At 41.6% G+C, this 288358-nt stretch overlaps 2 protein-coding genes and 1 non-coding gene across 19 annotated transcripts in view; 2 read left to right on the top strand and 1 right to left on the bottom strand.

Moving 5' to 3' along the window:
* Nucleotides 1–100248, top strand: part of Lrba (LPS responsive beige-like anchor protein) — a 583194-nt gene extending 482946 nt beyond the window's left edge. For 4 of the 6 annotated variants that reach the window (XM_052180236.1, XM_052180237.1, XM_052180235.1 and 1 more), the window contains 10 exons: nt 29900–30067; nt 51162–51251; nt 55602–55794; nt 60329–60391; nt 65869–66024; nt 71541–71708; nt 86798–86899; nt 89692–89888; nt 93803–93954; nt 99126–100248. In XM_052180236.1, coding sequence (XP_052036196.1) covers nt 29900–30067; nt 51162–51251; nt 55602–55794; nt 60329–60391; nt 65869–66024; nt 71541–71708; nt 86798–86899; nt 89692–89888; nt 93803–93954; nt 99126–99216 — 1380 coding nt within the window. In that variant the 3' untranslated portion in view covers nt 99217–100248. The remainder of the gene's footprint in view (nt 1–29899; nt 30068–51161; nt 51252–55601; nt 55795–60328; nt 60392–65868; nt 66025–71540; nt 71709–86797; nt 86900–89691; nt 89889–93802; nt 93955–99125) is intronic. The other 2 variants (XM_052180238.1, XM_052180240.1) reach the window with 1 other exon arrangement.
* A 4133-nt stretch (nt 100249–104381) lies between these two features.
* Nucleotides 104382–244602, bottom strand: Dclk2 (doublecortin like kinase 2). Of its 12 annotated transcripts, none has more exons than XM_052180232.1 (18): nt 244182–244602; nt 230303–230634; nt 154845–154947; nt 150551–150652; nt 149657–149704; nt 145048–145142; nt 136282–136357; nt 135090–135198; nt 133763–133820; nt 126031–126150; nt 125670–125816; nt 119510–119643; nt 119079–119156; nt 114117–114213; nt 113528–113608; nt 112025–112141; nt 107353–107435; nt 104382–107221 (listed from the first exon to the last, which is right to left on the bottom strand). In XM_052180232.1, the coding sequence occupies exons 1-18, from the start codon at nt 244600–244602 to the stop codon at nt 107152–107154; spliced, it is 2271 nt and encodes a 756-aa protein (XP_052036192.1). In that variant the 3' UTR covers nt 104382–107151. The 12 variants fall into 12 exon arrangements, 6 of the variants coding, with proteins under 6 accessions (XP_052036192.1, XP_052036188.1, XP_052036189.1 ...); XR_007977492.1 differs by lacking the exon at nt 104382–107221 and adding an exon at nt 109373–109538 and having other exon boundaries at nt 107340–107435; XR_007977493.1 differs by lacking the exon at nt 104382–107221 and adding an exon at nt 109457–109538 and having other exon boundaries at nt 107347–107435.
* Nucleotides 244603–255078: 10476 nt separating this feature from the next.
* LOC127683900 (U1 spliceosomal RNA) lies at nt 255079–255237 on the top strand. The gene has a single exon (XR_007977682.1). It is a non-coding gene; the product is annotated as a U1 spliceosomal RNA (small nuclear RNA).
* Nucleotides 255238–288358: the final 33121 nt, after the last annotated feature.

The following is a 288358-nucleotide window of genomic DNA, read 5'->3' as shown; positions in this document are numbered from 1 at the left end:
TATTTCACCCTGGCAATAGAATAATATGTTTTCCTTAGTGCTAGTATTATAGAAACAATGGACAAAGACATCACTATATATAGATTCACTCTGTTTTTTATGCTGTGTACATCATCACCCCATTATCTTTCTGCTATCCCTGAGGAAGATGTGTGGTTAATGACTTTTTACAAGGTGGTGGTGCACGCCTTTAATCCCAGCACCTGGGAGGCAGAGATGGGCAGATTTCTGAGTTCAAGACCAGCCAGGACAGCCAAGGCTATACAGAGAAACCCTGTCTTGAAAAAAACCAAAAAAAAAAAAAAAAAAAGGATGAATTTTTACAAACTCCATATAGACATATTTTAATGTAAGGCCGTATTTGATATTTCTACCCTGATCCTGGAGGCTGGGGAGGTGATCAGCACCTTTTGCAGAAGTCCTGAAAGTTCCCCACGTCCACATGACATGGACTATCTATAACTTCAATATCCTTTTCTCATTTCTGTATGCACCAAGATACCCACATGTGATGCACATATATATATGCATACAGTCATACCATGTGCAGGCAAAACACTCATACATAAAACAAATATTCAAAACCAAGCAAAGCCCAGAAAACTGATTCTGGAGATTTATAGAGTTGGTCTTACAGTGATTGTTCATTAAATTCTAAATGAATTAAACCTATGATTTGGAGTAAATTTTTCATTTAGTTCAAGGGGAAAGTAAGATACGGGAGAAAGGGAGACCTTTAAGGGATAAAGACTAATTCATCGGTACTTTGCAAATGTTATCCAGAAAAGAGTTGATGTCAATTTGTTTAAGAATGGAGTTACGGTCTTTATTTATTTCTCTAAATATGGACATGGTAGCTTGTCTTCTGTTTTGACTACATGAACATAACTATGGCAGTATAATATACAATAATATGTGGATAGTCTTAGGATATAAAACTAAAAGGTCCAGCATATTTTATTCCAGTTAATAATAGTGCAACTAAGGCTGATTTTTCCAGAGAAAATGCATTTCATCTCTGGAACATATGCTATGAATGGTTGCCAAGAGTGATGAGATATTTGTTATTATTTTGAACCATATCTTATATAATTTTTTCAGTCTGTAGCATGTTAGTTTGGGTTTTTTGGAGGTTAGCTTCTTGAATTCTTTATATATTTTGGATATTAGCCCTCTATCAGATATGAGGTTGGTAGAGTTTTTTTCCCAATCTGTAGTTGCTGATTTGTCTTATTAACTATGTCCTTTGTTTTACAGAAGCTTTTTAGTTTCATGAGGTCCCATTTGCCAATTGTTGATCTTAGAGCCTATGCCATTGGAGTTCTATTTATTTCAATTTTGATGGCTGTATCAGTTTCCATTAAAAGCCAAGTTGAGTAGATCATCTGGCTAGAATCAATCACTCATGTCTAAAATCTGTAAAATCATGCTAATAGTATTACTTCTAATGACTAGCATAATTTTCTATACTATATAGAATAACAGAATATGACAAATTTAGAATGGCTTATACTTAACCATTTGTGTTATAGATATGGGTGTTTTGCCTGCATGTATGTCTGTATTCCACTCATGTGCCTGGTGCCCTCAGAGATCAGAAGAGCATATGGGGTCCCTGGGAACTTGAGTTACACATGGTTGTGAGCCACCATTTGATAACTGCAGTATCTGAGATGATAGGACAACTCCAAGTCATGTCCTTTGTGACAGTTCTAACAATACAACCCTATTCTATCACCTCCCCATACCCACCCCTGAAGTGCAGGTCCAAGTTGAAACTATCCACCATGGAGAACATCTTTCCAGTTATACATCAAGCTAAAGACCTGCCATGCCCTCCTTATGCCTAAAGAGATCTATGAAACTCTTGGCCTAGTTTATGACTAGAAATTTCCTTCCTGGTAAAAACATTCATTCTTTCTGTATGTGGAAGTCCAAGGACAACTTATGGAATTGACTCTTTCATTTAATCATGGTGGTTCTGGGGTATTGAACTCAGGTTCTTGAACAGCTACTTTTTACCCTTTTGCTGTCACTTCAAAATAAATAATGTACCAGGCAGTGGTGGCACATGCCTTTAATCCCAGCACTTGGGAGGCAGAGGCAGGTGGATTTCTGAGTTCGAGGCCAGCCTGGTCTACAGAGTGAGTTCCAGGACAGCCAGGGCTACACAGAGAAACCCTGTCTCAAAAAACCTAAATAAATAAATAAATAAATAAATAAATAAATAAATAAAGTAAGTAAGTAAGTAAGTAAGTAATAAATAAAGTAATAATGTGCGCGCGCGCGCGTGTGTGTGTGTGTGTGTGTGTGTGAGAGAGAGAGAGAGAGAGAGAGAGAGAGAGAGAGAGAGAGAGAGAGAGAGTAATGAGAATGGAACCCAGGTCCTTTTGACGAAGTGCTCTTGACCATCGAAACATCTCTCTGGCCCCACAGTACATTTTGTTGTTGTTGTTGTTGTTGTTTGGGGATTTTTTTGCCTGATGAGTGCAAAGTTCTAAAATAGAGATTGTATTGTGTGCACATAGGAATGAAAAAAGATAGATATTTTAAAATGGCTACAAAGCAATCATTTAAATGAATTTGATAGACTCCTTAAATGAAGCAATAGTTTACAGTTGTGATCAGTTGTGTTATTTTTAATGGCTTGTATCAAAACCCCTGACCTATGATCTTCTAAATGGGCATGTTTCTTAGAGCAACTTGTAATACAGTTTGTTTGAAGAATATGACTTTTCTCCTCTCCTATATCTAGAATTGAAACAATTCTGTGCTCCCAGAGATTTTTAATAAAGTCCTGTTTGTTTCAGTCACTACCTAGAACAAGCATCCTTGCATTATTTGGTTGATTTGTTTACTGAATTTATCACCGTTACCCTAAATAGTTAATCAGGGGTCCTTGTTTCTCTTGTTAAATGTTGTGGGAACTAATATAGTTGTATTGTTTGCACAATAGTAGACTGTACCAAGACAAATGTGGCACTCTATAGCACTGGTTCTCAGCCTTTCTAATGTTGTGACCCCATGAAATTATTTTGTTGCTACTTCATAACTGTAATTTTGTTACTGTTATGAATCATAATGAAAGTATCTGATATGCAGAATATCTGATATCCTACCACTATGAAAGGGTCATTTGACCTTCAATGGGTCACAAACCACAGGTTGAGAACTACTCCTTTAAAGCATTTTAACTAAATGTAGACATGTTTCTGCCTAGAAGTTATAGTGAAAATTGTCAATAACTTTAACCAATAAAAATAGCAGTATATAAACAGATTTTATTTCTATTAAATTAATATTAATGTTAATGTTAATATTGACTTAAAATAATAGTCAAAGATTCTATAACAATTATAAGTTAAATTTGTATAATACCATTGTTTTATATATAGCTTTAGTGTCTTTCTTAGTCCTTTGAGCTCCAAAATGCCTTCCCTTTTGTGTTGGGCTGGGAGTTGGTTATGACTTCATGCCTACTAGACATTCACACTACTGCTCTGACCCTTCCTAATGTCCTTTGGAGGACGGGTCCAAACTAGAAATTCAGAAAGAATGACAGGCAGGTCACAGAACTAGTAAGAATCAAAGGTGCATTCATATTTCTGGATCCTAGTCCATTACTTTCTATCCTATTTTTAGGAAAAAAATCATGCACAGGATACTTTGTAGATTCAAGGTAGTGTTTACATACCTAATTCAAGGCAGTGTTTACATACCTACATTATTAAAATTGTATATCCACATACAAAACAATGTAATTGAATTTGAACATCTATAAAAGTAAACTCAAATGAATCAAATATAAACATAAGACCTCAAACCATAAAACTCTTAGATGAAAACCCAAGGTGAGGTATCATCATTTTCCATGATGCCTCATCAGCTAAAGGTCCCTGATGAGCTGAGTTTGAACCCTGGAACCCATATGATGGAAAGAGAAAACTTGACTTCTACATATTGTTTCCTGATCTTAACATATGCTCTGTGGCACACATGCATGCACACACATGCACAAATACACAGATATATTTTAACTGATTTTTTATCGAAAGGAGATTTTTTTATATAGGCATTCTGATTACAGTTTTCTATATCCCAGATCCGGCCTACATTCTTACCAACTGAAATCTACACCCTTAGTCTCTCTCATTAGAATACTAACCAGCATTTAAAATAATAATGTGGTGGTTTGAATGAAAATGGCTCTCATTTTCTCTTAGGGAATGGCACTCTTAGGAGGTGTGGCCTTGTAGGAGGAGGCATGTTGTTGGGGTGGGCTTTGAGATCTTAAATGCTCAAGCAGGCCCAGTATCTGTCTTATCTGTGTCTGTCTGTCTGTCTGTCGCTCTCCTTTCTCTTCCTGCTGCCTGCCAACCTGGATGTACCTCAGCTACCTCTACAATACCATGTTTACCTACATGTCACCATGCTTTCTGCCATGACAATGACAGACTAAATCTCTGAATCTGTAAGCCAACCCTAATTAAATTGTTGTGGTCATAGTCTCTTCATGAATGTCAATAAGACATTCACTAAGACAGAAGTTGATACCAAGAGTGGGTTATTACTGGAGGTGATTTGAACTGTGGGGTCTGACTGAGGTTAAACTGAAGAGTTATGGGTTAGCAGCTTTCATGGAGGAGATTTCAAGACATCAAGATGACTATGTTTCTTGATCATTAGTGACCATACTTATGAAGATCTATAAGGAAAAGGAACAAACAAAGTAAAAATACAAAACAAACATTTGGAAGAGAAAAAAAATTCCTGGAAGTATAAACAGATAAATCCTGATGCTAAGCAGAATAAAGGGAGTAGTGACATCAGAGTAAGACTCTACCCAGCTAAGCTTACACATTGTAAAGACAAATTTTTTTTAATTGGTTATTTTATTTACATACATTCAAATGTTATCTCCTCTACAAACAACCTATCCATTCCTCCCAACCACCACTTTTATAAGGGAGCTCCCCCACTCACCTACCCACTCCTGCCTTACTGCCCTAACATTCCTGTATACTGGGGTCTCCAGACTCTACAGGACCAAGGGTCTCCCCTTCTATTGGTGCCAGAAAAGGCAATCCTCTGCTACATAATCAGCTGGAGCCATAGGTCCCCCCATGTGTACTCTTTGGTTGATGGTTTAGTCACACCAACCAAAGAGTACACATGGGGGACCTACCTATGTGTACTGGGAGTTCTGAGGGGTCTGGTTGGATGATATTGTTGTTCTTCTTATGGGGTTGCAAATCCCTTCAGCTTCTTCAGTCCTTCCCCTAACTCCTTCATTGGGGTTCCCATGCTCAATCCAATGGTTGGGTGTATACATCCATATCTGTATTGGTCAGACTCTGGCAGAGCCTCAAAGGAGACAGCTATACCAGGTTCCTGTCAGCAAGCACCTCTTGGTGTCCACAATAGTGTCTGGGTTTGGTGTTTGCAGATGGGATGGATCCCTAGGTGGGGCAGTCTCTGGATGGCTTTTCCTTCAGTCTCTGCTCTACTCTTGTCCCTTCATTTCCTTTAGACAGGATCAATTCGTGGTGGTGGCCCCATCCCTCAACCAGGGGCTGTGACTAACCTTTAGATACGGTCTCTACAGGTTTTCTCTCCCCTTTTTTTGGGTATTTCAGCTAATGCCATTCCCCCATTGGATCCTGGGAGCCTCTTGATTTTCTGGCATCTGGGACTTTCTAGTGGGTACCCCCAGTTCCCCATCCCCCATTACTATATACCTCTAATCAATTTTCTAACCCTCTGCACTTCTCCCCTTTTTCCCCTCCTCACCTTCTCTCTCCCAAGTTCTTTTTTCCCTCTACCTTCAGTGATTATTTTGTTCCCCCTTCTATGTAGGACTGAACCTTGGTTTCCTTGGTTTCCTTTGGTTTTCCTTCTTGAGCTTCATATAGTCTGTGAGTTGTATTGTGGGTATTCCAAGCTCTTTTTTTTTTTTTTTTTTTTTTTTTTTTTTTTTTTGGCTAATATCCACTTATCAGTGAGTACATACCATGTGTGTTCTTTTGTGACTATGTTAAGTGAAAAAAATTAAAGAAAAGCTTAGGGTCAGGCTCAGTTTTTACACATTTAATCCCAGCACTGGGGAGGCAGAGGCAGACCGATCTCCATGAGTTCCAGGCCATCTCTCAGTGATAATGCTAAATTGAGGTTTTGCTTTATTGCAAAAGACCTGTTCTCCATACAGTGTTAGGTGCCAGTGACATGTTTTCTAGTCATAGGAAAAAGTAACATAGCTCTAAAAAACAGATTGAAATCTTGTCCTTTAAGGAGTTGAAGCCACCAGCTGAGCGCCACATTCCTGGAGTTCAGGTTCTATCCAGATCAGTTTCTCAGTGAAGAAAAGATTCCAGAATTCACTTATTATTTTTAAAAGTTGCTTTTGTAAATCTCAATCAAGAACCAACAAGCAATGCCTCATGAAACAAATAAAGTCTCCTGGCTGTTTTTGTAAACAACCTTCTTTAGAATCCAGAGTAGTTGTTCCTGTATATGTCTGTCTGTCCTTGGGCTATAATGACAGAATAATTGTGATGATGGTCACTTGGTAAAAACCTAAGACATTTACTATTTGTGCTTTTATAGGACAATTTACTAACCTCTGAGTTAAAGTATAGTTAATATCATAACAAAGAAACCATAAAACTGATTTACAAAAGTTGATTTAGAAAAGCAAATCTCCTAAGATTATGGTAGTAAAATCTCTAATATATTACTAACCTTGATTGCCCACTTGACTGAACATAGAAAACCTTAGGAGATCAGTAAAGGCATGTTAGAGGAAATATTAAAAAAGAACTCCATGTTCCTGTGCTTGACCCTGCTACTCTCAGCCCTGGTGGTCTCACCCGCCAGTTCTTATCTCGTGGAGACTCTGACCCAGAGCTCGAAAATCGCTCCACCCAGCTTGCTACGTTCCCAATGGTGGTTGCTACCCACAGCCTTTGTGGTGCACATCTGGCAAACCCACGCTTGGCTGCCATACCTTTCTCTCTTGAACCCAGATGAGCCTCTGTGTAAAAGAAAACATTACACAAACTTAGTTCAGAAACAAGGGTAACTCAGTTGCTGAGCGAAACAACTAAAATCCTAATCTTGTAAGCCTTATTAAATCTAAATTCTCTGGAGGTGAATCATGATGGGCTCACTATTGAAACTGGGAGACACTCGTAGCTATATCTGCTATCCCTGTCCAAAGGGTCCTCTCCTGCTTCCTCTCTTGCTGTCTCCAACCTGGAAGTTCCTCCTCCTCATTACTCATTAGGGGATGGTTCACAAGAAGTCACCCAGTAGTGACACACTTTTTGTCCACAACCCCTCCCAGGAGAGTCGAATTAACATCAAAATACAAACAGCACCAGGCTCTTCCACAACCAAGATGCCCAGGATGTGTCAGAGAAGGCATTGCTGACCTAGAGCTCTTGCCAGCAGGTGCCAGTGCATCACATGACACTAGAATATCTATGAATGTGGCGCAACACAAAACTGTAAACTTAACTCTTGAAATAGTATGACTTTTTTCTTGTTGGTAATTAGAGTGCTTGATTCTCAGGTGTGAACTTTATAGAGTACAATGCCACTTTGAAGTGTTAAAACTTTTGGCATGTCTAATTAGATTCAGAATTTTAACAAACTGTTGGAAGGTGAGCAGTTTACCTGTGGAATATGGAGCCTGGATGAAGGAAGTGAATCACTGGGAATGTGTTCTTGGACATACTGACCTGCGCCCAGTCTGCTTCCTGTCCACAGAGATGTGACTTGCACTGTCATGATGACAGAAACTCCTAAAACCATGAGCAAACTAGATCTTTCCACTTTTGTTACTGTCAAAAATTCTATCACAATACATTATCTGCACAATACATTAGTGGCCTTTATCTGGCCAGATTGGGCAGTTGGTATTTCCATCTCCACTTCTAAATTCTGCTTTTTTTTTTTTTTTTTTTTTTTTGGTATGTGATTAGCCTTTTAGGTCGTAAACAAAATGAGTCATTTCATTGCATGCCAACATACCAGAAGAACTTGCCACTCATTTTATTGAATCAAGTGTATTCTTTACTTTAATATCAATCTCAAAGCTATTATACCCTTTCAAAGTGTTCTTCCCTGTGTGGTTTAAAATCAGCATGAGCATAGCATTTCTGAATTTCATTTTCAAATATGTTATTATGAAGCAGAATAAAGTGGAAAAGATCAATTATTAGATACTGATGTAATGTCTTATTCAGTGATTTACTTAGAGCACTGCATGTATTGCCAATCTGCCAAGCATGAGTTTCCTTGCTACCTGGAGTAATAAGACAGTGGGTCGTTCCCTTATGAACCTGCTGACTGCCATGTGTGCTCTGTAAAATCTTGCCTACTTGCCCTCTTTGCTTGTGGTTTGAGAATATAAAATGAGAGGGCAAACAGGACCCAACATTGAAGCTTTTCACAAGCATTCTTGGCTTTGGTACACTGGGGACATCTCTCTCCTGCTCTCATTGTTGTGGGAGTGCTTATTCCAGAAAAATTCCCACCACAATTATAGTTTATAAACATACAGAGGAAGTGGAATGTGGTATTTAGTGTTAAGTAAGTGAAAATGAAAATCATGTTTCTTTGGCAAAAATAATGCAGTGAAAATAAGGTTATCTTTCTTTAGCAGGGCTTTTTCATAGCTCAGAGTATTATGGTAATAATAAGATCACTAGTCAAAGAAGAAGCAGGCTCTTTGGCTCTGTTCTCCATGAAGTGCATGAAGCATGCTGTCTAAACACTTAGTAAAATGCAGTGTGCATTGAGTAGGAACAGTGGATGAAGAGGGTGCTGGGCTTACTTCATGATTCTGAAGATGGAGTGCAAATAGTAAATAATTTGTTTTTCATCCCTCTCCAGCTACCCCCTCCTCCATGTTTCTAGTGTGTAAGTGAAGTCACATCATTGGAGACCTGTGGTGGGAGTCTGTGAACATGTATCTCAGTTTGCTTCTAGCAAAGGAAAGCACATGAGCAGAAAAGAAACTCAGAATAGAGACAAGTTGCTTGGGTTACAGGAAATTAGAAAACATTTGCTAAGACTTCAGAAATGGTAAAGGCAGTTTGAGGTCAAAGATATAGAGAGCTGTGAACCTATGATAAAGAGTTGCATTTACCCTTAGTACAGACACTTGTAAGAGTTCTGTGGAAAGATGGAATGACTGAAGTTCCCATTTAGGAAATGAATTCTAGCTGTGTCTTACTGGATTGAACAGAGTAGAGATGGCTGGGATTGGATCCAAGTAGTGGCAGGGTCTTAGGGAAGAAGATGCTGAGGTGCCTGCTGCATCTAAATAGAAGTCAGATCCCACTGTAAAGGTTTGATTTCCTTGTGACTGCAGGATGGTGGTGAATTTGATATAAGCAGGAAATCAGGAAGAGGAAAGGAATTTGGAGAATGGATGTCATCATTGAACAGAATGAAGTTTAGCTCTGGGTGTCATACCCTAGTGATGGAAGCCTGGCAATTTAAGTTGAGGCTATAGAGCAGAATTATAGGCTGGTAGCTACATAGGGTCATCCTCTTTTTCTGGAATAATGTTTTTATTCTCTCTCACTCTTATTCTCGCTCAATTTCTCTCTCAGCATTTGGCATTAAGTAACTTCTAGCTTTTAAAACTGTTCAGTCTCTCTTTTTAAGTTGCTTTGAACAAAATTTTCAGCTGTCTTTTGTTGTTGTTGCTTTATATAATCTGTTTATGTAAGGCCAAATTTTGTTGAGGTTGTTATGAATTGATTTTGTATCCTGAATCTACAGATTTGCATTTTAGTAAGTTCTTGGAAGTTCTCAGTATTATGTATCTCCCATAAGTTATTGAGGATAGAATTTTTCTGGGGTATGTGTTAGACCTTCCCCTGTCTTTCATATCTAAAAAGTTCTAAAAGCAAAAACATTCTCTCTCTCTCTCTTTTTTTTTTTTTTTTTTTTTTTTTTTTTTTTTGTAGGAACGTAATACCTTTGACTCCAGTTCCTGTGCTTTTCATTCAGGCTAGAAGCTGTGTGCAAAAGCTAGGAAGACCAAATACATCTTTCTTACTTTACAGTTTTATGCTTAGATACTTTGTTTTACTCTGAGGCCTGTACTCAGTGTTCCCACTGGGCATCATGACTGGTACTTTGACCTTTTATTGCTCTATTTTATAATTTCTGACTGACCTATGTTTTCTCATATTTTCAGATCATTACTTTTCTTGTCAACTACTTGAAATCTGGAGATTACTCAGATTAGTTTAAATTTGATAGATATTTTCCAGTTCTAGAAATTCTGTCTAGTTCCTTACCAAATAAAAATTTTTACTAAATATTTTCTTTATTTACATTTAAAATGTTATCCCCTTTCCTGGTTTTGCCTCCAAAAACCCCCTATCCCATCCCCCTTCACTCTGCTCACCAACCCACCCACTCCCACTTCCCTGTCCTGGCATTCCCTTACACTGGAGCATCAAGCCTTCACAGGACCAAGGGCCTCTCCTCCCACTGATGACCAACAAGACCATCCTCTGCTACATATGTGGCTGGAGCCATGGGTCCTTCCATGTGTACTCTTTGGTTGGTGGTTTAGTCCCTGGGAGCTATGGGCTACTGGTTGGCTCATATTGTTGTTCCTCCTATGGGACTACAAACCCCTTCAGTTCCTTAGGTCCTTTCTCTAGCTTCTCCATTGGGGACCCTGTTCTAAGTCCAATGGTTGTCTAAGAGCATCCACCTCTGTATTTGTTAGGCATTGGGCAGAGTCTCTCAGGAGACAGGTATATCAGGCTCCTGTCAGTAAGCACTTGTTGACATCTTGTAGACGTCAACAACAGTGTCTGGGTTTGGTGACTGTATATGAGATGGATTCCCAGGTGGAGCAGTGGCCTTTTCTTCAGTCTCTGCTCCACATTTTGTCTCTGTATCTCCTCCCATGGGTATTTGTTCCCCCTTCTAAGAAGGACCGAAGTATACACACTTTGGTCTTCTTTCTTCTTGAGCTTCATGTAGTCTGTGAATTATATCTTGGGTATTTCAAGCTTCTGGGCTAATATAACTTATCAGTGAGTGCATACCATGTGTTCTTTTGTGATTGGGTTACCTCACTCAGGATGATCTTTTCTAGTTCCATCCATTTGCCTATGAATTTCATGAATTCGTTGTTTTTAATAGCTGAGTAGTACTCTATTGTGTAAATGTACATTTTCTGTATCTATTCCTCGGTTGAGAGACATCTGAGTTGTTCCCAGCTTCTGGCTATTATAAATAAGGTTTTTATGAACATAGTGGAATATGTGTCCTTATTACATGTTGGAGCATCTTTTGGGTATATGCTCGCAAGTGGTATAGCTGGGACCTCAGGTAGTACTATGTCCAGTTTTCTGAGAAACCACTGATTGCCAGAGTGGTTGTACCAGCTGGTAATCCCACCAGCAATGGAGGAGTGTTCCTCTTTCTCTACATCCTTGCCAGCATCTGCTATCAGCTGAGTTTTTCATCTTTGCCATTCTGACTGGTATGAGTTGGAATCTCAGGGTTGTTTTGATTTGGATTTCCCTGAAGACTAAGGATGTTGAACATTTCTTCAGCTGCTTCTCCCCCATTCGGTATTCCTCAGTTAATTCTTTGTTTAACTCTGTATTCCATTTTTTTAAAAACGGTTATTTGGTTCTCTGGAGTCTTCTTGAGTTCTTTGTATATGTTGGATATTAGCCCTCTATCGGATGTAGGTTTGGTAAAGATCTTTTCCCAATCTGTTGGTTGCCATTTTGTCCTATTGACATTGTCCTTTGCCTCACAGAAGCTTTGTAATTTTATAAGGTCCCATTTGTCAATTCTTGATCTTAGAGCATAAGCTACTGGTGTTCTGTTCAGGAAATTTTCCCCTGTACCCATGTGCTCGAGGCTCTTCCCCACTTTCTTTTCTGTTAGTTTCAGTGTGTCTGGTTTTTTGTGGAGGTCCTTGATCCACTTGGACTTGAGCTTTGTACAAGGAGATAATAATGGATCAATTTGCATTCTTCTATCTAGTAGAATTTGAATCAATTTCTTTACTCTTTTTATACTAATTTTCTTCATATATATGTGTGTGTGTGTGTGTGTGTGTGTATAAGTACTCAGATAATAAGAGAATACTTAATTTTTGTAAAAAATTGTTAACTGTACCCTACTAATCAATATTATTCCAGTTAGCATCATTTTTTAAATTTCATATTTAATTGATAAATAAAAGCATAAAATTACATGTAATAATGTGGCTTTATGTGTTGTTTAGATGTATAGTTAAGTAATGTTTACCCACATAATATTTATTTTCAGATTACAATGTCTATTTTCTCAACTACTTAAGGGGAATACTATTTAGATTTCTTTTTTACATAGTTTATGCCTAACTAAGAAATGAAATTTTTAATGTATTGTACTCATTTCATCAGTATGACCAAATTCTTGATTCATGGTCTCAGAAGTCATTTGACTCCATTGGCTCTGGTCTTGTTGTAAGGTCGAACTTCTTGATAGGGGTCATGTGTTGGAACAAAGTGACTTCCATCATGAGGGGCAGGAGACAGGGAGACAAAGAGGAAGTGTCCTAAGACAAGATAAACCCTTCTACAACATCCCTTAGTACCCCATTTCCTCCAGGCCCCACACTATGTAGCCTGATCTTTGCGATGTACTGACTTGCTGATAGAGTTAGGTATCTCAGAATTTAGTTAACTTACAGTAGCGTCCTATTCTGGGGATCAGGCTTTCAACATAGGAACTCACGGGAACACTTTATATCTGAACCATCACATATACATTGCTGAATTTAAGACTCCCTTGTCACAGTGGAGGAATTTGATAGTTAAGGCAGAAGTGGGTCAAAGCGGAGCATACATGAAACAAGCACTAGGATACATTTTTAATGGACAAGTGCAATCGCTATTAAAAACTCAAGAAACTGTGAGCATCAGCATCTTCATACCAGGCTTTAAAAAAGATTCTTGAGCTCCCTTTAAGTATGCAGCCTCACCAGTGCTCTTAAAGGTGGAGACAACATTGGAAGGAAAAATGTTTTTTCTGACATTTTCTAGATGATCAATTTGTATTTGTACATTTCACTTCACATTTGCAAAACATTTAGCTGTGTCTAAAAGGTTTAAACACTCTTTTAGTAAGGACAGACTTAAATTTCTACCCAAGAAGCTTTTATTACTTTACAGCTCTTTTCATTTCTTAGCAGTATAAAACAAAGGCCTGCAGTCTACAAAATTAGTATAGTTTACTAACCATATTATGTTTATGTGTACAGATAATCTCAGCCAAAATCACCAAACTCTTAAGAGTTGCCACAGTACTTTACCTAGGAGAAAGCATGTGGGCTATGTTCCTTTTCCTATGCTTTCAGCTAAAATGTATTGGGACAATTTTCAAAATATTTGTTGTTTTTTAATTATGAATATTTGTGTGGATCTATGTGTAGATATATGCATGTGAGTGCAGGTGCCAACTGAAGCCAGAGGCCTCTGCCCCCTGCAGCTGGACATCCCAGGTAGTTGGGAGCCACCCAACACATGTACTCAGATCCTTTGCCATTCAAATTCGATGGCACTGTCAAAAAACCTGCTGCCAGTTGAGAAGTGAAGAAATATACTTCATATGTGGTCTTCTCGTGACATCAATCTCTAATTTCAGTGTCTACCTTTGAGTCTGTTATTCAGTAAATCTTCAAACATATACCATCACCTAGCGATACTGAGTGTGAGAACTAGTGTTTAAAAGATCTGACTGAAATGTTTGATCATTTATAATAATAAATACGAGCTGGATTTCAGTTCTCAGCTTCTGAGTCTCTGGCTCTTCTTTCTATAGTCTGCACACCACCAGATATTTAAACATTTAAGAAAGTTTATTCTGTTTTCAGGCCATGTGCCAGAGAAACCCAATACAGTATACAAAAAAGCATCTACTCTGTTAGAGCAAGTGAGAGGAAGAAGCCACTTAGATAATGCAGTAATGTTTTTGCAAGTATACATAAGAAGCTCTTTTTAGAATATGTTTCTTCTAAATTGCTTGATTTCAGCCATGTAAGTTAAACAGGATTTAGTTCTCAGTATTTTCCTCCTGTAGAGCTGTCTTTCCAAGAAGGATGGTTAAGTGAAATATAAACATGGAGGAGAAAAGTAGACTGCTTTCCAAACATTTTAGTGTTTTGTTTCTTAAATAAACAACTGATCACTGTTACTGCTATTGAAGATAAAGTATCTCCCTAGATTGTTATATGATTAAAAGAGAATTTTGAGTATTATTTTATATTGATAGGGTTCAAATACTCTAGCAATGGCTCTAAGGGGTCTTATTGAGGTATAACTTTCTGCCCAGATCATAAGCTAGCCCTCTGTCCATACTCTCCACAACGATGCTGTGATACCATGTAATAAATATAAGACAGCCTCTAGTTTTAAACAAATAAGAAAAGTTAAATGTACAAATTGGATGTACTATATTGTTTTTATTACTTTTAAAGAGGTATCTGAACTTTGCAAACTGCATGTTTAAATAACATTGCTGATGAGGACATTGTCTGAAGCTCTGGTTATAAGCAATGGGCTTCTCTGAAGGGAAGCCATGAATTTAGGGTCCACAGCAGTAAGAACACTGAAACCCAGAGCTTGGCCTCTTAGGAGGATGAAGGTTAACTTCCCTAATCCTTTGTAGCTGAATTTGAAGGGCTCTTGGTTCCATGAGTTAATGAACTCTTACATAGTACATGTGGCCTTTTGAACTAATATACTACTTAACAGTCAGTGAATCTTTAATATTAATGTTTCTCAAATTACAGAAAATAGCCTATGAGTTTCTATTGATCATATTAAATATATTCATGTTGCCTTTGTTAAGTATTCAATTCACCATCAACATTTATAAAGGGAATATCCTTCACAGAGAGAACGAATTAGCACCAGGATAGACAGCTACTCTTGGCTGCTTTTTATTGGAATGCCTTGCTAAAAGTGACTTAGGTATAAGCAAATTACTTCATTTTGATTCTAGATGCTGAGCTCCTAATAGCTTTTAAATTTATACAGTTTTTGTTTAGCTGTCAAAACATTTAATTATATCATGCCCAAAGGTGTAAAGCTGTCAAATAAATCCGAGTGTAGGCATAAACATTTCCTAGGTTATTGTGCTACTACACTGTGGTTACTGGAAGGCTGGTGAACCTGTTTGGGGGAGGGGTGTGTGGAAGGACATTAACTCAGCAGGTACAGAACAACATTGGCCTGATGAATTGATGATTACTTGTAAAACAGCAGGCAGTAATGCCCCCAAGTCTTTGTAATCCCCCCCCCACACACACACACACAAACACTCCTCTCTCCCTCTCCTCCCAATAAAATAAAGCCAAGGAGAGTGTGGCTATCACTTTGCACTCATAGTATCCCTCTGTTCCCTCTGCCTTGCTCTTGTTTGTGTTGAATATGAACATTCCCTCCACTGTGCTTCACTTTCTCCGGACAGACCTTGCCGTGGGGAGAACGGCTCCAGCAGCACTTGGAAAGTATTCTAACCACTCAGCAACTAATTGCTTTCAGTTTCGAGTTTTCTAATTATAATATTTTTAAAGGAAAAAAGTTATTATTTTCTTTTTCCTCAGTAACTAACTGTCCCATACATTTTTATAAAGTTAGTTTTATGACGTCATTTGGAGGGAGAGCATTAGCACAAATGAGAATGTAGACTTCTCAAATGCAAAATTCACAGAGAGGTGAGGGAGTAAAGTAAATTAGTTCTACTTTGAAGCTTTTATTTTCCTCCCCTTTCAAAATGAATGGGAAGGCCCTTGAGAGGCCCTTGAATGGAAGCTGCTTTTCATTAGTGCTACCAAATACCTACTTGAAAGACTGGAGTTCTGACTGAACACCCACACAAGAGAAAGGGAAAGCTTCCTTTTCTCCTGCAGGACCATCAGCTAAATAGCTCTTGGCTTCTCTTTTCCAATCAGGTGGTTTCACATCAGAGTTAATTACTCCAGTCATTTATTCTAATCACCCTCCTCTTATGGCTAGCTGCATTCTGTCATGGGGTGGCATCTTTTGAAGCCAGTTAAGTTTGAAAACCACTGCAGGGTACTTGAGGCTCATTAGTGAGGCCTATCCATGCCTGGCTTTGGATTCGCTCCCTGATTAACTCTGCATCTCCCAGCCTAGCTCCCCCTCCCACCCTCTCCTACCCCCACTCTTCAGTCCTTCTCCAACAGGAATGTTTCAATTAACTCTTACCATGCTGTCTGTCTTTTCACCTACATGTTTAGGAGAAATGTAAATGCTGTCTTTGCTACTCAGATCCCTGCTGGATCCTGACATTTTAGCAGCATCCTTTGAGTGGGATCACACTGCTCTAGAGATCCTACTAAGAAGAGTCATATTTTTTAAAAACAAATGAGGAAAATGGTGGTTTATGGACTAAACACATTTGAGTTCCTGTACCAGCTCTCTTAACTCTATAGTGGTTCCAATTCTGATTATAAGCACTCTGGGTGTTTTCCCAAGTGACCTGTAGTTGTGGGATATTTGTAAGACTCAAAGTAGTTACTCATTTTTATCGGGTCTAGTAGTTTAATTTAAAAACAATTATCAGATTTCATTTAAGAGATACTAGAGTCAGAAAACAAAATGTTTATGTTATGTCATTTCTAAAAATGAAAGATAAACGTAACTATTGAATACTTTGCTTGGCATAGTTATATGAAAATACTTAAGAGTATTTTCCAAAAATTAACAAATAGATATATGTCTGAATGGGTAAATGAAAATGTTTACCTAATTTAGAAGAGACATGAGGTTTTTTTTATTCTTTCCATATAACAGTTTCATTTGAAGTGGTTTGCATCAAGATGAAATATAAAACTTTAACTATGAAATCTGAGCTGTTTAAGTTATTAGTGTCTGTATATACTAATTAAATCTACAGATGAGCAGACTGGACCCTTTTTGTTAGTTCTCTTCTCCCCAACAGTTGTTTTGTTTAATGAATTGCTAGTTTATTAGGAGACTTTTAAGCTTAGCAACCAACAGATATCCTTGGTATTGTCTGCCTTGATCTGAAAGGTGCTGATTAGTATGCAATAAAGATAATGAAAGAGGATAAAGTGTAAAATCTTACTCCATTCAGTAAGTATTTATCAAATGTCTATAATGATTCAGTTCCAAAGATGCAGACACATAGATCCACATTCTAGCAAGGAAGACAGAAATGTAAACTGTAATACAAGATGAAAGTATTAGTTTTTAAAAGTCACAAAAGTGACTTTTTTTAAAAGTGATACAAATGCCATGTATTGAAAGAATAGTGAAACCTGTAAATAATGCCTCCATAATGATTGACACACTTGGCTTCTATATATTCATCAGTATTCACTGCTAGTGTCTCTAAATCATATATGAAAAAATTACAAATACTGCTTAGTATGAAATTATTTTGTAATTTTTCAACTTTTCATAATGGGCTTTGGCATTTATCATTCTGCACCAAAATTAAAATTATTCAACAGAATGTGGAGTAGTTACAGTCAGACAGTGGGAGTGTAGGTTTTAGCTCTGACATTTACTAGCTGTGTGACATCAGGCATTTTACTGAAGAACTTTTAGTTTCTATGTAAAACAGCCTTTAAGAATGTAGTGCTTATCTCTTAGGAGTATTGCAATGATAAATAGAATAATGTATCTAAAGCATTTCACATGAGGCGGGGTGCATCCTAAGAATTCCTAGATGCTGCGCTTTTGTACTTTCCGGCTGTTCTTTGACTGGCCAGTGCATCCACCCCAGGCCACCACAAGCTCATGCTCCAGATGCTTTTCCTTCCATAATATATACATGTTTCTAGAACCCTTGTCAAGTGTTTTCATGATGTTATTTGCATCCATCTGTGGTATGGAGTCCACTCTCACTTTTCTCCATATAACCATCCTTCCTCAGTCTGATCATACAGTTAACAAGCGGCAGATAGCTTATTCGCAATGGCCAGTAAGGAGAGAAATTCATTTACTAAAACTACCAGGCTAGCAGTCTATCAACTGGATAAAGTTCGTCCTCATTTTCCTATTGCTTATACGCTTCTTTAAGACTATAGTCCTTCTACGTAGTTACATTGGATTGTACTAAGAATGATTAAATGCTATTCATTCATTCAATCGGCATTTATTTTATTAAGAACCTCCTGGATAATTGGATCTGCATCACAAAATTGCAAGAATATGACAACTTCCCTTTGGGGCTGCTATTTTAAGAAGTAGACAGACATAGCTGTAACTAATTAGGAAACTAGGTTAAATGATAGTTATTTACTCCCAGTATTTGTAAGCACCTACTACATGTAAGTAGTAGAGAACTAGGAATGCTATGAATAGTATCTGCTTTGAAGGGAATTTGTTGTTTAGTGATAGAGATAGACAATAAACTAAAATACATATATAACTTGAAATACTACACATGTAACAAGCAATAAGTATGATTTTATATTGTATACTACAAATGAGAAGCAGGACTACCTTAAAAGTCTAAAAGTTTGTGTGTCTATCTGTCTGTCTGCCCGTCTGTCCGTCCGTCTGTCTGTCTGTCTGTGGTTTGCAATAAGACCCAAAGACGGAATATCTTGTTCTGTTTCTTGGTAAGGTTGGGAAAGACTGCTAAGGATAAAGTTATCTTTGATCTTAATCTTTAAGGATGAGTATGGCCAGGCATGTTGGCACACCTTTAATCCCAGCACTCAGGAGGCAGAGACAGGTGGTATGGACGCTGTGTGTTGGAGGCCAGTCTATATAGTTAATTCTAGGACAGCCAGGCCTCCATAATAAGGCTGTCTCAAAAGAAGGATGAATATGAAGTGTTATGTGAAGCTCAATGATAGCATATATGCTTAGTATACCTAGTCCTTAGCATATTAGCTACACACACAGACAGACAGACAGACAGACAGACAATGTGTTCACAAGTCACAATTTGGATCTGAAACTCTAGAGGTGGGAATAATTCCCCTGGGAGGCATTGGGTCCGGTCCATTCTTACTGGTTAGGTAGCAGGAGAGGGTTGGGACAGAGTCAGGAAAGCATAGAAGAAAAAGACTCATGCTTAAAGGGCCAGGGGAGTTGAATAGGTTTAGACTCCAGAGAGAGGGTAATAAAAAGCGATTTAATAACAGAAAGGAGATGGAGGACAGTGAGACCCCTAGACCCATACAGTAATCTTAAAGTAGCAAAAACATCATCTTTGGTGTTCTGAGAACAGAAATGAAGAATTTAACTAAGTCAAAGAGAAGGAGACAAATATCTAAAATAGCATTTATTTAATTATTTCAAGACATTTATATTGCTGATCCCGTAATGCCTTTGCATTCATGGATGTATACTATAATTAGGAGTCATTATTAAGTAGCATTTTATTGATAATTCAGAGAATTGGATCCACAATTTATTGTAGTTTAGAGAATTCTGGTATACATTCTAAGAACTATCTAGGAGTAGGCAGTGGTTAACTCATCTCTAACAAACAGGACATGCCTTTTCCTAGGGTTAATGAAAAGAATAGAGGTTTCACATGGCTGACTTTGAGCAAAGATTGTGTCTCCAGTGCTGAGTTTATGGTCTGTGGGTGCCTAACTATTGAGCTGGGCAGCCACAATGTAAAACTTCTGACCAAGGACCTTTAAGGATGGTAAGTCGGCAGGAGACGCTGGGCTTGAGTAGATTTTGCTTTTTGTCTTTATTTAAAGAGGATGAAGAAAGTGCCATTTTTCACATGATGCCACATTTCTCCTGAGATCTGTAAGTGTGAAAGAACATACGCTGCAGAACATTATGTCTAGTTCACTCCTGAAGATGTTTGATATCTGCTGTCATATCTAAAGGTCTAGCTGTTCTTTACAGTGCCGAGAACAGCAGTGACCTCGAAACTGCATTGAAAATCATTTAATCTTTTAGGTTCTTGATGCTTTATAAGGTTTAGCTTATGGCTATGGATTACTTGAGATGTAGTTGTCTAAATTAATGTATATTATATACATACTGAGTATGAAACACATGACAGATTCTAAGATTTAATATAAAATGATGCTTTTATATTAGTTTTGATTAAAACATTATTAAAATCGCTTAACCTGTGACCACTAGAAAACTTAATATTATATATCTAGTTTTCATAAATTTCTATTGGGCAGCAGATATATAAAGTTTTGGTTATTTTGTCACCCAGAATTCTTACTGGCTTATAAACTGCTGTGGTGTGACAAGTCTATAATTGTATATTTTGTAGGCAAAGGGGAAAAAATGTGAGTCTGAAACCAGTCTGGATTGAACAGTAAGACCCTCATAGTATTGAAAAAACCTTGAGGTGGTGGGACATCCCTCTATTGAGAATGGACATATTTTGATTTTAATATTGAGATAGTATATAGATTTCTATTTTCAACCTTACATCCAAAAAAAAAAAAAAAAAAAACTCTTAGGATTTATTTCAATTCTGTAAACAATATAGGCCTGTAAATGTAGTTTGATAAAGTGCTAATATTTGCCATGTTCTGAACACTGAAAAAAGTCTAAAATACTAATATTAATTCAAAATTCAACTAATATAGCATATAGATTGTTTCTACTACAGTGTAGTTAGAATCCAAACCTGAAAACCAGGATGTTGTCTTCCTCGACATTAACACTCAGTTGTAAATAATAACTCTATCTTACATCTTTCAGAACCCTATCCTTCATTCTTCAGTCCCACCACCTGCCTGCTTCTCTGGTTGTCTACACTTCCTTCTTTCCATGTACTGGGGATTGAATCTAGAGCATACAGCTTCTTAGTCAATCACCCTGCCAGCAAGCTTTATCCTCGCCTCCTGTGTTACTGTCTTTTTAAAAAATGTGTATATGTGTGAGTCTCAGTGTTTGTATGTGACCTTGTGTGTGCAAGAGCCCATAGAAGTCAAAAGATGGCATCAGAATCCCTGGGATTAGAGTTACAGGTGATTGTGCTGTCCTCTGCAGGATAAATAAGCACTCTTATTCACTGAGCCATCTCTCCTGCCCTTGTGCTGCTGTCTTGAAGATGGCTCTCAGTACCTCTCACCTGGCCTGTCACTCACTGGGAGCTACCCACCTTCCCCTTTCCTTCCAGAGGACCTCATCTCAGAGCCCAGCGCAGAGTGGGATCCAGTAGCAGCACACAGTACACACTTGTTGAATGAATGGCTCAGAGAGATGCTAGCTTACTCAGGAGTTACAGAATGTCTTTCAGTTCTACAGATATACATAGCACACACAAAGGAAATGCTGATATGATTTGGCTCTGGCCAAACCAAACTTAGCAATGCATTTTAAAAGTTCTTCAACTTTCGTGTGTGTGTGTGTGTGTGTGTGTGTGTGTGTGTGTTTCTTTATTAGCTATTCTTAGAGTAATTGCAGTATAGGTTTATGACAGTCAGCCGAGGGGACTCGTTGGTGCCATACAGAAAGCTCCTTGTTTTTGTTTAGTATCCCTGTGGGATTAAACTACATCTGGTAAGAAGTAGAGATTCTGGTCAAGCCGTCTTCAAAGGCAAGAGACTGCTAATATTTATCAGATCTGTACAGATTTGTAAATGGAGAGAAATCAGTTTTTTATTTTGTTTTTCTTCCTTTTGTAACTGACTATAAAAGAAAACTTTCAGCAGTTCTTACACTAATACAGTCTTTGATTGTGGTTAAAGAGGAAAGATACTCATTTTTTATATATAACTAAATCAAGTGTTTTATATTAGTATTTCAATTGCTTAGCTGTGTATTTTTATAACTAGTATATTTTAGAGAGCATGTAAGCTATATATGTATTTACAGTTATTTTCTAAGAAAAATTTAGTGGTGTTTCTAGAGTTGGAACATTCAATGTGTATAGCTTTTGTTTTGATTTTTGTTACAATTTGGGGGGGTGCACGCACGCTCATGTGTGTGTGTGTGTGTCTGTGTGTGTGTGTGTATGCCTAAATGTAGCACACATGTGGAGGCCAGAAGAAAATTTGTGGGATTTGGTTTTCTTCTTCAACAATGTGGGTTTGGAACAGGGAACTCACATTGTCTGGTGTGGTGACAAACATTTTACCCACTGAGCACCTCACCAGCCCCCTGTGCATACTTCAGATATTTAGGTGTCTACAAGGAATAATGCATTGTACTAGGTATTTAGAAGCTTTTGTATATCTGTGTGGGAAAGTTTACCCTGTGTTACACTCGGAGGAAATCTTAAATGTATCATTCTAAATGTAGGCCATTGTCCCATCCCAGTGAAGGTGGGCCTGCCTTCCATACAGGTGTTGTATCTTTACTTTATGCCCTTAAATCTTTTGAAGATGGTAAAAAGTCCCATAACTCAGTTTACCTGTTTTTTAGATATGGTTCTGCATTTAACTGACAGAATGGCTACACATTCCAGGTACTTATCTTGAAATGTTATCTAAGAATCTACCATTCGAAACTTCCCTAAGAGAAATAAGGTCTATTTAGGATTGTCTGGGGTATGCAGCCTCTCTGTTTGTCTATACTTTAAATCTACTTGAGGATTAAGTAAGTTCCTCTATGAGTCATGTACCTGGGCTCCATCATAATTGCCAAGGGAGGAATTTCTTATCTCAGAAATAGAAATAACGTATTTCAGGCCATCTGGTTTGTTTTTAAATTATGCTCATTTTTGACTTTTGTAATCGTTCAAGTTTCTCTATGTTGCTTGCTAGAAAGCTTACCACCAACTACAGGGCTCGTCTCAAACAATTCTGAAATGTCACAACATGGTTTTAATGAATATCTATCTCCATCTTGTCCTTAATTTTGAAAGACCTTTTATCTCCTATTAAATTTCTGTGGCCACATATTCATTGTTGTAAATTCCTTATACAACAGCACACAATATAAATAATAGAAAATATAGGCTGCTACACTCATTTCGCACACATTGCTACTTAATTAGACAAAAATAATAAAAATCTTTATATGTCTATGTGTGTCATACTACAACTATTTTAACATATCTGTCTGTTACGAATTTCTATATATTAGAATAAGAATGACCTAAGGTTGAAATGTTAGTTAAATGTTTTAATGTTCTAGAGTTCTAAAGAAAATAGTTGCATAAAATGTCAGCATACAGGAGTATTTTAAATATTAAAAAAAAAAAAATCTTCCCGAAAAGGAGGTAATTGTACAAGTTTGCCTAATCCTTTTGATCTTGGCACACAGCAATACAGACTTCAGTCGAGATTAAAACTATGAATTTCAAAGGAAACATGGCCTTCAGTGTGTAAAATATAGAACAGCTGGTTGACTAGTCCATTTAAAACTACACAATAACAATTGTAGCAGAATGGCTCTCCTGGCAGAAGATGCATGGTGCTTGATGGTTTTATCAAGATATGATACTAACTCACAGGTCTCTTTAGTAATGATATAAATGTAGAAGTGAACTCAAATCTCTCCTCTGCCCAACAGTTCAAGGACAATGTGGTGTGTATTGCTCCACCAGTGATTTCTCTATCCGCTCTGCCCACTGAACTTAAATTTCATATTTTAAACTGCTGAGTATAATTTTTATTTTTAGTATCCCACAACTTTTTTCTTTTAATCTTTGGTCCTCCTCTCCCCTCCTTGATTTTCATGATGTTTTACTCTTAAATGTCACATTTCACACATTTTTTCAACCTCTCTTAGTTAGATTTCTCTAATGTAAGTAGTATTAAAGTTGCTTAACATTGTTTTACATTTGTCGTGAGGTGAACATCCAGACACTGCAGCAGTTGGTGCTCTTGTAATCAGTTTCAGAGAAATTAAACTAATGTTAGTTGATTATAGTTGACTAAATATTACAGCTTTCATTCTGTTTCATCTATAAAAATAGTTGTTAAAAGGATAAAATTAATGTATTTTTAAAAAGAATTGACAAGTATTTGTCATTTTTAGCAAATCACAAAAGTAAACAAATATTCTGAATTTATATTTGTCCAATATGAAAAGCAGTTCATTTTCTATGACTTTTATTGTTTGAAAACATTAATATACCATAGTTGCAAAGTTTTCTTTTTTTTCATTAGATTAATTTAAAAGTAGACTCCTAAAATTTACCTAAAATTAACCAGATTTTCCACAGATTCCAAGCCAGCACTTGAGGAGTTAACGTATCTATCTTATTAGAGCGACAGGAAATCTGGCAACTATTGCAGGAACTGGACCCGATGGTGCACACAAACAATTTGTCAGTCTTCTTAAAGTGAACAGCCTTCCGCAAAGTGGCTGCGCTTGCTTTGTTTGAACAGGCTAAACTTTTCCTTTTTGGACTTTAAATCTTAGACGTGAAATGTGATCCACATATTCAATCAAAATCATTTAATTCAAAGCATATTTTGATTGGAACAAAGTTGACATAGAAAGAAACTTTAGAATAAAAAAGTTGAAAGAACTTTATATCATATATTTAGCAAGAAAATTTGAAACAGTTCTAATTAGGCTGAAAAAAAACAGCTTTCTTCAATGTAAATTACAAAGGTCATATATCAATGTTAAGGAAACATTACCACTAGTGTTTGAAATCCACCACATGCAAATATAACAGGCCAGTTCCTCTGTGTGTGTGTGTGTGTGTGTGTGTGTGTGTGTGAGAGAGAGAGAGAGAGAGAGAGAGAGAGAGAGAGAGAGAGAGAGAGAGTAAAGAAGGCTTTTACATCTATTTCAAATGAAAATGACTTATAAATCCAAGTTTACAATTTGGTGTACTACCCTCTTTCAAACATATCACTACATACACTCACGAAACTTAGCTAAGAACTTTGATGTTTAATTAAAGTTTAGGAAATTATTTTTTTTTATTTTTTCACTAAAACGTGGTCATACGCATCTTATAATTAAATACATACCAAATTAGAATTCATTGGTGATTTTTTTGTTTTTATTTGAAGCTAACTGGTGTGACATTTTTGTATTATGGAATTGAATCAGGCCTCTGAGACATGGGGGAAGAAAAGTAGTGGTGTTGATGTGCAGAGATGTGGAACTAGGTGGCATGGGCCTCTGCTCTCAGTATGTCTGCTGTTGATGTCATCCTGGTTCTGAGAATCAAACAATAGATAGGTAGGTGATAGATAGATAGATAGATAGATAGATAGATAGATAGATAGATAGATTGATAGATTGATTTAAACTATATATGTATTCCATTTGTAGATGATACTTGATCATTTTATTTTATGTTCAAAAAAGTACTATTTTATGATTTCACTGAGTAGGAATATGTAGTAGCATGAATTTATAGGCATGAAAACCACAAGTAACTATCAGTCACAGCTCCTTTGTCATAAACAAATATTTATAATTTCTTTTGTTAAATAAAATTGATTTTATTTATTTTACCCAATTTTCATGTTAATAAAAACTCATTTTATAGGGAGTGGCTATAGTATTTTTAAAACATTTATAGATTAATAAAATTAGTGATAGATATCATTAAAATTATTATTTTCAAATAGATTAATATTTTGGAAAAGTAAGCTATTTTTATATATTAGCAAATCATTTGGCATCACTCCACAATAATAGAATCATTTTATTTAGCATTTTATATTAATAAATAATTCATTTTTATAATGTGTTGATTTCTTTCTCTAAGGTTATTGGAAACATTCATATTTTCTATAATTATTCTTATACATTCATTCATGAGTAATATATTATTATCTTTATGATATATTAAAATTTATTTATCAATATTTTGTATAAGAACCAAGCAAATGAAAGTTACCATTTAGTGTTTGTATTTGATATCTATGCACTTTTTAACATCTCACAAATGTTTTAGTCTCTGCCTAATAGATCCCCAGACAGTTTTTCAAGGCTAATATGAATTCCACTGGATCAGAGTGACACTTTGTGCAGAGCTTCTTGTGGTAGTCTTTTCATAGTCTCACATGATCTTAACAATTGGATATTAGTCACTGCTTTACTTTATAATAACTCACAATGAGTTGAGTATTTCTGTATCCTTTGGACATTTTTGTAGATTTTCTTTTTACAAACTTTACTCAGAGTACACATTGGATGTGAGTGATGTATTCCCCTGCTAGGGGAATGCATACAATAGACTGAGAGCAGTATGTGAACAATGTTCCTGTCCCCTAGCTGCAGAACTGATTAACTCCAGCCTTAATAAAGACTGTCCTAAAGGCTTTGAAAACACCCAAATGCCTAGCATTCCACTAACTTGGTATGCATAGTATGTGTGTGTGTGTGTGTGTGTGTGTGTGTGTGTGTGTGTGTGTTTACAGCTGTATACAAAAGAAATATTTTGAAGAATTTTTAGTAGACATTTCCTCCTTTATGTTTTTGAATCTCAAACTAAGTTATAATATATAAATCCAGAGTATTCCACTTTGAGTTATTCACTTTGTTCTTAATGGCCTCCCGCTTATGCTCTCCTCTTCCCTCCAGTGTGCGTTCTGTACAGCTGTTTGTCAGTGCACACTCTGGGTCAGGCAAGTGTCATTCAGTGCTGTCAAAGGAGGTTAAAATCCTGGGCTGACTTTGTACTGGCAGGATTCTAAAACTTCTTAGAAACTCTCTCAGATCTATCACATTTCTTTTGGGTCCTATCTTTTAAAAAGGTAATATTTACTGTTTTTAAAAATGCTTGTATGTTTATTAATGTTTTCATAGCTTCCTTGAATAAAGTTTGCCATTAATTCTGTGAATTCTTGGCCGACCCTTAAGAACTGACTTGTGGGAGCGTGAGGGGGGGGGGGTGCTGAACTTCAGCATCTGATGGCTCTGCAGTGTGTCTGCAGCAGCATAGCACACAGTGTGGTTTCTTTGGTGTTTTTTGTTTAAAATTCTGAAGCAGTATCAAGATATAAAGCTTAGACCATTAAAATCAAACCAACCTCACATTTCAAATGTGCATGAAGAAGTAATCAACCATTAGGACCCGCAGCCCTTTGTTTGATGGCACAGGAAATAAAATTGCCCTGGTTTGTAGATCTTTAATATTATATTGAGAAAACCCATTTGTACATCTTCATTTTCTGAGCCTTCTGAATTTTATAGTCTCAAATCACAATGCCATCGACACTCAAGAGACTCCTGGCTGTTTTATCTTATTAAACAATTTTGAAATCATTAATTTTTAATTAGCTTAGATGCAGGTTTTTTATTGTTTCAATAGTGGGTATATATGAACTAAACGTTTTTTATTTAAACTACTGGTGAGAGTATTATTCACATAAATAAGTATGCTCTTCCTCAGAATGCATGCTGTGAGCTTGCTTTGTGTAGTGATGCTCTCCTGTAGACTTGCAGATCTTACACATTAATCCTATGGCAGGACTTTTCATCAGCTTATTAGCTCACAATTTTGAACAACCAAAAAGGATGCACTCTTGAAGATACATGGAAGTCCGTCCCTGATTGAAAGTTCTAATTAAGTGAATTGGAGAAAATTAACTGAAATTAGCTGTCAGAAAGTCACATTTAAATGAGTGATGAGCTAGTCTGGCAGTAAACATTTAAATGATATAAATTGCCATTTAAGTGTATGGTTTAATGTTTGTCATGCATTAATGTGACATGAGACTGCAGTGACAATCAGGCCGCTCGCTCTAATTTGAACATATTTAGGGCTTTTGTGTGGAGTGCACTGCACACAAATTAAGACAATTGCTGTTTTTATGTGTCACTTTAAACATGCCCCTCCCATTCCTCCCAAGACCAAAGTTAACGAAACTTGTACTGGTAGTTTGAATTTTTAGACTTATTTTAAATTCATGAAATTAAAATAGGGATTTATTTGATTATTGAAACCCTCTTATTATATGAAATATAATATGAACTAGTTTTTTGCTTTCTTACCTTCTCTCTAGGAAAGTGGCAAATACAGTGAATTTTATAATAGGTGTCTAAAACAGTAACTTTCACAGGGAGAGCTAGACATATTTTTAGGTATTTTTCATTTCTGATATATGCTAGACTATGAGAATTGCCTAGTTAGTACATTGGGATTTATTTAGAGAGTAATATTTTATATTTGATACTATTGCAAGTTAAAGAAAACATTGTGTTGAGCTGTAAACATCTTTCTTTTCACGGGCACTTATTTTAATAAGACATTTTTATACATATGTACTTGTGAACTAATGTGTCTGTCATTTGTAGCAAGATGGGTTCTACCTCATTGGATATTTGCAATAGAAATTAGTCCTTTGGGGGCTAAGAATTAGAGATGTGGAGCGTGCACAGGGCCCTGGATTCAGTCTCCAGAACCAGTGAGAAGAAAAGTCTAGTCAACTGCACCTTGAAACTTACAGACCTCTTCTTAGGATGCTAGCCATACATTGCCAGGAAAGCGCACACAATCGTACAGCTTTGATGCTAAATCCAGAGTTATGTATCAGAGATAACTTAGACTGCTTTTGGTCTGAATAGCATTATCTCTTGGAAAACCTAAACCATTGATATTGGAATAATATTGTAGCATTACACGGTATAAAGAGGAATAGCTTGCTAACAAGTCTCTGGCCTTGGTGTTCCTAACTTACTCAGTTCAGCAAACATTTATTGGCACCAACTATATTTAGCAAAAAGTGCTAGTAAATGGGAAGAGAACGATGAATAGGAAATGAATCTTGTGCCCAGCATTTCAAGTGAACATTTGATTGTGCTCATTCATTATTTATTGAGCATTGTTAATAGCATAAAGTGTTTGATTTGGTACTGACACATAGAATAAAAATACAGCAGTAATAAGTCCCCACAAAATCTAATTTGATACTATAAATACAATCAAAATAACTAAATAATTTGGTTATAATTGCAGGACACAACATGCTTTAGTTTGAGAAAAAAGTTAATATCTTAAGTGAAGAGAAAATCTTTAACTTCTTTGCATTTGTTTTACCAAAATAGTCCTTCATTCTATGACCTCCCTTCTTTGAAGCATGAATTGAGTGCCTGTCAAGACTGATTTACAAGTATGACCAAGATAAGCCCAGCCCCAGTCCCTATACCTTACCATGTAGTAGGAAAATGCCAAGATTACTACAGCTCAGCATAATGAGGGCCAGGACTTTTCCCAAATAAACAGCTAGAAAACAGGATTGGGGGGGGGGGTTGATTTTTACAGTACTGGGAATTGAATTCTTGACCTCACAAGTACAAAGCATGTACTCTACGCTGAACTGCATTTGAGCCATGGTGTTTTTCTGCTCTGTCCTGTCATTTTCTTACTCTTCCTGTCATTTTCTTACCCTTCCTCTTCCCTTTCCACTTTCTTTCCCTCTTCCCCTTTACCCCTTCCTCCGTCTCTTGTGTGTGTGTGTGTGTGTGTGTGTGTGTGTTGGGGGGTTATAGGTGTGTTTGTGTGTGCGTGCTTGGCGTAGAGCAGCAATATTAGATGTCTTTGTTAATCACTCTCTACCTTAGCTTTGGAAACAGGAATCTGGGGCTTGCCGATTCAGCTAGCCTGGCTGGCCAGCAAGCTCTTGGGATGCTCCTGTCCATGCTGCTAGTTCTGATATTACAGATATGTGTCACTACATCTGGCCTTTAATATAGGTACTAGGGATTGTACTCAGGTAACCACTCAAATGACTGAGCCAAACTCTCTTGCATTGCTTTGGTTTTGTTCCTTTGGTTGTCTTTAGACCAGGTCTCATTATGTTACGCAGCCTAGCCTAGAACTTTGGGTTCTCCAGACTCAGCTTCCCAAGTAGGATTACAGATGCATGCCATAATACCTGGGTTTTCTGTTTTCGTTTGTTTTTTTAAGTAAGTTTAGTGTTAAGCCTTACTGTTGTTCTAAATATCTATGCTTTAAAATTAGGATTCAGCATAATGATATGGTCTCTACTGTTTTTCAGGCCCTGGAGAGTGAATTTGTTTCCTGCCAGCTTCACCAATGGATTGATCTTATTTTTGGCTATAAACAACAAGGACCAGAGGCAGTGCGAGCCCTCAATGTGTTCTATTACCTAACCTATGAAGGAGCTGTCAGCCTGAACTCAATAACTGACCCTGTGCTGAGAGAGGTAAGTCCCTCTACTCAGAAGAATCCCAGTATCAGGAGTCTGCCAGCTGCTTAGTATTGATCTCGTTTCCCTATCCTCCAAGTAACTGCTAGAGACCGTGAAGCAAAGTGGGGAGACTAAAGCAGGGCAAGCTGTCACTCAGTCACCTAGTGGGAACTTGCATCTGGACCTTTTCCAAATTAGTATGACATAATGCTAAATGAGAGTTTTTACAGTTTGACCTGTTAAGGGATTCACACTCAGATTTTTAATTGTTATGGATTTAGAAGCTACTCACCTATTTTCAAATATTAAGAAAATAGCTGTTTACTCATTATACAATTGTGAGCATAAGTCAAAATGCACTAAAACATGTTTCAATATAGCTCATTAGTGCATGCACATTTATGCAGAAGTTAATATTGGGGTTGAAGTTTGAAACTTTGCTGTCATTATTCAATATTAAATAGCGATGAGGCTTGCTTTATCCTTGTCAAGTATTTTCTGGTAAAACACTAAAAACAGGGTCTTGGCAAATCCAGTGTTCACTCAAACTTCTAGAGAAAATTTTGATTTTTTTTAAGTGTTTCTAATCTAGTTATATACCCACTAAATGTATGAAAAATAATATAGTCGCATAGATACAACCTCAAACAGCAATAAGGTTTTAGAACAGATGGACACTTACAGGAAGACACTGACTCCTAGGGCAGGTGTCTACTTTGAAGGATACATTACTTGTGATATGTAATATGTCCTGTTTTCACTAGGACTTGGTTCATTCCTGTTTAATTCTGTTATCTAGTTATGTTGAACATCCATAAGTACTTAGTGAAATAAATATAAGCATATGATCACTTGACTTATTTGGTAGATAAATAATTATTACATAAACAAAAGCACTGTGCATTGGGTTTGTTTTGCCCTAAATTGTACATAGTTAGTTTCTGGTTTTTGTATTTTAAAAACTGTGGAGATGGAGAGCTGGGTTAGTTAACTCCCAGAGCCTTCAATCTCCTAATTTAGTGAACTGGGCACTAGAGATTGAGCCCAGGATCATTGTCACAGTAAGCATATGCCCTGCCTCTGTGTGTGAACATTCCTCCAGAGCCACCCTGTCTAGATCTGCTGACTTTATGGTTCAGAGCATCATAGGACCTGCATGACACTGAGGTTAAAGCAGCGTGCAAGCATTGCTGCTCCACAATGCCTAACTCACTAACTCACAAAGTCAGGGTAGCCAGTATGTTCAGAGGGCAAGGGTGCTTGACTCCAAGCCTGGAACTCATATGGTAGAAGGAGAGAACCAATTCGCACAAGCTTTTCTCTGACCTCCACATGACATATATGTGCTTACACACATGTGTAAATAAACAGACTCTTTTCTTTGTTAAAGATTTATTTATTTATATAGATTATGTATATGCATATGGATGCATGATAGAAGACGGTATCATCAGATCTCATTACAGATGGTTGTGAACCACCATGTAGTTGCTTAGAATTGAACTCAGAACCTCTAGAAAAATAGCTAGAACTCCTATCCACTGAGCCATCTCTCTAGCCCTCCTTTCTTTTTCATTGTATTTACCATGTACTACTTGATCCTGTTATGTGCCAGTGATTTTAAAACTCTCAGCCTGCCGGGCGGTGGTGGCTCACTCCTGTAATCCCAGCACTCTGGGAGGCAGAGACAAGCGGATTTCTGAGTTCGAGGCCCGCCTGGTCTTCAGAGTGAGTTACAGGACAGCCAGGGCTATACAGAGAAACCCTGTCTCAAAAATAAATAAATAAATAAATAAATAAAACCAAAAAAAAACCCTTTCAGCCTGTTTTTCCTTTCTCATATTCCCTTGTAATAATTATCAATTTCCCTATATAATCAATTTATATCTGAACTTACATTCTAGAATTCTAGAAATGATTTTTATATCCTTTGGTTTTATTTACCATACCATATTATTTGCATTGCTGTGTATAGTTTGAATTTTGAAACTCATGCAGTTACCATAAATATGTAAAGTGCGGTGCTTATCTTTAAAATCATCTCTTGGTGTATCTGAGATGATGTCACCAGCTTTGCCTGTCTTGTCATTAATCTAATACTTTAATTTATGTCACAATGATGGCTCTTAACCTGTGTCTGCCACAGCTAGCCAACTGGCCATTTTGTCTTTATTGTAAACAGTGTGATTGACTTCCTGCTTTCATTTTGAATTAACACCCTTCCCCTCCCGCTACCCCCCACCATAATTTCCAAAGAAGCTTACTAATTTTATATTATATTTGTTATATTTATTTATTTTTATTTATAGTATATAGTGTATATATATATATATATATATATATATATATATATATGTATGTATACATGGTTCCAGCCAAAAATGTGGCAGAGGAATGCCTTGTTGGACATCAGTGGGAGGAGTGGTCTTTGGTCATGTAAAGGCTCAATAGAGGCCACAACAAGGGAAACGGATGTGTAGAGGTAGAGGGGCATATACATGGAGGCAGGGGTGGGAGGAGGGGTAGGGAATCGTTGGGGAGGGGGACTTTTGGGAGGGGAGAAATTGGGAAAGGTTTTACCATTGGCAATGTAAATGAAGAAGATACTCAATTAAAAAAAAAGAAAAAAAGGAGTATATCTTTTAATTACTGTGCACTATAAGTATACATATTTAATTAAAAAAAACTTTCTCTCCAGGTCTAAGGTAAAATTTTTACCGGCTTTATTGATATATAATTTGTATGTGATACAATTTATTTGTTGACATATACAGCTTATTATATTCTTAACACATAAGCATCACCACACTCTAAGAACAGATTTTATTACTATAAAAGAAATCTTTGTACCCATTAGCCTTCTCTCTAAAGAGACTTTTTATATGAGTAGCTGTTCAACCATGTTTTACTGGAAAGATCCAAAAGGAGGATAGCATATCTATGAGAAAGGAAAAAGGAACTCCAGAGCACAGGCAGAGATAAGCACCTAAGGGAGGGAGCGATATTGCCTTCACTGGAGTTGGATAGTGTCAGCAGTGTGCAGGGACCTGTGTAGTCAGCATGTATGTGCAAGGTAGGGTGGCTCCAAGATTCATTTATGTGTACTAATATGTGGAATGGGATGAACTTTATAGGACTATCTGGCATAGTGATGGATGTGTAGTTCCTTTCTGTGTGTTTTTCTGCATTTTAAATGGGAGAAAAATAAATTCAGAAAAAGGATGAGCAAAAAGTGTGTGTGGGGTGTGTGTGTGTGTGTGTGTAAAACTACATATGCACAGATATATAAAGATGGGAACTGAAATGTATTACTTATGGTGAAATATATGAAAAGGATGGTAGGTAGAGCTGCTAAGGGGTATTGATGAGATGATGAAATATAGGTCTAGACTAACTTGGGGAGAAAAAGGTAAGAAAGGGCTGGAGAACTGGGAAATTCTATCTTTCATTTCTTTGGCAAAGACTTATCCTGTTGATAATACTGAAGATAAGCAGTTGAGTAAAGGAAAATCCAATTGGACTCACAGAATCAAATTCAACAATGCATACTATAATTTTAGTTATGATGGGTGCTGTGAAGAGGATAGCGATGGCTGAGGAGAAATAGGGTAATAGGGAAGGGTTTTAAAGATGTTTATACACTGCCTCTTCATAAACCCTGTTTCCTGCAAAATAGATACCCAGGATACAGCTCGAATTCATAGCCAGACATACTTACAAGCCCAGGCTGGCCTTCAGGTCAAGTCTTGCTACGGACACTGCCAGTTGAACAGCTTTGGTAATTTATAGACTCACAGGCCACACGCATCTTCAAAAATGTGTTTTAATGAGGGACTTTCACATTCCTAATGTTCCCCTCAACGTGTTTCCCTAATGCAAACATGTGTTTACATATTCACTTGTCTTGCCTTGAGGGTTCCAGGTCTCTGTGAAGGTCACAGAATAGACTGTCTCTCTGAAAGCACAAAATCTGTGTCTATACCAGATCACTCCTCCCAGAGCTAGACTTGCACTTCCTTGTGTTTGCTGCTGCACACTGAGTTTAGTTTCAAGCCTTTTTCTGTGTACATGGTCACACAGGCATGTATCTGCCTGCTGCTTGGTGAAGCTCTACTTGGCTTCCAAGAGATCCAGAGTGAATGGTTAATGTATATAATGTCGTAAGCGATCATAAAAATGATCTCTCTATAAAAAGAGCTCTAAACAATAGAAGTGATAACCACGGAAGAAGAAGTGGGATCAGCGAAACAGCCTGTAGCACATTAAACTTTTATGTAGTTTTTAATTTGTAGAAAACAGCTGTGTTGTCAATATAGAAGCCTCCATTTACATACATCACACACCAGAAAGGAGTGCTCTGCAGTCAGATATATTCATCTGTTTTCAGATGTCTTCTGACCCAGCTAAGGTGTGAGTTCTTATTCCGAGCTGACTATTTGCACATCCCCTACTCGGCAACCGTCTCTTGTCGCTAGTTGTTCTGTGTTTCAGTTTTAACCTATTTTGTTTTCATAGCCTATATGTTCTTTCATAGACAAGAGGCAAGTAAAAAAAAGCAGGTCATTTTATGATCATTAATTGTGCTAACTTTGGGTTGATTCAGTCAGTTCTTTTCCTTCCAACATAATCTCTGCAAGTTTCCAAAGGAGAAAATCCACAACCTTTAAATGTGAACCAAAATGAATATCATTACTTAAAAAAATCTATTTGTTTTTAAAATATTTACTCTACAAAATAACTTTCCTGTGTTGAAAGGCTTAATATACATGTTTTCCCTGTTACTTGCCATATTTATAACTGCATTTGCAGACACTGGTTTCCTGCTGATTCTGTATTCCATACATTTAATTATCCAGAATTCACTTGTTAATTTACACCTAAGTGGTATTTACTTGATCCCAATGTGGAGAGCTCAGTATCTAGCACTAAATACCTCAGGAGACAGGTCACTGATGGAGTTTAATAGGTAAGAAATAACCTTTTTAAAACCAAGTAAGACCAGTGAGATGACTCAGTGGGTAAGAGTGCTTGTCACCAAACCAGATGACATGACTTCACCACTAGAACCTGCATAATCAAAGGGTTGTTGTTTGTTTTGTTTTGTTGTTCAGGGATGGGATGTATCTTGGTGGTGCAGTACTTGACTGGCATGGATGAGGCCTTGGCTTCTGTCACCAGCACCACACAATAAAACGCTGAGTATTCCTGTTACTTTTTCTATCTAGCCTTAAACTAAAGACTCAGTCAGCTGTTCTTTCTCAGTCTCCACACTCTCTTTTTATACTCCTCCTCTTCTCCTCTCAAGCTGTTGTTTTTAATTCGTGTTACTGTCACCAAATGCCTATGGTTTTTTGTTCCCCTCCTATTCTAACACAGGTTTTGATACAACTAAATTATAGATAAGTAAGTTTATCTAAAAAGAAAGCCTGAGCTACAGTGGTCAAAACAGTGTTTCTGGTAAAGGAATTAACGTTTAGTGGAACCAAATATATCTTCCAGAAATGGACGTAGTACACACAGGATATGTGATTCAAGTGTTGACTGAAGTCACAAGCCAAGGTAGCTTCGTCTGTGTAATGTCAGGTCCAACACCTGATTATTGAAGAATGTAAGTTAATATGATCCCATCCTCATATCGTAATGGAAGAATTTTCAAATGTTTTACACACACTTATTTGAAATAAAGAATATCTGGATATAAAATGTGAGACTGGAACATATGTGAATAGATTCATAATCTTAGAGCGAAGAGGGTTGGAAGTCTAATATCTAAATCACAGAAATTGACATGCTACTCACATGAGAACTGAAGTTTCTGTATATAATGAAAATGTGTAAGAATAAATGATAAAAGAGAAAGCATAAGTAAAATAGTCTGTACTAGTATCCAAACAACAGTGAATTTTTTTTGCCTAGTGGATTATTGAAAATTAAAAATTAATGAGAACCTTGGATATTGAGAGAATGTGAGAAAACAGGTAAATTCATATATTTTATAAAGAAAAAATTTAAATTTTGTAGCAATCTATGCCAGTTTTTATAATATTCATGCATTACTTGCCTAGAACATTAATCAGAATGTTGAATTATAGAATTACTCATAATTGCAAAGTAGCTCCTAAATGTGCAGCAGCGGCATACTGGCTGGCCATCAGTCAGTCCACACGGGAAGCTGTAACACCAAAAGTAGTGTTCTACAGATCTACATGTCTTGCTATGGAAATATATTTTCATATTTATATCAACATATTTATAGTCATTGTCTTTGGTCAAAGCCTTCCGCTTGCCTTTCTGTGTGTTGTAAAGAGTTGGGAATGGGGATGAGGACACAGGTCTCTCCTTTTTTGAAGGGAAAAAAATTAACCTGCTTAGAAATCTTCACTAGGGAATTGTGTGAGTCGGGACGTTTATAGAAACTGTGGTTGCTTTCGCGCTCTGGCTGTTTACTATCCGTTCTCTGTGGTCAAGGTATAGTGCTCACACAGCCATCTTCACATGAAAATCAAGGAGAAGGATTCTTTTCTTTTCTTTTTTTAAAAGAAAAGCTCGGGCAATTCGATAACATAAGGAGGTCAAAGGGATACAAATTGGAAAGGAAGAAGTCAAACTATCATTATTTGCAGACGACATGATAGTCTACCTAAGTGACCCAAAAAACTCCACTAGAGAGCTCCTACAGCTGATAACAACTTCAGCAAAGTGGCAGGTTATAAAATCAACACAAGCAAATCAGTGGCCTTCCTATACTCAAAGGATAAGCAGGCTGAGAAAGAAATTAGGGAAATGACCCCCTTCACAATAGCCACAAACAGTATAAAGTATCTTGGGGTGACTCTTACCAAACATGTGAAAGATCTGTATGACAAGAACTTCAAGACTCTGAAGAAGGAAATGGAAGAAGACCTCAAAAAATGGGAAAACCTCCCATGCTCATGGATCGGTAGAATCAATATAGTTAAAATGGCCATTTTGCCAAAAGCAATATACAGATTCAATGCAATACCCATCAAAATCCCAACTCAATTCTTCACAGAGTTAGAAAGAGCAATTATCAAATTCATCTGGAACAACAAAAAACCCAGGATAGCTAAAACTATTCTCAGCAACAAAAGAAAATCTGGGGGAATCAGTATCCCTGACCTCAAGCAATACTACAGAGCAATAGTGTTAAAAACTGCATGGTATTGGTACAGTGACAGACAGGAGGATCAATGGAACAGGATTGAAGATCCAGAAATGAACCCACACACCTATGGCCACTTGATCCTCGACAAAGAGGCTGAAAACATCCAATGGAAAAAAGATAGCCTTTTCAACAAATGGTGCTGGTTCAACTAGAGGTCAGCATGCAGAAGAATGCGAATTGATCCATCCTTGTCTCCTTGTACTAAGCTCAAATCCAAATGGATCAAGGACCTCCACATAAAGCCAGACACTCTGAAGCTAATAGAAAAGAAACTGGGGAAGACCCTTAAGGACATTGGTACAGGGAGAAAGTTTCTGAACAGAACACCAATAGTGTATGCTCTAAGAGCAAGAATTGACAAATGGGACCTCATAAAATTACAAAGTTTCTGTACGGCAAAGGACACCATCAAGAGGACAAATCAGCAACCAACAAATTGGGAAAAGATCTTCACCAATCCTACATCAGATAGAGGGCTAATATCCAATATATATAAAGAACTCAAGAAGTTAGACTCCAGAAAACCGAACAACCCTATTTAAAAATGGGGTACAGAGTTAAACAAAGAATTCTCACCTGAAGAACTTCGGATGGCAGAGAAACACCTTAAAAAATGCTCAACTTCATTAGTCATTAGGGAAATGCAAATCAAAACAACCCTGAGATTTCACCTTACACCAGTCAGAATGGCTAAGATTAAAAATTCAGGAGACAGCAGGTGTTGGAGAGGGTGTGGAGAAAGAGGAACTCTCCTCCACTGCTGGTGGGGTTGCAAATTGGTACAACCACTCTGGAAATCAATCTGGCGGTTCCTCCGAAAACTGGGCACCTCACTTCCAGAAGATCCTGCTATACCACTCCTGGACATATACCCAGAGGATTCCCCCACCATGTAATAAGGATACATGCTCTACTATGTTCATAGCAGCCCTATTTATAATTGCCAGATGCTGGAAAGAACCCAGGTATCCCTCAACAGAAGAGTGGATGCAAAAAATGTGGTTTATCTACACAATGGAGTACTATTCAGCCATTAGAAACAATGAATTCATGAAATTCTTAGGCAAATGGATGGAGCTAGAGAACATCATACTAAGTGAGGTAACCCAGACTCAAAAGGTGAATCATGGTATGCACTCACTAATAAGTGGATATTAACCTAGAAAACTGGAATACCCAAAACATAATCCACACATCAAATGAGGTACAAGAAGAAAGGAGGAGTGGCCCCTGGTTCTGGAAAGACTCAGTGAAGCAGTATTCGGCAAAACCAGAACGGGGAAGTGGGAAGGGGTGGGTGGGAGGACAGGGGAAGAGAAGGGGGCTTACGGGACTTTCGGGGAGTGGGGTCTAGAAAAGGGGAAATCATTTGAAATGTAAATAAATTATATCGAATTAAAAAAATAACATTAAAAAAAAAGATTTATTTATTATATGTAAGTACACTGTCACTCTCTTCAGATATTCCAGAAGAGGGAGTCAGATCTCATTATGGATGGTTGTGAGCCACCATGTGGTTGCTGGGATTTGAACTCATGACCTTCGGAAGAGTAGTCAGTGCTCTTAACTGCTGAGCCTTCTCTTCAGCCCCCAAAAGATTATTTTCTTTTGCCTGACTTAAATACAGTCAGCTCACTTTTAGTCTCAGTTTTTGTTTTGTTTCACTATTTAACCCACTGAACAGGAATTGTTTTTTTAATTTTTGTTAGGAATTTTTTTAAATGTAATTTTAAGCAATTTATTTTTTGTATCTCCTATAGTATTTGGCAGGGAAAAAGAGCAACTTTCTATTTTCAGGAAAATTATCTTGGACATATTACTAGTAATTATCATTCTTGTCATGACTATGCAAATGTGAGACTGCTTTTGGCCTAGGCTTTATGAATTCTAAATCCTGAGTTCAAACTCTGTAAGTCAAGGGGGTTTAGTGTGTATGTGTGTGTTTGTGTGTGTGTGTGTGTGTGTGTGTGTGTGTGTATGTGTGTGTGTGTGTGTGTGTATGTGTACAAATTTACAAGAAGAGATTTGGAAATGTTTATTTCAAAACACTACATTTTAATGACTAAAATGACACAGAATCTAGCGGTAAAGGAAGATGGACAGAAAGCTTCTGCCCTGACCCGGGGCTTTGTTAGCCAGCGCCATCCACTGCAGGGCTGCACTTTTAGAGATGATTTCTTTGATTACAAATCTTTTCTTCTTTTTCCTTCTCAAACAACCCTTTCCAGTCAGTCTGATGTCAGGACTAGACAGTAAGCTTCAATAAAGGGGAGTAAGGCACAGACATAGGCAGATTCTGGCCGTGTACGGAGGCCTGGGCCACTTGTCCAGGCAGAGGACCAGTTAGTGTGAGCAGAAGCGGCTGCTTTCTCACCTTGCAGTTTACTGTGGCACTCTCTCCATTTCCCGTGGAAGTTCTATTTTCTCCTTTACTTTTTAGGAAAGAGAGTGTCAATTGATAGTGCTCAGAAATCAAAATTGATTTCCTTCTGAAAATAAATCCCAACTCTCTCTGCTAAGATAGGTTCAGAAGAAGAGAAAGAGCCAAGATATTACTCACTTTAAAGAATTATCTACAGTGGGTCTCACAGCATGAAAGTCAAGCCTGAACACTCCCTGAAGTCATGTTTAATGTCAGTGGTTTTTTTTTTTTTGGTTTTTTTTTTTTTTTTTGGCCTCTTCCAGATTTATCCTTCCAAGGGCTGTTTTAGCAACTCATAATCACTCCGAGAAGGTCTGTTTTCCTAAAGAAGCAGCAGCCGTGTTTAAGTTTACATGACCCCGGTTTCATGACAGCAGTAGCAAATCAGATATCTTATCCGAGGAAAAGCATTTTTGGCTTAGAATTCCATCACCCTCATGGTGGGAGTCAGCCTCAGCTCAGCTCAGCACTGCTGCAGAACACTGGCAGTGAATCTTTCAGAAAGCATAAACACAATTGGTATTTATAGCTTTGTTAACATTTGTTGAATAAGTTGTGGGAGTGGTCTGTAAGCCCATCTTAAGCAGGTGGGGCAGGAATCTTTGTTGTGACTGTAGTGAGATTTAAGGCCAAGACAACAGGATTACAGTGGTTGCAGCAATATAGTAAATTAGGAGTATGGATGCCCTAAGTTAGTTTCATGCAGCTACAACTCACAATACTACAGAAACAGTCCTGAAGTGTCACTAGCCAGAAGTGTGTTGCCCAGATGGTGTATTTGACACAGTGCAGGGCAGGAACTGTACAAAGAAGTAGCCAAATGGATGGCCAGGATTAGTCAAGTTTTCATTAAAAACCTACATTAAAAACCACTGAAATTTTGCCAGACTTCCTTGTACATCAAAACCACAATAGGAGACAGAGTTTACTCAGTTGACTATGTGAGCACCAGAGTTTTCATTACTGCTCAGCTTCATGTTCTGCTCAGCCAAGGGCTGAATAAGTGATCGGATTATGCAGCAGAACATGCACGTTCTCATGCTTTGTTGTGTTTTCTAATCCTTATCAACATCTCAGGAACCGAGCTTTCTTCTGTCCTCCTCCTCATAAAGGAAACCATTTCCTTCAGACCATCTCCACTTTACACTGTTACTCAGTTTTATTCACTAAAGAAAGCTTTTAGAAAGATTAAAAAGAAAATGATTTCTCAGGATTTGAAAAAAATCTGCCTGAAATTATTTGACATTATGTCAGATTTTCTTAGAATGCAAAGAATCCAATTAAATTCCCAGTATTGGGGAAACACTTGACACATCTTTAAAATGTTTAGTAAAGCACATTATGCATGAGTTTGTTGTCCTTCTTCTCTGTCCCTGCTGGTGCTTTAAGTTAGGCAGCATGAAGTCAAATTCCTCACTAATCCTACCTTGGTGTTTCACACAGTGATGCTCACAGATATTTGGTGGAAATAGCCTGGGGTTTTCCTATCAAGTGGACAGCTAACTCATTCCCTGCAAAGCCTCTTAGCATGGTATATGCATAGTTTTTGGGTTCTGAGAAATAACTCACTGTCTAAATGCAATCTAGCTCCACTCAGACGCCCTGTTATTTAAGCACTTACTGTGTACTCACTGTGCTTCTTTGGCCTTGGCCACTTCTCTGAAGACATTCCACTTATTTTCTTAGGCAGGCACCTTTATCTCCTGGCTTCCAGTAGCCAGAGATGGAGGTGTTTTGAATGAGCACATCAGCATTCTAGTCCGAGATACTGTTTGAAATTATCCATGAGCGCAGGGCTGCTGAGCGTTACTGAGTGACAGTTGTTTCTCTTGGTTGTATCTGCCCTGACTAGCTGGTTTCTTTCAGATTGGCAGCTGGGATTATGCTGTAGTAGATGGACAACCACAAGAACTGGAGCCTAGCATGTCTGGGCTGGGCCTCAGCTGAGTGTGGCTGGAATGTATGGGCTCAGTTCTGAGGCATTTGTGGCATAATCTGTAGCTTTCCACAAATGACAGCTTCTTCATGCTCTTGTGTCTCCATTAGCACCATTTGAGCACAACTGTCGGTAGAAATACTTTCTCTCCTTAAATGTGCCTCTCTCCAATCTTCTCATCGGCCCTCATTTTTCAGAGTCTCACTTTCTTTAGCATGCTGCTGTTTTGAACTTTATAGCATTTTGACATGTATATATATATATATATATATATATATATATATATATATATATATATATATATATGCCTCTAGCTATCTGATACATTTTTAGTGTTGTTTGGAGGAAAACATTGTTTAAGTTTAAAAGTGTCATGCTTCCTAGCTGTTAATATTTAGTTGGTCTTAAACAATGCTAAACTATGAGAACAGCCTCCTTGTAATCAAACAGAAATAAGTTAGGAAGCAAGTTTTATATATCAGAATCAACCTTGTTTGCAAGATCTGTATGTTCAAGAGTTTTTGACTGCCCTAGCAACTGAAATTCTTAGACTGTAAAAATATATTTCTGAATGTTACATTAGTGGATAAACTTCATAAAATATCTCAAACTGTGGCAGACCTTTTTTTAGATTTCTTAGACTTATTTTACATGTCCTTGTTGTTTACTTTACAAATCATCTATCCTTGTATACAATATCAAATATAATAGTGAAGAAAGTATGTTTTCTCTTACAAATCTTTTTATCTTCCCATTCCCCTGAAGGAAGGGTTACTGCTAGTTTAGTATATATGGTTCCAAATTGAACATTAAGATGTTCTTTATATATTTGTGTCCTCACATGTACTACATGTAACAATGTATGTTATCTATTTATAAGTACATATGTTTTATTTACCTAAGATCATGCATACTTTAAGTATATTGTAAGTGGCTAGATTCCCATCCACCCCCCTTTGGTATTGTTGAGACAGGGTTTCTCTGTGTAAACAGTTCTGGCTGTCCTGGAACTCACTCTGCAGACCAGACTGCCCTTAAGCTCACAAAGATCTGCCTGCCTCTACCTCCCAAGTGTTGGGATTAAAGGTATGTGCCACCGCTGCCCAATGTGGCTAGAGTACACTATCAGTATATTATAAACTGGTTTTCCTATAGGACACATTCAGCTCAACTCACTTTGTTTTCCTTTGCTTGTTTTGAGACAGTGTCTCACTAGGCAGCTCTGCTGTCCTGGAGTTCACCATATAGACCAGGCTCAACTTGTAGAGATTCACCTGTTTCTGCCTCCAGAGTGCTGAGATTAAAAGAGCATACCACTGCTCCCAGAAACTCACTAATTTTAATTCGTTCCATTATCATCATTTAATTTAGGTTATTTTTTAACTTTTTACTTTCTAAGAGTTCTATTGCAAACACTTTTATATTTAAATGTTTTGCCTCCATGAGACCCTTTTTATGAATATTCATAAGAGTAGAATCAGTAGCCCTGTTTATTTTTATCTTTGGTTTTGAAAAAATTTTATTAGATATTTTCTTTATTTACATTTCAAATGTTATCCCCTTTCCTGATTTTCCCTCCGAAAGCTCCTTATCCCATTCCCCCTCCCCCTGCCTCTATAATGGTGTTCCCCCACCCTGCCCCTCCCACTTCCCTGACCTGGCATTCCCCTACACAAGGGCATCATGCCTTTACAGGACCATGGCTGTCTCCTCCCATTGATGTATAACAAGGCCATCCTCTGCTACATATGTGGCTGGAGCCATGGTTCCCTCCATGAGTACTCTTTGGTTGGTGGTTTAGTCCCTGGGAGTTCTGGGGGGGTGGGTCTGGTTGGTTGATATTGTTGTTCTTCCTATGGGGTTGCAAACCCCTTCAGCTCCTTCAGTCCTTTCTCTAACTCCTCCATTGGGGACCCCCTGCTCAGTCCAGTGGTTGGCTACGAGTATCTACCTCTGTATAGTAGCCCTCTTCATAAACATAAAAATCCAACTCCTAAATTTTTACATATTTTTCTCTATGTCTAATTTTGCAAAGTTAAAAAAGGCTGTCTTTTTAAAAATAAAATAGAATCACTTATGCTCAATTTTACTTTTTCCTATGGTCTCTTTTATGCATATTACTTGCATATTAAGTATTCTATGTTCTATTGTAGCCTCATGTAAAAAAATTCCTTTTCCCTCACCCCCTGAAAGGTTGGTTTGGTTTTTTACGATTTTGCTGTCTGGTATTTGAATTCTATTTTTTATTAGCAGTGTATTTCTGAGTCACTTTGCATTTGAGTTAGACTTTAACTGTTTGAAAATGGATTGTTCTGTTGCTCAGTCACACACTGGGCATTCCATTGAGCTACATTCCAGCCTTCCATTTTTTAATTCAGTGAACTTATTACACTGACTACTAAAAAGGAACTGTGTTTCTTTCCTTTGATTAAGGGAGGGAGTCTAGTTTATAAATGCTTTTAACTGACGCTCTGTTATTTGTTTGTTTATTTCTTAACCACTAGAAGAAATATTATCCAAATAAGGGTATGTGTATTATGAAGACATTTTCTTCCTTGGGGATTTTCATCTTGTTTTCATGGCATTTTATATGGACCCTTTTTCGGACTTTGTAGTTGATGCTATTGAGATTTTTGCCCTTTAAGAATGAAATGCAGGGCTGGAGAGATGGCTCAGTGAGTTCAATTCATGGCAATCACATGGTAGCTCACAACCATCTGTAATAGGATCGGATGCCCTCTTCTGGGGTGTCTGAAGACAGCTATAGAGTACTCACATACATTAAATAAATAAATAAACAAACAAACAAACAAACAAATAAATATTTTTTTAAAAAAGAATGAAATGTAAAGTTAAATATACATTGTCATTTGGTTGTATCTATGTGATACCAAGGCTAGTTCTTCAGCAGTGGCTCTGGAGGGTATAAGGCCCATCAGCTAGCTAGTCAAGATGCAGAGTGAGAACCACAACCTCTTCGCTGGTTTGAATTCAAATTTCGGGAGGGAAAGGAAAGCTTTGCCTAGGTAATGGGGTGCCATGGACCACATCCGGTGGTTCAAGTGTGACTTTGTAGTACTGAGAGAAAAATAAATCTAAACTACAGAGTCCTGTGAATCATTCCTTGAGAGTAGGTAGAGTAGAGCCCTAGCAACTTTTCAGGGCCTAGATTTGGTAAAGTTAAAAATTTTAAATATATTGATGAAAGCCTTTTTAGGTGAATTACTTAGTTTCTGTTACCCTTTCCTAATTTTATAGTGCTTTTGGGTGCAAAAATATACTGCATAAAACAGTGTGAGAGCTGTGTGCTTTACAAGGAGCATACTGCACCCAAATGTTCAACTTATTCTATCCTAACTCCCATCTCAAATAAAATTCTACATTTATTGTTGGTTACGGAGTGCTGTGCTGAGCTAACTTGTTTTCTTAGTTAAATTAAAAACCTAATTCAGAGACTAAGATAGTCTTAAGCAAAAGCCATATGCATTGTTGCTAGGCTAACACCCCCACCTTTCTTGTCTCTGAGGGTATAGATATGTATATATAGTTGCCTTATATATAGCTATAAAATCACTCAAGTATGCAGAGTTGGCACAAACACAATGTGAATGAGCAGCTTGTTAAACATGGCTTCATCACATATCCATTTGGAGATCCATTAATAAGGTCTGCAGGTAATATTTGAGATGCTGTTTATAAAATATAAATATGTGGCTTTACTGGGATATCTCAAGGTATTTTCATGATCTTTTTATTACATATTTCGTTTTTTGGAGTGATGCTTGGTGGGTTCGGTGTTATTACAGAAAGTAATAACAAACTATTTACAGAAATAATTGGGAATTGATGAACAAGAATATTATATAATAACATAAGCTTTAGGCTGCACTGCACTGGTTATAGTGTATCTTTTAGCTGCATCTCTCCTGAATTAAGGTGATATCTATGGCCATTCAGTCAGTAAATATTTACTGTACACCTTCTATATTCAAGCCTTACAGAATAAAGAAGGAAATTCACAGTCAGAAAATGGAAAGGAAAAAAAAATGGTAACAGAAAATATATAAGGATTTTACAGGTCATACTAGAGAATGTGAGAGGATGCTGGCAGGAGCCAGACCACTGTCTTACTGTTTTTCTTTTTTTTTTCTAAATTCTTTGTTTACATTCCAAATGCTTTCCCCTTTCCCAGTTCCCCCCTCCCCATATATCCCATAGGCCCTCTTCTCTCCACCCATTCTCCAGTCACCCCCCCCCCTCCCTTTTCTCTGTCCTGGTACTCCCCTACAGTGCTGGATCAAGCCTATCTAGGACCCAGGCCCTCTCCTTAGTTCTTCATGGGAGTCCTTTGATATGCTAACTGTGCCTTGGGTATTCAGGGCTTCTGGGCTAATTAATATCCACTTCAGTAAATGCAATCCATATGTATTCTTTTTTTTTCATTTTTTAATTTATTGATATATTTATTTACATTTCAAATGATTTCCCCTTTTCTGAACCCCCACTCCCCGAAAGTCCCATCAGTCCCCTTCCCTCCCCCTGTTGTCCCACCCAACCCTTCCCACTTCCCTGTTCTGATTTTGCTCTATATTGCTTCACTGAGTCTTTTCAGAACAAGGGGCCACTCCTCCTTTCTTCTTGTACCTCATTTGATGTGTGGATTATGTTTTGGGTATTCCAGTTTTCTAGGTTGATATCCACTTATTAGTGAGTGCATACCATGATTCACCTTTTGAGTCTGGGTTACCTCACTTAGTATGATGTTCTCTAGCTCCATCCATTTGTCTAAGAATTTCATGAATTCATTGTTTCTAATGGCTGAATACTCCATTGTGTAGATAAACCACATTTTTTGCATCCACTCTTCTGTTGAGGGATACTTGGGTTCTTTCCAGCATCTGGCAATTATAAATAGGGCTGCTATGAACATAGTAGAGCATGTATCCTTATTACATGGTGGGGAATCCTCTGGGTATATGCCCAGGAGTGGTATAGCAGGATCTTCTGGAAGTGAGGTGCCCAGTTTTCGGAGGAACCGCCAGACTGATTTCCAGAGTGGTTGTACCAATTTGCAGCCCCACCAGCAGTGGAGGAGTGTTCCTCTTTCTCCACATCCTTGCCAACACCTGCTGTCTCCTGAATTTTTAATCTTAGCCATTCTGACTGGTGTAAGGTGAAATCTCAGGGTTGTTTTGATTTGCATTTCCCTAATGACTAATGAAGTTGAGCATTTTTTAAGGTGTTTCTCTGCCATCCGAAGTTCTTCAGGTGAGAATTCTTTGTTTAACTCTGTACCCCATTTTTTAATAGGGTTATTTGGTTTTCTGGAGTCTATAACTTCTTGAGTTCTTTATATATATTGGATATTAGCCCTCTATCTGATGTAGGATTGGTGAAGATCTTTTCCCAATTTGTTGGTTGCCGATTTGTCCTTTTGATGGTGTCCTTTGCCGTACAGAAACTTTGTAATTTTATGAGGTCCCATTTGTCAATTCTTGATCTTAGAGCATATGCTATTGGTGCTCTGTTCAGGAACTTTCCCCCTGTACCAATGTCCTCAAGGGTCTTCCCCAGTTTCTTTTCTATTAGTTTCAGAGTGTCTGGCTTTATGTGGAGGTCCTTAATCCATTTGGAGTTGAGCTTAGTACAAGGAGACAAGGATGGATCTTACCCAAGGGGCCTTCTCAGGTCACTTATAGTATTCCTCCATGGCTTCTAACTGTACCTTAGTCTCAGCTGGAGTGAGACACTGGAGCATCATCCTGTCTCTCCCTCGGTGACATGTGAGAGCACTGCCAGGGAGACACCGTTGGTCTCCATGGTAGCACATGTGCTTCCTCACGTAATGCTCATCTTCCACCATGTTCCTGCATTGCCCTCATCAAGAATAATCCTCGGGGCTGGAGAGATGGCCCAATGTTTAAAAGCACTTGTTGGTCTTCTGGAAGACCAGAGTTCATTTCTCACAACAGCCTAGAACCCCATCTGACCTCTGAGAGAAAAAAATGTACACACACACACACACACACACACACACACCATGGCATATACTTACACAGACATAAACAATAAATAAATCTTCTTTAAATTTTTTTAAAAAATTATTTCTCAAGCCTCATTTTGGTCAAATGGAATCCTAGACAAGTCAGTCTAGTCCCTGGGCTAGTCTGCTGTAATTGTACTCAACAAATCCTTTTTTACATGAGTACTGTGCATGAGACAGTGTTCTCTCTGCCTTGTATCACAGAAATTCATGATATTCTGGCCTGCCCATTGTATGAAGAAGCAGAAGATCCAAGTGTTAATGTTTTGGGGAAGGCCAGATTAGGTAGATGCTGTGGTTAGCATTATGAGCAAGCAGTAAGAAAGCCTTCCCTTTAGGCCTTTATTTGTTAAGCACTGGGGATCCCTGATGGCATTAGTCACAGAAACATTACACAGAGAGGAGTTTGGGAAGACTCAGTTCTGCAGAGTAGACTGAAGGAAGGAAGAAACTGAATAGAAGGGACAAAGTAAAGAGACCCTCACCACACCCAGTGAGTCAGATGATAGGGACTTGGATTCAGAAAGGTGAGAGAATGTTACAGCTGATTATATGTCAAATCTTCTGAGATTCTGAACATAACAATCACCAGAGGCATCTAATCACTGACTGAGGAATTCTAGAATAAAATAAAATTAAAATTTCCAGATCTTAGCATTTTTGTTTTAGGTATGAAGTTTGTACATAGCATACATCAAACAAAGGCATGGATGAACGCTCTCTACATATGTACAACCCACTGGGTTTGGATTTGAGGATGTTTCAAACAGTAAAATTTGAAACCTAGTAGAAATCTTTTTTTTTTTTTTTGGTTTTTTGGAGTTGGTTTTTTTTGAGACAGGGTTTCTCTGTATAGCCCTGGCTGTCCTAGAACTCACTCTGTAGACCAGGCTGGCCTTGAACTCAGAAATCCGCCTGCCTTTGCCTCCCAGAGTGCTGAGATTACAGGCGTGCGCCACCATCACCTGGCGTAGAAATCATTTCTAAGACAGGTGGTCTCAGTTGAGATCACTGGAGTGCACAAAAAGAAACGTGAAGTAATACATTAATTTGTACATAGGAATGAAGCTAGTAAAAGATCCAAAATAAAAGGGAGAGGAGATCTAATGTAAAACCAGTGAAGCTGCAGAAGAGAACAAAGAAACAGTTGTGTCCAACACAAATAAATACTATGGGGGTTGAGATGAATGAAAATGTCAGGTGAATTTTAAAATGATGAGCAGAGTCTAGACTTGTTGGCTGACACAGCTTGAAGATCAGTCATAGCAAAGCATTTCTTGGATAGTGTTGCATTTGAGAAGACCCTTCCTACTTTTTTGTTTCCCAAGAGCTTAAGGATAAGCTTAAGGTCTTCTTGTGTGTTCTTGATGCCTAACTAGTAAGTGGTTTCAGTCTCTGCCCCAGAGCCCTGAGCCTCACACACACCCCAATACAGGTTTCTGTACATTGAGTTTCATATAAGATTTGGGGCGGGAGGGGGGGGGAGTGAGAGGAAAAGCATACACACAAAACAACAAAACCAAGACAGGTAACTTTTTGGATGAATGACACCCAAGTCAGTATCTCCTATCTCTCTTCTCAGAGCCAGGCTTGGGCTTTCTTTTGCATATTGAACTACAGATTCCACGAGTTTGACAAAAATTACTACCTACCTTTCTCCTGTCAGACTGGTTCTTTGTAACAGAAACCCCTACTTCTGTTTATTGCTTTGCTATTATCTGAAACTGTAAGCTATAACAAAGAGAGTGATATAGTTGTCTCTTACTTCATTGCTCAAGTCATCAGTCTCTGTAACTTACTGATTTTTAGGAGGTAATTATCCCACTCATCCCTTTGTTTCTGTCACATAGCTTTTACAGGATTAAGGTGCTCAGCTCAACTTTCTGACTGTTCTCTAAATCTCTGAAAAGATCACCCTGTCTGTGGACTCTTAGCCAAAAAATTCACTTCAAAATTCAAGCCATATTTAAGTTTTCTAGAATTCCAGCCACCATTATGGGGGCCTTCACAAAGACCAAAGTTTCTCCCATCCCTGTTTCAGCTGTATTGAGGGCCTGTGCTGAACTTAGTAACAACATTTATATATTCAGTGCTTTGTAGTACAGATGTGCTAAGTACGATGCTGATCTCTATACAGATCATCTCTTCATTTTCCAAACAGTTCTGTGAACAAGGTGTTGTGTCTGTTTTCCAGAAGGGGAACAGATTAATCTATTTACTCAAAGGCAGATAAAGGTGGTAAGTTCAGAGAGCTGAAACAATGTTTTCTCTCTCTCTCTCTCTCTCTCTCTCTCTCTCTCTCATTTATACAAAGCACTTTGCCATGGTTTTTATACATATATCACTTAACCTATTATTGTTAGTTTATAGGTGAGAATATTTAAACTTATGTTAGGAAACTTAAGGTTGGATCACATAGTTTGTGGATGTTATGAGTACAGAATTTGAACATTGTCTGTGTTGGCTCTGCCTTCTCACTTATTTTCATAGAGATGCTATCAAGTATTTCCATCCTCTGCAGGTTCAAAGTATTATTCAACTTTCAAATACATTCACTCTTCTTCCTATGCCAGGAATATACTCTTATAGGACAGAAACAGTAATGCCTAAGCAGAAGATCAGCTGTGTGTAGTGCATCCCATGATTCCAGCACCTGGAGATTAAAGCAGAAGGATCCTGAGTTCAAGGCCAACCTACACTGCTTAGTGAGAGTCTGTTGGAAGGAAAGCAGAATGGGAGGAAGAGAGAAATGAACCTAATGAAATTATAGATAGATAGATAGATAGATAGATAGATAGATAGATAGATAGATAGACAGAGATAGATAAATAGACAGAGATAGATATAGAGAGATAGTACACTTCCTGATCACTGAGTACATCAACAAATAACTGCAAAACATACATACACACACACACACACACACCTTCCCCAAAGGGCATACACACATGCTGTTCTGCTTAGTTGTTCTGGCTGCACTGTCTCAGGCTGGGACCCAGCATATGGCTTTGGCTTTGGTATTTAACTCCTGAGGTTCAAAGAGACTGTCAAACAACGTAATACAGTGTCAGGCCATTTTCATAGGTGCTGTACCGTGGTGTTGTTGTTTTTACCCTCCTTTCTACTTCTTAGGATGAAAATGGAGACTAGAATCAAAGCAGCCACAGTTTTCTAGCTACCTCTAAAAGAGCAGCTACTCTTCCATCCAGATGATACAAGCAAAAAATGAAAAGCAAGAAGACAATAATGAAGCAAAAAGGATGCCTTCTTATTGTAATGACTTCTTTCTGCTTCATATCACTGAGCAAGATAATAAAGATATTAGTTTTGTAGAAACTTCCCCAGTGCTGTAGGATGACCTCACCCAGGGTGCACTGGTCAGGTGCCTAGGAACCCTGTAAAAACATGGGTTGACTTTCAACTTGAAACTAGCTATAAGTATGAAGTGATATTTTTGATAACAGTCACTGTAATTAGCCTGTAATTAGTCTTAACCCTTAGACTTGTCTGTGCTCCTTGCAGGCTGTGGAAGCTCAGATCCGAAGTTTTGGACAGACACCTTCGCAACTCCTGATAGAGCCCCACCCTCCCCGAGGCTCGGCCATGCAAGCGGTGAGTGCCTTCCTCTTCTTCTGCTCACTCTCACTGTCCGTACCAGTCTCTCACCATGCATGAAGCTCTCCACCATGCCTGGGCCCACTCTCCTTAGACAGTGTCAGCCTGCTTACAGCCAGCAAATACTGAGAAAGTAAACTGAGCTCCAGGGCTCACATTTCATCAGCTCGTGGTTTCTGTTGCAAGGTTCAAAGGACTGCGGTTGTCATGTCTCTTCACTGTAGAGTAAAGGACTCCACACATAAAACCAAAGGTTTGTTTGTTTTTTTCTTTCTTTTTTTTTTTCTAATTTGATCCTGTGAGTTTCTTGGTTTATTTTTCTGTTGATTTATTCTTTTTTTTTATTTTATTATTATTTTTTTTATTTATTTTTTTTTTTTGGTTTTTTGCTTTTTTCGAGACAGGGTTTCTCTGTATAGCCCTGGCTGTCCTGGAACTCACTCTGTAGACCAGGATGGCCTTGAACTCAGAAATCCGCCTGCCTCTGCCTCCCAAGTGCTGGGATTACAGGCATGTGTCACCACTGCCCGGCTTATTGTATTTATTCTTAATATCCCACTGTGCTGTCTAGCTTCAGAATTGTAGAATTATTCTGATACATAGGTTCACTAAGGGTCAGACCTGGAGGAAAAGGAATGAATGGTCATTTGGCATACACAAGCCTGGGTTCTTAGGATTTTGGGGGTTGACCAGCACTCTTGCACTCTTTCCATATGGGTTCACCAGGTTAGCAGTGGGAGGGCGTGAAGTGGAGAGGCTCTTCCGTCTGTGTGGACTTTCACCCCTAAGATTCAGCAGGCTACCCCATGGGTGATCAGTGTCCAAAGACAGAGCTTGTGAGGCTTCTTGACCCCTACTTTCAACTCATACATCATCTATGACAAACTGCACTGGTCAACACAAGTCAAGGCCAGCCTATGGTCAGGACTAGTCTGCCTTTAGTTTCTGAGTAGTCTTCTTTGGCGGGGTGGGGAGCAGGGATTTTTGGCAAAACAACAGACTGATTCATATGATGATATAATTTTAAAACCTGATAGTATTTTTTCTTACATTGCCTCTCATAAAACAGCGTGCTCATTGCTGTTCTAGATTTATAATAGAGACTATAACATCTATACATATTACTCTTATGTACAAATTATGATAAATCCAAATTCCATGCTGTAACATGGACAGCATTGTGACAGATGGTAGGAAGAAAAGTCAAGCAGCCAAGAGGGCCAGGGACAGGGATGGTACCCACCCTTTGGCCTCTGATCCTTTTCTCTCTCCTCCCTTTTTTCTGTGTCTCTTTCTTTCCTGATAACACTCCTTTTTTTCCTCCAGGGTTTCCCCTTTTATTCTATAGTAATGTGAATTAGCCATAATAAACTACAACCTTTAAAAAAAAAAAGCTGTATCACCATTTCTGTAGTATTATTAAACCAATGAGATCAGATTTAAATGAATATCAAGGGTAACCAGTGGGCAAAAGGAAACATGAAGTGTGAACAATGAAAGATAACACTGTAAGCTTAGGAGAACGAGTTACATATGGACATATAAGTTAGTCATGGCAATACCGTGTGGATGGGACTCAGGCTGGGAGATGCTTGATAGAAGCCCTTCCACTGCTCCACTGACTCGATCCAGGGTCACCACATGGCCATGGCTCCTGAGCCCATGTACCATTTCTTCCTCCTGGGAAAGGATTATTGGCTCCTAGAGGCAGACCACAGGGTAGAAGGCCATTATTATCCTTAGTCTCTAAATTGATTATCTGAACTCCCTTTCAGACCTGTACAAGTCCTGTTTTAATCTGATACACAAGTGGGTAGCAAAGAAAGGCACATTAGAAAGAAACCACAGTTTTCAGCAAGCATACCATTAATCTGGGGAGGCTAAATGGGATTTGGCTAGCTGCTTCCTATGTTTTTCTCAGACTGGCTGGCAGAAGCTCCCAGGATTAATCAGAGTTTGTTTCTCTCATCCGAGTTTTACCAGTTCTCAGCTTCTATGCAGCTGCTGCCATTGGCACAGCCCAGTCCAGCATGGTAGAGCATGTTTCCCCTCCCAGAGTTCCTTCTGAGAAACTGAGTGCAGGGGCATTTGATTCTAAGGCAGCAGTAGTCAGTTGCAGAAGTTGTGTCTGTTGCTTGCTGTGGAAAGTGACTTGTCCTTACCATGTGGCCAAGAGTTGGTCTAAGCTTCTCCATGTAAAAACAATGTTCTTCCCACACATTGGGTTGGTTTTTGGTTTTTGACTTTTTTGGTGTTGGTGGTGGGTTGTTTTCTTTTTGTTTTTGTTTGCTTTTCATGCTTGTTAAGGCTTTTTAAAGCTACTCAATTTAAATCTAATAACATTTACAGTATGGGCAGCTAATATCAGAAAAATGTAGGAATTTCCTTTCAGGGAGACTTAATGATTATGTTATATTCTGATTTTCTGAGTTTATAAATTGACTTTAGTTAATATTATTTTTAAACTATATAGTTGAAGATAAGGCTTGGCATGCTGAGACGGTGTTCCTTTCCTTTCCTAGGGTTTTAAAGAGCGTGCTCACAGGAATTGTCAGTGCTCTTTGTTTCTCATCTTCTCATTCTAATTTCATAAAAGCCACAGAAAGATCTGGGTATGAAAAATTACTGATACCAGGAGTTTTTAGAATTAAGAACCCACTTTTTATTGATCGTTTTTACTAACATTCAGGAGTTCCCAACCAACTGTACCCCAACATACACATATATGAATATAGCAGAAATTAAAGCTGCCTTGTGCTGTGGTAAGTGCAGGAGCCATAATATACACCAGGTGTAGTAATTAGCAGACACACGAAGGCTGCCTATTTGTCTGGTGTTGCTGCTGTTGCTGTATCCCCCTGTGTTTTCACACCATCAGATAGTTGGATTTAATTGAGGCCACATCAGATGAGGCATTACTGACACCTTTAATTGAATGAGCATCCAGGGAGGATTAACTCATAATATTGATTGGCTTTTAGCCACTTGCTCAGAAGGGTGTCTGGGTAGCTTATTAGTTGCCTTTATTTACACCTTTATGCAAAGAGTGCAAATAGGAAATCTTAGTGCAATATGTTTTTCTAAGTACTCTTAATAACTTTTTTAAAAGGACTGATAATAAAAATGCAAATGTATTTAATTTTTTATTAGCAGTTCTGAATAAATGTGTTAAATATATGTGCCTCAACATTTACATATACCTGGTGTTTTGAAATATGATGGTAGGAAGGCAGCCAGCAGCATTTCATCAGTGTTTCAATTTTGAATGATACTAATCAGCTATTAGAAAATAGACATGGTAGGAAAGAATTGCTGAGAACGCACAGTGCAATTACTGTGTGATAGCTGAGGACCACAAAGGACAAATAAAGCCAATAAATTAGAGTAGTGTTTTATATGTCTTAGGTTATGACATATGGGTTGTAGGAATGATCCAAATCCCTAGTAATCTTCAAGATTTATTTTGTTGCTGGTTGTTAGAAGAGTATTTTGCATAATTTTTCTTAGTTTCTGACTTTCTAAGTACAGGTCAAAAATGTCTTGAGCTTTAAAGGCTATTTTGTTGTTTGTAACTAAAAGGGAAAAGGGACATTGAGGTAGTTCTCTTTATTCCTGTTTATGGCTTGATGGACTATATAAATAATATTGTTTTTACAAGCAACATTTTCATTGCTTTGAAATAACTTTATAATTAAGTTTATGTATTACATGCATAAATTCTCCACCATAATAATAAATGCATGCTTCCTTATTTTTCAAAATATATTTGTTTTAATCATATCTTAGTAGTCAAAATCTACATGCTACTCAAGACTTACTTTTGATTATGTTTGGAAATTACCTTAAGCTTGCCTTATGCCTTTTGCCTACCCTCATTCTTTCTATTTTTATTTTTGTGGTACAATGACAAGATTGCTGGGGGACACAACTGGAATGGATTAATGCATCCCCCCCAATACTTTAACTCTAAGTCACACCCTCTTGCAGAGTTGGAGGACAGTAGGCAAGGGAAGGAGCCAATGAAGCTTGTAGGCTTTTGGTTATTGCATTCTACTTCAGTCACCAAAACTCCCATGGGAGCAGGGAATGTAGGTCAGTGGCAGAGCACTTGCTTAAGATGTCAGAGACTCAAGGTTCATTCCAAGTGCTGTGGGGGAGGGGGGGAGGCTGCCGCTAATGTCGTGTGCCATGGGCTAAGCCAGCCAATGGTGAGCACAGCTGTGCAAAACTGAGCAGCACATGTTGACTTACAGCCTATTTTAACATGATCTTCCTCTTCTTCTCCCGTATCCTTTCTGTCTTCCTGTGTCTTCTTGTTTGCTTGGGTCTTGTCTGTCCACTCAACAGTATCTCCTCCTGCAGAGTCCATTGATGTTCACAGACCAGGCCCAGCAAGACGTCATCATGGTCCTAAAGTTCCCTTCGAACTCTCCAGTCACCCACGTTGCAGCCAACACCCAGCCAGGCCTGGCCATGCCTGCTGTCATCACTGTCACTGCTAACAGGCTCTTTGCCGTGAACAAGTGGCACAGCCTTCCTGGTGAGTAAGAAGCACCTGGACTTGTAATGGTGAATAGTTTAAATGCTTAAAGACATCCTACCTGAGGCATACAGTGTAAATGTTAACACATAAGCCACTTTTAGCATCTGACGGCTTATGTTTAGTCCTTGGCAACAGTTTTTAACATAATGTTTTAGTATAATGGTACTGTGTGTTATGTCTGTAAATGGCATATAATTATCAGGTACCCCTCCTTCTAAAATCATTCATTTCTATTACATCTGCAGAAAAACTTTGTTTCATCTAGTATCTACCAGAAACTCTACTTTTTTCTTGTTCTTTTGAAGTTCTAATGATTGAACTTAAGTTCTCTCATATAGTGAATGCTGTTCTATTAATCTCTACCCCCAACCTTACCCTTTTATGAATGGCATGGTTTATTGTGAAGCATATATAGGATACAGTACAAATACTGCACACCTATACTGTCTTCTGCCACTAAGTACTAAATAGTCATATTTAATTGAGATAACCATTAGAATCTAAAACCATCCAAGGTGGCTTTAGAGTTCATGAATCAAATAACCACTAGAATCTCCATCCAAGCTGGAAGAGGTATCAGCATTCATCTGCAGTATCCCTCTCATGAATTTACCAGAAGACACTGAGCCTAGGGAGTTTCTTTGTTCCCCATCACTGTGGCTGGTCAGTAATAGTTGTAATTCAAGTGTTCTGACTACACCTCAGTGAATTCATTATTGCTTCTTCTGGAGCAGGAATATTAGGATCTGAATTGTTTTTCTACAATAATTTTATAAAACACCTTTAAGATATACTTTTGTGTGTATGGTACGTGTTTTACCTGCATGAATGTCTATGCACTATATGTATGCAGTGTCTGTGGAGACCAAAATGGTGACAGATCCCCTAGGACTGGAAATTACAGATGATTGTGAGCTGCTGTGTTGTATTAGTAACAGAACCTGAGTTTGTTCTGTAAGAGCAGTCAAGTGCCCTTAACTACTGAGCTATCTCTCCAGCCCACCATAATTTTTTAAATGGTGTTAAGAAGTTGGGAAAATTTAAGTCCTAAAGATAATTTCCTTTTCCCAAAAAAAGCTAATGATATAGGTAGAAATGGTTTGGAGTTCTGCACATCATTAAATCTATAAAGCTTATATCAAGCACCTGAACCTGAAGTAGTTGCAAGGCACATTATTAAATAAGAGCCTCACCAAATCAAATGTAAGAGATTTTCAAAGTGAAGCAAAAGAAATTTAAACGAAAACCTGGTATATTGACTAAACTCAATAAGAAATCTTTCAAAAAGAACCTGTAATTGGCATCAAAATTGATTAAACATAGCCATTTTCATGGCCAATGGAAATGATACACTGTGTATAGAAATGCCAGTATTTGATTAGAGAACAGATTTCTAAAAAGTGAAAACAGGAAGATTGAAACAGTTCCTTAATGTGTCTATTATTAGATCTTTGTCCCTGTTTCTTCAAGAGATAAGCTTATATTTGGGAGTGAACATTTTAAGAAATGTAATTGTTCGTTTCTCCAGTTCTACTCATGAGAAGAGCTGCTGTGGACATGCTAGAGGATTTTCCTACTCTGTATGAGGCTGCCCAGGAGCTTTAAAAATGTCCCAATGTGCCTGACACCAAGACAGCCCCAAATGATGCTTCTACTAGGTGACTATATGAAACAGCTCTGAGAACTCAGTCTCAACTGAGTGATAGGAGCCTAGTGGAGAGACAGGCCCTTCAACTCTTGGAAAACCTACATACAAAAGGAAGTGAGAACACCCAGTTCCAAGACTATACCTTAAGCTTGGGGACTAAGCTCTTAACATTTCCCCTTTGAACCAGCCATACTTCTAACTGACGTACTTCCCTTAATACTTGGTAGGCAAAAGCTTTCTTTCCCTGGTCCACTTTTTCTCTAAATATACAAAGAATTTAATCTAATAATTAATCTAATGCCTGGCTGTACCACTAAGTCCCATTCATGTGTATCCTTCTGTTCCCAGCAAAAGCACAGCATTGTAAATTTGGAAGTAGGGCCAGCACGGTTCTGTACCATCTTGAGGGAGCTCGCATTGCCCCATGTCTATTTCTTTTTCTTTTCTTTTCTTTCCTTTATCTTTTTCTGTTCTTTTCTTTCTTTCTTCCTTTTTTTTTCCTTTTCTTTTTTTTATTTTTTTTATTTTTTTTGGTTTTTCGAGACAGGGTTTTTCTGTGCAGCCCTGGCTGTCCTGGAACTCACTCTGTAGACCAGGCTGGCCTTGAACTCAGAAATCTGCCTGCCTTCCAAGTGCTGAGATTAAAGGTGTGCCCCGGCTCCCATGTCTATTTCATTAGCAGTATTTGTCCCCATCCTTCACATATGCACTACCTTCACAGTGGGGCACAACTCACCACAGACAAATAAAGAGACTGATACCATGAGCATTCACCATACGAAGCTGTCCTTCTAGAATGTGATATCCAGATCTAAGCTACGCTTCCATCTAAACATTCTAAGCATAATTCCATCATGCCTGTGCCTCCTGTCAGCTATGTTTGTGGGGCCCTGATTTTTCATGCTATCACATAATCCTTTTACCTGTCTTGATTTAAAAAAGATATCTACAGCAGTTCTTCTTGGGGAATGTCAAATTCAGATTCCACCAGTTTTTCTTGAATTTCAGATTCTGTTTTCTTCTGAGGACCTAGGGTTTCCATAACCTGTTCATTAGGTTGCCATTGTTTTTAGTTCAAGTAATATTTGTGTCCTGACTTACAAAATAAATACTTTCTGTCATGGATTTGCTAACTAGTATAACATAATCAAAGTCTTGGATTCAATTCCAAGCACTCAAAACAAAACAAGACAAAAATTTCATTCTCTCTTCTCATTAAATGGTCGTTGAAGAGCCTCTTGATCATCTTATGGGGTATACTGACTCAGTCCCTCAACAACTGAAGTGTATAGGTTGAGTCATATTCAGTCGTTCCTTTCGTAGATCAAATGGCAGGTAATGACACATTTATATGGCCAATGTTTACCATCTAGCCTATAGGATAGAGCTGGAAGCTGGAGCTAAAGGACTTGCCCATGATAGTAGGGCTGGAAGCTGGCTAAACTCCTTAGGCTCTATTCTCCAACAACTGGCTTTAATATTTCTCTGCTCTCAGGTCTCTTCAGAGCAGAGAAGCATTCTGAAGGACACTGGCATAACGGGAAGTCATTGGCTCTGCAGGGTAGACCAGAGCCTGGGTCTGTTTTCCCAAACATTCTCTGTGAGACTCTTAATTTCTTTATCAGCAAAGATAGTAAATCAGCAGGATAAGACACAGAGTTTCAGCTTCTTTAGTTTCATACACTCACCTATAATTTTTACTGCCAGTATTGTTCTCACTAGAATTTTATTAATATTAAAGCTTGCCAAGCATCCTTGAAAAGTTGACATTTAATAACTAGAGAAAATATGTCCTAATAAGTTTTAAAGTAATCCAGTGAACTTATAAAATGCACAGTATTTTATTTTCAACCATCAACAACAGTCAGAAAACTTCCTGAGATCTAACAGTACTGAGCTGGGCCTGGGGAACCATACAAGCCATGCTGTCAATAGTGTGCACCCAGAGTGTAGGGCAGTCTTTGAAGAAAAGAATTCAGAAGAGGACCTAAAATTTAGTGATCAGACCTATGAATCTGGAATGGTCACCTGTCTGACACTCTATCTTAGGGTGTACAAAGCCATCAGTTGCAGAGCAAGCCAGTGGCATTTCCTCTACCTAAAATCTTTGTAGCTCTTGCAGAGAAATAGCTTACAAAACCTCTTTCAATTACAATGTAACTATGCTTGCATCTATAGAACCATTTTAAGAATGGAACAAACTATTCTTAGTATGAATTGATTTTCCTAAGTCATTCCCTTTTCAGGATATTTTTAAATCAAAACCATGGAAATATTAAATATTAATAAAACTTTGTAAAAACCCTCATTCCAGTCTTTGAGGAAATATTTCAGTCAAATGCATTTAACTAAAACATTTATCTGCAAATACCTTTCTTTATTTTTATTCAAACTTTCAGTTGACTGATTTTTAGTGATGGATGAAACCCTCAATGCCTTCTGACTTAGAGTTTTCTCCTTCTCCATCATCAATTGACAGTGCTGTGGATCCTCTGTGCTGCAGCATTCAGAACTGCCTTTTTAAGAAGTAACGAAAAAATAGTATTTGCTACAGTCAGCAGATGGTTGTCACATTTTGTTTTCAGCAAGCTTTACCACTTAATTTTGTTTTGTTGCAGCATCAGAGGCTGCCAGTCAAGCATCTGCTATAGCTTATGGCCTAGGACTGGAGCCACCGCAATGGCACATGTTCAGAATAGCACTAATCTAAAATAAATGTTTAATAAGCTAGCCATAAAAGCACCTGGAATTTTATTCTTTAAACTTCACTAAATTGCATGAGAGATTTGGAGGTTGGAAACAATTCTACATAAGGTTGGCTTGTGCATTTTTGTAGTTAAGTATATGAAAAATAATGCCTTTTTTTTCTTTTGTGAATTCCAGCTCACCAAGGTGCTGTACAAGACCAGCCATACCAGCTGCCAGTGGAAATCGATCCTCTCATAGGTCTGTCACTTCTTTCTCTCTTTGCGATTCATTAAGCTCTGTATGGTGGCCCTGAAGTGTAGATTACAGTTGTTTTTCACTTGCTGGTTGCTGGGAATGGAATTTTCCTGATAAACCATTTGCATGCAAATTGGAATGCAATGAGCTGTGGCTATGCTGGTATTTCATCAACTCCCCCTCGTTGGTTTGCCTAATTTGAACAGGCCTAGGACGCGTGTCACTGAAAATTAATATGGATGCTGTAATAATGTGTGATTGAGAATGCGCATGAAGTACTGTCAGGATAATATTGGATCTTTTCATCACTCAGACTTGTTGATGAGCAGGAGCGAGGTGCGTTATGATGAATTGGTGCAAATGTAATGTGATGGAGCTTCTTTGCTGGGGAAATTTTCATAATAACAGTGGGATTCTTAGCAGCACTGTGTTGTGAGAAATAAAACTGTAATGCCAGGGTCTCATCGTTAGAGGAGATCAATCCTTTCTTCCTGGGCGCTGTTCAGTCAGAAGGGGATTAATGTGCAATCGCAGAGCAGTTTCCAAGTTGAAATATAGTACCTAGCCAATGGTAGTGTTAAGATATTTGTATTCATTTTCCTAGAGTCCTGCAGCCAATAAATTGCCATTGGAGGTTAAATTTGTTGAGGGAGAAGAAAAAATAGGGAAGAGACTAGTAAGAGCAAACGAGGAAAGCATCTGCAGCAGAGGACTGGGAAATTTTAATTGCTGCTACAGTTTCGAGTCAGCTGAAGTCTCTAGTTAGCATTTGTCATTCTTACACATTGGGATTTCAAATGTGGTGTCACCTTGATAACTTTTAAAACTAAAAAGAAAGGAAAAAGAAAAACGTAATAGCCTCACCATGGGAGTAGGCAGCCGGCATGAATGTCTGGCCTGTAATTTTGTAAGTTATCCTGAACAAATAAATTCATTAGAATGTTACTGTTTTACATATCAATTTTTCATATAAAAGAGCAGATTTATTATTTTAAAATCTACAATGTTGCCTATTTTATGTTACCCACTTTTTCATTACAGCCTTTGCCACAGTAGAACACTAAATGTTATCATTCATTAAATGGTTTTCTACTGTAGGATCCATGAACAAAACCTTAAAATCAAACCCAATTCATTAATCTTTTCCCTAGTAGATACTATTCTGAATTTCATTTTGGTCTCTTAATACCATTTTGCTTTGAAAAGATACGATTTGATACTTGTTAAAAGCAGCAAAGCTAAATGCTCACTGTATAGTTTTAAAATCAGGAAAATAAAGCCCATTTGCTAAGACATGTAAAGCACTCTCTGAATTTTAGGTTCACTGTTTGCCTTAAAACATGGCAATGAATATTCTGTAATATAATTAAGCAAATTCAGCCAATGTGGGCAAAGTTTCTTGGTAAAAGGCCAAATACTAAATATTTCAAGCTTTGTGCATCCTAAAGTTTCAGACACAATTATTTAACTCTTTCTTCATAGTACAAAAGCTACCATGAACAGTGTATAAACAAGAGTGTGGCTGCTTTCCAGTAAAGCTTCATATTTAAAGATGTCAGAGGTCAGATTCAGCCTGTAGGAAATGGTTTACCATGGCAGCCTCCAGATCACAGGCCACCAACAGCCCCTCCTCCACTAAAGTAACTATCCTATGTAGTCCAGGCTGGCCTCAAGTTCAGTATATAACCCAGGATTTCCCTGAACTTCTGATCCTTTTGCTTCCAGTTTCTAAATGGAAAGATTTCCTAGCTGTGTGCCACCAGCCAAGATCAATCCCAGGGCTTCCTGCATACTAGACAAGGACTCTACCAACTGAACACAACCCCAGTTTCCTGCCCACTAATCATAAAACTAATACATAAAAGTTTTTATCATAAGTCTAGATACTTAATATTTCTAACATGTAAAAAACATTTGTAATAGTATAAAACATTTGAAATATATCCAGTGGATATATTTCAATATATATCCAATATAAAAATGAACTGATATTCAACATTTTTTACTTTTAAAAATACATATGAAAACCCTCAACAATTGGAAATTTCATCAAATTCTTTTTTTACTTTGGATTTATAACCTATTTTCTCTATATAAGTTTCATCTTAACTTTTAAAACTTGATTACTCTATTACATGTTTCAGCCATGAACATGTATGGAAAGTTAAGCATAATGTTTTTAAAGTTAATTTTTCTCTGTACTCAAGGCTCAGATTTTTTTATTTCATAAAAAATTGGAAATACATAAAAATATCACATACCAAAATTAAAATTAAAATCTTAAATTATACTGACTAAATTTTTCTTAATCTTGGTTTTTATATTAAAGTCTCACTCTGTAAACCATATTAACCTAGAATACATTATATAGCCCAAACTGGCCTTGAATTCAAGGTTGTCGTGTGTCAGCCTCCTAAGTGCCAGGATCCCAGGTGTGTGCTGCCACTCCCCATGCTCTTACAGGAGACTTATACTTGTAATTAATTATAATATTGACCTTTTAGTGTCTCATTGAGAACCAGCAAGGCTCCTCCTCTGACCAAAGTGCATCCCAGCCCTGTAATAATCTTTAGCAATATTTCTGAAATATAGGAAATATAAAAGAAGCCCTTACAGGAAATAACTCTTGAGTCAACTAGATGTGTGTTTTCCTTCTATTAGCTCATGTATGGATGGTCTAAGATTTGTCCTGCAGATCCATTCCTGTTCTTTTGGTTTTATAGCTGAGAAATGTTATGTAAGAAAGTAGATGGGAAAGGGAAATGTTTTGTTTTAATAATGTCATACAAGTCTTTGAACTCTTTCTGATATGTAGCAAAATTCATGTAGTAAACTATTAAGAAGTACCTTATGGTCTAAAATTAGGTTTCCTTTCATTTTAACAATGCTGTTGAAACTTATGTTTAAATGATTTGTTAATTGGCAGTGTGATAGGATCCCCATCTCAGTTTCTTAAGGCCATCTGACCTACAAAATGATGACACCTAGTCACTCACTTTCTAGTGTCATCAATATTTTCATTGTCCTGATGCTCCCAAGAGATCCCAATCCCCAGGGGTAAAGAACCATAGTAAGATTATGCATGGAAGGGTATATCATGTGGTTCCATGTAAAGCAAAAGAAGGAATAAGAAAGGAAAACTCACAGGAGAATTCTCAGGCAAATCAGGTTTTAGACAAGAGAATATATGGAAGTTGAGAAACAAGAAATTGATTCCCATAAAACCATCTGTGCCTGTATACCATGGGGAGTCTCAGACTCCCAAAGGTAGTTGTGCCCCAGTTTATATGCTACGTAGCTAATCAAATATACCAATTTTTATTGAATAAAAATAGTGTAGGGTTGAATGATTAAAAAAAGTTTACTAACAAAACAGTGGAATAATATAAAAACTCTTATAAAGTGGATAGCATAGACAGACAAAGGGACAAAAGGACTGACAAATGGATGGATGGACAGGTGGCTGGATGAGGAAGTTTTTAGTGTTAAACTTCAGGTAACAATTCACTTAGAAAGGAGTTTGTGTGCTAAGTGAGTTGTAGTTTCAGCCCTCAGGAGATAGAGGCAGACTGACCCCAGATCAAGGCACTCCTAAACAGAGTGAGACCTTTTCTCAAAACTCCAAACCCAAGACAAACAAAAAGTAAAAGCTAGTTCATTCAGATGCTGACAGGACATTGGCCTTTACTTACGGGTGCTGAGATCCCTCCACTCGGAATTATGTGCATGTCCAGCATCTCTCCAAATTAGTGAGAACTGATAGTCCAGGAGCCAAAGTCATACAAATGCTGGCAAGAAGAGACATTTGTAAAGGTTCTGCACATGTGAACTGTGGCAGTAACTGTGTAGGAAGTACACACATTGTTTTCCTAGGTGTCTTGGACTGTCTGTGACTCACAGTCTCAGTAGGGCATTTTCAGGGTGTGATTCACAGCCCCTCATCTGCCAGCGACGTCCTTTGTATGAGAAGAAACTGATTCCCACCTGAAGTCTTCCCATTTTACTGTTGCTGCTGCGCCCTACCCCATTAGCCTCCTAAAGCGCGTTCAGTTACCTGCTGATTTTAAATGGCTAAGTTGTACTAACAGACATTAGCAGGACTCTGTCCGTAAACACGCACATGGGGTGTGCTCGTTTTATGATCAGGATAGTTCAGGCATCTGTGGTTCTCAGCACAGCCCTGAGAGTATTTTAAATGCTTTGGCTTCTTGTTTCTTTATTTATATTGGGAGGCCTTATATTAAACTCCCACATTATTTAGATATCATATATAATAACTAAAAAATAGGTATCTCTGCATTTTTCTCAGTATAGTTTCTTCCCTTAAAAAACTAAAAATTGGCATGAAGAACTTAGTAACTAGCCACAAGAATTTGCTTTGACAATTCCATTCATTTTCTGGAACCATCAAGCTGCTTTCATGGTGTGAAAACTCTTACTTGTAATGGAAAGTCACTGAAGAACAAAGGTTCTGTTGGTTGGCCTCATAATATTTTTGAAAAAGAAAGGAAGGATGGAAGGGAGGGAGAGGGGAGGGAAGGGAGGGGAAGGAAGAGGAGGGGAGGGAAGGAAAGAGAAGGGAAGGGGGGGGGAGGAGGAGGGGAGGGGAAGAAAGGGAAGGGAAGGGGGGAGGGGGGAAGAGGGGAGGGGATGGGAGGAAAGGGCAGGGGAAGGAGGGGAGGGGGAAGCTCAGGAACTGTCCTGACAGTGGCAGGTCCATGCTCTCCCTGTCTGTGGTGTGACTGCATGCCTGAGCTGAGCTCTGAGACAGTCCCATCTCAGGAACCCTGCATTTGGAGCATGCTGCCAGGCTGTCTCAGCCTGCCGCCTAAGTCAAGCCTAGGACCGTGGCAGGGTACTGTGTTTTGACTTCTTAGCTTACAAGGATATTGAATAAATTCTCATTCTTGCCTTTGCTTACACGAGAGTGCAACTGTAAACAGGGGAGATAGGAGTTCCCTTCCAGTCAAATTAAAGACCCGTAAAAGCCAAAGTAATACAAGATGCTACAGTATTTCAAATATATGACATTTAAATCCTAATATCTCTTCCTGTGACAAAATGTTAAAGGTAATAGATTGTCACAACATGAATCCATCCTCGTGACAATAGACATAATGAGATTGTCAGAAACAACCCCAACTGTGATGGGATCTAGAGGCTGTAATCTGCTTGTCCTGCCCAAGAGCTAGAAAGCATGTTGTGTGGGTTGTATACAGCCTTTAAAATGGTAGTATCCTATTTTTTCTCTCAGTAAAACATTGTTGCTGAGATGTTAAATATAACAGCTTACATTCTTCCAGCATTACATATATTTTCCCATTTGTCTTTTCAAATACTATATGTAAAGGTCAAGTATTCTTCAGGATCCTGTCTCCTCCTTCCACCCCTGCAACCCACAGTGACAACACCGTAGGATTTCTTTGCCTATGTGTATTTAGTAGTTTTCTATTTCCCTTTTTCTCCCTATGTTCTCACAGCCTGCGGCACAGGGACGCACAGGAGGCAGGTAACGGACCTCCTGGACCAGAGCATCCAAGTGCATTCCCAGTGCTTCGTCATCACTTCTGACAACCGCTACATTCTCGTCTGTGGCTTCTGGGATAAGAGTTTCCGGGTCTACTCCACAGATACAGGTAACTTTCATTTCTTGACTTAGCATCAAGAATGCTTTCTCATCTTATTCCTAAAAATAGAGGAAATAGCAGGCTATTCTTTTCAGGAAATAGTGGGCTAGATCATCTATTACCAACTTAGCTTCAGTGTGTTTTCAAGAGGCAGTTTTTCAGTAGTTTTCTCTCCCAAGCACATGCTTACAGAATAAATAATTATTTTCTGCAGGAAAAGCCACGGATATAAATACCACCATGTGTGCACACAGATTTTAAGGCCAGTGTACAAACACAGAAGTATACTTTTAAATAATTTTCAATTATTTTTAATTATTTAAAAGGTTTTCTTTTCCATATTTGAAAGACATGTGAAGTCTGTCTTTTCAGAATAGACACCTTGTCTTTCCCTGTTCTGCACAGAATCTTGCTGAAAACTGCACCACTCTGCAGAGTAGCTGACTGCTGATTTAGTATACCGCAGGTATGCTTCTTAGAATTGAAAGCTTGCATCTGCATATGCACTTGTTTGGCCCAGAAGGACAAACAAGTCAATTCAGTATTATTACAGCACATATAGTCCAAGGAATTTTTGCGTGTCAGAAATTCAAACTACTCGTAAATTTAATATCATATCTTTAAGGCATTTTAGAAATTGTCAAAAGAAAAGATAAATTTAAAGATAATATATAGTTGAATATATATTACATTATAATTAATCAATAGGATCGTGCCATGGATTGTTGTTTAGGTTTTTTTGACTTTTTGGTGCTGCCGAGCACACTCTATTCCACTGTTAGACACCCAGTCCCTGGAAGAATATACTTCAAATGGAAGAAGAAAATGCACGTATCTTGATTAAATGCTATGGGAATGGGAAATTCTATTAAATTGAAATTTCTAATTAAGTGCTTTACAGTAAGCCCTCTTTCAGGCTTGCTAACAATGCTTATGAAACGCGCGTCCTTGCTCTCCTCTCACTCAGTAGGTGCACTGACTGCACAGGGGTGCGCCTCGTGGAGTCCAGTGTGTGCCTGACACTGTCGGAATGGCTGAGATCGGGGAGAGTACGCTCTTTGGCGGAAATAAGCCCTAAAAATTATTTGTAGAAATTGTTCTTTCTTTTTTAAGAAATAGTTGATTTCCCTATGTTCATGAACGTAGACATGAACATAGACATGAACACCGAGCCTTTCTGAGTAACTTGAGCTTTCTAGCTTTCTCCGGCTATGACTCGGATTATTCTAAATTAAAATTCCACCAGCGTGATGTAAATTGCTGAGTAAATTAGTGTTTTCTAAACTTGTACTTCTTTATTATACTGGATCTTCTATTTTGATAATCTAATTCATATTTATCTTTTTCATTATGAAAAAAGGAGCCTTAGCATTATTTGATACATTCTCTGTCTTCACTAACTCCCCAGGTTAAACTTGATACATCCTGTCATAAGTTTTCTTTAATAGTCTTTTAGACTGCTTATTGTTCTCCTTTTAAAAGTTAACCTTTGCACACTAAGTTCATTTATTTTTTTTGGCTTGTATTTTTTTTTTATGTTCAACCATACATGGAATTAGTTACCACCTCACAGACTATCTTGTTGCAGAACAGCTCCATGGCCCCCAATCCCCTGGTCATGTCACATCACCAGCTGTATGTCACCTTCCCACACCCTCAAGTCTTGCCCACCAGTGAATACTTCACATCTGCAGGGTTGGCCCTTGGTGGCATATACACGGAGTCATAAAATATATCAGTCTTCCATTTTGGCATTTAGAAGCATTTGGATTCACTGACATTCCTTGTTGTTTCATTATGAATGCATTACATGCCTGTGTAAGGTCAATCAAGCTGGATTTCCATGCAGTACCAATAACTCACATAATTGTTGGGTCCACTCTGTTTTTAGAACTTACAAAGTTCTTTAGATGTGTTAAAAAGTTCTTTAGTATGTTAGATTGTGAGGTGGACAGGGGTCCTTGTCACATATTGTGGATAACAGAACTAAGATCTAGAGAGGTAAATGACATATTGAAACTTAAGTAGCTAATGGTGCCAGGACTGGGGGTGGACTCCGCCCTTATGACCTTACATGTAGCATTCTCTTTTTTCCCACATTGGCTCGTGCAGGCATCACCATCCTTGGTCATTTTGAAAACCACTATAATCTGTAGCCCTACGTTCTTTGTGGAACTGCTGTGTCCCATTACACTTAACAAAGTTAATACCACCCTACTCCCTTCCAACAGAAACCTTGCAATACCCTGTTGAAAATACATGTCTTTGTATATGTAAAATATTTCATAAGAAATAACAGTATTTTAAACTTCATATCAATAGGACTGACTTATAAAGTAAAAATTTATATTTTCTATAAAAGTATAGAAAAAAGAAATCTCAAGTGATATTCCTTGTACTTTCTTATATACATAACTCAGCTACTAGTTTTATTTAAAAGTAATTTCAGTGAGGAAAATAGGAATTTGTGTTATTATGACAAAAGATAATATCAACAATTTTTCCTTAAGTTTAGTAGACAAGCAAGGAAAAATTTTATAATTGGTTAATATATAATAGCAAAGCCATCCCAAGTGTTGAATTCAATTATATTTTAGCACACAAGCCAAAATAATCCTTCTCTTATTAGACTAGGGAGGGGATTCTTGGGTTGTAGCAGGAAATTCTTGAAACATAAATCATGTTTTCAGGGTGCAGCCAGGGCAGCAGAGGCAACAATACAATTTTCCCCAGCAGTCGCGTTTTTTCAGGCTACATTCAGATACAGCCGTGAAGAGTCCTGTGCTGGAATTTTTTTATTTGTAGTTTAGCTGTCAAATAAAACATTAACTAGAAAATTTGGTCTGTCAAAAAAGGACATTCTAGTGTTTGGAGTAATACCTGATATTAGTGCATGGAGAGGTGGGCTGGGATTAAAGGAAACAGAAAACAAAGGCCAAGGAACACTTATGAGATTACCAGAAAATAATTTACCGAAAAGAGCAGCAGGTATTTATACTGTGATTTATTTAGGAGGAACAAGCCTCCATTTCAGAGCAGCAGCAGAGATTGCCCAGGCTGCCACGAGGGGAAGAGGCACAGACACATCCCAGACGTTTCCCAGGCTTGGCCTGCGCTGTAAACTGTAGAGAATAAAACTAAGCTGGATTAAAATCGGGAACTCCTCTGGTGTAACGTTCATGTCTCCCTCCCTTTTGGATCTTTCCTCCATTTGCTGCATTTAGACTGTTCTTTTCATAGAATAGTTGATACCCTTGTGTGTGTGTGTTCACTTTATTTCAGTGTTTTTCTTCCCCATCAGACAATAAAGGCCCTGAGGACAGAAACCACGCATCCTCGCCATTGTATACTTCTAAAAAAGCCAAGCACATTCAAGGAAAATACTGTCAAGCTTCATAATTTTGATTGCTTCAGGGCAAAATTAAAACAGTAGGAAATTTCAGAAGAAAAGGAAAACTCAGCCACTGAACATCGGTTCTCCTCACACTGATGGTGGAGAGAGAGCAGTTGCTTAGGGAGAAGTGACAAGAATCTTGAAGGGTTCTGTGAATGCATCCCAGTTTCACAGCTAAGTCTTTTTACCTGGTCCCTGACCCAGTCGGAACTTAAGTAAGCTACCCAGCAGACAGTTCTCTCCCTTTGCAAGGCTCCCAGCACAGCAGCAGGACTCCTCCTGAGCCTCCTGGGTCCTGTGTACCTCATTTACCTAGCTGATAGCACTCATACAACCCAAAAGAGTTGCTGGGCTCCAAAACAGGCATAAGCCTGCTCCCGAATAATGGAACACTAATAGGACCTGCCTGACTTCCTCCTGCAGCTAAAACACGTGATCTCTGATTTCCTATGAGAGTGCAGCCAGCTGCCCACTTTTTGCTTTCTGCCCTGCAAGATATGATGTGACCATTTATTACTAAACATCTTCACTTGAAAATTAAATAAAAACTGCTATACATTTCATATTTAATTTGGTCTTTTGACTTCCTTATATTAAAAATACCAAATTCTTTCTAGCATATGCCTTACTAATATAATCTGACTCTGTAAGTGAAATGTTCTAGTCCCAATTTAGAAGGGTGAAGACATTTAAAAAACTTGTGGCACCTTTAACAGTTCAAATACCTGCCTTAATTGAATGTTCGATCTGCTTTAATTGCAGCAGGAAATTTTACTGTAATTTGCAAGTGAAATAAGTCTGGTTTTTCAGGTTGTTGGTGGTGGGTTCTGAAAGCTGCTTCTCATGAGTGAAAACATGCATCTGACATCTACCTGATGTGGACGAAATGTTTCACTATTTCATCTCTAAAGTTAAAACATTTATAAGTCTTAAGTTTATCGTAATAAATGATTTAAAAAATTAGGTGAATACTTCCTTTAATAAATTTAATAATTTTTTTTTTATTTTCTTGAAAAGTAGCTGGATGGTGGTGGCACACCTTTAATCCAAACACTCTGAGTTCAAGGCCAGTCTGGTCTATAGATCAAGTTCCAGGACAGCCAGAACTACACAGAGAAACAAAAAAACAAAAAAGGAAAGAAGGGAGGGTGGGAAGAAAAGAGGGAGGGAGAGAGGGAGGGAAAAGTGGAAAAGTTACATAGTATCTTTAGATGCCAGTCTTTCATTGAGAACTTAGGCTTTTGAATATTGTTTTGCATGTTCCAGGTTGGAATGATTTTTTCAGTTTAACAGCTGAGTTACAATCTTGTCCTACTGACACTTCCTTCTAAAGCCATGCTAAATTGTTAGTCAAGCAAAGACTCTCCTCACCACTGACTTGTTTTTTGTTTCTAACACTGTTATGTGAACCATACTCTTCCTGGGTTTGAAGCCCTGCCAGTGGGTACATTCTCCACTAGGTTATTCTCCACTGTTCTCAGTTCTCCCACTAAACCACTATAATCTTGATTTCGTCATCACCCTAAAGGAATTTTCATCATTCAGAGAATTAGAGCAAAGAAAGAGTGACAGGGTTTGAATTGCAACCATGATAAACTGTTCCTTTGATCAAAAGTTAGTCCATGTAGTCCTGGCTTAAAAAAGTAGGAACTCTTTTCCAGGTGACCTAAGAACAAAAGAGCTTCCATATATATCATGAGTTCAGGCAAGGCGCCTACTGAGCCAAGCTCTGGAGGACTTTCTGGAAGGCAGCAGACTTTGGTTTTGTGTCACTGAGTAACTCAAGAAAGTGTTAAATGGTTCCAGTGTAAGTGTTCTCCTGGGCTGCTTTAACCAGTAAATATTATTCTTTAGTAATTTATAGTAGCTGTTCATAAGGATATGGTATCCTCATACACAAGTATTTGTTGAAATAGTTTTAACATATGCCTTTCAAAAATCTTATCACTATTCAATTGATTTTTTTTCACTATTATAGGTAGCATTTAAAAACAAACAAAAATATCCTGCCAGGTTAGAACGTTCTAAGATCTGAATTATTATGGCAGCATTGTCTTGCAGGTTATGTATTTGATAGAAATTTGCCTTGTCTTTTAATTGTGAGTTAAAGAAAAATTGTTTTATATTTCAGGAAAATTGATCCAAGTGGTGTTTGGCCATTGGGATGTTGTCACTTGCCTAGCTCGCTCGGAGTCGTACATAGGGGGAAATTGCTACATCCTCTCAGGATCACGTGATGCAACTCTTCTTCTGTGGTACTGGAATGGGAAAAGCAGCGGGATTGGAGATAACCCCGGCAGTAAGTACAACCTTTTTTAAGTCAACTTTATAAGTAATGTAGAAGAATAGTACCTTGGGTAGAAGTGTTTTTCTATCACGGTGAGAATGAAACTGAATTACCCAGATTGTTGAGTTTCTAAACTCATTGATAATTCAATTTCACATATGAAACCCTAGTTTTCATGTTATACTCATTCTTGGCTGCACTAGCTGTCACCAACTAAAGTAGAGGTGTTCTCATGAACAATTAACATGTAACATGAAGAGAAATTACATATTTTCTTGTTTATTGAATTCAGGTTTTAAAAGAGAAAATTAAAAGTTTTAATTCTGGAAATCTACAACTTTGTAATAGTTTCATTTACATATTAAAAGATAAAACAGGTCATAAAAGGCCAATATGGAATATTCAAATTGGTTCTTGGCTTTTCATCTGGGAAATGAAAATGTTCACCAACAGCATTAAACATCTTTCAGAAACTGCTAAAGGCAGTAAAACAACAACAAAAATGTGTAACCATTTAAAATTGTAATTCACAGAAGGCAAAAAAGGAAACAGCCATCATTAAAACCAATCGCACACAGCTGCAGTCAAGAGATGGCTTTAAAAAACACATTAAGAAGTAGGAAAAACAATTAAAGGGACCACCTGAAAAATGAGAATTTAATTAAAATGATTATGACAACAGAGAAGAGTTCCTGTAAGAATAGCTGTAGATTTCTATTTCATAAGGTAGACTCTGACTGGTCTTAAATATTTACCATGTTTTAATTGAAAGCTGCTTGCCGTGAATTTGGCTAAGGAAAGCTCATGCTATTACCTGAATCCTGGACCTTGTGTCTGGGTGTAAATGTATTTCACCTTGTTACATTTTCGATTGAATTCTCTGGGTTGTGAAAAAATGGGTCATATTTGTGTGACACTGAACACTTTGTTCAAAAATGCTAATATTTACTTAGTAAAATGCAAAGTTTTTTAAAGCTATCTTTTCTTTTTATGCACTTGAGAGATTTTTGCATTGGATTATAAACATTGTATTCAGTTAATATCTAATGGGCCTATTTATGACTTTAATTAAAGATAATCTTATATGTGAAAAGAAAAAAATTAAAGTTCTGATACTGTGGGCAATCCAGTCTTAGCAGTCAGAGCAAGCTGTAGTGTGTTTGTGCTTCGGGAAAGTATGCTCTGTGCATATCTCTGACTTACACAGACAACTCTGCTTTATATATAATTACAATTAACTTAAAAGGATAATAACCTCAAAGACTTTGATTTTCTAAATATATCCTGTGATCCTTTGATTGTCGTGGTGGTCTCTGACACCTCTCACTTCCTGGCCTCCTAGATTGAGTGACTGCTTTCAGTTTCTATTTTTCCCTGTTTTCCTAAATATAAGATTAATTATATCAGGCAAACCTAAAATTGGTAGTGCATAAATCTACCACTTTGTTATTTGTCTCTCAAAGAATTTAGGAAAGCCTTTTCCTTGACTTAAAATGTTTTGTGCATGTATAGCAATTTGTACCCACAAAGACAGATACTTGAGTCTTTTGTTTTTCACATGATTATCTTCTCTATGTTATGCAGAGTTTCCAGCCTTGTGTATTCTGAGAAATAGCTAAAGCCCTACTGGCTGTTCCTGAATGGAACTGTACAGCATTTCAGAGATTTAATTATGTTTTAAAATTAGAAAACTTCAGGTTTCAGAGTATTTCATATCTATTACACATTAAATGATATATGTATGTATTTAAATATGTTGTTTATTTAAGTACTTTATAAATTGCCCTAGAGATGGTTTTTGTATGTGTGTTATTTAAATAGAGAATTAAGGAGTCATCAAACACTGAGATTCACTATAAAAGAGAAATCTAAGTTCCTGCCTCTGCTGTGCCTCCCCTCTCCCTCCTCTCTCTCTCTCTCTCTCTGTCTCTCTCTCTCCTGTAAAATAAAGCAGTGGTGGGAACTGTTATCAGAGGCACAAGGTGCTCAGCAGACATAAATCACCTCACAAACTCCATCTTGGCTACATATTAAAATGTTACATGCGATGTCCACCGTTCCCTTGGCGGTAATATGGCAGACAGTAACACCTAGAAACACACGCGTAATGAAGAGGAGACAAACAGAGGCACAGCACACCTAATACAATTCTCAGAAAACTGTAATCTATTTTGAATAAATTATATTACTGCATCTTTTCTGGCCCTTTTATAATATCTGATGCCCCAATTCAGTTTCACTTTAGCTTTGAAGAATGAACCTGTAAGAAAGACAAACAGGTACTTTTTCTTACTCTGAGAATTTACACACATTAGAAAAAATAAAGATAAAAAAAGCCAATCTAGGCTTTTAAAAACAAATAGCAGACAGCCTCAGACAGCTGTACTGTGAATAACTGTTATCAACACTGGTGCAGTTCACTGATCCTCTGGCACAGCGAAGACAGAGCAGTGGCTGAGCCTAAAGCTGCTGCCCCGGACGAGTCTTCAGGCTCCTGCTTGGCGGTGTGTGCGCACAGGAAGACCCCGAGAGCGGCCGCATACGAGCGTGCATGCACTTGTAGGATGGCTGCTCGTACACAGGAGTACTTCAACCTCTTTTTCTTTTTTTTATTACATGAAAGGGAAAAAAAAGAGGTGTGGAGCAACCTATTGTTTTTTTTTTTCCTGTATTTTATTGTTCTTTCAGCAATTTAATTTTATTTTAAATTCTAAAATTACAAGAATAGCCAGTGATTTTACTTGCAAGGATCATAAGCAAAAGCCACATACCATTTTCTTCAAATCTAATAATTGTTGCTATATAGAGAGTTGGTAGCTGTGTACCTATTTTAACCTAATGTTATACAATGTTAATATGTATATTCGTTGGATAAAAATCAGGCTAACTCAACTTGGATGAAACCTATAAATAGTATAATTTGGAGCTGTAAAAATGACTTGGATGTTTTATGAAACCTGTCTAGATCACGCGGCCAAAGGCTTGCTTTCCGCAGACAGCCCGTTTTTCACCTTTGGCTCTATTGTCTTGCGATGGTTATCTGCTGTGGAATGCAGCTTTCCAATGAGAAGGCTGAAAATAGTCTTCCACTTGGTTGTGGATGGTTTTTGTAACATTAACCAGGACTATTTCAATGATAGGTGTTTTCTGCAGAAAGCTCTGCACCTTGTAAGCTCACCCCAGTCCACTGTCATAAGCTGAGATTCCTCCAGTGAAAGGTTTTTCCTTCAGAACAATGCGGGCTGGACCGGACCACCCTCTCCAAATTGTGCAGAAAGTGTGCTTTGGTTCACTAAATTGGTATTTAAATTAAACACTTCCAACTTTGACATGATTGTACTTATACAAACAAGATGAAAACATACAACAGTTATTATTTATTCACTAATTTATATTACACTCATAAATCATAAACTGGTATTTTAAAACCTAACCACGTATGCGACACTTTTAGGTTTCAAAGTAATTTTTTTTACAGCCACAGTCTATTAGCTTTTGGAGCAAATGGTTCCCGAATGTGAGGGTGTTGCGTAGATTTGTGTGTGCACTATTTCAGTAAAGTGCTTTAACATTCTTGCATTCTGGTTTTGATTTGATGGAAAGGTGGCATTTTTTTTGCTCTTTGCAATCAGACATGCTAATCTAGGTCAGCTTTCTCCTTATGGGAATGACGTCTACAGGGGACTGGTGTGGGTTATATAACAACAAGATTCTGTTCTTTAAGAATATTTCAGCACCGTTAATTAGAAAGAAGATTTTATTAACCGTAAGGCTAGCACTAACAGACTGCAGAGCTGTTTTTAAAGTACTGTATACTGGAGCTGCCCTGCTTTTCCTCTGTCTAAAACTTCATTTTGTTACACTCTCATCAATCACTTCAGTCATTACCGTAAATCCTACCGTTGTTAATTTTACTAGTATCACCCTAATGAGACATTCCTGCAATAATTAAAAATGAATTCTAACGTTAAGGCATTCTAAATTTTTTTTAATGAATTTAGAATGATCCTGCCCTATGACTATAAATACCACTGGTGGTATACACAGACTACTCATCAAGTCTGTAAGAGAAGTGGTGGAGAGAGGAACATGCCCAGGTGTGTTATTTACCGGATGCTATGCACATGTCTTATGCATATGTATAGTTTATTCATGTATTTAGGAATCATGTCCTTTTTGTCATAAAGCCTAACATGTTTTACTAAAGCTACTGATAAATTCTTATTCTTTGTCTTGGCAACCTAGGCAACTGTAGTGCAGTGTCCTCTCTGTAAGTAGGTAGCCTAGAGCACCATCTGCTGGACACATTTGGGCACGTAATGCTCTCTAATGGGAAAGGCAAGGCCTGGAAACATTGGTGTATTTTGCCTCTAATTGCCTGTAGTAGATTATTCATGGGTCTCAAATGTCAGCATATGTATGATGTGTTAAACCTCGTATGTTTTTAAAAAGAAATCATTTTGTTCTTCTGTTCCCACCCTAACCTGGAATTGGGACTTTATAATAAATGTTTTAAGCCAAGCACAGAATATGCCCCCCTCCAAAAAAAATCACCACAGTTTGTCCTGAGATCAACTCACATCTTAATGATCATTAAGTAAGTTGCAGTTGGCAGAAATGGCTTATGTAATGCCTACACTTGGTGTCCCATACTCAGTTTATATGTGAAAGCGGTGATTGAGGCACATGGCCTTTTCTGTGAGGGACAGGGCTGGATCTGAGTCTTTGTGGAGGGCACCAGTTCTTACATATGCCTCGTTCAGACCAAACCCAGTTCCCTCCCGGCCTACTGCACTACCTAATATCTTTATTTTCTTGTAAAATTCAAAGTAAGGGTTGGAAGCAGTATGCTGGCAGTGTGCAGGTTCAGGTGACATTAAAAATATGCCTATGAAATTCTCCAGAAGGTCCAGGATGTTTAGTGCTCTGTGATGTAATGCAGGCCTCAAATTCCAACAAAACAACTCTGTATTTACTTCTTGTAGCTAATAGTAGATGTGGTAAAAGGAATTATATTCATATGGCAAATGAATACAACCTTAATGTGTACCATATGCAGAGCAGTGGGGTGATGTGCCAATATATCACATTTATTTACCTTGTTTGGTTGCAGAGAAAAATCACTATACCATTCACCAAAAGCCACTTAAATATGAGGACAGAGAAACTGATTTATACCCTCAAACTAAACTGAATATCTTCATATGTAGACATTAGGAACAATCCCAAAGAAAGTTGCAAGCACTTCATACTCAAGAGAGAAATTTTAATTTCAAACAATGGCTGAAATTAATATGAGAGTACATACTGCTGAGTAACTATCATTATATAGGCTCTCAGAACACTAGAGGACAATTATTACCCTGAAATTGTCACTGGTGCCCTGTCCCCTTTCTCACATATAAAAGTAGGATTTGGTGCTGCTAGAATATTGTATAGTGCAATATTCCCCTCACCCCAGGAGTGTAGCATTGCTGTAGCATTACAAAGTATGCATTTAATTGAGAACTCTGGGCCAATATTAAACAGGTTTTTACCACCTTCCAAAAAGTCTCATTTTACTAGAAAGATTGCATGAGACCAAACATATGTATGTACCTCGTGCTATGCAGTAGATATTCCTGAAGCTCTATGAGAAGCCATTTTATATGAAATTATCTGTGTGTTTGTTTCCCTTAAAAACCCCACATTTTCTAGTTACCTTAAATTTCACATACTAGAACCATTACTTTATAGAGCTAATTTAAAGTGCTAGTTAACAAATTTTAGATTTGATGGGTTTTCTATTTGTTCTTGTCTGGGTCTTTGTTTTGCTTTGTTTTGTTTTTTGCTATAGGATCTCCAGTAGTCAGTATGGCGCTGGATATGTGGATATCACATATCCACTAGTTTCTAAAGTAAGTTTTCTTCAATTCTAATAGGCTTGGTCAGATTTCAAATGTAGGATTAGGAAATTTTGTTTGTTTTTGTAATACATATATATACACACACACACACACATACACACACATACACACACATACACACATATGAGTGTTTGGCCTGCATGTATGTATGTATGTGCTCACAGAAGCCAGCAGAGATCATTGGATACCGATACTAGAATTATAGATGGTTTTGAACCACCATGTGGGTGCTGGGAGTCAAACTGAGGTCTCCTGCAAGTACAAGTGTTCTAAACCACTAAGCCATCATCTCTCCAGTCTCTGGAAATGTTTTTAAATGCAAAAGATAATTCCCTGGAACTGAGTTCCTTTTATAGCTTAACTCTGTAACTTCTGAGCATTCTCGCGTTCGTTTTTATAAGTTGTAGTTTTATGCAACTGAGAAGATGATTTTATTTCCTTGGGGTGGTTTAGAACAAGGTTTTGTTGTTGTTGTTGGTATTGTTGTTTTCTGCTGGTTATAGTCCTGGTTATCCTGGAACTCACAATGTAGACCAGGCTGCCCTCACACAAGAGATCCACCTGCCTCTGCCTCTGAAGTGCTGGAATTAAAGGCGTGCATCACTACTACACAAGCACAAACCAAGATATTTTTAATAGCTAAAGATATGAAAGCCTTGTATGGCTTTCAAAGTACCTAACTTACATGTATTAACCAAAGAAACCTTACAAATGATAAGGAAGATTCATTTAAAAAGAATTTTAGAGCCAGGTATTTGTGCATATCTTTAATCCCAGGCAGAGGAGGCAGGTGGGGTCTATGAGTTCTAGGCCAGCCAAGGCTACATAGTAAGACACTCTGTCTGAACAGACAGAGACCAGTACAAAAAAATATAACTAGTCAAAATGGAGAGTTGTGGAGCTCAGCCCCTATCCCATACCTAAAGCCCAGAGAACATTGCAGAAAAGAGGTCAGAGAGACTGTGAGAGCCAGAGGATCAGAGACTTTGCTGTGAGACTGTTTCTCCTAGTAACATCAGAAGCTGCACCCATAAAGTCTCACCAGTATGGCGGCCCAAATGTAAGCCAAACCAGGATGACACCAGTGAACATGCCAAACTGGACAGGGAAAAACCCATGAGGCCTCAACCCTACCCAGAGAACTGCAGGCAGCTGAGGAAGGCTGGGGGGGGGGGGTGTCCTCCCCAGGCAAGCACACACCAATTGCTGTCCAGTGCCAATTGGTCAGCCCTGAAAACATGCATACAAGTAACACTATATGGATTCAACATGCTACATTTAGGAATGTAGATATGTATGTAAATATGTATATATCTATATGTGTATATATTTATATAATGTATATGTATATGTTTATAAATGTGTCTGTTTATTTGTATATGTTTATATAATATATAGAAACATATGCATAATTATATGTATTTATACACAGAGATATAAATACATATACAGAGAGAGAGAGAGAGAGAGAGAGAGAGAGAGAGTTAATGAAAAAGAGGCCATGAATTTGAAGTACAGTGAGAAAGAGGGCTTAGGGAAGTAAAAGGGAGGAAGAGATGTTTTAATTAAATTAAAATCTAAAAAAATAAACAAAAAAAGGCTGGGCATGGTAGTGTATGCCTTTAACTCCAGCACTTGGGAGGCCAAAGCAGGCAAATCTCTGTCAATTCAAGGCCAGCCTGGTCTACAAATCTAGTCTAGGACAGCTAGGGCTTTGTTACACAGAGAAATTCTATATCGAAAAACCAAAATAAATAAATAAATAAACAAATAAACAAGAACTAATGATAAGAATTTTAAATGATTTGTATAATCAGAATAAAATAATTAAAAATTTTAACTTATATCCATAAAATTCAATGTTGGATATCAACAAACATGAACGCTGTTTCACCTCCCTCAGTTTTCTGTGTAGGTAAATATTGTATGTCTACATTACTAGATGCCTGTAGTTAGGTGCAGAGGCTATAGAGGAACTAGAGCCTAAGACCAAGCAGTCCCACAATGGAGAATCAATAAATGAGTCTCAAAAGTAGGAGAGAAACAGCATAGTAGTTCAGTAGTGTGGTGTGTGAGCAAACTGCAATTTCTACCAAGATACTGCGATGTGTGATATGAATGTGGGGCATATATTCTCTGTACTGCTCAGTGATAGATCACTGAACTGTCTATATCACGCCCGATCAGTTTTGACAAATGTATGTGCATGTCCTTAAAAGCTCATGTATATGAATGCATACAAACCTGGAACCTTAGCCAGCAGAGGCCAACAGTACTCATTTCAAATCAGTGGGACCTAGAAGCAAGCTTTCATCATCTTCACAGATCACTAACTTCCCTGCATATTTATAATGAGCATGTCATATCTGATAATGACAGATAATTAGAGATATTTAAAATTAGAGAAATTTAAAATTTCCACACCTGATGTAGAAATATATCTGCATTTCCTGCTCTTCACAGATGTGTGGATTGTTGGGAAAAGCTGTAAAATCTGAGAGGAGATAGAATGTGAGAAATCAGAGTGTAGTTCTGAGAAACTTAGGTATATTACTCCTTGACAAGAAAGAAAACTAAAAACTAATTGGCACTTATGCAGCCCAAGATCAGAAATACCTTTTATTGAAAAGAGATTTTATAACAAAAGTTGAGAAAAAGTACTTTCTCCCTGCTCTTCTCCCACCCAGCCCTGCTGCTACTGGGTGTTATCTCATAGGTGCTCAGGACTTGCAGACACTGTGCATAGTGACATCATAGTGACATCATTCTCATGATACCCCTGTGTGAGAACTGCTCTTATTATCTCTTGTCTTTATAAATAACTCATGGAGCACTTATTAAGGTATCATTTTCCTTCTGCTTTGGCCCTAAAGCTCCTGCATCTCTTACCAAGAGATCACCTAGTGGGACGATGCTGTAGTCTGGATTCACACTGAGATACTCTTGGCCATAATCTTTTGTTTGTGGTGCTAGGGATGGAACCCAGACCTCACACATGCTAAGCCTAGGCCTTGCCACTGAGCTACAGCTACAGCCCGGGAGGCCTCTTTTTAGCCACTAAACTGTATTTCATTTTTTACTAGATTTAATTGGATTATCAACAATACAGAATTTGATGCAATCCTATCACAAAAGTACTCAGTATTTGCAAAAGACATGAAAAGATAATTTTGTTACACTGATTTCTTATGACAGCGCATGTCATGCTAGAACCTGTTGCAGTTTGGTTTCCTTTCCTTACGTATGTGCGAGCCCACTGCATGCTGAGGACTGAGCCCAGAGCCTGTCCGTGCTGAATGTGCATTCTTCCACTGACTACACCCCCATCCCCTATGACAGTGTTACACAGCGAATTACTCACACAAGTTCATGGTTTAGTGTAGTCTTAGACGGGAAGTCCAGTGTGAAAACAGGCATGTAGCAGAGGAGGGAAAATTTATGAACCATGAGCTTTGACTGACTTTCATACCAACCTTGCTTTGCCTGACATTAGTAATTCTAGTAATTCTAATTACATTAGTAATTTACAAAAGAAGCCTTTAGCATTTTCTGGTGCATGTGGCAGCCTTAATTAACTGTACAGATGCATTTTCACCAAGACTGTAATAGATGCAGAGAAGGAGGGGAAGAGGGATGATAAAGATGGAATGACCAGAACAAATCAAATAATCTAGTTTTGCATAATTAAAAGGTGGTAGAACTCCCACTGAAAATGTAGGAAGTTAATGGAAAGGTTTAAGAAACATTTATGAGAGGGAAAAGGAAACATTTACCAGCAAAAAGCCATTTCCTTTCTTGATTCACCATTGTGGTAAGCCGCATGGGAGAGCCGAGCGTAGGGTTTGCACGTGAATGTTTTGTATTAATCAGCAGCAATTAATAGACAACCTGCATGTGTGGGGGGCAAGGATCCATCTCCAGGAAGTAGCCTGCCTGTGTGGCCTCTGTGGTTTTCACTTTTTTGGTGTTGTAAATACTTAAGACTTAAAACCTCATTATGCTCTCTGGTTCTTAGACATACCTAGCCGCTTCTAGCTTGCTAGATCCAAAGCAGCTTCTGATGTTGTTTTGTTTTAACAAAATCAAGTTTAATGTTCTATTCTAGTTTTCTTTAGATATACAAGAGTTTACTAGTGTGAAATCATATCACTGGTGTTTAAAGATTCATTAATTAATCCTGAATGCTGACTTGGCATGTAATTAAGTGCTTGCATCTTAGCAGTGTTTTAACCTTTAAAATATGTAATCAAGTATGATTTTCAGGATTATGACAAAATAGACAGAACTTGATTTGATAATCATTTAAAGTTATGATTTGTGTGTGTGTGGTGGTACTGGAGTGTTGAGTTGCACTCTCGAATTACAGTAACCACTGTAAACCAAGTCATTTCAAACAAATGGCCATATTGTATTCCTGTCCCTATTGTCTCTCCAGCATTAGTAACTACTACTAAGTCAATGCCAGAGTGAAGGAACAAGAGAGTGGGCAGCCATGTGCTGATTACAATCAGGGAGCCATCCATTAAGCAATTTGTGGGAAGAAGTGATTTTACATTTCTAAGACTGAGCACAGGAAGGTGCAGAGCCAGCATCATTTCAAGCTGGCTGCTGTTGAGGGAAGCCTGGGTGTGCCTGCTGAGGCAGCACAGCACCGCAAAGGACTGCGCAGTCACTCTGCACCGCTTCACTCTCCTAAGCCTGGGCTGGCGATGCTGATGATAGCAGGACCTGCTTCACTGTTTAAAAATAACATGGATCATTTATCTCCTTTGCCTTAATGGAGGTAACTCTTGGGAATTATCTTTCTCATCTGCTATTTATGAATAAGATAGTAGAGGAATTACTTTTTCTCTTTCATATATGAAATGTTAAGAGGTTCGGACTCCCATTTGATAAAGATATTTGTGTTATAAAGGGGGAAAGAGACACATTTAACGCTACAAACATATCATTCTCCCCGCGGTGTTAGGCTGGCTGCTGTGCGTTGCACATTGGCTCAGTGTGCACAGCAGCGGCTTATGGAGCTCCTGACTGTCTGAACCAAGGTGGGTTGTTAGAGGGCACAGGCTTCCACAGTGTTCCCTGTCACACACTGGGAAAAGCACCTCTGTCGATGCTGCGTGCCTGGGAGCCGTGACAGCTCTGGGCTGTCTTTAATCTCATTTGACTTGTTCATCTTCTTCTAAGGCCATCCCAAAAGATGTACTGAGTCTCCCTTTCAGCTTTGAGTAGGATCTGCATCAGTAGACATAAAACTGCTCTCACACAAAGACCCCTTTCCTTTGAAGTACTTGCTCCAGCTTTTCAAAGAAGTCCTAGACGTCTGTCCTTTTTCTCTTTTCATTTTTCTTTAAGAAGTTTGAAGTGTAGCTTCTTAAACTACCAACAAGATAAAATTTTCTCCCAGCGTTACTGAAAGCCATGATGATTTTCACGCAGTAAGACGTTAAAGGGTTTAAGGGAATCCGTTGTGTTTTATGGTCTGGGCTTTGGTAGATGCTAGCTCCTGCTCTCCGAGAGAGCAAAGGTGCAGACTGTCGGCATCCATTAACAATTGAAGGTTTTATCAAAAGAATAACCTGGTGCTTTCCAGAAGACTTTCCCTGCTCTTTAAGTGAGACTGGTGATCCTGTAGGATCTGAAAAGGAATGCTGTGCAGAATCATCTTATCTGTACTGATGCCCCGCCCCCCCCCCCCACACACACACACACACCAACCCCTAGCAGTCCTGGTGTGAGCTGACAAGTGGCCAGGAGGGGCAGCTCCGAGCTGACTGGAGCTTTAACAACAGCCTTTGCTCTTGGCTTTTCACCCTGAGGTACAAAGGGCTCTTACCTTTCTTCTCTGTTTGATGATGTCACCTGGTTCCTCTACAGCCTAGGAGATGATGAATCCCATGTTACTACAGAGAAACGTTAGGTGTCACAAGCCCCATAGAGACCAATGTTCTGCCTTGGACCATCCCCTCTGCCTTTGATTTCATTCCAGGTGATTCCCAGAATGTCTGTTGAGCACAAGCAGTCTGTATTTGTTTGGTATAATTCCTATATTGAATTATACCACTATATTATAATAGTGAAATTTTAATACTTAAGGCCCTTTGTTTATTGGGGCTTATAAAAATCCAACTGCTTTTTATCTTGAACATACTTTTTGATAAGAAGAAAGTATGCTTTAGAGAAATGAGCTGGAAATGACTTTTCTTTTTATGTGTTGTAGATGTGGAGACCACAGCCTTACCTGTGAGTTTCTACACATAAGGGAAGTTGAGCACAGTTAGGTTTTGTTTTGCTGTCATTTCTTACCATAAATTCAGCTCTCTGAGAAGCAACTGGCCATGGCTCTGCCCTTACGCTTTTAATTTGTTGTGTTACTTGAGCTTGTGTTCTCAGTCCTCCCCACGACCCCCTTCATATTTCCTGAACTGTCTAACCTGTTTCCTGGACTAGGAAACACTTTGCCAACAAAGCCCAGCACTAAACAGTCCTTTATTTAGAATCAGACCCCAGGAATAGAAAGACCTTTCCGTCCTGAAGTTGCTTTATACATGCATCTGCTGATTTGTGTAATAGAAAGCGACTTGGTATATTTTGCCTTCATGAAAGCTAGCATTTTGTAAGCAGGACTAGTGAGTTGTGTTTGCAAAGGAGAATGTTTACAACTTCACCCCTTTCTGAAGTTTTCTATCTCCTGACTTCACAATTCTAGATTATTCTGTTCATGTCTTCAATTAAAAACAGAAAATAGTTAAGATCAATCTCCTCCCTCTTTCCACTAAGCTCCTGAGAAAATACTTTGAAGTCCAGCAAACACAACAAGCTTTGGCCTGGCTTCCTGACTGTCATCTGACCCTCCTGACCCGTGTGGCCTTTGTTTATTTTGGTTTATATGTAAATTGCTCTCGTTCTTCATTTGCTTTTCTTCAGACCTTCACTTTCCACGGAAGAAAGATTAGTCGAGAGAAAACACGACTCTCACCCCATTGCAATCATTTGTAATTTATGGACACAAAAACAGGACAACCGCACTGAAAATGTGTTCCTTAAATCACCCTGTTCTTCACGGTTGATTTAAAACATTGCCAATGGATAGATTCAGACAGTAATTTCAAGAATAACATTATAATGCTATTTTTGTGGAATTTTAAATATGGCAAGGGGTGGGTATGAAGGGGACCATGAGTGAAGGGTAACATTAACTTTTAAACATACAATGTTTATTTCTAAATCTCATAATTTTTAGTTGAAATTAAGTAGTTTAGATGAGAATGTATCATTTGCCTCTTTGAAGGGTTTTGGACTTAAGGAGGAAAAAGTAATCTTGTCAGATTCCTTTATAGTTTGGAAAATATCAAATAGACATTCTAATAAGTTAGGTATGTTTCAAACTTGAAATTAGATGAAACCAGGTCCCTAGTTTGACTTGTTCTTGGCCCATCATCTAGTAGCTGAGTCTCCCTTTCTTCTCTAGGGATATGGGCTAGCCTGGCAGCTGGGGATCCAGTACACCCAAAGCAGCACCCAAGTCCTTACAGACTAAAATCTTGCTCAGGTTTACTGCTTGTCACCACAGCCTTAAGAGACACCATGGCGACATAGCTGTGCACTGTGCAAGACACATGCACATGGCATGTGTATGTCATGTGCCATGATAGAGCTTAAGTTACGGCTGGCCCCAGGGAAGGCACATAAAGCTCCTTTCTTAGGAGTGCAGTCTTCTCTCTTGCCTTTTTTGGGGGGCCATGTATCTCTGTGCCTTTGATAAAACCTATTTCAGGCATGTGTGCATACTTTGCCAGAATGTCGGAAGAGCTCATTGACCCACTCCCTGGAAACCCCTGCTTTAGAGGCTGGATGAGTGGTTTAACAGCAGCCTGGCCTCAGCAGGGCCAGTGGTTTCTGATGGACTCTCCTGACTTACTAGGGATCTTTCCTCTGAGTGGGTGATGGTTCTAAGGACAAACAGAGCCTGAGGTTACAGTGACAGATGATTCTTTTCTAAAGCTGCTCAGAGTAAGCTACTTTCTGGGGGATATTTGCCCCTTTTAGATTGTACTACATCAGTCCTCAACTCTGCCATGAAACCAGTTCACAGCAGACAAGGTCAAGAATGCCAGCAGGATCCTGCTCCTTAGCTGTTTGCCAAGGCTTGTCTTTACAGACTAAAAGAGGGGCTGAGGGTAGTTTTAAATAGGGCCCTCTGGCTAAATACAGAATCCCGTGTGTCCCTGTGGTACAAATTAAGTCATAACTGAAGCCTGTACTGAAGCCTGTGATTGTGTCACTTCTCTGAGCTGTGGCCAGTTTTTACTTTGTGACACAGAAGTAGTGTACTTTCTTCTCTATTATACATTCCCTCTCTCCACCCTCCTTCCTCTAAACCCTCCAAGATCATCATCAGTAGAAACCCAGGGTTCATCATGCCTCTGTTGGTTGGCTAGAATGTGGGGAGGTACTCTGTGGGAAAGAAGTACACATCAGAAAATACTAAAATAGTAGGTGTTCTAGAGAGGAATCCACTTACTTACTACCACTTACTAAGTGTCTTACTAAGGGAGATACACTGAGCTACTAAGGAAGACAAGGAGACCTGTCTATGAAATGTAAACTAAGTCTGCGTTCTTATTTTAGTTTTAATCATTTATTGTAATAATTTTGAACAGAATTTCAAATTATACAGGCTTAGACACAGATCAGAATTGGAAACAAATTATTTCAGCTGTCATTGTGCTTAGAGGAGGGCACTATGGGTAATTCCATAAAAGACACCATGGATAGTCAAAAGTGTGGGCCCTGCACAGAGCTGCGTGGCCTGAGATGCTGCTGTGACTGTAGGAACTCACAAGACACACAGCATATCAGGTGGACAAGCATTTTCCGCTGCTGCCTTAATCTAGCTGTGTGATGGCTTTTGTGGGTTCATTATAACCAAGGCCCTAATTTTAGAATCATCTATCTACTTGAGAAGCTAATTTTATTATATGAGAAAAGTGTAGAATGCAGGTTTTACTGTCTTTAGCTTTGAACTTTAAACTGTTGTTGCTAGATAATAGAGGTTCCTTAAAGTCAGGAATATGCCACTTTTAAAATCAAATTGTGGCAAAATGTGGACTCATATTGTAAGATCAAAATTGGCACCAAGTTATTTAGTCTTTATACATTGGGATTGATTTATCTTTTTTCTCCTTGTTAAAGGTGAAACTACCACTCCTCGGGCCATTCTCACAGGCCATGACTATGAGATCACCTGTGCTGCTGTCTGCGCTGAGCTGGGCCTGGTGTTAAGTGGTTCCCAAGGTAAAGTTGTGGTTTCTTCACAGTGTTGGCTTCTCTTGTCATATCAATATGAACAGAAGTGTGGTTGGCTCCTGTTCTCTAAAGCTCCAGTCTATTACAGTAGCCACACAGGGCTACTTAAATATACGTTAATTAAAGGTCACATTCATAGAGTAATAGCTGCACTTAGAGATAGAATATTCTCATCAGGGCCCTAAGCCTGGTTTTAGCTCCCTGGTCTAACTCTAAGGATTCTAGGGGTTCTATAGACAGCAGCAGTTGGCGTGTGAATCTCCATGAAGCAGGAACATGGAACATCTTTATATATTTGCTTAATTCTCTGACCTCCAGTAGGCTGAATGGATATCCTGACCCTGACCTTATTGTGTGTGCACCCACATTCATGCCATAGCACGTGTGCAGAGGGCAGATGATGTGTGAGGATTGGTTCTCTTCTTCCATGATGTGTGGGTCCCAGCAATTAAAATCAAGCCATCAGGTTCAGCAACAAGTCCCTTTACCTGCTAATCCATCTTGACAGCCCCTGACTCTGCTTGACTTCCAGATTTCAGAGCTAAGCAGGGCTAGAGTGACAGACACTGGAGTGGAAAGGACTCAAGCTAGTTTGCTGGGTGCATCTGCTGCTAGCACTTGCCTGAGTTTAGAGACACGGTGCTCCTTCCAAGAGCAGGTAAAACAAATCAGGATCCAGCAGCAAAGAACTGTCTGCAGTTCAGTGCCGCCTCCTCCACCTACCTAGGAAAGATCCCTAGTAAATTAAGAGAGTCCATCAGAAACCACTCCTCGCTGTGATAGACTGAGCACAGGACTCTATCACTGTGTGTGTTTTAAGCTCAGAAGCACAGAACATTTGAGTCACTGTCTCTGTGGCTTGTACAGCTAACAGGCCAGAATGAGGATTTAAAGTTTTGCTTTGAAAAACAGAGTTGGTCAAAGCTGTGAGAAAGGAATATGATTCCTTGGACTGTAACCCATATTAACCCTTAAAATGTATTACTATTATAGACCATCCCTGCTTTGTACAGTAAAATACCATGTAAACAGAAATCACACAAAATTGTCTGAGACATTGTCTCAGTGGGAACTTTTTTTTTAAAATCATTTTCCCTGGTCTAAAAGTTTTTGTCAAAACATTAAAAACAGCAAAGCACATACCTTTAGTCCCCACACCCAGGAGGCAGAGGCAAGGGAGACTCTCTGAGTTCAAAGCCAATATGACCTACACAGTGAGAATCTGGACGGCCAAGGCTACATAGCAAGGCTAGATACCTTATCTCAAACAAAAGCTAAAAACAAACCCAGCCATGCAGTTCTCGGGGACCAGTGAACGCAGGCACCACTGCCTTGTCCTGAAGGCGTAAGCGGCTCTCCTGCGCCTTGGGAAATTGTCAGTCCTCTCTGTTTGAGCTTTTCACCTTTCTTTTGTTTAAATGTCATGACATACACAGGGTTCCCTAACGTGGGGCTTTTTTTAGTTTCATTTCTTCTGGACATCATTGGCTCTGTTACAACCACTCTCCTGAGTTATGCCATCAAGTTTCCTTTGTTCATTTCCTGGCTGCTTATCTACTGTCTTGGCAGCATCTGGAGCTGACTCTAAGAAAAACTCCATTTATATTTCCTTCTTTATTGAAGCTCATCATTGTTGACCAGTACCCTCTTCTGGTTACCTTCTTTTATAAAATGCCACACAGGTTATCACTGTGGAACGGGGAGGCAACAAGGCTGCTGTTTGCTGTCTGTGTGACCTGAACAGCAGATACTGATGTGTCTTGAACACTGTGACATGGGGGCGTCCAGTTGCTCAATTGCTATTAATATGCATGTTCATAGACTGAAGAGATAGCTATGACATGTCCTTTATACAACTGCTCTGATAACTGAAATCTGAACTGTGCTGTTGTGATGCTAGTGTTATTTAGGGAGATGGAACTGAAGCTTATGTTTGCTGAAACTATGCAAAAACAAACACGTGCCTGCGGTTTTTATGTTGGAAAACACTGAAGACTTTTAACTCTTGGGTGGCTAACAGAAGCAGAGAGCCATCCTTTCCAAAGGCATGCTTCCGTAGCAATGTGTGGACCAAGCATGTGTGAGGCCAGGAGTGAGGCAGGCGCAGACCCATGTTCTCCCCATCTCCCAAGACTCACCACACAAGTTTTTGTTTCCTTTACTTTGCATATAGTGAGTATACAGTAGAAATAGAAAAGCTCTGGCGTGTGTGTGTGTGTGTGTGTGTGTGTGTGTGTGTGTGTGTGTGTGTTGGGGGTGGTGTTCAGCAGTTACTATCCTCAGGTTCTCAGCCTGGGGTATCACTGGGGAGCTGAGAGTGGCAGAAGCCACTGCCTGCTTGAGGGACATCAGGGAATAGCTCACCTAGTTCAACAGTGGTAGAAGGGATCCAGTGTCTCAGTCCTGACGCTGTGTGCAGTGGGAGGGCAGCCGCCCTGACTGGCTGCATCTGCGCTGATGCGGTCTGCACTGGCTGCTCTCCAGGAAGGGCACCCCTATGCCTGGCGGGGACAGCATTTCTACCCCAGCCTCCTTGAAGCTGCTCTGGGATTGGAAATTGTCTTCCTCTTGCAGTTCTTCTAGCTTTGCAAAGTAACTGCTGTGTCAGCTTTCTGAGGCTGTGATGACTGCACCACGGCACTGCAGCCCTGCTGACCACTCCAGTGTTCTTCATTCATTGGCTATGGGGGAACCGTGGCCATAGCTTACCACCACCGTGGAGCTATGCCTCCACCATGTTTGTTTTCGTCATGTGATTTTGCCTTTTGTTCTCTTCTCAGAAGGGCCATGTCTCATACACTCCATGAATGGAGACTTGTTAAGGACTTTGGAGGGTCCTGAAAATTGCCTGAAACCAAAACTCATCCAAGCATCGAGAGAGGGTCACTGTGTCATCTTCTATGAAAATGGCTGCTTCTGCACCTTCAGTGTGAACGGGAAGCTGCTGGCCACTGTGGAGACCGATGACCACATAAGGGTGAGTGCCGCAGGCTCCACGGTGCTCATTTTACTGGTACACTTTAGTGGTAAAGAGGACAAGTTCACTGAAGAAACCTAATTGTGAACTGCCTGGGACCCGTGCCAAAGGACCGCATTAGCTAGCACTTAGAAGCTCAGGACCATGCTGAAGGCTGGTGCCTTCACTGTGGCCATGTGCAGAGAGCACCCACTGATGTCCCATAGCTGATGCTACACATGACATTTCCTCTAAGTGCTTCCTAACAGTAGGCTTGTCTCTAAGAGTCACTGTACACAAAGCTGAACTAGATTCTACCTAAAACCGGTTTCTCTTTACATTGGAGAACACAGCGCAGAGTCATTGTGTATTCTTGGGGACAGCAGCTGATATCTGCGCTGACCTGCTGGAGAGCAACACCAAAGCAAGTCATGTCAGAGTCCTGGCTGTCAAAATGACAGGAGCTATTCCCCTCTGTCTGTAAGGAACGAAAAGCTAGTGGGCGGCGCAGGTCTGCCTTGCTTCAAGCCAGCCCCCGAGGCTGAAGAAGAGCCAGGGTGTTCTGTGGGGTCATTTTCAAGGTCCCTTTCTTTTCACCTTCAAGCTGCTGTCCATGTTGTGGGTCTGGGGAAAGCCGGGGTGTTCCTGTCATTTTCTAAAATGGCAATGGAAGAGCCAAGTGTGGTGGTACATGCCTTTAATCCCAGCACATAGAAGCATAGGCAGATGGATCTCCATGAGTTCAAAGCCGGCCTGGTCTACAAAGAGAGTTCTAAGACAGTCAGTGCTACACAGAGAAGCCCTGTCTCAAACAACAAAAATAAATAAATAAAATAAAATAATAAAATAAAATGGGAATGGAGGCGATGTGACCCGTGTACAAGGAGGACATTTGGGTGGCAGCGGAGCCAGGCACTTCACAAGATGGTGCAGATGCTTCTGCACTTAACTCATCGTCGTCATCACCAGGGGCTGCCATGGCAGGTCTCCCAGGCACAGTGTGGCCACCTCTTCTCCCAAGGAGACTCTGGGGTCAGAGATGAGCAGCAGCAGTTATGCACAGGCAGCACTGGGCCAAAACCAAAGGCCCCAGATGCTCTGGGGCCAGGTCTTCAATCCAGTCGGCCCTTCTCCCCTTCTCTCCTCAGATTCACCTCCACCTTAGATGGTGTGCACAGGCAAACTCTCTCTGCTTTTATTTCTCCCTTATTTCCAGTAATCCACCATTTAAGCCAAGTACACATCAGAGGCTTCTCTCCTCCTTTCTTGACAATAATAATGTTGATAATCTGTCACTCTGAGTTGTGATTATATTGTCAGCTACACTAATAAATCTGTAAAATAATTTAAAGCTGTCCACTGACTAGAATAGGTTCTGTGGTGTTCCAGTTAGAGCAGAGGCTCTGGGAAGGGCCTCGAGGCAGCAGCAGGGGACTCTTGTGGCTTGTTCACACACACACACAGGCCTCTCCCTGTGCCCTGAAGCCATCAGGTTTTTTTTCCCCTGTAAAATTCCCCACTGGATTTTAGGCCTAAGCAATCCATTGCTTTTCCCCAGCATGCCTGTACTTTATCATACTAACTTGTAAGTGGCAGCCATGTGATTAAAGCGAGTTAGCGGGAAAGGAGCACTCTGTCCCAGGCTCCAGGGGCCGACCTTCCCAGCTAACTGCATTAGGAGGCAGGCAGGGAAACAGCAGGCTGGAAGCCCAAGACTACAGAAGAGAAAACCATTAGTCACCAGCCCAGGCCAAAAATTCCATTTCTTTGAAATACCAGACAGCCTGGAAACTTGTACACTACAGTTTCCCACCTTCCTTTTCCCTGATTCTGAATTGCTCACTGACACTCTGGTTAAAGACGATCACATGGTACATCAGTTATACACTATGCAAGGTGTTGTACACTATGCAAGGTGTTGTAATGAATAGCTTAGATGGAAGCAGGCAGTCCCTCCAGAGCAACAAGATTACACCATAGAGTCTAACCACCATTTCCCCCAAGAGAACTTCCCTTTCTGCCCAGCTATTTCAGGACATGGGCATCCCCAGAGACTGCTATGGCCTGACAGCTTCCTCAGGTGCCAGTGCAGCCACAGCACCTCCAAACACTTGGGATCCAGAGCTGAGTTAAAGTGTCGCTGGGGTCACTTTAGATCCCTAGCACAGTAGACCTGGATGCTGAAGAGAGGGTTAGAGTTAGAGCCAGTGGCAGACTGCACTGGAGGGAGGGGCCCAGTGCAGCAGGTACTTGACTGGTTCACATGTCAGAGGAAGGCAGTGGGCCCCCTGTAAGAGTAGCTAGGAAATGCTTTTTACCTTGGGAGGCACCAGGGTCATACAGTATTCTAGAGGTGGCATCTCTAAGAGTCTCCATCTCACCTCATTGGAGACAACAGCAGGATTAGAGATTCTTACTAACAAAGAATTGAAGACGGCTGGGTTTTGATGTAGCTCTCACCCAGAAGAAAGCCTGGAGTATGGAGCTGGGGATCTCAGTAGCCGTGTTAGAGGTGTGTCAAGTGCAGCTGCTCTGCTCTTCAGTGTAGCAGACCCCAGACTGCTGTTTGTGGGACGAATGGGAAAGGACTGACTTTTATTCACCATGGAAACTCTTAATAGTGTGTACCTAGTAATGAGACTTAGTGACGTGGAAGATGCAACGAAGCTATCTTGCTTTTGTTGGGGTATGTCTATGTTGAGCATAAACTATGTCCAGTGGACTGCTAGCAGTCGGCATCAGTGTGAACTGGATGGAGAGCAAACGGTCCTTTCTTTTCTCCAATTAAAAAAAAAAGTCTAAGAATAAAGATTTAAGGTAGTGATACTAAAGTGATGAAAAACAAGGGCATCTTATTCTTCAGGGTTAGCAGTCTGTTAGCAGGGGAGACCCACTCCCACCGTGGTCAGGGAGGCAGGCAGATGGTACCTGCCAGGGCTGCTAGAACCTTATGCCACCAGCTGCTGTTAGGACAGTGGAGGCTGATGAGTAAGAGTGATCAGCTGACAGTGGGTGGGGGAGGGGAGGCTGTGGCTCAGGCGGTAGAGCAGGGCCTTCTGTCAGGGGAAAAGACGTCTGCTCTAGGCTTTGAAGACTCCATATACTTTAACTACTATGAAAGTGGTCATAGGCAAAGGGGTTTCCTGAGGCCTGACAAAAATCTTATTTTTAAGCATTTATACTAAGAATACATAATATTAATGAAACTGAAATTTTTTCTCAACAATTAAAAAAAGTAATGCAGCTGGGGATATGCCAGTGCGTCCACGGGCCTGCGAGTGCTGCTGCTTGCTGGGAGTCTCGATATGGAGACAGGAGGATCAGTACAAGGCCACCTTCAGCTCTAAAGAGTTCAGGGCCATCCTGTGCTCCATGAGACCACATTTCCAAAAAAATGTCACATAACATGAAGAAATAAGCAACCTGCACTCTGCCCACAGGCTTTCTGAGGTAATAAAGGGATATTACAGAATATATATATAAACATCCCAAGCCCAGCTTACCTGATCAACAAGGTAAGAGACTAGCCACAGCCTAGAGCTGACCATAATGGGTCAGCCTGGGGCCTGCCATTTTGGGGAGCTGTGGCTTCATTTTCACCCCCAACCCTACCTAGCAGCTGCCTGCATTTGTCCTGTCCAGGTCAAGGAAGGCAGTGACTTTGCTCAATATGGAAGTGCGTGTATAGAGCACTTCAGAGTGTGCTGGTCGCACCCGTAACAGGCTCCCTCAATATTTGCAGAACTGAGTTGTGGCACAAAACCCACAACACTGGTATTGCTTACTCTTGTCCATTTGCCTTCCGGACAATGACAGGTCTTCCACACTTCAGTGTCCTAAGAACTACAGAGTTCTAACACGCTGTGCCACATCCATGCCCCACCCAGGCCCACTTCCCTAGAGCCGCATCTCCACTGACTGTTACTGTCCCACAGGCCATACTGCTGAGCAGAGATGGGCAGTACCTGCTCACAGGAGGAGACAGCGGGGTGGTGATAGTGCGGCAGGTGTGTGACCTCAAGCAGCTCTTTGCCTACCCTGGCTGTGATGCTGGAATCCGGGCCATGGCCCTTTCTTTCGACCAGAGGTAAGTAACACCAGAACCCTGATCTACCACAGGGGCACTGAAGACTGTCGGGAATCACTGTACATGACCTAGGGCTGGTGGAGTACTAGAGCCACGCAGAATCTGAAGAGCTAGCAACCACTACACAGGCACGCTGTACGGAAGTACAGGTTCCTGACAGTTCTTAGAGAAAACTGGGCTCTCAAGAACAGAGAGGAATCAAGCCACAAAGTTTTAGAAACTGCCATCAAGCTTGGTGCATTTGTGTGTGGTATGCTCACATGTATGTACATCCACACATGCATGTGGTATGTGTATCCACACATGCATACATGTGTATTCACACATGTATGGACAAAACCCCAAAGTTTGCCCATTCTCCTGGGCTAGCTCCTGACTTGCTCCGTTGATCCCACCTCTGCCTCCTGAGTACTGACTATGAGAGCTGGTCTCTGACTCTGTCCTCACACGCGCACAGCAGGCCTCTCCTCACCAGGCCATCCCTACAGCCCCAGCTTTCTGTGTCTTTAACAAGATTTTTAAGGGCTGTAACTGTGTGTACTCTAAAATACCTTTTATGTCTGCCTCTGGAGAAATCTAATTTAATATCCTAAAGCATCCTATTATAGATTTGGGAAGGATACTGTTTATCTAGCAACTTACATTTAAAATATAGCCATTTCTTTTTACTTCTGATTTTTGTTATGGCAACATATACAGAAGACGTCCCTTCTGAACCACTTTTGATGCAGTTTGATAGCACCGAGGACATTCGCCATGTTGAATTTACATTGTGCTCGGCAGTGCAGGGCTCTCTGGCTTTAGCAGCAGCCTCTGTCTTGTCGCCACTCTCATCGGGGGCCTTTAAATGTACATTTTTTGTGAGGTACAATTTTTTTTTACCTTTTTCCTGGATTTTACTTGACCATTCGGCATTGAGGGTCACATAAATTTTCAAGTGTTTTGCATTGTGGAAGACTTCATTTGAGAAGGATCACAGCAATGTGCAGATCACTTGGGGACACTGGTATTAATATACTGTCTTCCAGTCCACGGACAGGGTGCTCCCTTCGTGTCTCCCAGCAGTGTCCCGGTCTTCATTATACAAGCGCAAATGTAGTCCTAAGGTGTTTACTCTTCTTAATGCTGCTACAAATGTTAGTTGTTCTTAATCTTTCTTTTGGATTGTTAGTGTATAAAATTGCTACAGGGCATCATGGTGTATACCTGTAATCCCAGCACTCTATAGCTGAGATTCTGAGTTCAGCCTGGGCTACACAGAGATCCTGTTTCTAAAAAATAAAACAAAGCAACTGGTTTTCTGAGCTTATTTTTAAGCACTAACAGTTGTGCATGTAGTCTTTTGGATTTCTACATGTAAGACCATGCATCTTGTGACAGATCATTTTCTCTTTCCAATTTAAATACACCCTCCCCTACTTGCTGAGTTGGGTCATCAAGCATTATATTGAATAAAAACAGTAAAGGCAGCCATCTTTACTTTGTTCTAATGGTGTAAAAGACTCATCTTTCCACCACTTGGTAGGATTGTTAGCTATGGGGTTTTCATAAACACTTTTCTTTTTTTTTTTTAATTTTATTCGATATATTTTTTATTTACATTTCAAATGATTTCCCCTTTTCTGGTTCCCCACTCCCCAAAAGTCACATAAGCCCCCTTCCCTCCCTCTGTTCTCCCACCCACCCCTTCCCACTTCCCTGTTCTGGTTTTGTCTTATACTGCTACACTGAGTCTTTCCAGAACCAGGGGCCACTCCTCCGTTCTTCTTGTACCTCATTTGAAGTGTGGATTATGTTTTGCATATTCCAGTTTTCCAAGCTAATATCCACTTATTAGTGAGTGCATACCATGATTGATCTTTTGAGACTGGGTTACCTCACTTAGTATGATGTTCTCCAGCTCCATCCATTTGCCTAAGAATTTCATGAATTCATTGTTTCTAATGGCTGAATAGTACTCCATTGTGTAGATATACCACATTTTTTGCATCCATTCTTCTGTTGAGGGATACCTGGGTTCTTTCCAGCTTCTGGCTATTATAAATAGGGCTGCTATGAACATAGTGGAACATGTATCCTTATTACATGCTGGGGAATCCTCTAGGTATATGCCCAGGAGTGGTATAGCAGGATCTTTAGGAAGTGACATGCCAGTTTTCTGAGGGACTGCCAGACTGATTTCCAGAGTGGTTGTACTAATTTGCGACCCTACCAGCAGTGGAGGAGTGTTCCTCTTTCTCCACATCCTCGCCAACATCTGCTGTCTCCTGAGTTTTTAATCTTAGCCATTCTGACTGGTGTTAAGGTGAAATCTCAGGGTTGTTTTGATTTGCATTTCCCTGATGACTAGTGAAGTTAAGCATTTTTTAAGATGTTTCTCCGCCATCCGAAGTTCTTCAGGTGAGAATTCTTTGTTTAACTCTGTACCCCATTTTTTAATAGGGTTATTTGGTTTTCTGGGGTCTAACTTCTTGAGTTGTTTATATTGGATATTAGCCCTCTATCTGATGTAGGGTGGGTTGAAGATCTTTTCCCAATTTGTTGGTTGCCGATTTGTCCTTTTGATGGTGTCCTTTGCTTTACAGAAACTTTGTAATTTTATGAGGTCCCACTTGTCAATTCTTGATCTTAGAGCATAAGCTATTGGTGTTCTGTTCAGGAACTTTCCCCCTGTACCGATGTCCTCAAGGGTCTTCCCCAGTTTCTTTTCTATTAGCTTCAGAGTGTCTGGCTTTATATGGAGGTCCTTGATCCATTTGGAGTTGAGCTTAGTACGAGGAGACAAGGATAGATCAATTCGCATTAGATTTTATTATATATAAGTACACTATAGCTGTCTTCATACACTCCAGAAGAGGGCGCCAGATCCCATTACAGATGATTGTGAGCCACCATGTGGTTGCTGGAATTTGAACAAAGGACCTTCAGAAGAGCCGACAGTGCTCTTAACCACTGAGTCATTTCTCCAGCCCCTTTCATAAACACTCTTGAAGTTATTTAATAAAGATATTGAATTTTGTCATTTGAGATACACATGGGCTTCATATCCTATTAATATTATCTAGTATATTTTACACCTTGAACTATACTTATATTCCAGACGAAAACCCCAGTCATGACATTTAATCCCTATAGGACACTAATGGACTCGGTTTGCTAGTAGTTGGCATCAGTATCCATTCAAGGAAATACTATTGGTCTGTAATGTTGCTTAGTGATTTTTGTTGTTGCTAGTTGGTTTTGTTTTTTCCTTTTTTGGCTTCGGTATCAGGAATGGTAGGCACTGAAGTATTTCTTATTCTCCATTCTTTGGAAGAATTTGAAAAAGTAGTAATTTCCTTTACATTCCTGGTGGGATTACCACACTATGTGGCCTACAGTAATTTACTGAGTACATCTGTACACCTTATCTGGGATGCTTAATTTACTGCTATGCACCTATTCCTAATTATGTCTCATAACATCATCCTTAGTTCAAATTGTATCATTTCAGCAGATCTTTTCAGCTGCCCTATTTATCTAAAATATCTATTTTTACTTCCTACTTCCTTAAAATGCTCCAGCTTTGGGTTCAGTTAGGTCATTAAGGTCTAAAGTTAGGTCAGTAAGACTGTCTCCTTGTGTTTATGGATGCACTTTTCCCCTCCTCTCTGCCCTTGCTATACAGCTTGTGTTGGTGTGATTTCCATTTGGTTTTAGATACATTGGTAATATTCTTCCATGTGCATTTCCCAATTTTCACTTTGTTACTGACTTCTAGTTCATTCTGTTATGATCATAAAAGATACTTTGTATGAGTTCACATTAAATCATAAGACATGATACGAGCTTTATCCCAGAGACTGTTCCATCCTGTCTTAGGGTTTTATTGGTGTAAAGAGACACCATGACTATGGCAATTCTTATAAAGGACAATGTTTAAGCAGGGCTTACAGTTCAGAGCTGTGGTCCATTATCATCATATGGCAGGGGGGAAACTGGCTTGAGTTTCTGCAACCTCAAACCCCACCACTGGTAACACAACTTCCTCCAACAAGGCCACATCTCCTAATAATGCCACTCCCTATGAGCTTATAAGGGCCATTTTATTCAAACCAGACACGTGTACTGGCAAACCAAATGTTTATGTGGCTTGGTGTTTGGTCTGTGTGGCTTGTGTACTCTTGAGAATCTTACCCATCCGTCTGGTTATTCTACATGTTTTTCAAAGTAGGATTTTAAAGTCTCCAGCTGATTAGAGAACCACCTATTTCTCCCATTCCTTCTGTGCAATTCCTTCTGAGTCCATATCATCCTGGGACTCAGATGTGTAGTGTTGTGGTAACATTTAGTGTTGCTGTCTCTTGCCACAGTGCTTTTGACTAAGGCCTCTGACATAGCCACTTAAGTTCTTACTATTACTACTTGCCCAGAACTTTGTTTTTCTAAAATGAATATCCTGCACACTGCATGTACTTGGGTTATTTCTTTAATCCATTTGGCCAGGTTTAATCTCCTCACAGGTAAATGACTTGCTGTGGAAAGACTTGCCATTTGCAGGTTGGTTCCATGTTCTGTAAGAGTTTGATCTTCATTTCCTCTTCTGTGTTGGCTTTCTGTACTGATGGATTCTAGTTTCTGGTTTCAGTATGAAGTACAAGAAGGCAGTCAGTGTAACTTCCTACAAGCTGTCCCTAACCAAACTATGCTGGGGAGGGGCTCAAGTGGCAGAGCTCCCAGTGGCTGTTGTCCATCTGTCCCTGCACCATCTTCTCAGGACAGGAGAGCAAGCAGCTCCTGTCCCAGGTCACTGTTACAAGGATCAGGGCCCTACTCAGAGTGTAGGTGGCCCAGGAAGCGTTCTGTCCCCCCCCCCACACACACACACACTGTCCCGTGACTATGTGTGCTTCCTCCAGGGGCAACTGCTTTGTGGGTTTCTCTTCTGATTCTGATTCCTGTAAACATTGTTCCCAACACCCTCCCCACCCCCCCTTGGAAATGACTCCGTCCACAGGTCAGTGTCAGCTGCATATTCTAGCAGTTTCACAAACTATGGTGTCTGTGCTGTCAGAACCAATGCACCGAGCTTACTTGAGTCTACATTTCAGTCACCAAGAAAAGTGTACCACAGCTGTCGCTGGTAGCAGAAAATATATCCCTGTAACCACCCCTTCTCCATCTTCCTCTAGGTGCATCATTTCGGGCATGGCTTCGGGAAGCATTGTTTTGTTCTACAACGACTTCAACCGCTGGCATCATGAGTACCAAACCCGTTACTGAGGGTAGCAAATGGACGGTGGTCCCGTTTCAGCTCAAGCAAGGAAGGACTTGGAACATCATTCTATAGAAAGAGCTATCATCTGAATGTAACTTAAATTTGCTTGAACAAGCAAAATATTTTTTAAAGTTAATTGCTATTTTTGTAGACTTTGCTTGACATTTTGGGGGTGGGGAACAGCACAAGCAGAAAACTGGCTGCTGGTTTCTGTAGTTCAAAAAAAATCTATATTTTTAGTGATAATGAAAAGTCTATTTTCACTAACTATGGATGCAGACAGCGGAGCCAATATTCCCACTAATTCTTGATATGTGTGAAAAACCATTTCCCACTTATCTGTAATCTTGAGAAATATGATTTTAGCAATAGGGAAATGGGTTCAAATACTGGGACAGGGAAATTTAATCTGTACTGGGTCCTGTATTTTTCTAGACAATTGTGCTTCTTTAGTGCTGACATTTCTAGGGTTTTAATAGTAATGTTTAAATTATGACATGTAATTTAAAACATCTCAGTGAATTATTTCTATATTATTCTTCTTCAAGCATGTGTTAGACCTAGAAAATTATGGTTTAGGGAGGCTACTTTATTTTACCATGTGTTAAACAACAAAGACCTAAGTTATAGCAATCATAAATACTCACTGCTTTTCCTGATCTGTCGTCCTCATAGCACAGGGTGAAATGATGGAAACGCTCTTGGGCTCACAGTCTTTGTAAGTACCAAAGCCTGCCCGAGGTCACCAGTGCCCCACTAAGAGGCAGAGCCCGGTGGGGCTGCTCCCCATGACTACCAGCCCGCAGTCCTGGCGACCAGAGATGACCAGGTTCTGAGCAAGCAGCACCCACCTGACCCCTATTTGTTATGAAACTATCTTTACCTTCTTTTTGACTAGTAATTTGTACCAAGAAACAATGTTATTTTGGTGTTATATAATTCTACTTTTTCTAGTAGATTGATGTATGGAATTCTGTGAAAATATTTGAGCAATGGTCTGTATTACATAAATAAATCCTTTGTATGTTGTGACGTGAGTGGGAGCTGACATTGTCTTTGTGCCCTCTGTAGCTTGCCTGAACCTCTCCCCCTACACATGTAGATGCTGTCTCTAAAGCAAAGATCTAGAATGACAAATTCAGTCTGACAGAAAAGAATTAAAGAAACTCATATGTAAGTTGTTGGAAATGTTGTTTTCACCCAAACATTTTCAAACACGGATAGCTGGAAAAAAAATGCCACGCTCAGATTCTGCTCAGTTTTTGAGTGGTAACCAATTAAAGAGACCCCTGTGACAAAATATACAAATGCTTTCTCTTACTGAGTCTCCTCCTCTCCATCTTCCTGAGACTTCTACCAATGACCAAACAAAGACCACTAAGGCTCTCCAGAATTTCACAATCCATTAAGAAAAAATAATAAATAGAAAAAAAGCACAGCAGCAGGAAATGCAGAAATTACTAGCTAAAGGTTGACAGAAGTATTTCACTTTGGAACTAAAGGAAACACAGTAGCAGAAAAGCAGCTGCATTGTGTCACAGCAGCAGGACAGTCTCCACCATTGCTTCATCTTTAAGGCTCAGAGCAGAAGTAAGACTTCACAAAAGAAAAATCATGCACACATCTATGTGTATGCCTAGCCTGAACCAAGGATCTTTTTAGTGCAGAATCTGTTTAACACAGTATTTCTTTGGTTTTATTCAATATTATTTATTTTACCTAACCGTAACTATTTCCATTAAAACAAACAAACAAACAAACAAAAAAACCCACCATCACCTGAAATAAATGAAAACCAATCAGTAGAGGAGCAGTCAAGGATGCAGCGGATGAAGGTGACACGCTCCAACCACAGCCACAGCCACACCCGAAGCTGGCATCTGGTTAAGCCTGGCTTTAAGACCAGTTGCCTCGAGAAATTAAAGATTTTCCTTCCTTGCTGTCCAGTTCTCACAGAGCAGGACCCTCGGGTCTCTATGGTTTTGTCAGTTAGGATAATAGATCCCTGAGGAAGCAGGGAGGATGAGAAGCGGAGAGCAAGAATATCTGACATGTATTAATGTCAATGTGTGGGAAGCTCTCTCTGTTTGACCCGAAAGTAAATGGTTCCGTGGACAAATCCAGAAAAGGACCCACGTTGTCTACTGATGAAACTCCATACTGCTGTTCTATGTAGCAAATGAATCAGGAAGATGATCCAAGAGACAGCCCCCATGGGAACCAGGAGAGGCTTCTGGGAAATGAGGTAGCTCCGCCCCCACACATACCCCCACATTCAATGGAGCACAATCAAGGATAAAGAGGCTGACTACATAAACCTGCCACTACCCTGCTGTGCTGTCAAGGACGTAGCAGCCATGGAAGTCAGGTTCATGGAGACAGCCAAGGACCCTGTATGCGTGCAGGCTCCACTGTCTTCAGCCAGGGCAGTAGCATGAAAAGCAGTAGGGAGGGGGCGAGTGAGGTGGCTCAACAGGCAAGACTGCATACTGCTCTTTCTCAGAACCTGAGTTTGGTTCCTAGCGCCCAGTTCAGACAGCTACTCCAGATCTAGCGAATCTGAGGCCTCTAGTCTCTGGAGGCACCTGCTCTCATGTACGTACCCACCCACAGACACACAGAATTAAAGACCAAGCCTTCAATAAATAAATATGTAAATAAAGGTAGCAGGCAGTGGTTTAAACCCACAGGCAGGCTGGTGGCGGGGTGGGACCGCAGGCACTGAGACTTTGCGTGCAGTCTTCCTGGCTGTCGCATGGATCACACAGGCAGTCTGGGAACTTGTACTGCATCAATCCTGCCTGTGTGAAGAACACAGCGGACCAGTGAGGCCAGAAGAATTTCCAGTTGAATCAAGAAGCAGAAGGGCCCACTGCGGAGCCATGTGAGCCTGCCAGCGCTAGTGAGTTAGACTGAGTAGCACCCTCTCTACAGCTCCATCAGGCCAGAAAATGTCCAAAGGTTCAAACCTCAGAATCTGTATCAACTTCCAAGTAACCAAGTTCAACAGTGCTTCGAACGGATATTTCATCCCTACCGCAGTGAGCGGAAATACTTCCTACTTTGATGAGGACAGCAAGCCGGCGAGATACTCTGCATAAAGTCTAATCCTTGTGGCTTCACAAACTGTTGCAAGAAACACAGGAACTAAGATGTTTCAACACATCCCACTGTGAAAAAGATCCTTTACATGGCAGATAAAACAGCAAAGCAACTTTACATGTAAAATTCTTATTTGATAGAGCAAAAGATGGTGAGAGATTTCTATAATCCCAGAATTCAGGAGGCTAAAACAGGAAACTATTGAATTTGAAGTCTGAGCTAACATAGTAAGACCTTGTTTCAGAGGTGAGAAGAAAATTGAAAACTTTAGTCCAGGGCATTCTCCTTGATTGCTTTTAAACATAAGATCATTATTTAAAAACTCATAGTTAGCTATGTCTGGTGGCACTCACCTCTAATCCCAGCACTCAGGAAGCAGAGGCAGGCAGGATCTCTGGGTTCAAGGTCTACAAAGAGTTCCAGGGCAGCCAGGAACCCTGGAACCTTCACAGAGAAACCCTAGTGCAAAAAAAAAAAAAAAAAAAAAAAAAAAAAGTAAACTTACACCTGAGACAGGTCTTGCTATGTCGCCCCAGCTACTGTCAAGTCAAGCTTCTGGCCTTAAGCAGGGGCTGTGGATGTATATCACTTCACCAGCTGGCTCTCACTGGTACCCACTCCTGACTCTGGTACCACAAACCAGAAACAGAAATTGCTCAGAACACAGCATGCCAAGCTCTTCTCATGAACAAAACAGAGTGCTTGGGCTTTCCTGTGGGCCAGCTCCTCTGACCCAGCCTAGCTTCTCCAGTCAGGGACAATGACACACTGCAAGTCCCTGAGGTCTCCATGATCCCAGTCCTGAAACATGAAGTGAAACATTTTGTCTCAAGTTCAGAACATTGTTCCTTGCCAAAACTAAGCATTTGGGGGAGCTGGGCAGGGCTGAGATCTGGTCATACCTACCAGGAACAACAGCTTCTCTACAGCTTTGGACTTGGGTCACTGGAGAACTGATCCAGTGCAGTCCTCCACCCTGACAACTGCATCAAGCTTGCCAGATCACCATGGAGTGATGTGCATAGATCACGGAGATGAAGACATCTAGCCCCACCCATCAGGAGGCCTATAGAGCAGCAAAGGCCCGGCTCCACCCACCATCAAAGGGCTCCCTTAAGAACATGGCAGAGGGGATGTAAGTGGTTCTGTATACTTGCTTTTCTTCCCCTTGGATATACAACACTCAAGGTTGAAAACTTAGTACACTGTGTACTATGATCACCCAAGGCCTGGGCATTTTCAGGAGTCAGGGTCCTTCAGAAAGTGGGTGACCTTGCTACCGGCCCACAGTTAGCATCTTTATCTCTACACTGGAATCCAACTCACTGGAGTTCCTACCGTCTACTGGAGGCCCACATCCCAGGGAAAAGCACATGTCTGCAGCCTGCACAGAACATCATGCACCATCAGTGTGCCTAGAGTTGAGAACATCAGGGCTTTGTTTTGTTTCCCCAACAATCTTTGTATGCCAGAGCATTCATGGCTCCAACATTGTCTCATGTTCCCACAACAGAGCTGCTCCGATAGGAAGGGCTGCCGGGCCCTGCGCCCGCTCCTGAGGTGGTGTGAAGAGACCAAGCAGTGACTGCTCCCTGATGAATGGTGTCAGGCGCTTCCTTGCCTGGCCCTTCCACTAGCCTTACACTCGCAGAGCGAGGACCGCACTTTTTTGATTCCACACTGCAGGCTCAGATCAGAGCTTTAACTGTCTACCATCATTTCCCATAAACCTGTTTCACTTAATGACAGAGGAACCTTCTCTCTACCTGCCACACACATCGTAAGAAATAGAAAACAAGACAGACTTGCCCAGAATTAATATGAAGACTGTTGTTTATCTGTGGAGCCAGACTGTACTGTGGCAGCTGCAAGGCCCATGTGACTTTAAACACTTGAAATGTTCCAAGTCCAGATTGAGGGGAACCGTGAATGTAAACACACTCCAGATTTCCAACTCATCACACAAGCAAGTAAATATCACCCAGATTTTTATGATGTTGGTTATGTGATGAAATAATACATATAATAATAAGTTTAGATGTTAGGTTAAATAAAATATGCCACAAGATGTACTTTACCTGTTCCATTTAAATTCTTTAATGTGGTACTAAGAAGATGTTAACACAAATGGTATGTATTGTATATTTCCATGGGATGATAAACTGCTCTATCATTTTCCACAAGACATTAATCAGCACTTTTCTCTCAATATCGTTACACTGTCCCATACTGTCCTGTCTCCTAAGTCACATATTACCATCTTAGTCATGATGAAATTCTGAGAGTTTTATCAAATGCACATGGCAAACACATGTAACAACACATTTCTATGCTCACCACCTTTTGCAAAGGGAGGCAGAGATAGAGAGGATAGAGCAAGAGACCCCCACTTCCACTGTGGAGGGAGCAAACAGGAGAGCCCAGCTTCAGCTGGGGAGGATCAGGTGCCCACCTACATCTCTCTCCACATTGACTCCTCCTCAGGAGAAGGAGTCTGAATGAGCATGTACCATTCTTTCAACTGGATCTGAGCAGTCATAAATGAAATACCTGTGTTTAATTTGGATCATGAGAACAGAGTCACAGCTTCTGAGTGTTTGCACAGCAAACCAGACAGAGGAACTGTATGTCTCGAACTTTGACGTGGGATTGCCGGCCCTCGCTGCCTGGAGAGCACCAGCCAGGCAATGGGGTCCGGCTGCAGCTCCTGGGGCTTGGGCTGCGGCTGCTTCCCGGCTTTCCTTCGCCTTGTGTTCTTCTCTAGGTTTCTGAGGGATCCTGCCCGTCAGGAAAACTGTGAGGCAGAGCTGCTGTGTGGGCTTCACCGCCTGTCCGCCTCCCGTGGGGACAAACAGAAAGTTGCATGCTGAACAAGAAGGGCTGCTCTTCCCTGGCACGGACCGGCACTGCCCTGGTCACACACACGGTCTTTAGCTCACACTGGGAGCACCACAGCTGAAGAGAGGAGGCAGCTGCAGTGATCAGCAGCAAACACGCCGCCCACCTCCTGCGCTGTTGTCCTCCTTCCTTTGTGCTAGCTCTTCCCCTCCGTGAAAATGAAGCACCCACAGACCGAAACTCTCCTCAGCACTGGAGTGACGGCTCAGAGGTGAAAAGCACTTATTGCTCTTCCGGAGGAGTTTGGTTCTCAGTGCCCAGGTCTAAGCACACAGCTCCAGCTCCGTGTTCTGCCCTCTTCTGGACTCCATGGACATCCACACAGATACCCAGACACACAATTAAGAATAAATCTTTCTTGTAAAACCTCGTTCTTAAACCAAGTAGTGAAGAGACACATGCCAAATGTTCTAAACCCACATCCCACAGCATTCTTGGACATTTCTTCCTTCTGTCTCTGCCATAGCTATGGGGTTCTGGGGGGGGTACCCAGGGTCAGCTGGCCCAGCAGCTGTCTCATTACCTAGGCAACATGAACCAAGAAACCCAGAGCCTGGTCAGTGGCCTCAAGCTGGAGAGTTGTCAGTCTCTGAGGAGATGACAGACACAGCTCTGGGTAACAAGCCACGGGTGAGCAGTGTCACAAGCAGAAAGAAGAGACTCACAGGCAAACTAACTCACGAGACACAGAAAAGCAGGGCCTCGGCCAGGACAGGCTGGACAGAGTTGTTCAGCCGCACTCTTTCCTATTAGTGCTCCTTAGCTCACACTCTGAAAGGCCTGCTTGGCTTGACACTCTGGTCACAGGTGTGGCACCTGCGATCACATACACTTCAGCCAGGGCATGAGTGGTGTGCTCTTCCACTAGTGGCCTGAACACTGGCCCCTGAGGGGCTGGGCCAACAACAGGTGCTCTGATCACACACACTTTCCATAGCAACCACACAGAAACTCCCCCACCCCGATGGCTTTTCTGAAGAGGGAAGAGTTTATTGCAGGTTAGGGATATTTGGAGAAGGCAAAATCTAACAGTGAGAGTGAACTGTGGGGCCCACCGGTTTCGAAGACAAGCAAGTAAAACAAATACAGTTATATACAATTATTAAAAAGAGTGGGGTGGTGGAAAACAGGAAAAACTGCCAGCAGCCTTCCAGAAGATTGGTCACAGGATGTTCAAGAGCGCCATGCGCCCCAGTCCCCGCTGGGTCTCAGCAGACCTGCCATGGCTTTCTGCCTGCTCTTGACAAAGCAGAGGTGAGAGGAGACCCTGGTGAAGACACAGCAGAGCTCACCCTGCTCTGCCAAGAGCGGCTTCACATTCCACTGAAAAGCCCACAGGCCAACTTCATGAACGTTTCCTAAAACACACATAGGGAAAGTTAGGAGAAACCGAGGTGCGTCTGCTAGGTCTGTGAGCTAGCCCAGCACCCCAGCCGCAGCTGGAGCAGACCTGCTTCCTGAGGCATCGGAATGCACTTCCCAAAGTCAGGAGGCAATGACCCTCTCAAGTACTCCTATTCAGAAGCCAGGTGCCTCGAGCCCCCTACGAGGAAGACGAGGAAGACGCCATGTTGCCTCTGACGGAACAAAGGAACCATAGTTGTGTCCTGAGAAGGGAGCACTTGGAGTGTCCCTCAGTAAGGAGAGTCCTAATTCATCCGATGCGTTTCTATAAAAACGATGGAATTCCAGATCAAAGTTGCCCATTCTCTGGGGAAAGCGGCCAAGTGTCTACTGAACTAAAAACACACACGAGTCACTCCAAGTATGTCCCCATGACTGACATGGCTTCCTTGACACAGCCAGGAACTGGAGAGGGCAGAGCCCACAGTGCATGCGGCCATGCTGCACCCTGGCTCCGGGATGCCCCAGTTCCGCTCAGGCAGTGACAGAACATGCCAACAAACTGTCAAAGCAGCGTCCAGGAGAGAAAGACTCTTTCAGCAAGGAGCTGTCGAGGCCTGGTGAAGAGCAGCCTTCCTGGCACAGCACGGCGAGAGCGGCTTTGGCCTGTGTACAGAGTTCAGTCTCGGTGGCGGCGCCAGGTCCCTGCCAGATCACAGCCAGAGGTGGCTGGAGGACAAGGGGGCCTGGGAGACTCCAGGGGGGGAGGGGCCTCCTGGGCTGAGGGAGGGACTGGCGAGGCCTGCTCCCTGGACGGTCTGCTGCTGTCTTGACAGAGCTTGCTGCAGAAAATTTGCCCCTCTTTATCTAGAGCCGTGTTCTGGGGAGAGAGCAGCAGAGATAACACATTACCCAGGCCTGGCTCACCACACGCCCAGGATCAGAAAGCAAGACACAGCATGCATGGGACGCAGAAAGAGAAGAGGAGAAATAGGCCAGGCTTCTCCCAGAAGCCTAAGGGGGCACAGCCCCCACCCGCATCCGTCCCAGCAGCCGCCCTTGCCTCTGCCCTATCACAGCCTGTGCTGGTAGCTGGGGGGTGGGGGCAGTGGGACACACCGCTCCAGAACCATGCCAGCTGGCCTGCACAGGCGGCCTGAGAAGTCCTCCACTGTGAGCTGCACCTGAATTCCGAGTGTCTTACACCATACCCAGGAGTGCTGGGATGGCCCCAATCTCTGCCAGCTACACTAGCTATGCTAGTTCTCTTATCTAAAGAAAGTTATTGTCACAGGGATATGGAACTCATGTGTCATAAATAAAGAATGCTCTTACACCCAAAGGCATGAGAAATATGCCCAGAAATCCACTGGGGTAGTGGCAGCCTCATGGGTCCTCCCTGGGGTCCTTGCCTGCCCCCTCCCTATGAGGGAGGCCTGCAGGCTGCTGTCTTCCTGGTCTTACTCATCTGCTCCTCCTCAAGGCTGCAGAGGCCCCGAGAGGAGAGCACTTGCCCTCTGACGCACCCCGATACCCAGGCATGGAGTCATCTTTGCCTCCCTGGGACTTGTGTGCCCTAGGAGACGGCAACTGCCATTTTACTGAGTTCACTGCAGGTGGGGGGACTGCAGGTCTTGGGTACCACTTCAGCTATACAATAAAAGGACCAGGAGGCATTTTGCAGTCTAATTCCTGTAGGCTGAGGAATGTGCCATCGATACTTGCGGTACAGAATAACAAACAAACGAAAAGATGGAGACCGCCCTGGCCGGTCTTCCCAAGGCCTGCGCGGGTGGCCTCCAGGCCACGCCCCCTTAGCTCCTGGGGTGTAAGGCTGAGCACTCCCCAGACAAGTCGGCTAACGAGGTGAGCGGGAGAGCCTGTGCTTTTCCCAACTCTTTTGCTGCTGGTATCAGTCAGGCCCACCCCACCCCAACAACACCCACCGGAGAGACAGCAAACACATTCCTATCACGGGCTTTCTCCCGGTAGACGGACCCACACAGCCCTGATTATTTCCCCTCTTCTCTTCTGGCCAGGAGAACATGAGCATGCGTGGCAGACAGAAGCTGGCGGTGCAGTTAGTACGTACCATGGCCTTGGACCTAGTCAGGGGAAGCAATGCAGCAGCGAGAGACGCAGGAGGGGAGAGAAGCAGGGACAGAAACTAGACTTACTTTCAACAGAAGCAACACGATTAACAGTCTTGTCTGTCTTAAATACGGAAAGAACCCCAAGTCCCACCCAATACCACCAAAGTAAGCAGAGAACTGGGTGGGGGAAAATGTATCCTTTAATATTTCTCCCTCTGCAATACCACGGAAGGAGGTGTCTTGTCGTTCCCTTCTCTGCCACAAGATGGCCCCAGCTGGTCTCTACAGCTTTTTTTTTTTTTTTTTTTTTTTTTTTTTGGTCCCTCACTGGGACAAAGAAGTCACTTCTGGAATATAGCCCTTCATCAGCACACTAAGCACTGTCAGGGAGAGAGCTAAAGTACGACCCAGAGCCATCAGCCTCTGAAACTCTTTCTGACATAATCATGTTCTTACCCTGGAGGCTGTCTGATAAAAATGCAGCTCTGGACAAAGCACTAAGACCTCATGAAGACACTCATCCCCTGCTGTCACCTGCTGAAAGGTTCCCTTCACCTGTGTAACAGGAACAGGGCGCAGAACTGCTGCTGGGTCCCCCGGCTCCTGAGCAGGAAACCGGACTTGACAAGCTAAGTCTAACACAAAGTTCCCCAAAGCTTTGCAAAGCTGGGCTGGGCTGGGCTGGGCTGGCCGGAAGGAGGCGGTAGGTTCAGAGGACCCGTACCAGCAGGAAGCTGAGGGCTGGGGGTCTGACAAGCATGCAGCTGGAAGTGAGCTGTGGCTCTCATGAGCACAGTGTGTTCAATACCAGGATCTGCGTCAGGATTTCCCACAGTCTCAACTGGGGAAAGAACGAAACTCTGAAGTCTCTCTCACACTGTCAAGTCAAACTGTCAACGAAATGCAGACAACAGTGTCACGTCAGTGTCTTTCCCCTGAGTCAGCCCTGCCCTGGCATAGCATTCACTGGAGCCTCAGGTACCTACTTTGGGGAGAATTCTGAGGTGACAGGAGACAGGAAGGACCTCATCTTTAAATACGCACAGAGATCATTAACCATTCAGCTACAAAACACACCTACTCTTCTGCTACTGAGACCATGATGATGCAGTGACATGTAGAAACCATGTAATTGCAAACTCATGCCGGAGACAAGCATTTTGTCGTTATTTTATAAATAAATAAAAAATATATATATATAAACTATTTAAAACTGTTCTCAGTTTTACAGTCATGATACACATGACCCAGGGCCCAGAGTATGTCACAAGCTCTACCCAGCAGCCACACAGGCCCGGTCCTGGCTTGGGAAGGACAAGCAGGATGCCTTCTGCTACTTTTGGGGCCAAGTCAAAATCTGGCAGGCTGGCTTTTGAACCACTGAGAACAGAGACTACCAGAAACAAGTCCCAGGAATCTTTGCAGTAGATTCTGAATGCAAGGAGACCACTGGTGGTTCCCAGTGCTCACAGTCTACAGGCTTAGGCAGAGAATGTGGCTAGCTAGATGTCACCTACATGTGCCAGATAGCTCCTGCATATACGTCAGCACAGTTCTTATACAGTCACCTTCTTAAGGTTTGTTCCCTCTCAGGAACACTCTGTTAAAACTCAGGGTTTGACATCTGACTAACTCCATTAGGAAAAGGGAAACCACTGTTAAGTGGTGAGAGGTTCTCTGTGTTATTATCCAGAGCGCAGCTTATACCGCCTACACCTGGTCTAGATGTCAATCATTCTAGACCCTCAGCTGAGCTTCAGTGGTCTGGAGGCAGAGACCAGGCCTAATGGCCTTTAATTCCAGTGACCCACTGGACAAGGCCTCATCAGTGCTGGGCACAGGGCTGCAAAACTAACACATCTTAGAAGATTAGAAAGCTAATTAACAGATGATATGAAATTCTGACTCCAAAAAATTCTCTTAAAGACTGTATTAGATGCTGAATATATACTTTGGGGGGTTATGGGGGTCCCCACACACACTGAGCTTACGCACAGCCGCTGAGCTGCACCCCTAACACAAATGCTGACACTTAGTGGTTTTCTCTTCCATGTCCACAGAAACTGCCTACAACACCATGCATGGTGCAGATGCAGCTGCTTCTGCTCACGGGCTGGGTCTTGAAAGAGAATCTCTGGGAAGTGTCCTCCTGCTGTGGGCTCCAGAGTGATGGAAGCCATAAATCTCGGCCTCTCCGGTAGTCAGACGTCACTACAGTGGTAGGGAAAGCCATGACTCGAGCCTTCCTGTGATCATCAAGAAGCACCCCAAAGTCCTACAAGGAGCACCAAGCCCAGCTTGTGGACTCACATTGTATGTATGGGGAGGGAATGGAGCACAAAGATCCCAGCGGGAGCACGGGATAGAGGACAGTGGGAGGGAGCCTGCCAGACGACTTAGAGCCCTGGAGGAGGGAATATAGCACAGATAGTAGGGACCAGGGATGCTCAGGTGCTTAACCAACAGCACAAGATTCCACAAGGGGGTGAGCACTCTGTGGCCTCCTGGACTCCATTTCCCTGTAGTGTAGGGAGGACCACTGAGAACCTTTCCCATATGGCATGAGGGTGCTCTAGACAGAGCGCAGGGACGGCCTATCTCAGGCACCTGCCCCTCAGAGAGGCGTGTTCCTGATGTTCACGCCCCTGGCCCTGTGTCTGCTGTGGGTGGGCAGAGGACAGCTTGGCTGGTTTGTACCTTGGCAGACTAGCAGGTGGGAGATTATCAGAGCAACTCCCAGACACCAATGACCTCACCTGGGCTTATTTTTCCATCCTGTACTTTCTTTTGGCTCTCTTTAATATTGCTTTTCATTTCTGTGTTTAAATATTTAGATTCGTGGCCTTAAGTATTTTGGAAGAAGTACAAAAATAGGATCATTGCTACTTTTAAAATAAAACTCTAACCATGAAAAACTGATTTAAAAAAATACTTCCATGGGTTTAAAAACACACCCACCTATTTTTAACTAGTCTTTAAAAAGTGAAATCTGGTAACTTGGCTGTTCCCTATCTGAGGTCCAAAAGAAATCACACCTCAATCAGAGGCTGGGCCTTATTTCCTTACACTGCCCATGCTGTGGGGCCGCAGTCTGTCCCTAGCAGCTATGAGAGGTGAGGCAAGCCCCAGTCTGTGCTCCCTGGTGCCACCACTGTGGTTCTGTCTCCTCCCAGGCCCTAGCTGCCATGCAGAGTCTAGGGAACAGGACCGAAAGCACCCTACACATGCAAGTCAACCCTCCCACAGAAACAGGAACATGGAAGACACCGGCTTCCATGAGCAGAACCCTGGCTGTCTAGTTCAGAAGGCATCTTCTGCACAGCAGCCAGGCCAGACGCCCCCAGCTCTCCAAGGCAGAGCTCTGCATCCCACTTACCATGATAACGGAGACCCCGGTGGTGGTGCTGTTCTGTTTGGGGAGCGCATTATTAAAGTGCTGTTTTAGTTTACCTGTAACCTCGGCCTGCATATTATTCTCCTGGGATGCATCATCCTACAGAAAAGAACCAAACACAGTGATTCTGGATTCTCAGCTTCAACTGCTCATTAAGTTACCCCACCATCAGCCTAGCAAGAACAGAAGTTCAGTTCTTTCAAAAATAATTGGTGCCACTGTACAGCACCACGGAAGAGCCCTGGACCAGCAGGCCTGCGACCCTGGATCCCATCCTCAGCGCGGCAGAGACATACAGAACTCTGTAGCACCAGGCCTCAAGCCTTCAAGCAGACACTCCTTTGGATGGCACTGTGTAGGGTTTTTGGGCCTCTCTCAAGGCATATACAAGTCACCCCATGGAAACAAAAACATACAGAACTCTGTAGCACCAGGCCTCAAGCCTTCAAGCAGACACTCCTTTGGATGGCACTGTGTAGGGTTTTTGGGCCTCTCTCAAGGCATATACAAGTCACCCCATGGAAACAAAAACATACCACTTGGCTGTAGCTCTGGTTACATGACAGGCCGAGGAAGGAACACGGCATGCGCCTAATGTTTGACCCCATTTCTTTTTTTTCTTTTTTTTTTTTTTTTTTTTTTTTTGGTTTTTTGAGACAGGGTTTCTCTGTGTAGCTCTGGCTGTCCTGGAACTCACTCTGTAGACCAGGCTGGCTTCGAACTCAGAAATCCACCTGCCTCTGCCTCCCAAGTGCTGGGATTAAAGGCGTGCACCATGACACCCGGCTTGACCCCATTTCTTAATCAAAACAAACCTGGCGAGAGAACACGCTGCACGCTAAAGGCCCGAGAGCCATTCCCAGGACATCAGTCACCCAGCTGAGAGTCCTTATTGCTCACAAAGAGACATGCTGTCTCCTCGACCTGGGTCGCAGCCCAGGGAAGCAGTCTGCAGCAGGAGGGGATACAGTGGAATAGCCACGTGACTAATTAACTCAGCGTTCGGGACTAGCCTGCTAGTTCACCTTTTGCCCTGAGGGAACACGTGGTCAGTACCACATCCTCTGCTACCTCTGGAAGAGACTGTCCCTCCTTCCAGTCCACAGGGCTGCATGCCAACGTGGGCACAGAGGTCACATTCTAAAACATGTTCACCTCTGAGGAAAACACAAACCCCCACAGAGAGCAAAGTCATGGGATGGGTCCTTAAGGAGCATCGTGGCAAATCCCCACTTTGTAGATGAGTAAACTGAGGTCCAGCAAGGGATGGGCTATCTCCTAAGCAGGCAGGGGTGAGGGGTGGGGTGGGGTGGTGGTGGGGGGCTCCGGATTCAGCCATCTTCTGCCATGATACTTTATCATTAGTATAGACATTTTACCTGCCATGGAATTTGAATGTACAACTGTGTCTGTGCAAACCACGTAGCAAAGAGGCACGCTGCTGGCCTCACAGCACACACTCATCCCGGGAATGTGGGTACTTACTGACACCCAGGGGTGGCTCAGAATCTCTCCCGCAGTACAGCGAGCTTCAACGTCTACCTGAAGCATCTGACTGATTAACTCCTGCAAAGGGGAGAAGGGGGAGGGGAGGGACGGGGGAAACCACAGAGGAGGAGAAAGAGGGTGACCCAGCATAAATACAGAAATCAAAAGCCAACACAGCGGCTCAGCCACTGGGCCATGAAGCCCACCACCCGGATGTTCAGGGCTTACGAGGCAGGCAGATGCACTGCCTGTGTCAGCACGGTGCTGGTACAGTGGCACCAGCACTCAGAGGGGCCCCAGGCTGTGTCTCCTGAGACCCGAGGATCTCTTTCCTCACTCCACAGGACACTGCGGAATTTTCCATTTCCATCACTATGTTTACAATGATTAGGGGAGCAGTGGAGGAGGGGAATTGTAGTCCAGGTTTCAAAGTCTAGCTAGAGACTCCAAAGACTATACTACAGTACACTACTACAAACTCACAGAAAGGCCACACACTGGAAGTCGAGTCTCAGGAGCCCCAAGCTGTGGGATGCTATCGCCCCACATGCAAGGACCCTTATACAAGAAGAGCCCTACACAGTACCTTGGCAGAGTCTGTAATGTTGTCCCAGTACGGGGCAGGAAACTCCAGCTTTCCAGCCAAGATCTGGTCAAAGAGATCTTCCTGGAGATTGTTCTCACTAGTGACAAAGAAACAGAACAGAGTCACACACAGTGTGTGAGCAACAGAGGGAGTAGAGGCTCTTTGGCTTGGGTGTGTCACTGTTCTGTTGTGTGTCATAGGTGCATGGTCACAACAGGATTTCCCTTCTAGACAATGAGCCAAAGGACATTTCCTAGGCCTGGGAACCAGAGAGACAGAAAACCGGCTCAGGGAGAGTTTCAGTCTAGGAAGCTGTTCCAGGAGTGGATGGTGTGAATGGCTGTGCACGTCATGCATCAAAGAACAGGCTTGTAAATGGTTAAGACGAAAGCCAGGGGCTGTGGCGTGTTCCTACAGAATGAGATACTTGGAGAGCTAAGGCAAGGTTATCACTTGAGCATACGACCAACCGAGACAATATATCCATCTCAGGGGGAAATATAAATATAAATAAATAAATATATATATACACACACACACTCATGCATACATATATATGTGTATACATATATATATGTGCATATATGTATACCTAGATTTATAAAAATCATGGCATAATTTGCTCTCCATCGCAACACCGCGTGCCTTTGTGCTCAGTCTCAGAAAGTGACTATTTTCACAGACGCCAGCTAGGTTTGCTCAGTCAAGGCAAAGCACCCTGGCCGCCCTCAAGTGGGCGTCTCCCAAGCTGAGCTGCCTGGCCCTTCCCCAGACACACATATGATATCTAATGGATCTGTGACTTGGTGGAACTATGAAAACAGGGAAGGGAAAGACTCTGGATGTGGGATATCCCCACGTGTGGTGAACACAGCGACAGAAACAGGAAACATGCTTAGCTTTCGGTCTACCTCAGGCCCCAACAGAAAACTCAGAATACACTGTTAGGATCAAAATTAAAATCCTGGAGTATCAGTCAGCAATTACCTGAGAAGACTGCAAATTTCTTACAATTTCCCCACCAAGCCTTTAGGGTTCTGATGCCCACCTTTTCAAAAGGTGACTTAGAGCAGTGACAAGGAACAATCGCTAGGGCTCTCTGATGACATGGCTGCTATATTGAAGGGAAGCATTTGTGAGATTTCTGCTTTGGCCATGCCGATGGCCAAAGGCATACTGGGGAGCAAGGGCCACCAGGCGGGACAACCAGGAAAGGTAAGAGGTCACCACTGCACACTGGAGAGTGGGCACACACAACTATAAGGAAACACGACGGTTTCTCTCCTTCACACTGCTGCGATAGGCTCAGTGCTCCTCCACAGGGAGTGGGAACTACACGGAAGAACACACTGGGATCCCACAGAAGCCTTCAGAAGCGAGAGCTTGCATAGCAGGTGGTGTCAGAAGAAGACATACGTATAACCAGCTCTCAAGCGTGTCCCTGCTCGTCCATTCATCTCCGTTCTATTCCGGAGTCACGGGGAGCTTATATTGACTTGATCGCTTGGCCAATACAGATCTAAAATCTGGAGTCCACCCACATCTGCCATTTACAACAGTCCAATGCAGCAAAAAGGACCCCAGAGCGTTAAACAGACAGAAAGACTCCAGGCATCAACGATGTCGATGTCCAGAGCTGACACCCAGTGGAAGAAGAGCCCTGCAGACTGTCCGTCCTCCCTGGCAGCCAGGTACAAACAGCTACTCTGTTTGACTCCACAACGGACTTATCACATGTATATCACAAGGTCTGGAGGGGGTGCTTTTTTATTCTAAAACAATATTTCCCTTAGATGATGGGGCCATTAAGAGAAACAGTTTGTCTTTCTGTGACAGATGATGGAGGTTCAGGAAGGACACCTGATAAGTTCAGTTAGCCATTTCACACAGCGCTCATATATGAGCGTATGACAGAGGGCGCGGGGTGGGGTGGGGGGCTGAGAAAGGATGGAGCAAGAAGCTCAGAATAACCTTACTTTAGTCAGTAGCTGCAGCACAATCATTCTTGGGAAAACTTTGTATGATTCTGAAAAGCCAGTTTGTGTAAAGATGACTCTGATGTTGAGAAGAAGGTGAGGGGCGGTGAGCTCAAGAAGAAGAGCAAACAAACAAAGAAAAAGCAAGCAAGCTAGCGCTAAACCCAAAGACTCTGAGAGAAGAAAGACAGACATTAGACAAAGGGAAGCAGTCGAGTCCTGGTAACGACTTCAGTTCAAAAGCTTTCAGTTGAACGGATACTGTGCAAAAGACAAAGCACTTTGAAGTACTTATTCAAAGGACTTTAATATGTTATAAATATATAAATATAATATATAGTTATTTCTATTTTATTTGTTGATATAGGGTCTCATGTAGCCTGGCCTGACTTCAAACTTGCTCCATAGCCAAGGAGAGCTTTGAACTTCCCATCTGTCCTGACTCCACGCCCTGTGTGCTGGAATTATAGGCAAGTGCTGCCATGCTGGGTTTCACGGAGCACTGGGGACTGAACCAAGCGCCGTCAACCAACCGAGTAAGCTTCCTCCCCAGCCCGAGTCACAGTTACACCATCCATTCTAGGCAATCGTCATTTAAATAATCACATCCTTAATTTCCCAAATATGCTTTTATGTTAACAGTTATGTTCTAGTAGCTCTGAGATCTGCCTAATGTGTCTGTGCTGCAAAGAGGTGTCTTCTTTTTTCTCGTCACAGATTATCTCAATAGCAAAGAGGAAAACCATGCTCTTGAAGTGCAGAAGTGGGAGAGCCAGGGATCTCTGACGTTAGCCAGCCCCTCCCCTCTCAGGGTGCTGTGGGCTGCTCTCAGCCCAAGTCCTTCTCCATCTTAAGGTGCTAATGCTGCCCTGGTGATGTCCAACTTGTCCCTCACCTGGATAACAGTTAAAAAACGCTGCTCTCCCTGGCTGCACCAGAGATTACAGACACTAGAGGGAGTAGTGAGCGCACACTCCCTAATGCTACCCTGCAAATCCCTTTTCCTTGAGCTCCACTTGGAGCTCAAGAAAAATTCCATGTTAATTGGTCCTGATGTCACCTGACAGCAAAACACATCACATCACCCTTCTACATTTGACTACACCCCCAAACATCACCCAAACCAGCTCAGTCACTGTCAGAAAGACCACAAATAACCCATCCTCTACGATCCACCCTCTGCTTCTTCCCTCCATTTCTCTACTTCTGCCTCGCACCATGGAGTCCTTTAGTCAATTTTTTCACACCTACTCTGTGCTTAGCATCTCTGAGCTAGCGACCACACACACCCAACTAGTTGCTTCTGGTCACTATTCTTGTGCTCCATGTCTCTACACCATCTGCTCTTCAAAAGCAGACGAGCATTTGTGTGTCATTCTGTGCACAGCAATAATCAATAATCAATAAAAAACACTGTTGAACCCAATAAATAATTAAAAATAAATATTAAACTTTCTAACTTTTTCCAGGAAGTTTTCATAACAAATGTTTGGAGAGAAAAGATAAACTATTTTTCATTCACTGACCTGATACGACATTAAACACCACTATGCACTCCTCGAAACTTCTCATGGTGAAACCTAATCCTCACTTGGAAGGCATTACAAGCTGAGCTTTTTGGAGAGAGCCAGTTATGAGAACAGAGTCTTCATAAATACAGTTGTAGTGTCTTTGGGAGAAGTGGCTAGAGAGGATGGAGTCAGAGGTGGGGTATCTGCACAGCAGGAAGCCCTGAGTCCAACCCCCAATATCATTTTAAAAAGAAGAAGAAAAGACAAGACACTCAGAAGTTCCTAGGAGTGGCCGTGTCCCTTCCTGTGTGAACTTCAGAGAAGGTGGCTGTGAGCCGACTGGGAAGCAGGCCCTCACCAGACACCATGCCTGCTGCTGCAATGGTCCTTAACCTCCAGCCTCTGTCACTTCGAGAGTAAGTTTCCAGTTCTAATGAGCCACACGGTCTGTGGCAGTTCTTACAGCAGCTGAAATGGACTGAAACCACAGCTCTAAGAGCAAGCTTGTGAACTACAGCCATCACTCGGAACAGTGAACCAAATAAAGGAGAAGGCGGTGGAAATAAAAGGCAGAAAAGCGGCCGTGCATGAGCAGATGCACTGCAACTTCCAGGTCAGTCACTGGCTGCAGCAGAGGAGAAGAAACAGATCAGCAGAGCTGCAACCTATGTGGCTGGATCAGCCCTGGGCTGACGGCTGGGCAGGCCAGGGCTGCACGCATTTCCACGCTGGCTGTGTTCACCTCTGTTCCCGCCAGGCCCGCACACAGCTGCCAAGTGTCAGCTGTTTGTTTCCAGGCCAGCTGATGCCAAATTTTCTGTAACTTCACGTCTCAGGTAATAAATGTTACATGAAGGACTAAAACTACCATAAAGCGGTCTTGGTTTGAGATGAAAGTTGGGCAATTTAGAAATCTCATATTAAAATCGAGTAGTTTAAAACACTGCTCTCGAATCAAGTAAAGGTGTTACCTACAGCAACAACTTCAAAAAGTACACCTGAATGATTCAGGTTTCTACATATGGGGTCTTTGGATTCCACCCTTCTTCAAAGCGATTCAGAAGTGGTCAAGTCTTGAGTCTACCAGGAACATATTTCATGGAATGATGGCCAAAGAGCTCATGGGCTCACATACAAAGCAAAGGCCTCATATCCGAGGTACAGTCAGGCTAGGGAGAGCTCAGAGGCAGAGTGTACACAGACAGATGGCCCCTGTGTTCAATCTCCCTACAGGAAAAGAGGGAGGGAGGGAGGGAGGGAGGGAGGGAAGGAGGAAGGATGGATAAGAAAAGAAAAAACAAAAACAAAAATTAAACCACCAAGGGAAAAACACGAGTTTTCACCAATAGGCTGTAAATTAAGACGAACAGCGAAAGGTGTATTTTATAATTTTAAACTGATAATTTATTTACTAGCTTAGGGTCCTTTCTGCCAAGAGTTAAGTGTCTGAGAATTTATACTTCAAATATAGTTACCTCCGGAATGGTGGGAATCCACAGAGAAGTATGTACGTAATCACACCAGCTGCCCAAACATCCACCTTCAGGCCATAACTGGAACAGAGTGAAGGAGAGCAGGTAATGGTGGCTTGAGCATGTGCCACACTGCTGCAGTGCTGTCTGTATTAGTGCTACATGGAAGGAGGAGCTGTCCTCTGAAAAGCCACGGGCTTCCTCTCCATCTCTCAGTGACCCCCTCCCACCCTACAACCTTCCCACCCCACCCCCAACAGAAGTACAGGCCTGGTAAGAGCAAACCACTCCCTGAAGTCAACACAACGGCATAGGTTACATCTCTCTGCTTCCCAGTCTTCCTTCACAGGATACACTGGACACAAAGCGACAGCGGCAACTATGCGCCTTTGTTACCCATGTCAAAGCATGATCAGAGACAGGCAGAATCTCACCCTGTCTCAGCAATGATTTCTGGTGCCACATAGGTTGGCGTGCCACAGACTGTGTACAATGGGCCTTCGACCACCGTTGCCAACCCAAAGTCTCCCAGCTTCAAAGACTTGGTTCCATCTGGGTATTCACATACCTGGAACAGAAAACAGCCAGCAATCATCAGTTTTTGTTGCTGTAGTTGTTTTGGGTCTTTCCCTCCCCCTTAAAGAGCTGTGAGAGGGACCTTGGAATTAGGCAGGAAAGACACACTGACTTTTAAAATGTTTAAAGAAAGTTCTTCTGGTAAAAGAACTATCATTGTAAAGGGCTAAAAGATCTCCTCAGAGTCATCGGTTCAACTGTGCTTTCCAAAGATAAAGCTTCACGTGAACTACAGGGCCCTAGTCTCAGCAAGCCCCATGAGCAGCACTGAGTTACTTTAACTTTCTTTGGATGGCTTATTATACTTGCAGACATACTCGTGTGCTTACCATGACCACATAACTGAGAACAATTTACCTTATATCCAAGCAAACCTTCCTTAAGACTTAAAAGCCAGGAAATAACATTACACGTAGACAGTTTTGGAAACCCATGAGCACACACACAGCTAACTGGGGATTGGCTGTGTGAAAAACAAACTTGCCAGAGTAGATTCTCTCTCGTGTCCCTTTGAAAGCTCCAAACTTCAGAGAAAAATAGCTGCACAGACCAAATCAATATGCGAGGCTCTGTTTTTGTATATTAAAGACAGCTTGTTTCTCCTTGTGTTTTCCCACTGAGCTAGACTTGCATTTCAACTACTACAGAGTTTAAAAGGGAAATATTTAGAAAGTGATGTTTTCTCAACCTAAGCAGTGATTAGCATCTGCCACTGAGGGAAGTGGCCTATGCAGTCATTGACAGGGGGTACAGAGAGTCTGGGGCTCCCCATGACACAATGCCAAGCTTTGTGGGCCTTGAGAAGGACCACTGGTGGCCCACTACCTTTTCCTGCTTCTCTGTTACAGAACTCTTCTTCCTTTGGGACATCACGGTACCCTCCATGGCTACACACAGCATATACACAGCCTAGGCACGTCTTCATACTTTAGAGAGTCGTAGGAGTAGTGGGGGGGGTGACTCTGAACTCCTCTAAGGTATATGTCACTATTCGTGACCCCCACAACACAGCAGAAACATATGCAAATAATACAAATGATCTAGCTTAAAGCCAGAGTAGAGATTCTTAGTCATGCCACATAGGACAGCTTTCCATCCACACTGTTTAATATGAACATTAATGAGAACAATTGAGTACAATTACAGTTAGCATTTATGGTGCATTTACTAAAACCCAAATATCAGAACAACATTCTGAGTAACTGCAGTGATCAGAGCATTTATAAGCACAATTTCCTAAATTTTCCTATCATGAGTCAACGTCTCAGTAATGTCACTGCTATTTCATATTTACAAGTCATTAGGTACTGTTTTTATAAAACTGTGCTTATTTAAATGCTCCATTTAGAGATGTGTGGGGTGCTGAGAGGCTGCTGCCGGTCTCAGAAGCCACAGTTCTACATCCTATAGAACTCAGTCAGCCTCAGAAGTATAGACAGAGAGGAGTGGGCAGCCTGCAGTTGCTGACTGTCTGGGCCTCCTTGGCTTAGAGGGAAGTGGGAAATAATAGTGCTTTAGCTGAGTCACCTCCTCCCAATATAGAAGAGAATATGCAACGTTATTAATAACCTTTACATCCTAGCTGGAGATTCTGTTCAAATCTACAAGGAAAAATTAAACACTACTATACATTTGCGTGGCAAAGACACACATGAGACTCTGCTTTATGAGACTGACTGTGGAGCTGGGGAGGAGGTCAAAGGTGGAAAGACTGCCCATGCTGCAAAAGGACCGGCAAAGGGAAAAGCAGGGAAAATGACTGACCCAGAGAGAGACAAGTGAGGACCACCAGTTCCCAAGGCCTCTGACAGCTGCCGATATCCTCAGGAACTTTCCAAATTTACACATCCTCAAGCACATCACCAGACTTCACTGGGACCACACTGGCCAACCAGAAAAAGAAATGCTACCTGCACTTTGCAGGCAAGGAAACCGAGGCTCAGAGAACTCAGCTTAAGCTATCTAGCAGGTTTTACAGCCAGGACCCCGCGTCATCCTACTAAGCCACTCCGGCAGCCTCACGTGCAGATTCTGAATGAATTTAGACAACTGTGAAAATGCCAGCCCCACCATGCTCAAATGGCCCACCTCACGCTGAGAAATGGAACACAGGCCCCGTAACCAAAGGGAATCCCTTATGCTCTCTAAATAAAATGCTGGCGTAATGATTTAGAAGGACATCAACTATGAGAAACCCAACCTCTTCTCTCCTCTGTCCCCAAACTCCTGGAAACACTGAATTTATCACTAGTCTCCGCACTTAACTATGACAGGGCACCACCAGGTCATAACTCAGAGCACTAGTGGCCACCTCTGTGCTCCCTGACACAGTGGCCCATACATCTGCTTTGGCAGGGTTTTAAGTTATGATACCAAGCAAGGGGATGCAAATCAGATGTCAGAATGCCCTGCTGCTTAAAAACTGCATTAGTTCCCAGACAGGAAGAGAGCGAGAGTCGTGTGGGGCGTTTACTGTTAGTGCCTCAGTGGTACTGTCTCTTCAGTGCAATGCCAATCTGCTGACTAAATCTAAGGAGATGCAAGAGGCTCTGTATCTGGCACATGGGCTGCTCAGAAATATGTGCATTGTAAGGGTCATTTTTGGAGCTGACCCTGTAGCCTTAGCACCATATACACACAAAAATGTCTGGAACCAAGCATGGTGATACACACATCCACAGTCCTAGCCTCGCAAGAAGCTAAGATAATCTCTTGAGCTCAATGCCAGAATTCAGAATTCAATGCCAGCCTTGAGAACAGTGTTGCAATCTGAATAATAATAACAACAACAACAACAACAATAATAAATACTCAGAAACCTCTTACACTTTAGAATATAGCATAATGAAGTATCTCAGGGATAGGCTTTAACGCCAACCTCAAAGTTCATTTATTTGTTTCACGTATACTTTAAACGCATAGCCTAAAGATAACTTCATGCAGTATTTTAAATTATTTTGTGTAAGAAATGACCCTTCATGGTATGGAATTTTCCACTTGGTGATACACTGGCACACAAAGCATCTCTTTTGCTTGTTTTAGACAGGATCTCACTTGGTAACCCAGGCTGGCCTCAAACTCACGACAGTACAGACATGTGCCGCCATGCTTAAGTCTCAGTGCTCATTTCTGGATGCGTCTGACTGTCAGATTAGGGTTTTATGAACACTAAACCTGTGTAGCTCTCTCAAGGTAGAAGACAAGAATTCTGCCTCTCTGTGGTACCCAGGCAGGGTCCATATGGCACTGTTCCTAGTGTCTCTTGTAAAGGAAAATGTTGACAGGATGTCCAGAGCCCCCAGTGTCCCGCAAATGAAGGAGGAAAACATCCTTAAATTCCTTGCAGCAAGAATATATGTGGACAGCAGCAATTCTGATTTCCAGATGAACAGTGTGGCAACAGAGGGATCTGACAGCACTACGTCATCAACTGAAGAGGACGGGGAGCTTCTGCTGCTAGTCCAGCCGTGAGAAGCCCTGTTGACACAGAGTCATCGCCTCCAGGAAAATCAGCTAGCAGGCTGGGCTGGCGTTTCCTGCTGCCACAGAGTACTTCCATGGTAGCTACATCCTGCCTCTGGGAGTCATGTCTCCCGATGCTGTTAGAGCCAGAGCGGACTGCCAGCCCCTCTTAGAAGCATCTAATGTCAGCCTTCACGCCATGGTTTATTTAACAGATGCCCTTGCTATGGAGACATTGCTATCCCATACAACTGTGCTAGATGTTTTACATGTGTGGTTCTATCTCCCATGAGGAAGGACTGAGGGAGAGCATGCCTGACCTCTACTACCGCAGAAGTTCTGAGGGGCCCGAAAAGTTACAGCCTGCGGCTGCTGACGTAAACAGTGTGACCAAGGAAGCATGTCAGGGCAAATGGACTGTGCTAACCCTGAGTTTACTGCTGCCCAGGCTAAGGTAGCAAGCTGGTCTGAGGCTGAACAGGCACCACAGATGGCTGCTGGCAACTCCCACTGCCCAGGGCATTGTGGTGCCTTCGCCATTCCATTGCAGATGCTTAAACAACATGGGACAATGAAGGATAGAAAATAAACTGTTTTCTACAAAGAGGGCAGGGAGGGGAGGAGGAGGGGGAAGAAGGGGAGGGGCCAGGAAGGGGAGGGAGGGGAGGGCAGGAGAGGGTGGGAAGGGCAGGAAAGGGTGGAGAGAGAGGAGAGGAAAGAGGAGGGGAAGAAAGAGAAGGGGAGGGGGAGGAGGGGAGGGAAGAGAAGGGGAAGAAGGAGGGGAGGGAACTGAGAGAGGGGAGGGGAGGAAGGGGAGGGGAGGAGAGGGAGGGGAGGAGAGGGAGGGGAGGAGAAGAAGGGGAGGAGGCCTACTTAGCCTCCAGGTAAGTCAGGAACAAATAGCATTAGCAAGTGGAAAATGGATATACTCAAGGTTAGCAAAAACAAATTTTAAAAAGAAGAGAAGTCACTGGGATGGTCTCCACATATTCTGTTAACAATCATTTGTGTGGTACTTGAGGTTGGCTATAATGATCTTCACTGAGCTGCTGGCTAGCTGAGTGACCATGAGAGATACCACCAGGGATCACTCCACACCTCCACACTGCACCTGCTTCATACAGTCATGAAAACAGAGAGGACCATGAGGCGCTTACGATCTGAGAGGAGACAGATCAGAGACTGTAAAATCACAACCTTGTGGCAAATGCCACAGAAACCAGAAGAGGCAGTGACTGCAGTCTCTTCAGAGATTCTGGGGTAATGTTAAAGGTGTAACTTGAGCTCAGTGATGAAGAGGTTAGCCACACTGGGGAAGGACGTTACTAAGACAGACAGACGAAATGGAGGTGTAATACTGTGGTGAAGTCTTGACTGCAGAGGATGGAGATACCAGATGGAATTAAGACAGTGGAGTGGCGCACACACAGCCTCTCTGCTGGAGAAGGCAGCTCTGTTGCATCTGGAAGAGTGTGTGGAATCATGTGACATTCCCAACCTGCTTCCCCAGTTCCCGGCGGTGGAATCTCAAGAACTCCCCAGTGAATAAGTTTTAATTATGGCAGATCAGCACGAAGGGATGTTAAATATGGGTTAAAGGTGAGTACCATGAGTCAGAAGAGAAAAGGGTTATACAAGGTCAGGAGGCTGGCAAAACCTGGACCAGGACCAGGACCAGGACCAAGGGCACGGAGCCTCATAGCAGAAACTACTTTCCATTCTGTGGAGTACGTGACGCTTTCAAGTGTGAAAAAAATAGCATCTTCAATGTGCATATCTACAACGCTTAGAGGAACAGACTACCTCCAAAGTTCTGTTTGCACATGAACTCATCCGGTTTGCTCCTCCCACTCATGGGCCCCTACTGTCCCTACCTTATTCTTCAAAGTTATTCACCATACAATTCTGGTCTCTAGTTAGCATTGCTGATGTAAGTTTAGATGGCCAAGGACCCCAGAAACCTCTGTGTAAGAGGCTTGCTGCCTATGGTGGTGATGCTGTGAGGTGGTAGACCCTTAGCAGGAAAAGCTTTGTGCAGGTTACGTCATCATCACCCCAAAGGTCGCCAAGGCTGACGACCCTCTCTTTCTTTGCCTCCTGGATCACAAAGTGGGCAGCTGGCCCTACCTCATGCTCTTCAGACCTGCCATCAGCCAATCCCATCAGAGGCCCAAACCAGGGGTGCACCGCTATTAGACTGGACCCTCTGAACTGTGAGCCCAAATCTGAAACCCTTTTCCCTTTACACATTAATTACAGCAGGTGTCCCATTATCACGACATAATCAAAGACAAATGAAAACGTACTTTCTAATGTACAGAAAACAACATGCGCACCGATTCAAGAAGCCCATGAAGGTTTTATGTGCGCATGTAAAACACCTCAGCCAACTTGAACTTGCTGGTTTTTCTAGAGTCCCTTTTGTGTGCTCTCTGTTCATCACTATGGTACTGGGTTACTCTCTGAATGTTATTCTGTGCTATGATGTTTTCATAGCATTACAATCATTTAAAAGAACAGCATGGGTTGAAAATGAAATAGAGATTTTGAACACACCAGAAGATTCTCAGGCTTGATATCTCTGTGCACGATGCTGAGACTGTGCAGATATCTGAGGGCATTGGCCAGGTTGTACACCATGGCGCTTCCGTCTCTCTCAGTGTACTTGGTTGAAGAAGTAATCGCATCAAAGAGATCTCCACCCTACAGGATAAAGAAAGAGAGGCATCAAATGTCAACAGTTTAGTCCTCTGAGATCAGAAGGGTGTCACATTAGTTTGCAGCAGATGAAGAAGGGGCCACACATGAAACTGATGTGTGGAATGGCGAAGGTTCAGAGGCCATAGGACCCTTTCTGAAGGGTTCCTCAGAGGTTGCACGCTCTGAGATCGGACACCGGTGGCCCACCCATCCTTACTTTGACCAGTTCCATCACTAGGAAGAGCTCAGTTGCCGTTTCCATCTCTTCAACCAACATGATGATGTTGGGGTGCTTCACGCGGCGCAGGATTGACACTTCATTCTCAATCAGATGCTCCTGTCAAATGAAGGGTGCAGAGAGGAACATAAAAACCACAGAACCCTCTGCTCTCCGCCAAGGCCTCGAGGGCAGTATATCATAGTTTTCAGTTCTGATGCCAAAGGAGACGTGTCTTGGCAAAGGGACAACCACGCTTGCCTACCTAGCTCCCCAGGGGTAGGACAGGCCACTAGTAGGTATCTCTTTCCCAAGCCCCTACAGAAACTGGCTTCTGAGCATGCCCAGAAGGGCTGGATGTAACTGTGCTGATAAACAGGGTATGACTCCACCCTAGGCAATGACAGTAAAGACGGTGTCCACACGGCACTGTGCCTTCTGTAAGGTAGGAAGACCAGAGCCATTTTCTAATTTCAGTATTTCATGAAAAAAACAGTGACTAGGCATGTAAGAAAACCTGACACTCACGCTCTAAGATTAAAACGTTTGGCTTACCAATATAAATTTTAATTTTATGCTAACACACATGAAAAATAAGCCTTCTTTTATGAGTGGGTATGAAGTCATCCACCAGATGGAGTTCCTTACACTTCGTATTTCAGAAACCTGGATGGCACAGAACCACACAGCTCGTTTTAACTGTAACCACACCGCCTCTCCCCTCAACACACTGCCTCTGTGTTGCCCATAGTAAAACGCTCACTAACAGAGTTGAGATATTATTCGTGAGTTATATGCAGTGACCCTTCTGTTCCAAAGGCTGTACGTATGCATCCTCACTAACTTCAATGGGAAATCCATTTGAATTTAGAAAGTACAGTATAAAATCTGCTAGCTGACCTCAACGTTCTAAATGCTGACATAGATGCTTTTATATAAATGTATCATTTACCACCTACAGATGTGTGTATATTGAACATCCATAGTGTATGTGTGTATGCATGGTGTGTGGGTAGTGTTCACGTGTATATGTGTGGTGGGTGGTGGGTGTGTGTGCATGTGTATGTGTGTGGTATGTATATGTGTGGTATGTATGTGTGATGTGTATGTGGTGTGTGTGCATGGTGTGCAGTATGTGTATGTGTGGTGTGGGGGTGTATGTGTGATGTGTGTATGGTGGGTGTATGTGGTGGATGTGATGTGTACTGTGTACTGTGTATGTGTGTGTGTATGTGTGTGGTATGTGTATTTGTGGTATGTATGTGTAATGTGTTTATGGTAGGTGTATGTGGTGTGTATGCATGGTGTGTGGTGTGTGCATTTGTGGTGTGTATGTGTGTGTGCTTAATTTGCCCTTGACCTTTCCTACCATGACTGTCAGAACAAATCTGGCATTCTGACATGGTGTTTGATCCCTAATTTCAGACACCATTTCTAGTTTTCCTGTATTTTGGGTGGATACAAGTAGTATTTACAATTTTACTCTAATTCAAAAACCTCCTGACAATAGCTTGAAGAATAAATTATGACAAACAAACAAATAACACACAATAACATCTACTGTAAGCTCCTGCACATGGTGGGTGGAATTCTTGAGCACTACTGGCTGTTTTATGCCTATCTAAGTCGACACAGGATAAGCGTCGGCAAAGGACAAGAAATGCTAAATTGGAAAGTCTACTGGAAAACGACTCCTGACTGCCAGTCACAGAGTAAGGCTCAGCTTTATTTCAGTCCTTGGAGATGGGACTGTACTCCCAGTACTCGTGCCTCTAAGTCCACATCTCGTGTACTGGACATCACTGTGAAAGGGGAATGGCTGAGCGAAACTCAAACTGGAATTTTTAAAAATGAAAATGACAGCTGTAAAAATGACAATCTTATTCTGAGGAACAGACAAGGACAAACAAACGGGACATAAAGAGCCTCGTGGGCTTTGTGTAAGGAGAATCTATGCGCCTTTCAGGACAGAGGACTTAGGGTTCTTGGATGCTGTAGGACTCAACACTTGCACGTCTCTCAAAGCCTAAGTCAAGGCTGGGAAGTCAGGGACAGCGCCCCCTGCTGAGCGCTAGCACAAAGCAGTAGCCAACACACTAGGACCCCGATCCACGGAAGCAACGACGGCACAGCCAGCCACTGTGACCACACACGGAAGACACGGTAAACCACATACTCACACATACTCACACCAAGTGAATCAGATGTAAAAGCAGTGATGAGAATTTGTCTCACTCTACAGGAAGCAAAGAGAGGAGCAGTCATCACCACTAGAGTAAAACAGGCTTATTTTAAAACTAAATAGGTCATGGTTTCCATCCTCAACCCCATATTCTGCCTGCTCATTTTCTCCAATGTTAAGAGTCTATAAAATTATTTGCAGGGAAGTTTTGGATGCTAATTTATAAATGTGAAGCAGTCTGTGTCAGCAGTGCAAAGAAAGCTCTTTGTACAGAGTTAAAATATGCTATGACATCTAGAGACCCTTCCCCAAAATATTATTTTCAACAAAAGGCACTCAAACTCAAACGTCTGTGAACCCACTGTAGAACCCCTCTCAGCAGGGTTGGAAAGCTGCCAGTGGCGTCAAGTTCAAACACCGAGCTAGTCCTGGGACGACAGCCTCCTCGCAAGCTACACGTGACTGTACTGCCCTGCTTGTGAAAACAGGCAGAGCACGTGTACAGAAAAGCACACGGTAAATGTTCCTGTCGGGACACAGAGGCTGCTCCTCTGTTTCTCCACCTCTTTCTAAGCCTGACTATAAAGAAATAATCCTTTTAAAACATTGGCTCTCAACCTGTAAGGCACAACCCCTTTGAAGGCTGCCTAAGACCATTGGAAAACACAGATATTTACATTATAATTCATAATAGTAGTAAATTATCAATAGCAATAAACATAATTTTATGGATGGGGGTCATCACAACACAAGGAACTGTGTTAGAGTCGAAATATCAGGAGGTTGAAAAGCACTGTTTTCACACTCAGTTCCATGAAAAGCCAAACAGAAGCACTGATGTAAAGCTATACACCTGTCCTGGGCTTGTACTTCACAGTAGCCTCTACTCTACTGTGTACAACATTCTCTCTCTGTATAGAATGTGAGTACCATCTGAGCCCAGCTGAAGTGACTCTACCGTGAAGAGCCTTCCTGCTCCATCAAGGCTGAGCTGGTGACGCCTGGGCTGCCACCATCCATTCTCCCACACTTAGAAAAATCATAGCTCTCCTCCTACTGCTGTCTGTCTGTGGGCTGGTCTGGAGTACCTAAATCCTAGAGGTATGTGCCTCATTTTCCAGTAAAGACCACAATTACAGGTGTGCATGTGTACACACACACACACACACACCTCTGTGTGTGCATGCACACCCCGCACATCGTCCACCAGTGGCCTTCCAGCTGGCAGCTAGACTGCTGAGGATGAGATAGCAGGCAGGACAATGTGTTCAAATCACTCTCTGCTTTCTGACATGCAGTGGAATTAAATCGTAGTCACCCAAATGCATCAAGTCCTGATCCCCAGACTTTGTAAATATTACCTTATCAGGAAAGGGGATTGACCAATACAGGGACAGCCAGCCTTTTATTAACAGGCTAGCCCAAATGGATCACAGCAACCTTCTAGAGAGGCAGGAGAATTCACAAGGATGTAAGAGCAGCAATAAAAGCCCAGGAGAGAAACAGTGAGGAGGAGAGAGACCGCTGTAGCCTAAGGCTGCCAATCACCTGGACGTGCCTTCTCCCCAGGACCCCAGCAAGTGTAGATTTGAAACTTGCAGAAGCCAGAATTGTAAGAGGAAGATTTAAACCGTGAGGCAATTCACTCCAGCAGCTCAAAACTAGCACAGTATGGTTTAGGATTTGAGTCCGGTCGGGCCATAGCATGCACACAATGAACGCAAACTTATAAGGTGAAAAGGGCAACTGGAGGTTTCTTTACTGTGGAGAGTCATCAATATTCATTTAGAATGAGGGATCTTAGAACAGAACAGAAAGAATCCCAACCCAATACCACAGCCTCCTCAATAACCTCTGTTAATGTGGCCGAAGGTACACTAGTGTGGTGTACACTAGTGAAGGTGCACTAGTGTGGTGCGCACTAGTGAAGGTGCACTAGTGAGGTGCACACTAGTGAAGGTGCACTAGTGTGGTGCGCACTAGTGAAGGTGCACTAGTGAGGTGCACACTAGTGAAGGGCACTAGTGTGGTATATACTAGTGAAGGTGCACTAGTGTCATGTGCACTAGTGAAGGTGCACTAGTGTGGTGTGCACTAGTGAGGTGTGCACTAGTGAAGGTGCACTCGTGTGGTACACACTAGTGAAGGTGCACTAGTGTCATGTGCACTAGTGAAGGTGCACTAGTATAGTGTACACTAGTGAAGGTGCGCTAGTATAGTGTGCACTAGTGAAGGTGCACTAGTGTAGTGTGCACTAGTGAAGGTGCACTAGTGTAGCCAAGGCTGGGCTTCGCTCAGGCTCTTCTGGCCACCTGGCAGTTTCTTTCCTACCAAAATCCTGCCACGGTTCAAGGACCAGCTCAAATGTTTCTTCTGTATATGAGTATGTATAGACCTGTGTGTGTGTGTGTGTGTGTGTGTGTGTGTTCCACAGCACTCATGGAGTTGTCGGACAACAATCTCAGGAATCACCATCTTCACCCTGTTTGAGAAAAAGGCTGTTTTGCTGCCGTGTATGCCCGGCCAGCTGACCCATGACCGCCCAGACTCTCCTGGCTGCCCCCACCTTCCTTTAAGGGATTACAGAGGTAGAAACGGCATGGCCTGCTTTTACACAGGTTCTGGGCATCCGAACTTAGGGCCCCAGGCAGCGTGGGGAGCGCGTTCACCCTCTGAGCCCTATCTCCCATCCTCCTCCATGGAATCCTCACTGGGTACAAATTGCTCTTCCGTAAGCTTTTTCTGAGCTCTGACCATACTCAGAAAAATTGGTATCGATTCCTGTGGTGAATTACCTAATCCCAACATTGTGTCTTACACACACAACACACATTAAAATGCAGGTGAGTACTTTAATCTAAAAGTGTTTGTGTATATTAGAAGAAACAGGAGGTAAGAATGAAGGAAATATTTTCCCGGATCCCTATTACATGAAGAATGAACAAGCTGAGACACTGAGGCACAGGGCAGATTGGCAGAGCACAGGCTGTACCCACACTCGAGTCACCCTCTGCCTCTGTTGATTTGCGGGAAGCCATTTAACCCAAGTCTCTGCTTCCTTCTCTGTACAGCTGGTGCAAGTGTTCTAAGTCACGACTGTGTAAACTCCCCACAGTCCCAAGTTGGTGGTTATCTTCAACATATTAATTTTCTATATAAAACCCACAAAGCGGAGGTGAGCAGCGTACCCCACAATAATGGCTCAATGACCTTCTAAAACTTTGAAAACAAATTAAGTCATTTTATCCGAAAATATAATTTTACACTAGAAAAATATCAACTTAATTGTAACACTGAGATTTTAAATTATAATTTTATATAGTATTGATATGAAATTTTTTTGCTGGTCAGATATGCAAAATATAAAAATGTAGAGAAGCATAAGATTGTGAACTGCAAAAATGAAACAAATTCAGCAACAGACACAAGTCCAAATATCCCCATGTGTCTAGGCAGTCATCATATCAGATTAAATTCTTTCATACAATCATCTTTAACTTTGAATATAGATGCTTACATCCTAACCATTATCCTCACTATTCTTAAAGAGCATGTAGTAGTCATACAGAACATGCCTTCCTATATCATGACACATTAGATAAACTCGAAGATGGAACGACTAATAACTACACATAGAGAAAATGCTATTAAATTGACAATTATCAATATCATTAGAAACATAAGCAGAGGGCCAGCAAGCGACGGCTCGGTGGGTAAGAGTGCCTGCTGCCCAACCTAAGACCTGTGTTTGATTCCTGGAACCCACATGATGGAAGACAGACAGAGGCAACTGTCCTTGGCATGTTTATAACACATACACATACATGTACACACACAACACATGTGTATATATATAACATTCAACATATATAGATATATATACAGAGAGAGACAAAAATGACCATGAACATTTAAAGAATACACAAAGCCACATAAAATCAAACAAAAAGCAAACATGTAGAAAAGAGTCATCTTGCCACTTGTGCTTTGCTGACAACTACAAGAGAAAGTAGTAGGTGACAAATCTGTCACCTGGGTAGAAGATTTTTCTAAAACATCCTAACTATTTTAAATTTTCTGTTAAGACCATACAATTCCATAAATGTCCACTAAAACTCAGTTTTTGTTTTTTTTTAGAAATTACACAATGCAAGTCAGCACTATCTCCTCACCCTACAATTCTAAGTCCCAAAGCCCCTGGCACGCTAATAACACCAACAGTAGTGTGTCTGTTCTTTCTGCACACACTGGGGCCTCTGTGCCTGTTTCCCATTCCCCATTCCTCAATCCCCCCATTGCTGCAGTACGCACTATCCATCAACAGATCCAGAGGAAGACGAAAGGAAGACATGAGTGAGGAAACATTTGTCCAAGGCCAGGCAGCAAGAAGTAAATGCAGGGTTACATTTTATATCCTCTGGCCCTGGAGTAAGTTTCCAACAGGATTACAATGCAATTCTTTAGTTTCTAATAGTCACAATGAAAAATACGACAAACAAAAAATTAATTTAAAATGTAACTTAACCCAGTCTATCTAAAATATACTTATCAGATTGTAAAATGGGGAAATATTACTGAGAAGTTTACTATATAGTCATATATAGTTATATAGTCTGTCTTCAAAATCCAGTGGGTACTTTGCCTATGGCTTACTTCAGATGGACCTGTGAGCTTGGCAGCTATGTGCAGGCAACAGCGCCCCCTGGTGTCAGATACGACGACTCACCAGCCCTGCCTTGTAGCAGATCTGCCACCACAGAGGGATCATCACAGTCCTGTGGTCTGAGTATTTACTGCCCTCTAGCAGACTGTCCTCAGCTGACCTTTTCCACCCAGTTTGAGAACAGGACAGACAGAAATGGGTCACTGAACTAATGGAGTCACATCACTGTGTTTCTGCATTGGCCACGCTCTAAATGTCCTTCCCAGGACTATCTATGCAGCAAACACCCTCAGAACACAAGAACAAGGCCAGATCATTTCCAGGCCCTAATAATGACACTAATCATTTCCTGTAGCCAAAAGCCTGGGTGGGTTTTCCAGAAGCTGCCTCTTAAGACTAGAGGTGGGTCAAGCCTGGGGCCCCGGGTCTTACACAAAGCCCATGAGTGTATGGTATCTGACTGGGCCCCTGGGCCCATCATCACCTGGGAGCCAGAGCAAGCTGGTTGGTCACCCGGACTGCCGTTACAGTAGAGTCTTTTTGTCTCTGGGTCAGGAACCTTATTTCTGCCAGCCTACTGAAGCCAGAAGGCTAACTCTCAGCATGGAGTAGATTCCATTCTAGCCTTTAAATTTGGCTGGATTTGAGACTAAGAATCTCCCAGAGAAGAGAGTTTTACATTTTCTATAGCTACCACCTAGATTGGTGACTCTACCATCTTAGAGTTGAAAGTTGCTGGAGAACAGCAGGCTGGACACCCATCACTTTTCTTCTCCCTGTTGCTTGCGGTCTCTGGCCTGCAGCGCCGGTCTCGAGTCCCCACTGAACGCCTCCCTCCCTGAGAGCCCGCACATTTTCTTTTCTTTCTTTGTAGCAGTATACTGTACCTTTCCACAGCATTTGGCTTTGTCTATAATCTTTAATGCAAACTCTTTCCCAGTGGACCTAGGAGTAACCAGAGGAAAACCGTTAAAGCTACAAGTCAGAATAAAAACGCCTGCCTAATTCCCTGTACAGCAGTCACCTCTGTCCCTTAGAAAGTGTGGAAAGGGGTCACAGGAGGAAGGAACTCCCAAAAAAAGAAGAGGAAAGAAAAGCCAGGCTAATTAAATCTTTACATTATTAACTCGTATTGAATTATTTAAGTTCTGTTGTATCAACCAAGAAAAGAAACACTTTCTTTACTTAAACCTCAAGACGGTCTCTAAGGAGAAAGAATAAAGAAATGTTCATCAGATTAAGGAGAGAAGGAAAACCCGACTCACAATGTCTGTTTGCGCTACTATAGGAGCCACATCAGTCTACAGTAAAATCCTTCACTTGTACTTTAGTTCCTAGTCTCCCTCCCTCCCTTCAGCAAGATCTGCTGTAAGTTATTTCCACCCTACAGACCCTACCTGGCACTAAAGAAATCACTTATTAGACACAAGAATCTTAATCTAATGCTATTTAAATTTTTGTTAATATTAGTGTAGTTGAATTTGAATGGCCAAAGAAACCCTGAAATGCCAACAGTGCAGCGGAGACCATCACAGTCTTCTTAAAAAGTATTGAGAAAAATTCAGTTCCCTCAGCTGGGGCTGCTTCTGCCAAAGGGATGAAAAGTAACAGGTAAATGGCTCTCCTCGTACTGTAAACCACATCCTAACAGGTCCTCAGAAGCTACATTTTAGATGCCTCACTGTTTCTTGGTCAGCAGTCTGTATGCCAGAGCTCTGTAAAAAGGCTTAGAGAACTGGGGAGGGGGGGGTCTTACTTAGCGATGTATAAAGGGCAGTGAGCTCTCACTGGAGAGGCAACAGAGTGGATTAAATCAGCCATTCGAAAGAGGTAGGGTAGCTTCTATACACACAAAGACTTTTATCTACAACCATCATGACTATCGTATTGTTTGAAGAGTTGGCTCTTCTGATCTCACAGTCATGGCTCCTCGTCCAGAGCTGCGGGTCTAGCAGCTCAGCACTGGGTGAGAGTGAGCCCTGCTCTGAAGCAGCACAGCGTGCACGGAGCAGAGCCTGGTGTGGGAACGGTCACAGAGGATATTCTTACCTCAGTGGCCCGTTTTCTTCCTCGTATCTCTAGGCTGGGGGGCAATTTCTGATATGTCCTCTAGACCACATCCCAAGGGCAAATTCTTTTAGGAAAGGGAGAAGAAGCGCTTCTAATTCCAGGTGGAGAACTGTACCTGCAGGGGACAGATCAAGAGCCACTCACCTGTCCATACACTCTTTCACTACTGCAAAGTTGCCGTCTCCGATGACCTTCCCGATTCTGTATTTCTCCAGAAGGGTGAATGACTCGGAGCACCTGTTTCCATTCACACCTGCAGCCAAGGACAAATGCAAAGTCTGAAGGAAACATCAGCATTTCCCGTTGACCCCTACGTACTTGGGAAATTATGAAATGCAATGCTATTATTTACAGGTCTAAGCAAAACTAAAGTACATTTCCTAAGTAGAACACCGAATCACTGTGTTCCTTTTGACCTTGTTGGTTGGAATCAGAAACCCACAAAAATCAATATGCCCAACAAATCTTTAAATGCCAGTTAAAATAAATGATTATCTTCAGGCAGAGGTGATGCCTAACCTGAGCTTTTCAAAATTCCGCTGTCAGAGAACAGGAGGGGGTGAGGTGGAGCCCACCTGGGGAATACTCCGGAGATACCGCCTAGCTTCAACTGAGTAAAGTAAATTCTAGCAAAGTAATGCACTGTGCTGAAGCTAATTCCTGGCCCCAAGCCTTCTCAAAAAAAGTGTATGACGATGCTGGGCAGTGGTGGCACACATCTGTAATCCCAGCACTTGGGAATCAGAGGCAGGCGGATTTCTGAGTTCGAGGCCAGCCTGGTCTACAAAGTGAGTTCCAGGACAGCCAGGACCACACAGAAAAACCCTGTCAGAAAAAGAAAAAGAAAGAGAAAGAGAAAGAAAAAGAAAAAGAAGAAGAGGAAGGGGAAGGGGAAGGGTAAAAGAAAGAGGAAGAGGAAGAGAAAGAAAAAGAAAGAGAAAAAGAGAAAGAGAAAAAAAGAAAAAGTGTCCAGCAGGCTGTGAGTTAAGTCCAGTCTGCTGTCACAGGTTGTTTGTTATCCCAGGCAAAGCAGAATATGTTTGTGTTCATCCAACTGAGAGAACCAAAAAGTACCTAGGAATTGCAAGCACATAACCAGTAAGAGCAAAAGAGAGGAAGCCAGGGCTAACATCTGAAACACATCAAGATGATATGGCAGAGACACTACATGCCCTGAAGTGACTCCACTCTTGAGACCTCCTGAAGCTAACTCAACTAGCCGATGACATGGTCACATCCCTATTTAGAAAGAGTGTGGCACCCGGGGGATTCTGATGGCCAACAAGTTTGGATACATGGTTTGCTTTATAAAAGTAATAACCAGATTGAGAAGTACCTTCAGGGCTTGTGCAACGGTCAAGTTCAGGCCCACCGTTTACATTGGAAGAAGATCTGCCCTGAGCAGAAATCTGCTAAAAGAAGAAAATAACCATTACTTATTAGGATACATTGATAAGTCATTAGTTCCCTTGCCCTTATGTGACGGACAGTATTTATATAATGTCAAACGACTGATACAGGAAATGATACAGAACTTTTTTCTCATTTATACAATGTAACACACAAATGAATTTACTTCACAGATATAGTCTTCAATCCAGATTTAACATCATAAAAATTGACACTGTACTTCTTAAAGCTGTGTGACTTTTGATTTTAATAAAATAAAGCATGCTTTATGAAATCACAGCTAAACGGGTACCAAAATTAGTGCAAATGTTGTCTTGGGACCACAGTGAAATCTAATAGCTCTAGCCTGGCTCCTAGTCCGATCTTTTGACTCCCAAACAACGAAACAAAATCGGTGAATGATCTCAGTGTTTAACGTTTTTATCTGTCTTGTCGTGTTTTATTTCTGTCTTAGCACTGAAACAGAAAGTCACTCCAGTGTTGGTAGGGAGCACTGAACAAGAAAACATCTAAAAGTTGTAACGTCTAAAGCAAGTTCAGAGAGGAGATTAAAAGGAGCCTTTTCAGAAAATGTAATTAATTTCTTACAAACCATCCAGGTCAGATCCTCCTCCAGGTTCACCTGGCCTCTCTCGTGTTTCAAGTCTCTCACTTTACAAACTACTATCAGAGAAAGTCAAGGGATCAAAAAATGCCCAGGGTCTTTCTTCCCAACAACATCGCACGCCCAAATCTTCAGCCAGGTTTCCAGGCCATGGTGTGTCTCCACCTCAGCCAGTGTATTTGCCACCACCTTTTCTTGTGAGTTTTATACTTACATTAACTCAAATAATTTCCTTTGTTATTTACGTAAACTCCCTAAGTCTAAATTTCTGATCTAAAAAGGCAAAGTAGCTTGAAATTTAGAGATCTGACATTAGTTCAGCCCTGCCGGACGACTGAGCAATATGACCTCTATGAAACACTAACATCTCACAGTCATTACGGCTTTCCCTCCAAATGCCTAGCACGGAGCTCGCTGTATAGTAAACAATTTCTGAAGTTGTTCAATTGTTCATTCCGAGTTGGTGCCTCTAAAACAATCCTTCCTACAAACGAAAATTGCCAAAGACATAAGAGAGCCAACTTAAGCTAATACCAGGCCCATTCCCTTTGTTTGTGACAGGGTTACTGCTGTGTAGCCCAAGTTCACCTTGAATGAATGAGCACCACCCACCCGACCGACCACCCACCCACCCACCAAGACTCCTGGATGCTGGGATTACAAATGTGCACCACCATTCCTAGCAGCCTATGAAGGGAATAAACAATGAGAAGAATGAAATTGTTCTGCAAAGTTAAATCTCAAAGATAAATAAAAAAGTAAAAAGTGATTACTCCCAGGACTCTAAACAAAAGGACCAGGGGTTGGATCACCCCAGTCTAAGGAGTAACAATGACTGGGATCAGTTCACAGATCTAAATTTCATTGCCTAGAAGGAGACAGCCTACACCTGGCTGGGTTGGGTGTGGCACATCCTCTGCCCATAGCACCTACAATTACACAGCCTGCACTTCTGAGGTGTTAGGACCAGCCTTGGTCCGTGGCCTACTTCCTACTTGCTTCCCTGGAAACAGTTAACATTCCTCTAAGCCCCTCTCGGTCTGAATGTCCTGACTCTCTAAGAAGCTCCCTAAGGAGGGCACATTTATCTCCAAGTCACTTGCAAGTACTTCAGAGTGTTTACCCACCGAGTTCCTGTGGACCTTTCTAACTCCCCCAGTGTTTGCTCTGAGTAAAGCCCTTTCCTTTCCTACCCCGGTTCCTTGTGCAGCCAAATAATTATAAACCAGCTTTGTACTGGGATTCCAGGGGGACAAAAGGCATGGAAAGAAATCAGGAAAAGAACAGGTGTTGGACGCCGTGGTTCTCTATTTAAAAAGTGCCAAATGGGGAAGCCATGAGTGTAGGAGGCGGGGCACCCTGTGGAGGGAGAGGGCACAGAGCCAGGTCAGGTCCATGTGCCTGCAACGGAAGCTTCAGAGAATCAGCAGGAGCTGTGGCTTTTAAGCAACTAACGACAGAAACCATTTTTCAACTCTCAAATCGACATTTTTTTTTTTTTAAAATGCCAAACCTTTTCAAAAATCCTTGCATTGACTTAACAGGAGTGACTTATCCAATATATTCCTCTACTTGAAAATAAGGCTTTCACTTTTAAAAAGCATGAAAAATAATACTAGAGGCGATACTATAACTGTAACACAGATGAACTGAGGCCAAGATATAACGAGGAATAAACATAATGACATGAACTTCCCTTTCTTTCCTCACTGTTTAGTCGAATCCACACCAACCACCATGCTGTTTAAAAGGATGTAAAAGGATACAAAGCTGAAGAGACATGGCCACTACGGACCACGACTAGTAATTCTCAGACACATGGGGCTAGTCAGGACACTCCTTGAAGCGTGCCCATTCCAGGTCAGCCCCTGAGAGCCTGAAGTAAATGCTGAAGAGCCAGGAGAAGGGGTCACAAGCCCAGGACTGCCCTGGGCTTACCTTTTAATCCCCAGTTTATAATTATATTCACTTGACTGCCCCACCATTAGGCTTGGCCCTCCAGGGCCATAAAAGCTGGCCTTTCTTTCTATCCTTTCTTTCTTTGTTTCGAAACAGGGTTTCTCTGTGTAGCCCTGGCTGTCTTGAAACTCACTCTGTAGATCATGGTGGCCTTGAACTCAGACATCCACCCGCCTCTGCCTCCCAAGTGCTGGGATTAAAGGCGTGTGTCATCACTGCCTGGCAAAAGCTGGCTTTTTGGCAAGTTCCCCAGAAAGACTGCTGGCGAACAGGAAACGCTATTGTCAAATAGAAGGCATAAAATTCCCTATGGTCTGTAGACATGCAGACCAAGAGTGGTGACCGCATGGGAAGCCACAATGACTGCACTATTCTATTATTTCCTTTGCAGATATTCTGTGCATTTCCCTGTCTCTGGCAAGAAAATTATCCACACATGTCATTTTACATCTGTAGCTGGGTAATGGTAATAAATGGAATCCACTATGTATGTAAACAGGACACAAGCAGTGGCTAGCTTGGTCGGCTTGCTGGATTTGCTGATTGAGCCCTTCCGATCCTGAGTACCACACCTCTGTAGGAAGAATGAGTCAGCATACCCTGACTAGTGGCCCATAATACATGTTCAACTGCTACATCCACATTTTATAACTTAAAGGTCTAGCACATGGAGACAGATGATGACAGAACACATGACCTGGCCAGCCAATCAGATGGTGCCAGCCACAAGGGGGAGATGTCACCGACCAATGGGACGTGGGTGCAGGGTATAAAGATACTTCCCAGTCCTGCAATAAACAAGTCTACTTCTGCTTCTCACCTGACTTCCAGTCTGTGTCGCTGAATCCATGCCTTCTAACTCCATACCCCCAAAGATCATCCCAAGGGGCAGAGAGCTAAGGCAGCACACCTCCGTAGACTACGTGGTACTCAAAATCAGCACAGACCCTCATCACATCTGTGCGTGATCCCTTCAGGTAAGGTTATTGGATCTGAGCAAGAACTGGCAGGATCAGAAAGCCTCTTGTCTAAAATGTCTACAGGCTGGGAGCTTCGTCACCTCTAGGATCCAAGGTGTCATGGCTGGCTCCTACAGCAATCTCAGTCATGCTCTAGGACCACGAAGAGCTCCTAGTGTCTGGTGCTCATCAGCAAGGGGCACCGAATATGAACACATGTTGGTTATATTCAAGTAAAGTTCTTACAGTTGCTCTGACTTATAGACACTGATTTGCACATTGATCACTGCCCCCCAATCTACCCTATGTGTTGCAGCCCAGATGAGGGCTGAACTATCCCCAAACTCATCAAACCAAGAGTAACCACCATGAATAAACAGAATCTGGTATTCAATGTCACGATTTATTTTACTAGGGCACCGGAAGTCTTCAAAACTACTTAATCTGCCTCTTTGTTTCTGTTTCTGTCTAACAAAATCAATTATGTTCAAAGATGAAGTCACCACAGTGTTTCTGGGGAAATGAAAAGAGCTTCAGAGTGACCAGCTTCCTAGTTCTGAAAATTATTAATTTAGTTTTAAATTCACCAGAAAAGCCAGAGCTCTAGGGAGAAGCAAAAATGTCTAAGGTCAGCTGCTACTGTGGATTTACATCTTATGGCTTTGAAAAGAAGGCTCCAAGTTCAGGAGGTCAGAGAGTTACATTTTAGCTCTGCCAATCAGGTTAGACACAAAAGCGCCTTCACCACACCTCACAAATCTGGAGAAGCTTTCACCACCAGCAGACCCAGGAGACATCGTCAGATAAAGCATCAGCACGTCAGACAGTTTATAATCTCAAGATGCTGGGTGACGTTCCATTTGGACTTTGTTCTTCCTTTCAGCCAACGAGAATGCTCACTTTGGAGAGCTCCCAGGCCTGCACGTCTGCAGCAGACCTCGGGCATTTAAAACCCTGTGCCCCGAGCCTGAAGCCCTAAGTTACAGCTGCCTTAAAAGTCTTCAGTTTGGACAGATGATGAATTAAAGTTCAGGGAAATGTTCTCTCCATCTCTCTGGCAGTGCATGACATATTTAGTACTCTTTATTGCCTGTCTGCCCCGCTGCCCCGAATGCTGTGATTTAAGGACAGTGAATAATCCTGCAGAAGAAAGCTGCCAGCTACGTTCAAGGGACTTGGAGGTGCCTTGGCATGGAAAAGAGCTCGCAGGCTGAGGTCAAGGACAAAACCGGGAAGGTGAGGATCTGGGGGGTCGGGGGCAGGGAGGAGAAGCAATGTCAGTGGTGGTGGATTCCAAGACTAGAAGAAAGGTTAGCAGGGAACAGGATGAAAAGATCAGGAGCGAGAGTGGCAAAAACTGATGAGGAGGGAGACTGTGGTGACTGACAAGCAGGAAGATGGACGGGAACTGTGGGGAGACCGGGTGGAAAAGAAGGGCAGCCTAAAACAAAGGTTCTGACAGGAAGACGAAAATTCGAAATTGCTGCTTGCACAGGAAGGCCCCAGACAGCCCCTCCCAGCTGAACCACTGACCTGTGGGACACCTAAGATAATATGGTAATGGAAGGTCTGGCTTCCAAAGCTGGGTCACAGGAACAAGATCTGCATGGCATCCTTCCTGTCACATGCTGTTTTCTTTTTTTTAATGTATGTGAGAACTACACTGTTGCTGTCTTCAGACACACCAGAAGAGGGCATCAAATCCCATTACAGATGGCTGTGAGCCACCATGTGGTTGCTGGGAATTGAACTCAGGTCCTCTGGAAGAGCAGTCAGTGCTCTTATCCGCTGAGCCATCTCTCCAGTCCCCTCTGTCACATGCTTAAAAAGGGAGCAGCCACCTTTTGAGGACCTAAGTTCACCCATGGAAGAGTCCCAGCAGGGAGGAGGAACAAGGCCTTCTACACCTCTACCAGACACGGACCCGAGTCTAGAGGTCAGTTTCCTTACAGTGAATTATACATACAGAGACACAGAGTCAATTGCAGGGGAGGAGACAGTTTATTAAGTGGGGCACGCAGAGGGGCCTGGAGGTGGGCCATATTTTGTCTGTGTCCTGGCGCTCAGAGGACAAAGACAAAAAGGGCTGAGCAGAGCTGTGACTATCTATGGGTCATTAACACAACGCGCAGGCCCCTTTGCTAAAGGAAGCTCAGTAGACTAAGGCTGCCAGTCCTTAGCAGCAGCGGCTGCTTTTGCATTTCATATATTAATCGATAGAACCTCTTCCTCCAGCTTCCTATTCTGCCTCCAGCTCAACTGTCAGCTGAACAAGAAGTCACCTAGAAGTAGATAACCCATTCCCCATCAAGCCACAGGCAACTCTAACTCTAACTCTGCCAGCTAGCAATAAAAGAGCTGCCAGAGCCACCCAATCAACCTGCTTCTGAAATCCAACTCACTTCTAAGAATATGTGGGGAAATAAGTATTTTCTGGTGGTAAGCTGGTCGTGTTGTGATATCTGAAAAGCCCAGAAGGGCAAGGAGGGGCGATTTTGGAAGGAAAGTCAGTACAGGACCAGAGAGAGGAAGGAGTGAGATGTGAGACTCCCTGCCCTTCTGCCGGGTCCCGCCTTCCCTCAGCTACAGACCTTAGCAGTGATTCCTAATAAACCTTCTGAACCCTCAGCTCCATCCCGAGAGCATGGCCTGTGGTGGGGGCCCTGGAATCTATTATCGACCAGACTGTCCCCCGGGTGATACATCCTGCAACTTTCTGGGCTCTGAGAATGTTACTTAGGATGCCTAAGAGCATCCTGAATATTCTTTCTTTCTTGGAGCACGGGGCTCTTGGTCGGAATATTTTTAAGTACATAAAACAGGGATAGAAGAGAAAAGCTCCATCTGACTGTTGTGCTTATCTTCCTTCTTACACACCATTGCACACTTACGTGTTTCGTGTGGAATTTCCTTCATGTGAGACTGAGCGTGGAGACCCCACGGTTTCAGGAAGAACAGTGAAGCTATCCTGAGTGCTTTCTCTGTTTTGTCCACCAGTGTTTCAATGTATCCCATGAACCCTCTTTTCATAGAAAAGAGCAACATGACTTCCCCAAGGTCACAATAGCCCGTGAGGGGACATACCAACACCAAACCCAGGCGCTCTGACTGGAGTCTGTGCTTCTAACCATAGCACCCTGTATCTGCCTCCAAACAAGAGACAGAGCTGACTGAGTGGAGCTCTGAGCTTCACCACGCCCGAGGCTGTCATGGTGCCGCACCCTAGGGTTCTTCCATCTCACCTCAATCCTCTGAGCCAAAGATTTGTGTCTTAGCTGCCAAGGCTTAACTGGGATTGGTTGGGACATTTGCAGAATTCTTTAACTGAAGAAGGATGAAAGAAACACCAGGAGACCAAGCACGCTTGCAACCCCTCATGAACTGGCCTCACTGCAGAGTCCTGTAGCACCAGCACCGGAAAGCAGCAGCTTGCAGTGAAGGCGGCTTCTGTCTGACCTGCTTCTCCCTGAGGTCACTATCACCAAAAGTGATCATGCTTTTCAGAAAAGCTATCTTCCCCAAATCCAAACAAAGGGAGCCAAGTTTGGTATCTAGGGACTTAGTTTTAGAGTAGCAGCCCATTAGGGATCTGCTAGTAGCCTGCCGATACCTAATAATTTAATAATTTAATAATTCAGTTTATAAATTTTTGCTCTGACATTGCTGTTTCAAGCCATCTGTTAAGACTAGTTCTTACAAGCACAGGCTCTGCTTTCAAATCCCAGCTACTCCCCAGGTTACCGGGACAGCTTCTACCACAGGCCCATGTACAGCATCCTCTTATACTGAGACATCAAGGTTTGAGTGTAAAATGTCCCTCATGACCTAAAGTTTGTTTTTATTATTGTTATTATTGTTGTTGTTGTTGTTGTTAATTATTGTTGTTTTAATTAGTGGACTGTTTTGAGTCAGAGTTTCATGTAGCCTAGGCTGGCCTTGAACTTGACACCTGAACTTCTGATCCTCCTGGCCTCATCTACTAAATGCCAGAACTGCAGGCACTGGCTATCTTACCCAGGAGTATACTAGGGATCAACTCAGCACTGTAGATGCTAGGCGAGCATGTAGCCCTAGACTGCCTAGAATCCACCATGCAAATCAGACTAGTCTGAACGTGTAGAATCCTCCTGTCTCTGCCTCCTACTTGTTGAGAGCACAAGCTGGAACCACCACATCTAGCCAGTTCTTCTAATAAAAGTCTAGTAATGAGTTGTTGGTACAAGTTATGTATTCTCTTATCCCTAAATTTACTATCAGTCTCATTCCACGTTTCAACTAAGGTACATACCCAGGCACACCAAAACCAGACAACCTGTATTCTTCTCTTGTTCTCATGCCCTTCTCAGGGTAGGGAGAGCTGAGCTTACGCTCAGGTTGATAACGCTATCCACTTTGGGAAGCTGAGAGCTTCATGCACCTCCTCAAGGGAAAAGAATCCTAAGCTTGATGTGTTTTCATTCCTTGTCCACACAGAAGTGGTAAGCAGTCCTTGCTATTCGTTATAATAACCAAAAAGATTCTTCAACATCCTTAAAGAAAACTTCTTGAACCCTACTGAGGGATTTAAGCGGCCATTTGCAGAGACTGTATTCCTGGTAAAGGTGTGTCTGACCCCCACTAAGGAAGGAAAGCCGATTTACTGACGTATGCACAGCTTTGTACAAACGTTAGTACTTTCAAAACACTTTACCATATAAACAATCTGACTATGTCAATAAAGGAAACACTCAGTGTTTAATTATTCCCTGACGTTTTACCAGGCAAATTTTATCAACTTAAAACACCAGGATTTACTAAATCAAATGAAACCTGTTAACATTTTGTAAATTTCAGCCTTGTGCATTAATATTCTCCCTATTAAGTAACTTATTAAGCCAACCACTAATTTTGCTGCTATTCTTTATATTTTTAACATACATAATGCCCTTTTATGCTACATTCTCACCAAAACATGTATGTTTCCTGCAGGTATAAATGCTACATTGGTGTTTTAGACTTCAATAAAGGCTATACTGCAGGTTCACCACATCTCAATCAATATCACAACCCTGCATTCCCGCAGGATGTGAACACAAGGTAGAGAGTTAAGAAGACCGGCTAACTCGATGCCAGGACCCAGACCACACAAATAACAGAATCACATACGTGCGCCACATCTCTTCCTCCGTACCTTCAATCCTCTGAAACTTCCCGGGCTGGTTGGAGAGGAGCTGGAGGACTTGGTGGACTTGGGGGTGGAAAGCTGGCTGCTGGGAGTTCCGTTCACTGAGCAGGGAACAACGGGAAACAGCCGTCAGAATGCCAGACAACCAACTGGGGCAACACTAAGCACATGCAAGGGACAGCTTCGATGAAGCTTTGCTTCATTCAAAGCCCAGAGCAGGTGACGAATCAGCAGAAAGCAGAAGCAATGCATCTCACTGCATTACAGACAAAGTCAGACAAGGAGTGAAATTAAAATTAGTTGCAGTAATAGTGTCCCAACGATGATATAAACAAATATAGGAGACAATCATGGAATTACAGGTGTGAGTGAGAGACCCTGTCCACACAGCCTGCCTTCCAGGAGACACAGATGAATGACAGTCTATGAGGACGGCCATTACAGATTGCCAATATGCATCTTCATCTTGGTGTTCACTAGTGGGAGTCACGGAGAAATGCTTATGGCTCTTTCAAATCAATTAGACTGAAATCCAAATACATAAGTGCACATGTGTGTGTGTGCCTGCTTTCCATACAGTCTACCTTAGCGCTAAGAGTTGCGCTAAGCATCTCATGCATGCTAAGCACACGCTACCCCACTCAACTGCAACCTTTAGGTGTATTACTAATGGAAAGTGAAACCAGCTATTTCTTCTTATAATATTTATTATTTAATTGGAGGTCATTAAAAGATAATTATTCAAATACTTTTAATACAAGCTAGTTATTTCTAATCCTCACTTTTTCTTCACGGTTTAATTTTTCCGTCCTTTAGTAAATGCTGGTACTTTTCTATATACCCCCTTCCACACCTCTCTATGCCTCTTTGGTTGAAAGTGTAAACTGGAGTCTATGGTAAGGAGAGGGTGGCTCACCCTGTTCATAAGGGGACTTCATCACAGATTAGCCTGCAGGGTGCTGGTCAACCAACCTAGTACCCTTTACGTACACCCCAACTCTTATCATGTAGATCTATTTCTGCATGAGCAATCTCATGAAGTCAGTGCTTAATATCTGGGATTAGTGGTTTGTTCTCCTCTTAAAAGTACTTGTAATTCCTCTTACTTCAAAAGTAATCCTCAAAAGCTTTTGCCCAAAGCAGATGAAAGCTGACATTCATCTTTATGAAAAGCAAAATGAAATCCACTTTTTTTATAGACATAAGGAGGCAGACCGTATTATTTTAGATTATCTGAATTAAGTATACACATACAAAGGTAGAGGTCCTGCACAGGCGACTCAAAAATTGGATGTCAGTTCCTAAGTGGAGGCAGAAACTGTAGACCAAGTAGCATATATGATCGGCTAGAACTTTTAATTTTCCTTACTCTAAATCACTGGGTTATCTAGATTTTCCTCTATGTGTGTGTGTGTGTGTGTGTGTGTGTGTGTGCCTTCATTTGTTCCTTCATGTACATGTATACATGCACGAGGAGATCTCTACCCTATTTCCTAAAACAGGATCCCTCACTAAACATAAGCGAATGCATTCAGCTAGGCTGGATGACAGGCTGGCAAGTGAGCTCCTGGAACCCCACCCCACCCCACCCCCCAGTGCTGGGGTTACAGATGGATACCTAGGTCCCCCACCCCACCCCCCAGTACTGGGGTGCTGGGATCTGAACTCGGGTCCTCACACTTCCACAGCAGGCATTGTACTGGAGAATCGCCTCCCCAGCCCCAGTTATTTTTTTAAGACACAGAAACAACTCTGCAGGACACTGTAATGGTGGACAGCTGTCACATGAATTTGCCCAAATTATGTAATGCACAACAACTGTCAAGAGTGACCTGCGCATCATGAGCTTTGGATGATAATATGTTGGCTACCAACAACTATACTCTTCTTCATAAAGGTGCTGGTGATAAGGGAGGCTGTGAGTGTTTATGCAAATAGGGAGACACAGGAAACCTGAGATTTTGCTGTAAGCCTGAAACTGTTCTCTCAGAGTCTCTAAGAACTCTTTCTTAAGGGGGCGCACACAGAGATCATGGTCAGTAAGCTCGCAAGCTTGCTGTCAGTGGAGACAGAATTCCATTCATTTTTTTAAAAACCTCCATCCCACTCAAATATCCGTCCAGGTCAACAATGCACAGCCAGCCGTCACCATGGGCTTTCCCGTGTCCATCTGGCACTGACTGAGAGCTGGGCTGCCCTGAGATGGTGGCAGAGCGAGCAAGGCTCACAGAAAAATCAGTTCCTCATATGGCTGTTTCTGGAGCAGACAGATTTCCTAAAACTCCACTTGCTAGCTAAGGATTTAACCCACGTCAATAACTACACGTCCACCCCGCCCCCTCACCCCCCAGATAACTCCTTCATAAGAAGATGCAGACTGATGGAGCCGTGTGACTTTCAACAGCCTTGGAAAGTTCTAAGAATCGTTGGTAAGGCAACCTTTATTTCCCGTACTTGCACATTTCTCTGAAATTCTGGAAAGGCTAACAACAGTGGCCCTGAAGGTGCTGTGTGACATCAATTCCCTTCACTGCTGCAGTCATGGACAGCTACGAAGAAGTGTGGTAACCAGCCAGTGCGTACAAGGCTCTCCATACCCCCCATCCCACCTGCTCGGACTTCCTTCCAACAAGCTTCCCCTCTTCAATTAAAAGGTGGGCTGTTTGACTGTTCTGAATATTTTTTTATCCTTATAAGCTATGTTTAAAGATTCACAACTGGAAACGTGTGTGTGTGTGTGTGTGTGTGTGTGTGTCGGGGGAGGGGGGGTCTTTAACCACATGGCCACATGCACATGCAACAGAGGCCAGAAGAGGTCGGGTGTTCTCATCCATCACTCTCCCCAGTCCTTCAGAGCAGAGTCTCTCCCTGATCTATGTCTTGTGTTTTCCTTGCTAGGTTGGAAGCCGGCAATCCCTCGTCTCCACCCCACACCAGAACTGGGATTACAAGCATACACAGGACACCTGGCTTGTGATATCCATGCTAGGACCTAGAGGCGGGCCCTCAACTGCACGGGCAAACGTTCTTAACCACTGAGCCACCTCTCCAGTCCCTTATAAAAGCAGGATTTTAAGACTCAAAGATTGACTCATTATGGTACCCACTTAACCACCTGTGTAGTTACAACAATCTAATTAGTTATTTTCAGAGTTCTGTTGGAAGATTAAGTAGATTCAGAAACTTACTCAGAGCAGCATTTTCTCTCCTACAATTGAGAGGGACAATATTATAAAGTTGCTTGCTCTGTCTGAAATCACAGTTTATCCTTTAGTCTTGTTGTTGTTGTTATTGTTGTTGTTGTTGCTAATTAAAGGCAAAGCCTGGCTGCATTGCCCAGGCTCATTTTAAATCTCCTACCTGAACAGCTAGAGTACGGGTCTGCAGCATAGCAGAGCCCCTCTACAATCAAGCACCCCTGCTTTCGATACTACAGATTATAATGACAGGATAGATCCTCTCTGCCCGAGTTGTCAAAGTGTAGAGAGAAAACACTGCCGGTAACACAGCAGTCCTCACTGTGAACAGCCAGCAGGAGCAGAGGCTTCCGGCTTTCTAAATAAAGTGCTGAACATCTTCAATGGCCTCATGTGGTTTTCAAACCTCATGACTTTCACTGAGGAATCTGTGGCTGACTCTATCCGAATATGGATTCAGTTGAAAATTTCACATACTGAAATGCTAGTCCTCAACTGATGTTTAAACACTGCAAATTCAGATTTTAAAACATCATTTATTTACTGGGCTTCCCCAAAGAACAGTAGATGGTCTGAAGACAAGTGTGGTCATGAACTGTTATTATTCAATGTGCTTCCTCTTCAGACCTCAGGAGACAAGGCTGAATTAGTCACACCTGACTCCTGGCCATTCTCTCTACATTTATGTCATCATTTTCCTGACATGACAAGATCTATAAACCTGTCACCTGAAACAAAAGCTAGGAATAATTCAGTCAAAAAATAATATCCAAACTCATTTACGTACCAGTTCTAAGACACTACAGAGTCAATACAGTTTAAAATAATGGCAATGGCAGAGACACTTTTGCTTTAAGAGCCCAAGTGTCAAATGTCACATATTTAGAAAGCTTGAGTGTAGAATGCTGTATGAAAATAATTGTTTCCCAGCTAAAAAGATAGTGTGGGCTACCTCCTTTCATGTGCAGGAAACACTTCATTATCCTGCTCTGGCGCGGGCCCTCATAAAGAACTTTGAATTAGAAAAAAATGTAATGACTCCTAAACCTTTAATCCAGGTATGAGTGATGTGTGAGGTTAGAAACTCCTTCCGTATCCTCATTGCTAACAACTGTGAGCCTCTCTAGCCACGGAACATTTCTACTGTTCACTAGAACGCAGACCTCCTAGAGGAGACTGCGCCCCCGGGGCTGCAGTGCTTCAGCCGCACAGGCAGGTGGTCAGCAATGCTCTTAGGTTCTGTTGGGAGCAGGGAGACTGCAATGGCCTGTGCACTGTAAAACGCTGTACACATGGCATAGATGTCCACAGGAGAAGACCAGATACAGTTATGGAAATGGAGGAAAGAAAACAGAAATGCAGCAGGAGACAGAAACAAAGCCCAGCAGAGCAACAAAGCTGTGAGGACCCTGGCTCACCTGGGGATTTGGCTGTAGAATAGGCACTGGAGTGGCCAGCCCTCTTTACTGTACACACGAATATGCACAGGGCAGGAGGAGACAGTAAGGAGAGCAGTTATTCAGCAGGTCTACAAGACAGTAACACAGCCTGCCCTAGAGGAGGTGGGCGGGCACTGCCGCAGGAGCAGCAGAGAGAATGTCTGACCAAGTCTGATGTTAGAGACAGTTCATCTGGAACCACTCTCAGATGCCTCACATGTCAAATCCTAATTCTGTTCCAAAGAAAGAAAAGTTTAGTTCATCCATGAGACAGCAGGCTGGCAGGGACAAGAATGCTGCCTGCAAAAGCAAACTCTTTTTCTCTCCAGAATCATTTCCTTAACAATAAACTAAATGAGTAAAATTATTTATAATGACTATACACTCAACTTATTGAGATATAGTTTGGGTGTTTTCAATGTTACAAATACCGAAGTAGTATAATTTTTAAAAAAATACATGTAAGATTTAGATCTGAAGATTATTTCTGAGAATAATCATTAATACACATTTGAGGGAGGAAAAGACTGTGGAATCTCTGAAATAAATAAATTTCTATGTGGAACAGAGTGTGTGTTAGTAATTTCTAAGAAGATAAATATCCACAGTTATGAAGTACAGAATTCAAAATGCGGTACACAGTGCTCAAAATGTGAAGTACTTTTATGTGCACACACCAGTGAAAGGCCAGACAGTGAGGGCCAGACCCAAGTGCGGCCCTTCCTTGAGAGACCTCTGGAAGAGGTCTTACTGCCTAGCATCGTTCTGGAGTGTGGCCCCACACAAGCCGGCAAAGGCTGTTAAGTTCCTAACAAGGTGAGAACGCTAAGGAGAAGTGCTCCCTCTAAGACCATCCACGGAGTCAGTTACTACCTGAAGCTGGTGACTTGCTGCGGCGGGAGAACCCTGGGCTTCTGGACCCAGAATACTTAGCAGCTGAGGCTCGAGAATAGGACGACTTCAGGACACGGCACTCTGTAAAGAAAAGAGCAGATCTCAGCTGTGATCACACATACCACCCGTGACTGCAACTAGCTGCTTGTAACTAGTGTGTGTGTGTGTGTGTGTACACGCGCGCGCGTGTGCGTGTGTGCGCATGCACATGTGCAATCACGTGACTCTAAGAAGCAAGTGGTCTTCCTCAGTCACCCTCCACCTATCTGGGTAAGCTCTCTCACTGAACTCAGGAATCCGACTCTGCTAGGCTGCTGAGCCAGTGAGCTCCGGGAATCCTCTAGTGTTGACCTCCCCAGGACTGGTGTTACAGACACAGGCATTTTGTGGGGGTGTTGGAGATTTGAACTCAGGCCCTCATACTTACACATCTAGTACCTTACCAAGGTACCCCCCCCACCCCCGCCCCTGGCCCTGTTGCTATTACCTGACAATCTCCTTCCCTTCCCACCTTTTATTTTTTTCAGTGCTATAAATTGAACCCAGGACTTGGTGAGGCGCCAGTCCCCTAACTCCATAAATTCAACATGTGCAGCAACTGTCCCATAAGTACATGTGAGGTTTACATCTTCTGTTAGATCATACATCTGTAACACGTCATTGTTTGGACTGAGTTCTTACTGGGCACAGAACTCCACTGTCCTAAGCAAAGGCACAGCATCTTTCACAGATAAGCCCCAATTTTTTCATAGGCAGCACAGGCCGTAATTTTATTGCCTTCAAGCCCCTGCCTATCTTACATCAAAAGGACATGAAACTCTGACTTACAATCTATTTGCTGTCTAGCTACCAATTTCTCCAAAGCATGGAAAAGCAAAATGGAGAAAAGTACCTCTGAACAATAATATTGACCTTTCCATAAGCCTCCAAATAAAACAGCATTTGGAGAAGCAGGACAAATTACAGCTGCAATCCCCACTTCACATTTGAGTAATTAAGATCACAGGATCTGCATCAGGCGGGCTCAGGATAAGTCACAGTCCTGACAGAGAGTAGTCTTCCTTCTGTCGCTGCTGACGGGAAGGAAGGCCCTGCTTATATCTCAGGCTCTTGTATTCCTCTCCAACATATTAGAAGAAAATGGGCTTCACAGGCTTGTGGTAGGGGATAAATTAGATAACATATTGTCTATCATTTACTTCAAAATACTTCAATTTATGCAAAAAGATTAAAATGTGAGTTAATTTTAATCTATATCCCCAGGGTGGTAAATTACCATGTGAAGTATTCTAATCAGGGGAGACACATCAGGGGAGCCTAGTTACCATCTGAAAGGCTCTAATCAAACCTTATATAAATGGGGCAGCTCCACTTTCAGCTAAGGCATTAGTATTGTGTATTGTGTTTCATTGTCTCAAAAGCTCAGAGTGCAGACAGTTAAACATTTTAGAGACAATGTCCCTCTAATGAGCAGGATGTAACAAGACAAACCCAAAGGCTGGGACTTCACAAACACACCCGGGTTTAGGAACCAGGAGAAAGTCGTCATTTGACCAAGAATAGCTTAGCACAGCGGTTCTCAATCTGTGGGTCACAACCCTTTTGGGGTCAAATGACCTTTTCACAGGGGTCCCTTAAAACCCTGTGGGGAAACACAGGTGTTTATACTACGATTCGTAACAGTAGCAAAATTACAGTTAAAAAGTAGCAATGAAGATAGGAAGGCTGAGAACCACTGGGTTAGCGAATTCTATGCAAGCTGGCCTGGAACTCACTATGTAAACCACGCTGGCCTTAACACAGAGATCTGCCTGCCTCTATCTCACATGTGCTGGAGTTAAAATCATCTGCCACCACACCAGATTCCCTTTCATTCTGTCCTCCTTTTTCCTTTCTCTTTATTGTTTTGGTGTGCTTTTGAACATAAGTTATGCTTCCTTTGACCTCTGTTGTTTTAATGCATGATCTTTAATCTGTAACATTCAAAGCTGGAGCCCTTAAGACAATTATACATCTGATGTTTAAAAAAGTTTTGCGTTCTCATAAGTGTATTTGTGATAGAATTCAAAATGAGATTTGCTCTCACCATACAACTTCACCATGTAAAGATGGCACTACAAAGCCGATAACAGCAAAAACAGCAAGACACAAAGGGACCCCTGAACTATATGATATATTAATTTAGTCAATCTTCACAAAATCTTACAAAATATCCTATCACTCCCACTTTGAAGGTTAATAACTAGAAATTGAGATGGGGTAAAAATTGATAGGACTAATTTTAAAAAATGTATTAGAGGCCATCTTCATCAACAACCACAAAAGCCAAATAATCCAACTAGCTCAGAGAAAGCAACGCTGCCCCGCCTGTACATACAGAGTAAGCATTTAGCAATGTCTTGTTGTTATTGCTACCGTTAGTGCCACTGTGGTGACTACAGTGACTAAGTCACAACCATCTTTACTGATTAGAACTTTGTTGCTTGTGGAGTGTTAGAAGGATGCAGAGACAGGGCCAGATCTTAGCCCCCTAAAAACCATTTACTGCCAACCTGTGTGTGACTGTTAGGCAAATCATTTAAAAATACATGAGCAGAACCCTAGTTTCAGCAATGCACGATAAGAATTCACCAGACAGCATCCGAGGCCTCTAGCGTATGTCTTCCTGCTTTGGTGACACCTGTCTGCCATGCCAGATATTGCTACTAACGTATTTTAAAACTGTCTTGGTTTGTGGTTTTCTTTGTTCAGTTACTCTAGAAAGTTCATGAAACTTGCCAAGCTAACCGGAGTAAACCAGAATCTGCATTCCTGGGCCACAGTTGTTCAGAGTTTGGCTCTAGAATAAACTGCCTCTTATTCTCTGCATGGAGCTCAGCTTTTAACTCTGTACCACTCCAAACACTAAGACCTAAAACACAGAACTTAGTTTCAGAGTCTTGACTTTCAAAATGTCTACTTATTGACAAAATCATTCAGAAACTAAAAACTAAAATTAATAAAGGTGCAAAGTACAGCTGGTGGATAAAGGAGGTTTAGTCGATTTTGGTGTTACAGAGACGGGGTAGATCATCAGCACAGAGGACCCAGTACAGCTTTCCAACTAAAGGCTTCCCAGTGGTGTTACAGGCTGACAAAATCACTCTAGCAGAGTGGCACAATATAGAGACCCTTAGGGAGATTAGCAGAGGTGAAAATTGAAATGAACAGGTTCAAAGGGCCGACAGCGGACAAGTACTTGGGAAACACACAGGAAAACAAGACAATTACACAGGACCATTTAATAATACAGAGGGTGTCCATTATCGATTTTTCAGACAATCTGTTTGTTTGTGCTTTTTTTCCAAGACAAGGTTTTTCTGTGTAGACCTGGCTGTCTCATTGTGTAGATCAGAGTGGCCTCAAATTCAAAGATCTGTGTGCCTCTACCTCCTGAGGGCTGGGATTGAAGGTGTGACCCCAGTGCTGCCCTGATGATTTATCATATCTTTAAATACATTCTCATTCTCATTCATTCATTCTCCACCACCACCCCCGTCTTTGTGGGTATGTGCATCTGACTGCAGTGCCCATTGAGGCCAGAAGAAGGCATCCTATCCACCATAACTGCAATTACAAACAGTTGTAAGCTCTTGGCAATGAAGAAGATCCTAGGAACAACACTTGGGCCCTCAGCACAAGCAGAATGGGCTTTTAACTGCTGATCCACTTCCTGAGACCAGGCATTCTCTAATTTAAATAAACATATGCATCGTGACATCTTGATGATATATTTCTATCGCCCATCTCGATCTCTAAAAGACATCATCCTTCATTTATAAAAGAGTGAGATTATAGCTCTAATCTCTCTTTCCTTTGTAAAATATATCTACTTGAATTTCACTCACATAAAAAGAAGGTTGATTTTTCTATCATTGAACTAATGGTTAAAAACTCCATTAATAGGTAAAAATAAAGAAATGGTCATTTTCATCCTACCCATGAGATAGTTATTTCTATAAATATATAAACTATATTTTTTTAAAACAAAACAATGACATAAAAAGAAATCTCATATAATGACCACGGACAGTTTATTTGTTTTCTGTATGTGCCAACCAAGGCCTTAAACTCCTGGAGTCAAGTGATCCTCCTGCCTCAGCCTCCTGAGTCTCTGGGACTCCATGTGAACACCGCTCATTCTTGGCCAGCTATACCTAGGCCAGCATGTCTGAGTCTCTAATCTGGAGCTTTCTTTTCAGGAGCTACAAAGATGGTGAATGAGTTGCCTCACCGCTATGATCTAGGACGAAGTCATCTTGGGCGTAACGATATTTTTCGGGTCCGCATGCAATGAAAACATCATCATCTCCAAAAAAGTCTTGCAGACAAGTAACCTGGAAAAAAAAAATCCAAGAAATGAGAAACATTAGAGCGCAATAGAAGTCAGCAAAATCACCCGCACGTCCAAGCTTTACCCACAGCACTGTGGAGGGACAGAGGCCGGGGAAGACTGGCCACAGCACTAAGACTTCGAGGTCTTCCTGGCCCTGCACCCTCACGTGTTGTCTAAATTACATCTTCAGTTTTTTTAAAACGCTCCCCACTCCATACTACTCCATTTCAGATCCCAGAAAGCCTGGTCCATGGAAGCAAAGCCTCCATCTTCGGCCCCTGGTGACAACAGAGCTGTTTCTAGCACTTTGCACAAGCTGTGCTTCAGTGTGTTTTACAAGGAGCGGCATAAAAATTTCTCTTATGAAAATGGCTTTATTTCCAAAATAATAAAGTATTCATTTTTTAAAAACCATGCTCTGCTACTTGGAAGTTCTCTCCCATCTCAGTAAGACCGTCTAGCTCTACGGTCACAACTCAGTTTTATATTGGGAATAAATAAGTCTGCACAAAAAAATACAGTGAACTAGATACAATGAATGGCTTGGGTGATTGATAGTAATTAAGTAATGAACATGATATGATTCTCTGCAACTGGGCGGTGCAGTAGGCATGGGTTCTGTCCATGTCTTCCAATTATCAAGCAAGACCCAGCTTCTATAGTTAACGGACACCCCACTAGATCGGCGTTTACCTGCTAACCCTGCCTCTGCTCACTTCCACCTCAGGTGGCGATGTCATTGTCCACTTTTTGGATTGTATGAATTATGTCTTTCCTCCCGAGGCTCCTGTCGTCACGCTCAGCTCTGCTCCCACAGCAGGTCCTTCCCACCACTCTCATGACTGAGAAGAATGCCAGCCTCCACTTGGTTCCCATGCACCCGGTGCCCTGATGTCCCATCGCTGGCCATCTGACCGCCAACCTCCCACACCCCCTAGGTTCAGTCACTGTTATCACACCACCCTCATTACACACTAGTGTCACTTCACCTGACCCTTCTACCTTGTCTCTGGCATCCCCCCTGTTCACGTATCAACCATGACATGTGTTCCCACCAACGCAGCAGCTGTGGTTTGTTTTGGTTTCCCTTTATTAAGTCTTGAGTCATAAAGTGTTCTAGTTGGGTTTCTACTGCTCTGAGAAAACAGCTCAGGGAGGGAAGGGTCTGTTTCATCCTACAGATGAGGTCCCTCATGAAGGGAAGTCAGCGCGGAGGCTGAAGTAAAACCACAGAGGAGTGCTGCTTACTGGATTGCCCAACTTGCCTTTTCATACAACCCAGGGTTACCAGTCAAGGGGCAGCATCACCCACAGTGGGTTAGACCCTACCACGCCAATCAATCAACAAAATGTCCCACATGCTTGCCCACAGGCCAGTCGTACAGAGGCATTTCCTCACACGAGGTCCCCTCCTTTCAGACAACTCTGGCTTGACATAAAATAACCAGCACTATACAATCACCCATTCGAGTACACAACTGAGAACCATCTAATACATTCAGAATTGTACAGCTATCACCACAATCAGACAGGCAATTCTGGGCCCATCAGCAGTCATTCCCTATGGCTTCTCTCATTATCTGACACCACACTCTACTTAGTATATCTGTGGTTCTATGGAGCCCAGATTTTTTTTAAATGTTGTTTTATTTTATATGTATGGCTGGTTTGCCTACGTACATGTCTGTGCATCACATACATGCTTGGTATCCAGAAGCTAGAAAAAAGGTGTCATATCCCCAGGAACTGAAGTTATAGATGATTGTGAGCCGCCATGTGGGTGTGGGAATTGAACCTGGGTCTTCTGGAAGAGCAGCCAGTGCTTTTAGCTGCTGAGCCAACTCTCCAGCACTCTCCAGATATTTCGAATACGTTATATCATACAGTACAAGGCACTCTGTAATAGCCTTTCACTTAGCTTGTTTAAGGTTCATCCAGGTTATAGCAAATATGAGTGTATAACACTGTGCAAGGCATGCCCCCTGGTGGATATTCATAGTGTTTCCACCTCAGGGTCAACTTCACACTATAGCTTTTCACAGGAGGCCTTTTAGTGTGTGTGCCTGTGTCTTTGTGTGTACACATACATGTATGTGTGTCCATACATGGACACACACAAACACATACATGGACACACATGTATCTATGCACATGCACACACACATGTCCATGTGTGTATCTGTGTGTATATGTGAGTGCATGTGTACATGTAAGGGTGTACATATGTGTGCACCTACACATGTATACATGTGTGTGTCCATGTGTGTTTATGTATATGCACACGTGTCCATGTAGGGGTGTATGTATAGACATGTGTGTGTATAGACATGTGTGTGAATGCCTGCAGAGGACAGAAAAGGACATCATCTAATTGAACTGAGTTCCAGGCATGGAACAACTGACATGGGTGCAGGGAATCAAACTTGGATGCTCTGAAAGAGCAGTAAGCATTCTTAGCCGCGTGGACCCATCTCTCCAGCTCCTCGGAGGCGTTTCTAACCAGCCTTTAGTGCCACGGTCTGCAAGGGAGCAAGGATGTGTCCTACCCATTATCCCAGAGGGCCAGCAGGGGCCATGGCATCGGTGATGTTTAACGTGCTTTCTGGCTAACTGAAGCACGCTATGAGGCTGTTCCTATTGGAGCCGAGTACCAGGTAAAAGCAGCTTCTCTGGATGAGCTGGATTCAGATTGTGTGGCTAAGCATAAGTAGGAAACAAAAAGACTAGATTACAAAAGGACATGTACCAAGTATGTGAGCCGGAGACTACTGCCAGGGCAAGAGATGAGGGTTATCTGCTCAAAGGAATCAGGAGGTAAAAAGAAGGGCCACAGTGGACACAGGAAACGAGAGATGAAGGAAAGTCGAGGTTTGTGCCTAAGTGTAACAGATACACTGTACCTGCCATTAGCTCTGACAGTGAAAAGTGCGAAATGAGCTTAGTGGCAGACGGGGTGCTCCAAAATCCAGATCTGGAACATTACAGCTGTGAAGGGACATCAAGCTGTCAAGCAGAGGTGCTGTCCTTAAAGCTGAACACACACTCTCAACCTCAGGAGAGAAGTCAAGGCTGAACACTGGATCCACCAGCATGGATGATATCAGAACTACCTTGTCCGTGCTCACAAGGAAGAGGTCAAAGCGGAGAGGTCAGCTATATGCCAGGCTCAGGGCGAAGCGGCAAAACCAGGAAAGAAATCAAGATTTTTACAATGTGTTGGAAACCAAGTCAAGAAAGTGTTTCAAGAGGCCTTAGTGTCAGTTCCTCATAGGGCAAATGAGATAGAGACTGAAAACTGACAACTCAAGGAAGGGCACGGGGTGATTCGGTGGTGGTTAAAAGCACTGGCTGCCCCTGGGAAGGATGGGCAACATTTCCTGAGCAGGGAGCAAGGCTGGGTCAGGGGTCAAGTAACTGCTTTTTTTCCAAGGTGAGAAAAACAATAAGCACCTACTAGCATATTGTTGCAAACACGCAGGAGTTAGGAAACTTTGACTACGGGAAAGAAGAAGAAAACTGTTTTTCTTCAGAGCTGTTTGGCTTTATGAGGTAGAGTGAAATTGGTGGGAAGAAGTGAGGGGCTCTGGATAAGACCACATCTGATTTTCACAGTGAAAGCGCGAGGACAGGAGAGATGGTGGACATCTCCTGGCGTGGTGGTGCTAGTAGGTAGTTTTACTTTATTCTTGTCAGTTTGCTTTACATTTCGGAGCAGGTTTTTAAGAGGAAAGCAGAGGTTTCCTAAAGGCTTTGGGTTTTCTCAGTCCGGGAGGCAGGTGTGTGAGAGAGAAGTCACAAGCCAAAACCTGGGCTCCTGCAGGGAGCAACAGACTCTGCCTGCAGGGCAGCCCCGCAGGCACGCCAGGGAACAGGAAGCCTTCACGGGAGAAATTATCATTTGTGAAACTAGAATGAGGCTTTTCAGCCTGTAGGGCTTTTCCAAAAATCAAAATCTCTTTTCCCACCTTTTGTGGTAGAGTTAGCATTTCAAGGGGTTACATCTACTTAGAAATGGAAGAAAAAAATGCTATGAACTTAATGATAAAAACAAACTAGACATGGGAACAAAACCTCTCCTGGACTGTTTTCCTGCTGAACTTCACAAGGATTTCAGACACCGAAAGAGCAGGTGGGTGCCGGGTAGGGGTTAGAAGACAGGCTTCCTCCTGAATTACAGGCACATTAGGAACATGCTACCAGATTGCCTGAGATGGACCAGCAGTTCCTATGAAACCTAAAGGGAGGGCGGACAAAAGCAAAAGCAACAGATAGCACTGATAACACGGAAGGGAGGGGCGGGAATTGCTTTCCCTATCACTGCTTTAGAGAACAGGTCTCCATTTATAGTTTTCACAAAGCAGACGTGGACTGCTGTGCTAGGGATTAGCATTATTCTGTTTAAGCTGTAAACCTGAATGCACAGACATCAAACAGGGTCAGGGTGATGGCACAGCTGAAGATGGATAGAAAGAAACCAGATTCCCAGAAGGTGAGGGGGTTCCACTTTCCTCATCACCGTCTCAGCACAGGCATGATACCATGAAGAAAGCAGATGCACACAGAGTGTGCTGGGAGCCCACCGCCGCCACCCCACCCACCCATCTGCCCATTCATGTGTGTGCACGCACACAGTTAACCTACATCAGGCTCATGGGAATGATGGAGCACAAACAAGAATTGACTTAGTGACACAGAATGCTGGGCCTGGGGAGAGGCTCAGTAGCTAAGAGAAGAGCACCTGAGTATCCATGTGAGTCCGAGATGTCCATGCACAATGGGTTTCACCCCTAAAGGTTTATGCATTTGAGTGGCTAGCCCTAAGGAGTGGCACTATTAGGAAATGTGGTCTTGTTGGAGGAAGTGTGTCACCATGGGTGGGCTCTGAGGTATCCCACGCTCAGCTCTGCCCAGTGTGAAACCAGACTTCAGTCTCCTCCTGGCTGCCTTCAGATCAAGATGCAGACCTCTCAGCTTCTTCTCCCGCACCATGTCTGCCTGCACGCTGTCATGCTTCCTGCCTTGATGGTAATGGACTGAACCCCTGAAACAGTAAACAGCCCCGATAAAACGCTTGACAACATAAGAGTTGTGATCATGGTGTCTCTCCACAGCAATAAAACCCTAACTAAGACATTCAGTCAAAGAAACTACCTGAAAAATTAAGGCGGAGAGTGATAACGAAAAGACAGCCAACTTTTTCTAACTTCTGTGTACACAGGTTGCACACAGCAGCACACACACACCCCTCACAAACACACACAGAAAAACAGTGTCTTTTCTACCTCTACATCTTTCTGATTTTTTTTTTAAGATTTGCTTGTTTATTATATGTAAGTACACTGTAGCTGTCTTCAGACACTTTTTTCTTCTCGCTCCAGCCCTGCTCGCTCACCCGCCGTAGCTATCTTCGGACACCCAGAAGAGAGCATCATTTCTCCTTAAGGATGGTTGTGAGCCATCACGTGGTTGCTGGGATTTAAACTCACGACCTTCAGAAGAGCAGTTGGCACTCTTAACCAATGAGCCATCTCTCCAGTCCTCTCTCATACGTTCATACTTGGTCACTCAAGTACTACTTTCATGGTTTCCAGCTTATTTCACATACTTGAATTCTGATTTTTAAAATTTTCATTTAAAAAAAAAAAAACACCGGGCAGTGGTGGCACATGCCTTTAATCCCAGCACTTAGGAGGCAGAGGCAGACAGATTTCTGAGTTCAAGGCCAGCCTGGTCTACAGAGTGAGTTTCAGGCCAGCCAGGGCTACACAGAGAAACCCTGTCTCGAGAAACCCTGTCTTGAAAAACCAAAACCAAAACCAAACAAACAAAAAAACAAAACCCAACATTAACACTAAGATATGATACAAGTTACTAATCTGTCTCAGGAAAAAAAAAATCAGTATTGTGAATAAAATTTGATTTAACAAGAATGGAAGAAAAAAATATATCCATTAGCAGATCTTAATTTGCTTCTAAATTCTTTAAGGAATTCACTCTTCTAAGAAGCTCATTGGTAATAGCAAATGTTATATGGCCTGTGAAAGAAAACTACAGAAATGGGGGGTTAATATTTATACTAAGGTGCAAAATTAAATCAATCAGTAGAATTTAATGGAGACACAGCCACGCGACATATGATAGGAACCTGCCCAAGCTTCCCACAGCACTGGGAGCATTTGTGTACTTACAGTAGTCATCTTCTACCCTGCAGTAGGCAGATTAATTAGGTCAAGGCCAACAGGGACCAAGGTAACTTCAGAGCAAGTTCTTGGCAGTTTAACCCAGCCCTGCTTTTCCTCTTCCCTTCATCTCTGTCAAAGAGAATGCACACACGGAAGGCTTGAGGTCCACGGAGGTGCTGTTAGAGTATTCTACGTATGATAAACTGTTTTGTTTTGTTTTGTTTTTTCGAGACAGGGTTTCTCTGTGTAGCCCTGGCTGTCCTGGAACTCACTCTGTAGACCAGGTTGGCCTCGAACTCAGAAATCCACCTGCCTCTGCCTCCCAAGTGCTGAGATAAACTTTTTATTAGACCAAAAATGGGCACAGTGGCATCACGAGGCACTTACGTATCGTGTCTCAATTTCCCAACTGTTATGGTCTGGACCCTAAAAGCCTCCCAAAGCCTCACATTTTAAAGGCTTGTAGGATTGTTAGAGTAGAATTATCAGGGTATAGTAGAATCATTAAGAGATGGAGCCTTCACATGGGAAGTCAGTGAGTGGCCGGGGCATGCCCTCCAGACTGTGGGATCGCCCCTTCTCTTTTCTGTTCTCTAACAATGAAATGAGTGGTTTTCCTTTCAAAAGCTTCTGCCCTCACCCACAGGGCCAACCATCTTGGGCTGAAATCTGTAAGACAATGGAACTTTTTCTCCTATAAACTGTTTCAGGTATTTTGTTACATTGATGCAAAGATGGTCAACACACTGTTGCACCAGCACTCTGGGAATCTCCTGTTTCTTTATCTCCTAGGAGACGAGAGGGGGCAGCTGGTAAGCAGGCTAGATCCCTTAAGCTCCTTTCCAGCTCTGAAGTCCCAAAGTCTAATAATTCACCTACTAAAACACACTTATTGATATTTTAGGGGTCTGCTAACAAAACAGTGGACTTTTCTGACAAGCAATAAAGCAATACTGAAGTATAAGCATCATGTTTTCCTCTTCGGCTTCATGTGTCTTCCAAGGGTCTTCAGGGGCCACCGAGGCCACCACCCCTTCACTGAGGTAACTGCCTGGCTCACTGTGGAGCTAGCCATAGACTGAGTGCACACAATCAGGACCATTCTCTAGTCCATCCCCACAATTCCAGCACCTCACACAGCACCTGCCAGGGAGACTGAGCTTCCCACATGTTTCTGTAGAGTGAACTCTGGAGGAACTAGAGTGTCTTGGATCCTGCCCCTCTCCTAGCTCTCTCATAATCTTTCTGAAATTCCTCTCAACCCATTAGCAGTCAGGTTAGCACCAGTTTATGATGTTTGTTTTCTATCCCAAGACAGATGAGTCAAAGCCTGCAACTCCTTATTAAAAGGAACTCAGCAAAGATCGACTCAACACATTTTGGTCCTAGACATCTTAAAAGCAAAACAAAACAATCATCCTAGACTCTCTCTTGCATCCTAGAAGCTCTTTGAAGAATTAACCCTTTCATCAGTATTTCACAGTGCTTTGAGATTCTATTACTAGAACTATGGGATAGAGGAAACTGCAGTAACTTGCAGTTTCTGTAGATGAGAGTCTCCTGAGATATCAGAGTGTATTTTACAGAAATATTCCACAACCTGGGAGGAAGGCAAAGAAAACATCTCCGGGTCTCAGCGAAAGACTGGTTTAAACTGGCTTAATAATAAGGGTGAGCCTTTGCACCCATCAAATGCCTTGCTGGTAGAACAAAGACATTTTATAGAGGAGATAATAGGATGGTGGGTACACATCAGAATTTTTATGGGTCTTCTTCCATTTTAACTGTGTATGTGGGTGGGAACGGGGGAGGCAGCTCCCAAAATCAAAAGTTTTTGGTTTCAGAGTCCTGCTATGTGGTTGCTTCTACTCGGGGTACCTTACATTTATAAAAAGAATTATTTTACCATATTTCTAAAAATGACTTTAAAAATCTCAAACAGGAAGCCCAATACATTTATATCGAAGCTGAAATCACCATATGGCCTTTTAATAGAACTGTATTGACATCAATGTGCAGTCTTCTTTAAACATGTAATGAGTGAATAAAATAATAAAGGAAAATTGCTTTTACTTTTGGTCCCTCAAGCAACAGTTTATTACATGACTCGTCTGTTTTGTAAATATTTAGAAAAACAGCTTTTGCATATCAAGGAAACTCTAAGTGGGAGAGTTTTGACATAAGAGATACGCCTGAGAGCCACCAGAGCCTTTTTTAATTTACAGTGCTAGCAAGGGAAGCCACCTCGGTATCTCAGAACCAGAAAACCAGCAGATTGATTCACTGAACCATTATCTTACACAGACACACAGACACACACACATACAGTGAGAGAGAGAGAGAGAGAGAGAGAGAGAGAGAGAGGCGCAGAGACAGAGATTTGTTTTGTTTGAATCAGTTCTACTAGAAGAGCTGGTTTTTTTTTGTTTTTTGTTTTTTGTTTTTTTTATGTACAGAGAAATGGGGACGGTGGGGGGTCTTCCCTAGTATGTCTCAGACGTGAATTCCATCTTCAATGCTAGGGAGAAAAGGGAGTTGGGTGGAGAAAGGGGAACCAAATAATGAAATTTGAAATAATAAAGACTAAGTCATTTCATCCTCCAAAATTCAAGAAACCCAGTCAGTAAGCAGAGGCTGGGATTCTCCCCAACTCTTTATCCTCCACACTGAATACAATTAGCATACATTGGCTGCTTTGTTCTCAGTGATGCTGGCTCCGCGTTCCACACCAAGCTACTTAGAATAGCAATGTTTTTCAGTTTCCTGTAAATCCATTCAGCCAAGCACACAGATCCTAAGGTTGCCATAGAAACCGAACCAAAGCTCAAAGACAGCAGCACTTACAGTAAAAGGCTGCTCAATGGCACCTGCAGACAGCCCCTACACCCCTACATTTAATTCTTGTCTGTTAAAAGAAAAAAAACTGGATTTGAGCTTCATTTTTCTATGGCTCCCACCAATCACGACTAATCACAGGGTCCTACAAACAAACATTTGATTTCAGAAAAAGACTGTTTCCATCAACAGACAGGGAAGACCTTACATTTTCAAAGCTACCAAAAGAAAAGAAGAGAATTTCCAAGATAATTCCACTGCTACCTCTAGAACGCATCCCTGTAGTATTAAAGCCTACAGAAAAAGCTGTCCAATGTACTCTAGAGCTTTCTAAGGGACAGAAGCCACAGCAAAATTCCAAAAGAAATGAGACCAGGAAGTCAGAAGTCAGTGTACTGGCCCTCCTGTATCTCACTGTGACGCTATCCTGTGTGTCTTGTTGTCACTCTAGGGAACCAAATGTTTCTAAGCAGATGTAACTGCACCTTGCATAAAGACTTTCTAGGACTCAAGTCATTCCAAATAATAAACAAAAAGAAACTATGTTACAAAAAAGGCAAAGGGACCACTGCTCAAGGTGGTAACTGTCTAATTAAAACTGGTCTATCTGCAACAGATGAGGAAAGGGACGTCCATGGGGGGAAGTACAAGCTTTACACAATGACTCTCATTCTCACTAACTTTCTCTTAGCCACCAGGACAATCTTACCAAGGACTGACATTCCCATTTTATCTAAAAAAGAGCTTAACAAGGCTCAAAAGGTTAAGCAAAATGTTCCAAGTCACAGCCAGCTGAGAGGAACACACTTTTCACTGGACCACATACTGTTCTCCTAAAGAAAGTATTAGCTGTGATTTACAACCTCCAAGAAAACATAAAAGAGCTTATGGAATAAGTCAGCAGCTTTTATACTTGTCTAAAATCCAAACAACTGGGCCATTTTTCTGTCTTTTATGAAATAAGTGAATGACAAGGATGTAATCTTATACCTAGGAATTTTTTTAAAGGATCAACTTCTAAGTAATGTTATAAGGTCATTACAAGTTCAAGCCAACTTCTTATGCTTTAGGGAATAGTGAATATGTTCTGAAATTGATATCTTCAAACAAATTGGCTAACTCTCTAGAAACAAATTATAAACACAAGTTTCAATCATATGGTTTTAAAATAGGACTCCACTTGTTGCCAGATTGGATATACTAAATGTATCAATATGTGTTAATGAATACTATGACCTCTACATATTTTAAATACAGGCAGAACCTGCAGGATTTTTCAGGAATTGATTCTCTGCACGTAGGAATCACATCCGATCACACTCTGGTATCGGTCTGGCATCACCACACATGATCACACTTAAGAGAAATAAGGGCCTGAGCATCGTTAATTAAGACGATATGGAGAAACCTAACCAATTAAGCCTATAATTATTCTGGAAAAATAAAAGTCCTCAGCACCGCCAGCATAAACATTGCTGCTATCCTTAATTGTTGTGTGGAACTTAGGTTCTAAAAAACTATGTATCTGAAAGGGGTCAGGGCACCTTTTACTTTTTGTTCTCTCTAAATAAAATTGTTCTTTTCCTTTCTTGAGTTATTCTTTGAACTTATATTCTGATATCAAGAAACAACTACCACAAAACCCATCCCAACTTAACTGGCCTGACAGGAGTGAAAATACTCTCTTGTTTTTAGTCACTGGCAGATTTCCCATGCTCCAATGGAATGGCCCTCATTCGTGCACATGCGGGCAACACTAACTGGGTTATAAAAACAAAACCAAAAAATAGACAAACCAATGAAGTTGGGAGGTGAACATGTCTACAGGGACATGGGGGATGTTGGAGGGAGAAAAATATGATTAGACTTCATTGTACATGTACAGAATTCTTAAGAATAAAGAAATTAGCCGGGTGTGGCAGCGCAGAGATAGAGGAAGGTCCAGCCTTCTCTGTGAGTTCAAGGCCAGCTTAGTCTGCAAAACAAGTTCCAGGACAGCCAGGGCTTTTATGCAGAGAAACTCTGTCTTGAAAACAAAAACAAAAAAAAAACAAAAAAACAAAAAAAAAAACCAAAGTCAAAGCCAAAAAAGATTTTAAAAAATTGTTTTGGTTTGGGGTTTTTTGCTTTTTAGAGACAGGGTTCTTCCATGAGACCCTGGCTGTTCTGGAACTCTCTCTATAGACCATGCTGGCCTCAAACTCAACAGAGATCCATCTGCCTCTGCCCTCCTCCCCACTTAAGTGCTGGGATTAAAGGCATGTGCCACTGCTGCCTGACTAAGAAATTAATTTTGTAAAAGCTTTGACTCTAAAGTTTTCAGCAGCAAACTTCCCTTCTGAGTGGCTCCTCTACCCACATCAGATTTGGTGTAGTTAATATCCTGCACACTTGTTAGGGAGACATTTCAAGCTTCAGAATGTAAACAGATCTTAAGAGTAAACTGATGGCTAGGATAGCTGATTCCATGCTTAATGGGGTCTGTCACAGAGCCTGAAGACCTCGGATTCCTCCGACCCACATTCTATGAGAGAACTACCAAATACTGTGTGTCCTGCAAAGGCACACCATAACACATGCACACTCACATACATACATACATACATACATACATACACATACAAATACACTAATTTAAAAAAAAATGAATGATGGCTGGTGGCTTTGGGAAGACAGAAAACAAGCTTTAGCATGGGGAATTCATATTGCCTAATGACAAACTTGCTTCTGTTTTCTTCTTTGTTTTTAGTTTTACTGTTCAATCAGAAGGACAGGTTAGAGTTGAGTCCAAAGTAAGCAGAAAAATGCTGTGCTGCAGAAAATATAAGGTTCTGGTTTCTATAGCTATATTTATTTTCACCGGACAAAATGTCAAAATTTTCATTTTCAAACCAGTATAAATTCTATAAGAAAAGCAATGAGAAAAACTCTCACCGGCACAGTCTTAGTAGAGGCAGGCTCACTCTCAGAAGGAAAGCACACCACCTATTCAAATCATTCATGCGAACACTTTAAAAAGTGAAACTGATGTTGGCCAGGGCAAACAACACACTAAGTCTCCTGGGGCAAGTACCTCAGAAGGCACCTGCTCTTGGCATGCAGAGAAAGTTTGCTGCCCTTACATACACATGACAGACATGTTGTCATTACAGCAAAACTGGAAGGGAGACAGCATAACAGTTACCTTTCCTATTTATTAAGATTATCTCCAAAATGCAAACAGAAACTGTGCATGTTAATTCACACACTATCTAGACCTTCACTTACGCAGAACCTCAAAATGAAGTTAGGAATGCTTTTGGCTAATTTATATATTAATTTAAGTTTAAAAGTAGAATAAATAATGCCCCACCCCTCAAGGTAAGATTATTTTGTCATGTGTACTTTGGATCCCCTTTTAATATAAGAAAACACAGAAAAGCAAAAATGTCTTCTGTTACTTTTCCTCAGCCCTCATCTCCTCCCCCTCTTCCTTCTCCTCCCCCCTCCCCACTCCCCACATCCTTTCTTCACCTCCCCAGGATGATGTTATTAAACATCTGCAAGTATCCTTCCAAGTTATGTTTGCAGATCTCCTAATACAAAGTGTGGTCCATAGACTTCCAAAAGTATTGTTCAGTAATTTAAGAAATTCCCTCTAAGCTATGCAGTGCTGAATGCATCACCTGGTAACTTGCTGGCTTAACTCTGTGTTGATTTGAAACAAAACCAGGATTTAGTTTTTTATGTTTCCTTTTCACATTTAGGTGCTTTCCTAAAGTTTTTTTTTTTTTCCCCCAAAGACTACCATTGTACAATCAACTTGATTAATTTTAATTTAAAAGACCCATCCGGTATAGTTTCTTGATCCTTTCAAAGAAACCCATTTTCTCAGAATGTTTCCTTTAGTTTACATATTATATTTTAATGACCACGTTCTAACACGCAAGCAAAGATTTAATAAAAGAAAAAAAATCAATCCATTCTTTGCCTGCAGACTTCATTTCCAATCGCCAATTAGGAACATGTAGCAAATATGTGACATTTAGATACAGAGATGCAGGCAAAATTATTATTCCAAAGAGCAAGGTTTCCTGAGAGGCAGGAGTTATTAACAACTCTGGGGAAATTTTAAATAACTGAAACCTAGAACTGTTCTTAAGAGAACTATATCTAAGTTGGGGGAGGGGAGAGCTTCGAGGACTTAAGTAATTCTTTAAAATAGGTCTTTCCAAAGGACAAAGCAAAGGAAGAAAATGCAAAGTCCTAAGAGATTCAGTCTGCACCATAACACAGGACAGGGTCTGAAGGCACAGCAAACTTGCTTCATGAAGAATGCATAAAAGGAATCCCTCCCTGAAGAGTTCTGCGTGCTGGGAAACACTGATGAATTGTGTGCATGCAGAATTTCTTATCTTTTTCTTGCATCCAGAGACATGATATTCTTTCAAAGAAACATCTACTTATTTTTTGCAAGTCTCCAGGGCTGTCAATTAAACTGGTACTGGGGCCAGAAAGTAAGGGAAGTTGTCTGCAAGCATTTATCATCAAGTTATATGCCTTGCTGGAGGAGCCAGCTGTCTTAAATAACCATCCCCTCCCTGGGGCCACAAGTCTGGGCAAGAATGCTACTCATGTCAGAAACTCATGTCATGAGATTAGATTTGAATGGGGAAGCAAAGGAAATCTAGTCTCTTTTCTACAGCTGGGATTGATTATTCCCTTCCCAACAAGGAGGCTGTTATTTAGCTTGAAAAGAAGAGCCCCCTTCCTTCTTGGATATTTTCCAATCAGTCTTGGCACCTGAATGACTCAGAACACCATGCCCCAGCACAGCCCTAATGCTTCTCAGGCTCTCTCTAGGAAGATGATTTGCTGTGTTATTTCTCCATTGCGATGAGGAGAAGCTGCCCTTGAATTCTCTATGTGATCAGGCCAGCTGGAATATCAAGGATGGAAGCCCCAGAAGGGTCAGCATGTCTTGCAAGAATAGAGGGCAGGGTTAGCATGCAACATGGAGACAGAGTCTGTCTTTCCTGATATTCCACCTAGACTCAGGGCACATACCTAGTGTGAGTGAGTGAGTGAGTGAGTGAGTGAGTGAGTGAGTGAGTGAACACAGGCAGGCTGGAGGCTCCTGGTTCAAAGCTCACAGGATCAGGCTCAAGGGAAGCAGCGCTCACTACTACAATGGAGCTGGCTGCGAAAAGCCAAGTGCGGAAGCAGAAGGCCAATGTGATGAATGAGATCAGAAAAGGGAGGCGTGGCAGCATCGTTTAAAGTATCTGAACACTGACGGATTCCACATTAAAAAAAAAAAAAAATCAATGTTATTTGACCAAAAGCCTGCATCTACTTTTCATCGTAGTCCATCTAAAGCAGTGCTTCTCAACCAGTTCCTCATGTTCTGACGACCCCCAATCAGACAATTAGTTCATTTCTACTTTTTTTACTGTAATTTTGCTACTGTGATGAATCATAATATAAATATCTGATACATTGAGAGACCCTCAGATTGAGAATTGCTGATCTAAAGCAACATAAAGGAAACAGTCTGGCTGAAATGAAACGCTAGTGCCAGGAGTCCTATAGACAGGGAGAAAATGCTGAGAGTAGGGAAAGTCAGATAACACAGGCAGGGAAAGGTTTCTTCAGTGAGGAGATGCAACCATTTCCGGTTTCCTAGAATATGAAGAAGCCAAAATGAGGTTGCAGAAACAATTTTCACACTGAGTGTAGCCAATTACTTAAACACACACACACACACAATACAAGTACACAAAATCCTTACATGCTTAAATTTGAAGTCTAAAGATTAAATCTTCACAAATATTGAAGTCTGGAATATGGCCTGTAAAGTTTTAACCTCCATCTCCAACAGGTGGTGACAAGCCCCCATAGAGGACTAAGAATAACCCATCATGGTTTAGTGATGGCAGCACAGTCCCCAGTACCCATTTCTCACGTGTACCATCCTAGAGCCCCAACTTGACACCAGAGAAATCCTAGATTCATTCCCCTCCAGCCAAGGAGAATAACCAACTTAGACAACAAGAAATTGATCCCACCTTTGCTTGGGAAACAACTACTGCTTTTGCTCAGCAGAAGACAGTTTTATGCCACATCCCAACTCCTGGACAGCACCAGGAAAGTCAAGTGTTTCTTACATGATGGCCACTATTTGGATCAAATTCCTTGTTATAAGCCATCTCATCGGCAGACAAACCTGATATGTAAAATTTATAATGTAGATTTTTTAATGTGTCATCCCACTTAAGACATTTTCTCATGGTTTACTCACCAAAGTAGGGTTCTGACATGATTCTCTTCCCCTTTTAAGGTCTCTTCCTACTACAAAGCACAGATAGACAAAAGCATAAGAATTAACCCCTGAAGCAGCCCTGTGCTCTGGAAACCACCAATATCTTCTGTGTGTCACAGCAAGCGCCAACATTAAGAATTAGATGGAGCTATGAAATACAAAGAGAAGCACTGTCTCTGGACTCTTCAAACTTGGGAGACTACTTGGGGTCCTGAGATCCATGCGATCAATCAACTCTGTGGGAGAAGGCTGACCCTGGTAACCCATTCTAATACTCCTGACCCTAGACAAACAGGACATTTCGTAGCTAATCATAAGCGGAAGGAAAATGCAGAACAAAGATTTCCTGCAACACGCTAAGACTCCAGGCTCTGTGGGCGTGCACACATGGAAGTGTCAAGTCTGTTAAGGAAGAACAGCACAATGGTGGCTGTGATTCTCCTGGCTTGTGTCCAAAGACCTAACTGTAGACTTCTACTGTTAACAAGCCATTCTTTGATTTGGATGGATAGATGGATGGATGGACAGACAGGCAGACAAATTCTTATAACCTTCAGTATAGCCGGATTAATAATCATGGAAGATTTATACCTTCACCACTTCATAAGAGTTTGGCGATCCTTCCCTCTTAAATCATCAGAATCATTGTAGGATAAATAATTTGGACCTCACTCCCATCCCTGCCATGACACCTCCCTAATGGTCCTTCTGTTTGAGTTGGCTTGGCTCTCATTCCTCTCCATCTCATCCAACAGCAGCACCCCTATTAAAATTCATGGCGTCCATCCCCCTCAGTGCAAGTGTCTGATTGCAGCTGTCAGCCTCCCAGCCCAGGGTCGACATACTGCCTGGGAGGACAATGCAGGGCACTCACAGTCGAGGAAGCAGGTCAAACTAAATCTACTTCTAGTGCCCAAAGCAGAGACTTCCTTCTAGAAAAACACATCCTTCTGGTAGGATCAGTACTTCAAAAGGGGCGAAGAGAGCATGTTTCTGTCCCTTGAGAGAGGGAGCTGCACTGCTTGGCCACACAGTAGATCTCAGTCCTCTAGTAACCTTAACTGCATCGCTGGTGACACTCTGGAAGAGCAAGTTTTCTTGTTCTTCCTGTTATTGTGCTCCACAGACACTGGGCACAGGTATGCTGGACCAGACCACAACAAAGGAGCAGAAGACAGGGAGGGCACTGTCTGAAAGAATTCTTATGGCACCAAAGTGCAGAGTTGAAATACTAAGTCTGTTGCTCTTCATCCTGTGCTAGCACTGCAGAATGAAGGGCCAGAGAGAGGAAACCAAGTCTGCCATACTGTGAAGTCCGCATCTACTTCCCTACACCCATTTTTCCCTTCTCCTCAATTCTATAACAGAGAAAGTATTGAAATATGTAAGAAACATGCACCTTGGATACTGCAAAATTTGTCTTACCAGGCAAAAGTGAGAAGCATAAAAGCTATCTGTGTTAATTATTTTTATAGAGCAGTGACCAAAATACTGCAAGACAAACTTGAAGGAGGACAGATTTCTTTGGCTCACGGGTTCATTGGGCTCAGTCTAGGATTGCCCAGCCCAGTGCTTGGGAAGGACATCACAGTAGCAGAAAAATGTATGGCAGATCATTCGGTTCATAGCAGGCAGAAAGTAGGCTGAGAAAAGCAAGACAGGAAGGAGATACTCCTCCAACTAGGCCTTACCTCTGACACTACCGCGTACTGTCACCATATTATCAGTCCATCAAGGGATTCATTGTTTCAGAGCCCCCAAGATTCACGTGCCCAAAGCCAGTGAGCTGGGAACTCAGCCTCCAGTACTTAAGTTCATATTTAAACTTTAACATTCTACACCTGGCTGCCAAAGTCTCAGGGCCACGTCATAATCTAAAATGTACCTAAAGCCCATCTACAAGTCCCCACAGTCTTAACAGTCCTAACCTAACTTCATAAGTTAAAGTCCAAAGTCTCCTCTGGGACTCAGAGTAAACACTTAGCTATAAGATCCTACAAAACTCAAAACCAAGCTATAGACTTCCAAGATACAGTGACAGGGTAAATGTTCCCTTTGCAATAAGGCAGTAATGGGTGGGGACATAGGTTTGACAGCTAAAATCAAGGCAAGACTGAAATCCACCAAAGCCAACATTAATTCCTGTAATTTTATGTCCAGCACTGTGACATGTGATAGCATGATACAAACCTGGCTTTTGCAACTCACATGACCTGCATCCTGGACTGGTTCCATTTGCTGCCTGGGGCTTTCCTCAATAGATAGCCTATATCCCTGGCATCTCCAATTTCCCAAGGTCTCTACTTCACAGGTTTCAACCCTACAGCTTCGCACAGCACTCTTAGGGCTGCCTGTAAGGGTCCTGACCTTTACATATACTGCCTAGCTTCAGGTTTCCTTTGAAATCTGTGGAAGTTACCATGACTCTATACCGCCCCCACTTCTCATGCCTACAAAACAGAATCAAATAACTAATTCCAAAGTCTGCTGTCAGCTCCATCGGTGTCCAGAACCCTTGACTCAAAGCTTAAGGTACTTCTGGGTACACAATGGCTGAATAGGGATACACTTCTCTGGGCGGCCATGTATAAGCAATGCCAAGCTGACCTTGAGTCTCTAAGAGTCTCTCAAATCAGCCTTTGACCTTGGTTGTATGATAGGTGATATTCAGATAATTCTTGAAATGCCCTCAAAGCATCATTCTATTGTCCCAATACAAAGTTCTTGCCTTCTGTGTGGGCACACGTACCTGTGTGTTCATGTTGTGTGGATGCTTATACACATGTGTACACATATCTGTGGAGGCCAGAGATCAATGTAGAGTGTCTTCCATGAATATTTCTGAGACTAGACCTCCCTTGGACCTGAAATCATCAGCAGGGGATCATCAGGATCTTCCTGCTTCTTTTCAGGCTACTCTTTATTAAGTCAAGCCAGACTATCAAGCGCATGGGATAAAAATAAATGATAAAAGACTATGCTGAAAAAAAAAAAGACTATGCTGAACACCCACCAGCTTACAGAAGCAACAAATGGAAAGAATAAACACAAATGAACTTGAGAGGCCAAACCTACTCCATTTTGGGACAGCCCCCATCTTAAAGAAGAAGAAGAAAAAAAGCCTGACAACTTGACCTGCAGCAGAACCCACGCTGCACCCCAGTACCAGGAAGGGCCACAGCTTGTCCTCAGTCCATGAGTCAGAACTGTCATGCTCCTGCTTCAGAGCACCCGCCTGTCGGCTTACTGCAGACATTCAGTTAGATGCTTGTCAGGCTGGACACCCCCATCTTATTCCCACTCCCTGTGAACCCTTGTCCTGCTGAGATTTCTACTGCTCTGCCTTCCCTTCCTGTCCTGCTGTGTCAGAGTTGGGTTGGAAGCGAGCCAACCTTGTGATGCTATCTCATCAGAAATGGCTCCTTGGTGGTGGTCTTTTGGGGTTCATGAACACTTCCTGGCACAACACACAGATGATACCTTTAAGCAAGAGTTAAGGGATGTGCACTCTTGGGAGACATGAAATAATTTGGCATTCTGAAGCCACATTCTGGACATGTCACAAGATGGATTTGATCCATTTTGTCAACTTATCTTCTATGAAGTCCTGAAGAGTGTGGACTCTGGAAAGGTGTCTTAGAGAAGAGGTAGGATGAGGAGAATGCCGCGATGGGACACCTGCAACCATGAAAGGGTTAAGGGTAGGGGGAGCAGAAGCTAAGGGTGAGGAGGGAAAGGGGAGGCAGAAGGTGATATAATTTGGTGGTATTTCTAATAACAAATGTAACACTATATAAAGCTTTAGTCTTCCAGAACATTCCATAAAGAAAACATAATTTTCTGAAGATGGAGTCGTACTCAATATCTGCATGTAACCGCTTTTGTATAACCAAGTTCTTTTCAGATGTCTCCACTTTATGAAAAGTACTTGATTTTACATGAAATTACTCCAAGCTAATGATATAGCTAAGTACTGCTAAAACAGGTTTCAGAGACAAAGGCTCAGGGTCCATGATTCTGGTCTCCATTTTGCTTCCAAATTATAGTTAAAATGTAGCCAGGTAATCTAGTCTCATAATATGTCAGTGACAACTTCTTTCTACGGGAACAAAGGTATCAGAAGAAGACTCTCTGAGGAGCCTGACTGGAGCACCCTGCTTTCACTGTCCCAAATTCAAAGGAACACACTGGTCATCTATGAACCTGCTGCTCCTACAGAGTCTATTTTCACTTCAACTCCCCCTTATTGCTCCCAGCCTCACTTTTGAAGCTTTCAGTTTACCATAAACTGGTTAGATTCCAACTCTCCTCACAGTGTGAGGACTTGAGAATCATCTTGACCAATTTCTTCCCTCTCGGAACACCCTCCACTGCATTAACAAAGCTTAGTCTTCCTTTTGTTCTTTCTTGTATTATTTGTAGTTAAATTTGAATTACAAATAATATCCCAGTATGCTCTGGTATAAATATATCTTATTAAATTAAATTTTGCCTGAGGCTGCCTCTATAGATTGAGTCCTTATTTAATAAACTGCAACCTAACTTATTAGAAGGGAAAAAAACCTGAAAGCCTGGTTTGGATACACACACAGACACACACACACACACATTTAACAATAGCTAAGTCTTAGCCAGTCACAGCAGTTGAGCTTTGACCATGAGCAGTCAACTAATCAGACCCTGTCTGAAGAAAACCAAGTGCCTAGGTATAGCCAGTCAAGTTCTTTCTGCACTTCAATGCCATCATAATTTAAATGCTACCTGGCTATACTGCACAAGGAGCTCTTTGCACCTCTTCTGGTTCTGGGGACCAGAATCTGCAAAGGAATTCTATTCTATTTACTTAAATCTTCCCTCTGAACAGTCCCATAGGTGAATGCACATATATGTGTGCATACATATGTATACATACATACACACACACACACACACACAGAGAGAGAGAGAGACAGAGACAGAGAGAGACAGAGACAAACCTAATCCTGTACAAAGACTTTTAGAAACTATCTTTATAGGAGAAATACTTTAATCATCCTCCAGAATAAAAGACTCTACCTAACTCGATGACACTTTTTATCAAGAAGACTGGCACTCTAAGACATGAATCCCTTCACCTAGAAATGCTGAGGAAGGGCTGTGTATGTGCACACATGGGAGCTAAGAGTCACCACAGCAACTTACAGAGGTCAGTCTTCTGAGACTTCCAGGGTGTAGCGCTGGATGAAACGGCAACAGTAAAGGAATGTGCTCTCACTAAAGCTAGGATAAGGCTGTTTGAAATATCTAGTAAACACTGCATCTCCAGGCCAAACCAACTCTCATCTTTGGCCTTTGAAGGCTACACAGCCTTGGAGAAACTAAAACAGCTCAGCTACATGGTCAGTTCAATAATCGGAATAAACCAAAAACCAAAGCTAAGAAGTGAGGACTGCTCTGAGCCATTTCTTCAGCGCTGATAGGATGTGGGCAAGCGCTCACCGCATAGAGTATCCCTGCAAACCAATGCACTTATTACTTACTGAGTGTCAATGGAAGCCTATTACACAGCCCGAGGATCTCAACAGTGATCACACGTGTGGAAATAGGACTCTCCCTCCTGTCTAAGACTAATAATCTAATGGTAGCTACTACAGTACCTACCAGTGGGAAAACCCAGGATGTTTAGACTTCCCTACGTAACTATCAGATTTTGTATCAAAAATTAAACTTCTTTAAGGACTAAGTTGACAAAGAAGCAGCAAACTGGTGTGAGATGAGAAGGCAGATGCAAACTATTTCCCTCTACCATTCCACAGCAACTCGTCCATGAGTATCAGATACATAGTCTCCTTACAGTGACTTGTACACTCAAAATGAGAGTTTGCCCTTCATAAGCCAAGGCCACTGCAACAGCCCAAGGAAATCATAATTTGCTTTCTCTCTTCAAATGGAATACATCATTTGGGGGGGGGCACCACTTTGTTCCCCTTGAAATCAGAGAGCACCTCTAATTGTCTTTAACTGACAAGGGGTGGGAGGAGGGGGAAACACAATTTACCTCCTGAACATGAAAGGGAATTCACTCAACCCCACCCCTAGTAATACACTTCCCATGAGAATAATGCACCCACAGAGCTACTCTTTAATCAGAGGCCATTTTACATGATCACAGTCTTCATTAAGCAGTGACCCACCCACCATTTATCACCATGACAAGCAGGGATTCTGAAGAGGAAAAGAAAAAGCAAAGCTAGACTATTCATACAGATCTGGAAACAGAGGGACTGCCGGGAGGATGTCTCCCTGCTAAACAGTTAAAAAAAAGAAAAAAAGAAAAGAAAAGAAAACCACTGGGCTGGGCTCAAATAGTGCTCAAAGGTCCTGGGTTACAGACTCAAACGAAATATGCATTAACATTTCAGTTTATGTGACCTTTGTCACATAAAAAGTATGGAAAATAACGTATTCATCATATGAGGGAGCTTCCAGAATTTCACCTCTTAGGAAAAAGGCACAGCACACTCTCCGTAGGCAACCATGCAGGTGAGGGACAGCGAAATTTGGGTGGGATTTTAAAATAAACTCTGTGTTGGTATTGTCATCTAAATTCTAAGGAATAGAATCCTAGTTCAGACGCCTCATATGCCAACTAATTAAATGCAAGCAGTTTTGAAATGTACCCAAATAGTCACTTTGAAGCAAGAGATTATCAAATCTAATACCCTAAAGTTCACTGCTTGTGTCGTTTTTTGCTGTTGTTGTTGTTATTATTATTATTACTATTATTATTTTAGTTTTTTCCTTGCTTCTGAAAATGTGTTTTCTCCTCTAATCAATTTTCACAATTCCTACTGTGAAACAGTTACTACGCACTCAAGCTAATAACACACAGTACGCAGCTGCCTATAGCAACAACTATGGCTAACAACACTGCACATTCAAAATCAGTCTTTAGTAATTGGGGCAAATTCTCCAATCTAACCCTTTTTTTCTGTGAAGACAAAATTATAAAAGAAACAACCGTGGCCAATCCAATCAACAGATATTGTATATGAAATTACCACCCAATTCCCAGCAAGCGTGCATGGCATTTCTAACAGCTGCTACAGCTACAGGGCAAAAATAGTGGTGTATACGCAAGACAGACAAAGAGCAGAAAAAAACACAGAATCATACATGGTGCAGTGATCATTTTTATGTAAACACCACCCCCAACATACAGTTGTTGTTAAGTGAAGTCTCTAAATATGGAAGTTCCTCCTGTGTAAGTATAGTCCTAACCAGACTAACACTCATGCCTTCAGGGGCTCTCTCCTCAAGGTTAGACTGACTTGTCTCAGAATGGACGAATTCATTTCTTGGTTATAAAATAAAGAGGTTACTCATGTAAACCCAAATAAGTGTTTTCATAAATCAAAGTGATCAAAAATCTTTAAAAGGAAACAGGGAACAGTAAGAGGCTTGACTGAGTGAGGAAGAGTCTATGGGAATTGTCTCCTCTGTGTAATGTTATTGTATCTGAAGATCAACCAACACCCAAAGAGATAAATTATGGTTCAGTCTTTGGCAAGTTACAAGTACACTTCGAAGAATGTGTGGAATGTGTGTGTGTGTGTGTGTGTGTGTGTGTGTGTGTGTGTTTGAGACAGGGTATCACTATGTAGCCGTGGCTGTCCTGGAATGTGCTACTACAATAAAGATCAGGATGGCCTCAAAATCATAGGGATCCACCTGCCTCTTCTCCCAAGTGCTAGAATTAAGGGCATGTGCCACAATGCCCAGCCAAATTCCAAATCTTTAAACAGTATGTAGACTCAACAGTTTCTCTTTATCTTTCAATCAATAGTTATAAAACTTAGAGTATCCAGAACTCTAGCAATTTATTGATGAGATATAGGTTTTAATTTGTGGACTGTGTTGTGAGCTAAGGAGACACTGAGAGGGTGTATATAAACTAAAAGGAAAGGTCCTCAGAGAAGTGGTTTTACAACATGGATACAGAGGGCTTTTTTGGGTTTTTTGTTTTTAAAATGACACCACATGGCCCTGAACCTTGCAAGCTGGTCCAGGAATATGGCCAAGCATCTGCATTTCATAAGTGATCAAAATCTCTCCCAGGTGATCCTAGTTTGCAGTTGGGATTAAGAGAAATAGACATTATACTCTAATTTCCAAGGCAAAACTAAAGTTCACCTTTATCCTGCTGGCGTAAAAATAAAGAAATGTCAGAAATGAACCATGTGGCCAAAGATTTGAAAGTAGCTTGATAATGTTGAATAAAAATTCTAGGGTCACTGTTTTTGGACTGGGTCCAAACTTTGAAATGAAGTGCCGTGTGCTGTCTCACATCCTAGCTAAAACATAGGTCTAAACCCCAAGGAAATCAGGTTAGAGAAAGACAACAACCAAACTTCTCAAAAGGCCAATTTCTACAAACATGATAGTGAACTTCCCTGTGCCGTCACCCCACTTTTATTTTAAAGTAACCTGATGCTCACAGACATGTCATTTTCTATTGTTCTCTCTCCCTATCCCCACCTGACAAGCAGAGTAACCAACCTGCAATTGACCGCTCTACTCTGCACTTTTTGTTTTTGTTTCCCTCGATCTATTTGTATAAGGCTAGCCTCCTCTGCTGGGCTCACTGGAACACTAACTTTGCAATTCTATTCTATGGAGTAAAGTGTTGCCCAAATCTAGAATAAAAGAGAAAACCAAGTACAATCTAAGCTAGATGGTACTAAGCGTGTCATCTGAGTCCCAAATAATTCAATAGTGTTATAAATAACCAAAAAAAAAAAAAAAAAGACAACAATAGAAGACGAAGACATGAAGTCATGCATGCCCAAATGTACAAGACTGACCAAACCTGGTCAGGCCTGGGAAGGAATGCCACAGACCCTTGAGCATCTGGCAGGAAGACTCAGGTCTCTCAGAGGTCAATATTGCCTCTCATCCTCTTCGAAAAGAAGTCACAGGCAAGCATCTCGTAGATATTATCTGCCCCCGCACCGCTCCCCCCCTACCCCCGGGTTTTCATCTAGGTGCTCTGGAATTCAGCTCTAAAAAAAAAAATAACAGTTTCAAAAATTTCAGTCTCTCACCCCCACTCTCCCATCCCCTTCCGAACACAAATGGAAACACATCCCTGGACAGTGTGCGCATCTGTGCAAACGTGTAAGTGTGTATGATCTGGCTTCCTTCCTTCCCTCACCAACTGTTAATATATCTGAAAGCCAAACTGATTCCAGAAAACTTTTGTGAGTTACTCTATTGAATTATAGAGTGTCATGCCATCTTTTATCAGTTTCATGTCTTATAAATTATCTGGTATAATCTAAAGAAGTGGGAACCATGTTAGGCCTCTGGGAACCAAAAAAAAATTCTATTTTGTTTCTTTGTAATGCACATCCTAGATCTATTACCCCCTGAGCAAGTAGCACAGACTTACAACTAGCTCTTAAGGGAACACCTATCAAGTAGCTCCACAGGCTGCAGATTCACCAGAATCCATTTATTTTTCTAATTTATAGAGGCTAGCTGGAACTGCAAATAGAAAGCACATTTATTCCTGTTTTACAAGACCCCTATGAGTTAACAGATAGCCTACATCAATGCAATTCTGGACTGATTTACACCACAAAAGGGAAACCTCCTACTTGTATTTAAACTAAGTTTTCCACACACCAACTGGCAGATTTTTTAATCTCTCCATAAAGTTCAAAGTAATAAGATGTTTTAGCAAACCCGGTTTGTTCCTGTTTCTCACGTGCTTTTACTGCAGATTGTTTGAACTATCTCAGTGATACACTACACTACACTACACTACACACACACACACACACACACAGAGGACTGAAGTTTTGAAGTCACAGTACAGGATAGATTAATTGGGAAGGGGTGCTGATTTTGGAGTCAGGAGTCTCCACTAAGTCACAGATGCTTCTAACAATCATTTCACTAACAAATTGAAGGTAATAAAAGGTTGTCTGCTGTTTTGTTTTGTTTTTTAAAAAATAGCGCTTTGTAATGTAATGTGGGCTTTGAATTAACAATTCTGCCTCTGCTTTCAAAGTGTTGGGATTCTATGTATTTTTCTACACCTAGCCTAGGTTCTTCGTTCTTAGCTTCTTGTTAAGCTAGCTTGTGTTATTTGTTGTACAAATACGAACAAATAACACAAACACCCTGGGGTAAATGGGACCTTGCTTTCTCCTCCTTTCAGAACAAGGTATAATAAGAACAAACTGCCCAGAGTTTTAAGGAATCACAGAAAGGACACCATTTTTTGACACTGTCGCAACTTTCTGAGAAACACTACTCACGTATTAGTTCATTACTGCCCTGCCCTCAGCCACGTGACATAACAAATGCTCCTGTAGAACTGCAGTAGGTTCTTTAACCTCTCCATTTGGGCTATTTAACTGACCAGAGACATCAAAATCTGATGAGAGCGAAGTTTACTGGTGTCCTTGGGACCTTTTATGTAAGCTGGGGAAGGCTCCTTTTCCCCAGTGAAGAATTCTACCACATCACTGGACACCACAAAAGTTCTGCCCAGGAGTGTGCACGACGCTCCATCTCTTCACAGCTCTCTCACACCGGGGCACACATGGCATTGGCAGTGGCCATGCCTTCTAAGTGAGGTGCCTGTGACAGGTTCCAAGGTGAGTGAGCAATGGGAAGGAAGTATGTGAAGAGTAAGAGATGAGATTCCCAGGGCTCTAACACTCCCAGGATCATATAGGATCAGAGGTGAGGAGGACACATCTGTCCCAACACCAGGAGTAACTGGGACCAGTAGGACCCAGGCATGCAGGAACCTCGTCAGACCAGTGGCATCAGTTCCTTCCTGTGTGCCCTGAGCAGACCTTGGGTACAAACTCTGCAGCCAGTACCACAACACCAAGAGGAAGCTCCACTCCGAGGCACGCCCAGGATCCCAGGATCCCAGGATCCCAGGATCTCAGGATCTCCAGATTCCAGGAGCTTGGTCACACCAGGATCTCAGGGTCTCAGAGGCATCTTGACTCCAGGAGCTCGGACACACTCAGGATCTCAGTATCACAGACACAGCTTGACTCTGAGGAGTTCTGACATAGCCAGGAGGATCACAGGTAGGACAGGCTCCAGTCAGATACAGTGAGAGCAGGTAGCACTAGAGATAACCAGATGGCAGGAGGCAAGCATAAAAACATAAGCAACAGAAACCAAGGTTACTTGGCATCATCAGAACCCAATTCTTCTACCACATCAAGTCCTGGATACACCATTACACCAGAAAAGCAAGATTCAGATCTAAAAATCACTTCTCATGATGATAAAAGACTTTAAGAAGGACATAACTAACTCCCTTAAAGAAATACAGGTAAACAGGCAGAAGCGCTTAAAGAGGACACACAAAAATCCCTTAAAGAATTACAGGAAAACACAATCAAACAGGCAAAGGAAGTGAACAAAACCATCCAGGATCTAAAAAAACGGAACTAGCAACAATAAAGAAATCACAGAGTGATCAGGAGTCATAGGTGCAAGTATTAGAATACAACACCAACAGAATACAAGAGATAAAAGAGAGAATCTCAGGTGCAGAAGATACCATAGAAAACACTAACACAACAGTCAGAGAAAAGACAAAAAGCAAAAAGTTCCTAACCCAAAACATCCAGTGAATCCAGGACACAATGAGAAGACCAAACCTAAGGATAATAGGTATAGAAGAGAGTGAAGATTCCCAACATAAAGAGCCAATAAATATCTTCAACAAAATTATAGAAGAAAACTTTCCTAACCTAAAGAAAGAGATTCCCATGAACATACAAGAAGCCTATAGAACTCCAAATAGACTGGACCAGAACAGAAATTCCTCCTGTCACATAATAATCAAAACACCAAATGCACCAAACAAAGAAAGAATATTAAAAGCAGTAAGGGAAAAAAGGCAAGTAACATATAAAGGCAGACCTATCAGAATTATACCAGACTTCTCACCAGAGTCTATGAAAGCTAGAAGATCCTGGGCAGAACTCATACAGACCCTAAGAGAACACAAATGCCAGCCCAGACTACAATAGCCGGCAAAACTCTCAATCACCATAGATGGAGAAACCAAGATATTCCATGATAAAACCAAATTTATACAATAATTTCCCACAAATCCAGCCCTACAAAAGATAATAGATGGAAATGCCAACACAAGGAGGGAAACTACACCCTAGAAAAAGCAAGAAAGTAATCTTTCAAAGAACCCACATAAACATAATTCCGCCTCTAACAACAAAAATAACAGGAAATAACAATCACTTTTCCTTAATATCTCTTATATGAAAATATTACCAACATATCCAAATCAATTGAAATTCAAAAACATGAGGAATCAGAAATCTGTTGGTTGTCAACCAGCAGTCTCTCTAATTTGGTAGTTGAAGCAATAGGTCCAATATTGTACAATCCATATATACTTTCTGCTTGTTTGTACGTGACAGTGTCTTGCTGTACCATATAATGGTCTTGGAATCATGCTTCTCCTATCTTAGTCTCTCTATAGGTAGAATTGTTTATTTGATGTTTTTACACAATACTACGGTTTTCAGAACAGCTTATATATTTCAAACTTATTTATACTGCCAAAAGAAACATAGACAATTAATTTGGGAGGTGGCTTGGAAGAGAACAACAAAGAGCGAGACTGAGTGTTTTGCTTGATATTTATTGTGTCAACTTTGAAGAAAATGACCTTATAGTCATCTTATAATAGACCTTAGACCTTATGCACTTTTTCTGAGATGAATGCTTTTCAAAATCATCACAGCCAATGAACCAGAATCTTGCCCTCACCCAGCATCTGTGCCACTCTCCAAGCAGAACCATTGTTCACTGAAACAGTTGATGAATGACTTCATGGATAGACCATCTTAATACACACACCATTTCTTAAATGAATGTAACCTGTTCCCTGTGGGCTGAGAATGATGACAGTCACTCAAGGCAAATAGTTTTGATCACAGTAGGAAATCTGTATCCAAATAACTGTGCCTACAATTCATTCCTTGGTGCAGCAGAACTGTCAACTCTTAGCTACTATGGAGGTAAAATCCGTTGGTGATGTGAGGGACATTGAAGTACAGTCTTATTACAATGAACTCCAATGTCTAGAAATATTCTTATTTTGGGTTTCTACCATAATAAGAGCCAAGATTTTTAAGCTCTACTAAAACCAAAACAAACAAAAAGACTTCATCTTTTTATGTTCATTTAATAACATGCCCATCATTTTTATGATTGGTATAAAATATATATTGTGTTGAAGATAATAAAAAATAAGAATTATATAAAAATAGTTAAGTAATAATAATAATAGTAATAATAGAAGAAGAAGAGAGTGGGAGATGAGCCAAAGAAGCAACCCTTAGAGACAAACAGGAAGAAGTGCTACAGACAAATATGTCTTACGTGAGTGAGTGTGGGGTGTTTGGAAGCTGAGCTGGTGTGGTTGACAGAGGAGATACTACTCTCTGCAGCTCCACAACTCGTCTGGGAAACTTGGCATATTTACTCCAGATGGTACACAGAATGTAAACAGCAGTCCCTTTGGAGGGCAGGTTTCCTCAGTGGCACATCCCTGCTTATTTAGTTAACACTTCACTGCTTACACGGTAGTCAGTATCTTCAGATTCTGGCTTCAATCTCATTAATTTTCCCATCATGCTGTTTTCCCATCATGTTGTATGCCTACATGCTGTGCTCCCACATGCTATGGTCCCACATGTGCTCCTATCAAGCAGTACTCCCATCATGCTGTGCTCCTACAGGTGCTCCCACATGCTATGTTCACACATGTTGTGTTCCCACAGATGTTCCCACATGCTGTCCTCCCACAGGTACTTCCACCTGTTGTGTTCCCATATGCTTTGCTCCCACAGGTGCTCCCACATGCTGTCCTCCCATAGGTACTCCCACATGCTGTGTTACCACATGCTTTGCTCCCACAGGTGCTCCCACATGCTGTCCTCCCATAGGTACTCCCACATGCTGTGTTCCCACATGCTGTGTTCCCACATGCTGTCCTCCCACAGGTGCTCATACATGCTGTGTTCTCACATGCTTTGCTCCCACAGGTGCTCCCACATGCTGTGCTCTTACACATGCTCCCAAATGTGCTCACACAGGCTGTGCTCCCATCAGGCTGTGCTCCCATCACTCTACTAAATGACCATGCAGCCTCCCTGCCTTACGCTCTTGATCTAGTTATTGTTTTGCTTAAGATACTTCTACACAATCACACAGCTTATCACATTCCTCAAGACAATCTCAACATACCACTTTTTTGGTGAAGCTTTTCCTAACCCCTTTTCAACAGAGTTCATTCTAATGCTTTAGTGATTCTTTTAACAAATAGTTATTCAATATCTGTGTCTGCTAGGAGTATGTATATGCCATATTTTAGTTTGTATCTGAGAATCCCATAAACACATAAACACACATATTTCTTGTCAAAAGTTTTAAAACACAAACTCCAAAAACATTTTTAATACCAGAAGTATTAAAATTCTGTACATGACTTAATGTGACAAATTAAAATGCTGGTATACTAAAGTACAATGCACAGAATTTTGGGCTATGTATATGTAGTACGTATCAAATCGGTCAGACTAGGCTTATCCCCCACCCCAAAATAGCTCACTTTAAACAAATATTCAAAATACATAAAAATATATTTGCAATATAATATAAACACTTCTGGCCTCACAGGGTATGCGTAGGGTAAAAGGTCTGCACCCACTACTGGGTCTGAAAACCTATCAAAGCCCATCCTGGAAATCTCCACCCTGGAAAACTCTTCCTCCAAGAAATCCTATATAAGTCTGTCTTCTGCTCAGTTCCCTGCTGCTTCTCAACCAGGCAGAGGTAGCCACCCTCTTGTCTCTCTCCCAATAAATCTCTCTTGTGAGGTTTGTTGAGTGGCATGACTTTGTGGTATACTTTGATTCCCAACTGCTAGGATACCTTTCACCTCAGAACTGTAACACTTCCATCAGGAAAACTTAACCCTCAGAGATATAACATATACTATATATTCAACCTATATCTACATCCTATAAAGTATCATAGTGCTCAACATATATTAGGTATTCAATAAGTGTATTCTTTGCAAACTAACAAAGGGGAAAGAACAGTCTCAGTTATCACAGTAACTCCTATCTCTTGTTAACCCTACCCAACCCTGACAAACTAATATTCCTTACTACATATCTTATTAATGTAAAAGTTGGAATTTCTATTAACTAGTGTATATAATTAACTTAAAATTTTCTCCTTTGAAGATTGCTACAGTTTGCATCTTAAATGCACTTATAACCCCAAAGTCCACATGATAAACCCATGGCCCCCAATGTGGTATTGCTACAGAAAGAAGGTGGTAACTTCGAGAAGTGATGAGAAGATCTTCATGGCACAGAGCCAGGGTTTTCCTCAACGAGAACCGTGGAAACTACCAACCCCCAACACACATTCACTTTTTCTGGGCACAATATAAGTAAATTTGCTCTGCTACAGACTTCTTCTATCGTGTGCTACTCCATGAAATGGCCCAGAAGCAATAGGACCCACTGATCATAAACTGGAATCTCAACAAAATTAATAAAATAAAACAATGAGTCCAAATAAATCTTTCCTCTTTTTTCCTACCTCTAAGACAGGGTTTTTCTCTGTGTAGCCCCGACTGTCCTGAAACTCACTCTGTAGACCAGGCTGGCCTTGAACTCAAAGATCTACCTGCCCCTGGCTCCCAAGTGCTGGGATTAAAGGCATGTGCCATCACCACCCAGGTTCTGCCCCGACACCTTCACTTTCTATTCCTTCTCTTCCTCCTCCTCCTAAGACTTCCTACTCCAAGTCCTCAGACTTGTTTTTGATTTATTTATTTTTATTTTATGTGTATGGATGTTTTGCTGGCATGTGTGTGTCTATGTGCCACGTGCATGCAATGCCCACAGAGGTCAGATCCTCTAGAACTGGAATTACAGATGGTTGTGAGCTACCATGTGGGTTGTGGGAATTGGGAGTAGAACCCAGGTCCTCTGGATGAGCTCTCAAACACTGAGCCAGTTCCCTCCAGCCCAGCTTTCCTCCTCTTAAATTCACTACCTGGAGTGTTTGTTTCAGGGATGGAAGGATGGCAAACAATGGTCATGTGGGGAAATAGAGAGACAATGAAACAACTAACGAAGAAACCCCATTCTCTAGGACAGTTTGAGTTTGGATTGACGCATACTGGGAAGCACTTCTCAGAACTCTGTTGCATATGGAAGTCAAGTAGTCTATCACGAAGCTAACCATAGTGCCCTCTTGTACCTGCTTATAGTCAGTCATATGATAAGTAAAGTTAGTTTCTTAAAAAAAAAAATCAAAACCAAAACCAAAATACAAACTAACATTTCATATAAAACTTCAAATGAACTGACACTTACACCTCTGTGTAAAATGCTGTGTCTAGATCTTAAGATGCACTGGTAACTAGAGTACCTGACCCTGAGCTGGGCCACTTCAAAGTAAGCTCAAGAGAACAGACTCCCAGCACCCACCTGGCAACTCACAGCCATCTGTAACTCAGTTCCAGGGGATCTGATTCTCTCTTCTGGCCTCTGAGGACACCAGGCACACACACTGTCTACAGACATTCTCATATAGAGAGAGATATTATATTTATATAGATAGATAGATAAAACAAGCTTATCTAAACAGAGAGAACACAGTCCAAACTAGTTTACCTTTACATCCCTAATAAAAATCAAAACATTTGGTACAAATGGCTGTCCATGCTTCTTACCTGACCAAAAGAATGCTTGCTTGCCAAATGCCCCTAGTCTGGTGGGGAGGCAGCTTTAGATTTCCAACAGGCCGAGAGACACATTGGCAAAAGAAAGAGCTTCAAATGCATGAATTAAAAGACTAAAGATAAGGAGACTTTTCTTTATCAGACTGTAGCATGTTGATTTTGTCAAGTCATATTACCCCCAAGGTTTCTGATTGCCTTCAGTAAGATCTTCAGTCCCTCACCACCTTTGTGGAAAGGCAAGGTTCTCTGAGCACGCTGTGACTGTATTTACCCCCAAAACTGTTTCTAGTTGTGATGTGTCTCAGCTTTAGCACACACCTTTTTTTTTTATTCGATATATTTTTTATTTACATTTCAAATGATTTCCCCTTTTCTGGCCTCCCACTCCCCAAAAGTCACATAAGCCCCCTGTTCTGGTTTTGTACTATACTGCTACACTGAGTCTTTCCAGAACCAGGGGTCACTCCTCCGTTCTTCTTGTACTTCATTTGATGTGTGGATTATGTTTTGGATATTCCCAATTTTCTAGGCTAATATCCACTTATTAGTGAATGCATACCATGATTGATCTTTTGAGCCTGGGTTCCCTCACTTAGTATGATGTTCTCCAGATCCATCCATTTGTCTAAGAATTTCATGAATTCATTGTTTCTAATGGCTGAATAGTACTCCATTGTGTATATATACCACATTTTTTGCATCCATTCTTCCATTGAGGGATACCTGAGCTCTTTCCAGCTTCTGGCTATTATAAATAGGGCTGCTATGAACATAGTGGAGCACGTATCCTTATTACATGCTGGGGAATCCTCTGGGTATATGCCCAGGAGTAGTATAGCAGGATCCTCCCGAAGTGACGTGCCTAGTTTTCTGAGGAACCGCCAGACTGATTTCCAGAGTGGTTGTACCAATTTGCAACCCCACCAGCAGTGGAGGAGTGTTCCTCTTTCTCCACATCCTTGCCAACACCTGCTGTCTCCTGAATTTTTTAATCTTAGCCATTCTGACTGGTATAAGGTGAAACCTCAGGGTTTTTTTGATTTGCATTTCCCTAATGACTAATGAAGCTGAGCATTTTTTAAGATGCTTCTCAGCCATCCAAAGTTCTTCAGGTGAAAATTCTTTGTTTAGCTCTGTACCCCATTTTTTAATAGGGTTATTTGGTTTTCTGGGGTCTAACTTCTTGAGTTCTTTGTATATATTGGATATTAGCCCTCTATCTGATGTAGGGTTGGTGAAGATCTTTTCCCAATTTGTTGGTTGCGATTTCCAAGAGCTTCCTTTTCATTGTAAGCAGGATTAAATAAAGTCAACCATAGGTCAAGAAGTGGAGCAAGCAACCAGTTGACAGGGAGGGAACATAGGAATAAAACAGAGAGAGAGGAAGTCAGGAGGATGGATAGAGACACACACGGGAAGTAGAAGGGAGGGACATTCAGTTTGAAGGGTTTTGGAGATAGTGGGGAGAAGAACTTCCTTTTTCTTTGGGATGTTGGCTATGGAGGAAGGTCAGCTAGATGCCTTTTCTGCCTCTCTGAGCGAGCAGATATTCACCCCAGCATCTGGTTCGGTGAGTCTTCACTGGAAAAATGGAATGATTGAGACTTCGTTTAAAACCAACATCTTTCAATAAACTGAGTCCCACATTTATCCTCGCTGTTCTTTTTATCCAATAAGAGCTTCAGGTACTTACCAAGCTCTGTATTCAGTGTTCCCTTCATAAGGCGGCACTGGCCTTGATTTTGTTATGTAAACATATTGCTTTAAATACACCATTTTAAGTATTCAAACATACTTTCTCCTTGGGAATCCTCCCTCTCCATCCAGCCCAGAATGATCTTTGACCCTCGCCAATGGAGCACTGAGTTTCCAGTTACAGTTTGATTTTGAAATTACACTATGTGGCCTGTGTTCATTTGGAAATGACTTGGAGAGATGAATTGGAACCTGAAACTATGCTGCAGTAGCTCAGATACTGCCAGAGGTCACAGGTGGAAAGAAGAACCAAGGAAACACGCTGAGCAGGCCAGTGGGCAGATTTTCTAATACAGCTGATATAGCTGGACTAGGCAGTGGTCAACAGATGCCTGTTCTCCACTCACAACAGTCTGGGCCATTTTCTGGGTGTTCTGTTGTTTTGTTCTGTTTTGTTTTTGACTAGAGATTGTCCTAACAGACACTTCACAGGTGCGTCCGAGTTTGCCGAGGGGAGGACGACACAGAGGCAGGTGTGAAGGCTGTCAGGTTGTACACTGCTCCAACCTCGTGACCAGGGTCATGGATTAGAGCAGGTGCTCTGGTGGTTTCTCTTTGCCTTAAGTGTGGCCCAGGAGGCCTCTTACCATCTAAGTACAGCCTCTCAGAAGTGATTCATCTCCTAACACCAACTCCGCCTCCCCATCCTCCACATAGACACATGGAGCACACACACCACTGGGGGCCTCTAAATGACTACCAAGTGTTCCAGGAACTTCCACACACTGCAAAGCCTTTGCCTGGCCCGCCTCCAGTTCTCTGCTGCTCCCTCTCCAACTGCAGTCTTACTCATCAAGGCCCTGCTTAAAGAGTTCCAACCTGTGAAAGCAGGGAACGTCCCCTCAATAATGAGTCACCCCATGTCCCTATAGCACTTAGTTTCCTAAAGTGATTCCCAAACTCATTATTCCCTCTTCTCCCAGACGCATAGATAATATTGGTTTAGGTTTGTTCTATTTAAAGCTCAATTTCAAATATTCGGAGAGAAACAAAGTAAGAGTCTTGGTAAAAGAGGAAGGCTTTCATCACTACTCTTGGAAAAGTATTTTTAGCAGTACCTTAACTAGTTAATTGTGTCAGTTCACCAGCCTCACCATTCAGTGTCTGCCTTGGCAAAAATCCATTGTGCAGTGTCAGTTATTGGGCCTTGGTTACTTCTGTTCTGCACATCACTTTAAAAAGAAATATTTTACATCACAAGTATATTTTCTTTATTCTATTTTGTTTCTGAACTAAGGGTATGATCCCAAAGGCTCATAGAATCCAAACTTTGTGGCTGCTATTCTCACTATTTTTTTGCCCCACCCCGTGTGTGTGTGTGTGTGTGTGTGTGTGTGTGTGTGTATGTACTTGCTGACTTTTTTGTTTTTGCTTTGTTTTCATTACAGTTGTTGATTTAACAGGCTCTCTCTGTGTGTTCCTGGCTTTCCACAAATCTTCTATGCAGACAAGATTTGCCTTCAACTCAGAGATCCACCTACCTCTGTCTCCAGAGTGCTGGTAAAGGTGTGTGCCATCACTCCTGGCTTTTCTCTTATTCTTGCAAAGTCCACAAGCATTGGTTTTCATCCTCATACTTTTCTACAGTCCAATGATCAGCTTGGTTTATGAAGTCAAAGGGCAGCAAAATGTGTGAGATGAAGGATCTGCTTTACACAACCTTAGTCTATGCAGAGCGTCTCATCACCGGCCCATTTTAACAAGGGCCATATTTGATTCATTTTGACCATTACTAGTAAACCAGGCACAGTGGGCACAGGGGATGCTAATGCAGGAAGAGCCTTCAGCTCATAAATTCAATGCTAATCTAGCAACAGCAGAGAGATGGAAGCTACAGGAAAACTTAACCAGAAACCTTCAAGACTCCCCTAGAGACATACTTTACATTTTAACCCTCCTGGGGAACTAAACAAAGCTAACCACTCCTACATTTCTAAAGGAATTCACCCAACCGTCCTTATGTAGAAAAGAATGCCAGGACCATAGGGAAGGCAGCAGCTTCCAAAGCAGCAAACAAGTCCACACTTTGGGTCACCCAAACATGCAGCACGAAGCTCTTAAAATAACTTTACCCAGATGTCTCCTCAGGCCTGTGAATCATTCTGTCCTCTGTGAACTCTTCATGTGAGTTGCCCTTTTCAGAAAGAAGGTGGTAAAACAAGGTTTCCCCTCCTCCTACATAGTTTGAGACCCACGGGGATAAACAACTCCTTTGGGAAGCTTTTTTCATGTTATAGAAAGTCCTGCTGAAAACAAAACAAAAAAACAAGATAAAAAACTAAGCAGAGGCCTGACCACCAGATGTCTCTGGGAGAGCTGCTGATGAGAAAGGCAGTAGGCGCTGGAGAGCCAACCCTTCCCTGGAAGGCGGGGCCCAGCTGCTGGAGCCAGGAAGGCTCTATACCCACAGTTCTGCTGCTGGGAATGGGAGAAAGACAAGAGGAGGGGGCGCTTGGTAGCTCAGCTGTCCTTTACTTCAGCTGGGGAAAGTTCCCAAATGGGACTCCACAGGACATAAAGAAATTCAAAGCTCATTACTGGCCAGTAGTTCACCAAACAACAAAGGCCAAGATGGAGGCAACTGGCTATTAGTCTGTTAATTATAATTTCCCTGTACTTTGGAGATATTTTAAGTAAGAGATGGAATAGCAATGTATCCCAAAGTGCTACTGCCCAGCAAGAGAGCATTAAGCCCCGCATAAATAGTCATGTCAGGCTCCAGGGGAATGGCCCACAAAATTTACTTCAGTATTTCTGAAAGGGTAAATCACCAGATACAAGCATAGTAGTGAATTAAAAGCACTACAGTGTAATAGCTCACTTAACAGATGTCCCATGAGGTCGCCTTACAGATGGAAAGGACATCTATCTTCATTTCACAGAAAAAAACAGATTCCGAATGACTCAACACAACACACAGACATCATCCCAGGTTAAGCTTCAAATGTTTTCGGGGCAGCATATCCTCTTAATCAAAACAGGAAAGTGTCCCTTGTCTTGCATTCATGGTATTGGGAGGTACTCTATACATTATTAGAGAAGCAATACTACCAACTACTGACCTCCCTTCAGTATATACTGATATATCAGTACCAACATCGTGTGAGTAACCAACCTTTTTGTTTTTTAAGATTTATTTGTTGTTATATGTAAGTACACTGTAACTGTCTTCAGACACACCAGAAGAGGAAGTCAGATCTCATTATAGTTGTGAGCCACCATGTGGTTGCTGGAATTTGAACTCAGGACCTCTGGAAGAACAGTTAGTGCTCTTAACTTCTGAGCCATCTCTCCAGCCCTAACCAACCATTTTTAAAAAATTAGATTTAAGGCCCACTCCATGAAATGGGACACATTACTGACACTGCTAAAGAAACCAAGAGTCTGAGACTAGACATGACCTGGGCCCCCGGGGAAAACCTACCATGATTATTCTGCTAAAGGAACTCAGCAATAAAATGGCTTTTAATGACATAGTGCTATGCCCACAGATAGTGCCTCACTCAGTCCTCCTCAGAAAAGCAGTAGATGGCAGTTAACATAAGAATCCACAGCCGGGCATGTGCAGAGAATGACAGGCTTCAAGGCATCTGCCTGAAGTCGGATGTGTTTATGCTCCACGGCAGGCCTGTGCTCAGGAGCAGTTGAACCAACGTGACATCGACTCCATGTTTCTGTCTGCTCTTTCTGTTTTGTTTTAAGGTTTCTGTTTTGGTTTGGGTTTTTTGTTTTTTGTTTTGTCTTTGGGGGTTTTTTGTTATTTGGTTGGATGTATTTATTTATTTATAGAATATGAAGTTATATGTATAGGGAGGTAGAGAGGAGTTGGAAAGGAGAAAGCATATGATTAAAATACACTGTATAAAAATTAACTTAAAGCCAATAAATATAAAAAAAAATAGCTCAACTGCTGAAAACAAAAAAAGGACATTGACTTTTCTGCCACAGGGAGACCATGCACAAGAAATACCCAGTGTTCTCAGGGCTGGGGAGACGGCCCCAAACATGAAGTACTATAAAAACCTGAGTTTGGGATTCCCAGAATCCACAGAATCCTAAGAAGGATGCCTCTGTAACCCAAGCAACACGGATGATAAGAGGCAGAACACAAGAATAACTCACAGCCCAGATAACCTGGCAAACTCAACTGTGAACAAGAGACCTACACACACACACACACACACAAGAGGAAAGCAAAAACAAACACTGAGGTTGTCCTCTGACTTCCACACACGCACTTCAATGTGTGCAACTCTACATCACAAGCACGTGTGTGGGTACACGCACACACACTCATCCTCCCCCTCTCTCTACATCTTTTACTTCATCTTCTGTTTTTCATTCTCAAGCACATTTTGTTAACTTTCTCATTAAACACTGTGTAGGGAAAGATCCCCTTCTGTGTCTGAGAAGTCAGTATATGTAAGATTCATGAACAAAGTGACTGTGCGTTTTGTCAATGTCCTTGTCAAATGCTCTCTGAGTGATAATCAGCAGGCTGTGCTAGAGAGCTAGCTGTGCAAGTCTGACCACCACTGAGTTCAACAGCCAGGACTGACATCCACGTGAATGGGAAGGAAGGACTACATACACACACACACACACACACACACACACACACACACACGGGGAGGGGAGGGAGAGGGGGAGGAGGAAGAGGAGAGGGAAAGGGAGAGGGAGGGAGAGAGAGAGAACATGATTTTAAACACCCTGTAAGATATATTCAGAACTGTGACATTGTATTTGGTCTGTGATGGTGTGTGAGCCCTTCAGTCCTAGGGGAGGCTGTCAGACAATTCACTAGCTCTTTGAGAGTCTCTGAGTCACCTCATTTCCATCTCTAGCCAGCCTCCAAGAGCTGGTACAGAATCAGTTTATTGAATACAATCCAAAGACCAAGGGTAAGCGGCATTCACAGCGACAAAGGAAAATGTGCCTGCCCTTGCTCCCTGCCCCATGAGAACAGAGGCTTTTGTGTTATGACACAGCACATTTCTGCCAAGTGACTCCAAGTTCCTATTCATGAACCATCTAACTCCTCAGACCACAAACGAGAAGGCCTTTACCCAAGCCTGGAAGCTTCAGCCACTGCCGAGATGAACACTGTGATAAACCTTGCCAAGTCCTCTCCCTCTGTGAACGCTCTGGCTGAAGGACACACTTTGGCCCAGTGCTCACAGACCACCTTCCGGTACCTAACTTGGCATCCGAGAGCTCAGTTCAGTACAGACCAAGAGACAGTCCTACTTCCTCCCAAGTCTGTTCACACAGCTATGCTTGCAAAGATTTATGGCTAACTATTATGTGCATTAAATGGAAGAAACGCTTCTTGTGAAAATGAAGTTTATCAGTGGAAACTAATTTGAATGATTTAGAGAAAGTTCATAAATAAATTAGTAAAATCATATACTATTAAATTAAATGTCACAGGATGCTCCAAACTACGGGGAGAGGGTGATAAGCAGAGTGCCCAGTGTGCCCTCTACCACTGAGCTGCATCCCCAGGACAAGAGGTTTATTTTGGCTTACACTTTTGAAAGCTCTTGTTCAAGACCAAGTAGCCCCAATGGTTTAGGACTACCAGGAAGGCAGCATACTGCGGCAGAAGCATGTGACAAGGCAAACTGCTGACCACACACCCCAGCAGTAGAAAGCAGGAGGAGAGAGGAGGTTCTTACAACCCCTGTAGGAGGGCAAACCCTCACGACCTCAGGGCTTCCCTTTAGGCTCCATCTCTAAGATGTTCCTCTACCATCCATGAGTGCTATCCCAGGAAACCAAGCGTTGAAGATAGGGACTTTTAGGGGCCTACACAATGAGGGCTTGGGAGCTGACTTAGGGAGATATGGATTTGCTGCACAGGTATAAGAACCTGAGCTGAGATCTCTTAGAAGCTGGGCATGCCAGCTAGCTCTACCTGGGTTCAATGGGAGACCCTGTCTCAAAAACACAAGCAACAGAGGTGGGAAGCAATAGAAGAAGACACTGCAGTCAACCTCTGGACTCCAAGCATGTACACAGAGATAAACACACCTGCACACACATACCAACATAAATGCACACGAACAGTCACCCCTGCACTCTGCCAGTGTCCGTTCAACAGGTAAGGCAACTTTCCATCAGGTACAAGCATCACACTCAACACTCACATCACAGTTTCTACAAAAGAAACAGCACATGATGGGGGAGGGGAATAAAGGACAGGTGTGTGCTTCATGTGCGATGGTACCGATTATGATCAAGCCAGGGAGCAGACCAGCAAGCACATGGTGTGGAGAAGATGGAGTCCTGAGTGAGTGCACATTAGTGAAGCCCTGGGCAAAGGTGTTTTAGTGACATGAGCATGGTCATGCCTAAGACCCCAGTGCCCTAGCCCCATGGGAAAGGTAAGGCAATCCCTGGGTCAGGCTCAGAGGAGTGCCAAAGCCTTCCCATGTGTCTATTGCTATGATAAAACACCATGATCAGAAGCCAGTTGAAGAGGAAAGGATTTACTTGGCTTACACATTCATCACTATTCATCATCCAACAAAGTCAGCCCAGGAACCCAACAGAGCAGGAACCTGGACGTGGGAGCTGATGCAGAGGCCTGTTTACTGCCTTGCTTAGCCTGCTTTCTCATAGGATCCAGAACCCATAACCCAGAATGAGCTGGGTCCTTCCCATCAATCACAATTTAGAAAATACCGTACAGGCTTGCCTATGGTTCAATCTTATGGACACATTGTCTTAACTGAGGTTCCCTCTTCTCAGTTGACTTTAGCTGGTGTCAAGATGACATAAAACTATGCAGCACACCATGATCCTGGTTTAGAGATGTTGACTAATTTTAACCATTTAGCTAAAACCAATGTATGCAGAAAGTTCAACTAGAGTTTCCTTGGCCCAAATGTTGCACCATAAACAGAAACTATCAACCTCCATTTCTTCCTTCCAAGATAGCTAAGGTCGAACCTCAGACTGCACTTTCTAAAACATTCTGAGCAAGACTGATGTTGCTCCTTAGACCAGATTTAAGGACTAATGCTGTCAATTGCTACTTTTCTCCCATAAATTTTAGCATTTCGGGTGAACTACCACCTTGTCTAGACACTGTAGTAATTTTTATCTCAGAATAGCCAAGGCTCACGTGGCAACAGCAAATGGATTTTCCAGCACTTGGCTTTAGAAGGACAGTCACCAAGAACAGCAGCTAGAGCTCCACACCTATTGGGGTGACACACTCTTAGGGTGATTTCTACTAGTCTCTTCTCAGATAAGGATACAGGTGCACTTGCCCACAATTACAAGCCTTGAATTGCAGTTCCAAGGCTTGCTCCCTTGACGCGCTTGCGTCCTGCCAGTATACCCTGTGGCAGAGCACTGGGCCGGCCAGAGCCAAGGCACCAAGGGAACAGAGGTATCTGCGGACAGCTCTACTCAGGAAAACCTTACTCAGAAGTCAGAGTGTAGGTATTCCTTACCAACACCGCTGCTTTATTTTGGCAATTCAAAGTTCACAAAGTTTACAAACCACATCTTAGGGTCTTTGACTTCTAGCACCTTGAATCAATCGATTGTGAAACAGTTAATATATTAGTCCCTCTGGGGTTTGGCTCTTTGCTTGTTTTTGTTTGTTTGCTACTGGGATTGAACCCAGGCCTCACACATGCAAGGCAATCACTTTACCACTGAGCTACATATGTTCGGCCTGAAGCTGGCTCTTTGATAATTTGATCACAGTTCCATAAGCAAAGTGTCCAAAGCCACTACTGATGTCAACAAATGCCAGCGGAAACTGACTTTAATTTGGAACATCAGGAAAACAAATGTTGTAGAAAATTAGCATGTTCAATACTAAGGAAACAAAAACCCATGGAAGCAGACACTCTGATCATCCCCTTTGAATGGGAAGGGCAAAGTGTATTAGAAACCATCATGTACTGTTATCCTTCAGAAAAGGACAAGCTGGGGTCAATCACAGCATCTCAAATTAGCCAATCATTATCCCCTATGCGGCAATTTAGACATTAGAGCTTCACACACTGTTAATTATATGCAGGATAATGACAGATACACTTCTTGAGAACTACCTACAGATTAGAAAGAAAGTCAAGAAGGAGCGATGGCAGAGTTAAGAATACCTGGCTGTATAAGAAATTATATAGATGCTGCACTGAATAATTATTCTGCTCACAATGGCAGGTATAAAAACATTTTTTGCTAACAAAAGAAAAATTTGATACAATCAGTGGAACAGCTGGGACGGAAGTCCTCCTGCCTTTCCCACCACCATTTGCACCAGGAAGCCAGGTGACTCCACAGTCTTCTGTGCACAGACCCTGCCAGAAAAGAGTTGGTCTCGCAAGAGTATGGACATGGGCTTACAGGCCCACAGGAAGGACAAGCTCCAGCCAGAGACAGCAAGACCAACCAACACCAGAGATAGCCAAATGGCAAAAGGCAAGCACAAGAACACTACCAACAGAAACCAAGGCCACTTGGCAACATCAGAACCCAGTTCTCCCACCCCAGCAAGTCCCAGATACCCCAACACACCAGAAAAGCAAGAGTTAGATTTAAAAATCATATCTCATGATAATGATAGAGGGCTTCAAGAAGGACTTAAATAACTCCCTTAAAGAAATACAGAAGAACACAGGAGTGTTGATGCAAGCATCAACAACAGAATATAAGAAATAGAAGAATCTCAGGTGCTGAAGACAGCATAGAAAACATTGACTCAACAGTCAAAGAAAATGTAAAATGCATAAAGCTTGTAACCCAAAACATCCAGGAAATCCAGGACACAATGAGAAGACCAAACCTAAGGATTACAGGTATAGAAGAGAGTGAAGATTCCCAACTTAAAAGGCCCGTAAATATCTTCAACAAAATTATAGAAGAAAACTTCCCTTACCTAAAGAAAGAGGTGCCCATGAACATACAAGAAGTCTTCAGAGCTCCAAACAGACTGGACAAGAACAGAAAGTTCTCCCGACACATGATAATCAAAACACCAAATGCACTAAACAAAGAAAGAATATTAAAAGCTGTACGGGGGGGGGGGGGGGGGGGGAGGGGGGGAAGGGCAAGTAACTTATAAAGGCAGACCTATCAGAGTTACACCAGACTTCTCACCAGAGACCATGAAAGCTAGAAGATCCTGGGCAGACCTCATACAGACCCTAAGAGAACACAAATGCCAGCCCAGACTACTATACCCAGCAAAACTTTCAATCACCATAGATGGAGAAACCAAGATATTCCATGATAAAACCAAATTTACACAAAATCTGTCCACAAATCCAGCCCTGCAAAGGATAATAGATGGAAAATGCCAACACAAGGAGGGAAACCACACCCTAGAAAAAGCAAGAAAGTAATCTTCTTCCAACAAACCCCAAGAAGATATCCACACAAACATCAAACATAAAAATAACATCAAAAATGACAGGAAGCAACAATCACTATTCCCTAATATCTATTAATATCAATGGACTCAATTCCCCAATAAAAAGACAGAGACTAACAGAAATATTTTTCATGTAAATCTTCAATTTTATCAGAAACTATTTGTAATTCCTCTTTCAATTAATTTAGTAATTTTTATGTCTACCATTTTATCTGCATTATTTTTCATGATAATCTTTAATTTTAACATGTTTTTCTATATATCTTCTGTTTTTTCAGAAATGTTTTCCATGTAAATCTGATTTTATCACAAAATGTTTTTAATTTCACCTTCAATTAATTTAGAAAGGTTTTTTTATATCTACCATTTTATTTTCCATGAAACAGTCAATTTTAACGTGTTTGTCTATATATTTCTTGAATTTTATCAGAAATATTTTCCATGTAACTTTTCAATGTTACCTGAAAATGTTTATAATTCCACTTGCAATCAACTTAGAATTATTTTATACCTACCATTTTATCCACATAATTTCCATGATAATCTTCAATTTAACATGTTTTTCTACATATTTCTCCAATTTTATCTGAAATATTTTCCATGTAAATCTTCAATTTTATCAGAAAATACTTATAATTCCATTTTCAATCAACTTAGTAATACTTTTATACCTGCCATCATTTTATCTATATTAAATTTTCCATGATAATCTTCAATATTAACATGATTTTCTATACTTTTCTCAATATTTTTCTACAGTTTTATCAGAAATTTTTCAAGTAAATCTTCAATTCTATCACAAAATGTTTCTATTTCATTTTTCAATTAATTTAGCATTGTTTTTATGTTTACCACCCTACTCTAATTTTCCATGAAAATTGTCAATTTTAACATGTTTTTCTATATATCTCTTCTATCTTATCAGAAATATTTTCCGTGTAAATCTTCAATTTTATCATAAAATGTTTTTACTTCCTTTTTCAATAAAAGAACATGCTTTTCAAATAATAATAATTAATAATAATAATAATAATAATAAAAATTCAGAAATTTCATGAATCTCTGTTTGAAAAAACAAAACTGAAACAGTTTAACTTAGCCTAGTGGGATGACTTATTTGTTACACAAATCTTTCCTGAGACAGGTCTGAAGTATTTACATCCAACACTCAACCTCAAGCTTTGGACTGTGTCCATTTAGTGTGTTATAATCCAGACTGGATGGGTCAACACAACTACCATGTTCCAGGGCATGAAAATATCCTGCTCTAGGGAGGAAAGATTTATCCTCTTTAAAAACAAAGCAAACCAGCCAAACAACCAAATAAACAAAAGAAAAAGAATCCCCCAAGTCTTGATAAGATGATCACAACTGCTGTGGAGCTAGCTGTCCATTCCTTTGCAACTTCAGCCAAGAGAAGATGTGCAGCTCAAGTTCATCACTCTCTAATCCATAATTCCTAATCCTCTCCAGTGCCACAATCTGCTCAGGTCCTTCCCAAGCAGACCTCCATCGTCCAGTGGCCGTGGGGCCTCAGCCAGACACAGCTCGCTGCACCTGCCATGCCTGAATAGTTTCAGGGGCCACCATCAGGGAAGACTGGGATTCCGGACTTCATCCCAGAAAAGAATGCCATAAAGAGTCAGGAAGAAGCAGTTAGAATTTATTAGGAAGAGACTGTAACACAGGTTTAAGCAAGGGGAGATGGTCTGCAGTAGAGAAAGAGATATCCAGGGAAAGGAGGGTACACACACCAAGCCTGAGTGTGGTTGATGCTCACACAACTGCAATTAGGGGGCCATATAGGAGTTTTGAGGCTTCTGGAATGTAAGACTTCTCCTCTTTAAAAACAAAGCAAACCAGCCAAACAACCAAATCCCATTTGCATTTAAGGCTTCTTTATGTCACTCAAAAAAACAAAAAACAAACAAACAAACAAACAAAAAACCAAAAAGAAGTTCCTAAGGGATTCCTCATCTCTGTCTCCTCTTCTGAGAAATGACGCTAGAGGCCGGAGACAGCAGCAGCTTGGACAGAACTGTCATAGGGAAGGTAAAGCCATGGCTTGGAGGCTTGCCCAAGAGTTTGAGACCTGTCTTTCACCGTAATTCGAGCTCTTATGTGCATTTGAGAAAATTTAAAAATTTCAAGTGAGGAAACCCATACTAAGGGGCCAGATAAGGGGCTCGTTATTTTTAAACCCCATTTGCATTATCTCACTATGAAAGGAATACTGTTTCTATCAGCAGCACCTTCAGAGCAAATGCTGTTAATTATGCTGGAATTTTTGATTTCTGGTGAGAGGCTCAACCAGACCCTGAAGTGAGGGGTACTTCTCCCTCTTACTTCCCTTTAATTTCCCCCAGCTTTCCATCCTGGCTCACAAAGGAAAGAAACAAAAGTTTCCATTCTATACCCAGCAAAGCATCCAACCTGGGAGCAAGAACTCTGCCAAGCTCAGGATAGGTGAGGATCTTACATCCTCCCCAAACCAAACTAATTTCTGTTTAAAATATTGGGATCCTTAGGACCTCATTTTCAATGTCAGGACTTGAATTTAAAATAAAAACTGTCTCTGTAACAAAGAACTGAGGCACCTTGTGGCCCTAAGACTCAGTTCATCTTCTCACTGCTAAACTCCCGTCTCACAGCCTTCCATAATTTGTAATGCACACAGAAAAGGGGGGGGGGGACTTCACACTCAGTCCGCTCTTGGCCAAACTGGGCATGGATCTACGTTCCTTTATTAACTTCTGTTTCCTACTTTCTTTAGTACATAGGGCAACTGAGGCAGGGGTTTCTGAACCTAAGTACCTGGTAATATCAGTAGGAAATAAAAAGGAATGCTGGGTATGTCCAGACTGTCAGTACAGTGCAGATGATAGTCAACCGAAGACTATCCTTCAGAAGTAGACAGAGTCCTTTAATGGATCCTATCCCCAGAGGAAAAACTTTAGGAAGCTGGCCGTTTCAGCTCTCCCTTCCAGCCCCCATCTAGCTTTGCAAAATGAAACACCAAAATGGACACCGAGATAAGTGTTTTCTGGAGAGAGATAATGACCACCAAGCCTGAACATGGACAGTAATCTCTAGCCTGGTCTCTAGAGACCTTCCTTGAATGGGAGGGATATCGCTGTGTAGCCCTACATGGCCATATAGTTATAAATTATATATTCTCATGGAAAAGACATTTGCTTTTCCCTTCATGGTTAAAATCCTAATTAAACTCTCAAAATCAACTATTTTATTATCAAGAATGGTGTCTTGAGTAGCCCAGTCATAAAATTGATTTTATTGAGCAAACTTGACCATAAAGGAACCACGTCCACACAAGCATCATGATACACTTATGGAAGATGGCCATATGATGTGATGGCGCTCTGTTTTCAATGGATGTGTATGTCTTCTCTACACCTGCCCAAATGATTTGGAATTGTGAATTAAAGACACACACACACACACACACACACACAAACACACACACATGCCACATGCTGTCTTATTTGTAATATGCCTTAAACAGTATATTTGTGTGGGTATTTTTAAACTTTTTGCATCTAAAATACTTTCTCATAAAATTGAAGATTTTCATTGAATATATTTCTGATTACATTCAAGAAATATATAGACAAAAGTGGAAAAATTGAAGATTTTCTGGGAAAATTATGCAGAGAGGGGAGGAGTATTCAGAGAAACACCCAAATGCCAAACTCGAATAAAAGCTTGAAAATACGTCATATGCTGGGAAAGAAAGCCAACATACAGCATCCTAGGCCTTTCACAAGATGCAACTTCAGAGAATTTTACTGAATATTACTGATTACAGAGAATATTACTGAAATATTGTCCACTGGTCCGAAGCAAGAAATAACAAGCTAAGGGTATATAGCTCAATAATGGAGTGCTTACCTAGGGTGATCCAGGTCTTGTGCTTATCCACAGCACAGGTAAAATACATACATACATAATGCATACATAAATATATACACACACATATAACACACATGCACATACACATATATGTACATACATGCATACACACATATACACATACCCAATGCATATATACATACATGCATCTAATATGTACATGCATACAACAGCATTAAGACTTTTCAGCTAGAAAAATAACATGAAATTTTCCATTACTATAAAATCAAACCTTCCAAAACTTTTTTCGCAATTTTGTTTGAAAGAGATAAAGAAAGAAAGAAAGAAAAGAAAAGAAAAGGAAAGGAAAGGAAAGGAAAGGAAAGGAAAGGAAAGGAAAGGAAAGGAAAGGAAAGGAAAGGAAAGGAAAGAAAAGAAAAGAAAAGAAAGAATAAAGAAAGAAAACAGCTGATTGGTTGAATCTTAGGTTGACAAAGAGGCTGGGCTAGAATATAGTGGCATTTTTCTTTCTACTGGTCAGGTTAATTTTGTAGACAAATGATGATCTACGAATATGAATAATAAATACGTTTTCCTATCCAATAGCTTTATTTATCTCTCACTTGGTTCAAAATTATGACATTGCTAGTTGTAATCTAGTTTACATTTAACTTAACAAGTATCAATCATTTCATTATTTCCCTCAAAAACTATTTCAGTCATGCTGTTGTAGTTCTTGCCTTAGTATCTAAAAAGACATATTAACCTTGAGTATTTTTAAAACACAGACCAGCTCCGCCCTTGTGGACTCTGTGGAAAGCAAAGGAGAACAGGAAAACTAAGCAGAACGTGTCACTTTTCCACGCGAGCTCGCTAGCTCATCTCCTGAGCACACATCGGCTCCATTTCACATCACCCAGTGTAGAGAGACCAGGCTCCATTTCTGCAAGCAGTGTTTACGGGTGAGCACCTGGGCCGTGTGCTTTCTCCTGCCATGCACCAGAAGGACTCCTGACTCCTGGGGACACTGCAGTCACGTAGACCCCTTTGTTGCTACTGTGACAGTTCACCTGTGTCCTGGAGATGGAGACCAGAGGTAGCAGGAGGCACCTCTATTCTCACTGTGACGGCCCATTCAGTCCCTCCTCTGCCCGTGAGGCTAGGTTAAAGGTAATGCATTTTTCTGTAGTAACTCGGGTTTGTATAACACAGGGCCTTTAAGCTGGCCATCCCTGCCCTTCTATCTAGTGTATGCTTTCTACTGCACTACTTTATATAAAGTCCTGAAATGCTTATGATTTGTACAAAATGAAAACTATACTCTCCAACCCATTCTTGTTATGGGACTCCTTCATTCTATTACATAATCTTTTACTAACACTTCTTTTTTCTGTAGTAAGATACAGACCAATACTCTCTAGAACTAAGCAGTAACTAAGTAGCAATACTCTAATTTGCCTATATAACACTTTCCAGGATGCACAAACAAATCATGTTACTTGAACAAAGAAAAACAGGCAAACAATATTAATTTGATATTAAATTTTGAGTTACTCAATTAAAAAGGTAGATTGCAAAGACAATGTTGACCATGTACTTAGCTTGAAATGGCATTAATATTAGCAATGCAGAGCCACTGTATCCCGAAGGAGCGGTCCTACCTCCCTAGGATAGCTAACACCATTTTATTAAGGACACAAGGCACATTTGCTCTGGGAAGACAGAGCAGCTGGTGCTGAGCTGGCTTTTCCATGTGCTCTCCCTGAAATAAGAGGCCTTTTAGGATCTTCAGAAACACTAACATATCAACTGTAAAACTCCCTTCCTCCCTCTGTGTATTCTCACTGCACCTCAAGCACACCAGGGGAAACAATGCAGTGGTGGCCCTGTGCTGACCAGGACATAAGCACCCTGAGCGGCTAACAACAGAGCTGTCACCGGAGCCAAGCTACCCAGGTAACAGGATCACCCTACAGGCACTGGCTGTCCAGGGCTCAGAACAGAGGCTCCTTTTACACATCTAGTCTGCACTGTGGCACTCATTCCCGTCTAGATACCACAGGTCATTTTGCTTTTCCCAACTACTCGCTAAGTTTCCTGAAGATGGAAATAATGCCTTAAGTTCTTTGCTAGGTATATCATTTCTGTACATGTGGCGGTATGTCTTTCATGCATTTCTTTTCACAAGATAATTATCATTTAAGGAACTTGAGACTTGAAAAAAAAAATCCCGGAACACAACTCTTTAAGCTTTTCCACGGAGAGAGCTAAGTTCACAAAATTACTATGTATCTTAGACTATCTTCTGCTATCACTGAGGGCTGAATGAGCAAACACCTTTGAATTTCATTTACTGTTAAAAAGTTTTAACATCTGAACATCTACAAGGTGACAGGCTTGCATAGACTACAGTTTACTAAATCCTCATAGCAGCTTATGGGCTAGGAAAGATGCTTAGTTCCTTCTTAATACGAAGCAACAGTGAGGCAACTACCCGCCCTGCCCACCACTCCACAGCTAGAACAGGACAAAGCTCTTGGCTACAGAGCCCAAAGCTTACTTCTCAAGTTCTTAGAGAAATTAGTGCCATTTCTTACTGGTTTACAGGACTCTGTAACCTCAATGCTATTTCACATATTTTGTTATTACATCTAATCTTAATAACTAACCTCTACAAAAGGGTAGGCATTATTACAAATGGAATACAGGCAGAGATAAATGCTCATGCACACAGCCATAATGGAAGCAAGAAAGAGATCAGAACCCAGGGCCAGTATCTTGAAATCCAATGTGCCAGAGCTTCCCCTTGAATATGCAACTTTATAACTAAACTGATTTGTAAGGGTATCATTTGTATATCAATAACTTTACTCATAATTTTGCTATAAGGGAGGATTTTAAGAAATATATACAAATGGTCACATCATATGAGTACTTTAATGTTCTAAAGCTCATTGGAAATTCTATATACATTTTCTTATGGGAAGGTAAGTCATAAATGGTAATGTTTTCTCAATGTTAGCCCACCACTACTCCCAAGCCTACCTAACTTCTATAGTAATTAGCATATGATATTAATAATCTTTCATTGGGGCAGTTTACAACCAATTTCCTCAGCCTTTTCCCATTGAATCTGACAAACAACAGGAACTTTATCAACATTTCTTTCCCTATGTGATGGTTCTACTTAAACATAACAGCTTATGCTTGGGCATCTGGGACAGATTGGATCTTTCAGCATCCTCCATTAGAGTTTGACCTAATGACCCACTATAAGTATGTGGTGATTTAAACAAGAATGTCCCCAACAGGCTCAGATGTTTGAAAACGTGGTTCCCAGTTAATCACACCTTTTGGGTAGATAAAGGAAATGTCTTGCTAGAGGAACTATGTCACCAGGGGTGGGCTTTGAAAGTTTAAAGAGTTTATTCTTTCTGCTCCATGCTTGCTGTTGTGAATGTGAGCTCTTTGCTCACTGCTCTGGTTGCCACGCCTCCCACACAGGACAGACCCTTGTCCTTCTGGAATGAAAGCCTGAGTAAACTCTTCCTTCTATAAGTGGCTTCTGGTCACGGTGTCTAATCAGAGTAATAGCAAAGTCACTAATACTGAATCTAAGCTTTGACACTCACCTGGGCACCCACTTGCTCCCAGGTACCTATGACAGCTGGTGCTGGCCCTGAGCATGGGAAGCACAAACCCTGGGAAGAGTTGCTTCAGCACTGCCCCACAGCCTGTATCATGCAGCCGGAGAGAACACAGGGCTGCTGTGGTCAAATCTTAGAGGATGAAGAACAAATGCTTCTTTCAGAACACTGTTAGAGTCTAGGTTAACTAACTATACATCAAAAACTACCAATACAGTTTTTTTTAATTGCAGTTGTAAACTAGGCAATTTTGTAAGTTAACTTATTTCATGTTGACAGTTTGGGGAGAACACATTATTAGTCCTAGCCACCAGTTCAGAAACCTATTTTTAAATTATCTGTGCAGGCCCGACCTCACCCCTAGAAACAGAAATCTTCTAAGAGTAACTTCTATAAACCTTTTCCTTTTCTCTTTCCTCTTTTTTTTAAGCTCCTCAATAATTTTTATTGTACAGCCACAATTAAGAAGCCATGGCTTAGAGTAATACATTGAAAGGCGATTGGCTCTGGGGGTGTAGCTGAGTGGTACAGCACATGATTAGCATGTAGCAGGCCCTGTGCTCAATCCTTGTATATTTCTTTAGGCAGGACCTCACCTCACAGCCCACAACAAACTGGCTCTTAAATGCCAAGAATAAGACTAGGATGGCATATTCTGAATACCTCGTACCTTCCCAAGTCTCGCCTACGGGTGCTTTTGCAATGACAGTTTCCAGGATGTATGGAGACGCTAGTGAGAACCTCTACAGCTATCAGCCACAGTCACATAGCAGGAGCTGGGCTCTGGGCTGAGTGCTTTGGTATTTATCTTACTGCCTTCATTTAAAAATAACAATGAGATTAACAAGTGTTTTAAGGAAGGTCATACCTCTAATAAACATGAAGCCCAGGAACCTTTTCCATTTCTCTCCACCTGTAAAGCCCTCCTTCTTAAACCTCTAGAAACTGCTCCAGGCCCAGAAGCTCTCACAGAGGACCCCCCCACCAACACACACACACACACACACACACACACAGAGAGAGAGAGAGAGAGAGAGGGAGAGAGGGAGAGAGAGAGAGAGAGAGAGAGAGAGAGAGAGTGAGTGAGTACCAGAACTAGTTCTTCTAAAAGGTCTTGATATGAGCTGCAGGCTTCTGTTTCCAGCAACAATCTAGCTACTGGCAGGGCCAGCATGTACAGAAGGGATTAAGAAGAAAGTGGCATTTATACAGAACTAGTGGTAGGGAAAGAAGATGTGAGCACAGATGGAGTTCCGGGGTTCTGGGGACAATCATCTGGTGAGTAACACAATTTCTAAATAATAGATGTTCAAACGTTAAGAAAAACTCAGATACTTGGTCATACACACACACACATATACATATAAATATATATGTATATGTTATAGAACTGGCATGTGATCCTCACTCCACACCCCCTTCCTTGAGTCACATGCTCGCACTGACAGCCTAATTACTTCCTCCCTGCTTAAGTTAGAGGAAGTTGTTAAGTTAGAACAATCCTAAATGCTACTCCTTTGAGTCTGACACCGTTTCATTACAGCAGTTTTGTGGTAACTGACACCTGACTTTTCCCACCTAACACTTTAAAACATGGGTCATGACCTCTTTCCCTCAAGTAATTCTATAAGGATGGGAGATAAACAACCATCCTAACACTCCAGCTATCTCTCCAGATCCAGTGCATCCAGTTCCATCAAAATTCTTCAGCCTTTGCAGTATGTGACCATATCCTGCATTATTCATCGGCAACCTACTCCTGCAGCCCCCAGGTCAAACATACTGCTCTAACCTTCTAAGTTATGCTGCACTTTTACCCCGACTTTGGAACTTAATGCCTTCACCACATCTGCGTCTTCTTTTGGGATTCCTCTGAACATTGCTTCCTCCTCAGTCCAGTTGTGTCTCTATGGACCACCATTTAGGCAGCAAAGTCCCATTCCCTGACTAGCCTCAGCAAATCCAATTCTTGAGCAACCCATCATTCAACTATGGTCTGTAGCGCACCTGGGCATTCTAGTTTTCTATCTAGTGCTATAACACCACCATGACCAAAAGTAACGTGAGGAGGAAAGGGTTTATTTCCTGTTACAGCTTACTGTCCATTATGGAAGGAAGCAAAGGCAGGAACTCAAGGCAGGAACCAGGTGATAGGAACTGAAGTAGAGGGCATGCTATTCACCGGCTTGCTCTCCAGGCTCATAGTTAGCTACATACCTTTCTTAGACCTCCGGGAAACAGGTGCCCACCTGTGAGACACCACCCACAGTGGACTGGATCCTTCTATTCCAGACATTAGTCCAGAAAATGCCACACAGACTTGCCTACAGGCCAGTCATCCCAGATTTGTGTCAAGCTGACAACAAATTAACAGGCACACTGAATTAAGAACACTAGAGGTTCTTTCTGTCCTGGTGACCCCACAAGTCCACAGTGCTCCAGACTGGGATGCCCCAAGCCTCTTTCTTATTCAAGGCTCTATCCATCTACATAGCAGCCCCTGACAACGTCTTTTTCTCCATAGCTCTTAAATTTGCTTCCTTCTCCTGGGATTTAAGTTTTAAAGCAGCAAAGAGCCTTGTCTCACTCACAGCTGTGTCCTCTATTCACAGGAGATGCTCATATCTGCAAAATGAATGAGCGTGCCCTTCCGCTGCACAAGGTGCTTTCTCTGCTATGTACGGGCAGTATCTATCTGCCACGGTTCAGACATTTCCTCCTCCCTTCCTTGCCCAACGGCTCATGGCTTTGGAGCTTGGGCCTCAGTGTGGTCAGGTTGGGAGTCATTTAGCCAGCTGGGAGCATGGCCACAGAGGTCCTGGCTTTCTGGTTTAAGCATGAACTCTTCCCTCACACCTGCTCCTACACTGCCACCCACCATGTGGTGATACAGCAAGGATTGGGGTGTGTGGAACCTTCATCAGCACTGTAGCTAAGCAGCAGACCTCTTTTCTTTAGCCAGTCTCTGTTGTTTATAATAGAAACTAAAACAGACAAATATAGTGCCTTTGGAAAGCCATTCAAAAGCCCACTCATACTCTTTCAAAGCATCTCCCGCATTGTATTTTATAGCCCTCGGAAGTCCCTTCTTTAGGACAGTGGACGCTCTCCATTGACAATTAAAGCGCAATGCCTTGCACTCAGCTCAGTGCCTGGAAACACCAGACTACTGCCTGCATTTGAGTACAGAACATCCAAGTACTTGCCTTTAGGGTGGCATTTACGATACACTTCTCCAGAGGTGTATGGATGGGATCTTGCATTAAAGGGTGCTATAGCTGAATAATCTGGGGAAACAGTGCAACAGTTTTACTTTCAAGACTTGTGAATGTCTTATCAGCTATCATATGTTCTCTCAGTGCACAAAAAATTAAGCTTTTCCCAAATATGACCCAAGACTGTATGCAAGTGTTTGTATATTCCTGCTTGTGTGTGTGTGTGTGTGTGTGTGTGTGTGTGCGTGTGCATGTGCCACTACTGCAAAAAGCAGAGGGGAAAAAATGAAAAATTATCACCAGTGATTTTGTTCCTAAATTGTTCAAAATCACATTAAGAACCTTTTCATTCTAAAATAAATGAAATCAGTTTTTTACATAATTCATGCACTCATTTGAATTAGATAAACCAGCAGTTGCCTAAAAGGCATCCTAGTCCTCAAAAAAGCAAAATGCTGCCAATAGAGAAAATGCTCACTGAGTCTCCTGAGTGGAATGGAAGCCTACAAGGGCCAACAACACAGGATTTAGAAAAAGCCCTGGGAAAAACACGACAAACAGAAATGCAGTTCCACAGTGCCCCGGGCAGAGAACAGAAAAACAAAAACCAGGATTTTTAGAAATAGGAAAATAAAAGTAGACTGGTTTGATGCTGGGGTTTGAAACCCGACCATGTATGTGCTAAGCCAGCTATATAACTTAGAGCTACAACTACAGCATCCCCCTCAGGCTCCCCCTCAGGCACTTAGACTGCCCTATCACTGTGCAGAATGGTTTCAGTGAGTTCTGAAAAGAAAAATCTGAGGGGGTGGGGGTGGGGGAAACACTGAGAGAAATGCATCTCCCATGAAAAAAAAATGACTCAATTTTTATCAAGGTAACATCTGAAGTAACCTGTCCACAAAGAGCACTGCCTTATCCAAAATCTGTCTATTTCATAAAATAGTTCCTATCATACAATGTTTCAAAATATTTGAAAACAAAAGCTCTCTGCAAAAGGGAATTCCTTCATGATACATAATTCTCACTTCCTATCAACGTTGTATCAGTGTTATCTAAATGGACTCCTTTAAGCAAGGACTAGAAGATAGGAGGACGCAGCAAGGCCAGCAAAGATAGTTGAGTGGGTAAAGGCTTGCTGCCATGCCTAAGGACCGGAGTTCAAGCCACAGTCCAGGAAGAGAGAACGGACTCCTGCAAGCCATCCTCTGACTTCCACACACGCACACATGCATCCACACAAATACACGAATAAATGTAATAAGACAAAAATAAATAAAAGTAGGCAGAGCCCTCCAACCCAAGTGCCCTTCTGTTATCTGAACCTGCTCTCCTTACATTACAATACTTGTTTACATGAGATGACTCATGAACTGCATCAAATGCGACTTATTGTTACTCATTTTAACACATTGTAATTAGATGCCACTTAATGACTGTTATTAGTACAGATATCAACCCTACCACACCTTGCTCCCTCTGACTTAACAAAGGAAAGTATATGTATGTTTCCTTTTGAAATGTTGGCACAAGGAAACTTTCTCCACCCTCTGAGTCAGCGCTCTCAAATTAGAAAAGAGAAGACTGCCTTGCTTTATTGTATACACATATACATTGTGCCCTGCTCTAGACCATCTCTTTACCCTAATGAACCGGAGATATAGGAATGTAGCTAGGCTTCCCAGCATGCACAAACCCTCGATTCAACTTTTAACTTGTCATAGATCAGATGCGATGACACAGTCCTGTAGTCCCAGCACCCAGAGGCAGAGAGAGGAAGAATAGAAATCGAAGGCTATCCTCAGCCACATAGCTAATATGAGGCCAGCCTGAGCTATCCAGGGCTGTATCTTTTTTTTTTTTTAAGTCAAATAACACAAAACTTCTCTTATGGTGATGGTTGTTACCTCATTATTACATAGTAGTTGATTTTTAATTTTCATGGTTCTCATCTACAGATTCACATACTTGCTAAAAATCTCTTTTTATTCCTAAGAATACTTTTGTGGTCACTCTCAAAAACAGAGTGGGAAAGACAACGGGGTTACCCAGCATGCACTCAGCTGGGGCTACACAAAGAAACTGATGTTGTTTCTCCTTTGTGTTACAAATATCCTTTTCATAGTCACATGTTTCTACATTTTTCCTTTTGTTGTCGAGTTTTCTGTTTAAAATTGTCCCGGGAGATCTGGAGAAATGGCTCAGCGGTTACAAGCCACCATTGCTCTCCCAGAGAACTCAGCTCAGCTCCCAGCAGCACACGTGGACCTCAAAGCACAGCTCCAGAGAACTCAGCCCTTGTGATCTCCCCAGGCACCCAGGCTCATGGGCACATAGCCACACTCAGACACATACACCTATGCTCATGGGCACATAGGCACACTCAGACACATACACCTATGCATAATTTTTAAATCATTTTTAAAAATTTTCCCCAAGCACAGTGCTGGAGTTCTGGCTGGTGCTCCTGAGTACAGCAAGGCTGAAGTGCAGTCCCTCGGCGGTTCTGAGCTCTGATAAGAGACTCAGAAGCACACCAAGGGGCTACTGAGCTACTTCCTCACAGGATATACTTGGAGGTTACCACACACTCTGCAGAACTAGCTCCTGTTAATACCTTACTCTTTCATTATGTGTTCTTGGGCCACACCAGGCTAACAGCAAAACAAGGAGCCTTGCTACTACACAAGCTGGGTTTATATTTTACCTTGGTAAAAACAATACTTTTACTTCACTCAAGAATATCTACTATGCATTAAGCCTCCCACACAGCATTCTGGAATATGTAATTCAACAAAACTGTTATTTCTACCTTATTAGGCCAACATTAAGTAAACTGGATAATTTATTCCTAGGGGAAAAAAGTGTACTTGGCTTTTTCCAGCCTTAAACATGGAGAGCTGAAATGATCAACTGTAGAAGCAGGCTTTGGCTCCTTGGTGTTTCTGCCCCTTAGGAAAGCAGAGCTTGAACGAGTTCTCTACTGAGCATGGATGATGGAAGCTAGGGAGATGACTCAGTGGTTCAGAGCACTGGCTACTCTTCCAGAGGACCTGGATTTGATCCCAGCACCTACATGACTGATCACAATTGTCTGCAACTCCATTTCCAAAGGCTCCAATGTCCCCTTCTAGCCTCCTCAGGCACTAGGCATGCATGCAGCACAGATATATATACGCAGGCAATATACCCATATACATAAAATAATCTTTAAAGGAGGTCTCTGTGGTTCAGCATTCACATTAGCAGCAAGAAAGTATCAAATCCTGGTTAATCTCGGCAGGCTGTAGGTAGACAGCCTATCCCCCCTCCGCACTGGGCCCACATCTTGTCCCACGTCCACCATGGTAGTCTGATCACTAAACCTATACAAACAGTGCCTCCCAGTCGATAATACCAGAGCTCCTCCTTGCTCTGTAGCCTCAGACTAGATGGTAGATTGACTCCCTAAGCAGTTTTCATTCTATCATTTTAATTTTTGATTTATTTTTTATTTTTGAAACAGGGTTTCTCTGTATAACCCTAGTTGTCCTAGAACTCTATAGCCCAGGCTGGCCTCAAGCTCAGAGATCCAGCCTGCATCTTCCTCTTGTGTGTTGGGATTAAAGGCATGGGCCAACACCAACACTTGGGCTTCATCCTATCACTATTTAATCAACAGCTGTTATCCTTTCTCCAGCTTAAAATTTGAACTTAACTCCATTTCTGCTTCCAAATTTCTCCCTACTTCCTACCATGAAAAGCATTATCCTCATTTCCTCTCAGCAATGTCATCTGTAGGCATTCCTAAACCATGCAATTGTGTGTGTGTGTGTGTGTGTGTGTGTACATGCAACATACATGCAACAGCATCTGTAAGTACATGCTTAGGAGAGTGGGGTAGGCGGGCTGGTGATGGGCAGGAACAGTCCCCACACGTCTTTCAGCTCCAGCCTACTTTGCCTTCTCTTCCCTGATGAACTCTTCCCAACTCTGGGTGGTAAACATTAACTACCCGCCTGTACTTTCCTCACCGTGTCCCGATTTTAGCACTTCCTTACAGACAGTGTTGCAGCTGAGAAGCAGTGTCCTCCGTGGGCTGCATCCTGAGTGCACTGGGCAGCGAGGGCTTGCAGGGAGCACGTGCGAGGACTCCTGTCCCAGAGAGCACTTGCGAGGACTCCTGCCCCATGGCTTTGTGCTCATACCCCAGATCATGGAGGAGGTTTACTCTACAAGGAAATTAGCCTGCAGATAACTTCCATATAAAAGTCCAATGCCTAAACTGCTCTAATAATAGTTTGAAGAAGCCACAAATCGGGGAACTCTATATAATATAAACAATATAGAACCGTATGTAGTTTAACTTGATAACATACATCAGCACAAAACTGCAAACATCTGCATGAAAAGCCAAATCATCAGTGGAGATTTAGTTTGTTTTTCTCAAATAAATATTTATGTTATAAATAAAGAGGAAAACTTTAATTTCAGGAAGTGAACAGTTCTTCAATCAATTATCATAAATTATTAAAATACTGAATTATTAAATAGCTATTTAATTATTGAAATTATTGTTTCAATCAATACCTTAATAGGTTATGCCTTTGATAATGCTCTTTAGTCATACATAGGAACATTTGACCCTATGCTGATAAATGCTGGCTTGTGAAAACTGGGCCATTCATTTTCCATGCTGCTTATAATTTTTCCTTTTTCTACCAAGAAGCACATTTATATCAAAGTTTCTTTGTTGTCATATTTTTTTACATTTCAGTGCATTCATAAATAAAATGTGTTACTAGAAGCAATAACATTATAGACATATGATGGTAACAAGGTTTCTCCAGTAAAGCTCTGCCTTGCTCAGACCATGAATGATCACGTTGGGAACAGGTGATAAACACAGTTCAGAATCACCCAGTGAAAGTCACTGTCCCCTGCACCCGGCATGGTTGCTAAGCAACAATCCTGGCACCTGATCTGCCACTTAAATTTCTCAGAGTGATGGCAAAAAGCATATTGAAAATTAACGTTCTTTAAAGAACTGAAATCTATAACCAACACACCAGTGTTTTCGGTCATAATGGAGATCTCTTTGAATCTCCTATCAAATACTCCACTACCTAAACCCATTTAATTTTTCCAGTTCCCTCTAGGTCTAACCCTTTACCCTCTGAAACCACTTGCCTTTCTTCAAGAACATCAGCACCCCATCTGGAATACAGCCTAAGCTGCTGCTCATAAGCATTTAGGAAGCCGTAAACAAATTACAGCATGGAAGAATTACCAAACAGCAGTCCACCTCCTACGACCATGTTTGTATCTGATCGTCTTTATGAACTTACTTCATAGTCTCCAAATGCAACTTGGATCCTCTTACAAGCCTTCAGTGGCCCAGCTCTGGCTCTGAGTAGCTTGAAAATGCCCTCTCCGTGCATCACCTTGTCCTCACCTAGCTTCATCTTAAACCACCACACTTTACCATACGCACCACCCCACATGTAGCCCTTACCCGGCCACTCACAGGCCACGTGGAGTTCCCTCAGAACCGTTGTATTGTTCCTCCTCACATGCATCACATTATGTCATGGAGTCTCTAACTCAGCAGTACTGATGTTTGGTGTAAAATGACTCTTTGTTCTGGACCTGTCCCAGGCTCTGTATTGACCAGCGCCCATCAGACGCCAACAGTACATCCTAAGATACTCGTTCCTATTTAATAGTGTCTCCAGAAATTTCCAACTTTCTCTCATGTGCAAAACTACCTCCTATTGCACAGTCATCAAGTCCTTAGATACTGTCTTAGTCAGGGTTTCTATTCCTGCACAAAAATCATGACCAAGAAGTAAGTTGGGGAGGAAAGGATTTATTCAGCTTATACTTCCACACTGCTGTTCATCACCACAGGAAGTCAGGACTGGAACTCAAAACAGGTCAGGAAGCAGGAGCTGATGCAGAGGCCATGGAGGGATGTTACTTACTGACCTGCTTCCCCTGGCTTGCTCAGCCTGTTTTTTTTATAAAACCCAGAACTACCAGCCCAGAGAAGGTACCACCCACAATGGGCCCTCCTGCCTTCATCACTAGTTGAGAAAATGCCTTACAGCTGGATCTAAGGAGGGAGGCATTTCCTCAAGGGAGGCTCCTTTCTCTGTGATAACTCCAGCCCGTGTCAAGTTGACACACAAAACCAGCCAGTACAGATGTCTACAGCACAGCATTCCATCTAGAGCCAAATTCATTATATATGGGTCACAATGTATCATAGGGTCAAAAAACTTAAACAGCAACTCTGTCCAACACATCATAGGTGTTCATCCTAAAGTAGCCATCTACAGACAAAAACATGGACAGTAGCAGCCTAGAACCAGCTTCTAAAATAGACCAAAACCAACCAATGTAGGCATACTCTAAATCCCAGCTTCTGGGCACTTAACGGCAAATACATTAGAGAAACAGAGTTCCAGGGGAACCTGAAATGTGGTCCAGGAACAGAAACCGGTGCCTGGAGACACGGGGAGGAGGCTCAACATTAAGATGCATCAGAGCAAGGGGCCCAGAGCTGCTACTGTGGCAAACTGTGATGCAGACTTATGTTTGTGTGCCATGAGTTAATTATGAGCCTAACTAACAAGTTTCCCTATTTCTTACCTAAGGAAGGAGGAAAACCCACTCAGGGCCTGGTGAATGCTAGGCAGGTACTCTACCATGAAGCTAAGCATACATTCTATCCTCATACACCTTTAAATATGCCAAACAAGCACGCAATCCAACTTAAAAATCTGGACACACACACAATCCTAGCATTTGGATGTCTAAGGCAGGAAGTTCATGGGTTCAAGGCCAGCTTGTGTACATAGACAGAATTTTTTTTTTTTAAAAAAGCCCGTTGCTTACATGTGAGACATTTTAAACCACAAAATAAGTGACAGTAAAGGAATTAAACCTACAGATTAAAGACTCCTAACAAGAAAGAGGAAAGCTCTTCCTAGGAACAGAATTCTGCTTACTGAATGTAGAAAGAATGGTGGGATCAGAAAAGCTCTTTAGTAAAGATTATATAGTCACTGGAGTCAGCGAAAAACAGTAGGCACTAATGCTAATAGATCAAAATGTGGAAAACAGAAGTATGTGCACATTCTTAAGAAATCTCCCTACAACATGCTAATTTATGTTTAAAATGTCAAATTTATAGTGGAAAAACAACCTGCAATCAAGTGACCAACCCCTAATGGGATTTGTCTAGTGTGGCTGACAAAATGCACACAGAGGACATGGCATGACTTCTGTAGTAGTCTTACCAAAAACACAACCAAGATACCACTGTGAGAAAATACCAGAAAGTTCTAAATAAAGAGGAACTATGCAAAATAACTAGCCAGAGCTCTTCCAAACAACAAGATCACGAAAAGCCAAGGATATATCACAGTCAGAGGTAAAAAAGGGAGACCACAGCAAAGGCTTATGTGCTTCTGGATCAAATGTGAGATGGGCAAGACACTGAGGAGACACACTTACTTGTGTAAGGTCTACACATGAGCTAACGGTGTATCTGTTAACCTAGCTTAGATACCTGCCTGGGTTCAAGAAGCGTTAACCTTAGAGGAAGCAGGATGGAGAGGATACAGAAAGCCTGAAGAGATGGCTCAGCAGTTAAGAGCACTGGCTGCTCTTTCAGAGGACCAGAGTTCAATTCCCAGCAACCACATAGCAGCTCACAATCATCTGTAACTCCAATTCCAGGAAAGGCATCACCCACTTTTTGTCTTCTTGGGCACCAAACACCAGGCACAGTGCACAGACATATAGAGGCAGACAAAACCCTCGTGTATACAAAATAATTTAAAAATAATTTTTAAATTATTTTTTAAAAAGTATATGGACTCATCACACAATTTTAAGTCTAATTTCGAAATTAAAAGTTAAGATATAAAAAAATGTAGAGTCCTAAATGAAAAAAAGATCAAATACATATATTCTGTAACCTGAACTATTCCTTGCAAACTAAACCTGCTTTAAATACTATTACTTCACTGTGTGGAATGACCAGAGGCGTACTCTGTGAAGAACTTGGGATAACTCTACAAAGAGCTTCCTCTTCTGTGCAAGTTGCATCACTGTGGCCATTTATAGACTTCCTTGTCCTACAATTGGCTTTTACATCTGTCTGTTCTGTTATAATGACAGTTCCTCAAAAGCAGAGAACTTCTCTTGCACCTGTTCTTCAAGCAACTAAGACAATGCCTAACAGAATAAAAAAACCAAAATATTAACAACTGAATAAATTAATTCTACCTCAGCCCAAAATCATGTCACAAACTTAAGAAAAGTTCCTTCTTAGACAACTGGCCAGCTTTAAATAAAGTTTGAAGGTTGAGTTTGAAGGCTCTTTGTGAGTTCACTCTCACAATATTCAGTTCTGGTGATACTACCCAGCATCTGGTAATACTGAATGCGATTTATCACATTAATAACATAACATAATAAGAAAACTTACCAGAAAAGTCATCCATGTTCCTATGACTAGAACAAACTGTTTTGGTATTTATTGTTTATTCCATTTGTCTACATATATAATAAAAGTTTAGCTAGTTATAAATGTAGGGTAGGTCTCAGTTTTGAAGTTTGCTCTCCCATTTATGAGACACTAACTCATAATAGCACATCCTTAGAATTTTTATATTCTACACCACAGTCACTGAATATCCTTCATGGGTCTGTCTTAGTTACTGTTCTATTGCTGTGAGAAGACATCATGGCCAAGGCAACTAATAATAAGCATTTAATTTGGGGACTCACAGCTCCAGAGGGTTAGAATCCATGACAGTCTTAGTGGGGGCAAGCAGCAGGCACAGAGCATGGCACTGGAGCAGTAGCTGAGAGCTTAGATGTTCAGACAACAACACAAGGCAGAGAGATCTCTAACTGGGAATGGCATGGGTTTTGAAACCCCACCTCCTCCCAAAGCCACACCTCCTCCCTTCTCAAAGAGTTCCACCAAATGGGGACCAAGCATTCAAATATATGAATATATGGGGACCATTTATATTCAAACACCACAGGGTCAATCTTCATTTTCTCAGACCTACTACAGACTTTGGAAATTTTTAATAAGTTATTCAGGACAAAGTAAATAAACAAACTGTGCTACAGGAGAGTCTGAAAAACAATGAGGAATGATTATAAAGTGGTAAAAGTAATCATTCTTTGAATATCAGAAACTAGCTTTGAAAGACAATAAATCTGGAACTATGCTGCTATATCAAAGATGGTGACCTGCAGTCCAAGTCACAAAGTTCTTTGGGGGCTGGAGAGATGATCCAGCAGGTAAAGCCCTTGCCACACAAGAACGAAGCCTTAGAGCTTGGGTGCCTAGAACCCACACGAAGAAGCCAAGTAGTTACAGTGGCCTGCCTGCTATCCCAGGAAGCAGATTCAGGGAGGGAGTCGCCACATTACCTCAGTCCGTAATGTGGAGAACGGCTAAGGAAGACGCCCAATGCGAGCCCCAGGCCTCCACACACATAATGCCTGTGACCACATACATGTGAACCATATGTATTCCCTACTCACATATACACAATCCTAAAATTTTTCTTTGAATATGCTTTGTAACATTCTTCAGGCAAGAGTATGACCACATACCTACTGCAGGATGATCTTGAAAAATAATCATGGGTTAAAAGCCTGGCACTCAAGCTCAGCATCTTATGAACTTCACAATCATTAACATTTTCTAATTGATGGCACCTCTCACAAACTCTGTCCTATAACATAGGGAATAAATATATTAAATCAAATTATATTCATATTTTCTTGGCTCCAAACCATATAGTCAGCTCCTTAGAGCACAATTATACTGGCCACATTTCCTGATTCCTAGAAGTTTGAGACGTTATTTCAACATGGATTGAAACTACCAAGGAGGAATGTTCTGCAAGAAAAATAAATCACATTCAGCTTCTAAAACTTTTAGGATGTTTATCCTTGGCCATATATAAAATATGGACCACAAATATGGATCAAGTTACCTAAGCTGACTTGTATGTTTTTACCTACACATTGTTTTGTGTAAAAAGAAAACCTTTTTTAATTCACATTTTCCAAGGGTTGTTGAAGTCACTCAGTGGTAGAGCCTTTGCCTAGTAAGTGCAAAGTCTTAAGGCCTTGATACCTGGCTCAATGATAAATTGATTTCCATTTTCAATTGTCCAGCCATAACATTTTACAACAGAAACTGGGTAACCCAACAACTTGCGCAAGATTAGGTGCGCAAGAAGAAATTTCCAAAAATACAACTGTGCATATAATAGCAGCATCAGTGAGTGCTCACACAGGATTCTTATCACTCATGCTTGAAATGGCATTTTAATGACCTTGTGTGAGGACACACCACAGGAACATTTTACATATAATCAAAGTCTTCATGTTCATACTTAGAGATGCCTACCATAAACCAGCACCAAACAGAAAAAGAATATTTTGAATAAAACTTTATAATCAAGAGCCTGAAACGCCTATGAGAACAAGAGTGGTCTATCTGGATAGGCGCTGGCTGCATCATCGATGGTATGCATTCCCTCAGCTCATAGCATTAAACCTCTGTGGAAGCAATGATACCAGCTGCAGAGTACGACGCTCTGGCTGAGTCTGGCAGCTCTATCACACTACAATTAGCAGTCCTAAAAATACTCAAGGAGGATATCATGGAAAACTGTGCAGTTCTGAGAGCAGAGCTTTTCTATATTAACATCAACAAATGCATGAGGTCGGTTTTTAAATCTGGAAACTTACACAGGGTTACTGAGAGCATGTGTGAGTTCTCAAATATTTTTTTTTCATAAACCATTTTTTTTTGGTTTTTTTTTTTTTTTTGGATTTTGTTTTTTGGAGACAGGGTTTCTCTGTATAGCCCTGGCTGTCCTGGAACTCACTCTGTAGACCAGGCTGGCCTCGAACTCAGAAATCGCCTGCCTCTACCTCCCAGAGTTCTGGGATTACAGGCGTGTGATACCACTGCCCGGCTCATAAGCCATTTTTTAATTTAGACTCAATTCATCCTTCTTCTATGAGGCAGAATGCTGAGAACGTGGGGGGCATGGCTGAGATTCACCTTTGCTCTCTGAATAGCCAATGGGGCTGCCTACTTGACAGGCAAGGGCTCTACCACTGAGTACTTCCACAAGGAAAAGGAAGAATTAAGGGAGCCAAAGCTGAAGACTGGATGGTCTGCTGGCGATATACTAATGACCACATAATAACTAAGCATCAAAAAAGTAAGGGTTGAAAGCTTCCTAAACTCTAAATGACTCCTTGGACACAGGCGCACCAATGGCTGTCATATTCCCTAAAGAGAACACAGCACACGGGCATCCCAAGGCTGGCAGTGGTCCTAAAGTCTGGAAGTGTTTTACCCTAAAAGCATCAACTGCAAGCAATTTCTAAGTCTGTTTTGCCTTTGCTCATGACAAGAATCAACTTGTTCCAAGATTCTATAAAATGTTTCTTTTATGTTAAACTCTGCTGTTTCTGGGAATGTTAAAAGCTAGAATTCTTCACATATGTGGACAAAGTTATATTTGGATCTTTGAGTTCTGAAACAGAAAAAAGGGACATTTAAAAAAAAACTTTGCCACTGTGGCTTATCAAAAGACAGGCATTCTATCTTTAAGAATGTTTGAAAGGCCTTGTTTTCTATACAAGTGTTTAAAAGTTCAAAGCTTTGTTTCTAAAAAAATGCATTTGAGTGACTAATCAAATTTCACCATGTGTTTAAACAAAATTATGGAACAACCAGTATTCTTTACAGATCATTTATTCTAGTCAACTCATTTATAAATACATGGGTTGTACATTAAGAATTTTCATTTATCTTTTTCCCTTTTCCTGTGCTGGGCATGGGATCTGGCGTCCATTATTGAGCTATACCCAATTTTAATGATGTTGAAAACCATGTATATTTGGTTTTTCTCCATGTACCAAAATATACCCAAGAACAACTTAAAAGAGTGCAGGCTTATTTTGGCTCAAGATTTCAGGGGTCTCAGCGCATGGTCAGCTGGCTTCACTGTATAGGACCTGAGCCAAGACAAAAATCACAATGGCTAATGCACACAGCAGAGAAGGCTGCTCACCTCTGCCAACGAAAGGTAACAGAAAGATAAGAAGTGAGAACAAGACATCATCTCACAGAAATGTGCCCAGGAAACTGCTGCTGTGGCTAGCTTCTATTACCTCGAAAGGCCAATCAAATTGTGGGCCCATCAACCAATTAATCCACTAATGAGGGTAGAAGCTCGTGGTGCTCCAATCACTTCAAGAAACCCCATCAGCTGACAACCAAGCTAACATCCTCTGGGTGACCATTACACCATGGTTGCTTTTAAGTACTAAATACTTAAGATTATATCATGATGCTTGGTACTTTAAATATCTACAAAAGTACTTAGGTATCTTTCTTTAAGCATTTGTGAAGCTGTGCTACCTCCCATACTAGATCCTCACACCACAAAGACATTCTGACATCCAAGCCAGTAAACCAAAGCCTTCTGAAGTTTATGTGCCCATTAGATGACACATGTTCTTATAGCATGTAAGGTCTAACGTCCAGCTTGCTGGCTACTAACTGAGTTAATACTCACAGAGTATTTCCTTTTGAATAACATCACTACATGGACTTTAAAATCTCAGCACTGTGTGGTGCCCAAAGAACTATACCACAGCTGCCTGTGAATCTTAGGACCATTACTGACAACTCTGGTTTCTAATGACCAAATACCAACAGAATTCCCAATTCTAGGGCTGGAGAGATGGCTCAGGGATCAAGGACACTGGTGGCTCTTCCAGAGGACCAGGATTTAATTCCCATGGCAGCTCAAAACTGTCACCAATATACATAAAATAAAAATAAATTACAAAAAAGAATACATACTTCTAGCTGTGAGAACTAAAAACTGACTTCAGATATACTTCTATGTCCCCTAGGGACCAAAAAATAAATAAATCACTGCTGGTTTAGAACCTATAAGTCAACTGAGATGAAATCCTAGAAGATGATTTAAGTGATTTTATGAAGAATTTAAATACACAAGCTAATGTTACTAACAAATTCACATCTTATAAATGGAGCCAATACTAATAGGGAAATGTGAGCATTCTGAAAGAAGAGAAATTTTAAAGCACACTGTAACAAGAGCAAAAGTACTGCTGCCACATGTTTTCCTATAATGTGTTCAATCCCCAAAGCCTTCAAAGAAAACAAGACTTCTCAAAAGTCTGCTTTTCAGTATGACATCAGTGACAACTTATGGTGAATTGTTTAAAAACCAATGTCTATCTTTGTGTCACAGATCCAATAAATTCTAAATGCAAAAAAAAACTTGGGAAGTAAGTAAACTAGGATTAAAAAGCTTTAACGCAGTCTAAAATGGTGTATAGATATAGATCATTAACATATCTAAAATGGTGTTCAGATATAGATCATTAACATATCTAAGTTCCTTTCTCATTTCTCTTCAAAGAAAATCTGTCATTATAAATATATACACACATGCCATACCACACACATACATGTCCCCCCACACACAAAACCCCCATGCACACATACCACCCTATACATGCCCCCCCACACTACACACACACACACAACCCCCCCATGCACACATAACCCCCTATACAACCATTTTAAAGAACCTCTAGAAAGTAGTTAGATCTGAACCCGGACATAGTGGCACATGCCTTTAATCCTACCTAGCACTTGAGAGGCAGAAGCAGGCAAATCTCTTTGTATTCAAAGCCAGTCTGGTAAACATAGAGAATGCTAATGGTGCTCTATTCTACTCAAACCATACAACCAAGAGAAATAGACATAATGTACTGAAAATATCAAGTTCAACTATTGTGCAATGTTAAATCACAAGGAAAACCTCAGCTCTTAAAGAATGGCCTGGATCCCAAGAATGTAGTATCCAAGCTTGTGTGTTTAAAAGTAAAGTTTGTAATTTTTTTCCAAAAAAATGAATATTACATCAAAGTTTGAAAACATTTTCTTTGCACATGGAAAATATGTAAATTCATAAGGTAATCCCAGCATGGCAGGGCGTGAGTTATAATCCCAGACCTTGAGGTAGCGGCAGGTGGATACACCAATTCCAAGCCAACCTGGACCACACAGCAAGACCCTAGTTCCAAAGAGAAACCGACTAACACACAAACAATGACAAAGGAACCCTGTAACACCCCACAGCCTCTGCCAACACTTCAAAGGTAACTTTCTGTACCTGCTTAACCTCAGGAGGCTGCAAGGGATCAGAACTGTCTCAGGTTCTAACAGCAAAGATAACTTTTACCTCTGTGAATTACTTTGTAAAAGTTATCCTTTCTGCCCTTCCTGTGAGCAAAACCAAAAATAACATATACAGAGTTCACACCTTGTTTCTTCCATTTGCATTTTCCTTGAATCTCAAAAGATTTCTCCAAACATGCATGCCAACGGCCAGTACAAAGGCATCCCATGGAATGCCATGTATACTATTTGACATTTGGGATTTAACTGTTTGCAACCTGTCTTCCTGATTCCATGCTGGACTTAAGTTCTTACACAAAAGGTATGTTTGTATCTCAGGTTATTTAGGATAAATTTCAAATGTAATTTTACAAGCTCAAGAAGTAAGACCTTTGAGTTCCACAAATTTGCTCACTGCTTATCAAAGTTTATAAATTTTATACTTACAATTCTTTTGACAAGGCCAAATCACTGCATATTCAGAAACGGTGAACACTTCTATGAAATTTTTAATTTTTAAAAAAACTATTTTTAATAATGGTTTGTTCTTAAACAGTTTAACCTCCCTTTCAGCCCACCACCCACCAGAGGAAGAAGGAAAAACAGGACGGAGTGGACCTGTTTACAAAGGTTCTTTGGAGCCACTCTCGTCTCTTTTACGCTCTCTCCAAATGTCACGCGCACTCCAAGGCTCTTGCCTCAGCAGGTGCGTGTCTCAGCTGACACCACTCTGCCAATCAGCCCGCGTCCACAGAAGCAGCAAGAAGCCTCAGCACACCACCAGAAGTTTCTCTCTGGAGTCCTGGCAAATGGAGCTCAACAACACAATGTAGGGCAGACCAATAAGGGTGTCATAAGCAAAGCATCCTTCATCGCATGTCCTTTCCTGTGCTTGTTAGCAGAACATCCTCTCTCCTGGGTCTGCTTCAGTGAAACGTTCCTTCACCAATCTCTCTTAGTCTTTCACCTGTGTCCACTTCAGCTAAACATTCCTTCACGTGTTTGTCCCAGCAAAACACCATCCAAGGCAACTGACTTTCCAAAGAACCCTTAAGTTTCCACTTCACTGCTAATTATCATTTTTTAAAAAAATCTATTAATTTTGAGCACCAAAAAAGGAAAACTGAAGTACTTTTTTGGGTGTTGTCAGGAATAAATCCCAGGGTCTCAATCATAAACAAATACTCTATACTGAGTCACATTCCCAGTCCTTGAAATGTTTCAAGGTTAGTTTATGCATTTTTAATGATTACTGCATATGTCTTATCTTTTCAAACTGTTCTGATTTTCACTTGCTTTTCCAGTGTCCCTTTATTATTAAGCTGCCACTATAATGTAAAACATAAAACTGCTGTTTGACATCCAGAACATTTTAATTTTTGTACAGTCCAATCAGCCCTACTTTTTATAGTTTTCCCACCATTTTCATTCTTAGGAAATTCTCATTTCTGCATAGCTACTAATGCTGTTTCAGCCCTTTTCTGAAGACACCACACACTTCAGACAGAGGACTTGGGGGATAAAGCTGAAGCGGACCTAGAAGCCTCCTCTCCAAGGAAGCTCTAGTAGCACCTGAAGATGCTACGTGAGCTGCCAGAGGAGAGGAGCCACCAACAGTCCTACCAGCTGTGAGGCGTATGAGCCACCATGATGGCCTGCCTGGCAAGACGCCCCAGTGGTACAGTAATGACAAAATGGCCCTCCTACCATGGGAAAAACCAACAGCTGTCCAAAAAAGGTCTAATCAGTGGGAGGGAGTGCATACCTAGTACTATAAACCTAGACAAATATCCAAGGCTGGCGAGGCCCAAGAGGAGAGGAGAACCTACAATTGCCACTTTTCAAAAATCAATATAAATTCTAACCATATTCTAAATGCTTACTCTTATACCAAAGATAAGTGTAACTCTTACGCTTTGCCAAAAAAAAAAAAAAGGAAGAAAAGAAAAAGAAAAAATAGAAAAGAAAGGAAGAAAAACCCTTCTTTCTCGTAGTAGAGACTATTAATTACAACTGGTCAAACAAGCACGGGTGCTCAGCCTCAGTTCTTACATTGTAACCCCTTCCTAAGGCTCAGGACAACCATAAAAGTGGTGTTAAGAGCCAGAGGACCCAGGACACCTGCTCCCAGTGTCTTCTAGCCATGACAGAAAAGTGCACCCATGAAATCTCAACCTTAGCGTCACCTAAACAAGACCTGCACAGGGACAGACACTACCAGTTGACATGCCAACCTGGATGAGGGACATCTCATGGAGCCCCACCCTAGAGGAAGAGCTATAGGCAATGAATGGCAGCTCAAAGAGTGAGAATCAATTTCCTCCCAAGTGGACAACCACTAACATATTCACAAACGAGCAAGGCTAAAGGAACCTGGAAGGGTGCAGTGTGCGGTGTGTGTGTGTGTGTGTGTGCGCACGTGCTCTGTATGTATATGTATGTTTGTGCTCTGTATATGTGTAGGTGTGTGTTTAGAGGTTTACAGGGCATCTTGCTACAAGCTAACCTCAAACTCATTACATAAACCCAAGCTGGCCTTGAACTTGTGATTTGCCTACCTCAGCTGCCTAGGTGCTAGGATTACAGGCATGTGCCATCATAACCAGCTATGCCATATTCTTCTTATTCTAATTTGCATATTTAGGTTACTTTTTCTTTTGGTATATTGTCTAGGGGCTAGAGAGATGGCTCAGTAGTTAAGAGCACTGGTTGTTCTTCCAGAGGTCCTGAGTTCAATTCCCAGCAACCACATGGTGGCTCAGAACCTTTTGTAATGGGATCCGATGCCCTCTTCTGTTGTGCAGACATACAGAAAGACCAAGAGCTCACATACATAAATAAATAAAACAATAACAAAAAAGAATAAAAGAATACTTGTCTCTTTCCTTCCAGTCTCCTGTGTCTAGCACAGCCACCTTTTTAATTCACCTTATCTTGTTTTCCTGTTATTTTCACATTCATGTAAAGAAAATCTTGGGTTATTCTGTGTTACTCTGTGCTGGATAGCAATTCCTTTGCACAGGTGTCTGTTTTCATTAATCCTGTGAAGTTAGCTGATCAGTAACTCCAGCATTCTAAGATCACCCTACTCTGCTGTTGCCCAGAATCCACTGCCATGTCTTTATTTTTCTGGGTTATTTTGTTTGGGGGTTTGTTGCTGCTTCTGTTTCTCTGGTTTTTGGCATTTGTTTTGAGATAGGAATAAAGATGAGGCCACCACACCTGGACTTTCTTATTTATTTTTGCTGCTGAGGACTAAACCCTGACCTGAACACGGTAAACACGCACTTTCCTCCTGAGCTAACTCCCAAGTCCTAGACTCTACATTAAAATTCTCATGAGATGTTGTAGCAAGCTCCCAGTCACTAGATCTGGTGGTCTTAGACAATTAGATGCTTAGTCATGTTTCCCAGAGGACATTTCTCTGATGGTCTCTCTATGCTCATTCTCAGCGATGCAAGAGCCAAAAATGCATCTGCACCAGGGAGCCAGGCGGCTCCACAATCTTCTGTGCACAGCCCACCAGAAGAGAGTGATCTCCCAGCAGCGCTTTCACTTCTGAGCACAGAGGTGAGATTTCCACCTTCTTTCTGGAGGGGAACAGCTAGGAGCTCACAGGGCATAAGATCAGTGGAGCAGCTGGAACAGGAGTCTTCCGGCTGCCATTTGCACCAGGGATCCAGGCAACTCCACAGCCCTCTGTGCACAGACCCTGCCAAAAGAGAGTTGGTCTCCCAGGAGTATGGACATGGGCTTACAGGCCCACAAGTGGGACAGGCTCCAGCCAGAGACAGCAAGACCAACTAACACAAAAGATAACCAGATGGCGAAAGGCAAGACCAAGAACCTCACCAACAGAAACCAAGGCTACTTAGAAACATCAGAACCCAGTTCTCCCACCACAGCAAGTCCCGGATACCCCAACACACCGGAAAAGCAAGAGTTGGATTTAAAATCGTATCTCATGATTCTGATAGAGGGCTTCAAGAAGGACTTAACTCCCTTAAAGAAATACAGAAGAACATGGGTCAACAGGTAAAAGCCCTTAAAGAGGAAAACACAAAAATCCCTTAAAGAATTACAGGAAAACACAAACAATCAAGTGAAGGAACCGAACAAAACCATCCAGGATCAAAAAGTGGAAGTAGTAATAAAGAAATCACAAAGTGAGACATCTCTGGAGACAGAAAACCATGGAAAGAAATCAGGAGTCATAGATGCAAGCATCAACAACAGAATACAAGAGATAGAAAGAATCTCTGGTGCAGAAAATACCATAGAAAACATTGACTCAACAGTCAAAGAAAATGCATAAAGCTTGTAACCTAAAACATCCAGGAAATCCAGGACACAATGAGACCTTAGGACTTAACTTAAGGATTATAGGTATAGAAGAGATTGAAGATTCCCAACTTAAAGGGTTGGTAAATATCTTCAACAAAATTATTGAAGAAAACTTCCCTAACTTAAAGAGAGAGATGCCCATGAACATACAAGAAGCCTACAGAACTCCAAATAGATTGGACCAGAACAGAAACTCCTCCCGGCACATAATAATCAAAACACCAAATGCACTAAACAAAGAAAGATTATTAAAAGCAGTAAGGGAAAAAAGGCAAGTAGCCTATAAAGGTAGACCTATCAGAATTACACCAGAGACGATGAAAGCCAAAAGATCCTGGGTAGACCTCATACAGACCCTAAGAGAACACAAATGCCAGCCCAGACTACTATACCCAGCAAAACTCTCAATCATCATAGATGGAAAAACCAAGATATTCCATGATAAAACCAAATTTACAAAGTATCGTCCCACAAATCTAGCCCTACAGAGGATTAATAGATGGAAAACGCCAACTCAAGGAGGGAGAAACTACACCCTAGAAAAAGTAAGATAGTAATCTTCTTCCAACAAACCCAAAAGAAGATACCCACACAAACATAAAAAATTAACATCAAAATTAACAAAAAGCAACAATCACTATTCCTCTTAACATCTAATGGATTCAATTCCCCAATAAAAAGTCTTAGACTATCAGAAATATATATTTCATGTAAACCTTCAATTTTATCAGAAAATGTTTGTAATCCTCTTTCAATTAATTTAGTAAAGGTATTTTTTGTTGTTGTTTTGTTTTGTTCTTTTTTTGTTGTTTTTTTTTGTTTGTTTGTTTGTTTTTTCGGGACAGGGTTTCTCTGAGTAGCCCTGTCTTTCCTGGAACTCACTCTGTAGACCAAGCTGGCTTCGAACTCATAAATCCGCCCGCCTGCCTCTGCCTCTGCCTCCCAAGTGCTGGGATTAAAGGCATGCACCACCACTGCCCGACAGTAATGTATTTTTATGTCTACCATTTTATCTGCATTATTTTTCATGGTAATCTTCAATTTTAACATGTTTATCTATTTCTTCTATTTTATCAAAAATGGTTTCCATGTAAATCTGATTTTATCAAAAATGTTTTTAATCCACCTTCAATTAAGTTTTTTATGTCTACCATTTTATCTGTATAATTTTCCATGCAATAGTCAACTTTAACATGTTTTTCTGTATATTACTTGAATTTTATCAGAAATATTTTCCTTGTAAATCTTCAATTTTACCTGAAAATGTTTATTATTTCACTTTCAATCAACTTAGAATTATTTTTATGCCTACCATTTTATCTGTATAATTTTCCATGAAATAGTCAATTTTAACATGTTTTTCTATATATTTCTTCAATTTTATCAGAAATATTTTCCATGTAAATCTTCAACTTTATCAGAAAATGTTTATAATTTCACTTTCAATCAACTTAGTAATACTTTTACGTCTACCATTATTATATCTATATAAAATTTTCCATGATAATCTTCAATTTTAACATGATTTTCTACATTTTTCTACAATTTTATCAGAAATATTTTTCACGTAAATCTTCAATTCTATCATAAAATGTTTCTACTTCCTTTTTCAATTAATTTATCAATGTTTTTATGTCTACCACTTTACTCTCAAATTTTCCATGAAAATTGTCAATTTTAATGTGTTTTTCTATATATCTCTTCTATTTTATCAGAAATATTTTCCATGTAAATCTTCAATTTTATCATAAAATGTTTTTACTTCCTTTTTCAATAAAAGAACATACTTTTCCAAAAAAAAAATAAAATAAACAAGATCCAAAAGTTTAAAGTATGTTGGGGGGAGAGACAAAATGAAGAAATTTAATATTGGAAACTAAAATTTTAATAAAATGCAAATATAAATGATTTGGATTTGTGCTATATGAAAAAACACACTTTGGAAGCTTCTTTGTCTTGAATCAACTTCTGGCAACACTTAACTCCCATGTCTCTATTCTTTTTTTTTATATTGTGCCCAACCTTTCAAAGCACATGAGATTCTTTGATACACTGTTCCTATAACTCAACTCCCACATTTCCAGCCAATAGTTCACTTTCCAGAAATGCTGATTAACTGACTCTATTGTTCAGGAAGAAATGTATCTGGACATTCCTGTGACAATAGGAATTCAAATTCCTTATGAAATGCATTTTCCATTTTTACATATAATAGAGGAAAACAGACTCTTCTAACTATGTTAAATATCTTTATTTTTTACTTCTGTGATATAGAAGCCAACAATAATTCCTGGATAATGTCTCACTTAGCATAGGACAGTACTGCAACTTTCATTATTCCCCAGAAATTCACATCTTTCCTTCTATAAACTGAAGAAGCATACAATGGGTTCTTAGATAATCAGAGAAACGAAAGTCCCTTATATTTTTTATGCTAAAGGCTAATTCACACACACACATACACACACACACACACACACACACACACACACACACCCTCATGGAAGAAAACCCACTAGGATTACTTATAGAGACCAGTACATTCAATATGTAATTGCAGTAGCTAGGCACGGTGTACACCCTAATCCTAGCACTTGGCAGGACCAGGAAGATCCCAAGTTCAAGGTCAGCCTGGACTACATAGCAAGTTCCAGACAATCTCTTCAAATACCCCAAAATAATCAATACATACACTAAATAACAACATCATGCTGCAGGAAGAAGCACTTACCTGCTTTCCGTCCAGGGTGCACAGCCTCTTGACCACGCCTGAGTCTAGTTTAATGGCTTCGGTGATATCCGTTAGGACCTGCTCAAAGGAATGGGCAGTCTTTTTATTCAGAAGGATCCGCACGGCCTTTCTAGGCTTCACTCCACTTCGAATCACAGTCACTAACTTGGGTTTGATGAAGTCCTTGCTTTCTTTCACCTCACTTTTCGCAGAGGCCACAGCCAGGGTGCGGGTGGTCCCGCCCTTGATGTTCACAGACCAGTTCGGATTAACGTTTTTGGTGTAATCAACTTTACGAAATGGTTCATTGGAGGCACATACGTAACTTTCACCTAAAACACAAAAATAATAATCTTATTAGCACAATATCAGATCTCTGAGCACTGGCCATAGTAGACCTTGATCCACCATGTCTAAAGGACAGCTTCTAGAAACCTGTGAGCCAAGCCCTAAGTTTTGGGGGGCGGGGGGCAAGTCACAGGAAAAGGTACATTATAACCTTTCCCTTTAGCATTCTCTAGACCTCCCTTTCTTCTCAATTACACAGACTGGTTTTCTGAGAACGGCAGACATGATATGAAAATCCCTAAGCCCAGAAACTAAGAGTGAGATCTGGGTTTTATTTTACCCAAATGTGTCACCTTAGATTACGTCACACTTTGAGTCTCAGTATCATTAGCTGCAGAATTAAATGGAGCAAGTAACTAAATTATAAAGTACTTCCTAATTCCAAAAGCAAACGAACTAATTTATTCTTCACAAAATCTCGTCCCAACCAGCCATGGTGCTACACTGCAATCCTGCAGTCCTACGAAGTGGAGGGATTATAAATTCAAGGCCAGCCTGAGCTACAGACTGAGAGAGGTCCTGGGATCACACTGGGTATGGACTTCCATGCTTGTTATCCCAGCAGCAAGAGGCTGAGGTAGGAGGATTGCCACCAAGTTTAAGGCAAGGCTAGGCTAGGCTGAGAGTTTCAGGCCAGTCTAGGCTACCCAGTGAGCTCCTGCCTCAAAAATAAACATAAATAAGTAGTTCATTGTGGTTGAAATCATTGTATCACAAATATACGCATGAAAAGAAACAACTGAAATCCTTATTTCAGTCCTATCCAAGCAGCAATGGCTACCTCTTTACACAGTTGGCTTAACTCCACTCAATCGTAGTCTCATCTGTTCAGTTACTGAAGCACTGAAAGAACTAAAAATTTGGCTCCTCAAAGTAGCATACTTGCCCTGAAGAAATATAAATGTAAAACAAACTGTAACTTCAAACAAAGTTTTCTATAACCTTTTAAATGGGAGTGGATGTTAAGTTAAAATGATACAGTCACTTCTCACAAAGTTTAGTTAGGCTTTTATTAATTAAGAACATCCCAAGAGTTATACTACTTGCCAAGTCGTCTATCAATATCTAACATTTTTTGCATTCCAAAATTTCTAAAATTATGTACTGAAAAGTTGTAATCTTTTCCCAAGAAATATATAGCTTACTCAATTCTTTTAGTATTGACTTTTTGAGAGGCACAATGACATGCTAAAATTTTCTCTGAGAAATAAGTCATGAAGAATATGTTATTTTGTATATTTGGTACAGTTCATTCTTAATACGGTAATTATGTCAGATTAGCCATAAATGTTTTAGCCAAAATACTGAAAAAGAAAGACTGAGGACAAGCTATTTTGTCGGTATTAACTATTATCAAAATGTTCTCCAAGCTCTGGTTAACAGAGAGTCTCAGAGACTCCCAAAAGCACATGCATCAGTGAGCAACAGATCAGGATGTGAGTGAAAAGGAACACCCAGGACACGCAACGGCCTCTTCTTAGAGGGACAGTGAAGGCGCTGCCCAGGAGAAGTGGGGAACCGGTCATGAGCTGTAACACTGCTTCTACATCAGTACCCTGAGACCTAGCTCACCCATCACCATCCGGGTTTGCATGCCCATAGAAACGTTTTCACAGTATGACCATTAGAAAATTATACAGAATTTTGAAAACAGTCATCAAATTAATAGAACTATGCAATGCACATGCATGTATCAGTGAGAAAAACATAATGATGGTATCATTTAATTTTATTGAAAAAGTCACATCAAAAACCTCTTACCATTTTTAAGTATGATAAAAGTTTGATGAATGTTACAACCCAAAGTGTGTAATAAGGGAATATATAAAAATAATCTTAGTAAGGAAGGATAACTGTCTCTTAAAAGTCAGGGAGATAGTGAATAAGTCAGTGATAATCCCTTTCCAAAATAAAGTGAAAAATCGGGGTAAAAAGAGAATGAGCAGATTTAATTCATCAGTCTCCTTTGATCAGTCGGACCCCACACGGCTGACATGCCAACCAGGGACCTGCCTTGCAACTTAAGCCTTCATGGTTTTCTGCTCTGAAGAACAGGAACAAACAGGTAGAACAAGCCCTGTCACCACCCTGTGCAGTTACAAATAATAACTCCTTCCCTCTCTCACCCCTTCCTTCAATAACATCCCTACTAGAAACACAGAGACCAGTTGTATAATATGGAAAGTTCTGAGTCAAGGTGTCCACAGAATAGAGCATCACACCATGCAAGTGTGCACTTATGTGCACATACACGTACACAAGCAAGCAAGTAAGCAAGCAAGTAAGCAAGCAAGCAAGGAAGCAAGCAAGCGCGCGCGCACACACACACACACACAGACACGCACAGTTTTCTGCACAATGAGCTTACAACTGATTTCTTAAAATCATTATTTACCTGATTAAAGAAGAGTTTATTTTAAAAAGTAGGTTCCTAAACAGATATAAGCCTCACCCTAGTTCACCTGAAACAATCACTGGTACACAGGAGATTAACAGGTTTTTATTTTCTCCAGCCATTCTGAAAACAAACCCTAGTTGCCATCTCCCACCTAGACACGACTGACACGACTTCTAACACCTGACTTCTCACTTTTTTAAAGCCTACCCCTCCTAGGACTTAGGTACAATGCTGACTGTTTAAGGAGTGAGTGTAAGTGTGTCTTCCTTCTCCTCTTCAAGCAGAAGCGTTGAGAGTTTTCACTCATGCTGGCTGCAGGTTTTTGTTATGTGATCTTACAGGGTGGGAATTTCAACACCAGCAGTTTCAGACTACTTTTGTGTTAGTTAATACGGCCTCTCACATTTGTTTTATTATATTAATTTTCTAGTATCACATTCAAGTCAGAAATTCTGTTAGATAACATCTGGACCCTGAGATTATGCCTCATTCTTATGCTAGAAGCAGGTCAACAACTTTATAAGGAAAACAAACCCAAATAAAGCTGAAGTACAGACTCTTCATGCCTAGAGAAAATGACTGGTATCTAACACACATATACCCCTCTCAAACATATACCCCTCTTAAACAAGGCAACGGCAAAAAAGCAGTCAAAAAAGAAAAGAAAATGTGAAAGACATTTAAGGTTTAATACCAGTAAAACCTAGGGACTTTGATGTTTTCCTAATTTCTAAAACTAGGGGAAATTTTCCCAAAAGGATGAACCAAGGAAAACACACTCAGGTATCCTTTGCTCTTTGTAAAGTCTAACGACTGAGAGATACTGGGTGCATTCCAGTCCAATGCGCACATCCCCTCAGACGCTCACTGGGATGAGTCCCCAACACAGCAGTTTAAGAAAAGCACAGAGTAGAAAAATTAAGTGACCTGTTAGTCTATCCACTGTGCCAAACAATCTGTGAGTTTTCTAACCAAATTGTACACTAGCCAGAATTAAAAATTATAGGAATTAGCAAAGTAACAAAACACTGTGTGTGCTCTACCCTTGTGTGTCAGACCTCAGGCTGTGCGTCAGAACTCAGGCTGAGGTACTGTGTGTGCTTTACCCTTGTGTGGGGGGTCTCAGGAGAAACCCTGACGCCTTCCTCTGCTGAGAACACAAAATACGATCCATGGCCTCTATCTAAGTCCACATTCTTTCAACACGTCTGAAGCTGAACAAAGTCCTCTCCTGAGTCAGGTTTATGATCCTGTCCACTAAGGAAAGCAACCAAAGCTACTGTGGACACAGATTCAAAAAAGGACTATGGGAGTTTGTCTTAAGACCTAAGAAATTAGCTAAATGAGAAAACAGAAATCCTACTAATAGTCGGAAACTGGATCTCATGCAGTGCGGCAGAATCAAGAGATGCACGGTCTGCCTTCACCTCCTCACACCTGGCTAGGCACAAGCCCTCCTTAGAGTTCACCTGCACCATGGGGATTTTAATCTGGTGCTGATTTTTATGATAAAATGTATTCACCATCCCACTTTGGAACATGTATCTAAATAACTATTTCTAACTGAAGCAGTCACATAATTCCATACCCAAAGCTCCAACTCTTTATTTTATTTATTTATTTATTTATTTATTTATTTATTTATTTATTTTTGGTTTTTCGAGACAGGGTTTCTCTGTGTAGTCCTGGCTGTCCTGGAACTCACTCTGTAGATCAGACTGGCCTTGAACTCAGAAATCCACCTGCCTCTGCATCACAAGTGATGGGATTACAGGTGTGTGCCACCATGTCCAACTAAGCTCCAACTCTTCAGGCTTCAAGTTATATAACTTGGTCAGTAGTTAGTAAGGAAAAGAAGAGGTGACCCTAATATAAAGGCACCCCCCCCTAGGCTGGAGAGATGGCTCAGAGGTTAAGAGCACCGACTGCTCTTCCGAAGGTCCTGAGTTTAAATCCCAGCAACCACATGGTGGCTCACAACCATCCATAATGAGATCTAACGCCCTCTTCTGGGGTGTCTGAAGACAGTTACAGTGTACTTACATATAATAAATAAATAAACCTTTAAAAAAAAAAAGGCACTCCCACAGCAAGTTACAGGCAGAGGACATACACTTACTCAGCAGAAGTAGAAGCTAATGAGCACATATAGCTGGTTCAGTGCGTGATATTCTGAAATGCATCCCGTTGACTCGGCATTAAGCAGCGCCGTCATGCTGGGAGCACCAGCTTGGCTGGCACAGCATCTGCAGCATTATGCCCAGCAGCTCACATGTTCACCAGTCATGACGGTCTGCCTGTCCTTCACAGCGGATGCGCTTGAATAACACTGCTGTGTGAACCCTTCGCATGCCCTGTCTTTATACTTATAAATATCTTTAAGTTACAATGTAATGAACCGTGGGCTTCTGTAATTTGGATGCTAGATGTTTATACTGATTGTTATTGGTGGTGGGGCTGGAACACTGGTTCCTCAACCTTCCTAACACTGCAACCCTTCAAAACAGTTTCTCAGGTTGTGGTGACCCCAACCATAAGATTACTTTCATTGCTATTACATAATATTGCTATTGTTATGAATCACAGAGTAAACATCTGATATGCACGATACCCGATGTGACCCCCGTGACACGGTTGTTAGATGACAATGGAACTATGACCCACAGATGGAGAACCATTATGCTAGAGTCTTATAAACCACCAAGCTACATCCACCCCTCCCCCACCCCACCCTTATTCTTATTTTCAAGGAGCACAAACATTACTCAGGCTTTGTGGTCTCAGGGGCCTATGAGGAATGAAGACTATTTTATACAGTAGTACAATGACTAGAGTTACAAACAATTAGGGAATGTTTCAAGGTAGACAGATAGCAGAGAGGATTTTGAAATCCTCTACCACAAACAAAAATAAATGTCTGAGGTGATAGATAAGCCAATTACTTTGACCTGAGCAATGCACACTGCACGCTCATTGAGATATCACACAGTACCCCCATAACTGTAACTACTATGTGTCCAATAAAACCAAATATAGTCAGGCATGATTGTGTATGTCTCAATCTTAGCACTTTGGAGGCAGAAGCAGGTGGATCTTAGTTCCAGGCCAGTCAGAGCTGTTAGTGAGTCCCCCCTGCAAAGTAAATATAAAAACTGTACAATTGGATGTTAGAAGAGTTTCCAACTGAAAGATGATGGAAATCAGCAAACTGGGCAGAATGGGTGTAGCATCCTTCCATTGGCTCATCTAAGTAGTGGTTCCCCCATTCCCCGGAGTCTTTTGTTTAACCTTTTTTTCCTTCATTTCTTAACCTTGCATGACCCCAGTGGCAAAGTCTAGCCCTCAGTTTAAGCAAGTGATAACAATTAGATTCAGCCCACGTGATAAAAGGTTCAAAAGACAGTGCTTGTCCAAAAATAAAGAAAAGACAGACAGACAGATCTCCCAAGAATGAGAAGGTTTGGGGGTAAACAGGGGAAAGCAGGAGCCCACCTCCAAACATCTTAAGGGCAGCCACAAGCAGGACAGTCCTGAGAGGTAGCTCTGAGTGTCAGAGAGCCTGGGTACCTGGAGGAGGAGGAGGAGGAGGAGGAAGAGGAGGAGGAGGAGGAGGAGGAGGAGGAGGAAGAGGAGGAGGAGGAGGAGGAAGAGGAGGAGGAGGAGGAGGAGGAGGAGAAGGAGGAGAAGGAGGAGGAGGAGGAGGAGGAGGAGGCAGAGGTGGTGGGGGAGGAGGGAGGAGGAGGAGGAGGAGGAGGAGGAGGAGGAGGAGGCGGCAGCGCCCCGGAGGAGAAGGCGGCATCGGCCAAAGTGTTATGAATCACCAAATGGCCTATTCAGAGTTAAAAGTTAGGCAGAACATGATGGTGCATGCCTTTAATCCCAGCACTTGGAGGTGGGTGTGGGTGTCAGACATAATCTTGATGTAAGATTCCAAAAACTACTACAAATCTCTAGGGGCCAGGCTGCTAAGTATTTAAACTTTCCTGCTATTGACTCTGACCACTAAACTAAGGAGACAGATATCCACTGGACCATTTTTCAAACTCTTCCTCCCATGCAGACTTGATGAACATGAACAAAACCAGTAATACATTTATTTCTATGACTTCTTTTTTCTCCTTATTCTTCATTTGAGGCAAAATACTATTAAGAGATAGGCCAGGAATCAAGGGAAGAGATTATTAATCACTGACTGTGAGGAAAAACTTTATCATTGTTTTTAAATTAATCTTAAACTCGTAAAGGATACTCTAAGAAGACATCAATGAACTAAATTGATATAAATGCATATTATAATATATATATTAGAACAGCAGACCAGAGAGACTAGTTCAGTTAGTAAAGTGGTCACTGCACAAGCAATAGGACCCAAGTCTGACTCTCAGAATATATGCAGAAAGCCTAAATATGGAGACCTACACCTGTACTCTAGAGAATAGGCAGATCCTCGGGGCTCCCAGCCAGCCAAGCATATATGGCCAGTTCTAATCCAAAGAAAAACTGCACACAAAAGTACATGGTGCTAAATTACCACCTGCAACCAAAATGTAACAAACATGATCAAAAGGTAATACAGTTGGCCACAACTAGGCTATTTCAGTGTGTTTACTTGAAATGTTAATAAATGTAAGCCTGTAAACCAAAGCATGTAAATTGATCTCTCTAAACCAGTATCTTCCCATTCCTTCTTTGTATAAAGGTAATAGCTTCTGACAAAATAAAATGTAATAAGCATCCTGCAGTAGGCTAGTGAGACATGGCTGACCAGATGGTTTGGGTAAGAAAATAAAAATTGTGTCTTATGGAATGGGAAGTATATTTAACTAAATTCTCATGCTAAAATATTTCTGATTTAAAGAATAAGTTGACAGGTATGTTGGCACATGCCTTTAATTCCAGCATTCAGGAGGCAGAGGCAGGCAGATCTTTGAGGCTAGCCTGGTCTACAGAACAAATTCTAGGACTGCTGAGGTTATATAGAGAAACCCTGCCTCTAAAACAAAACAACAAGTAGTTAACTGAAACTAAATTGGAATTTTGAAACTAAATATGGAAAAAAATCTCTAAAAAGAATCTTCAAAATAAGAGCAAATGTTAAAGATAGAAAAAAATTAAGCCTTAGTTATGACAGTCTTCAAGGCAGGTATAGAAAATACTAGGTATTGTTAAACTTATTCTCAAATTTAAACATATATATAGAGTGGTGCTTTAAGAATTTGGTCATCACAGGCATTAAAAGAGAAAATTCAAAGTCAAGGGTGTTAGACACCCATGAACTTCATAAACATAAATATACTGCATTTTTTGTTGTTGTTCTGGAAAAACATTTAAAACTACAAGAGGACAAGGATTACTTGTTTTTTACACCATCTTTATTCTAATAGTGTGGCCATGTATCCAGGAGGCTGTCTTAACCAGGAAAGGTCTTTCCAAAACAACACAACCACTAATTCCTACCAACTAAAATTATGCAGCACAAAACAGCAGGTCAACAAAGCGCCAGTATGTGCTATCCAGGATAAACCACACTGTGCCCCGCCCACCGGCTTTCATATTTTCAAGATGGTGATGCAAGGGGAAGCTCCTCCTATAAGATAAGAACCTGTAATAAGACAGAGACAGGAAGATCACAAGTTCCAGGCTAGCCTGGGCTTCAGTGTACCCCCATCTCAAAGCAAAACAACCCATACCATCTGAGAATGTCATCTGATCCCAACACCTGGTCTGGGGAAGGGGATATAAACTAGACTGACCTCAAACTTGCAATGATATCTATTCCTCTGCTTCCAGGGTACTGGGAATATAGATGTGTGCCACCATACTCTACCTGGTCAGCTTTTTTTGCTCTAAGGAATTCTAAGAGGGAGAAGGAGAAGAAAGGATTGGGAGGGGGGAAGGGGGAAGAGCAAGCTTGGGGGAATGGGGGCGGTGACCAGGGACCCTGGATCCCCTGGAGCTCCAGTTAGAGGCAGCTGGCTGTGAGCTGCCCAGCATGGGCGCTGGGAACCAAACTTGGTCATCCGGATCAGTTATTGCTCTTAACGACTGAGTCATCTCTCCAGCTCCAGCCTGACTCTGATTCTCAAAGGAGACAAGGAGTCAAGTAGTCCAGATTATTTCTCTCTCACCACAGATGCCTCCTAAGATTACTGAACTTTAAGATGAAATAGTCATGTTTAAATCAATTTTGCTGCCAAATCCAAACCCCAAGGGTATTGGCTACTTTCTTCGCTGCATGATAAAAGGAAGGGTTTATTTGGGCCAGGACTTTGGGTTACCGCCCATCACGGCTAGGGAGGCATCTGTGCTGGAATGTGAGGCAGCTGCATCCACAATAGGAAGCAGAAAGGCAAAGAACAAGGGAACTAAGCCCAGTTTCTCCCTTTTCACTGAGTGTAGGACCCCAGCCAATAGAATGGTGCCACCTAGATTTAGGGTGGGTCTTCCCAAAATCTAGAAACTCTCATGGGCATGCCTTGAGGTTTGTCTCCAAGTTGATTTTTAGATCCTGTGAAGATGATAATCAAAACTAACTACCAATCCCACTAGGTGACTAATAAAAACAGAAATATATTTCACATGGCTCTGGAGGCGGAGTGTCTTCTGAGGGATAGCCCCGACCACAAATGACAACTCCTTGTGTAGCAGCTTCCTACAGCAGAGGCAAACAAGCTCCCACAAGCCTCCTCTATGAAAACAGCAGTCCTACCTAAGAAGGGCTTTGCCCCCATCACATCAGCCACTTCAGAGTGGATGGTGGAGCAAAGCAGTTTCAGGGATGCAAGCTCAGAGCAACTGGCAGAGTGGAGCTCTGCTTGCCCTGTAGGGGGCGGGGTGGGGCGGAGTTAACAGGCTAGGTGTAATGCTCACCTCCGACCACTAGGAGAGCAATTCCTCTATCCTCTCTGAGCCTGGGCCTTCACATCTGTACAGTACAGAGGACAATGCAGCCACGTTTCTCACCAGATATTACAAGGGTTAAGAGGAAAGGAACCAAGCAATAATTACACTTAAAACCTTTAGTAAATGGTGGCAATAGTAAGCAAAGCAAACCTCGAACCCACAGGATGGTGGCTTATCTACCAGTAAAAGAGATAAAAATTAGTGGTAACAGGCAGGAGTGGAGATGAGGGGGGAAGACCTAGCCAGACACCTCTCTGCCTCCGAATACCAACGAGAGTAACTTAACAATCACTGCCAGAGAGACCCGATTCTCTTTATTCCACATAACAGGACCATAAAATACTCATTTCCATGGCTTAACGCCTCATGGACGATGTCCCTTATCTGGCAACTTCCAGGGTATGTCTGTGTTACTCCAGTTCCATGACTGCTCACCAAAATACTCATTCTCTCCCCCTAATATCTTATTCAAACTTTCAAATTCAGAATTCTCCTTCTGCAGAGAGCTTCTCATGCAACCATGTATGGCACAGATGCTTTTCATATTTAAGGAGGAAGATAGAGATGAGATTCACAGAAACTATTACTCAAGAGTCATTCCTTCTACACTGGCATGTTTGCAAAGGTTTTGTTTCCCCCTACTATGAAATACTTCACCAGCACACATACATAGGTAAAAATAAATACGTACTGAAAAATTAATAAATTTCTCAAGGCCACCAAGAGAGAGACTCTGCGGCCAAACCTGATGAGCTACATTTGATCACAGAACCCATGGTGGACAAAGAGAAGAGACTTCTATAAGTTGCTCTCAGACTTCCACATACTTGAAGTGACATTCACCCCCACACAAACATAATAAAGCAAATTTTAAATTAAAAAAATACATCAATATATGATATAATTCTATGATATAATTTCAGTAAATGTTATACCATTTTATATCCCTATAACCAGGGTGTGCACAACTTTTTCTGTTTGAAGACAGGTTATGGACACATGGAAAAGCTGTAAGAGCCTGGACTTGGACATTCAGAATGGACCCTTAGGGATACTCCAAGCTTGGCAGGCTCAAACTTTCAGACAGCTCAACCTGATTTTCCCACACTTACTGTTGGACGTTGCAGGACTAATCAGGACTATAGGAACTCACGCCATCCATTCAGCAAAATTAATCCGGAAAGTTGGGTAAATCAGGTAGCTGAAGGCACCTGCGGGTTTAGGAAGAGTGCTAACAGCATACTGGCCTACACCAGATCAGTTTGACTCTTCAGAGGCTTTCAATGTCAGAGGCAGAAGAAAAGAAATCTGGGCCATGCAAATTTCTTTTGTCATCTGAGTTCAGTGGGAGAGCAGCTGAGGAGGAGTGGCTGAGCCTGGCTGTCTTGACTCAAGCTCTTTCTCTGCTTCATTAAACATAATTTTGGTTTTGGTTTTTTAAAATCACCTCCTAAAGTATGTTTCTGGTGCTGAAGAGTCAAAAGAAGTGAAACACTGTTTAATAACCGACTAAAATGAAGTAGAGTGATTTGGCAATATGGGCATGTACCCAGTCTATCTCTGCCAAGGGGATGGGTGTAGACCATCCTCTGTGGACCACCTTCCGTAGACCTACTCTCACTGAGGTAAGTTCCTTCAGAAAGCTGCCCACTTCAGCGGCATAAATCTGAACATTTGAGCACATGATTTTAACTGAAACTTGAAACTCCATGTATGTATGTGAATGTTTGCTACGTGGACACACATGTGGTGGATTGAGGCTGACACTGGAAATCATTCCCCATCATTCTTTCTCCTTGGTCATTAAGGTGGGGTGTCTCTCAGTCATCAGGACCTTACTGATACAGCCACACTCAGTAGACAGCTGCTCTAGGGGATCTCCCAACTCTGCCTTGCAAAGCCGGAAGGACAGGCAAACCTCCGAAGCCACTCAGCATGCAGTGGGGTCTGGGGATCCGAACTCTGCTCCTCACAGATGCACAGCAAACACTCTTTAAAAACTAAATAATAAAAAGGAGACGGCTCAATGTGAAAGACCAATTTTCACTATGCATCCCTGACTGGCTTGAAACTTACTCTGTAGACCAAGCTGGCCGTGAGTTTTTGATGATCCTCCAGCAGCCTCTACCTCTAGAGTTCTGGGATCACGGGCAATGTGCTGCCACAATCAACTGAGAAATCACCACACGAAGACCCACTATTAGACAGGTCTCTACCAAGATCAAAGAAGTTAAACTTTCTCTTCTCTAAAGGTATTTGGATGATGTATTGTTAAGTAAAATTAAACTGCTTCCCAGATGCCTATCATCAGAGAGGTGAGAGCATTTTTCTGGATTAATGATAGCACATGTTATGTATCAAGTCTCTGCCTCGGGGATGGGTGGCCTTCTGAGTCACTTCAACTACAAACAGGTGGTTGGGAAGTTTCCTTGAGGTTTCTCCCTGGATGATATTTTGGGGAGACACTAACTGCACATGCAGCCCATTATACTACACTGTAAATAATGGTACAACAAATGTGTGTGTGGCTTTGCTTCAAGGTGCTATCATTAGCCATCTGACGGTAAAGGAGGAACTTCACCTGAGGACCTGTGAGCGGCAAGTGCTTATGGAACAGACAGAGCTGATCTGTCACTGTGCAGCTACTCTGACTTGGGGTCACAGAAAACTGGAGGCAGGAGGATCTCTCTGAGTTAGAGGCCAGCCTAGTCTATAGAGTGAGTTCCAGGAGAGCCGGAGCTACACAGTGAGACCTATCTCAAGAAACAAACAAAAGTAAAGTGGCCCTCTGTTGTCTTCATTTTACTGACACACCTACGATCTTGTGTCCTCTTCTTACAGTCTTTAAGACCAAAACTCACTACCAAGGCAAAGCGTGAGAAAGCCCCTGTACGAACTTATACACAAGAACTTAATTTTAATTGGGCTGTCACGTAGGCAGAGCAAGGGTACCATCTGATAAAAGTGACAGAGAAACTCGGCCACCTTTGAGACTTGTCAGAATGCCTACCCCCCCCCCCTTTTTTGTAAGTGAACCATGGAAGAAAAAGCATAAACTGAGGCCTATTAGAAATTAGCAACCCTGCCGCTTAAGTTTCCTCATCTGTGAAAGGGAGAGAAATGCCCTTAGAACATAGGCTCATACTGAAATAAGAAAATCAAGTAGTTCAGGGATCACTTTCCAACTCTGACAAGCTCATGTTGCCATGGCTACATGGAATGTACACTTTGCATTAAGAAAGATGCCTAAGAGCTAATTATATGTAAACAGCACACACAGAGGGATCTGCCTGATCTTTTTTGGAACTGAAAATCAGGTTCTTAACTACCAGCCATCCTTCCCTTCCTAAAAGCAAAAACGAAAAACAACTGCAAGAACTCTAGAATGACCCAACATATTGCCACACAGTTCCTCCGACTGATGCATGGTTGGTGTGCCAGGCCTCTGTTGCTGGTTCCCTAGACCTTACCATTCTAGTAGTTGCTCTCTTCAGGGAGAAGGCAGGAGAGACTCACCTTGATTCACCTCATTGCCAACCAAATGTGGAAAATCCTGGTGGAAAACATGGTGGTTTTCCATTTTGGCTACACTGAAATCATCTGAGGAACTTTCAAAACTCTAAATGCCCAAGCCATACCCTAAACCAAGCACATTAGAATATGTAAGGGGTGAGGCCAGGTCCAATATTTTAAAGAGTCCCCAGCACGATCCAAGATGAAGTCACTTGAATGAGTGAGACTTTTCTGTGCAGCCTCTCTTGATCTCCAGTGCCTTCTGCCACACATGAAACCAGAAAAGATAACCTAGAGCATTTCAGACCCACAGCTCTACACAGAAGCTACAGTGGGATCCCAAACACAGGAAGAGCACAGGTACTGCACTGGCCTCTACCAAAGGTTACCCAGTGCCTCGCTGGAGAAACACACTTTCAAGCAGTTTGCCTTTTCAGCAAAAATAAGTTGGCTAATTTTCCAGGCATCATTGTCTGTATTTGTCTCTGATCATTAGAATGTTCTTCCTTTTTAAAAGGGAAATGTCTTGGGAAGCAGATAATGTGTGCTCCCAACCCAATACAAATGGTAGAGGAGCAGACAATTCCCTGCGGCTGCCTTTGAGAGCAGGACAGGCTGCCCCAGCGCAGGGCGGGGAAGCGCGCCGGCCGCAGCCACTGCACCTGCCGCTATGCCCTGGGCCGCACCTGCCGCGCCTTGCCCGTCCCTCCTACCTACCTTCCAGCAGCTCGTCCAGGCTGGTGACCTTCCGGCTGCCGTCTATGGTGTAGATTGTGCGGACGCCCTGGGGCAGGTTCACATTGTCAGACAGTGAGCGGGTGAGCTCTATGAGGAGCGCATCGAAGGAACGGAAGCGGTCGCTGGAAATGGCAAAGACCAGGCCTTTGAAGTAGCGGTCCCCATTCCGGTAGAACCGCGCCTTCTTGGCCTTCTTCTCCGAGCTGAGGGCCTGCAAGGTCCGCGTGCGGTAGAAGCTGCAGTGAGCACTGTGCGCCGGGCTGGGGATGAGCCCGTTGCCCTTGGGGCCAGAGATGCTGCTGCCCCCGGAGGAGCTGGGAGCCCCTCTCCGCGACCCTGGCCGCGGCCTTTTGTCCCGTTCTTCAAAATGTTCCAGCTCAATGCTTCTGGTGCTGGCCATCCCTGCTGCTCGGAGAGCTCTCCACAAATTAATTAATTAATAAAAGAACGCCCCCCCTCCGCCGCCCGGCTGCAGCGCGCCGCGATCTAGGCGCTGGGTCCGGTCCTAAAGCAGCGGGACACCTGGCTCGGGCATTCGGGCCATGCTCGCAGGTGGAGCCGCTCAGCCAGCTAAAGGCGGCCGCGGCGCGCAGCTGCCCAGCTCATTGTCCCGCGCGTCCTCGGTCGCTGCTGCCAGCTGGGGAGCCCCACGCCCCCCAAGCGCCTCCTTCCCCGGGCCACGCCTCACAAGTAGCGCGCGGGCAGTGGGCCGGGAGCCGCCAAGTTGAACGACCCTAGGCTGGCCCGAGTTCGCATCCGGCCTGCGCTCTCCGGCGCGCTGAGCGGAGGAAGGAAGAGGGAGGGGGAGGGGCGCGAGCGTGGGCGAGGCGCCTCGGGGCTGCCTCGCACGGCCTGGGGTCCTGGGTTCCCGCCGCCACCGCCGCCGCCTCGCGCGTGCCCAGGCCCAGTCCACGGCCAGTGCGTGTCCCTGCTCGCCGGGATCCGCTGGAGGCGCTGGGGCCCTGCAGGCAGAGCGAAGCCGCCTCCCACGCGCGCACGCCCACGAGCATCCGCACTCTCGGCCGCCTGTCAGGGCCTGGACCCCGGAGGACACCCTCTGCCTCCTCAGGGATACCACAAACCACTCCGACAGGGAGGTGGTGAGGAGGAGGGCGGCGCCGAGCGAGGAGCGGCTCTACGGTCCGAGGAGGCCCCGCCCGCCGGGCTACCGGAGCTGCGCGCTCCCGGGCGTGACCGCGCTGCGCGCTCCACTACCGTGGGGGCTAGCGTGACCGCGCTAGCCCAAAAAAAAAAAAAAAAAAAAAGCCTACAAAGGAAGGAGACTCAAGGGCAGCATGCACATCCTTATCCTGCCTCCTGGGAAAAAACCGAGGCCAGCCTAGGGCACAAATAGAAAACCTAGCACTATGTTTGGATGTAATCTTTATTTCTTTATAAACGGCTGATGCATTGTTTAAATAAAAGATCCTTTAGGCGGAAAAAAATCCTTCATACTTTCTACTGCAGATTCGCTAAGCCATTAGTTCCAGTAACTTTGAGTGAATACATGACTACAAGTTATTGCTTTCATTGAATCTTGTATTGTGGAAGCTTGCCATATGCCAGGCATTAATCCCATCGTTGCGGGTGCTCAAGCACAGAACAGAACTCCCGTGCACTTCCCCACGCTCACACGTGTTCATTCTGAGCTGCTCACAGAAGTGGACTGACAAACGCCCATCATACAAGAAAATCTCTTCTTGCGAGGTTATCTGGCCCACAATAAAAACATGTTTCAAAAAAAAATTGAAACGTCCGTTATTTTACTTTGGCGAGGAAGCTCAAAGGCATTTGGCCCTAATCTGACACATGAAATTAATGATTCAGCTCCCGGCTCTTCAGCGGCCCTAAACAGCTCCAAACTGTCCTTGAAGGTAGGGCGACAAAACGCTTTGCTTGTGATGGACCAGAACAGCATAAAGTTGGAATGGGTGGAAACGACCTTGAGCACCGTTGAAGCAAATCACTTTTCATAAGGGTTTTAATGAATGTGACACAGGTCAAGACCTAGTTGGCCAAAACCAGAGAACTAGAGAAAAAAAAAAAATGTTCCATAGGCATCCAAGATGACTCAGTAGGTAAGAGCACTTGCTGCCGGGCGGACCACCCGAACCACGCCAGAACCGCATTTATCCTCTGACCCCTGCGTGTATGCCATGGCATACAACACAATAAATAAATCTAAAAACTTTTGAGAGAAAAAAAATTGTTCCTGCATTCCAATTCTAACGCAAACAAATCGGGGAGAGGCAGACTTCAAGCAGGCAACCACGAATTAATCTGGGTTGCTTTATGGTTTAAAAATTATAGAACCATAACACATTTTCCTCTTTTGTGCTAGTGCAGAATTTCTACAGTAAGATGTTTAAAACTGGCATTTCTTTCCCTCGCTGGGATACTCCTCTGCATCTCAGAACCACCTTCTGGTCGCCTTCCTGGGGAAGGGCTGGGTCTCTCCTGCACTGAGATCCAGCCTTAGGGTGGCTTTGTGAAGGCAGGCTGGCCACAGGCAAGTAAGTCACCTTCTGGAAGCCAACCATGACTCTCTCCACCCCCCCTCTCTCTCTGTTGTGAATTACTGTTTTATAACTCCCCTTAACCCTAACATGTACTTGAATAAAAATGGGGGGGGGTAGGAAATACTTCAAATATACTTCCATTTCTCAGCTACAGGCAATTCAAGAAGGAATTAAATCTCCAAATATTCCCTCTCTCACACATTAAAATGACCCCTCTTTGTTCTTATTACATGTTTTTTAATAATCATAGACTATCCAGTGGATAAAAAGACTTCACTGACAATCTGCACTGAGGATCTTCTAGAAACTTCTTGTAGAAAAGCTCAACCTGGCAGGGAAGAAAGGACAGGTGTTTATATCCCACACTCTCTTGGACCACCCAGGCTAGCAAGGGTTTTTAGAAAGGACTTTGGCACCCTGCTTAGTACTTCTCCCCCAGGCCACACTGCCTAGGAAATAGAATGCCAATGTTCATGTGGTATAATCTGTTTAAATAAAACTTGATTAAATTCTCCACTAAGTGGCTTTATATTAAAAAAAAAAAAAACTTGACTATTTCCCAGTTTCACTTCGTGTCGCTCTACTTCTCAAAGGCCTTGACATGTCTTCATTTTCTTGGCCCCGGGCTTCAATCTTCAAGGCAGTTTTCCAGCCATCCCATTACTTATTACATAAAAGATGCCTCCGGACTTTCAGGCTTCGAGCACTTGGGCGATCTGCTGTCTCACGTCTTCGTTTCTGCTTGCTGTGTGCCAAGTGCTTCTCCCAGAAGTAAAAATGATGAGGTAACGGTTTCTAGTGGAGGGCCCTGGGAGCTGTAGACTTGAGGTTTTTGAAACGAAGCACAATTTTTAATTTCATAACCTTTAATGATTATAAATCCCAGTGTTCCCCATGAAGTTTTCGTGGGAAAGGACATAGAGTTCAGAAACACACTCTGGATCCATCCCGACCACATAGCCAGCATCCCGAATGGAACAGGGCTAGGAAAGGTGTTTTTCTAACTTGTTACTTCCTCAAGGAGGACTTGCTGTCCTTTTCATACCCGGTGCTTGCAGCACGGAACATATATATTTATATAAATATTGCTGTGATTTTCGCAGTTGTTAGTAATGTCAAAAGTGAAAGTTCATAGAAAAGTACTAGAGTACTTAGGGTGTTTTTTTCTGTAGGCCCACATTTCCCAAAGGCAATATGCAGTTTGCTCTTCGTGATGAGAATAAGAGGGGGAGACTGGATAGTCAGTGTAGGGGCAGGAACTCCAAAAGCGGCACTCCGGGAGTGTGGCTGGAGGGGAGCACCTGGAGGGGAGCACCCAGAGTTTGCTGCCCTTGAAGTTGCTCTTTCCTGTAGACAACAGATAAATGCGAGACTGAAGCCATAGTTCCCAGACAATCTCTCTGGTGAGCAGCTTTAGAATGGGACCCTAGATCTGAGGGTTAAATGGGTGATAGCTACTCCCCAATGTCAGCCCATCTCCTAAGTGAAGAGTGGGGTCATCACTGTAGCCTTGATCACGGCTCCATGGTTATCCACCAATGGAATACCGGTTCTCTGGCCTGGCCGGGAATCTAACATCCCAAACTCCTCCAAACACAGGGGTTAATGCAGTTGGTTCTGGCTATGACAGCCATCCCAGGGAGAAAGAGAGAGTAACTACTCATTTAAGGAAACCCTTTACATTTCCTTCCCAGAATCCCTGCCCCTTGGCAGGCACTTACAGGGCCAAGCTGTGTTCTTAGGTTAAGCCTGCCTGCTTTACTGAATTCTACAGAAAAGCTAACTTTTCCTTTTTCTTCTTTTTATCTCCTTTTTTCCTTTTTTCAGAAACTTGTCAGAGCCTGGACGTGCCTTCATGAACACTCTGGACTTTGCTTTTCTTGGAAGCTGTTCTCCCAACCCTTTCCACATCTGTTATAGACAAATACTATGGTTCGCTGTCTTTCCCTCCTCCTCCAGGCAGCTGCCAAGATTTGCAGTTTGACTGTCCTGGGGTTTGATTTTTTTTATGTTAATAAAATTGTCCTATAACCTCCTTCTGAGTCCATTCCTAAATTATTTTATAACAAAACTCAAATCCTTGGACAGAGATGGGAAAAACATGGTGTAGTCCCCAATAACATGGGATACCCCAAATGAACATCCCCAAACTCCCAGTAATATTTATGTTTTGGGTTTTATGTAAAAATCCAAAATTGAGTTTCTTATTTGAAAACAAGGCATGGTTTTAGTGTTTTCAGTTTTTTCAGTAGCACGTTCAATGTATATGCAAATGCTTCAGGTAACAGACCGTTCCTATCTGTAACACGGTACGTGTTACATTGAGATGGTGTCGGGAATACTTAAAGAATAATGAATTTATGATGATTAATTAGTAGTTATGATCTGGTTAAAGAAACAGATTATAGACAAGGAAATATATTATGCGGCAGAGTTTGAATTGTCTCGCCAAGCTACCTCTAAAAAATGTTCATTTTAAGCTCTCATAGGCTATTAATCACAAGGTGGTCTGTCTTCATTAACTGAGAGTTTAAAATGAATGCTCTTTACATTTATAGTGGGCTTACAATGCAAATGAGATGATTATTTCAGCTCAAATAGTCTATGCTCCCTGCCCATAATTGAAATATCCAAATGTTAAAATAATACATTTATCTTACTTATGGTAACAATACCATTCCCATTCATTCAGTACTCTTTAGTGAATCTACATTAATTTTACTAAGGGATATTGAGATTTAAAAAATAGTCTCTCTGTGCTTTTCCCATAATTCTATTGGCCTATCTGAAGTATCAGATGATGATGATTTGCAGCATATATGAAAGATTTTCCACATACACAAATGTGTGGATATACACATATACATTTATAGTAACAGCTGACATTTATATATACAGATTGTTGCAGTTTAGATCTTAAGTGTCCCCTGATGTCTTAAAGGACTCATTCCCATCTGTAGCATGATGTTGTAGCATCATCTGACCTTCAGGAGGTGGGGCCTAGAGTAAGGAAGCTAGGTCATTGGGTGTGTGCCCTTGAAAAGGGTTCTCTGCCTTTCCCCTTTGCTCTTTGCTTTATGGTCAGTGTGAGGTAGCCAGCTCCGCCCCCATACCTCCTCCAGACCGCTGTCCTGCCTCAGCACAGGCAAGGACAATGGTGCCAGGTGACTACAGACCAAAGCCTCTTCAATCAAAAGCCCAAATGATCTTTTCCTCCTTTTCCATTGTTTACTCTGGGATCTTGTCCCAGCAATGGAAAACTCATGCTCGATTGTATTTATTTTAATGTAGCTGATATGTTCATCTCTACAGTTTGGTAGCAGCATAAAATTATGCTTTTCTGTAATATCATTTCATTTAATAATATTATTCTCACTAAAATTGTTCTCCTTGGTGCTAAGTCCGTGAACTCCTGGTGTCCTCCATGGTTTAAAAGCTCAGTCCAAATCAGGCCAAAGGGTGTAGCCTGCAATCCTAGTTAATCATGAAGCTGAGGCAGGAGAGTCACAGATTCAAGGTCTTACTAGGCTATAGAGTTCAAAGCTAGACTGAGCAATTTAGAAAGACTTTGTCTCAAACTAACAAGTAAAAGGAGGTCTGAGTATACCTCAGTGGGAGAAACCGTGCAGGGCATGCACAAAGCCATAAGTTCAATTCCCACGAGTACAAAACATTACAAATAAAAACATAGAAACCACATAAGAATATATATTTTAAAAAGCACAGGCTAGCACCCTCTTAAGAAGAAAACTGAGTCAACCCTTCCTTCAGGTTCCTTGGTCCCAACTGCCATTGCTCTCAGTACCCCACACTGTCCCATCACCCCTGATGCCTAAAATGTGGCCTCTGAGCGTGGCAACAGTTATGGAGAGGAAAGGTTTCCCCTGACCTTGCTATAGCGTATGACGTCATGGTGATAATTTCAATGGACTGTGAGCGAAGGTTTGTTCCAAGGTCACTTATCATCTTAAACACTTAGACATAGAATGATTGGCTTTAAAATGTTCAAGTTCTGGCTTTTAAAATATTACACCGTGGTCCTACGTTGGAAAATGGAGTCTGTTGAAGTCATTACAAGTAACTTTCCTTCCTATTCTTGCTTGTTAAAGGCTTGCTTAATCTCTTTAGCCTCCTTAAATTCCTTTAACGGGATTCTGAGCCAGGTTATGTAAATGATAGGTTCTACCACACACAGCTATGAGAGAATAGCTCCATTGTTTTTGCATGAATGGCACTGAAATCACCTTCTTCCCTCTCTGGGTAGTTTCCCAGCTTTACAGTGAAATTCAGTAAGAAAGCATTATTATTTTTTTGCTAGTCTTTTTTTTATTAGACTTATTCATTTTATTTTATGGTTGCTTTGCACATATATATATATATATATATATATATATATACATATGTATATGTGTATACACACACACACACACACACACACACATGCACTACCTGCATGCGTGGTGCCCCAGAAGGTAAAAGGAGGTCATTGGATCTGGTGGAACTGGAATAACAAGCAGCTATGAACCACCTTGTGGGTGCTGAGACTCAAACCCAGGTCCTCAGCAAGAGCAGCCAGTGCCCTAAACTGCTGAACCATCTCTCCAGCCCAGTGAGAAATTCTTAAAATAACTTAGAATGATAGAGGAAAACCTACAGAGAAATGCCTTGATACATTTCTGTATGCACCTTATGTTTTAGTCTTCATTCAAGCAGTGTCTAAGTTCTGACATCAGACCTATTGTTTGAATAGACAAAGTTGGACATCTTTTCTGTTTTTCTAATGTGGCCACAGAATCCCTGAACTTGGGTTTTCCCCTAACTCGGGTTTTGTTAGGGGACGTCTTTCAGAGAGGATACTGTGATGTCATGCGATTGCAGAGCTCATGCTCTGTGACCCACTGTCAGGAGTTTCAGATGAACGATGCATCGAGCTTGGGGCTGAGGATGTAGCTCATAGTAGAGGGGGTGCCTGGGATAGACATGGCTCTGGGACAGGTTCCCAGCAACACAGATAAAAAGAAAAGAAGGAAGGAAGTAAAGAAGGAAGGAAGGAGGGAGGAAAAAAGGGAGGGAGGAAGGAGGGAGGAAGGAGGAAGGAAGGAGGACGGACAGAGGAAGGGAAGGACAGGATGGGGGCAGGGAAAAGGGAAGGAGGGAGAAATTCACCCATATCTAATATCAGGGGGGAAAAGGACCCTTGTGAAGCTGGAAGGAGTTATGAACAAGGTTGCTGGTGATTTGTTTTTAAGCACAGCTTTATTCAGTGTGAATGGTTACATAAAGCAAGGCCCTTTGTATTTATTACTTCTCTGTTGCTGTGACAAAACACCATGACCAAGACAATTTATACAAGAAAGGGCTTATTTGGGATTTTGGTTTCAGAGGGTCACAGAAGCAATAAGCGGCAGGTATGGTGGCCGGCATGGCAGCTGGAGAAGGAAGCTGAGGGCTAACATCTTGAACTGCAAGCTGCAAGCAGATGTGAACTGAGAGAAGGCCAAGCTTCCTACTCTTAGCCCCAGTCCAACAACATGCTTCCTCCAGCAAAGCCACACCTCCTAGTCCCTCCCTGATAGTAAGCCACACCTCCTAATCCCTCCCCGATAGTAAACCACACCTCCTAGTCCCTCTCTGATAGTAAACCACACCTCCTAATCCCTCCCTGAGAGTAAGCCACACCTCCTAATCCCTCCCTGATAGTAAACCACACCTCCTAATCCCTCCCTGAGAGTAAGCAACACCTCCTAGTCCCTCCCTGAGAGTAAGCAACACCTCCTAATCCCTCCCTGATAGTAAGCCACACCTCCTAATCCCTCCCTGATAGTACCACCAACTGCAGACCAATGGGAGACATTTCTCATTCAAACCATCACCCTCATGAAATTAAAATTAAATCACAAATGTTATCAGTCAGGTGTGAATATTTTTCTTATGTTTTAGTTTGGTTTTGATCCTAACCAGCATACGCAATTCTAAATCTCATCCTAAATCTTGTTCCTTTAAAACCATTTTTTCTTTCTGGGCTTGTAGCTAAGTTGCTAAGTGATTTGCCTGCTATGCAAATCCCTGGGTTTAACCCCCAACACCAGGGGTCAATTGTACTGGCTAGTTTCGTGTGTCAACTTGACACAGGCTGGAGTTATCACAGAGAAAGGAGTTTCAGTTGGGGAAGTGCCTCCATGAGATCCAGCTGTGGGGCATTTTCTCAATTAGTGATCAAGTGGTGAGGGCCCCTTGTGGGTGGTTCCACCTTTGGGCTGGTGCTCTTGGGTTCTATAAGAGAGCAGGCTGAGCAAGCCAGGGGAAGCAAGCCAGTAAGAAACATCCCTCCATGGCCTCTGCATCAGCTCCTGCTTCCTGACCTGCTTGAGTTCCAGTCCTGACTTCCTTTTGTGATGAACTGCAATGTGGAAGTGTAAGCTCAATAAACCCTTTCCTCCCCAACTTACTTCTTGGTCATGATGTTTGTGCAGGAATAGAAACCCTAACTAAGATACCTGGTAGTAGTTTGTGTGCCTCTAAATTGTAGAGGTAGGGAATCAAAGCTCAAGGTTGCCCTTGGAAAAACAACAACAACAACAACAACAACAACTGAAACTCTTTTCTAACAAGCTCAAACTGATAGACAAGGAACAAAATTAAAATATTTTTTTCCTGAATCAATGAAGAATAAGTAGCCAACATGATATCTCATCATCCCTAAATAATTAACTATGTTTTCTATAAATAAAAATATTCCCCTACACAGCACAATGTAACTATAACTAGCAAAGCTAAAAAGCAACATTAACAAGCTATTACTATCTGTTCTTGGGGAATCAATGGAACTTTATCAGATGCCCTGCTGATGTCTTCTAAACAAAAGAACCCACTCCTGCAGTTCCTGTGCTTAGTGGCCATGTCCTTTTGTAACCTTTAGGATAGAACATGACCTTGATCTTTCTTAGCCTATCACCACCCTGGCACTTTTGAAAGATTACTGAATAATTATTTTTGTAGAATGCCTCAGCTTGGGATCTGTGTGACATTTTTGCAGAATTAGGCTTAAGATGTTGAGATATTGTATTTGACAGGATTCTGCAGAGACGATGCTGCACTCTTATGTTTCTGAGGTTCAATTTCAGTTTGTCTCATCACTAGATTTAAAATTACCCATCATGCAACTTTCTCTGTAGTCAATATTTGCTGTGATGAAACACCATGACCAAAAGCAAGATGGGGAGGAAAAAGGTTTATTTCCCACACAGTTCCATATAACACTCCATCTTTGAAAGCAGTGAGGGCAGGAACTCAAGCAGGGCAGGAACCTGGAGGCAGGAGCTGATGCAGAGGCCATGGAGGGGTACTGCTCATGGGCTTGCTCCCCAGGTCTTGTTCAGCATGCTTCCTTATAGAACCCAGGGCCACCAGCCCAGGGATGGCACCACCCACAATGGCCTGCCGCCCCCCCCCCACTTCAATCACTGATTCAGAGAATGTCTTACAGATAAAGCTTAAGGAGAGATTTTCTCAACTGAGGTTCCCTCTTTTCAAACAACTCTAGCTTGTGTCAAGTTGGTAGAAAACTAACCAGCACACTTGCTTTGTAGGAAGGCAAGCTATAACACTGTAACTTACACAAACATCTTATTCATGCTCCAACTTTCAGTTTACTCATTACCTTATCACTTCAGACTTAGGACATTATGATTTAAATATAAAATGTGCACTACAGGATTATACTCTGAATGCTTGATCCCCAACCTGTGGCCTGATTTGGAGAAGCTATGGAAACTTTAGAAGGTGGGGCCTAAATTGAGGAAGCCCACCACTGGAGCATGCCTTTGAAGGTTATACCTGACCATACCATTGTGTTATATCCAACCACATGAGGCCAAGAGATCATGGGTTAAACATCTGAAAATTGTGAGCAAAAGAAATCTTGGCTCCCTTAAATCATTTCTACCTGGTATTTTGTCATAGTAATGAGAAAAGTAGTCTATACATATCCTATCTTATTTATTATTACCATCATTTATTCTAGTGTTCACATTATCTTCAATTTAACTAGTACATGCATGGTGATCCTGTGTGGTTTTGCTCTTCTCTGCACCTTCTCTACCCCTGTAATCTGCCATTTCTTTTCCTTGAAGTGAAGAATGGTATCTGGAGACCCGTATTTGGGCACTTGGTGTTTCCCCTGCTCCTCTGCTATTTGCAGTGGACAGAGTCAGGCACTATCTGCCTCCACCAGGCAGAAGGCTACCTTGCTTGTCACATATAAGGGTTTTAGCACTTAATTATCTGGGAAGAGAAAAATAAAGAGGAAAAACCAAGGCCTATTTTTAAGCTTTGTTTTACTCAATATGATTTTTAAAATATAGACCTGCCTGGGAAGATACCATGATCAAGAAAGTGGTTTTCCTAGGGCAGGATTTGTCCATTATACTAGGGATGTGCTAACCCCTGCAATTTCCCCAGATTCAGAAAATTCAACTGCCTAATTTGTGGTAGTGGGGAACTTCATGCTCTCCCCTCCCCTGAAAAAATATAACGAACAGAACTCCAGTGAGTGACATATTCCTCTTGGCTATCTCACGTTTTTCTCCCACTTTGGTAGCATGCCTCAGTTTTTACTGCAGGTCTTAGCACACACATATTAGGCTACTCTGACTTGAACCAGTGCTCCAGGTTAAGCCTGTGACATGAGCTGGACAGGTGACGACTGTCTCCTTCCAGCAGTAACGAGTTGTGCCTTTTTCCTATAAGTATCTAGAAACTTTCTCTCTCTGATGTCCTGCATCCATATCACTAACAAGCTGTCATCCTACAAAATGTGCCCCCAGAGAACAGATTTGAGCTCCTACTAAAAGAGATCTCTGAGATCTGATTAGCAATCACACCAAAGTGTCAAGATATAAAAGCAACCTGCAAAAATCGGGAAGTTTTCTCCATGCCAGAAACAAACATGCTAAGAGAAAATGGGGAAAGTTCCATCTGTAATGGCAGCCTCTGTGGGAGCCAGTGAAAAAAGAAGACAGAGAAAGGGAAAACAAACATTAGTCAAAGAAACAGGGAAAAATTGAAATCCACAAAAGAAGTAAAAGACATGGGACAGAGGCTCAATATCTAGAAAAAAAAAAAAAACTCAAAAAAGGAGAAACAGAAAAAACAATTTTAAAATTCATTTGGAAGCACAGAACACATCAGATAGCCAAAGCCTTCCTGAGCTAAAAGAATAATTCTTAAGGTATCACCATTATGTGATTTCAAGACATATGAAGAGTCATAGTAACAAACACACCATGACAAAGGCACAAAACAACACACCGATCAACTGGGACACACTCAAAGACCCAGACATAAATCCATGAAGCAACAACCACCTGATTGTCAAAAGAATGACAAAAATAAGCCTGGAACTGGTAGTGCATGCCTTTAATTTGAGGAAAGTACTAATTAAAAGTACTTTGTGATTCCATCCTATCTCTGTTCAGCAGAGACAGAGGCAGAGGCAGAGGCAGGCAGGTCTCTGAGTTTGAGACAAGCCTTGTCTACAAATAGAGATCAAGGCCAGCCAGGGCTACACAGAGAAACCCTGTCTTTTAAAAAAAAAAAAAAAAAAAAAAAAAAAAAAAAAAACTATTCATTGGGGAAAAAATGGCATCTTCAAGAACAAACAGATCTTTCTCTCACACCCTACACAACAGTCAGCTTCAATGGATCAAGCAGACCAAAGACCTGAAACTCTAAAAATGCCCAGGAAATAAGGCTAATCATTAAAAAAATAGGATCTCCTAATTTTAAAATGCTTCTATACAGCAAAAGAAGTAGTTGACTGAGCTAAGAGACAGACTATAGGAGAAATATTTTTCTAGTTATATACCTGACAGAGCTTAAATATCTAGACTATGCAGAGAACTTAAAAAATAAAATAGTAAGGAAACAAACAACTCAATTCCAGAAAAAAGAACTGAACGGAGTTCTCAGAAGAAACACAAATGTTCATTAAATACTTTACAGAACACTCAACATCCTTAGCTATGAGGAAAGTACCAATTAAAAGTACTTTGTGATTCCATCCTATCTCAGTTAGAATAGCTGAGAATAGAACAGTCAGGAGAACAAGTAACAACAAATGCTCCTGAGCATGCGGGGAAAGAGAAACCCTGTGAACTCCTGAAGCCATTATGGAAATTCTCAAAAAATTAAAACTAGTATGTGGAGGGTTAGGTAAGAATGGCCTCCATAGGTTCATATTCTTAAATACTTAGTTTCCAGTTGGCAGCACTGTTTAGGAAGGATCAGGAGGTGTGTCACTAGGTTTCAGGTTTCAAAAGCCTACATTATTTCCAGTGTCTCTCTCTGCCGTGTACTTGTGTCTCAAGTCATGATTGTGTGTCACAGCCACTTCTCCCATGCTATGCCTGCCTGCCTGCTGTCATGCTTCTTGCCATGATGGCCATAGACACATGCTCTGAAAGTATAAGCTCCAATAAACTCTTTCTTCTGTAAGTTGCCTTGGTCACAGTGCGGTGTCACAACTATAGGAAAATAACTAAGACACAGAATTAACATGTGACCAAGCTGTACTACTTGTGAGCATATCCCTAAGGAACTCTATATCCTATTACAGAAATAGATACTAGCTTTTCTATGTTATTGCCACTGGATTCACTACAGCAAGATAATAGAATCACCCTAGGTGTCTATAAACAGATGAATAGATAAAAAAAAATGTATTACCTATACACAATGGAAACTTATGTAGTCATAATGATGAATGAAATTATGAAATTTGCAGTAAAATGGAAGAAACTTGAAAATATTATATTAAGTAAGGTAATACAAGCTCAGAAAGACAAATACCATGTTCTTACTCATGAGCAGATCTTGGTTTCAAGAATGTATGGTTTGGCACCAGGGAGCCAGGCAACTCCACAGCCTTCTGTGCAAGACCCACCAGAAGAGAGTGATTTCTCAGCAGTGCTTTCAGTTCAGAAGGTGGTGAGATTTCCACCTTCTTTCTGGAGGGGAACAGCTAGGAACACACAGGGTATAAGATCAGTGGAGCAGCTGGAACAGGAGTCTTCCGGCTGCCATTTGCACCAGGGAGCCAGGCAACTCCACAGCCTTCTATGCACAGACCCTGCCAGAAGAGAGTTGGTCTCCCAGGAGTATGGAGACAAGCTTACAGGTTCATAGGAGGGACAAGCTCCAGTCAGAGACAGCAAGACCAACTTACACCAGAGATAACCAGATGGTAAAAGGCAAGTACAAGAACCTTACCAACAGAAACTGTCTTAGTCAGGGTTTCTATTCCTGCACAAACATCATGACCAAGAAACAAGTTGGGGAGGAAAGGGATTATTGAGCTTACACTCAAGCAGGTCAGGAAGCAGGATCTGATGCAGAGGCCATGGAGGGATGTTTCTTATTGGCTTGCTTGAGTTTCAGTCCTGACTTCCTTTAGTGATGAACTGCAACGTGGAAGTGTAAGCTGGAGCCTAGAAGACAAGCTGTGTGCTACAAAGGGCAGAGCTGGAAAAGTGACCTAAGCCCTTGGAGGAACCCGGAAGATCATGAATTGGACTATAGACTATAAGTCATTGGCAAATTCCCTAACTATATAGAGACTGCCCATACATTCTATGACTCTAGAGAACCCAAACTAATACAGAAGTCAAGGCTACTTAGAAACATCAGAACCCAGTTCTCCCACCACAGAAAGTCTTAGATACCCCAACACACCAGAAAAGCAAGAGTTAGATTTAAAATTGAATCTCATGATGCAGTTAGAGGACTTCAAGAAGGGCATAAATAACTCCCTTAAAGAAATGCAGGGGGAACATGGGTCAACAGGTAAAAGCCCTTAAGAGGAAACACAAAAATCCCTTAAAGAATTACAGAAAAACACAAACAAACAAGTGAAGAAATGGAACAAAACCATCCAGGATCTAAAAATGGAAGTAGAAACAATGAAGAAATCACAAAGGGAGACAACTCTGGACATAGAAAACCTTGGAAAGAAATCAGGAGTCATAGATGCAAGCATCAACAACAGAATACAAGAGATGGAAAAAATAATCTCAGGTGCTGAAGATACCATAGAAAACATTGACTCAACAGTCAAAGAAAATGCAAAATGCAAAAAGCTTGTAATCCAAAACATCCAGGAAATCCAGGCCACAATGAGAAGACCAAACCTAAGGATTATAGATAAAGAAGAGAACTGTAGATATAGAAGATTCCCAACTTAAAAGATCAGTAAATATCTTTAGCAAAATTATAGAAGAAAACTTACCTAACCTAAAGAAAGAGTTGCCCATGAACTTACAAGAAGCCTACAGAACTCCAAATAGACTGGACCAGACCAGAAAGTCCTCCCGGCATATAATAATCAAAATACCAAATGCACTAAACAAAGAAAGACTATTAAAAGCAGTAAGGGGAAAAGGGCAAGTAACCTATAAAGGCAGACCTATCAGAATTACACCAGACTTCTCACCAGAGACAATGAAATCTAGAAGATCCTGGGCAGACCTCATACAGACCCTAAGAGAATACAAATGCCAGCCCAGACTACTATATCCAGCAAAACTCTCAATCACCATAGATGGAGAAACCAAGATATTCCATGATAAAACCAAATTTACACAATATCTTCCCACAAATCTAGCCCTACAAAGGATAATAGATGGAAAACACCAACACAAGGAGGGACACTACACCTTAGAAAAAGCAAGAAAGTAATCTTCTTCCAACAAATCCAAAAGAAGGTAACCACACAAACATAAAAATGACATAAAAAATAACAGGTAGCAGCAATCACTATTCCTTAATATCTTTTAACATCAATGGACTAAATTTTCCAATAAAAGGACATAGACCAACAGAAATATTTTTCATGATTTAAATCTTCAATTTTGTCAGAAAATGTTTATATCTTCAATTAATTTAGTAATGTTTTTTATGTCTACCATTTTATCTGTATTATTTTCCATGATAATCTTTAATTTTAACATGTTTTTCTATATATTTCTTCAATTTTATCAGAAATATTTTCCACATAAATATTCAATTCTATCATAAAATGTTTCTACTTCCTTCTTCAATTAATTTAGCAATGTATTTTATGTCTACCATTTTACTCTTTAATTTTCCATGCAAATTTTCAATTTTAACATGATTTTATATATTTCTTCAATTTTATCAGAAATATTTTCCATCTAAATCTTCAATTTTATCATAAAATGTTTTTACTTTCTTTTTCAATAAAAAAAGATGAAATTTCAAAAGAAAAAAAAAAGAATGTATGGTTTGCAGACAGAGCCCCTCCATCCTTACAAAATGTTTCTGGTGTAACTCCTAGGCATAGTTACTTTTTGGTCTTGATTCAAAACCATTAGTATCATTTGGTGTCAAACCAGTCAATCATCTCTGGTTCTTCCTCCCTCTTCTGCAGGAGCTGAGCCCCACATTTTCAGAAGGGGACCCAGTGCTCTTTTGCAGATAGGATGTCCAGATCTAGGGGCATCACTGGCATGTGTCATGGCTCCTGGTATTGGATATGGACAGTGGAGTCATCCTGCTTGACCAACAGCCCAGGATAGAGGTGAGCACAATCCTGGCGGCACAGTGAAACCCTGCTGCTGTCAGCTGTCCAGGGGGGGTGTGCGTATGTGTCAGCATTCAGGAGAGGCTGCCCACACAGCACAATGCCTCAGCAGGCCAAGCGGGCTGCCCAGAAACACTGTTCTTCCTATGAACTGTGTTGGCATGAGGAAACTTTAGTGTTGGAACAGCTTTACTCAATGAGTGGCCAGATTACACAGGGCCACACAGATAACCCCTCCCTGTAGAGAATGGTCTTCCACCATGATGCACATCTCCCTCTTAGCTTCCACTTTTGATATATGTGTTTTATACAGGAGTGTATATGAGTAGAGATGTTAGAAAACTAGAAAGGGGCCCACAAGAAAAGTAGTCTTTCTGGGAAAGGGGTAGGGAGATAATGGGACACATATGATATGAAGGTAAAGAGGGGAGGGAGTCCTGGGGATAAAAGGGTTAAAGCAGAGGTGGTAGCAGTGAGATGAGGACAGAAGAGTCCACTAGAGACAAGTCTGTAAGAAAATGTCCTAAGAGGCCTGCTACTTTGCATTCAAGCAAGCAAGCAGCAGCAGCAGCAATCGAACAAGCCACATGGTCAACATAAAATTAACACAACTTTGCTTTTTTTTTTTTTTTAAATCAGTCTATCTGTCTTCCACATCCATTGCTGTGAAGAGACACCACTACTAAGGCAATTTTTATAAGGACAACATTTAGTTGGGAGCTGGCTTTCAGGTTCAGTCCATTATTCTCAAGTCAGGAACATGGCAGCATCCATGGTGCAGGAGGAACTGAGAGTTCTACATCTTCATCTGAAGGCTGCTAACAGAGTAGTGACTTCCAGGCAGCTAGGATGAGGGTTTTAAAGGCCACACCTACAGTGACACACTTATTTCAACAAGGCCACACCTCCTAATAGTGCCACTCCCTGGGCCCAGCATATGCAAACCATTGTACTATCATTTGATTTTCTTTGTTTCTGTCACTTGAACATTCCCTTTCTAGAAAGATCAGCTAAAATGTTTATTTTTTTTCTAGTGTCCTTAAGGAATGGAATCAGGAGAAAAGTAGTCATGTCTCCATTTAAACAATTCATAGTCCAGAAGACAGTTGGCTACATACTAGAAAGACTGGGTGGCCAAAACAGCATGGACATAAGGAAAAGCAAGTGAACAAGCGTGGCCATGGGGTAGGAGAGAGCCTCAGTGGAGAACTGGCAGTTGATTTGGGCTTAGGGAAATGGACAGGATTCTGACAGGAAGAGGTGGGTAAAAGAGAGACAGAGACAGATAGAGACAGAGACAGACAGAGAGGAGGGAGGGAGAGAGAGAGAGAGAGAGGGAGAGGGAGAGGGAGAGGGAGAGGGAGAGGGAGAGGGAGAGAGGAAGGCACACCACTTTGTGGAGTGCCTGCATTGTTGGAGGTAGTCTTGGGGCAGGTGGTTGAAAACACTGCACATCCACACAGGTTATTCATAGTGCTCCCTGTGCTGTACATGTGAGGCTTTTTTCCTGGCTGAACATGTAAGAGAGAGAATGTCACCTAAGCAAGGAGAAGGCCTGAGTGCACAGAACTCTATGCCATCTCAGTCTCTCTGTACCCTCTCCTTATGAACAAGGTTGTATAGCCTGGCAGTGGTGGCTCACAACTTTAATCCCAGCACTTGGGAGTCAGAGGCAGGTGGATCTCTGTGCGTTTGAGGCCAACCGGGTCTACAGAGAGAGTTTTAGGACAGCTAGAACTACACAGAGAAACCCTGTCTCTAAAAGTCAAACAGGCAACAACAAAACACCAAGGTGGTACAATGAAAAGACTCTTCAAAGTTCTATGGTTCCAGTATTCTACTTTTAAAATGCACTGCCCATCCTAATGAATTCTAGTTTAGGCAAAGAAAGTGTGGCTTTTGTTGGGGTTTGGGGAATGTCAGTGAGTTTGGTTGACTATTTCTCAGGGAGAGTGCTAAACATAGTCTTGAACATGCTGTTTGATGTAGTAGAATTACAAAGGGAATGAGAGGCCAACCCAGTCCAGGGTGCCACTTTTGTAACTTGTTCCACTGTAGCTGCTATCCTGGGCTGAAGAGACATTCCCTTTGAAATTCCAGGTTTTCAAGCTTTCTCTATAGCTTTCAGTTTCTAAAAACAGACAAAATAGGAAAACTTCTCCTTGGAAGAAACATTTGGAAAATAACAACAACAACAATAACAACAACAACAAAATAGGAGTTTGAAAGGGAAATTCCTTGTCCAAAAAGAAAAATAAAAAAATCTGAGCTTTCTTCTGTTATTAAGTTTTCTTTTTTAAACATATTTTGTATGTTGAATTTTCTGTGCATTTTTATTAGAAACAAAAATGAACCAGGAGAGCCAAGAATATAGAAATTAGATTCCCTGGGAAAACGCCAGCCATGCTGGCCAGGGAAGCAGGGAGGCTGACTGTAGATTTTCACCTCTTCTTTCCTCCAGATCCATCTTCTGACCAGCAGTGCTGTAGCAGAACACCTGCTGCAGGTCCTTCCCTTTTTAGTTCCTATCTCCAACTGATTATGCTGATTTTCTCCTGTCATTTCCTACCCAGCCTTCCTGTTATCCCAGCCCCCAACTCCAGCAGGATTCCCCCAGGAACTTGCCAGCCAAGCCTTCCAGAAAAGAAAAAAAAAAAACAAAAAACAAGGCAGTAGGCAAGCTTCAGATCTTCACTCTCCACTCTCCCTTCTTCCCCTATATCCAACGACCCCCTCTGGACCCCCCAGTCTATCCCCAGCCCTGTAGATCACCTGTTGAGGCCTCTCTCACACTCTGCCCCCATTCCCAGGAGACTAACCAGATCCTGGTATCTGAACTCCCCTGAGAGCCTCCTCCTAGCCCATCCTCATTGCCCAGTGTCAGCTCTCCATATCTAGAAACACATTTTACCCAGAACCCCCAGTGGCCAAACCTACCACTATCCCAGAAGAATTCCTTACCAGGAAACAAAGAGCCACCATAACCTCTTATGAATCAGAGAGGGCATCAGAAACCAAGGAACAAAACACCCACCCAACAAAGACAATCAACATGCAGAATTAGAATTTTTCTAAACCCCTAGATGTCAACGGGGGAAAAAAAAACAACAATCAATAACAGCCAGGACACTGGAGCTCAGTAATCCTACCACAGTAGGCCTTGAGAATTATACATAGCTGAAGAAAAAAAATCCTCTAAAATAGTCTTTATGGATATGACAGAGTTCCCTGGGAACTTATGAAGAAATGAGTATATCTCTTAAAGAAATTGGTGAAAACACAAACAAGAAGTGGAAGGAAATGAATAAAATGGGCCAAGACCTGGAAGCAGAAACAGAGTCAATAAAGAAAACCCAAATTGAGGAAAAATCTAGAAATGAAAAATTTGGCATGTCTTGCCAACATAATATAAGAGATGGAAGCGAGAATCTCAGGCATTGAAGACAAGATAAAAGAAGTGGATACCCCACATCAAAGAAAATATTAAATCTAAAAATATCATGGTACAAACTATGACTCTGACAAGACTTAACTTACCGGAGATAGCGCCCCCCCCCCCCCCCAGTGAACAATGTGGAGCTGGGGACCGATGCAAAAGCAAGAGGAATTTATTGTTCCAGCACACTGGGGTCATCTCAGAATCAAAAGAGAGGCAACGACCCCAGCAGCCTGTTTGGCGAGTTTTTATACAATTTTCAGGGGTAGAATAGAGCAACAACCACTAGGTGCAATGTGACTGGCAGAACAGTGTGACTTTTAAACTGATTGGTCCTTAGGGAATGAGGTAACAAGGGGTTCCCTTATCTGCAGATTGGTGCCCCACTGCAGTCTGAGAAATGTAATTAGCCTCTCTCTTCTGGAGGGGAGGGGTGCCTATGTGTTCTGTGACATTTCTTTTCCAGGTGAGGAAGAGTCTGGCAGATTTTTCCAAAGTTTCTGAGCTGACCTCTTCAAAATATCCAGAAAATCTGGGACACTTGAAAAGACCAAATCTAAGAATAATAGGAATGGAAGAAGGAGAAGAAATCTAGGTCAAAAATACAGAAAACACTTTCTTTTTTTTTCTTTTTTCTTTTCTTTTTCTTTCTTTTGTTCTCTCTCTCTCTCTTTCTTTCTTTCTTTCTTTCTTTCTTTCTTTCTTTCTTTCTTTCTTTCTTTCTTTTTTGGATTTGGTTTTTTTTCAAGACAGGGTTTCTCTGTATAGCCCTGGCTGTCCTGGAACTCACTCTGTAGACCAGGCTGGCCTCGAACTCAGAAATCCATCTGCTGCCTCCCAGAGTACTGGGATTACAGGCGTGTGCCACCACTGCCTGGCTTAGAAAATACTTTCAACAAAAGCACAGAAGAAAATTTTCCTAACCTAAAGAAGGAGATGCCTATTGAGGTACAAGAAACATATAGAATACCAAATTGATAGAACCAGAAAAGAAATTTCCTTGGTATATAATAAACAAAACACTAATAATATTAAAATATTAAATATTAAAATATTAAAGAAATAATATTAAAAGCTGCAAAGGAAAAAGACCAAGTATCATATCAAGGCAGACCTATTAGAATAGCAAATAACTTCTCAATTGCCCGGCTAGACATTGCAATTCTTAACATCTGTGCACCAAATACAAGGGCCCTCAAGTTCATAAAAGAACCACCATTACAGCTTAAAGTGCATATTAACTCTTATGCACTCATAGTGGGAAATATCTGACTCTCATCAACAGACAGGGCATCTAGACAAAAACTACACAGCAACCTTGTAAACTGACCATATAAACCAAATGGAGGCTGGGCGGTGGTGGCTCATGCCTGTAATCCCAACACTCTGGGAGGCAGAAGCAGGCAGATTTCTGAGTTCGAGGCCAGCCTGGTCTACAGAGTGAGTTCCAGGACAGCCAGGGCTATACAGAGAAACCCTGTCTTGGGGGGAAAAAAACAAATAAACCAAATGGACCTAACAGATAACTACAGAACATTTTATGCAAACACAAAAGAATATTTCTTCTCAGTACCTCATGGAATTTCCTCCAAAATTGAAAACATATTCAGACACAAGTATCAACAGATACAAGAAAACCGAAATAACACCCTGCATCTTATCTGACTATCACAGAATAAGGCTGGACATCAGAATAATAATAAGAACAATAACAAGAAAAAATACAAAGCTACAAACTCACAGATACTGAGCAACTCACCACTGAATGAAAAATGGTCAAGACAGAAATTAAGAAAGAAAATAAAGGCTTTCTAGAATTGAATGAAAATGAGTGCACAACTGTTGAGGGCACAGAGGCCTTTGTAATTACAGAGAACCAGGAATGTTAATGATGGAGGGATGTCTCCTCAATGGAGGGGATAAAATCAAGGACCTACATTCTGTCCAGAAAGCTGAGAGTGGATTTTGTTAATGATCTGATAATCTTTTTGCTATCTGTGGAGACAAACCTCACCCAACTTATCCAGAATGACTATCAAGACTCTTCCCTCACTAGACCATTACCTATCTTTAGGGGAGATGTCACATGTATTTTATGGCCTGCTGACCTATATGGTATGGGTCAGAGAGCATATTAGATTTTAGACCTTTTAGCTATAGAATCCACCCTCATGGTCACATGTACTTTGTGAAAGTTTCTATGTAGTCACACCTTAAGTTTTATTGTCCACCTGGAATTAGACTGATTGGGCTGATTGTTGCCTGGGAGTCTTTTCTAAAATTGTACTGTGCTTTAAAAATGCTGACAATGAACTGAACTTCCTGAAGTCTGATACAGGCTTACAAAGTCAACTTGCACTGTCTTTTCATTCTCATCCCTTCAGAGTTTGAGTCCCTGTGTAACAACTACAAGAACATACCAAAACTTATGGGACACAAATGAGGTGATTCTAAGAGACAAGTTCATAGCTTTAAGTGCCTACATTAAAAAGAAAACAAAGGCTGGGCAGTGGTGGTGCACGCCTTTAATCTCAGCACTTGGGAGGCAGAGACAGGCAGATTTCTGAGTTCAAGGCCAGCCTGGTCTACAGAGTGAGTTCCAGGATAGCCAGGGCTACATAGAAAAACCCTGTCTCAAAAAAAAAGAAAAGAAAAAGACAAAGACAAAAGAAAGAAGAAAGAAAGAAAGAAAGAAAGAAAGAAAGAAAGAAAGAAAGAAAGAAAGAAAGAAAGAAAGAATAAACAAAAGAAAGAAAGAAAAAGAAAACTGAGGAGGAAGAGGACAAGGAGGACAGGAAGAAAGAGAGGGGGCAGGGAAGGGAGGGGGATCTCATACTATTAATTTAACAGCATACTGAAAGCTTTAAACAAAGAGAAGAAATCACACCCAAAAGGAGTAGACGGCAAGAAATTATCAAACTCAGGGATGAAATCAATAAAATAGAAACTCAAAGAAATAAGAAAATTATACAAAGAATTAATGAAATTAGAAGTTTTTTTTTTTTTGAGAAAATCATTAAAATTGGCAAACCCTTATCCAAATTGACTAAAAGGCAGAGAGAGAAGACCCAAACCGACAAAATTAGAGATGTAAGGGGGGCGTATAGCAACAAACATCAAGGAAATGGCAGAGAATCACAGGACATACTTTGAAAATCTGTATTCTACCCAACTGGAAAATCTAAAAGGGATGGATAGTTTTTTTCAATACATATCATTTACCAAAGTTAAATCGAGATCAGATAAGCATTTAAAACAGACCTATAACCCCTAGTGAAAATAGAAACAGTAATTAATGTCTCCTAACCAAAACAAGCTCAGTTTCAAGTGGTTTTAGCTCAGAATTATACAAGACTTTCAAAGAATTAATGCCATTACTCCTTAAATTATTCCACAAAATAGAAACAGAAAAGACACTGCCCAATTCATTTAATGAATCTACAGTTAACCTGATACTCAAACCATATTAAAACAGAACAAAATGCAAAAAATCCCCAGAGAATTATAGACCAATTTTTCTTATGAACATAGATGAAAAATATCAATAAAATACTAACAAAAAGAATGAATTCAAGAGCACACCAAAAATAATCATCCACCATGATCAAGTAGGCTTTATCCCAGGAATGCAGGGATGGTTCAACATATGAAAAAAATCTGTTAATGTAATTCACTATATAAACAAACTGAAAGAAAAAAATCCTACATAATCATCTCATTAGATTCTGAAAATGTCTTTGATAAAGTCCAATACTCCTTTAATGATAAAAGTCAGGGAGATATTAAAGGCACAAGTGACATAGTTCAACATAAAAAGGCATTTTACAGCAAACACATAGCCAATATCAACCTAAATGAGGAGAAAATCAAAGCAATTCCTCTAAAGTGAGGAACAAGACAAGGATGTCCACTTTCTTCATAGCTATTCAATATGGTAACAGAAGTTTTATCTAAAATAATAAGATAACTGAAGGAGATCAAAGAGATACAAATTAGAAAGGAAGAAACCAAAGTATATTTATAGATGATATGATTTTATACACAAGGGACTCTAAAATCTTTATCAGGAGACTCTTAAGCAAAGTAGTTGAATATAAAGTTAACTCAAGAAAATTTGTAACCCTCCTCTATACAAATGAGAAATGGAGTGGAAAAAGAAATCAATGAAAAAAAATCACCTTTTACAATAGCCTCAAATAATATAAAATACCTTTGTGACTCCAACCAAGCAAGGAAAAGACTTGTATGATAAAAACTTTAAAACATTGAAGAAACTTAAGAAGATACCTATCAGAAGATGGAAAGATCTTTCATGCTTGTTATTCAATAGGATTAATATCATAAAAATGGCCCTCCTACCAAAAACCAATCTACAGATTCAATGCAATCCCCATCAAAATTCCAATACAGTTCTTCACAGAAATTGAAAGGACAATTCTCAACTTCATATGGAATTACAGAACTCCTAGGATAACTAAAACACTCCTGAATAAGTAAAGAACTGTAGATAATAAAAAATCTCCAAATCTCAAATTGTACTACACTGCTATAGTAGTAAACACAACATAGTATTGGTACAAAACAGACATATTGATCAATGGAATGGAATTGAAGACCCAAATATAAATTCACAAATCTATGGAGACATATTTTTTTTAAGATTTATTTATTTTATGTATGAGTATACCATTGCTGTCTTCAGACACACCAGAAGGGGGCATTGGATTCCATTACAGATGGTTGTAAGCCACCATGTGGCTGTTAGGAATTGAACTCAGGTTCTCTGGAAGAGCAGTCAGTGTTCTTAACCACTGAGCCATCTCTCCAGCCCCGAGACCTATTTTTTTTTAACAAGCCAGAAATACATACTAGAAAAAAGACAGCATGTTCAACAAATGTTGCTGGTTGAACTAGCTGATTACATATAGACAAATGTGAGTAGATTCTTATTTATCACCCTGCACAAAACTCAACTCCAAATGGATCAAAGACATCAACATGAAACCAGACACACTGAACCTGATAGAACAGAATGTAGAGTATAGCCTTGAACTCATTAGCCCATGAACAGACTTCCTGAACAGAACATCAAGAGCACAGGCACTAAGATCAATACTTGATAAGCAGGACCTCATGAAACAAATGCTTCTGTGCAGCAAAGAACTATGTCATTTAAAAGTGGTAGCCTACAAATGGGGAAAGATTTTTTTTTTTGGCCAACTACTCATCTGATAAAGGGTTAATATCCAAGATGTACAAAGAACTCAGAAAAGCAGATACCAAGTGAAGTAGGAACTTAAGAGTTCTTTGGAAAGTCAGTTGTATTGGATGGTGTTTTGCTGGGGCAAACACGTGAAGGAACATTTTGCTGAAATGGACATACCTGAAAAGCTAAGGCAGGAACATTTGGCTGAAGCAGACACAGGTGAAAGGATGTTCTGCTAAAGCAAGCACATGAAAGGACATGTGATGAAAGAATTCTTTGCTAACGACACGCATATATTTGTATTTGTATTTATCCACCTTACATTGCATAGTTGAGCTCCATTTTTTGGGACTCCATAGAGAGAAATGCACCAAAAAACTTCTGGTCCTTTGTTGCAGTTTCTTGCCATGTCCACAGACTCAGGTTGATTGGCAGTGATGCCAGTTGAGACAAGACTCTCATGGAGTTTTGCTAACTCACATGCTGAGTCAAGACACTTGGTGAACAAGACAAATGGAGGACACACGATGTTTGGAGGGATATTAATAGGACTCAGTGGGGAGTGGAGGAGGCTGGACTTGGCTTGCTTATATAATTAAATGCTCCTTGGTCTCACTTCTTTGCTGATCTTTGCTTTACTGAGAGAAGCACAGACAAGAACTTTTTCTGATGTTCCTGTTGGCCTTGGTCCTCGTGCTGACTTGTGCCAAGGCTGAGGCCTGGTGTCACCACTGCTGATCCATGATTGCTATCCCAACTCTACTGAACTGGACTGCTGATGTATCTATGACGTGCTTGCGAGTGGATTGAGCTGCTGCTGCTGACCTGTGAACTGAACTACTGATTTCCAGACAGGACAGATGGGAGTTGCTCCAAAGAACCATTTCTAAGCAGGTCCATTTCCCTGTATTCTTTCTTTTCCACTACCTCTAGTGTGTGAAGGGCTAAAAGGGAGGTTAAAGCATTTAAAAACCATCATTAAAAGCAGGATTTGGTTATATCTAATTGAGTGGTTGGCCAAAGGGGTCCCATGGGAACCCCAAACAACCTAGGCTGTTGTCAAGATTCATAGGTTGTTCTCCACAAAGAAGGCCCCATTGCTGAAGGCAACACCTGCAGTGAGCATGGTGATGTCAAACTGGCACCTACATAGTCTTCACCCCTACATACTAGCTCTTTGGTATAGGAAGATATTTTGCACACTACCAAAGGAGAAAGGTAAACACCCACTCAGCCACAAACCCTCTGATTTAAAATTGGTGTCTTGCCTGCAAGATATGCTCTTGCAATGATAGCACAGAGCTTTTTGGAATAACCAATATCTGATTTGGCTTAAGGCCCACTCCAGAAGATGGAACCCATAGTCAACGTTGTATGTCTGGCCACTGAATACAGAGACCCACAACTAGACATCATACAAAGAACGAGAAAACTTGGAATACTCAGACCTAAACAGGGCATCTCCATCAAATCCCTTCCCTCAGGGCTCAGGGAACTCCTCAAAAGCAGAAGTAGAAAGAGTATGAGAGCCATCAGGGACACCAGGGAAACAAGGCCTGCAAATCTTTAGGGTTAGTACACATGGGAACTCATAGAGACTGGGCGGCATGAACAGGCTTGTGCTGGCTTGCACCAGATGGAGTCCTCCAGGTGAAAGGGGAAGTGGGCGCATGCACCATCTCTAACCAAGAAGCCATCTCCAATTGATGACCACTTGGAAATGAAATTTTTCTCCAGGAGTCTAGCTGGGGAAACACACTCTCCTGAGATTAGGCTGCCTGACCATCAGCAGATGGTCAACAGAAAACATGCTCAGTGATGTCTTTGGAAGTTCCATGTCTCATAATGTCGAGTCGGGGCTTTATTTTTTTCTCCTTTAAATCTTATTTTTTATTTTATGAAAAAAATTCTAAGGAAAGATAGGGCAGATGAAGTAATGATTGGCAGCTTGTTGGACATGGGGAAAGAGAAGGACAGAAAATAAATGTCAATAGTTGAACAGAAAATAAAAAGACTGTAGGTGTTTGTATTTGAATGAGTGAATGGAGAGAGGTGACTCAGAGATTCAGGGTTCTTCGAGCTCTTCCAGAGGAGTTCAGTTCATACTGACGTGGGGCAGCTTACCCTGCAACTCCAGCTCCAGGGAATCAGATGCCCTCTTCTGGATTAGATGGCACACACACACACACACACACACACACACACACACTCACGCAAATAAATATAAATTTAAAAAATAAAATAGTTTTTTTTAATGAAAGGATATATTTTTAAAAATAAAACTTTAAAGTAAAAATGGAGTGCTTTGAAGATTTGAGCTGATGGGGAGGGGAAAACGTGGTAGTTCATTCTTGTGAATAGCCTAAGTTTATTGACTGACGGGTTCTTTTATCTATTACACTGTTTTTCAACTATAGAATTTGAAAAGCTGAAATTTTCATTTCCTGAAATAAATTCCTAGGTTTTGTTATATATGAATGAAATTTGGGAGGCAAAATAGAGACTATTCTCTTCATGATTGCCTTAGTCCATTGCAAAGTCCTCTAATGTGAAACTTTACTTCACACACACACACACACACATGTATGTGTATATAGATATGCAACACATTACATATTCATATATACATATACATACATGTACATATATACACATACATATACACATTCCAATACATATTCACATATATCACATACATCATATACATGTACAAGTACATGTACATATACATACATATATACCTATATCTATACATATACATGAGTTACAGCCTGGTCTTCTAGAAGAGCAGACAATGCTCTTAAGCACCTTTCTCCATGGTCAGGAGGGGAGTAAGATGAATTCTATCCCACTTCCTAATTTCTCCATTCTAGTTATAGTCATGAATTCTTAAATCTGTTGCTTGAGTCATGGCTTCAGGGACCAGCTGCTTCCCAGTGACTTGGTTCAAAGGAAGATTTATTTCCAGGGACCAAGTTCTACCAGTGACATCAATAACAACTAGTGCAATGTATTCAACTTGTTCTGCTTCAGTCATTTCTATTTCCTGTCCTTAATCATTCCTAGTGATTTCTCTTATGTTATTTAAGGTGACAACATTGGAATTTTCAGGGACTCGCTTTTGAGCTGTTTTTGTTATATTGGATCTCGGTATGTTTATTTTATCTCTGTCTCTTCCCTCTCATGGAGAGTAAGCTGGAAAGGTCATATTTGAGGTACACAGACTCTAAGCCTTACTCTCCTGTTTATATTCACATGTGGTGCATAAACAGTGGGTTACATGTTTCCTCTGCCCTCTTGGCTTAGGAAAACAGGGAATGTTTTCATTCCCTGCTGAGCAGAGTGTTTCTTCATCTGCTAGTGATCACCTGCTACTGCCCAGCCATAAATATTTTTCTAGAGAGAAGTAATTTTAATCATCTAAAGTTTTCCAGTGAGGGCTGAAGAGATGGCTTGGTGGTTAAAAGTAGTTCCTGCTCATGCAGAGGACCTGGGTTCAGATCACAGCACCCACATCAGGTGGCTCACAACCACCTATAACTCCAGTTCCAGGGGACCCAAACTCCTCTCCTGGCCTCCACAAGCACTGCTACACATAAACTCATGCAGGTTCCCATATATACACATAAATAATATATAACTAAATCTTTAAAAGAAGAAGAACCTTTCTTACTGGGCATCATGGTGCCTGCCTTTAGTTCAATACTGAGGAAGATTCACCTGGCAAGAGTTCAAGGCTAACCTGGTCCACATAGTGAGTTCCAGGCTAACTAAAGCTAAGATAGTAAGACTCTCTTAAAAACAAAATGAAAAGCTTTCCAGTATGATATATGTTAAGTCTTAAGCCCTAGAACAAATGGCTGAGGTGCATATTTAACATTCCAAAGCAGACCTGGCCTCTAGGTTCTCCCAGCATTCCTCAGTCCCTTTCCCTAGAGGCTCTTCCATATACATTCAAACCACTTTGGCTACCTGTCCCTCCTCCCAGCACCCCCCTTTTACCCTTTGCCCTCTTGGTTGCTGCACCTGGTTCCCCCTTTCCATTCCCTTCCCCTCCCCCCACCCTCACGTGGCTCAGATCACATCCTCTCTGGACTCTGCCAGATGTCTCTGCCTTTGACTATGCTCCCCCTCCCCCCCCCTTTTTTTTTATCTACAATAAACTCTCTAATGCACCAAAGTCAGGAGAAGTCATTTCTTTTCCTTTTTATTTCTTTTTTTTTCATTCAATGCAGAGCAAATGTTTGGTATATGGTGGGCACAGGATTTCAGACCACCCTTGGGATCCTGGCAAATTTTCTGACTTTGCCAAGGCTTGGTTACCTGATGTCCCAAATTGGGATGTAGTGGCAGGTAAGTGTTATGGAGTTAAAACCCAGGCTCTCTAGCTATCTACTCTGGCTTAATGCTGGATCTGGTCTTTGGGTCTGACATGAGTTCTAATTAATTTCACCATCATGGTAGCTGATTCCAAGACCAGGCAATAAGAGAGGCCTATGATGCTCATACTCCTTGTGAGAGTCTGTAATTACTACACACTCTCTAACTGTGATACTTCTTACCTAGCTAGGTATTGTTGCTCAAAGAAAATACACTAACCTTGTTTTTATTTCAGTCTACTGTTGCTCTTAGGGTTAAACTGTCTAAAACTGCCTGGTTATAACCTGGGCTGCACCCCTTGAAGAGGTGATACAAAGTTGACTGATATATACTAATTGACAAACACTGTAACTACAACCTTAAATTGCTCAAGTATTTTCACGCAAGCTAAAACATTTTCTAACAAAAACCCACCCTCTGCATCTGGGCAGATGGGATCATCCCACACTGCTCAGGCTTGTTGGAAGTGTGGGTAGGTGGAGGGTGGAGAAAAAACTTGCAGGCGTCAAGACCATGTCACATAATCCGTGCCTTGTCCCTGTCAGCTAACCCACTGGTCTCACTGGGTAGCTGTTTGCTTGTTTTTATAGTAATGCAGCAAAGCCATATGTTATTTTTAAAACATTTTCCCATACTTTACTGGGTGCTTCAGGCTCATGAAAAGTGTTGTCGATGTAACAAACCACAGCTCTCATCTCATTAAAGGGAATAAGAGAGAAAGTTTATTCTGGAGCCATTATGCATAGCCATGGCCCTGGGAGCACAGGTTTAAAATACATTGGTGGGCACACTAGAGCAGAGGGTGCAAGGAGCTGGGGCCAACGATGACCTCTCTTGACAGTCTCAGCTTTTGGATTGGTGGAAGCTGGGGTTCTGCTGAGCCAAAAGTTTCTAAGAGGTTTGCGGTTTTTGTTGTTGCTGTTTGTTTTTGTTTTTTGTTTGTTTCGTTTTGATCACAAGGAATTAGTTCAGATTGAGAGTAGGGCAAGTGACTATTCTAGAGCTAAAACTAATTCAAGATAAAGTAGTCTCCAAACTACAAAATTCCAATCTCTCTACAGTAATGAAATTCCAAAGATCAAAAGGCTTCGGTACATCGGTCTCTGAAGAAGGCTCATTTCAGGAGACTTTTTGCTTACGTTCAGGAACTTTCATTTATAGTGTAGAACCTGCCTTCCAAAGATGATTTTTTTTTCAAAATGCAAATTCTTCCAATTACTTTGGACACCTTGAATTCTGTTCCAGAGTGTGGGGCTGGCTAATTACACAGAGTGGTAAAAACACTTTGTGATTGTTTTGTTTTATTATCTTGGAAAAAAACAAAACAGTGGGAGGATCCACAAACTTGGTTCAGACAGTAGGCAAGTGATGTCACCAAGCTGGTTACTCACTTTCAGGCTGCCTTGGTTTCTTCTCTTCAAGAACATAGATAATGGCTGGGCAGTGGTGGCGCACACCTTTGATCCCAGCACTTGGGAGGCAGAGGCAGGTGGATTTCTGAGTTTGAGGACATCCTGGTCTACAGAGTGAGATCTGGGACAGACAGGGCTACACAGAGAAACCCTGTCATGAAAACCACCAAAAAAAAAAAAAAAAAAAAAAAGAAAGAAAAGAAAGATGATGGGTGGGCTGTGCTTTAACAGTGAGAAACACTTGCTATGTATTCTAGGCACTAGCACACAAGTAAATACTTTGAGGATAATGGGAGTCACTGTAAGAAAGGACATTTGTAAATTAGGAAAAGGAGAAACAAGAATGGACATTGTAATGTTGGACTGGAATTAGAGGTATCAGAATACAGTCAGCATGTTTAGGATAGGATGAGGAAGAGGATGAGGAAGCAAGGAAGGAAGGAAAGAAAGAAAATAGGAAGGAGGGAGAAGGAAGGAAGGAAGAGTTGGTTGTAGGGTTCACAAAGGAAAAACACAAGATGTGTTTGGAGCAATTTCATGTTCCGTAATGACTGAGCAAACTGAAGTCCCTGGGAATCTGCGAAATCTTAAGAGAAAGCAAAACCTGCAGCATCGATGCTTTGAGTTAACTGCATCTCAGAGAGTCTGGGTTCAACCTGGGTTAAGCACAGGGAGGCTAACCCAAGGCTTTCCCAGGACAGCCCTTCTTCATCTAAGTCTGCTAAGATGGAATGAAGCCTTTTGATCTTTGGTGCTCAGTGTCCTGAGATGCAAACCTTGTCCCCATTCACACCCAGCCTAATGCTTTGGCCACCCCAGCCCACACGGATCCGTCCTTACACTCCACACCCGAGAGTCCACCATTTACTGTGACTCTGCTCTTTCTTGTCTGCGCTGTTGGCCTAGCTCTGCTCTTCTCACCTCCCATGGCTGACCCTAACCCACATCTTATTTCTAATATTAGCTTGAAACGTATTTCCAAAAAGACATGCCCTGTACTCAGGGTTGTTCCCTGTTCTCTTCTATCGTCGAGAGCAAAATTCACTTTTAAATATTTGTCTGCATAACTACTTAAGTGCTACTCCAAGCTCTGTAAAGTCAAGGAAAAGAAGAAGTACCTGCCTGGCACAGGATCAGCTCAGTGCATATGTGTGGAGAGAAGATGGAAAAGGGAAAAGATAAATGATCTTTTAATGGTTTGTTTATTTTTATTTCATGTACACTGGTGTTTTGCCTTGATGTACGTCTCTGTGAGGGAGTCAGATCCCATGGAGCTAGAGTTACAGACGGTTATGAGCTGTGATGTGGGTGCTGGGAAGTGAACCTGATCCTCTGGAAGAGCAGCCAGTGGAAGAGCAGCCAGTGCTCTTAACCTCTGAGTCAACCTTCCAACCCTAAGACAAATGATTTTTATGATTTCTTTAGAAAATTGTAATACTTCTCTGCAATATTTGTTATTTTTTTCCTTTAAAATTAGTTTAAGTCATTATAAATAGAAGTAACTAAAAATCATTCCTAATTTTGGTTTATTAGTTGTGTCTTTGCAAGATCTATAGTTTTGTTTTGGTTTTGTCTGTGTGTCTATGTTTTTTAAGACAGGGTTTCTCTGTGTAGCCCTGGCTGTCCTGGAACTTGCTCTGTATACCAAACTGGCCTCAAACTCAGAGATCCATCTGCTTCTGTCTCCTGAGTGTTTGATTTAAAGGCGTGTGCCACTGCCTACGTATGATCTCTAGTTTTGCATGAATACAAACTGATGTTAAATGTTAAAAGCTAGCTCTAACATGTGATGCTAACATGAACTTTGATGGGGTTTTATTTGTATTAATGCTTAAGATGAAGGTGAAAAAAGAAAACATGAGGAAAATTCACTCATTTGTCAATAAAAGAAGCAATTATTTTTTCTGAAAAACAGTTTTTCAATGCTGAGAGACTATTATATGGATCTTTGTACTGTTCATAATTTAGTGACAGCCCAGCATGGTGCTGTACACCTGTAACCACAGGCCTTGGGAGGCAGTGATAGAAGAACTACATCTGTGTTTGAGGCCAGAATGGGCTATGGGAGGTCTGGGCCAGTCTGAGCTGGGTACAGAATTAAACTTGTTCTGGTCGGTCTGTCTGTCTGTATATATATATATATATATATATACACACACATATATAAATATACATATGTGTTCATGTTGTATCTATATATACATACAGTCATACTTAAGTATAGACTGTCAAAACAAACAAACCAAAAAAACCAAAGATTCGAAAGTGCTAGGTTGTATTTTCCTAGCTATAAATGTTTCCAGTGGCCATGGAGACGTCTTCAAAAGTGGGGTAGAGAGTAGCTGTGACACAGTAACATATCCATTGAAACAGTGCATCTAAAACATGAAGAACACAGGTAACATAGAGGTCAGGAAGCTACGAAGTTAGTGGATTTGTGTTGATAACAATCTGCTTCTTTTATGTCATCTCCATGCTTAACAGGTACCATGGGGAACTCTTGAAGTTTTAACCACAGGGTCTCATAGAGTGCCTGCACCCTCAGTACACACATTCACACATGGTGCACACATGCTCACGAGATTAGCATGTGTACAATGTGTCATCAACTTTCCACTTAGTTTTATCTCCTTCCTCCATTACTGAATTTACCAGTCCACATTGTGACTCACTGGGAACATATTTAAATACTTTCTTCTTGGAGACTTAGCTTACCTATGTGCAGTTTTAAATAGTCACTAACATTAAACATGTTTGTAGACTTACTTTTATGCAGAAATATTTACCAAGTTGCATTTTAGCAATGAGATTATAGATAAGAGATTGATCACATTTTCATTCTTCTGAAGATATTGAAAATTTCAGTTTAGAGTTAGTATATGTATTTTTAAATTATATATATATATACATATATATATATATATATATATATATATATATAGAGAGAGAGAGAGAGAGAGTTAGGGGAACTGCAATGGGGTCCTGACTTCTTCATATATACATATATATATATATATATATATATATATATATATATATATATATATACCCAAAAGAAATAGTACCCTAGCACCTTAGCAGCAAGGAGGAATACAAAGTCCATTCCATTAGCAATGCAGACACAGACTGTAGGTATCAGCGTTGCCATGTGGAGTCATGATTACAGAAGCATCCAAGTGCCGGTATGTCCTTCCTTCCTGAGAGAGAGAGAGGGACAATGCCTTGACACTTCCTGGGGTGAAGAGGCCTTTCACACACTTTTAGAAACAGGAATCTTCAGTTCCATTGCATCCATAGTCACAAGACCTATACTGCCTAAATGGTGCTGTCCGCCCAGTGCACAGATGTCTTTCTGTCAGGCTATTACAATAGGAATGAGCCCATCCCCCCACCACAGGATTTACATCACAGAGCTTCAATGTGCCCTGGCTTTTCGCAGCTTGGTCTTGAACCTCTTAACTACAATCTTTCCCTCTAGCTGCACAGTAGCCTGTTCTGCACCCTAGGGTCTTCTGGTCCAGTTGCTCACAGTTCTGTTTTCAGCCATTCCTGAAGCTTGGCCTATCTTATGGATCCCTCTGTACGATTGGTCTCTCCTTTACTTACACTGCCTAGGAGGATTGTAGGTAAAAGACACTTTGAGGAGACTTAATGCTAAGACCTCAGGCTTTCCTTCATCATCTGTTCTTTCATTAAGGTTCTGGGGAGGTAATCTGGAGAACATATATACAAATATATGCACATACATATGTATACATATATGTGTGTGTATATATGTATACTATTGCTGGATAATTACTTTTATCTTTATGTACAGAGAAGCAAATAAAATATAAGTAACAAAAGCAGTAAATTACTTGTAGATAATTGAGGGAGTGGGAAGGATATCTATCATCCCTGAACAATTGGACTGAGGGTAACGCTAGCTGGATCTGTCACAGATCTTTCTAGAAGAATCCAAAAGTGTGACTAGAAGCCACTGTGTGCTGCAGAAGGCTTTGTGTGCATTCTTCCTCTCACAGTTAGAAGATAGAAGTGAAAAGAGGAGAAAGGGGGATTTGGAGAGGGGGAGAGGGAGAAGGGGAAGGGGAAGGAGGAAGGGAGAAAGAGGGTAGAAAAGGGAGATGGAGGGAGAGAGGGGGGAGGGGAGGGGAGAAAGGGGGATAGGGGAGGGAGAGGGAGAGAGTTAGGAGAATTGTGGTGGGGCCCTGACTTCAGCCCCTGTACCTATGGTGCACCTGGGGCAGAGGATGGAAAGACTAACTAAGCAAGATGCTTCTAATTCTTGCTGGTAGACAGTGCTTGGAAATGAAGTCTAAGAACATTCCCAGCACAACTCTGCTAGAAATAGGGCTGTCACATGACCTAGTGTTTGTGAGAACCACAAAGCATCTAGAAGGTCATTTAAAGTGAATTCCTATCTTATCTTGGATCCCTGAGAACATTTTGAAAACCATTTTCCACTTGTGTTCTACTTCCTAATGCCTATGTTGGGGCTCAAAGTCTGCCTTAGACATGCTAACATGCACAGATTTATGTAGTGGGAATTCTGGTTTCTTTAAAAACAGAAATATTATGAGAATGTGTTTTTTTTTCCGTCCCAGGCGTGGGATATGGGGCTGCTTCCCAGCAGCTGCCGCTGGTTTGCCTCGTGCTCTATCGGGAGCGTAGTTTTGCCAGCTGCAGATAGTTTCCGAAAGTGTGTGACGTTTGAAATTCTGGGAACTTTTCAGAGGATATATAAATGCTAGGACACTGAGAGACGGGAGCTGTTAGCTGGTTGGCCTGCTGGTGGGTGCAGTTTGTTATGGTTTGTCAAATAGTTGTGTGCAAAGAGGCAAGAAAAAGAAATTGGGTATCCTGACAAGAAGATCAAACTTGCCCCCAGGAACTGGACACCCCTAATCAGCAGAAAGTAGTCTAAAGACAATGTTGCCCCCTTCCGCCTCCACCCTTTCCTCTCCTGTCTAGTGTTGGGGTTGGGAGGGTAGAAGTAGAAGAAACCCTCAAAGTAGCCAAAAGTCTGGTTATAGACTTAGGCCTTGCCCTTCCTGCTCCCCTCCTGCCTCTGATTTCCTTGTTATCCCCATTCCATAGAAATCCAGAAACTGGGGAAGGTATGGAGAAAGAACAGAGAACTTTTGTGAGAAAAATGGGAAAACTTGGCTTTTAAAAAACTGTCACGTTTACCACAGATTTACCATAAACTTTCCTAATTATTTATTACCTAAAGTAAGGAGTCCGCTCCCAATTGAGATAATGATGTGACTGAATCAAGAACTCTCTTGACTTACAATTTATTATTATATTTATATATCCTGGCTGTGTCTATAGAGACTTGAGAGAAAACATGGGGTGAATGGTGAGGGTCTCTAGGTCTTTAGATTTCTTTGTAGCCTCTCAGCTTTGTGGGGATAAGAGTTATACTGCCATTCAATACTTTTATCCTTAGACCTATGATGTTGGGAATTTGGAGGAAATTGTTGAGGACAAAATTTTATTAATTAATGAAAAAATATATGTCTTTATCCTTAGTCATTTACATATTGTGTATTAAAAGAGTTTGGGAAGTCTCAGTGCTTGCCTAGCACGGATGTGGGCTTAGATTTGATTCCTAGCGCTGGAAAAAAAAAAGGAAAATAAAAAAAAATATAAAAGGAAACTGTAATCTAATTTACATTTGTGGCACATCATGACAGAAAAAGTATAATGTCAAAAATAATTACTGCCGCTATTCAATTGAATCGATGCTTCCTCTCAGGATAGAATATTAAATTTGTGATATTTTTCATTGCTGGGCTTGCCCCACATACCTTTAGTTTATACCTCAAAGAAACTCTTTTCACTTAACCGTGATTTCTGTTGAAAGCTGTTTTCTCAAAGAGGGCAATCAGTTTTATCTTCAAACTGAGGCTTCTGTGTTAGTGTCCACCCGAAAGGGAGGGAAGCTAATTCTGTTCATGGGAAACAGCTCTGGGCACGTGGCACAGGCCTGCAAAACGTGGTCCGGAACATGGACGGGCAAAGGGCTGATGAAACGATCTTTCAAAGCCACGCTCTTCGCATGTGTTGGCATGAACCTGTATTTGTTCTGTGCTGAACATGAATCATATCGGGCCTGAGTGAAAAGCGGCTGAGTCTGCTGCACAGGCTGAAAACAGGTCTGGGCTCCTGGCAAATCCGGGCTTTCTGTTCCAGTCCTACAACATTTGCTTAACTGTGATGTTCTCTGCCCTTCAGAGTCCAAGGGACCTCTACTTTATTTTTAACTGAAATGTCTCTTCTCTTCTCTTCTCTTCTCCTCTCCTCTCTTCTCTCGTCTTCTCCTCTCTTCTCCCCTCCCCTCTTCTCCTCTCTTCTCCTTCCCCTCCCCTCCCCTCCCCTCTCCTTCCCCTCTCCTCCCCTCCCTTCCTCTCCCCTCCCCTCCCTTCCTCTCCCCTCCTTTCCCCCTCCCCTCCCTTCCTCTCCCCTCCTTTCCCCCTTCCGTCCCTTCCTCTCCCCTCCCCTCTCCTCCCCTCCCCTCCCTTCCTCTCCTCTCCTCTCCTCTCCTCTCCTCTCCTCTCCTCTCCTCTCCTTTCCTCTTCTCTTTTTCCCCCTCCCTTTATCTCCACATCCCAGCCCACACTCTGGCAAAATCCCACTGCTCTGCTCTGCCCAAGACCACACCACTATTCAGAAGCCAGAGGTTCTGATCCCAGCTGTCTTCTGCCAACACTCCTTAGAGCCCTCCCAGCTCCCTGAGCAGCTCCTCCTCCCCTCCTCCCTGTATCCTGGACCACAATGCCAGCAGAAGACTCCCATTTTACCCAAGGCAAGGCTGGTGTCCAGAACCCCAGAGGCCACACCGGGTATCCAGAATCCCAGAAACTATTGCTCTACCAAAGACCATGATATACCCAGACCACAGAGGCCATGCAGGCTGCCAAACCCCAGCAGATTCATCCTTTTTTTTTTTTATTCGATATAATTTTTTATTTACATTTCAAATCATTTCCCCTTTTCTAGCCCCCCACTCCCCGAAAGTCCCATAATCCCCTTTCTCTTCCCCTGTTCTCCCACCCACCCCTTCCCACTTCCCTGTTCTGGTTTTGCCGAATACTGCTTCACTGAGTCTTTCCAGAACAAGGGGCCACTCCTCCTTTCTTCTTGTACCTCATTTGATGTGTGGATTATGTTTTGGGTATTCCAGGTTTCTAGGTTAATATCCACTTATTAGTGAGTGCATACCATGATTCACCTTTTGAGTCTGGATTACCTCACTTAGTATGATGTTCTCTAGCTCCATCCATTTGCCTAAGAATTTCATGAATTCATTGTTTCTAATGGCTGAATAGTACTCCATTGTGTAGATATACCGCATTTTTTGCATCCATTCTTCTGTTGAGGGATACCTGGGTTCTTTTCAGCATCTGACAATTATAAATAGGGCTGCTATGAACATAGTAGAGCATGTATCCTTATTACATGGTGGGGACTCCTCTGGGTACATGCCCAGGAGTGGTATAGCAGGATCTTCTGGAAGTGAGGTGCCCAGTTTTCGGAGGAACCGCCAGACTGATTTCCAGAGTGGTTGTACCAATTTGCAACCCCACCAGCAGTGGAGGAGTGTTCCTCTTTCTCCACACCCTCTCCAACACCTGCTGTCTCCTGAATTTTTAATCTTAGCCATTCTGACTGGTGTAAGGTGAAATCTCAGGGTTGTTTTGATTTGCATTTCCCTAATGACTAATGAAGTTGAGCATTTTTTAAGATGCTTCTCCGTCATCCGAAGTTCTTCAGGTGAGAATTCTTTGTTTAACTCTGTACCCCATTTTTTAATAGGGTTGTTTGGTTTTCTGGAGTCTAACTTCTTGAGTTCTTTATATATATTGGATATTAGCCCTCTATCTGATGTAGGATTGGTGAAGATCTTTTCCCAATTTGTTGGTTGCCGATTTGTCCTCTTGATGGTGTCCTTTGCCTTACAGAAACTTTGTAATTTTATGAGGTCCCATTTGTCAATTCTTGATCTTAGAGCATATGCTATTGGTGTTCTGTTCATAAACTTTCTCCCTGTACTGATGTCCTCAAGGGTCTTCATCAGTTTCTTTTCTATTAGCTTCAGAGTGTCTGGCTTTATGTGGAGGTCCTTGATCCATTTGGATTTGAGCTTAGTACAAGGAGACAAGGATGGATCAATTCGCATTCTTCTGCATGATGACCTCCAGTTGAACCAGCACCATTTGTTGAAAAGGCTATCTTTTTTCCATTGGATGTTTTCAGCCTCTTTGTCGAGGATCAAGTGGCCATAGGTGTGTGGGTTCATTTCTGGATCTTCAATCCTGTTCCATTGATCCTCCTGCCTGTCACTGTACCAATACCATGCAGTTTTTTAACACTATTGCTCTGTAGTATTGCTTGAGGTCAGGGATACTGATTCCCCCAGAATTTCTTTTGTTGCTGAGAATAGTTTTAGCTATCCTGGGTTTTTTGTTATTCCAGATGAATTTGATAATTGCTCTTTCTAACTCTGTGAAGAATTGAGTTGGGATTTTGATGGGTATTGCATTGAATCTGTATATTGCTTTTGGCAAAATGGCCATTTTAACTATATTGATTCTACTGATCCATGAGCATGGGAGGTTTTCCCATTTTTTGAGGTCTTCTTCCATTTCCTTCTTCAGAGTCTTGAAGTTCTTGTCATACAGATCTTTCACATGTTTGGTAAGAGTCACCCCAAGATACTTTATACTGTTTGTGGCTATTGTGAAGGGGGTCATTTCCCTAATTTCTTTCTCATCCTGCATATCCTTTGAGTATAGGAAGGCCACTGATTTGCTTGAGTTGATTTTATAACCTGCCACTTTGCTGAAGTTGTTTATCAGCTGTAGGAGCTCTCTAGTGGAGTTCTTTGGGTCACTTAGGTAGACTATCATGTCATCTGCAAATAATGATAGTTTGACTTCTTCCTTTCCAATTTGTATCCCTTTGACCTCCTTATGTTGTCGAATTGCCCGAGCTAGTACCTCAAGTACAATATTGAAAAGATAAGGAGAAAGGGGGCAGCCTTGTCTGGTCCCTGATTTCAGTGGGATTGCTTCACGTTTCTCTCCATTTAGTTTGATGCTGGCTACTGGTTTGCTGTATATTGCTTTTACTATGTTTAGGTATGGGCCTTGAATTCCTGTTCTTTCCAAGACTTTAAGCATGAAAGGATGCTGAATTTTGTCAAATGCTTTTTCAGCATCCAATGAAATGACCATGTGGTTTTTTCTTTGAGTTTGTTTATGTAGTGGATTGCATTGACGAATTTCCTTATATTGAACCAACCCTGCATTCCCGGGATAAAGCCTACTTGATCATGGTGGATGATCGTTTTGATGTGTTCTTGGATTCGGTTGGCAAGAATTTTATTGAGTATTTTTGCATCGATGTTCATAAGGGAAATTGGTCTGAAGTTCTCTTTGTTGGATCTTTGTGTGGTTTTGGTATCAGCGTAATTGTGGCTTCATAGAAGGAATTGGGTAGTGTTCCTTTCTGTTTCTATCTTGTGGAATAGTTTGAAGAGTATTGGTGTTAACTCTTCTTTGAAGGTCTGATAGAATGCTGCACTGAAACCATCTGGTCCTGTGCTTTTTTTGGTTGGAAGACTTTCTATGACTCCTTCTATTTCTTTAGGCATTATGGGACTGTTTAGATGGTCTAGTTGGTCCTGATTTAATTTTGGTATTTGGTATCTGTCAAGGAAATTGTCCATTTCCTCCAGATTCTCCAGTTGTGTTGAGTACAGGCTCTTGTAGTAGGATCTGATGATTTTTTGGATTTCCTCAGTTTCCGTTGTTATATCTCCCTTTTCATTTCTAAGTTTGTTAATTTGGATACTTTCTCTCTGCCCTTTGGTCAGTCTGGCTAAGGGTTTATCTATCTTGTTGATTTTCTCAAAGAACCAGCTCCTGGGTTTGTTGATTCTTTGTATGGTTCTCTTTGTTTCTACTTGATTGATTTCGGCCCTGAGTTTGATGATTTCCTGCCTTCTACACCTCCTGGGTGAAATAGCTTCTTTTTGTTCCAGGGCTTTCAGGTGTGTCATTAAGCTGGTAATGTATGCTCTCTCCATTTTCTTTTTGGAGGCACTCAGGGCTATGAATTTTCCTCTTAGCACTGCTTTCATTGTGTCCCATAGATTTGGGTATGTTGTGTCTTCATTTTCATTGTGTTCTAAAAAGTCTTTAATTTCTTTCCTTATTTCTTCCTTGACCAAGGTATCATTGAGTAGAATATTGTTCAGTTGCCACGTGTATGTGGGTTTTCTGTTGTTTTTGTTGCTATTGAAGACCACTTTTACTCCATAGTGATCTGATAGGAGGCATGGGATTAGTTTGATCTTCTTATGTTTGTTTGAGGTCTGTCTTGTGACCAATCATATGGTCAATTTTGGAGAAGGTACCATGAGGTGCTGAGAAAAAAGGTATATTCTTTTGCTTTAGGATAGAATGTTCTATATATATCTGTTAAATCTAATTGGTCCAAAGCTTCAATTAGTTTCATTGTGTCCCTGTTTAGTTTCTGTTTTCCTGATCGGTCCATTGAGGAAAGTGCAGTGTTGAAGTTACCCCACAATTAATGTGTTAGGTGCAATGTGTGCTTTGATTTTTAATAAAGTTTCTTTTACGAAAGAGGGTGCCCTTGCATTTGGAGCATAGATGTTCAGGATTGAGAGTTCTTCTTGTTGTATTTTTCCTTTGACCAGCAAGAAGTGTTCCTCAGAGTCTCTTTTGATGACTTTGGGTTGAAAGTCAATTTTATCTGATATTAAAATGGCTACTCCAGCTTGTTTCTTGAGACCATTTGCTTGTAAAATTGTCTTCCAGCCTTTTACTCTAAGGTAGTGTTTGTCTTTGACCCTGAGGTGTGTTTCCTGTAAGCAGCAAAATGTAGGGTCCCTGTTTACCGTATCCATTCAGTTAGTCTGTGTCTTTTTATTGGGGCATTAAGTCCATTGATGTTAAGAGATATTAAGGAATAGTGATTGTTACTACCTATCATTTTTGACGTTATTTTTTATATTTGATTGCTTAACTTCTTTTGGGTTTGATGAAAGGTTACTATCTTGCTTTTTCCAGGGTGAAGTTTCCCTCCTTGTATTGGTGTTTTCCTCCTATTATCCTTTGTAGGGCTGGGTTTGTGGATAGATATTGGGTAAACTTGGTTTTGTCATGAAATATCTTAGTTTCTCCATCTACGGTGATTGAGAGTTTTGCTGGATATAGTAGTTTTGGCTGGCATTTGTGTTCTCTTAGAATCTGCATGAGATCTGCCCAGGACCTTCTAGCCTTCATAGTCTCAGGTGAAAAGTCTGCTGTGATTCTGATAGGTCTTCCTTTATATGTTACTTGGCCTTTTTCTCTTACTGCCTTTAATATTCTTTCTTTGTTTAGAACATTTGGTGTTTTGATTATTATGTGACGGCAAGTATTTCTGTTCTGGTCCAGTCTGTTTGGAGTTCTGTAGGCTTCTTGTATATTCATGGGCATCTCTCTCTTTAGGTTAGGGAAGTTTTCTTCCATAATTTTGTTGAAGATATTTGCTGGCCCTTTAAGTTGTAAATCTTCACTCTCATCTATGCCTATAATCCTTAGGTTTGGTCTTCTTCTTGTGTCCTGGATTTCCTGGATATTTTGGGTTACAAGCTTTTTGCATTTTGCATTTTCTTTAACTGTTGAGTCCATGGTTTCTATGGAATGTTCAGCATCTGAGATTCTTTCTTCTATCTCTTGTATTCTGTTGTTGATATTTGCATCTATGTCCACTGATTTCTTCCCAAGGCTTTCTATCTCCAAAGTTGTCTCCCTTTGAGTTTTCTTAGTTGTTTCTACTTCTGATTTTAGATCCTGGATGGTTTTGCTTAGCTCCTTCACTTGCTTGTTTGTGCTTTCCTGTAATTCTTTAAGAGATTTTTGTGTTTCCTCTTTCATGACCTCAGCCTGTTGACCAAAGTTCTCCTGTATTTCTTTAAGAGATTTTTGTGTTTCGTCTTTCATGACCTCAGCCTTGATTTCTGTTAGTGATGTTCCTGCGTTTGCCTTTTGCCATCTAGTTCTCACTGATGTTAGTTGGTCTTGTCAGTGCTGGACTCACCAGTGCAAGCTGCCCCTTCCCAGTTGGCCTCTGGTGCACAGCTTACCTCCTGCACTGCCTGGAGACAGGGTGCTGTTGCCCAGGCTGTTCAGATCACAAAGCAGACACCCGAAGGCTCCCACTGGTGCCCGCTGGATTCACCAGAGCACACCGACTTCTCCCAGCTGGCCGCCCAGAAGCCCCTCCTGCCTCTTGCAGGACCTGGAGAGAACCTGGGTGTTGCCACCCAGGCTGATCTGGATCCGGAAGCGGAGAGAGTTGAGCTGAGGGCTCCAGCCAGAGGCCTCAGGACTGGGACCCAAGCTCTGGGCCGCAGGAGCAAGCTGTGCTGCGAGCTCCCAGATTGCCTCTGGGTGCGCACAGTGTCTCCCGCACTGCCTGGAGACCGAGCACTGTGGCCCTGGTCGTTCAGATCCCAAAGCAGGCACCCAAAGGCTCCCCCTGGGGCCCGCTGGGTTCATCGGAGCACACCGACTTCTCCCCGCTGGCCTGCTGATATGTTCTTGGGTGCCCTTGCAGCTCTAGTGTGCTTTGCCCCAGATTGTGTCTGTGAACCAGATGGAGCCCGTGTGCACCCCCAGGGAGCGCCGATGGTGTATGCTGCCGGGACCTCCCCTGTGTTCTGATCATTCCGCTGGGCAGCCGATCCCCCAACCGGGCTGGCGCACACAAGGTTAGCCTGGCTGCCCACGCCCTGAGTCCAGGCAAAAGCCTGGGAGGCCAAGGTCTGAGCAAAGTTCCCCTAGGGCTATGACTGTTAATTGGGTCTGCCAGGTGACCAGGATGGCGGGTGTGCGCGTTCGTGTTCCCCGAAAGTGCCGGGAGAGTCTGCTGGGCTAACAACCTCCTGGGCGGATTGACACACAGATGGCCCACCAATCCGCCCAGTTCTTGGGGTCAGTCCAGGGCCTGTTGGGGCCTAGACCCCCGCTTTGTTAGCCTCAGGCTATGCTTGTTAGCTGTCTCTGCCCTCCCGAGCACTCTGGGTCCTGTAGGCAAAATGTCGGCGCGCGCGCTGGCCAGGACAAAAAAGCCTCCTGGCTGGCTTGGCACCCTGATGGCCCCCTGAACAGCCCAGGGCCTGGGTGCAGGCCAACGCTTGTCGGGCTCAGACCCCTGCGATGTTGGCCTCGGGTTATGTTTGTGTACCTCAGTCTGTCCGATCTCTCTGGAGTCCGAAACCAAGATGGAGGTGAGCCTCTCCTGACTGGCGGGAGGCCGAGTTCTGAAGTGGCTTCCCTGCAGCGAAAGGCGCCGCAAAACCGCAGCTGCTTGTAGCCCGGCTGGCCAGAGAAGGTCAGTGGTCGTGGGCGCCAGGCCTAACTGGACCCTGTGTTGCCTTGGTTCCACTGCTGATGGCCCTTCAGCTGGACAAGCCACTGCTGCACTGCCGCCACTGCCGCCACTGCCGCCGCCGCCGCCGCCGCCGCCGCCGCCGCCGCCGCCGCCGCCGCGTGTGTCCAGCAGAGTCATCCTATGGATCTGAGGA

The sequence above is a fragment of the Apodemus sylvaticus genome, chromosome 4, assembly GCF_947179515.1.
Source record: "Apodemus sylvaticus chromosome 4, mApoSyl1.1, whole genome shotgun sequence".
Lineage (NCBI taxonomy): Eukaryota > Metazoa > Chordata > Mammalia > Rodentia > Muridae > Apodemus > Apodemus sylvaticus.
Note: the sequence above shows the minus strand (reverse complement) of the source record. Positions and strands in the feature narration are given on the sequence as shown.

What these genes read in the sequence shown, in the direction of transcription:
- Dclk2 (XM_052180228.1), bottom strand. Translation starts at nt 244,602, where the DNA reads ATGGCCAGCACCAGAAGCATTGAGCTGGAACATTTTGAAGAACGGGAC. An exon ending in CCTGGACGAGCTGCTGGAAG is followed by an intron (nt 230,635 to 244,181) that starts GTAGGTAGGAGG and finishes TTTGTGTTTTAG; the next exon opens with GTGAAAGTTACGTATGTGCC. An exon ending in CCGTTGCACAAGCCCTGAAG is followed by an intron (nt 135,199 to 136,281) that starts GTACTTCTCAAT and finishes CCTTGGCTGCAG; the next exon opens with GTGTGAATGGAAACAGGTGC.